The sequence below is a fragment of the Apteryx mantelli genome, chromosome 15, assembly GCF_036417845.1.
Source record: "Apteryx mantelli isolate bAptMan1 chromosome 15, bAptMan1.hap1, whole genome shotgun sequence".
NCBI classification, from domain to species: domain Eukaryota; kingdom Metazoa; phylum Chordata; class Aves; order Apterygiformes; family Apterygidae; genus Apteryx; species Apteryx mantelli.
In genome coordinates this window covers 4,123,940-4,410,946 of record NC_089992.1, presented here as the reverse complement: position 1 = coordinate 4,410,946, position 287,007 = coordinate 4,123,940, and the positions used below count along the sequence as shown (strand labels likewise).

Sequence of the window (287,007 nt, the reverse complement as noted above, 5' to 3'; positions counted from 1 at the left end):
CAGTTTGTCTGTTTTGTATTTTGATAAACTTAATGTATTTGCTTATTTTCCAATACAGCAGATTAGTTAAGTAGGTCTGAAGCAAAATGTAAACTAATTTTATTTTTAAAACCTCATTAATTTTAAACCATTACAGATTACAGTGTGTGGATTTTTTTTTTTTTTTTGATTTTTCGGGGTTTTTTTGTCCATTCAACTGTTGAATTCTTCAGTGTTACATCAGGGTCTTCTGCCTCTTGCTGAATGCATGCTTAGCTTGACTGCAGTCAATTGTGCAGTCAGTTCACAACATGTTAAAGCTAGGTTAGGGATCTAAATAGCATCTTGTTGATTGAAGCAGTTAGACCTGCCTTATCTCTAATATATGTAAGCCTAAGCCTTAAGTGAGGCAACAAAAGTTAGATGTCTCTGTCCTGTTCAGCTACAAGCCAACTTTGTGTGGCTTACGTTCCCTTGTCTGTTATTATCTGACTATAGTGTTTGCACGGTCTATGGAAGTTTAGGTTCAGTCTTCTCCTGTGCTTGCCTTAAGCCTTGGGGAGTGCCCAGCTGCTGGGCAAGGGGTACTGAAATGTGACTGGCAAGCCCTACCTGTCTTAAGCAGTTCAACTACAGATCCATCCCCTTGCTGTCGGGATATTGCTCATCCTGTAATAGTGAATTATTCTCAGGAAGTGAAAACAAATAGTTTTCAGATAGCAGTTGATATGAAAATAAAATGACAAGGATGTTTGGTAGGAGAAAGAAGTTGAGATGAAAGAGCAGAAAATGTTGCTTTTAGGGAAATATTTGGTATGTGGTTTGTTGGGCTCAGAAGTCTGAACGTCCTTAATATAAAATGATCTGTGTGAGTGTTTGAGTGATCCTTTGCTAATTTGTGTAAGCTATTTAATGGTCAGTGAGCCAGAAAATTTCATTTTCTTTTCTGATGGTTCAAGCACCCTCCTGATGGGTGAGAGGCTTTAGTTCAGGTTCCCACCCTGAATCAGGAGAAGCAATTAAGGCTAGGGATTTGAACTAATGTTCCCACCTTTCAATGCTGTGATTGCAGGGTTGTAAAAGTGTGTGTGTGTGAGAGAGAGAGAAAGAAAGAAAGAAAGAAAATAACAAAGCTCTTATACAGCTACTCTGAATGACTTTTCAGAGTCAACCTCAGAGGCTACCCTACTGGATGGAGCTCACCCTTGTGTCTTTTGCCTGTGTGAACAAAGGACTGTTTTTGTTCCTACTTACCTCTCTTCCACCTGGAGAAAAGAAGATCATTCAGACCTTTTCCAGTGCACCTTACCTCAACCTCTGGTGGTATTTATATTCACGAGCACCCACCTGCCTCCACCTCTAGTCTTTGATATCATTGCTGACCACCTCTTCCTCTTCACAACCTCACCTCTACACCAGTTCACTGAAGTGGACAGGGAACGAGTCCTCTCTCTGTCAGGAGACTGTCCCCGCAGGTGGATTGAATTTCCGGGATCACGTGATGGTGACATTCAGAAGTACCAAGTCTGGAGCTTGGTAGTGCTCAGATCTACCAAGAGCATGCTGGTGCTCTGTTGTCAGCCATCACTTCTGGGGAAGCTGCTGGGAACGATCCCCTCTGTTCCTTGCGGCTCCACGTTTCGTTCCCTTTTTGGAGGGAGTAGTCTGTACAGGCAGCTGAAAGAGGGGAGCAGTTTGGGTGAAGTTCATGGGTGAAGACTATGATTAGAAGAATGGGATGCAGTGAAAACAGGTACGAATCCAGTGTGATTTGTAGAGCGGGACTGCGAAGGGATGGTAGTGCATTGTCTTAAATACATTTACTGTTGTCATTTGAAAATGTTGTCTGGCAGCTGCACCCACCCTTCCTGCATCAGAGGAATGTGCCACTGCCACAACTTGGGGATACTGCAGATGCAATGTGTCCGTCTTAGTGCTGTCCCCTCTGTCCTTCACCTGTCTCTGGGACATTAGTTTCCTACTCTGTCAGCCTGTTCTGAGCCATTTCCTCACAACCTGAAGTGAGAGTAGCTTGGAAAGAAAAGGTGGTGAGGAAGAGAAGACTGTGGGGATGATAATTAAGGTGGCAGTGATAATTGTAATTTGCGCCTTAAATGGTGGTTGCTGGAAAAGTCACAGCTTTGTCACAGTGCAAGGGGGTTTGCCGTTGATCTATTGTTAGCACAAGTGAAAAGTCTTCCATGGTTCTAGTTTGCATGATACTGCTGATGACTTTGACATGCTTTGATTTTTATTTTATATTAATCTGATTGCTTGGCAAAAGAATTCATACTTTTTTTAATATATAAAACCAAAATACCTTACTCTGCATTTTTGTTGACTTTGGTGCCAATGTTCCAACCCAGTGGAATGCCAGATCACTGATTTATCTTGTACTGTTGTAAGACTTGAACGTATTTAACAACTTGTGCTTCTCATCACAGTCAGTTACTATTTTAATGGATCAGACTGATTAAGGGCACAGCAAAATCTTGCAGTGACATATCTGCAGTATTAGTACTATATCCTCTGCTTCTAATTTGTTCTTATCCACAGCAATGAAGTTCATTATTTTAAGAGTCTCATCAGTTGTTATCAATTAATATTAGAAAACACTTTATGTTGAACAATCCCAAATAAGATTTCTTTGAAAGATGATCCAGATATGGGCACTACCAGTTTTATCTGATAAATGGATTCAAATAACCTCTGCTGCTAACTGAGTCTTTGTGGTTCTTTATTATTTTTTGCCCCCAAGCGTGGGGATAACACTGATTATTTTTCCCTTGAGCCACTTTTCCAGAATTTCTTGAAGTCTACCATTTTTGAGCAAAGAAATGTTTTGCTGAATTTGAAGTGCTTTCTCAGCTCATTGGCCTTCCTTCTGTCCTGGTAGAAGGACAACTTTTAATGAGAGCAGACCCCTTGTTCTAAAGGGCATTTTTAATAGCCACTACGCTTTGCCCAGTTGTTCAGTGTCTTATCTCTAGTGCTTCATTAAATTGTAGTTATCTTGTCAATAAAGTGACTTTTTTATCAGATGCATACAGTATAACAGTTATTCGTTGTATTCTTATATACAGCTGAACTTGCTGGCTTTGAGTATTTCCTGTGCTTTTTAAATGCTTATATAATCTGTTATGCAGGCTCAGCTGTTCTTAATTCTTATGTGATTCATATCGTGCTTAGAAATTGACATTCTTGGCTTGTCAGAAATACTAATATATATTAGTGCTGTATCTATTGAAAATTGCCATTTATTTTTTGCAGTGCTTTAATGCAGTTCTTTGTATTGTAGCATTCCTTATTGAGCAACACAGCATTGCTTGCTTTTAATTTCCCTCTCTTCCTCAGTCCTGAGAAGCCAGAAAAAATTAGATTATATATATTTTTTTCTTTTGGCTTGCATAGTTTTCACTTGTAGTGAATTATGCTGTGCAAAACTATTCCTCAGTGAGAATTTGGTTGTCACTCTTGAGCCACATGTGGACTGTATAATTCTTTGTACCCCGCATTATAAACACTCTTTGCCTGCACGTGGCTTGGAGTCAGAAACCCTGCCTCCCTCACAAGTCAGAGTAACTACTTTCTCCAGCAAGAGTGCTGTGTTTAACAGTTCTGCTATGGACAGAACTGTTACATAGACAAGAATCCTGTTCTAAAACTCCAAAGATATGGCTAAACTGCTTGGCCGAGGGACAGACTACGTTAAAGACTTCTGCAAGTAACCCTCTAGCCTGTGCTTCAGACTCCTGTGTCTTAAGTGGTACTTGCCGTGGAATTTGTATCTTAACAGCATTAACGGCTGTTACATGCGTGGATAGTCTTTTTTACTTTTTCTGTTCGTTTTACAGTGGGTCCTGCTCCAGGACTACCTGGCTTAGGATATCAGCTCTTCATTCCGCATCCTGCTATTCCTTGGTCTGTTGGCACAACAGCAGGCTAGCCTCTTATGTGAGCGTTGCAGAGGTGATCATGGCAGGTAAGACAGGCTAGCAGCTTGAACAGGGAAGGATATTCTTCATAATAGCGATTTTAGAAGCTAATATGGTCTTGATTCTTAACAGAGACCCAAAAGTGTTTTGGGAGTGTTGAGCTCAGTGTGGACATATCTTTTATTATTTCAATGGATCATGGAAGATCAGAAGGTAAATTCAGACTTCAACTACCATCTACCTGAGCCAAATAATTTATCCCAAGAACTGGATGAAATCATATCTTCAGGAAGAAGTTTGCATGTACCTTAAAGGTCCATATGATGGCAAATCAAAACCCTTTACTGTTCAGCCACTTCTGTTTAATTACCCTACTGCTGAGACATTGAAGTCTTTCCTTCCAGACTGAACTTTCTCATTTCAGCTGGGAAGTAATGAATGTTGCTGCATTTTTCTGAAGTCTTTCATCTTGCTGATGATACCATTTTCATGTATAATCATTGGAGTAGTAAATAATTACTATTCAGACTTCCTCTTTATAAGTAGAACGAGGCTTAAAGAGATTCTCTTCCACTCCCTGCATTGTTTTTGTTGCTGTCAAGGTTTCCCCCATGCTCTTTACCAAACACTTGCGTTGTATAGACCTACCAATTCTTTACTGAAGCTGTTTGATTCTGACAGAGCGTTAATAAAAGCAAGCCTTCCTTGGAGGATTCTCTTGCTTGTGAAGTAATGAAGAAGCAATGTCATTTGGCTGCCCAGAGAAGAAAGTTATAGTTTTGTGGGGTGGGTTTGTTTGCTTGTTTTCTCCAGCTCATCTTGCTTGGAGCCCTTGAGGTTCTCTTGACCCAGCAGAGTGCACCTGTGGGCTGAAACCGTGGAAGTCGCCCTAATTACACATTCTTAAAATTGTTTTTCCTTGTATGAGAGCCGCACTTAGAGCTGGTGTTGGAAGAAACAATGTCATTGGAGCACAGAGGTGTACCAGTCTCAAATTTGAATCACATTTAAGTACTTTTAACCACACAGAGGAAAAGGCACAGCTCACTTCTGAAGCCTAATCCTGTTTCCTGTCCTCCTCTGTTTCCTCTCCCACCTCTCTTTCCAAAATATTACAGCAAACAGTTCTGTTTGCTACTTGCTGCAGAGTACTTGAAGACTAAGAGGCGCACAAAAATTGTTTTAATTTTTAGTTCAACTTGAATTTTTTTTAGTTACAGTCAACTATTCTGCAACAAAAAAGCTACTTTGAATTGAGATCCTACGTATGTTTGTTCTGTGTACTCTTAAGAAACTTAGATTTTTATTACAGAGTGTAAATGAAGTCCAGATATGGTTGCACAGCCTGCTATGGGCCTCTGTTTAGTGTGGTCTCTTGTTGACTCATCTGTCTTACCAGAACATAATGCAGCATAGATACTTACTGTTTTTAAGTAGCAATTATTCTCAAAGTAGCTAGCTGCAGCTGCCTTTTATTCCTGTAGTGCACAGATGTGAGGTTACAGTACAGTTCTTCCCCCAGAATGATGTATTGCTATCATGACCTTGACTTCTGCTCTTATGGAGGTTCCTGGTCATAAAAATCACTTTGTTCAAGAGCAGTGGCTGTAACAAATAAGCTTAGCTAAACCATCACTTTTTCACTTTTACTGATTTCACTCTTCTGCTTTATGACAGAGGTTAATACAGAGAATTAGATTTCAGTGACATTGTTTAAACCTCTTTATCTTGGCCTAATTAAACTGAATACTTTAAAGATGATTCATATTACTTGACACCCTTGCATCTAAATACTGTTTCATTTGCTTTGTGGCTGAAAGATAAGTCTGGACTAGAAATTCAAATTAACCTTTCTTTCAGTAATTAAACTGAGAGACTTTTTTTTTTTTTTTTTTTTTTTAGAACTTTCATTAGCAAGCATTGTATTTTTCCAATGTTTAGCACCATGATAACCAAATCCTAGCAGATGTCCAAGCAGTGTTTCTTAAAGGGAAGAATTCAAAAGCCTTCAGAGCAATACCTATCTGTAAGGTTTCAGTGCAGAACAACATGATTACCTGCTATAGAGTGGCACCAAAGAGTTTTGGAGCTCTGGAAAAGGCTTGGATGGGGTGTTTTGTCCTCTCTGTACAAAGAACCGGAGTAGGCAGATGTATTTAAATGGCTGTTTGCTTCTGTGCCGTTTGTGTACGCATCAGAGTTTTCATGCAATAACTAACTGTTTTTCTTTGTTTGAACTATTAACAATTTAATATTTTAGGAAGTCCCTAAGGTAGGTATTGTCTTTGTTTTCTATTGTCAGACTCAACAGTTATGCTGTTAATAACTTCCAGTGTTTATAACTCCACCTCCCCCCCCAAAAGCTCTTTTCACCACCCTTTTCTGAAACCCTAGCCCACTTTACTCCTGCTGATCCTATACTGTAGAGCAAATGCCCTCTTTGATAAGTCACCCAATATGCATCACAACTTCACCCAAGCCTCATGCCAACGACAGGCTGGTAGGAACCAGGATTCTTCCTGTGCATCCAACTTTTTGGCCTTGGGAGCCGCTGTGTACCCCAGTGAAGATGTCTGGGACTGCACCATGCCCCTTGTAATGTCATAGGACAGCCGTGGCCTTGTGGCACATTCAGTTTTTGTCAGGTCAGTCAGCAAGGAGACACAGAAATGAAAGTTTTCTGCCTTAGTATAAATACTTCTGCCTAAGCTACCAGGAATTACTTGCTTTTGTATAAGTTTTGTGTACTGTCTCTTCCAGAAGGTGTGGCATGACTAACAAAGGCAGGGTTGAAAGATAACTGCAGTTTCCCTTCCTCCTCCTTGCAGGATTTAATGATACAAAGAGCACGTTACTTCACTGGTGTTTGTTGCTGTTTCTGCTTGTGGGCTTTTCACGATACTGAGGTCACAAAGATGACAAGATAAAGGAGGACTAGGGTGAATCTGCTCCCTCTTTTGGAAGGAACAACTCTCTTTTCTGATTATATTTCCCTTCCCATCCTTTGGAAAATTTGACTCAGAAATCCATCACAAAGGAAGTAAGTTCATTAGAATTTCTATTGAACCTTGAAACACCCCCGCCTTTTTTTTTTTTTTTTTTTAAGTTCTTTTTGAAGGCTTTCACCACTGGCCTTTGACAAGAACAGAAGACAAAACTGAAACTCGCAGTTAAAATATTCCTAAATGTCAGCGGCTTGCCCTTGGCTTTTGCACTGTATCACAGATGGAAAATGAGACCATTACTCAGTCTTGGAGATATGGTGTGTGATCTGACTCCTTGATAGTCTTAATGCTAAAAATCTGTACTGTACAAGGAAAAATTACTAATTAAAAAAAAAATGCCAGCAGAAATCTCTTTTACTCTATTTGGAGGTAGGAGAAAAAGGAAGAGGCTAAATATGATCACTTATTTCCCTGTTCCTTTACAAAATTTCTGATGTTCTAGGTAAAAATTTGTGTACTCGGCCTTAATTTTTGATAGCATGTTGAATAGTAATCATATGTGTTCAGAAATACTACTGTTTTTCTTTGAGGCAGCATAGCTTAGAAGAACAAAAGAAAGTCTCCAGCAGATACAAAAGTGAAAGTGTGTATGGTTGTTCTTGGTCCCGTGCTGCATGTGTTGCAGGATCAAAATGGTCTTCTCTGTTCTCAGCATGATGTGAAAAAGGTGCATGGGGCCAAAAACAAGGCAGCAGTTTCCTAGCTATGTTAGGAATATAAAATAGGTGCATCTGACTGAATAAAGCTGTCATTGCATCATTGGGCTTTTTATTCCAAAAGATGCTATGCTTGCCCTTGTCAAAAATGAACGTGTAAGCTGCCATTGTTCTGAGTACAATATAAATGTCAAATTTGTGTGCCTCCTCCAAAGAGGTTATGTGGTGCTACACTCAATTTTCAGGCAAAACTTTTTCTCATTATGTAGGTAAAGAAAGGATGTAGAGGGAAGATATTGGTTCCTTGAGCTGAAAAAAATCTTTGTTTTCCTTAATATAAGGCTTCAAATCCAATCAGGTTTTCTAAGTTGAAAAGCACCGCTCAGTGCTTGCGTGCATGCTGTTGCGTAGCACGAAGCCTCTTCACGCTGCAGGCTTTGCATGGGGACAGGCTCATCTGCAGCTGAGCCCTGGTATCTTCTTTGCCCTTCCCATCCAAAAACAAACCCTTCCTCTGAAGGCCTAGAGATGAAAAGCTGTTTCTGCATTTTTCATCTTCTGTAGGGTAATCAGAGGCCTCCTAGATGGTTGGAAATACCAGTGTATCAAACTGAGTCCTAGTTGTTGAGCAGTAATAATTAAGACGGAGATGAGTTTAGGGGTAGGCTTAGGCCCTGCTTACTCTCGAAGGAGTGATTCAGTTCAGAAGAAAACAATTGGCGCCTTGTGGTTTGAGTTGGGCAAGATATTACTTTTAAATAAATAACCTTCCCCAGGTTAACTGTAGTCCTGAGCTGCTGCTTTCAGTGCCGGTGTTTGGGTGCTGCTGTCTCACAGCACAGGCTGCCTGACTGTGCAATCTTTGTCGAATGTACGTTTTGTGTGTTGCACAAGTTACTCAAACTTTGTTCTCGTAAGTCATTCTGCTGAACTATAGCTGATACCAACGTTTTTTGTTCAGGTAATACAACGCATGACAGATGTGGCAGGTCTTTATTTTGTCTTTTTTGATTGATTGCCTTGTTGTCTTGAAAGAGAAGTTTTAAAGAACAACCTAATGTGGCCATAAAAGAGGTCTGCTTTATTTTGGACATGAGTTATAGGGGCCTGAGACCCAATTTTCAACAGCAAGTTAATTCTCTGAAGTTTTGAAAATCCCTCAGAGGTCAGGCTATTAAGTCATTTTAGTAAATCAAGTTTTCATGGTAGCTGTGCATCTACTGACCTGTAGATTTTTTTTAATGTATTTTTAATAATCAAGAAATAGTCTTGTGCATGATAGGTCCACTTTGTGTTGTATAGTACTTGGTTATGCATTTCTTGTATTTTAATGGTTCTCAGAATTACAGGTGGAGATAGGAAGGCAAATAATGAGAGTAAATGAGGCCACAACTTCATAAATGCTTAATTTTTTTTTTTTTTAACATCAATATTGAGGTTTTTTCTCATCAGCTAAAAACTGACAAGGAGCTTCTATACTTATTCCTAACTATATACCAGTCTGACTTCACAAATCTCAACACTCGTGTTCTCCAGTCACAGTACCTTGCTTATCTGGCCCAAAACCTGACATTTCTACTCTTGAAAATACTTGGTTTCATTAAAAATACAGAGGGTGGGGGAGATTTTGCAGATAATCTTTAGGCAAGGTCATTTGGGGGCATTTTTTAAGCACGTTGTTTTTGCAGCTCTCATACTGTTGAGGAAGAAGAGGAGCCCTGCCGGAGGCTGGGAAACCGTGCTGGGCTGCTGTTGGCAGCCGCTCGCCCGATTTTCACTAGTGCAGAGGACAGGGGCAAAGTGCCGCTTGGCCCTGCCACGGTTGTTCCTTTCTCATGGCTCCCCCTGAATTTTGTAGGCTAAACAGAAAGGATGTGGAATGGCTGATAGGGTCAGGAAGGACAAGAAATGTATGGGTTCAGGCTGCACACGTTTCACTGTAGCTTGCTAGTTTGTGTGCAAGGGGGATAAAAACGTGCATGCCTAGTAGGAGTATTTAAATATGTGTAATCCCTGTAATAAAGCAGGCTCTTAGTTAGCAGCCTGTTTTAATTTGATTGCTGGTATGTTCAATTCTGCCTTCCAGCTTCAGTAACTTAGGGCCATGTATTTACAGCAGTTGCTTGAATTCTCAGGGTTTTCCCCTCAAATGACCCCCTCAATTTTTTATTGACGATTTCTAGTGGTTTTTGAATAGAGGCATACTGGTTAATGGATTGTTCCCTGCCTAGATTTACTTTAGGCAGTTATTTGTGCCCACTCTTTTTGTAATAGCAGAATTAAAGGGTGTGTTAAAAAGACTAATGAGCAACAAATGAAGCAATGAGTAAATGAATTGTATTTGTATGCAAATAGAAAGACGCTGGACAAGATGTGCCATGTTCTGGAACCTGTCACCTATCTCCAAGCTTTCAAAACTTCAGCCCCATCGATGCTCCTGTGCTGAGGCTTCATGCCAAAGTCTAAGTCTCCCATTGGTGATGGTAGCTTAGGATGGGAGCCTGCACGCTCTCAAATCTGAGACAGGAGAGATCTGAGATGCTATCAGCTGCTCAGATTTCATAAGTATCTTCTCTGTATCATAAAGACTTTTCTCTGTTGCAAATAAAACCAAGTCACGAGAGCCAAAGAATAGACTGGTTTTGGAAACTATTGAATTGTTTTCTGTGTCAGCCACTGTCTTGATTTGGTGACCTCAGTAGCTGTGAATGTTGAGCCTGTACTGCTTTTGTGAAAGAGCCAGCCACTCTGGCTGGAACTGGAAGAGATTAACAATATTTGCGGCTTCTGGCAAAAAAAAAAGAGGACAGGAAGCATGTTGACCAGTGTGTCAAAGCTCCGTTTCCTCATACAGAGTATATGAATCTGTTGGGCTCACAGTAAAGTTATCCCTTGTGATTCTGAACTAGGTGATTTCCATCCCTCTTCCCCTTGCCTCACGCCTGCAGTGTCTGGTGTAAGCTGTGAGAGCCCTGGGTAATCCCTCCCATTCTTCAGCGGAGACAGGCTGGAGAGCTTCCAAGGAATGTCCCATCGGTGCTGTTACCTTTTTATTACGAGGAATTGCAAGGTGCTATGGTGTTGGGGAGAATTAATGAAATTTGTGTTGGTTTTATTTGGCTTTTGAGCTGTTTAAATGACTCGCTGTTGCTCTGCATTGTAGGATAGGCAGATCAGGATCTCAAGAGATTGCCTAAATTTGGCTTTCTTTCCTTGAGCTAGATAAGCAGGAAGGATAGTCCCTAATGGGAGGAGGAGGAGAGGAGGAGTGAGGAGACATGTGGCATGTGCAACCTGGAAAACTTGTCTATGAGCTTGACTTGACTCCATCTAGGGAAGGAAGCCGATGCTAATGGCTCTGCATGAGATAACAAATTATACCCAAGCATGTGTTTTTTGTATTCACTACAATATGTCATGGGGGGTGGGGAAACAGGATGTATAGTATGTGCTTATTGCTGGAGCCTCAGGAGAGCTCCACAGATGTTGAAAAGAGGTAAGGAAGAGAGCTGGAGATAAAGGGGAGAAGAGACCTCCAGGGTGGGACTGTAAAAGTTGATCCAGAAGAGGAGTCACTATGTTTTGCTCTCAGTCGCACCAGCTGCCTTCAAGTGGCAAGGGAGGCTCCCAGATAAGCTGCGGACAGTAGGAACATAAATGTGGAATTTGTTCCAAAAGGGTGAAATAAAAAGCTGAAGGATGCAGTACACCCATACATAAATATTTTTAAAAGATTTCCTTAAAACAGCTGCTGGATAAATTGTCCGAACGTGAGCTTGAGGTGTGGTGTGAAATATGGTGCTAGGCTGCTATTTGTTGATAGTTGTTGTGCAGTAATCTTAAACAGGACATTTAAAGAAACACCCTCGTAATCACATTGCCATATGTAACTGTGTGCTTGAGATGTTTCTAATCCGTGTGGTTAGCTGTCAGAGGCTGCATTAGTGACTGATGTAACGCTGTACGCTTGATCGCTGTGTGCTGGGAGCATATGTTTTTGAATGAATTATCCCATCCCGAGCCTTCCCCGAAGGCTTTCCCAAGACTTTTCTCCTGTTCTGTGTAGCCTCTCTGTGGAAAGTGTCAGTGGTTTCAGGCTGAACCGGATTTAGATTCAGCAGCCCTACAGACCCACTTTGGTTGCCTGTAACACTTCTGCTTTTTCATCCCCCTGAAATTATGCTTTATTTTAATTTAATCTCTGATGCTACTAAGACCAGAGTTCAGATCTGTTCCACTGCCTGAGCGTGTGATGCTTTTTTGCCGCAATCAAAGGGCATGCACACATGCACACACACACACTCGCTCACAAGCGCGCGTGTAAGAAACAAAATTTGGAAGGCTTCTGCACTGCTCCCTGTGTTGTGGGGTATTTGCAAGAATACAGATGCTGCTGCTATCACTGGGTAAGGAAAGCCCAGAACATACTGCGTTTTAGTGGTGCTGAATTTACTGTGTGGAAGGAGATGTATCTACATTTTCCTTCCCTTGCCAATAAAATGTAAACCTGTGAGATAAATGAGAAACCCATTCCCTGCTCTGTCACTGGTTTGTTTTGATGTCTTTGCCTTTCTCATGATTGGTTTTTCAGAAGACAGTTGTGTTTTTGCAAAACTCTTGTTGGCATAAACTTCTCAGATGCATGAAAGTTTACATACTGGAAAATGCCTACAGCTTTAATTTGCTGCTCATTATTCAGGCCACAGTGGGATGGAAAAGTGAGTTCTGCAAAATGCACAGTCAGTAAGAAATGTTTGTTGTGTTAAGTGTGTTACAGGATGTTCACTGCGTCTCCCAGTTCTTCGCTGTAGAAATGCTGAACTGTGCTTGTTATAGCAAGGTCACAGTCGTGACGTTCTAGGCATTTAGACAAGGCAGGATTAGTAGGGGGGAGAGATTCTTCGTATTGGTTTGACTTAAATAGTTTTGAAGAGAAGAAACGCTCTCCGAACTTCTACTTTTCTCCCCAAGCCTTGCCTAAAGCAAGCTCAGCAGAACTGTGACTAGCAGCTGTTTATGCAACGCAGCTCTTGTTGCAACTAATTTATCGAAATTCTGATGTGGACAGGTTTGTCCAATCAATCAAGCAAGTGCGAAAGGGTTGTGTCCCCCGGTGACCCCCAGGGAGGGCAAGGCTCACCCTTCCTCTGCTGGGAGGAAAGCAGAGAGAATCCGTAGGGGAAGATTTTGATGGCTTCAGCGAAATACTTGAAAATGTCAGAAGTGTATCCAAACTATTGTAACCTCTTGGGTCTGCTAATGTTGGAATCAAAAGGGCGGACAAAAGAGTAAATCAGAGCTGTGAAGCTTGGGACGATGGGCAGTGCCGTGCAGCTGACAGATAATAAGATGATATCATCCGTTTCCTGGAAAATGAGCTGATTCTGGCCAAAGCATTCCAGACCCTGAGCACTTAAGTGAGCTCGAGTTCTTGGAGTATTTTAAATAGAATTTCAGTAGTGCAGGTGTAACATGACTAAGAGTGAATAACCTCATAGTAAGACATGACTCAAGATTGAGGTTTCTGGTAACTTTTCTGAAGGCAACAATAAGAATTACAGACAAGGAAGGTGAGGGGGGGTGAGATTTATGGTCAAGATTTGGGGAAAATTTTAAATGTAGGGTCAGTAATGTCTTTAATGTTTGTGGCTTTGGGAGTGGAGAACATTAATATCTGGGCTGTATTACTGTCAAATACACAAATATTTAGGTTTAGATATTTTTTTCGCCCTGTAAGAGGACTTATTATAAGTATTAAAACACCCAAAAATTCAGAAGGGGGGGGGACATTAAGCAGCAAACTTAGATGGAACGTGCACATCTGGCAGATGGTCTGAGAAAAGGCTGCATGGCTGAGCTTTTGGCAAGGGTGACTTTTGCACTTTGTGTAACAAGGAGCAGGATTTTGGTAACTCATTTCAGTTTTCTTCTGCTGAGTTTATGATGTCTCTAGTCAGGCATAATACATGTGCAGAGTCCTTGTGAGAGAGGCCCAGGATTAGTGCTGGAAAGTAGTAAGACACTTTCTGGATATTACAGGCAACTTGAAAGACCAAGAGGGACTTTACTCACCAGTTACTTGACATCAGACCTGAAGGAGAAACTGGACAGGGAATTTGTTTATCTACTTCCTTGGAAATAAGTGCAAGGAAAATGCACAGCAAGGAATCATTATTGACTGCAGGGAGGAGGACGTGCTCTAGCACTGAGACAAGGATTCTCATGAATAGGCACATCTGGATCACTGACTGAAGCAGATACTCCCATAAAGGCTGTTTTGAACTCCTATTGAAAGAGTAGGAAAAAAAAAGATTATAAAGGTAAAAAGAATACATTATGTCAACATAAATGAAGACAGCTACAGGTGAACCTAGTGATACATCCCACTTCTTTCCATCATAGTATAGCCAGGGTTATGCATGCTTGATCCAGCCGCTCAAATCAAAACACTATTATGTTACCGAAGATAGGAGCCTCTTGTCCAGACTGTTAATAGGTTATTGTGTCTAGGAGGATCTTCAGAAGAAAGAAGTGTCTCATCCTAATAGTATTCTGTGCTTAGCATTTGGCAAATGTGAGCTAATCTTTTTTTCACCCTTGTAAGATCTGTTGACCAACATTACATATGTAATTATCTTGGTGCTGACTGTTGGTTTAGTGTTTACAGATTGTCTCCTGTGAGAAGATTTTGTGGGCGAGGGAAAGGGAAGATGGAGAGTGGGCTGGGACTAAGTACAAGTCATATTCTGTTTACTAGGGAATAAACTCTAATACCTTCGTGAAAGCAAAGCCACGTGATCCATATTGTGCACAGGAATCTCCTAAATGTCAATGAAAACAAATCCCAAAGCACAAGAAACTGCGTATAAGAGAATCCTAGTGGTGCATTTAATAGTGGGATCCTGGCTCATCTGGGCATGCAACATACATGAAACAAGCTCTGCTTCTAGTTACGTATGAGCTTAACTATGTATTCCAGGTGTAAGGGTGACTGATCCTTCTCAAACACTCACAGTTTCATTTTGAACCAGGATCTGTTAGTCGGGCTAGCTGCCTGGCAGCTGGCACCTCTTGGCCCCACACATTCCTTCCTCCTGTAGAGTCTTCATTATCACCAAATAGCTGTATTGTCATTTAAAATCTTAGACTGTGTGGTTTTCCTTTACCAGAACTCAGAAATATTAGATGGCGTGATGCTTTTACTACACAAGGTAGAAACAAGAATGGATGTGGGAATAGAAGAATGGACTGTGAGGAAGAGGAGGAGTAAGGAAATAGTGGCAAAAGCTTTGGAGAGGATAAAAGTACCTAGTAGTCATATTGCCCTAAAACTGATAAAACGTACAGAAAAAGGGTCTGGAATCATATGTTGAATGTGTAAATATGTTGCTGAAAGCTGTAGATCAACAGAACCTGCAATGAAATGGCATCACTAGAGAACATAGCTACTGAACGTGGAGTGCCATAAACAGAGCTGGTATTTGCTGGCAGAGTGTCCAAAGTGGACAAAGGTGATGGACAGTGCAGCATAAAACTCTAAAACGTAATTTTTCATGTCAAGTAATGACAATACAGTTAAATGACCTTGCAAAGGGGAAAAAAGTCAAATTTATTTTTTTTAAATTCTGTTTTGAAAAGCAGTTCAGGTCTGTATGTGGCACTTAAAATTTCAGGACAGCATCTTTGAAACAATCCATGTTGCTTGATAAAACTTTTAAGAAGAAAGCCAAGAACCAGACCACCTGATGATGTGGCTATAATGTTTTTTAAAAAAAGAGGTGTTTCAAATTCTTACACATCATTGAAAAAATGAAACAGCAAATGTGTTAGAGAATCAGCTGAGTTAAAGTCTTTGCAGATTTCAGACTGTGCAAGTATGCGCAATGGTATAATACTGGCAGAAAAGCCCTCTCTTGTGAAAATGATCCTTGATCTTGTAAAGTGGTCGGCAAACAAAAGTGGGTCTGCAAGAGGCAGCTACCCCTTCAAAGGAGGCGGAAAAAGGAATATACTCTGAGCCTCAAATGTCAGAAGCAGTACTGGCTCTGGAAGATCAGAGGAATGACAGGAGTGGGCTGATCAGGATAGTGTGGGGACTGAATTTCCTAAGAGCTTTGAAAATGGATTACACACATCCTGTCCCCTTCTTCAGAAACTCCTCTCTGGTTAATTTGTCTCTTTTTCACTCATAATAGACCCATCTCGCTTGGACACTGACAGTAGCTAGTTGTTTCTTAGAGGAAAAATAAAAACAGGGCATGCATCACCTCCTCTGATTTGTCTAATTGTGGTTTAGGGACTTTCTGAACCAGAGGCTGCAGCTCCCTCCCAGTGCTGCAGCAGCCTCAATAGATCATTCTCCCATTACTTTCTGTACTCCTTTCTGAATCTGCATATAATTTGGCATCCAGAACATCCCATGGCAGAGAGTTCCATAATGTAATGAATGTTGTGTAGGAAAACATACTTTCCTTTTCTGCCTGGTTATATCATTGGTTTTCCCCTAATTTTTGTGGTACAGGAGAGTGAGTTGTTTCTTATTCATCTTTTTCCTTCAATTCATGTGTTTAGTTGCCTTCATGCTTCACCTTCAGTTTCAGACCTGGTTCACATAATCTCCTCTCTGTGTGGAAGCCGTTCTTTACCACTTGTCATTCTCATCACTCCTCTAGTTTTGCTACAGACTCCCGAGATGTAGGGAAGGGCGGTCCTAGAGCTGGATGCAATGCTCGGGGCACAGAGGAGTAGCCTAGTTAATTTTGTTTGATTCCCTGTTCCATCTGCGTTTGTGACAGCTGTTGAACATTGTGCCGATGTTTTCAAAGAGCTACTCCTAATAATTGCAAGATTTCTTTTCTTAGCAGTAACAGCTAATTTGGTTGCTACCACTGTCCATATGGCATTAGCAGTGGTTTTCTCCATATGTGTTTTTTTTGCCTGTATTAACATTGTGGCATAAAGGCAGATGAAATTCAGGATACCGTAAATTTTTGCAGCTCTTCGCAGTAGGCTCTAGTTTTGGTTATCCTGGATAATTCTGTATCGTCAGGAAGACTAATTGCCTTTCCGCTCGCTTCCTTTTATGAGCCATTTGTGCAAGTTGACCGTTCGAAAGGAGTGAGGATGGGAAAGGCCAGGAGTTGAGCTCGTCTCTCACTATGCGGCAAGCCTACGGTAAAGCCCGTCAGCGCTAAAGGGATGAGCTGCCGAAGCAACGGCAACCGTCTGGAGGTGGGACCGGACACCGTGAAGGTGGGGAGAGGAGCAGGGGCTTCCAGCCTCCGCACAAATAGCGGATAGCGGAGGCACCGTGGCTGAGCGGAAAACAAGTGGCACAGCTCGCGGGAAAGGGTGGAAGCAGGCCTGGCTGGAAGTGACTTTAATAGCTGTTTGGGGACCTGGCCGTGACTTTTAATAGCCAGTTTTGTCGAACCACCTCCAGCGTAGCCCTGCAATGCTATGCAGCAATTCAAGCGAGCGATACGCAACATACTGATCAGATGGAAAGTACTAAAGAGATACGGATGTCCATGAGCAGCTGTTGGGGGCAGGCTATTCTGGTAATTAATATGCCTGGGTCTTTATTTGTTTTGTGCTTTTCCTCCATCAGATATAATCGGCCGGTAAAGTTGCTAGGTTGAGATATTTCCCGGAGTCTAGGGGCTTCCTTCCTCCATCTGCTCTTTCAAGCATTACTGCCTCTCTTCCAGTGGGGTGTTTTGTTTTGTTGCAGCTGAAGTTTAATGAGAAGGGTTTGGGTAATTTAATATCTAAACCCTCATAGCTCAGAAGGCTACGTCGGAGGGCAGGGCCTCTTCTAAATTTCTAGACTCGAAGAAATTCATGAGTACTGCAGCAGTTTCTGATAAACTAAGTGTTCGTTGGGGTGGAAGTTCTTGTTCTGTGGCATAAACAAGAGAGATGTACGTACACGTAGCAAGGAGTGAAGCTTGGAACATAACGTTCCTGGATGTCCAGTCCAGTTCCTGGATGTCCACTTCAGTTGACAGAAGTGTAGTGGTAGAAAACAGTGTTTGTAGCTTCAAGGAGCCTTAAAAACAAAATGAAAAAACAGCTATCAATCTTGGATAAATGTTTTAATGCAAATAATTATGTGACTTTAGAACTTTGAAACGCTCTAATTTTTTTTGCAGTCCTGAAGGAAAGTCCCAGTTTTCCTAAGAGATGAAGAACTTTCTCTCTCCAAAAAAAAAAAAAAAGGGGGGGGGAGTAATCATATTCCAGTTCCAGCTGCTACAGCAACACCAGTGGCAGCTGCAGCATAGAAGAATTTTAGATATTATTTTGGAAAGGAAGAAGACAGAATATTAGACACTTGAATTTTCCACTATTATAATGGAGCATATTCCTTTTCCCCATGAGCACGTGAGGTCCTACCTTGTGCGTGCTGAAGGGATGCTCTGTTACGCAGGCAGAGCTGCATGGGCTGCTTAAACTTTCCAAGTTCATCTGAGCTGTTAAGCTTTGGTTTTAGGTAAGTGGGGGACTTGACAGATGCTTCTGCTCCGTGGTTAACTGCAAAATCCATTTGTTATCTTATATATAAGCAACGTAGCCCAGCCCTGTATTAAACCAGGCACCCAAATTCTACAGCATAATGCAGATACCAGACCAATTTCTTGTTTGTATAATAAATGGGTTGTGAATGCCAGTGTTGCTACCTTGGTGCAAAGGAAATGAAATACGTTCGCAAAACTGCAACCTCTTTAAATGTTTGGTTTGAAAATATAACACAGGATGTAATTTTTACCTAGGGCAGCTGTGTTTGGCTTTGTTTTCAAGTGTGTACAACCATACAGGCTGCTGCTAGGTAGCTGGCTGAGTGCGCACTTCATAGGAAGACTACCCCTAAGAATTAGTTTGGTATTCGTATTCCTACTACTCTCAGAAGCATCATTATCGCATCCTAATTTATGCTTTATTGAGAAGATACAAAAAAAACATAATTCCAGTAACTCGATTTACAGAATTTGTTCACCCCCCCGCCCCCAAGGGACATTCCATGCAACTCGGGTTACAAGCTCTCCCTTCGGCTACTGTTTGTAAACACCGCAGACTTGTCCTGCGTCCCTTCGCCAGCGCGTGCTTCCTCCCCCGAACGGGCTGTCTGGAAGAAGCCTACGCAGAGGGAGCTGCTCTGCCTTGTTTGCTCTAATGCATAGCGAAAGTCCGCTTTTTGCGTTGCCGGTGCCCCAGTCCCTACCAAAAGGTGAAGCTGCGTGCTTTACTGACTGCTGCCGGCTCTCTCTAGCCGTTGCAGCCCTGAAGGCGCGCGTGCAGCGGGTGGGAGATGTCCCAGCATGTTTCCTTTTCTGCCGAGGTGCGGGTCGACCATAACGGTTTGCTTCTGCATGGCACGTTTACCTTTGCTGTAGTAACCTGAATTAGCATGAGGAGTCCAAGCAAGAGTGGGCTGGCTTTCTGCATTTCCTTCAGCGTGTTCCGGCGGAGACTCTTGCCGGAATGGGCCAGGTCTGGATGTGGAAGTCTGGTGCGTGAGGTCGTCGTGTAGCGCTTTCCTTGTGATGCCTTGTGAAGGATCCTGGTGCCATCTGAAGCTCTGTTCCTCCCTTAGGGGTGCGGGAGCATATTTTGTTGTCTGAAAGCTGTCAAACTTCTTTGCTCGTCTGCAGTTTCCAAGTTTTCTTTTATGTGAGTTCATCCTTGCTGTCACCCTGTGCAGCTTCCCCTTGTTAACTCAGCATAGCAATATATCGGGGAATCAGGGCATTGCCTCTGACAATGTAGTGGTTGTGTCCCCTTTTGTCATAAAGTATTTTTATGCTAGGGTTCACTTTATCATATTCTTTTAATAAATGCAAGTATATAGTATTATCATTTATCACAAAAAACATGCAGCTGTAAAGGCACACCTCTGAACTCAAACATCTTAAGGCAGTTTCATGAACTATGACTTTTTTGTCTTCACTGACAACAGTTACCTCTAAAGTCTACAGTGATAATAAGGCCAGGAAAATATTCCCCCCCCCCCCCAAAAAAAAAAAACCCACTGCTTTTATTCTTTTTCTTCAAACTCTGATTTCTAGTCTCTAATTCCCTCAAAATGGTTTTGTTTGCCAGCTTAGTAGATTCTGTATTTCTAGTTTTATTGCATATTTTTCCTAACACAAGCTGCCATCTAGCAATTACTTCTTGTCTTGGGATAAAGTCTAAAGGAGTAGCGTGGTGTTTCCTGCCTATTTAGGAAAAGAGCTGAGAGCTCCTTTTTCTCCTCTCTCTTGATGTACTAGGAACTAGGTTTACATGGCTTTTCCACCCAGCAGTTTGGGTGATGAGTGTCATAACAGTGACACTGCAAGAGCCAAGAAAATAAAAATTGAGTAACGTTGCTCAGAGAAATAGGTAGAATATAGAATAACTATAGAATAACTGTAAATAGAATAACTCAACAACTATTGGCGGGACTGTTCAGGGCCTGGCTTTATGCAGACATATGCCATTGGACCTACATACTTACTAGACTCTGAGGTCTGGCTTCAGAAGAAGCCAGGTAAAATGGCCCAGCAGAAGCCTCCCTAGGGGCTTACGGGCATCTTGTCCACTTCCTATACACTCTAGAGTTGGTTACATCCTTTCAAGTTTGGTGTCTTTCATTTTGAAAAAAAGGAAACTTTTCAAAACTCTGCATTACTGGAGCAAATCTGGGTATATATTTATGGACGAGTGTCTTGTTGCAAGTACTAGTTAGGGTAAGTGAGCAGTGGGACCCACCCAGGTTCTTGGGAGGTTGGTAGTGAAAAGCCAGTGCTGCCACCTCTTTGCTGTTGCTGCTTGAGGTGAAACCCTGTACATGCTCTAATCTGGTCTGCGCATGTCCCTGTCCATGGAGAGAGGCGATTCTGTCCCCGGCCGCACCGATCTGTCCCCTCCTTACACTGCTTGTGCAGCTACATAGTGAGTCTGTGGCTGGAAACAATCATTCCCAGCAATCATCTTCCTTTCTTACTGCAGATTTCTCATCCTCTGCAGAGCAAGCACATTCCCAAATAGATTTGTGGATCTCTAAAACCATGACTTAACCTGGCTGTCGAATCCTGAGTACTGTATTTCCAGGGCCAGCTCAGCATTATCACTTACCAGACTCAAAGAGATAAAAATGTTCTTTGCACTTAATACAAGTGCATTAGTGATAAAGTTTCACTTAATGAGAAAGTCTCTGCTGTTTCACTCAATAATGTCATGATTTCCCTCTACCCCTCACCATCCCAGTTTGCTCCACTTAAACATTAAAGCTCACTAGTGAGCTGAGACTTGCTTTTTTTTCTTGGTTATTGCAAATACATTTGTAAAGGTATATCACTAATGATAAATTTCGTTGTTATTTGGCAGTTTCTTGCAGAAATCAGTGCTGTGCTCCTTTCCTGTATCTTGTGCTGGATACTTTCAATACTATAAGGTGTTCTGGCATATCTGAGCTTGGCTTTCCTTTGCCTTCTCCAAAGCTATCATGGAAGCAATGTTAAATCATAGAGCAGGTTACAACACACTGGGATATGTAACAGAGAGAGACTGTTTAATGGAGGGGAAAAAAAAGACATGTCATTATTCCCTCAAGATATTAAAACCTAGTTCAGCTCAGAGATGATGATCTATTTGGAAAGCAAACTACTCCCTTTCTAATATCATCAGTGGGTGGTGGGTTTTTTGTCCCCCCCCCTCAATATCCTGTATAATTTAGGACTGAAAGCACCTGTCTTCTCAACCAGATGTACAAGGCACTGGTGCATGACTGACTGAAACTCCAGCACTGGAATTCCCTCCTGCTGAGTTATTTCTTTGGAGATAATCTACAGTTGCTATTTATCTGCAATCAGACTTCATACAGTGTTTTCTATAGATCTGATGAGACTGAAAAGCATTAGGAAAACTTGGTCTTGAAGCAAGTGACAACAGCGATGTAAGTGTACGTGTGTACGAACCTAGATAGTCTCAGGTGTCTTCAGCTGGAGGTCTCTAAGCACCAATAAGAGGAGCAGAAAAAGGGCTTGATAGAGAACAGTAAGGGCTTTATTTCAGTTTAAAAGTTGGAAAAGGAATATGAAACATGAGCTGATTAGCTGGGTCTCAGATACTTGAAGATCCAGCCTTTGTCTTCACAATAGTTAGTCATGATATTAGCCTGACAGGGCCAGCCTTGGTGACAGCCAAGGGGCCATGCATTTCTTGAAATAATTAAGCAGAAATATCTCACACATGGCTTCTCCCTGAGAATGCAGCCTTATCAGGTTTCAATTTTATTTTGGTTTTGTTCTGCATTATGGCTTGTTCGTCCCTGCTCGTTGGGGTTGGTTGTGGGGGTTGTGGCAGGAGGAAGCTGAAGGGGAGAAGTGGAGAAAGACAGTGTAATATGCTTCCTTTAGTTGGGAAAAGTAAGTATGCCTTGCAGACAAGCAGCTCCTCAGATATGTTTTCATTACCACTCATGACTGTAGCTCTAAATGAAGATTATGTTAACAGCAGATCTGATCAAATGGATCTCTCTTGTATACTCAAGTGTACAGATACTTCAACGGTCAGTATTATAGGAAGTCCTAGATTTTCAGAATGACCTCATGTGATGCAGATGCAGAAACTGAAGAGGATTTTTATTTGTAAAAATCTGTTTTTATCTGTTTTTTTAAACCATGAAAATTGCCTTTCTTTCTGCTGAATAAGCAGCTAGCTTTTGGTCAGTGGCAGGTAACAGTGAGCAGAATAGCTTTGCTTCTTTCTTCTCCTAGTCTAAAGGCACTGGGAATTTTGTCAGACAGCTCATGAAACCATGAGCCAAGGTGGCAAAGCTGCTCAGGTCTCCATAGAAATGCCCAGGTATTTCTGATGCAGACTAAAAGGGGGGGGGGGGGGAAACATATTATTAAAAAAGGTGCACATGCTCATTGAAGGCAGCCTTTCCCATACAGCACATATTCTAGTATTAGCAACGAGGATGGGATCAATCCATCCTTTTTCAATCTTGGTTTGGAGCCTGAACAAAAACAAATAAACTTGTTTACTTTAAATACATTTTTCCAAACCTCAATGTTTTCCCCTCAATTCAAACTCCATTCTTGTCTGTTTAACTTCATGGAAGATTAAGCTTGCAGAAACCAGTCAGTGACTTAAGTTCCCTCAAGGTGATGTTTTGTGAGAGATTCAAGCTGACAAAAATGCCAAAAGGGATGGTTTCACTTTCCCTCTTTATTCCAGTCATGGATTTCTCCTCTCTCTCTTGTGCTAAAACTCCTGTACCCACATGCTGATCAGAAGACCGATTGGTACTAGGCTTAATTTTCGGTTGGATTAACTGCATGAGAGTTGGTGTTGGCTGAAGAGAGTGAGGCCAAGAGGGGGTGGATCTGCCCATTTTGTCAGCAGCCAGTACTTAGACAATTTTTAAATTAATTTAGGGCTCCAGCTGTAGTCCCAGTGAAAGTCAACAAGACTTTGGCATTTACAAAAGTGTTATTCAAGGAATGAACCTGCTGGAGTGGTGTCCTAGAAAAAAGAAAATTGAAGCTCTTCTCCAGCTTTTCAGAGATTTAGTGAAATTGCTGTTCAATAACAGAGCCACCAGTGCTAGGTCTGGGAATACCACCTTTCAGGAGGAATCTCAGAACTCCAGTCCCTGGGAAGAGCACCTTTTAGGACATAGTTAAGTGCTCGGATAACCACCACAGTGCTCTAAGTGACCCATGGTAGATAACCATTGCAATGCTTTAAGGTCTCTATGACCTGAGGCCTGTTAGATCTGTGGGAGCATCAAAGCATCACTGGGGTGAAGGGCATGTTCAAAGGCACAGAAGTTTCCAGGACACTAGAAATGTTTTAGCTCGCATCAGTAGTACATCAGTAAAGAAGCGATGGAGCTGAATGATTAGGTTGTTATTTAACGTTCTTAAGATACTTGAAAGAGAGTTATTCCTTTGATACCTTAAAAGTTAACACATGGAAATGATTGGTTACATCATTTCATAGTAGCTACCAGAACCTCGCAGCAGCCTCTGACTTAGTAGCTAGAGAAGGTCATGGGACACTTGCCTCTTGGCATGCAGTTCAGATTTTATTTTTTATTGTTGTTCAGGGGAAATAAGATAGAGGAACTGTTGCAGGGAAATCTGGTAGCACAGAAGTAACAATATATCCAAAAGCACTCGCTAGATACAAATGCTGAGCTTTACTTTCTTCAAAAACAAACAAACAAACAAAAAAACAAATACAACGTCTTCATTCTCTTTCTTGCAACTTAGTAATTTTTTTTAGCTCTGAATTCTAGACTGTAATATTTAGATGTGTGGAATAATTGGCTTGGGATTAACCTGGACCTTTTGGAGCTTATGCTGATCAGTGATCAGTTGACCATCATGTATGAAATGCAGAGCATTTAGTAATATGCAAAATCATCCATAGGTTCTGTGCTGTTGAACCCATATGTTTTTGCTGTTTTATAGCCTTGTATCCTGCTTCCTAAATGTACAGAAATCCAAGGAAGTTGGATTGTTTAGTTCTGGGTTGTTCAGTTAATGATGTGTCTTGTCTCCGAAGGCTGGAAGTTGGTATCCCATCTTGCAGTGTTACAGAGTCAAATCATCCACTGCTGTAAGTTAATGCATTTCCACTGAAACGTATGGCTTTGACCACAGCTTTGACGAATGCCTTTCAGCACGGCTTCCCTGGAGACATGGCCAGCATCTCCCTGGCCGACTGGAGAACCTCCTGGTGCACAGATACTTGGGAAGCTGGTCACAGTGCTGCCCTTATGCCACAGTCTCCCGTATTTGCAGAATGACCCTGTCATTAATCTGATTTCCTTGGGACTTCACTGTGGCAACAAGAAGTTGGGCTGAAGCAGAAAGCAACATAATGCTGTTCCAGAGCAGAGCTGGGGAGATGATCTGACTCTTTCCCCTAAAATGAAACTGGTTTCAAATGTTCTTGTTGCTGTCCATCAGTTCCTCCTTGTAAGTTTTGGACCCGTTAGCCCAGTTCAACAACAAACATGAGAAGGATGGAAGTCCCAGAGATACCATGTCCCTGCAAGATTGCAACAGAATTGGCAAGCGGGAAGGAATTCAAGAGGGAATGACGGAGATGGAGCTGTAGTGTTTCCGCTGAGGACAAGGTTGGAGGAGCTCAAGTGGTCATAGATAGTCTCTTCAACCATTGAATGCCAGTCTGCCCACATGCATTAACCAAATGGTCAGTTCGCACTCAGCTCCGAGCCAGCCGCAGTGACCTGGCCACATGGCCTGAGACCACCGAAGGCAACGGGAGCAGGAATACAAAGTATGAGGAGAAACAATTGGGGATGCAGGACACAATCCTGTAGTGAATCAAATTCCATTAGTTCTGCAGTGCGGAGAACTTGGATTTCCTTAGATGCTGCTTAGGAATAATATTGGTCCATTTGGCGACTGTATAAAATTGCTGAGTTTTCTACTCATCTTTCTCATCTTTTTTGTTTTGTTTTTGGTTTTGTTTATTTTTCCTTTTTGTTTCATTTTGCTTTTGGAATTAGGTTCAAGTACCGTTAAAGACTCAAGTACTGCAGGAACCCTGTAGAAAGTGAAGCACTCAGATGGACAGTCATTTTCAGTAAGTGGACTTAATCAAGCATAGATAATGGGGAGTTAGACCATATTTGAAAATCATGTGCGTCACATAAAAGGATTGGAGACTTACTGTTATGAGTTTATTTGAGTGAAGTGAGATTTAGCTTCTTATGGATTTGAATTCTTCTGGGGACTATTGGCATGGAAAATTGAGGGCTTTTGCTGGGGAGGTGCCTGGGGGCATGCCTCTGTCTTGGTTGTATTTACACATACAAAAAGAACCAGAAACAGGATTGTTGGTCTCTAAAACTTCTTTAAGACATTGAATAGAGGCTTGTGTTTCACTGAGAGAAAGCAAGATGTCATCTGCTAAAAAAGCAGTTTTATATTCTTTATCATGGATTGTGATGCCCTGAATCTAATTTAAGGCTTTGAAGTATTCTGAACCCACTTGCATTACCACCAAATGCCCTCTAGTTAACATGTTTAGGGAAAGGCACATATCTTGAAAGAAATAGCCATGCAAGGAGCCTTCCCCATGATAGCTGAGGCTTTCGTGCAGACTTTGCAAAGCGTAATCTAAAACTTCCTTGGCTTCAATTAAGTAAATCTTGCATCCTACAGCAGTGAGATAATATCTCCACAGAAATGCTTTTTAAAAGTTTCCTGTTTCCATTGTGTTCTCAATCCCCATGGGATAATATTCTCATTCACTAAGTCTTGGGCCCTTAAAAAGGAGAAATTAAAACAGGTGTGAGTCAATGGGATTCCCCAACTTATGTTTGTTTTTTGCTTAAGTAACATTACAGCATGCATGGTTTATTTGAGCAGTCTGGAGAGATGCTAGTGGTTACACACAGTTTGGTGAGCCTGGAGACGTGAGAGTCTGGTGAGGGAAAATGTGGATTCTCAGGATGCAAATCAGACCCTTTTATTTGATACTTTGTCTACATTGGCAAAGATTTTCCCTGTCTCTGTCCCGTACTGTCTGTGTTTTGGCTCTTCTCTCTGAGGAAGTGCTGTCTCATGATTCGCACACCAATACCTTGTACACATGGATTCAGTCCCAGCTTTGCTCCAGTTCAGTGTGTCTTCCAACAAATGACTTCATGTGCCTCAGTTTCTCCAACTTTAATGACTGCCAACCAAGAATTGGAAGGGCATAACAATTATGCAACAGTTCCCAAATCTCTTTACCCACTTCTGTTTGCATCTCTGGGCTCTCTACCTAGTTTGGGAACCTCAAAATGCCTTATAAATGGTAAGCTAGTGATTCTCCAGTGAAAGCTGTTGGACAAATGAAACCTTTATGCAACTATTTCCAATGTCTAGAGAACCTAATCCACCACTGACTGGTTTGACTCGGTCTCTCTGATCTGCTAGAGAGGCTACTCTCAAGTGCCTTTTATTAGGAGACCACTGTGTTTCTGAGGGTTTTTTTGGTCTGATGCTTGCTCATAAGGAACAGGAGGAGGAGAAAATGGACCATAAAATTTCCATTACACTGAAAAGCAGAAACATCTGTTGGAGACTGCAAGTGAGGTTGGAAGTGGTATTTACCAGCAAGAAACTGGCATCTAGTCTGTTCAGACCCTCTGCAAAATAACTCTCACTTCCTCCCATGGAAAATAACGTGGAGGAATCTCTGAGTCAGGATCTGCCCCAGGCACTTAGAAGGCAGCAAACTGAGCACATCTTTGCCAGACTCTTGTATGTGCGCGTGTGTATGTAGGGCACATGCCTGTGATTGAGTGAGGTGCATCTCATGAAATAGCTGTTCAGCAGTGAACTGTTTCTAATAACAAGTCTTGCATAAAGTCAGCTGTTCTGCATCATGCATTTCGGGTTGAGAAACTCAGCTCTTTAAAACAGAGTTTCATAAAATAAGTTGTTTTTTTAAGGAGGGGTTGGTGGAAGTGACAAAGTTCCCAAGGTATCCAGAGGCCTATGGTCCCTCCATTCCTAGCAAAAACATTTTCCAGGGAAAGGGGAATGGCCTGTCTCCTAAGACAATAGAACAGTACCTTGGGTCTACATGATGCTTGCTTACTCCATGTGCCTATGACCTACAACTGCCTCTGTCTTTATACTGTAATTTTGGAGCTAGAGGGGCAGGCAGCCTTCTCCATGATTGCAGCGCTGTCCCATGAGAAGTTTCTGGGAGGAATTAGTGATCGTCAGTGCAGCCAATTCCTTTTTCTGCCTGTTACTCTGGAGGCTGGAAGTGTCTTGCTGCTCTGGCCAAGGGAGACTTCCCAGCGTTACTGCAGATCCTGTTAAGTCAGTACTGAAATATGGAGAAAGGCACCATAGCTGGGTTATTCAAATGTCCACACTTTCATGGAGTGAGAAGTATGTGTTTCAGCTAAGCATTGGTTATACCTCAATTTCGTCTCTCACCAGACCCCAGGTAAGACTAAGGCATGCTCTAAGTGCCAACCAGAGCAGGCAGTGCCAGGGAAAGGATCACGAAATCCAAAGGCAGGCAGCTCCTGCAGACGACCTCTTCCCAGTCGCATCCTCTCCTGTTGCGTGAGGGGTCTTGTGTCCCTAACCAACGGCAGATTTATCTAGCCATGAGAAGTATGGCAGGAGACAACCAATATTTTTAGCTTCCATTTTAGGATGCCTTGCCAGCTGCTTCTACCGGTCTGTTGTATTGTGTATTTCATTGAAAACCAGGAGGATTTAAATGGTGGTTTGAAAACTGACAGGTAAGAAAGGCTCTTCTGTATCATTGCGGTGCAGTGTTTCACGGTCGCAAGGCACATCTTTTGTTTGAACTCCTATCTTGCTCCAAGAGATCTGATAAGTGAATGATTCAAAGGCAGATGCGAGCAGAGGCTGAACTTAGGGATTGACACTGGCTGCTTCTTGGAATTAAATTAATTGCAAGCACGACACATTCTTACACTGTTGGCTACCTGTAACGCTGAGTGATCTAATAGATTCTTTCCTCAGTTTTGCATAAGTTATTTTGAGACCTGACTCTGTGGGTGCTACTGCTTCCCATGTCATGATGCATTATCTGAAGTGTCGTCTTGTGTGTAATCCCACGCTGAAAAGAGCGGAAAACCCTAGCACTGGAGGGCAGGGGGATGCCAAAGCTGTCAGGCAATGAGCGCGCATCTGTGACAAGGTGTTGAACCTGCTGCCTGGACTTTGTGCAATGCTTTGAGTCTGGTTTTCTCATTTTCACCTGTGCTGCACAGCTGTAGAGTGGACCCAGGATGCAGTTGTTCAGGGGATTAGATGCTTCAGAGGGATGCACATAGACTGAGCGCTATCAGATATGACATCCCAGGCTCGACCATTAGTCTGACCATACATGGCATTTCTTTCTGTCCTTTTGCCAGGTTTTCTTCTGAGAGTAATGTATGTCCATTGCAAAGTTAGCTGATGATGCCAAGTACTGCTGGAGGAACTCTTGCAAATGACCTGTTTTTGTGAGATAATCTGTGGGTTATTAAAAAGACATATATTTAAAAATCCTAAAGTCAACAGATTTGCATGAAAAATTGTCTGACTTGTCTGGCTTACTTGACACTTTGGCCGTCTCAGAACAGATGGGACAGTATCCAGCTGTGGGAAAGGAAATACATTTAATGTTTGTATTGTGATCATTGAAATGTGAGGGGCACCAACAGGCTCATAAGGAACCATTGAGAAAATCCCCAAAGCCTATCAAAGCCTAGGTTGCATAATTTTGACATAACAGTGCTGCTCAGAGTAACTGTGCTAAATCTAATAGCTGTCCAGGCTGTTCTGTCTTGTCATGAAAGATTAGGTTTGATTAAGACCAGTATGTTTCAAGAAATCATTTGTCCCTGCAGATCCATGCAGGATGTTCTTGTGGGCTTAAAGAAGAACATCTGAGGAAGCAGAAAGCTTGCAGTTTCTGGAAAAAGAAACAGAGGCAGACTGGATTAGAAAGGAGGGGGGGGGATCCTCAACTGTCCCTAATTTTCACTAGTGTTCCTAGTGAAAGAGATTTCCTTTCCATGTAGAAACCATCTCTTATTTCCCCAGTGGTAGGAGCAGCTTTGGGTGGTGTTGGTTGTGCAGTGCTTTCTTGCAAGAGTAGATGTGACCCCAGGAGGATTCATTTTGTGCAAGGAAACGTAGGGGTGGATCAAAAACTGGCGATGGCTTCGTCTGCGTTGCTGCTCTTCTGGGCCATCTCTCAGGGAGTTTGGGCAATGACAGGAAGGTATGGCCAGGTATGGTATCTCTATTGCTGTAAACTGCGAGGTGCGTTAGTTCTGTGCCCATGCCCCAGAATGGAAAGGACACTTCCTTATTTCAGCTTTCTTACAACCGAGTGGAGTCCTGTATAGGATGTTGAGTGGCTTCCCTCTTCTTTTGATTTTTCTCCCCACGCTTTTTGCTTAGGGATGAGCCTGGATTCAACTCTTTCTGTCCTCCCTTCCTTAATTTTGATAAAATACTGATCTATGGACCCAAGCCTTGCGACAGCTCTGTGCAGCTGACGGACTAAAAGCTCAAATACGAAAGTCTGAGCGTTCAGCTCCACCTCCAAAGTCCACAGCTTGAGCCCATCTCTACTTTTAATTATACCAGACCATTCCCATGTGTCTTTGTCTGTAAAAGACGCATCTCCTCATATCTGAGTTTGCTTTAAAATTACATCAATTGCCATTTTTCTAAATCCCTCTATCAAAGAAATGCTTTCCCCTCCCTACTAAATCTCCTGCACTTGGAACTTCAGGGAACAGAGCAGATGCAGTTTGATGCCCTCATCCAAACTAATGATTTGTTTCTGGCCGAGAACGTTACCATCAAGGGGTTTTAATATTTTGCAGAATTTAGTAGAGGCCAATAGAGTAGGAGGGGGTTAGATGCTCTGCCTTTGCCAAGATGTTTATGCAGCAGGAATGTTATTTATGTAAATCTGGAAGCACTCTTGAAGCGATAGCCTTGCTCTTGCATCTCAGACTTTTTTCATTAAGTCGTTGATCTTCCTTCAAAAAAAAGATTTTTTTTTTTTTTAATAAAAAATCCCTCTGAAAACCTAAAACTCTAGCAAGAAAAGTGCTTGGGGGAAAATATTTACTGCACAACTGCTCCAGACTGCCCACATTATGCAGACCATGGCAATTTCTTGAAGAATGCCAGGGTAACAACTGCCTGATTCAGGGTTTTGCACATCCTCTCCCCCTCTTCTCCGGCTGCCTCATTTCTCCTCGCAAAGGAAGTTCCTGCATGCTCCAGCATCTGACTCTGCCCTCGTTCGAGTAAGCCTGTTTCACCTAAACAGGCTTTGCACAAATGTTAAATTACAAAATAAAGCTTGGAGAAAGTCCTAATTGCCAAAGTATGTGCACTAGGGCAAAGTGCCTCTGCTCATCTTCAAATTATTCCTTTCTCACTGGTAGAAAACCCTACAGAGGATGTGTCTCTTGCATGAAGCCACTGAATTCTGGCAAAACTCAGTCTGTGCTTCTGAGTTTTTTTGGAAAGGCTTGCTCTCCTTGTAAAGTTTTTAACATGTTTTATAAATTTCCTCCCTGTAAATAGCACAGTAAATAAATGCTGCTTACAGCTTTGTCTGTTAAAAACCAGCACATAATGAGAAAGGCTGGTAGCATGGAAAGAAGGGTGCAACAAATGTGGATATCTATGGATATTTTCTGCTGCAGAGAAAAACCGGATGAAAGCAAAAGTGTCAGGGCAGGGCAACACTGGCTGTAGTACGGTCTGCTGAATGCTTATCACATGCAAAAAGGAAGTCTTTGGTTGTGAACTTGCTCTTTTTGCTTCCTCTTTCTGTTTCTGTTATCTTTTAAGAGAAGCGTGGCTCTCCCGTGCTGGAGGTGCCAGTCTGTAATACTTCACTGCGGTCGGTGTCCGCTATACTGTGCGCGTAGCTGCCGCAGGCCACGTCTCAGTATCGAGCATGATGACTGCTTCAGTGTATGGCTCATCTCATTGAGTATACCCACGCGAAGCATGGCTTTTGGTGTGCGAGGAGATAGGAACATAGGCTGGGGGAATAAGATGGTGGTGGGTGGAGAAGCTGGGACGAATGTGCTGCGTGGAGAGCAGGGCTGTTGTGTTGGGCATGTGCAGCTTGACCAGCTGGGATCATACCGGCGGGACACAGGTAACAGGCTTGCAGAATTGCTTCTCCAGACCCTCTGCTTATCTGTCCTGAAGAGCTTAAAAATCTTCTGGATGGCTAATGGCAGTTGAGACTCCCTCTGTGGATACACTGTGAAAGAGACCTCATGAGATGGTGATTACCGAGACCTATTCACTTCACCTTCAGGTGCCTGATAAAACTCCTCTGGCACAGGAGAGGCTCACGGAGCAGAGTTAGCACAGTGCACAAATGAAGAGCTGTAATGAAGCGGATGGTGTGTTTCAGGCACTCGGACATGATGATTCCAATGGGGGAATGTGCATCCAAAATTGCTAACTTGTACACTCCAGCCCTTATCATTGCTGAAGCAGCTAAGCAGGCCCTTATGTCATATACTAACAGAGTATCAGCAATGAGGCGGAAGGTTTCATTAGCAACACGTTCTTGCAAACCGATAATGTGAACCACTCATGACTTGGAAGTGAGCAAAGTGTGGACTGAACTACCCTGGGAAATAAAGCTTATCAATAGTATTGCCAACAGCCAAGATTATTGGGAAATTTAGCCCACACAGCATTGATTCCTGATTAATGCAAAACTCTTGGCTTGGCATGTCATTCCAGTGACTTATTGCAGATAATTGACCTCCCTTATCTTTTGGGGATTTGCGTTATCTGCAGTAGCAGCAGAATTTGGCTGTATCTGATCCTCTCTGAACCCCAGCCAAACTAATGGCAAAACATAAACATCTGCCTGGAAACTATTTTTGAAAGGGCATATATGGTAATAACGACTTGTAGACAGAAGAAATGCACCTACTGGCATCCCAGGCCAGTATCTGTTGCCCCTTTGCTCAAGGATTCTTCTGTCTGTAGCAGATTTATGTGACTCACAGTAGTAGAAAAGGTGGTGAAGCAAATGGTGACTAAAAGCCAAGTGTTACGGCTTTTATGACAGAACAACCCAAGCACTTTCTGAATGCGGGGGGAAACAGAAGGAAGTTGTTTTACAATCAGCACTTGATCACAGCGAGGCCATCATCATCCAACTTTTTCTTAGGCTGAAAGAGCATGGGGAAACGTCTTGGATTCTCCATTAATTAACCTTCTGCATTTGCGCATCCCAAGCCATCTGAGACCACTGGTTTCAGTAAAGGAGGAGAGAAATGCTATGGGCCAGATCCATGGAAGTAAGCAGTTTACACCAGATGTGCATCTGCCTTTAAGCTCCAGCCATAGAGCTAAAATTAGCTTTTAGAAAAGAATGTTAAAAGCAACCAAGATGCATTTTTATTGCACGTTTTCTTTTGTTGTGATTTTTTTTTCCGTAATAGTAGGTATGAGACCAATTATCTGCATTTTCTCCACGCGATTGTTGCCGAGGTTTATTAACATCTGGTGTTTGACCTAGACCATCAGTGTGTGGCACTGGTAGCAAACAGGATTATGATGTGGCAAGGGGACATTCTTATGAGCATAAAGAATTCTTGGACTCCTTCCCACTAGGGATGCTTGGATCCCTCAGAGATGGGTGTGGGGTTTATGAGGAGGGGGAGGAGGGGTTACTCGCTGGTTTTTGAGCCTTGCTGGGTAACACCCTACCCGTGGGGCAAATAGCAGGCAAATCAGAACCAGGAAGTGATGTGGCACATGCACATGAAAAACGATGGGTGGGGAATGTTAACCAAACTCGACTGGAACTTGGGAGAGGTGCCAGGTCATGTTCTGGTTCAAACCCTCTCCTTGGTTCCTAGTTCATCTCGCTTCAGTGTCCCGATCCATAAACCCCATCCCTGCGAGAAGGCCTGTGCAGTGAGGGGCAGGGAGGAAGTGTCTTATTGGTTTTGATTTTAAACGTAATTTGGACCAGAACGTAGCAGGGATTGTCCCTTGCACAGTTGCTTACTCATGGCTCTTGCATTGCTCAGCACCCTTCCTATGCTGTATCATGCACTTAGTCTTTAAAGCAACTAATGCTGTCAGCATGTGCTGCTGATGTGATAGGACAGGTTTTTAGCGTACGCTTAGTTTCTTTCCTGCAGTCTAGCAGCTAGAAAGGGCTCCAGGAGCCAGTGCCCAGCCAGGAATTCTAGTGCTCTGCCAGTCTTAAAGGAAATCTGGAATTTGCTACACTTTGGAAAATCCCTGAGGTCACCTGCTACCTCCTCTGGCCATTAAATTTCGTGAAGGACAGCTAGATATTCTTACAGCTAAATACGCAGTTTCAACTCTGGTATGGCTCCCTTGTCCTTATAGCAGGGTATCCCTTAGACACCCAGCAGAGTCAGTTCTAGTTCTAGTCCAGCTGTGATCGGATGAAGATCCCAGTTTAGGACAAAGATAGTTCTCTGAGGTATTTCTGTTCCTCAGATTCTAGGATTGTGAGCCCTGAAATCAGTCAGCACCAGAATCATTCCAGTTTCTCCACGTGAGAATCCCAGTTAGCCACAACGCCATCCTGAGATTACTGGAATGTAGCAGGGTTCAAGCTGTGCTTCCTCTCCGGAAACGCTGGACTTGGGAGGGCAGGATGGTGTGGAAGAGGTGTAGCCTGCTGGGAGAGGATTCCTGCAGTCCACGTGAAATCCTGTCCCATCAGGATAGCTGGGTTGACCTACTGCATCATGTGAAAGGCACAAAGTGACCGTAGCATGAGACAGGGCTTCTCTTTTGAAGGTAATTATTCAACAGAAGCAAAGGCTGTGTGGACTAAAGAATGCCCCCCAAGAAATGCAAAGTATCTGAGGCCAGAGAACTGTTAGATACATAGGATTTGATGGAATAATTAAGAAAATATGCCTGATTTCCCTCAATGAAACATGCAAGCCATCTCTAAATGCTCGTTTGTTATGTTGAGATTTTGCTGCTTGGATCCTAATTTTTCACAGCTGTAAACAGAAGACAAAGAGGGGTGGAAAAAAACAGTCTTAAGTAGGAAGGAAGAGGTGTGTGATCAGAAAACCTTTGGCAAGTTAAGAGGATTAAGAAAGGCCCTAATGTTCTGATTTTAAGTTCTCTAAGTTGGACTAAGATCATGGATTAAATTTGGGTGGTTAAGAGGAAGAAAATACCTCATTAAAAAGAAGCAATTGGGTTTAAAGTTGTTGTAAGACAATGGCTGAAACAGCTCAACTGGAATGGTCTCGCTTGCTTAATTCTGGGGTTTTGTGAGTGTGCGTCTGTGTGTTTTTAATGCCCTCCCCCACCTCTTCACTCCCAATCTAAAAACCTGAAGGATTTGCTTTAAAATATATTACTTTCTTTCCTACTTCCCTCTTAGCATTGCTGTGTTTGGACTGTGTTGCTGCTCTTTAGAATTGCACTCGACAGTGAAGCCTGGCTGATATTAGGAGCAGAAACTGTTGTTCTTTGGGCTATGTATGCTGCAAAGTGTGGCTGAAAAGTTAAGAGACCCGTCTTAGCCATTCTTTTAAGTCCACCTCTCCCCTTACAAAAGCAATATTCTTGGATTTTTGCACCTTTACTCTTTGCAAGGTAATAAACCAGTGACAAGTAAGCAGATAACCATTCTAGCAGGATTAAACCCTATAGGTAAAATGGAGACTCAGGGATATTCTGCCATCCCTTTCTCAGCTAAAGCTCTCTGACCATGCATATCGGTGAAGGAAACAGAGAAAATCAGGAGGAGATCCTTTTGGAGAAAGGATGGAGTAAATATGCAGAAAGGAGCCCTGGAGTTGTGAGGCTGGTGCCGACAGCTTGGGAAGAAATCAGCTGGGAAGTCATGGGGTGGCAAACAGCAAAACAAGAAACTGGGGAGCCCTTGGGCTGCTTAGTGCTAGATGACCCTTCACATGGCAAAGTTACCTGTGCTTTAAAACTCTTGGCTAGCTCACGGTCAGTGTTTAGTTGTTCTGGGAAGCCAAGAGAAGAATGGTTTGGAGTGGCCTGGCCTGAGCAGGTGCAAGTCTTGTTGGCTTCCTGCAAAACTGAGCTCCGTCCAAAGAGCTGATTTTGCTAGAGGCTGTTAGAAGATGCCATAACCCTCCTTGACTGAGCAGGTTTGTGCCGGAAAGGAATTTGCTCTGCTCTCGATGACAGAGTGCACAGTCTCGCTTCCAGCAAAACCCGCGGCCAAGCTTCCATTGACGTTAACAGCAAGGCGGGCGGGCCAAGCCGGCGAACGCGGGCCCTGTTTCCACTCAGGCTATCTCGCCGTTACCTTAGCTGCCTTTTGTTGTGCATTCCTTTCAACCAGGCAGATTTTTCATTTTCATATTGAAAGCAGAACAATTTCTCTGAGAGCAGCTCTCTCAGCCATAGTATCCTGCCAATGGAAAAAGTGACACTAAAAATAAACTGTTTCGGAAAGAAGCAAAGGCAGTTTCCAAAAATCCCTAACTAAAAAGAAAAAGAGAGAAAAAAAACAGTCTAGACAGCTGCACTAGGTGGAGGCAATAACAACCAAAAGGAATAAATTAAACTGTGGTTAAGGGGAGAATTTGTCTCTCCTGATTGCAAGACAAAAGAAACCCAATTCCTTGTTTGTAGAAAGATGTTTGGGAATTTCTTAGGCCAGCTGAGGGCCTATTAGAGTGATGTGAACTGGAAATGGAGTTAGAGGGCTTTGGCTGGTTGCATGACCCAACGCGGGACCACACACAACACAGTATGAGAGGCTTTGACAGGACAGCAAGCAGTGGTAGGTGGCAAAACCGTCCCTTATTCCGCTCAACAGCAAAATCAGCTTCTGCTGCGTGACCTTGGCGCCAGCTGCAGCAGCTACGGGGGCCGGAGCAAATCTTTGTTCCTGCAGACTTTTACCTCTGCTTCTCGAAGTTCCCGGGCAGTTAACTGTACTGGCAATGCAGGGATGCAAGCTGTGAACATGGTTTGAAAACTCGCAAAGTCGTGGGTTTCCCCTTTTTATTCTCTCGGTCGCAAGCAAACTGCAGGCTGGGTCCTGCCGTCGTTCTGGGTGTCTGCTGGGTTGGCTTGAGTTTCCTGATATTCCTGGTGCTGCGGCTGCACGCTTTGCAACAGGTTTTGTGCCTGTCCGAAGACTTGCATGGACGTATATTTGCCATGCAAACCTCACGACTTGTTTTCCGGTTATTTGATGGAATGGGGGCAGGATTTCATCCCGTGTCAGTACTCAGAGACTTCAATGGAATCACTTTACCATATGTGGGATTTTTTTAAAAAAAAACTTCTGAAGGACCAACTGAAAACTCATCTAAATAAAATAGCTGCAGTCGCATTCTTTGTCTTCTCTGTCCTCTTAATGAAATGTCACTGCTCTGGGTGTTATCTGCCTTGTAAAAATGAATCAGCTCTTCAAGAGTTGACGGATAGAGAAAGGAGATCGAAACATTTCTGTTTCCGGACCTGTGCCCGGAGTCTGCCCGGGGGCTCGCGGCTGCGTGGGTGCCTCGCGCGGTGGTTCCTATCTCGCATCGCAATGGAGAGAGGGAGGAATTGCGCAAGGCGGCACTTTGTGTTTTCTGATCTGGAAACCAGCAAGTGACAGATAACAAATGCGACCGTCTTGCCTCCTTGCGGTCGTTAAGGGTCACCTGCCATCGGTAAAGGCCCCCACATTTGCCCTCGTCTCCAGACTGAATTCCAGCTTGCTTATTAACATTTTTCCTACATGAAATTCATCCCACGATTTCAGTTGAAACCCAGACTTTTCTTTGATTTTTTTCCTGCAGTATTACATTCCAGAGTGGCTGCATTTCAGTGGTAAACAAAATGTGTTTTTTTGTAGGATCAGTTAGTAAAATAGCTAAAGTATTCTGGGATCCAGCTGGAAGAAAGGCTTTGCGGTTGACTTATTTATTCACTGCTTGCAAGTTTCCTTTTTTAATTGAATTATTTTTAAAAAGCTTAGGTTTTTTTCGTTGTTGTTTTTTTAAACATAGTAGCTAGCTGTTTGCAACCAGACTGCAAGTCTACCCTGTGCTCCATCGATCACAGTGGTGGAACTGGAGCTCCTCTGGACACTGTGGTATTGCATGGATGGATGCACGAGCCTGGCATCTCCACTGCCTTTTGATAGTGGCCTTGGGGCTGCGCTGAGGACCAGGTGTGCAAGGCAAGATCCATGTCTGTCAGTGGATCAGGTCCTTGGGCGCATGAGGGACCCCTTGCCCCAACACATCCCACGGTCGGTAGGCTATATGCAAGGCAGCCGTGGGTGGAAGGTGGGAAGGAGGTAGAGCGTTTTGCACAGCTGGGCTTGCGATTGCTGTCTTAGAGCAGATGCACATGTCACTGTTGAAATCCCAGTCCCTTGGCCCAGCCTGTGTTTGGTTTAATGTAAAACTTGGGTCAGAAGATCTGGAGGGTCTTCATTTGTGCAAAGCCCTGGTGAGGGCATTGCCAGCATGACAGGCTGTTTCAGGTAGATCATATCTCATCAGTTTGGGGAGATTAAATTCAAGGAACTTGATGCTAGAGATGTTCTACAAGGTATCTCCGTCTGTGGCGTTGCTTCCTGTTCGTGGTCTGTGGCACGCTAGATCTGTTTGCTTGGCAAGCAGCAATATTACTAAGAAAGTCTGGATGGGTCTTGGCTTGCCTCATCCCTGTGTCAGGTAGGTTTTACGTGGTTTGGGGGTTTTGCCTGGTTTTCTACAGAAGTGAGCCTGATACGATTGCACCATTTGTGCCTGTCACTATTCCTTTCCCCCGGTGATAACTTTTGTGCCTACTGGCCGGTTTCTGCAACGTTTGGCCAGGAGCTAATGGTCTGAGAGACGGGGGGTACCTACAAGTCTCATGAAGTAGTTGGCCAGGAGAGATGGGAGGCCCAATTAGCATCCCACCGAGGAAACGGTGAACCTCATTGCGCCCGGTTGTCACACGCCAGAAAACAGGTGAGGAAGAGAAATGTTGCACGTGCACCAGCAAAAGAGCAGCTTTACTCAGAACACTACTTTAGTATAAAGTGAAATAAAAGCCAGAATACTGCTTTAGTATAAAATGGTATGAGATGCCCAGCCACCGAAAGTCTCTGGCTTCGTAAGTGCCACTGCTGCTGTTGGAAAAACTTTATTTAAGTGTATATGGTCGCCTGGAAGCCATGCTGCTGGGCGTCAGATAAGCTCACCCGGAAATGACGGGCCTACTAAACCGATTTAGTGTAAATGGTAACTCGTGAAGATCCCTGCAATAATAAATACACCCTGCGCAAACAGAAAATAAACTTTGCAATTAGAGCAGCGCGTTTTTCCCCGGCTGCTGTGCAAACATTAAACACCCCGGTGAGGTATGGACGGCTGACTCAGCCCCGCCGCAAAGCCGGCTTACTGTACGAGCCGCGGGCACCGGCACGGCCCAAACGAGGGCACGGGCGGATAATCTGAGCGACGTTTCTGTACCAACGGTGGGTAAAAGGCAGCGTGCTGTTTCTGTACCACCTGATCTGCTTCTTCCTCCAACGTTCCTTTTGATGTTTGCTTTCATGGCGACTTCTCACAATGTGAAATTCATCCTGGTTTTAATGGTTTGAGGATGATGTGGTTTTTTAGATGAACAAAACAGGGGCGTAGAGCTCTGAAAGATTCCTCTGCCCTTTATCAACTGTTTCTTTCAAGTACTAAATGCTTTTTCTTCTCCTTTTTGTTCTGGGAATGTGGATTCTTCCCCTGTGCTGTTTACTAATTAAAAGTTAGTTGGTAAAGAATAAGCATATTGTCCTTGCCGTGGTTTGATCTATTGTTATTAGGGCTCTGTGTTGTTACAGATGAGATCAAAGAATTTAATTTATGATGGGTGGATAGGTCAAGTTCAGTCGGCTGAAGCGAGTGCTGGGTGGAAAGAAGGGTTGAACAATAATGTCTTAAGCAGCAGCTCAGGCAATAAGCTTTTCCTTATAAATAATACAGTCCCACTTTCTCCACTTTTGATTCAAGAAGCCAAGCAGTCCTTTGGATATAAATATACGAGGACAGCTGGATGCAGTCTATTAAACCCCCTCTGCCTTCCCTTGGTACGATATCCACAGGAGATAAGCCTCAGATGCCTTCGGCGTTATATTAAGATGAAGGAAAAATCCTGAGACCATGACTGCGCGTTTCGGACAGCCTGATTCACAGGTTTGCATTGTGTTTGCACGCATGCTGCAACTTCCTGTGGTATTTTTTAACACAATTTTAAAACATCCTTGGGCTTGCAGCAAGAATCTCCAATTAAGACCTAAAGTTGATGCTGCTAAGCCTTAGTCACACCCTAATAACAAAAGGGGAATGGGGCGGGGGAGCAAATTTATTGGGTTTGCTTATAGTCTCTGGCCGCAATATTTTCCTTGAACTCTGCTCAAAGAGGAGTGGGTTGGATTTTTTCCATTTCATCCTTATTTATTACACATCAGAGTGCAGCGCTGTGATGAAACCAAGAAAGTCGCCCACCTCTCCCCCATGCCTGGGGAAACCATGAGGACTGACTTTGACATGCAAGATGAGTAACCTGGGAGCAGTTTGGGGGTTCTATTATTAGTATGTGTCTGTGAACACATGGTTAATGTAGCTGCGTACGTGGTTTGTACTTTCCTTGTATTCTGCCCAACTGGAGCCTGGAAGCTGTTTTGGATGGGAACCACATCTCCTTGCGTCTGTTTGGAAAGCACTCAGCACACCATGGGCTGGTCGAAGAGGCGTTTAGTTAGTGGCCATGGCTCTGCTTGCAATCAGGCAAAGGGATTCTGCTTTCAGCTCCATCGCTGAGCTTGGCTTCTCGGCGCGTCTGCTTGCCCTTGTATATTTTTCTGTCCCAGCCGGGGCTGCGGTTGCTTTGGGCCGGGCAGACTCATTACAAGACAGCTAAGCTGCAGCAAGGCCATGAGCTGACACGGCCACTTGCTCATCCAGAGGGTCCAGTTTTTCACTGCTCGTGAGCCTTTGGGTTTGATAAGAGTCCCCATCTAAAGAGCTCAGGGTGCCCTCTCCCCTGCAGAGCTTCTGCCCCAGGTCTCTCTGTCTTAGCTGGCTTCTTGCTTGTCCAGTCCCCCACTGATAAAAGCCCATTTGCTCTGAAAGCTCCTCTCTTTCTCTCAGCCTTGGTGATAAGACACTGTTATTGCTGGTCCATTTTCCTTTTTCCATTTCTTGAAGAAATGCCTCCAGGCTCTTCCAGAAGAACAAGAGAAAACTGGAACCATGAGTTTTGAGGTGTTATGACTGTTGTCTGTAGCATTCCCCCTTGGAAAGGAGTTGTCTGCCTTGGTGGTTCTCCATTCACCCGTTTTGGAGGTGACACCAGTCTGCAGGCAGCAGCTGCATGCACATCAGCTGAGGCTGTGAGTCTCAGCACAGAGTCTTTGGTTGCACGGGCAGCTTATCATGCTGATGTCCTTCACCTCCTCTCTGTTTCTCCTCCCAAGCTATAGCGTTCACTCCTCGGTCATGTGCTGCATTGTGGCCCGGATCAGGGAAATGATCTGGCTTTTTATTTAAGTTGCTCATAAATTTGTTTGTTTGGTTGTTTTTTCTGCTGGGTTATTTTGAAGCAGAACAGCCCCCAGGCTGTTTCACAGTGCAGTTACGCACAGAGCTGTGCTGGCATGAGAGAGGGAAATTGTGCACCAGGAAGGAAGAAAATGCTCAAGAAGGGGAATACCTTAAACCAGTATCTCAGCCACACTTCCAACCATGACGCAGTCTCAGGAGACCTACTGGAATCAGTGTGCTGTACAGAAACAGATTCCTCAAATTGTCAGATTGGAAGAGTCACAGGACTGTCAGCAGTATTTCAGCAGTGGTGACACCTACAATCACAACAATTTCAGTTCCTGATAACATCATCGGTTCCTTATTCTCCCTTTTTAGCAACATTTAACTTCACTAAGTGAAGTCAAACTCCATAAAATGTTACTGCAGCTGGGCAAACTCCTGCCTCATGAGTTTGCCAAGAGTTTGAGGAGTTGCCTTGTTTCAGCAGTAGTGGCCTTTCCACTGGTCTTGCTTTTCAGTGTCTCTTTGCTGTCAGGTCCTTTTCCGTTATCACCTCACACTGGGCTCTGGATCTGGCATTTTTGCCCTGCTTAGCTACTTTCTGGCTTCTCTCCTGGGTCTCTTTCCCTCTTTTTCTTTGTGTCATTATGTCTGTATTTTTAAGGCTTATCTCTTCTTTCTGCAGTTGTTCTCATTCTTTCAGCTTTGGATGTCTCTTGGGGTCTGATTACTAATTTGGGTTTTCTTGAAATTCTTCTGAATTAGCAGTGAGACTTGCAGATTCTCACAAACTTGGACTTCAGGTGCCACTCACAGCTAGGTGTCAACCATGGCCCAGGGATTATTCATCACACTGCAATGCAGGTGCCTCATGTGCGCTGGAATCCAGGAACTTCCTCATACATCCCTTGCCAAAACCTCTGTTCTGCTGCAGAAATGGGAAAAATGGTTTTGATGAAAACAAGATTTTCTTGTTGTCTTGGCTCCGACTCGAGGGTACAACCTCATACTTGAAGGAGCTCCTCTGTGCTTCCCAGCTTCAGCCGTAACTGAAGACTGATAACCCACAACTGCAATATAACTGCGATATTGGGACAGAAGATACTATCATCATGGCCTTTTTTAACCCGACCAGAAACTATGAATATCTAAATCCTCAGCGTGTCCTTGTAAACCTTCCAACCCAAGAGTATAGATCCAGGAAACTCATGCAGTCTAGATAAGCTTCAGGGATGCTCGTAAACATTGCATTGCTTACCCAAACCTAAGTCCCAAACTTTAAAAATTTTCCCATTACCACCCTGTCTGCCACCCAGCTTGGAAGCTTTAAAAGGGGAACTAAGTGGGTGCTACAGTATACATCTTCATGGCTTAGTTACATTTACTGATGTCTTCATTTTCTGGAATAAAAGCTTAAGCTTTTATTTCTCATGACTTTATAATGTATCATCTTGGAAATCAATCTTCCCTTTAGTTTTCTTAATAAAGCTGCCTAAAGTCATCAGCTAGAAAACATTCAGTGGCAATTACAAGAAATCTTTTCAAACCCCACACTCTGCTATGGTAAAGTGAGAGAGACAAAGAAAACCTTTTACAACTTATTTTCTCTGTCTTAGTATAATAAAAACAGCCCCCAGAGGGGCATTAGTGACTGTTGAGGCTGAATATTTAGATATAGTAATTTGTCTTCATGTTTATAAAGCCACAATTAAATATTTAAAATCTCCAGAAAAATATAATTGGAGATGTGTAGCCAATTAAAAAAAAATAAAGAATGACTTTTAATGTCTAGGGATTTTGTGTTGTTTGTTTCTGTTGACTAATATGTACAGTAAAGTGCCTGAGTCCTGAGGTGACTCACGGGCTCTGCAGATGGTGGGGTTTCCTCCAGGCTCACTGAGTTAATCAAGTAGGAAGAGATGCTGCATAACCGCCCCTTCCAGCCCCACGTCTTCTTCCTCTGCTGCAAAACCAGAGGGTGTGTGAAAACCCCTCCTGGAGACCCAGCTGCAGGAATAGTGGGTTTTCCAGGCAATTACGTTTTTGGGAAACTTGTGCTCTGACCCAGTGCGCATAAAACAAAATTAGCTGGGGTCTTCTGGAGGCTGCCAAGACAAAAGCCACGCGAAGGATGCAAGCGTGTGGGAGGAGAGCAGCTCTTGGAGGAGAGAATAGCTGCTTTTTTGGAGCAAGAGTGTAGTGGTCTCCCAGGGCCGGTTCCTCCATGGGAGGGGCTCTTGGTGCGAGTAGCCCTCTGCCTTCCTTTCACTGTTGTAGCTGGACATTTGTCACCTTCATGAGGGTTTGGGAGAAAAGAAGAGCCTCCGACCCTGGGTGACCCCTTCCGTGGTCCATCCCTGCTGCTCTCATGGGTTGCACGTTGGCCATCAGAACCTGGATTTTGGGACCTGGGCAATGCTGCTTGTGAGGGCGTCGGTGGGAGAAGCGATAGAGACCCTCAATGCGCAAATACTGCAGGAAATTCCCTGGAGAGCCCTCGCAAGGCAATTTGTGGCAGCTTGGCAGAAAAGCCGTGGCGCTGTGGTCATTCCACTTGGACGCTTGCCGACATTGTTTCCTTACCCAGTCTCACCTTTCATTTAACTGTACGTTATCCTGAAAGCTGAAACGTCCTCATGCTTCGTAATCCTGAACGACTATTGTTCTTAAAGTTTCATACATGTCCATTCGTTGTTCTTAGGCTCGTGAATAGCTCCCTTCGCGCACGGTGCCGTGAGTGAAAGCGCACGCTTAAGCGATGCCCTGACCGCGAGGATGGCATCACGTTTGCTCTGGTTGAAGTTATCTCCTAATGGTGCCTAACTGGAAGCTGAGCTCTGACGAGAACCTGGCCCTGGCTGTGAGTATCGAGCCTTTCTGAAAATCCTGACTCTGTTATGTATTCGCAAGGACTAGGCAAAGCCTCTTCTTGGCATGGGGACAGATGCAGGCTCGTAACAGTATGCATTTAGTTATAGATGTAATTTTATTTGCCTTTGTTAGAATCTTCAATATAAAACTCAGTAAAAAGACCCCTCTAATAAAAATGGCTCAGAGAAATAACAATAAACAGGTTTTATTATACGGAAGATACATTTAAAAAATCCTACCAAGAAAAATGATCTAAAGAGTCTCAAAAAAATATGGAATATGGAAGGGGAGAATTTTTCCCCCACCCCCTACAAAGATGGGTGGTCTGCATGCCATGTGAGCTTCCTCACTCTGGCTTTTGCGGGCAGGAGGAGGGGAAGCTGTACTCTATCTCCGTAATGAACTCTGACTGTCCAGGAAAGCATTTATTTTTGCAAAATTAAAAAGGGGGGGAGTCAACGGATCTGTTTATAGCTATATAAAAAGGCAGAAAAGTCAATGCTAACATATGTTGCTTTATGTTCCCAGAGCAAAAACATTTGCAGGATAGTAGTCCAGAACGCAGGTGGTAAGCGATCAATACTTTTATTTATTTATTTTTAAGGAATGGCAGAATTGCTCACCTAAGGGAGGAGTTGCAGTGAATGTATATCATCCCTACGGACACAATATGTTCACGGGCGGATATTGTACGTGTTGTATTACATAGGCTTTAATGGTGTGCACCCAGCTACGAGGATCTCTAAAGCCGAGTCATCCTCTTAGCAAGTCACAGATTAAAAGGTGTCTTCTCCCCTGCTCTATGCTCCTGCCTGCCACCCGTATTAACAAGCCAAACTGGGTCACGCATCCAGGCTCCCAGTGCCGACCTCTTCTGGAGCGCCGCGGGAACCTGGAGCTATGTGTCTGCGCCTGCCCTCTCCTCACCGCAAGGCTTCCTTCGGCAGAAGGGGTCCGCGCTGAGCAAGGTGGTTGAGTCCTGAAGGGACTAGTGGGCAACCCACACCACGAGGGAACAAGTCTGTGCAGGGCCCCTCTCCGGATCGTGGTGGTGGTGGTGGTGGTGGTGGCGTCTTCTGCCGAAGAGAGAGTGAGCAATGCGAGGGGTGGAGGAGCTGAGTAAGGGCTCTTGTGATTACGGGCTGGTCTAGACTTAAGGGATCAGGGATCTATGGATCTCTTGTGTTGTCTTGCACAAATCGTGTATCGTTTCCAGCGTTGTAGATCCTAGTCTATAAAATGTTGGAAATTCTTTCTTTCTTCTCCTCATTGACATAGGCTTTTTAGCTCAGGGACTGATTCTGGGTTGTGGGCTTTTAGAATGTGTAAACCAAAAGACACAGGTTCTTGCAGGCAACTAATCACGTCCTACCATGATGGTGATAATATCCAAAAGAGAAGCGGGCTTGTTCAGAGGGATGTAGAATATTATGGAGGCTATAGTCAAATCTTTCCACTGGTAGGTAGGTTTGAGGAATAATGATAAAAAAAGCCCCTAAAAATATGATACTTGGCATTGTGTTTACCTCTGAGATCAGGGCCTGAATGTGCTGTGGGGGCAGTGGGCTGACTGGGCTTGACTGGCGTTACCGCATCCCACAGAGGAGATGCAGTCCCGGCCCTGAGCTGCGCTGGTGAGCGGGCTGCGCTCCCAGAGCTGCTCCAGGCGTCCACAGCGAGGGGTGGAGGTGCGGGTTTGTATTCTGCTGCATGGCGATGTCAAGAGAAAGTGCACAAGCTGCGGAGAAAGCCAAGCCTACTTCATCTAAATTGTTGTCGTCTCGTTTTGCTTAAGACATCTGTCTTTACAGATCTACACAGACTGTATATTTCTCCTTAGAAATACATGTTCTTAGAGCTACCTCTTTCTCTCCTCAATCCCAAACATTTGACTGGTAATTACCAGTGTCTCACCAATGTTTCACTGGAAATGAGCTCTGGTGGTTTTGGGACAGAATGCAAACTTTCCGTCTTTTCTGTTGCCGTGATACAGACAAAGCCCTATTTCTTGTTTTACAGTGTCCTGGGAGGGGGAAGGCTGCTGGTGCGAGATCATCTTCTTTCAGAGGACAACAAACTGGGCTGTGAGACTGTGATCCAAATGCAGATGAGATAACTGGCAAGACCTGAGTTCCTGCTTCAGGACCTTGCGTATCCTCCCTGCCTTCAGGAACCAGGTGTCACAGGTTAGAGCTGATCCTCCTGAAATCGAATGGGATTTCCTTGTTCATAAGACCAATGGTAGGGTTGACCACAAGGATTCAAAACTTACAGATGTTCTCATGCTTTGATTTGCAGGACATGTAGTGTTAACATTATTTTCCATGGAGACGGAAGGTTCTAAGTGTTTATAGTATCAGGCCCATGGTTTGCTTTCCAGTTCAGACTGGGGCCAGGTAGTCCAGTATAAGTCAGGAGCTTTGGAACGGGGACTTGCAGACTCTTTGCTTCCTGTCATCCCCAGCAGACTGGCTAGGAGATGGTCAGATGGTCTGGTGGGACAGCAGGTAGGGTTCCAGATCCACGTGCCAGGCTGGGCTCTGCTGGGATCCTCCTGCTCTCCCTTGGACCATTGTCCATATGCACATTTTCATGGAACGTTTTGATGGTTGACAGATTGTTTTCCGACAGAAATGTTCCACCAGAGAATTTCCAAACAGATCTTCAGAGTAGCATAATTAATGATAATTTTTATTATATATTAGTATATATATAATTTATTGATAATAAATAATTAATGAATAGTTATTCTTTTTCTACATGAATTCTCACAGGACCCATTGTTGGTTGTTTGATTGAAAACATGAATGAATTAAGCTTTACTCCATATCTGCAAGTTAGAGAAATATGTCTTTTTCATTTTTTCAATGACATAAGAGAGCGGTTTTTTAAGAACACCAGACTCACTGGACACAGCACAACAAAACTCAAAGAGCTTTGTCCCTAAATTTTAACAGAACTCAACCTTTAGTGTAAATATCAAGATCCCCCTATCCCACACATGAAGGTAACTCCTGTCCAACCCCACGTCATGTCACACCCATGCAGAGGCCACCTGAAGACCAGCTGCGCAAGTCTCTCTTGGACTGGGTGTAGTAAAGAGGTTTGGGAGAACTGTTCCGAAATTGAAGGCTTTCCTGAGGTCTTTACTAGCAATATCTGTTAGTTTTTAAATCAAGTAAGCTCTGGCTTGGGTTGCTCTATCTATTCCAGCTGTGGCATTATGGCATGAGAAACCCGGCATGCTCATAGGTGTGAAATATCGCAAGGAACAAGTTCATTTTGAACTCAAGGGTGGCCTGGTAGAGGATGGTAGCACCAAGAGAAGCGATTAGATCAGGAAAGAAGCTGAGCATTTCATCTACAAATACATTTTAACTTCTCTATTTGGGGAAAAAAATCCTGGGCTTTTAATTCATCCGTTTGCTTGTTATTATAATGGGAATGATAGTGGTTACCTCAATGCTCTGGGCTCGAGCTGGGGAAAGATCCATCACTGAGGCTGTTGAGGCTTCGCTGATAACCCCTGCCCAGGGCTGGGGTGAAGCTGCAAACACTGCCCGTTCTGAGATGGGAATATTCTCCCTGCTTTATGTATTTTGTTAATGTGTGTTGATGTTATATGTTATTAAAATCGATTACCTCCTTCATTTACTTCCTTTCCAACTGCTTTAACTCTGGACTCAATTACTTTGCATTTCTTTTTTTGGAAATGTAGGTTGAAGCTGATACAAGGGAAATAATATCCAATCTGTATTTCTTAAGGTACAGGACCAGTTTGTCAGGCTGTTGGCACAAAACAACAATTGTTTTATTGTCAGGGTAAGTAAATAAGAACAAGAAGTCTTAAGTATTGGCATATGTTGATACTTGGCCAAAAAGGTCTCTAAACAATACGTTTTCTATTCATTCCAGAAACCTCATACTCCGTTATTTCTCATTTAATGCTGCTGGCAAATACCCATGTCACCATCTAATTTTGACTATAGTTCAACTTTTTTAGTGCAAAACTAATCCTCGTTATAGTTGTAAACATGTGTTTCATTTGGCCTCATGTTCATGTACCGAAGTGACAAAGACAATTTAGGATTTGCATCAGAAATGGAGATGTATAGGTAAGCATTTTGTTCAATCTACTTCATCTTTTATGCAGTGAAAATCAGCTCAGCTGCTTAATAGCAAAGAATGTTTTTATAAGCCTCTCTGTACTCTCGTGCTTGGCCCCTTTCCTGCTCTGACTTCTTTTACCGAGAAAGAAAAGAATAAGTGCATCTAGGAAAAGTCTTGCGAGTCATTAAGATTTTGTGCAGTGACTGTGTGCATGTGCATGTGTCTTCCACGTCTTCATTCTTCAGAAACTAATGTTTTATTTTTCTATTTGAGGTGCCTCTTTTTTTGTGAGGGACAATCACAACTACAGGCCTTAACAAGGCCCTGCTCAGGGGGAATCCTCTTTAAAATCAAATTGCTGGTAAGGGATCACAAATCAGCATCCCTGAAATCACAGTTCACTTTGAGACAATTTTATTTTTTAAACCATCTTGTAATTTTTCCATGGCAAAATTCAGCTCGACTCCCCTGCCTCCAGCAGAGTGAGTGACACACTGTGTTTTGTCAAAATAATCTGATTTGCAGATTAGTAGTAGCAAGACTTGAAGTCTAAGTGCTCTTGGGATGCCAAGCGTTGCCGCTAATCACTGAGTTCCTTAAAATGCAGTGCTGTAAAAACAGCAGCAAGACCCAAGCCTTTCAGGGACAGTGAAACGCTGCTAACTTGAATCAAGTGGGACCAGACCCATTTTCTCCATAGTTTCTTTCATTAAAATTATTCCATCATCGTTAAGCTCCTGGTTGAAGTATATGCTCGCTCTGCAGTACTTGAAGTAGAAGTTGTTGAAGTATATGTTGGCTCTTTCACTAATTGCTTTAGGTTGAGAAGTCACCCAGGAATAGGTTAAGCAGAGGGAGGAGTTTGGAGGTACAGAGTGGAGGAGAAGGTTTTGCTCTTGGTGTCATTTGCGACGTGATGGAGAATTGCTGTGTGCATGTCACAGCGCTGGTCCGAGAGCTGTAGCCCTGTGGCCAGCTGACGTGTGGCTCCTTGGGGAACCACCAGCGTCCCACGGGCTTGGTCCATCAGCTTCGATGTTTTATTGTTTGTAGGAGACCTCGCTTCACTTTTGCTCATGATGTTCATTCAGAAGGTGGCATCTGTCACCATGCAGCAGTCCTGCTGTAATAGGAAACTGGCTGAGAAGTTCCCAAGTAGACACAGCCCATCTGCTTGGAGTGGTGTGGGTACCGCAGTTTTAACAGCTGGCAACGTAGTCAGAGTTTGTCTGCGCTGAAAGAAAATAACGGTTGCCGCAAAACATCTTTCTATATTCAAATATACAGCTGAGCCGCAAACACTTCTCCCTGTTTGCAAATACCACTGAGTCACAAATTGTCTTTGTGTATTTAAATAGGTCCCAAATTCAATCCATACATTTCCAGTCATTATCACCTCATTATCCTTTCTCTTTTTTGCTATTTTACTTACCAAGCAGTGGTAAACCCCAAGCCTTTTCTCCAGCATGTGGTTGATAGAGGAGGAAAGGAAAGTTCTTTTCAAATATTAAAAAGTTTTTAAATACTGTTTTATAGCAATCATGTTCATCTGCAAGAAATAAATTTTCAAAGAAGCGTTTGATGGACTGACAATCATTTGAGCCCAGGACGAGATGAAATAGTCCAATTCAGACTGGATTAGGGCTCACTGTTCTGGAGAGCACACGAGCTTAGAATGGGATTGATGAAGCTGAATTTCGAAACTACCAATATGGCTTTTAAAGTGCGTTACGATCCAGATTGGTAATAGCAAAGTAGCAAAATACACCACAAAATGGCCACCCCCTTTGGCAGCAATGGAAAATTGTGACTGACAGCTGTTGGACAGCCCAAACATCCATATTACGGCATTTGTCATCACCGTTAGTACCAATGGCAACTGGATGGGTAATCAGGGTGAAGAACTGAATGAGTCTTGTGGAGACCAAGACCAGAGGAGACCTTGCTAGATCGCATCAAAGCAGCTTGGAGGTGCAGCATGGGGAGTGCTCGCCTTAATGGGGCTGTAGGGGTAAAGCCAGGGCTTGGACGTCTCCGATGTCTCTAGCAATCCCATGAGCATAAAACAAATTCCTAAAGGAAAAAAATCTCCTTTCTGCCATTGGCTCAATGAATTCTATTTGGGAATACTTCATGATTTAGTTTTATTGTATTTTTCCAAGTCAGCATGGCTATTTTGCAAGGGACCAATGTCCACTGAGCGACCTGGGGCATGTCGCTGCTCAGTACTTCTGCTTCTCTTAAATGAGGATGATGATTACGAAGCAGGTCAACGTTTATGGCCTAATGCACCCCCGTCCCACTGGTGTTCCTTCACTAACTTCAGCAGGAGCTGGATTGAGCTGCAAAGTGTTTTCTGAAAATCCTTTTGCTGACTAAAAGGCTTGTTACCTGTCTCCAGAGCCAGGGGCATGAAGCAAAATGATAAGAAATTCTCATGAGTTTTGGTGCCTTTGGTTGGTCTGTGGGGGGCTGTAGCGTGTCCTCCTGCCGTGCTGGCTTCGGGAGCAGGGCTGATGCACGAGAAGCGTATCCCACAGGCGAGGTGGCCTTTCCCCTGGGAGCTGGGGAGCCTTACAGTATCTCCAACTGCACGCTCCAGCCTCTCCATCGCTCCTGGCACAAGGCTGTGTCCATCCTCAGCCTCAGGACTACGAGGATTGGAGCTAGCCGAGAACTTAAGAGCGTGGAAGAACGTGGCATACTTTCATGTAAAGGGCAGCAGTAAGGAGGAACAAAAAATACATCGGACGAGCCATCCCGTCTTTACGAATCCAGTCATGACCTCTGATCCTCTTGATGAAAGCTCTAAAGTTTTTAACGCTCCCCACCACCACCTCAGTATTTATAGGGTATTTGTTATATAGCTTCCTGCAATAAAGTTTATTGTTCTCCGGGGGACTTAAAATGTTTGTTGCATACATACTTCAGTTTATATTTTTTGTCATTAACTATGGATATTGTTTTGTTTGCATATTTAGGGAACTTTCAATATTAAGTTTCAATATGCTATAGGGAAGAAACTAGAGAGAAACTATTTCTTGGTTGGACTCCATCAGATTCTCAGCCGAGTGGTCGCGTTTCTCCGTGCTGCCTGGCTGATGTACGTACGTTCTGCTCTAACCGCTGAGTTTTCCATCATTTACATTTTCTTTCCAAGACGTCCAGGTTCAGAAGCAACCAAAGCTCTGGGTTTTTTAGCTGCCTTTTCTGTTGGCTTCTTAAGGGAGCGCTTGCAAGGAGCAGTCGAGGCTTTGGTGATGGAGAGCCGGCATCGGCGCTGCTTTAAAACTCATTCATGCTTTTCAGGTGTCCGGCTTCCAAACGACTTAGGGCACAAGGGGAAATGTAAACATTGTTCTGTTATTCAACCTACTACATAAGAGCATTGAGTCTGACAAGGCTCCAGGTACCCCCGCGTCCCCCTCTTACCTAGATTAGACGCTGATATCCCTCCCCGGCGACACCGAATCCGGCCGGCTTGTTTTCAGGGTAACAATTGGCCACTGTGCAGGGTGGTTGTGCTGCTTCGTGCCTGCCCCGCCGGAGCCGATCCCAGGAGCTCCTTGCTGCCTTTCTCAGGATTCAGACTCCAGCAGATTTTTCTTGGATATAGTTTGGGTGATTTTGAATACAAGTTCAGGTGCATGCTGCATTTATTTCATCCGTAAAAGTGTGTGTGTGGGGGGGGTGATTTCAGATGTTCTTTTAAACCTTGGATCAAAAGCCCGTCTAGGCTTTGTGCTTAGTTTTTCTAAGAAAGATATATGTAGTATTAAAACCTGTGACCCTTCGTGGTAGGGTTCAGGCCACGCTGCACGAGGCTGTTTGCAAAGCACAGGGTCGGCAGCGGGGCGAGTTAGAGCAACGTCGGCTTGTGCCGTGGACAGATTTTACACTGGACGCAAAACGGGTAAAAATCACCAAATCTGGAAGTGCTGGTTTCAGAAAAGAAGGGCCTCGGCAGGCGGCTGAAGCAATGCACCCAAGGATTGGTACTGAGGGCAAAAACTGGCATCCTTGTTTCCGTGTTGATCTTGCAGGGAAAGCAGGGCGGGAGACACATCCCCGTCACCCGCTATGGGTGCACTCCGCTCTGCCTTTGACAAAAATGATTCATGTTTATACCCAGGCCAGCAGAGCCTGCGAGGCCGGGTCTGGCGAGCAAATAGTAACAGCCTGACCCTGCAATGCCGTAAGAGCATTCGCAATGCTAATTTAAAGTACGAGGCTCATATATGAATTGTAAGCGGTAATAAATGTGCTCCAGCCCAGGCGGGAGGGAATTGCTCCTCCTGATCGCTGGGCAGAGCTGGATTTAGAGCAGGACTCTGCACTGTGGTGCAGTTTGAATTAAACTGGATTTCTGCATTATATTATTTTTATGGTCTCTTCCTGTCTGATGAGAGATCTCTGTTTCTTCGGTGACTTAAAGCGTGTGAACCTGCGTTTTGTACGCTGCACACGGCTCTGTCGAATAGGAGGCAACGGCCTCCCACCTCTGCCGGGGAAAGGATTTGCGTGGGAAAGGGCCAGGGTCTCCGGGCTGGGGTATGTGCCACAGCCATCCCCGGCTCCGTCGCATCCGAGGAGACCCAGCTCCTTCCCAAAATCCCACCGTCCCTGTCTTCGTGCCGAAAGACCTTCGCCGCCGGCCCTGGAAGCAGCAGGGAGGCGTTTCTACCCAGAGCGGTTGCCTTCCCTTCCCTTCCCTTTGGCCTTCAGGTCAGGAAACCGTAATAATTTCCTTTCTATTAATTTAATCCATAGTTCCTAGTAATTACCATAAATTAAGCCTGCTCGGGGGGGAGGGGGGAACACAGCCAATAAACCGGCGCAACGGCGCTTTATTTGGTAACGTCGGTGCCTGGAGAACCGTTTCCTGCAGGTCAGTCCCCGGGTTGCCGTGATTAAGTTCAGCTCAGCCCGAACGGCCCGGCGTTCCCTGCCGAGCCTTTCCGCAAAGCCAGGACTTGCCAGGAATTCTATTAACGCGCGGGGCCCCGTTAAACGCTGAACCGCGGCGCGAGGTGAACTTCTCTTCCTCGCGAGTCGGCGAAGCGCGCGCCGAAGCCAGAGGTTACCGGGCTGAGGTGATGGGTTTGCATTCCTCCGACGGCTTAGCTTTTTTTCCTTTTTTTTTAATTAAATTCTTGCAACATGAGGATTTAATCCCTCCTGCTATATATGGTGTGTGTGTATACATATATATATATATATATATTTTTTTTTTTTTTCTTGCAAAACATTCATCAGGCAAGTTATTTGTGTTTCTGAAAGTTGGCTCGGATACAGGGTCAGAAACTTTCCAGCCGGAGCCCATGGAAGAGTTTGGGGTTGGAAGCAAAATACCCGGGCAAGGTTTGGCCTGCGCGGGAGCAGCAACCCGAGCCGGCTTGAGAGCCACCAGGGATGAAATCTGTTGTGTTGTTCTTGAAATTATTATTATTTTTTTTAATAAAAATAGTGGAAGCAGGCGGTTTCCTTGTGCCCAGATCTTTTAAAAGCAGGGAGTTCCTACCACATTGAAAATGGTACTAGGAAAATTAGTAGTTTCGAGTGCGGGATTGGATTCGAAACCTAATCCCAGAAGGGTAAATTTGGAGTCGTAGACTCAACATCGAGCTCCAGCGGAGCAGCGAGCGTTTTGCTTACAGCAGCGGGCTGGGAAGGGGCTGAAGCGGGATCGCGCCCCGCTCCCGCCAGCAGGCAGCTGGAGGCAGCCGAGGGCAGGGGGGCAGCGAGGAAGGGCGCTTTCCTTGGGGGAGGAACAAGAAGCTGCCGGCCGAAGCGGCGATCTCCTCCTTCCCTGCTGCCGAGCCGCCGCGTGGCCGGTTGTCGGATGAGACGTAAATCGCGGCTCCGCGAGGCGGCCGTGGCTCCGGCGACGCCAGGCGGAGGCGAAAGCTGATTTTCACCGCGCGTTCGACCTGCACCCAGCGCTGGGCAGTGATCGTCCCATTGCTCCAAACCAGGGCCCGGATTTTTGAAGCAGGGCCAGGTTTTGAGCGTCTCCTTCCGACCGCCGTACCCGTGAAAACGCATCCCGGCACTTCTCCCTTGCCTCGGCTCGCCGGTCCGCGGAAGCACCTCTTTCGGTCACCGGCTCCTGCTCTGGAAGAGCAGCCGGACCTCCGGGTCTGGACATCTGCTGCTGCTTAAAGGAGCATCATCCTCGCAGATACGTTCCTCCTGGGCTCTCGAGGTTTAGAAAGCCTCGTTGTTCCAGCACCCGTGATTGAAACCAGATTATTACGTGACGGTGTCCCTTGAAATGCCAGTTCGCTGCCTGCAGCCGTATTAATTACGGCCCTGGGTGACAGAGGGTGTCCCAAGAGAGAAGGCTGCGTCCGAGCATCCCCCACGACGTCTCATGGTTTTTTTGGGGCGCTGAAGCATTCCTCGAGTTTGCAGCCCCCCGAAACGGTCTTGTCGCCAGCACCCGGATGCTGGTAGAGAGCAGGCAGCTCTGCCCCTGCACTTACCTCCTGCAGCGCAGGTTCGGGGGTACCGGTAATGATTGCTTCTTACTTATTTAATCATGCTCCTTCGTTACAGCCAGCCCTCGGAAAGCGAAGCAGCGTGCTGCGCGGCGCAGGAGGAGGTCGCCTGTCTGATGAGTCCGTCGTCGTGCCCTCCCGCCGGCAGCGATGCCTTCTGCTAGCCGAAGTCAAGAACGGCTCGGGTCGGCGCGCGGCCGCTTGCCGCGACGCTTGCAGGGATGCCAACCGCGTGGCCCTTACGGGGAAGAGCTCCCGGGAGAGCAGCCCCTTCCTGCACGCACACACACGTGCACATGTGCACACACACGTGCACACACATGCAGACACGTGCACACACGCACTCGTCAGCTGTAATGACTTGGCTTATTCCAAAGCCGTTGCGCTCCCACCTGAGCGGTCCTGTTACGCTACTTTGGCACGCAGGAACGGGCCTTGGTCTTTAAGGGTGTTTGGTTTCTTTCTTTTTTTCACGTCTAAAACATCCGTCTCGCGTGGGTTTTGTCCTTGGGAAGCAAACCCCTTCGAAGGGCGTCGGGGAGGTTAAAAGCGGAGGGTTGCCGCCGTGCCGGCGCTCTCGCACCACGTCGTTTTTCTCTCTCTCCGCAGGCTCCTGGCAACTAACCTTTCCATTGCCCGGGCCATAAAAAATGTCAGGGGTGGTTAAACGTGAGACCGCCGGTGCATATATCTCAGGTCCTTCAAATTTTCCCAAATCCCACTGGGACAAACTCTCCTAATGTTCATTAGCAATCTCCAGTGCTCCCCAAGGTCGGCGCTTGGGAAGCCGATGGTGCTGAGCGCCGACAGGACACGGTCCGAGCCGGCGCGGCGCCTCCCAGAGCTTCTGGTCCCTGCGGATCGGAAAGGCGCCCATCCGGCCGTGCCGGGTGTGCTGCCTCCGGGCTAAGCCGGGAGAGCGCTGTCCTTAGGCAGGGCCTCAAATACTTGTTACATCTGGTCTGTTTTTCATGCAAAATGGGTGTTTTTTTTCTGAAGAAATATGTTTTTTTCATCAGATCAGAAATTTTTCTGAGGCATCTGGTTTTGAAAATGTTTGAAAAAATTGAGATTTTTCATCTGTTGCAACTAACAATAACCCAGCTTCTTGCCCACTGCAGTCAGAAAACTGTTGAATAAATGTTAAAACAGATTTTTTGTGCGTTTATCTAACTATTTTTATGGGATTGAACGAACTGAAGACACTTTTCTAACGAGAACTGATTTCGTACAATGAATTGTAGCTGCGGATTTCTATTGTGAAGCTAAGTGATTTATCCCGGTTAAGAATTTATCACAAGCTTTCACAAAACCTTTGAGGGCAGGAATCAGAAATAAGACGAGCTTTTGCTTCCTTTCTGGACATATTCTGCTTCGCTGCCTCGTTGCAGAGCATGCCCTGATTCACTCCGTTAGTATCCGCAGTTGCGTTACGTTCCCGCCTTTCCCAGGACGTAGGTAGCTAAGCTCAGGCGCTGCAGGGAGAAACGCGAAGGTTCCCCCAGTCCCGGGGTGGGGGGCGAATCCAGCCACTGCAGCTGCTTCAGACTTTTTCCAACTGTTTTTTCACGGGAACGACCGCAAGGTCACAGAATCTGGCTTCCCCGTGGGTCGCTTCCTGACTTACCGAATCTTCTTTTTTTTTTTTCCCCTTTTCCTTCTTGTCCCTGTTCCTGGAGATGACCGGCTGCCTTGCAAGCTAAACGTATGGCACAGACGCCCTGGGCAGAGGCTGGAGCAGATTGTGAAAGTACGGTAAAGGGCACATATTTGTTTTGGCCTTACTGTTTGTCCCACAGCATTAAAAAGATTGTCTGGAAAAGGACAAAGTCCTGAGAGCCTTGGGTTTATTTAGATTTACTTAAGTGCAGCTCTTCTTGTCTCTGTCTGGTCCCAGTGCCGGGGCTGGGTTTCTGCAGCCTCCCCCTGCTTCGGCTGCGCGTGCGTGGACGTGGGCGTGTGGTTAGGCACGCATAGGACCTGTTCGGTGACACTTTGCATGCCCAATACACTTTCCAATTGGACATTTATAGGTTTTGATCGTTTGGCACCATCGCCAGCGGCTCGGCGGGCTCGGAGCGGGAGACCAGGCCTTTTCCCCCGCCGGAGCCGGTAATGCGTAGCCGAACAAGGTTGCGTCTCTGCAGAAGAGAAATTTGCTCTTTGCTTTCAAGACGGCGAGCAATGAAGAACCCACAGCGTTCCTGCCTGACGCACTCCAGCGCTTGCGGACCCTCGTTTAAAAACAGATGTCTCCTCTCCAATTTGAATTTTGCTGACCTCAAATTCCAGGCTTTGGACCTTCTTTTGCCTTTTCTGAGGGATGCGAAGAGCCCAGCGCTATCAGGTATCCGCGCTCCAGCCTGCCGCTACCACCAAGCAAAGCAGAGAGCACCTCAGGTGTCCTACGGCAGCTTTTTCCCCCCTTGCTGCTAATAAAGCAGAGCTATGGGGGTCGGGAAGATCAACGACGTCGTAAAACACTTCAACCGTATTCCTTTGCACAGTGCCTCGGCTGCGACGGCTGTTTAGCGGCAGCAAGGCCTTCGTGGGCAGAGCCTTGGTCTGGTTTTCCCATCGCTGGCTCTGCTGCGACCTGCCTGCTTTGCCCGGTGACGGGGTTGTGTCCTTAGTTCGATTTGCCTCCCGTGAGCAAGCGGTAAATCTGTGAGGAAACCTGATTTTTTTTTCTTTTTTCTGTCTTTATAGCTTGTCATATTCCGTAGTACGTTTTATGACCGCGCTGGTTGTGGCGGATGGGCTGGGTCGGTGTCTGGCTCAGCAGCGCATGTTCCTCCTGCAAGAGGCTCCCGGGGGCAGCGGGGACCGACGATGCCCCGGCCGCTGCTGCCTGCTGAGCCGCCCTTTGAAATCTTCATGAACAAAAAGTTAGGGATTTTTTCTTGTCGACAGTTTGAAGGTCAGGCTTGGTTTTGTGTCTCAGCTGCACGTACAAAACAACTGAGCCTCCCTCTGCCGTGCTCTCCCTCCACCTCCTGCCCCTGGGGCTTTTGCTGTTGAATTCATTTGCAGCCCCAGCTCTGGAAACCGAGGCAGAAACGCAGGCAGAGACGGGAAACTTCCCAGAGGGGGTTCGTCCTGCGGACTTTCATCCTGCAAAATGCTGGGCACACGCTTCCAGGCTCAGATGTTGGGCTCTTCCCAATGCACCGTGTCTCAGCTTGTTTAAAGCTGGATTTGCATTTTCTAAAGTAACCTAAGAAGATCGAAAGGAAGTGAAGATGTGTCCGGAGAGCCAACAGAAGTATTTGGCTCTCTCTCCTAGCCCCCTAAGTACCTAATGATAATTCAGAAGAGTAGTGCACGCTCATTTACAGAATATGCGCTACGGAAGAGCTATCACCAGTCAGAGAAGACATGAGCTTAATGCAAAAAAGAACCTGAAATTGCAAAGCTGCTCTCTGCAGCCTAGAGTTGAAGCGTGTTGTGATACCCCTGGGTAAAGATCAAACTGGAAAGGACTTACTGACATCTGATTCTCCTCAATTTTAGTTGGATCCAAATCTAGCAAAAGGGCATTTTATATCTGGTCCCAGTCCAAAAAGATATAGCAAAATCACCTGGAGTTACAAATGTGTTGCAGAACCTGTCCCTAATCACATTAAGAGCTCTAAACTGTAAGGCTCGATTGTTTGCCAAATGAAATATTCTCCTCCGGTATTTGCAGAAAGGAATTACAGCCTGTGAGTAATGTTTTTCATTTGGTATCGAAACACGTTTTCTGTTTTACGGGCCCAATCCTGTGCTTGAGGACACAGTCGTTAAAAGGGCTTTGTTCTGGTGCAGGATGAGGGTGATGGCGCTCAGCCTTCGCGCCCGGCCCGGGAGCGAGCGCCGGGCAGGACAGACCGAGGGGTGCCATCCCCATCGGGCTGGTGCCGCTGGCGCCGCATGGAGGTGCGGTGCTCACGACACCCGGCGTTTGCACAGCGTGAGATCTCAAACCCCGTATTTTGCGTTCTCGGTTTGCAGCAAGGCTTTTGAGCCCTTGAGATTCATCGTTTTAAGCCTTTTTCTGCAGTTCTGAGAGAAACTGTTGTTGCTGGATTTGAGGTTATGCTTAAAAGCACGGGAAATGCATGCAATCACAGCAGTCCGGTCTCTAGGGCTTAAATAACATCCCTGGAGGCCGCAAGGCTCATCGTAGAAATGCAGCGTCTGGCAGGAGCCTGGTATTAGCTCCAGGTTTCATGGCATGCACCAACGTCCCGTGCAACGGTGGCTAATGGACCCAATGCTTTGCACGCAGCTAGCCTACTTCTGGCCCACACTGGTCATCTGCCCCGGACCCTGGCCCGTCGGCTGCCTGTACCTTTTGCATGACCCCAGCTCCAACCGTGGGCTTGAGGGCCTCCAAGAAAAAGAAGAATCAGGTAAAATGGAGATCTCGCAGCAGGTAGGAGCAGGGGACAGTGAAATCCAAGAGAGACAAGTGCTGGCGGGAGAAACGAGACGGGCTGGAGGCTGTTTTGAGAGCCCCTTTCCCCCGTGCGCCAGCGGGGAGGCCGGTACAGCCCCAAGCACGATGGGCACCTCAGTCACCCGAGGGCTTCTGCCGCCCTGTGCTGCGGCAGCAAGGACGGAGCGAAGCAGCCGATGTTTTCTCCAGCATCGCGCCCGGATTAAACCGAAGCTGTGGCCCGGTGAATGTTGCACTTCGAGCAGCCCCAGCTCTCACCCGCACCTTCCCGCCGCTCTCGGTTTGTGCCTGCAGGAGCATCCGCAGGGGCCCTGCTTAGGGCAAGGAGCAAACGGCATGCGCAGGGTTGTTTTTACCGGGCAAGCCCGGTTCCCAGTGCGGTTCCGCACGAGCCGAATGAGCACGGCGAAGGGGACGGCGGGCAGCCGCGGTTTGCTTCGCCGGGTGCTGCTGCTGAACGCGACGTCCATCACGCTGCGCTCGATCACGCCGGGGCGGCGGGGAGGAACCGTGTGCGGAGAGGAGCCCTGACTCTGCGCCGGGCCCCGGGGCCAGGAGAGCCCCAAACGGCTTCATCCCGCCTCGTGTTTTAAGCTACGGGCATGGGGAGTGCGGAAACCCCTCGGGAAGGACGGGCAGCATCTCCCAGCCGCGCGCTGCCGCCTGCCCCACGCCTGCCCCGGGAGGAAGCGCAGGGTCGCTCGAGCTGCGGTGCCCTGGGGATTTTGGCCTGACTTCTTGCAGCGCCTTAATATGCCCCAGCTGGCAGCAATAATTGAAGAGTTATTAAATAACTGTCTGCCGTGACACACGCTCCGCGCTGCACTGTACCAATTATTTTCCGTTTGCTTCCCTCCATCCCGACGTGTCTCTGTTTCCCCATCCTACTTTGCTGCAGTTCCCAGGAACAATTTACTGTAGTGATTGCAGGGTAGCAGGAATCCTTTGCAACAAAGAAACTACTTTGCTTGCTGCCATGGTTAATGCCCCAATTTAATGAGTCCCTCATATCATTCTCACCACCCTAAATTAAAGGGTAGCCTATGCAATTAAACTGTTTAGGTTTCAGAGTGCCCCTCGCACAGTTATCTGCAAAACGGGTTGAAATGCAGCTGCTACTAATATTGCTTGTATTAAAACTGGCAGAGGAAAAATGCTTTCATCTCTTTATTTTTAGTAATGCGCCTTTACTTTCAATTAAACTAATTATTTGCACCATCTCGTTCCAGATCATTGTCCCATGAGATTTTCCTAGCCAGGAAATATTTTATGCAATACATAACTGTAGATGTTTAGCCCTTCATGTTTGTGTCTTTCAGGAATGAGGAGAACGACAAGATTTGCAGCCAAATCTTAGTCTAATTTACACCAATGTTAATCCAGAGTAAAGCTGTCGCTTGCGGTGGAATTACGCCAGATTTTTACTTTGTTAGCGCGATCTGAATTTGGTCTGTTTTTTCAAATAGATGCTTAACGAAGACAAGCTCCCCAGCACCCTCCTCCCCACATCGCTTCTTTGCATCTGGAACATATTGCTGCATTACCGAGGGTCAGATAATATCCCGCATTACGGAGCATCCTCGAGGATCCCCAACTCATTCGAGCAGGAATCGGCTCGCCCACCCCAAAATCCAGCCCACGCGGGGTGCAAAGCAGCTGCTCTTGAAGGAGTGGGAAGAGTTTGGTCACAGCTTAGGTCGGGAGCGGGAGACTCTGTATTTATTTTCAGGCAGGACGCAGTTGCTCTCTGGACTTAGCTGAGTCAGCGGAGCCGAAGTCTCCAGCCCCAACGTCGTTGCCCTCGCTGGGGTTGGGAGCCTCTTGCAGAACGTGCCGCAGACTCCAGCACTCAGAATTGCTCTTTAGGTTTTGTCCCCAAAGTGTCAAAACAGAAGCATCAATGAATGGCGTAAGAAATAGTTCCTTTCTGCCGTTCAGCTGATCAAGATGCTGCAGTAATCCAAGGTCTTGTCATGGGGATTCATCTGCAGTGAGGTTTCCTCCTGCCCCAAACCTGTCAAGCTCCAATACTCATTTTAATGATCTCATTTTAGAAATAATGGAAAGAAAAACAATACATGCAATAGAAATGAGATTAGAAATGGGAGGGGAATGAATTACAAATGCAAGAGTCTGTAGTTATTCCAAGGGAGATAAATCTCATTTTAAGTGGTCTCCAGTGAGGCAGCGTCTTGCTAAGAATAAAACAAAATAACCTGCTTTAGTGGATAAACAAAAGTGTGGCAGGGAGTGTTTTCTAACTCTAGCTGGTTGTCATGCTGTCTTGAGAATAAAGATACCTGGGTTTTATTCCTGGCCTTGCCACAGCCTCTCTGCAATAAATGATTTAATGCTCTGTGCTGAAGTTGCAGCAGAATCTGGAAAATCAAACTCCAGGGCACAAACGTACCGACAACATCGGTGCATAGCTCTCCCGAAAGGTGTCGGAGCCAGGCTTCCACCTCAGTAGAATTACGAAGTCTGGAGGACATGACAAAGTAGAAGGTGCCATTTAGGGTCGTTTCAGCAGCCCACATGCGATTTGCTTCAGACGACTCTGGAAAAGACTGTCCCTGCGAAAGGTGTTTTAATTCAGAGCTGGGTCTTGCCTGGAGGTGAACCCGGTGCGTGTCTCCCAGTGTGTCTTGCAATACCAGTGATGGGCTGAAAAGTCTTTCTTTTTTTATGTGCATTTGGTCAGATTTCCATCTCCAGAGAATTCCCACCAAACTCCTTCTTCGCCCGGTCCTGGAGCCGCAGTGAGGAAGACACCACGCCAGGCATGACAAGCGGGACATCACTGAAAACACCCACCAGCTCAGCAACGTGGGAACACCATCGGGTTTGTGCTTGCCTAATAGCAAACAGATTGAACTTTTCCTTCCCGCACCTCAATGTTGCGGAGGAAAGCGCTGGCCTGATGGCTCGCTGCAGCAAGTGGCCTCGGCGAGGTGTCCCCAGCACACCTGTACGCCCGGGAGTTGGTGGCCGGAGCAGGGAGAGCTGTGCGGAGCTGCACCGCGCTCAACCTCCACGGGGGCTGGAGCCGCAGAGCGGCCGGCCAGCAGAGCTGGGCAGCCAACGCGTCCCTCCAGGACTGCATCGTTGTACTCACACTGAGTCAGTATGAGAAGATCTGGGGAAACAAGTCAGAAGTCATTCCTGGGGAAACTCTCCAGAGCTGTTGCAAGAGCCATCGGGCAGGCGGGTATTGGGAGACGGGGACAGCCCCGTGCTCCCAGGGTCCGGTGAAGCGCGGGCCCTTCCTGTGCTCACGGGGGCTGAGGATTTCTCTCAGAAATTCAGCAGAACCAAGCACAGATGCGCAACCGCTACCGTTGGCATTTGGGACACCTCCTTCTGTGAAGCCACCAGCAAGTCACAGGAGGCTTCCTGCCCAACGTCACCGAGGGCATAGCTTCAAGGTGCTGAGTGGGACAAGGACATCCAAGAGGAGTCATCCTTAAGGATGACTGAAGGCTTCAGAGAGTGGCGAGAGAAAAGGAACTTGAGGGACAATCAAAAACTTAGTTGAAGATCTGCGCTGGTGAGCTTATCTGATCATCAGCAAGCAGAGATTGATTATTCAGGAAGTTTAAACATCTGCTAGAAGCATATATTAACATCAGCTGGATGACCAAGAAGGCAAGGGCTTGGGTACGGACCAGGAATGAATGGATAAAGGCCAGTTACTTCCCTCTGCAGAGAGGTTCTGTCCCAGAATAACTGCTCTGAGAAACCAAGCTGCAGCCACTGAAGACAACATGGGGTTTTTGTTAGTATATTTATGAAGATGCAAGGCTTAGGGGTTTACTGAAAATGAAGATATCAGTGTCTTTGCAAATAAAGTACTTAAGCAAACTTTTGTCCAGCGAGGGAGAAAAATTAATACAGAAATACATTTAATAATAGGAAAACTCCTCAAGAATCAGGTCTAGTGAGGGGAGTGAAACCCCGGTGATGTGACCCAGCCGGTGCACAGTGAAGAAGACACTGGACAGAGCAGCCAAGCATCTCTGCTGAGCTGCTTTCTAGCGCTCTTGGCTCCCTTACTGTTCCAAAAGGTGACGGATGGCTGAGTCCACGCCAGACCTCGGCTTTCACCATGCAACTCACTGGGAATAGGGAGATCTAAAAGGAGAGAGCAAGTTATGGGGTGAAGGAGACGGTTTCACACACAGAGTTTAGGGGCCAGCAGCCCCCTCGTTGCTCTAGGCTCGGTACTGAGGACGGCTTTGTGCATCTGCTAGAGCCCTGTGGCATGAAGCACAAACCCACCAAGACATCTAGGGGTGGTGTCCTGCCCCTTCGTCTAGGGGTGGTGTCCTGCCCCTTCCCGGGGCCATGGGCTCTACATCAGCTACCCTGATGTAGATCAAAATCAATGCCCCCGAATCAGGCCACCTTTGTGAATTAGAGGTTGCGCCTCAGAGGGGTTTTTCTCAAACTCCTGACCAAAAGCGGAAGCTGCCAGATGGGTCAGTCGGAAACTCAGTAAAAACTTGGTGAATTCGGGTATAAAGGGTTTCCTTCATTTCCTCGGCAAACAATGTCTCGCTACAAATAAGCGCATACCCCCCAGCCTTGTTGTGTCCTGGCTGATGCTTAAACTGTCAATAATCATAAGGCTGCTGTCACAGCAGTCCTCAATGGGGTTGACAGATTATATCTCTAAAGTCCCTTTATTGGCCCGTGTTCCCAGAAAAGCTTGCAAATTGCTCTGATCTCACCAGACAAAAGCATTGCTCACTCCCCCGGTCCTTGGATATCCTGCACAATAACGTCTGAATTGGTGAGAATTACCCGAGCTAAAATATCCCTTACAACATCAAAGTTCCTGATCTTTTAGCTGTCAGGCGCGGGTATGTGAAAGTCCTGACAGGCAGAAGATAGGAGGAAGAGATAAAGCAAAAGAGAAGGGGGGGGAGAAAATGGAGAAATTCTCCCAATGAAATGTTATATCGCTGGATTTGGCGCAAGGATTTCGGCGCAATGGCTAGCGGAGGTGTGAGCGAGGTGCAGGGCTTTTGCCTTTGCGATGAGAAAGCAGCAGCTGATAGAAGGCAGCCAAGGACAGGTCCGGGGCTTGGTTACACCAAGGGCTAAAGCAAGCGGGAGAAAGGCAGGTCAGAATCCAGCTGAATCGGTACCACACCACTTCTGGGGTGAAGTTAGCGCTGGAGAGCGCAAGGCTTAGCAGGGGCACAGCACTGAGCATCTGCAGCCACCACCGTGGAGAGGTGGAGGCAGATGGTGGAGGAGGAAGCAGGGTTTGATGCTCCTCCATTGAGGAAGGCTAGCAAGAGAGCAAAAACACGCATTTTTTACCTTTTTGCTGGCTGTTCTTCCCCAGCAAGCTGGCGAGTGCGGGTGAGCTGACTGGGGGGAGCACAAGACACAGTCTTCACCATATTCGCTCCGTGCATTTAATAACCCAGCTCCCTGCAGAGGTCGAGCCCCAGCGCTCGCAGTAGCTGCTGGTCAGGCTCTCGCCTGATGCAGTCAAACCTGTATTAGTTATCTGATTGCAAAGCATGGGTTTTTGGCAGTAAAGCCGCAGATAAGTTTGAAATCATTGCACTGAAGCTGATTCAAACGGATTGAACTGAAACGAGATCTGGCTTGCTCATTCAAAATCCCACCATTTCCCAGCGCAAAGGCTGGACGGCCAGACCTTCCCCGTGCCCACGGCTCCGGCATACCGAAGCCTCTTCCTAGCACTATGCCTTAGAGAGTGTGGATCAAATACTTTCAGGTTCTTAGAAAGGACTGTTTTTGGCAAATACACAAAATACTTCTCTCAAATGACATAAATACTGCATGTTATTTGCTGCCTTGCCAAAATGCAAACACACACATGCACTCCTAACTAAGCAACATTCTTTAAAAGTTAAGATCATTGCTTAGAACGAAATATATAGCATTTTTTTATAAATCCAAATTGATCATGCACGGCGTGCGCTGAAAATATGCACAAAAATGGGACCCCAAAACTCTATTAAACCATTTCTGAGACAATACATCACTGCACCTTTATATTGCACAGAGGGGTTTAACAACCCTTCTCCAGGAAAATATTTTACTAGGTAACAAAAAAAAAAGTTATTGAAAACACATATATTTGATACTTTTGGCAATTCATTTTACTACTTGCATTTCCAATTCATTGGTACAGTTCATGAAAAAAAATATTTTTGTGGTTGGGTCATGTTATTATTCCTCTAATTTTTTTCTACTTGAAAGTCACGATACAATTTCTCCCTGCAAAACAACAAAGACAGACAAATGATGCTTGCCTGTTCTGGGGATTCTGTAGATGTTTTAGGGAAATCGGGTCTGCTGTGAGTGTGCAACACATTGAAATATGCCCACAGGAAATTATGGCATTTCTGTGCATCTCTGAACAGTCAATTTTATATCTGAGCCAGCTAAGAGCGAGCCAGGGGAAGAACCAGCACGTAGAATATGCTAAAGAACAAAAAGAAAGGCTCATCAGGCAACATGAAGATCTTTTGAAAAAATATATAATTTTGCATCGGATCACACCCTTTCTTCCAAACGTTATGAGCAGCCGGTCTCCAAGCACGTGCGTGGCGAGTGCATCACTGCTCAGCGGCAGCGAGTGGGGTCAGTGTGTTGTGAGTCCGAGTCCTCGGCACCCGTGCTGCCTCTGGCACCCCCGGCCGCCTGCCGTGGATAAATCACTTCGCCCCACTCTCCGTTGCTCTTCTTTCCATGAAAGGCTGGCTTGAATTCGGTCTGCACCCAAACGGTGATCCCCAAAGGGGGCAAAGAAAGGGTGACGGGGAGATGTGCTCTTCCAAAATCAAACTAACAGCATGTCCTTGCTGCAGGCTTAACCCAGGCTCAGACTCAGCTCTGCATCCTTCTCCTACCCACAGAAAACCACTTTTCACCCAAAGCTGCTTGAGCTTCGCACCCATTTCAGCTGGCCCTCACGGATATGGGGACACGAGCCGGGCTCCTGCTTTTCCCCCAGCAGATAACACCCCCGTTCTGACGCAAAGCTAAACCACAGAGCTGCTCACAGCCCTTCGGTGCCTTCCCTGCTCCCTCCCCTCCGGCCTCTTCCCTTCACCCGAGGCCGAGGCGACGTTCGTGGAGGGGCTCAGTTAGCAAGCGAAGAGCCGAGCAACACATGCCCTCGGCACGGGGAGCTGCTTTCCTGGGCCCAGCTCCCGGCTGCTGGTCACCGAAGATGACCCAGGGGTGAAGACCAACACCTGGCATCATCACAGGGATTTCTGGTGTCCCACTGACCTCGTCCAGGACCATGCAAGAGCTCCCTCCTAACAACATACAGGTACATCTAACCTTTGCTTTGAGAGCATGAGGTGTCCCGATTTGTCTAGTGAGCAGCGATTTTCCACTTTGAGTTTAATTGCTTCCTGCGCGACACGTACTGTTAGACCCCAGCTTCTTGCCCGCTGATCTTCTCCTCGCCGCGTTTCTTTCCCGCTGTGCATTTAATTATGGCCATGAAAGTCCGCCGGCAAAAGTACAACCAATTTAAAAGATTAACGAATCTCACGCTCTACCTCTCTCCTCCCCCCGAAAAAAAATTAGAAAGCCCACTCTGTAGTTTCCAGCACACGTCTATCATTACACACGCCTGGGTCTCAGGTAAATTAGCAACCTGATTCTTTTCCCTGCTGTCACTTAAAAGAAAAGGGCTTCTTATTTGCCATCCAAGGAAAAGTACAGTAAACCTAGAACTAGATAAAAGGGAAGTAATCAAATATATTTAACTGTACTCAGCCAAATCCCATTATTTGGATAGATGTTAGTTTGGGCATTTAAAGAATTAGGATAGCCCTGTCTTTATTAGGAAATAGTGCGGTTTTATTGAAAGGCACAATTTCTGAGCTGGTGCTCTTCCACTTACTTGGAATGAGAAGTTCAGTTTTAGATACGTGTATGCATACATGTACGCATATAAATATATATGTGGATATGTATGTATAAAGTGCTATGGTGAGTTCAGCAGGTATTCAGGAAAAAAAGGTTCCATGTCCGTGCTTCTCCACGGAGCCCGTGCATTCGGGGAGGATGCAGCATCCCTCTGTTTTCCTTCCATAGATGGGAAATGCCTCCTTGGAGCGGGAGGCCCCCTGCATCGTCCTTGCCACTTCTCCCTGAAGGAAACGAGGAAAATCATTTGAAATTAGTCACCTCCTACATAGCCAAGGGCACCAGCTCCCAGCCATTGTGGAGGAGACTGGATCATAAAATTTAGGGGAAATGTGGGGGGAATGGAGCCCCCGCAGCAGGAGCGTGCTGGGAGCGTAACAGCAGGCCACCACGGGCCACCTCCAGCTGGTGGCAGGTCCATGGGAGCTGGGACATCCCGGTGGCCCTGCTGGGACGCGGGACGCTGCCTCGGCAGCTGGCTGTGCGCAAAGGGGAGAATGCGCCACCTCCAGACGGCTGCGCTGCTCGTGAGCACGAGCACCGTCCTCTGCAGCAACCCCGGACACACAGCGTACACGGACCCGGACCACCGCAGCCGGGAGGAGCAGCCAGGTCACCTCCGTGCCCTCCTCCACAGCACCGAGCCCGCTTTCAGTGCTCCCCGCACGGTCAGCGCAGGCGAATCCAGGGTTTGCTGCGGAACCGTTTGACGGAGACGTCCCGGCACGAGCCCTGGGCAGCAACGCAGACGTGCAGATTGCGGGCAAGCCCCCGCTGCCTGCGCCAGTGCCCGTGGCAGCTGGTTTCTTCTGCCCCTTTCGTGCGCAGAAGACCCTGATGCCTGTGCTGACCAGGCAGTTCAGAAACCCCCGCCTTGCTCAGATGATGAACTAGCTTGCCTGGATGCAAAGGGGCATAACAACATGAGGCACGTTCTGGTCCAAGACTCCAGTTTTGCTCTGCTCACACGAAACATTACAGCTCAATATTGTTTCACTACTTGGGGGGGGGGAAGGAGGGAGACAAGAGCCCCCACGTTGGTTTTCTACATGCCTGAGTCAAATTACCCTCCCTTCTGCTGGGCTTCTTCTGAAATAACAGATCTTACTGTAACCAAATATTGCCACGCAGGAAAGCCATTTTGCAACCAGCAAGGAGGCTTCTTCCTTCTCAGCGGCCGCTCAAAAGGCCCTTTGTTCTGCGGCTGAACACCTGGAGAGTGGGACCGGCGGTGGCCTCCACGGCCGCGCTCGGAGCGGCCCGGTGGCGTTGGCGTCTGCGCCCGGGGGCTGCTGCCACCGAGAGCCGCCCGACATGGCCCCAGCTTTCGGCTGGCTCCATCTTCCACTGGCCCAGCCTGGGTTTTCTTTCTTTCCCCATCCTAAAATGAGCAGCCCGAGCTCATCCGACACCTTGCGATGTCCCTGTGGATGCAGGGCTGAGGGAGACCCACCCTTGGGCATCGTCGTGCTTCTCTGGAGGAACTCAGGCTGGCCCCGGCCCGGCTCCTTGCTCTGTCCACCTCGTCGGCAGAGCTCCCGTTCACTGCTGTGAAAAGACGGCGAGGCCCAGGTCTGCCCCAAACCCAAGGAAAGCAAAATAATCCTACCCAGCAGGTAACTGCCCAGGGAGGGAGGTTCCCTCTTCGTGCAAGTTGCATACCTGCAGAACTGCGCTGCATAAACCATCGCTGCCAGGCACACTGGCTTCAAGCCCCCCAAATTTTCATTCTTTCTCTTCATTTTATATGGTTAAGACAAAAAAAGAAACCTGCATGGAGGGAGGGGAACGTGGAGAAGCAGGAAGCGGGCTGTCGGGCACAGGTCTGCTGGGGTAACGTGGAGAGTTGCCTACATCCCCTGGCTGCGTGCAGCGGGTCTGTGAAGATTTTAGGAGTGACCTCAGTGGAAACTGGAGCTGTAACTTTTGAGTTATTTAGCAGGTCCAGGCCTACAGGCCTTTCTCTGTGAATTCGTTTTCCATTAAAGTCACTGGCTGAAAGCCCCATATCTCAAAAAAATCTTAATTCTTCCTTGCCTGAGCACCCGGACCAAATATTGAATCCTCCAAGGGCGTCATATGGTGGGGGATTTCAGCAATGCCTCGTCACAGGATGCTCGGCTCTGTGAAGCATTGGCTCCGGCGTATTTCTGCCAAATGTTGCGGGCAGATTGCACAATTAGAGAATGGACAGACCAGGCTAAAGCTTCACTGTCTGCAACAGCAGTTCAGGGTTTGACTCACTAGTTCGTCCATGCAAGGTGCCATCATTGTCATTTTCTTTTGGACTGGCTGGACTGTAGCAGTGGAACAGCAAACATTTCCAAAGGTTCAGACGAGACCTTTGAGGACTGGTATCGAATCCCTGTAAGGTTCAGATAAACTGACCAAGTAAAATCCTGCAAAAGTTTTGCCTGGGACAAACCACAGTTTCTGTGTTCAGATCCCGGCAGTTTGTAAAGTACAGGCCACTTTAAATCTTGGTTTCTGTCCAGACACCACTACCAGTTCTCCCACGACTTTATGTTTATGTCTCCTTCTAATATTCCTCCCTTTCTTGCTCTTGAAGGGAAAATTTCCAGGTTTGTTCCTTTTAACTTTGTTCGTGGTAGCAGTCTTGACAGCAGGACTTAGTGTCTATTTAGTGTCTTTGCAAGGAAAAGGGAGAAACTTCTCGATTACATTAAGTTTGTATCAAAATTCAAGAATCCAGATTAATTATAGGAGACTTGCCTCGATCATTCAATTTGTTTGAATAGCTTTAAAGATTAAGCAGATCCAAGGCCTAACAGAACCAGGGCCAGTAAGACAATAGCTGAGATTTTCCTTTGAAACAAAATATACAGGTGGTTTCTGTGAGTTTCTGTGTCTATCTGCCCGGCTTTTTTATTTTTATGTCGTATCCAATATCACAGAACCTGGCAGTAGAAATCATATAGCAATTTGTGAAAGCTTCTTGCTTGTTCTAGATATCATATACAGTCTGTTCCACACCAGCAAAGACAAAACCAATGCCTTTACTCCCTGAGTTTTCATTCAAAGGATAATGATCTCTGGTAACAAAATATTTGGCAGTAGCATTATTTAAAATGCACAGAGGAAATGTTTGTCCCTAATTCAAGGGACTGTGGTCACATAGTCCCTATTCACTTGGTATTTACCAACGAGTGCCAAAGGCTAATCTGCAAAAGCGCAGGAACAGAGTTAAGTTTATCGCACTCCATCCTCAACCCATCCCGTTGTGAGGGAGAGCAAGGTAATTATTGAATTTCTTTGCCGTCAGAGAATTTATAAACTCCGAGTTATACCCAGCAGTTTGTAATGGCTCCGCCGATAAATATCTAATTAGGTGGTTGAGGTGTTTGTTCTTTCGCCGCATACTTTTGTGTTTTAAAATCCCCTTGCATTAAACGCCTTCTCCAGTTTTCCAAATTTCTCACACGCCCAGGAAAGCGAAGTAAGGCAAACGGCGGAGGGGAGATTTCGGTCGTGGGAACCGGAGTCAGAGACGGGGATTTGCAAAGGTTAAAACCAAAATCCTCCCCGAAATCCGCCTGGAAAACCCCGGGACCCGCAGCCGCGACCCGCGGGGGCCACGGGCGGCCTCGGCGGGGGCAGGAGCCGGGCGGCGGGGCAGGACCGAGGCGCCGCCGGGCCGGGAGCCGCCGCGCTCCGCACCGCGCTCCGCACCTCGCTCCGCACCGCACCGCGCTGCGCACCGCCGCCCCCGGGATGCGGGGCTGCGCCGCGGCCAGGCAGCCGCGCCGGGGGCTCCTGCCCGCGCCCCCGCGCTCTCCGGCCCCTTCTCCCTCGTTAGGGAAGTGTTGGGAAGTTGCTGGAGTGCGAAATGAGCCTGCGAAACCTCGTTGTCCTCATTAAACTCTGACAAGGAGGGTGACAAGAAGCAGCGGAGGGGAAACAATGCGGGCAGTGTTGGGGAGAGCCCCGCGCCGCGGCAGCCTTTGTCCCCGCCAACAAAAGCTCGTGTTTGCATGTGTTAAAGTCCAGCAAACCGCGGCAGCCCCAGGTGCAAACGCCAGCGCCGAGCGGCCGCGCCACCTTCCGCGGCCGCGCTGCGCCGGGCGCGCCGCCGCCGGGCCACCGCGTCGCGCGGCCCCTAATGAGGACCGGGCGCGCTCTTCATTAACGGGCGGGCGGTGCCAGCGGTTAAACCTGGTTTCCCTTTTTTTTTTCTTTTTTTGTGTGCCCCCAGATTCGTCTGTGCCCTCCCCCCCAGCCCCCGCCATTAGCGCGTCCGGGACACAATGTCGCTTATTGTCCTCCCCCCCCCCCCGTCGCGGGAGGGGACGCGGCAGCACCGCGCAGCCCGGGGTCGTGCGTGCGGACCCGCTGCGCCGGGGCCCCGCTGCAGACCAGTGCCTGGCTCGGGTTTGTTTTGCTGTCGCCCATCAAGGTAACGCGGGGACGTTGTGAAATCGAGAAATCGTTGTAAAAATAGCTCCCGGGTGAGGAGGAGAGCAGGTCTGCGGTTCAAACAGGAGACAGCGCAAATCCGCCGGAAAGGTGCGGAGAAGAGAGCGGGACTGCGGAAAGGCTCGCCCCAAAAAAAGCCTCGCACAGGGCAAACAGCCTCGCCGCGCTGCCTGCATGTCGTATGACTGGCACAGCGCTTTGTCCGAAAAAAAAGTAATTCCGGGTTCTGTTGCAACAAGTCTGCGCACATCATTTCATCCCCAATGGGTCTGCCCGGGATCTGCCCCACGGCTATTTTAAAACGTGCCGTTAATAACAATTCATTACAGTTGATAGCACTGGGAGACTTGCTTTTTATTTTGCAGTTACACATAAAGGCTCTGATCTGATCTGGCAAACACTGTAAGCATGTGAGTAGCTCCACCGGAGTCATCTGGCACTGCTCATGTGCTTAACGTTAAGCCTGTGCGGGTTTGCAGGATCAAGGCCTGAGATGGTATCTTCTTTAAGGGTATTTGTTTACCTGCTCTGTTCTCTACTTTCTAGATGCATGACTGTGCCCTGCAAAAATATTTCTCTGGGAAGGTCTGAACTGGTTAAGTCAGCTGGGCACAGCTCACAAGTAGCATTACAAAGCCAAATGATTCTTCCTGTAAACAAAAATTGTTTGCAGGAGCTTGATTTGGGAAGCCATTATGGCATTGGGTATGTTGCATTGCAAACCGTTCAGCTGTGCAAGCCTGTGTGTACTGAGGCGTTAATGCAAAATTGTTGGGCGTTGGGCCCAGAACAGATGTGACGATGAGTGAGAGCAAAGAGACAGAGAGGAAGGACCACAAGGAGAGAGCACATTTTTGGCTCTTACTGCTTACACCACTGCTTACAAAACCTGGGCACCAGCCCCAAACGCTTCTTATCAAGGGAGAGTAGGAAGCAACGTGATCTGTGGAGAAAACAAACATATTTATTTTTTCATTTGCCAGTCCTGCAAACAATAGCTGTTTGTGGGAAAATAGCGCTCAGGTCTGGATTGCTGGATCAATGCAGGGAGGGGAAACCGTGGGCTCCTGGTGCCAGGCGCACTGAATGGTGTGTGGGAAACAGGTCCTTGGACTCCTTCGCAGCTCGATGCTATCTCAGCAGGTTATCACACACTTGCTTCTGTTCCTGCGCCCACTCTCCCTGTCTTCAACCACTAGGCCTGGCGGGGAGAAGTGTACGCAAGAGAAAGTAGAAGTCCTTTTAATGTAAGAAACTTCAAAAAGTTCAGCTGTTTGCTATTTTCTTGCCACTTACTTTTCCGATTCACTTTTGGAGGCAGGAAACTAAAGAGAAGGCCAGTCTGTGGCACAGTCGCAGTTTAATACCTGTGATATGCATGAAGGAAATTAGTTTGAAGAAAATTAGCTTGACTGGGGATTTTGCTTCATGAAATAAGTACAGTGCAAAGTACAGAAAGGCTTTCTTTTATCTTGAACCACCGAACGCTTGTTTTGCCCCATGGGGTGGTATTTAGGATTACAAATGGATTGCTGTGTTACACAAATAGCATCTTGCAGTATCTCATGCTGCTTCTCTTCACTTTTACAGACAGATTTTGTGGAGATGAAAAGGAATGGGAAAAGAAATTCTTCTTCAGCCCCAGATCTGTTAAAATGGATGCTTTAAAGTGACTGAGCAGGAGAAGGGCGATCGATAGAAATTTGGGGAGAATGACAAGTTCATGGGGTCAGATTGCTTCAACCTCCAAGACACCTGATGCATACAGCCCTTCCCCACTAGCATCAGCTGGCACAGCATAGCTTGCACTAACTTAAAAGAACATAAAACATACTATTTCCAAAGGAGCTTTAAAACAGCCTGCTCTTCTTTAAAAAGAGGCATATTTCTGGATTACAATCCTGTTGAAATTCGTGTGAATACTTTGATAAACTCGACAGAACTTGGTCTGACCGGTGGTATAAAATGGCAGACTTCTTCGTTAGTACCGCGTAGCCTGCAGTGTCCTTCACAGCTGAGTGCTGCCGTTCAGTCCCTAGCGTTTCTTCTACTTGTTTTACACAGCGGCTGGTCAGGCTTGGCTTCAATGAGCTCATAGCAAAACCCTATAGAAGCCAAACTTCCGAGCAGCAGTAATTACCATTAGATGGCTACATAATTGTTTAGGCACTTAAATAAGCAATTAGGTGCCTTTGTTACTAATTGGCTTCTTCAAATAGGTATCTAAGGGACAGCTTCTCCATCCTTGTATTCTCTGTGTCCGGGATAAGGAAGCAGGCTGGGAGGAGGGAACCAGGTGGAGGGAGCTCACTAGATCCCATTTGTTTCTGGATCCTGGAGTGGATCTTGGAATTTTGTGGCCAAAAAATACCTGGGGAAAAAAAAACAACCCTGCATGGGAGACCATGTGCCTCACTCCCCTCAAGTGGCCAGCCTGTATCAAAGCTGCAGTCTACTACTACTACCAGGGAGCCTGTAAAATGCCAAACACCGTAGTTCAAAACAATCCATCCTGCTGCTACCCCATATTGTGGTGAGTTTGATCAAGAGTGATGGAATAATGATTTTCAAGAAAAAAATAAACCCAAACCCTAGAAAAGTATAAAAAGAAGGCAAAGTTACAGGAATAGTAAGTGTACAAAATCTGGCACTGAAAAATAAGAAAACCCCCAGACTAAAGTCACTGGTGAGCAATGCCCGGTGGGCTGTGCATTCTACCTTATCTGGGTGTTTAGGTGGGAGATCTTCAGACCTGGCTTGTTGTGCAACTACAGCTGTAGCTGAGGTCAGTGGGAGCCGAGCTTTGAACATATTTCTAAAGCACTCAGACTGTACGTGACTCATATTGGGAATTCAAAATGATGAGGACCCTTTCTTAATTTATTGCCCCCTGCCTTTCTTTCTCACTGGTAGCACAGGGACAGCATCCTCTCAGAACTACTGGGAGAGAAAATGCTGCTCGTGAAACACTCAGACACTGCTGTGATGAGCACCACGGAAAAACTGTATGGAAATGAATAATATTGTGCCCAAAGCACAGTTTGAATAATAGGCAGTAAAAAGCCGTGTTGCTGCATATTAAACAAGAGGAGAGAAAAAAACGTGGGGGAGCTGCTCTTTCAGGAACAGCAGCCACTGCTAATGCTGAGGGAGGGAGATTTATGTAGGAAGAGGGCATTGATCACTCGATTACAACTCATCAGAATACCCCCAAACAGGGAAGCTTAATTCTCATCACTCTTAGCTATTGAATGACTGAGTGTACAGCCTCAGTAGACTTTTAGGGTAGTTTTACGCACGCCTGTATGTTTGTGTGTATATGCTTCAGGCTGCATGTAAAAGAAGCACGATCAGCTTTGGCTCTGTGCCATGTTAACTGCTCTACACAGCTACAGGACTCCCGGTCAGCTTGAAGCACAGGCTGGGGTCTAGCTGCAAAATATTGCGTAGACACCAGTTGATCGAATTGTACAGTATCTGTCAATGACTGTGTCGCGGCTGCCTGGGCCAGGTGCACACCACAGTCCTGGAGGTGAATATCTGCCCCACTGCCAAATCTGGGTTCATCCACATGCAAGATGCTAAAGTTGTCTGGAGCCACCATGCCATCTGGTGATCTGGAGATGTCTTCGCTGTTCCTCTGGATACAACCCCCCTGCACTCCCAGTGCGGAGTCAGGACATAGGACACCAGTATATAGGAGCACAGAGTATTTGGAGGGGGAGTCATTATGAGCAATATCCCCCTCATTATGGTTAAATGACGTTGGGAAGTCTGAGAAATTAATTCCTGCAGAGACGCTTAGCATGCACAGCAGATAGGGAGGCAGCTATATCATAGCATGAACATGTCCTGAGACTGCTCTTGGCAGAGACAGATAGACAGGCAGGGAAAAGTGTGATCAGGTCTAATTTATGGTGGCAGATTTAAGAGTGTACACGTCTGACCCCAAACAGGAAAGGCAATCCCAGTGCTGGCTGGCAGAGAAGAGCTGGTGTACTCACAGTCTAGAAACTTTCTGTGAGCTATGGTATTGCAGAGAAGCACAGCAACAGCAAATTCACAGCTCTCCCCGTCTGTGCATCAGGTTAAGGATACATATTGCAGACATCTCTGTAAATACTGCTGCAACGGTAGAACATAACAGAGTGACTCAATAGTAATGTGACCTTTCGTTTAACAGGCTCTTCCTCTTGCGTCTGCTTCTGACACATTTACGAACTGTTACAAACTTAGGTAAAACCCATTTTTTTCAGTTCTTCTATCTGAATGGTGGCATTGCCCTCGTGGAGCATGGGAATGAATATAAAGCATTTCTCACTTGTTCTGATCTGGGCTCTGCTGCTGGTTTGCTGGGTGTCTTTAGCGCATCTCCCGCTGAGCTCACCATTCAGCAGTCTGGAGGAGCGAGCGTTTTCACCCCTGCGGATCTGATTCGAGCACCGGTGACAGAGGACGCATCTCCTTTCTGAGGCTGGCGGAATTGTTCCTGTCTATGGTAGCACTGATTTTGCCCAGAAAGGGACCAGCCGGTGTCTGCAAAACTCTTTGATGGTGGAATGTGTTGTTACTTTTCTTGTGACATTACTAAGGGAAATATTGCCTATAGCTATGTATATTGGTCGGTGTATTATTTCAGCTCATCTATGTGTCACTGACTCCTAATTCATTCACTTCAGACAACCTTTTAAAACAGTCTTATACACCCCAAAAAACTTGCATGCAGAACTTTTACCTTAGATACAGCACGTGGCATGCCAACATTAACTCAAAGAGCTAAGCAATAATGTATAAAATAATTTTCCCGTGAATGTCTTGTTAAAAAATCCTCCTCACGAGAGATGAAGAGACAAGGTCATTCCATACGAGACAACCCACTGGCATGACTGTTCAGACACTGCTTGTCCTGGAACTTCTTATTCATCTTTTTCCTCCCCCCAGCTATTTTGTCCTCTAATACTAAGAGTACTTTCCACTTCAGCTGAGCATTTCTGTAGGCAAAATAAAAGACAAATGGAAATGGATTAATTCTACCAGTACTGTGCCACCTTTATAACTATTTCCTCCCCGCTCCCTGATATTAGAACCGTCAAATTATTGCCTGGAGTCTTGTGATCCATTATGGTAAAACCAGAAATGGCAAATTACCAGAGGCCCCCAAAAGTTCGGTCACCAGAGTGCATCACAAGCCCCGGAACGGATCAGTGGCTGTGTCTTGCCCAGAGGAATAGACAGAAATGTTTTCTGTCTCCAAGTTTGACTTGCAGAATCTCATCAGTCAGCTTGTAGTTCTGCTGATGACAACCAAGATAGCTTGGATCCAAATTCCTCTTTATTGGGACCAGAAGTATGTGGTGATTTGCTTAAGAGTTTCTTCCGGCTTTGATGGCTGTGCAGCTCTAGTGGGAAAAGGCAGCTGAACAGTTAGAAATGGACAGCTTAAAAATAAATGTTTGTTCATTTAATTGCTCATGAGAATGCTCATTTAATTTCCACCGTTGCATCTGAGGCTATTCCCAGAAATTATGTATCATTGGAGCACCTTGTCATCCGAAGAGAAAATCTGAGCTTGTTATTGCTAGGCAGGATGAGTCCTTTAGTACTGACAGCTCAACAGAGAAAGCTGCAGTGATTTGTCTGATAAATATGTTTAGGTGGTGGGGAAAATAATCCTTCTCTGAGTTATCGTCAGCTCTCACGAAATGTGCGTGAAGGAGAGGGGTTTTCGCCTGGACAGGGGACCTCCGAGAAGACCTGGATGCTGCAGGGAGCAGGGCTGGGCTCGTCAGCGCTGCTTTCCCTTCCGAATCAGCACCAGCTCCTCAGGCCGCTGTGATGCCATGGGCTATCTGCCTTCGGAGGAGCTGCGTACTTTTGAGCACTTTAACAGCAAAGTGCTGACTGTTGCAGGGGATTACAGATTCTGCGAAACGTTTTGTAAGATAACTGCTGGCATCGCGCCCCTCGTTATATGGAAAATATGCTGCGCTATCGTCGGTGCGTGGGGGCGCGAGGGTGCTCCCAGCGCCCTGGCCCCCGGCCCGCAAAGCCTGACACATATTTTATTCAGCGCGGAGTTAAGCAATGCAGCATGAACTGGTTCAGGCGCGGAGCCTAGACCTGTCACTTCGGACGTGTTCCATGTCCTTGCGGGCTGCTCGAAGGGCGGCGTCGCTCCCGACGGCTCCCGCGCGCCCCCTCAGCGCCTCGGCGGGGCGGCGCCGCCCGTTACCTGAGGGCCGCGCGAGGCGCGCGACGGGGCGGGCGGGCGGGGGGCGGGGCGCGGCGCGGCGCGCGCGGGGGCGGCGGCCAATGGGGGCGGGCGGCGGCGCTCTTAAGGCGGCGCCGCGGGCTGTCAGCGGCAGAGGGCGGCGCGGGCTCGACGGCGCGGCGCGTTGCGGCCATGGCCGCGCTCAACGGCGCCGTGGAGAACGGGCAGCCCGACAGGAAAGTGCCGCCGCTGCCGCGGCCCCTGCGCAGCCTGGAGGTGAAGTACACCAAGGTGAGCGGCCCGGCCGCGAGGGGAGGCGGCGGGCGGGCAGCTGCCGTCGCGCCGAGCTGAGCCGAGCCTCACCTCGGCGGAGTGCGTGCTGGTGGTGACAGTTTTCCTTTTTTACTTTATGCCCTCAGCTTGATTTTTTTTTTTAATTATTATTATTTTTTTCTTCTCTGATACCCTAAACAGCAAACCCGTGGGGATGCAAGGGGCGTGTTAGTCCCTAAAGCGAGTGGGCGCTGGTGTCGCCTCCAAGGGTGCTGTGGTCTCCCCCATGCCCAAAGCCCAAGAAATCAAATTAATTCTTCAAAAAAAAAAAAAGCCTTGTGCTGCCGGCCATGGCCCCTCGTAGGTCTCTGTGGGGGCCCTTTTCCCCTCGCCAAACCTATCCGTTAGCGTGTTGGGCGCCTTGTGGGTGGCTGCCGCCCCGTGCAGAGGTGAGGCGGGACGTGGGATGGCGCCTGCTTAAAATAGGCTGCTCTGGTGGGTTTTATCCGTGGGATCGGCGCAAGGCTCCCTGCAGCGCTGAGGCAGGATCGGGCCTCCATGGGGCTGGTGCCAGCGAATGTTTTTGGGCTCTGGCGAATGCCGGGAGGAGGGACAGCGTCTGGCAGGATTGGGCCTAAGGAAAGGCTCGCGGAGCGGGGTTGAGGCCATCCAGCAGCTCCGTAAAGTGAGCGGTTTTGATGCCCTTCCTGTCGTCTTCTCCACCCTGATGGAGCTGCTCGCGGCCTCCCTGCAGGACGAGGAGTTAAGGTAGAAAAACCAGCGTGAACACGCTCCACTTGGCTCCCAGAGCTTCCCTGAAAGCCGCTGCGGCGCCCTGACCGCTGGGATCTCTCCGAAGGCTCCCGAGCGCGAGACACTCGGTCCTTCGGACATGATGTTGGCCGTAGCGCGGGGCTGAGCGCCGCCGCAGCGATCCCTGCTCCCGAAGCAGCCGTAGCGCTGCGATAGCCCTGCCGCTTTTTGTTCCACAGCAGCCTAACCGCTGCCTCTGCGCTGGGGAAAATACCCAGGCTCGTTACACTTCTAGGCGGCCTTGATTGCCATAACTTGAACTATGTGGCTGGATGAAAAGGGCTGGAGGGGAGCCTATTAATTACTGTTACTGTTATTAAGCGTAAAAAGGTGCAGACCTTGAACTTCATTCCCTTGCAGTGAGAGAGAGTAAACGGCGATAGCTGTTCCAGTGAGGTGTTGATTTGAATTGTGTCCAAAGAACTGAAACAGATTAACAATTAGTGGTAATCACTGGACTCAATTAATTTTGAACATCCCAAATTTATCCACTCTTTTTTTAAAGATAAACTTGTCACTTATCAGCAAATTGTATCCGCAGTTGCTGATTGCGGAATGGCGTAATGCTGCACAAATGGCTCCCTTCCCTGTGTCCGACATGGGCACGGCCAGTAGAGAATTCTTCTTAAACATCCAAATGTTCTGTTTTGTGTTATTTTTATTGTTGTGAACATTTTTAAATACTCCTTTGGGGTCTGATCCTGCAGCCGTGTGTGTTTTAAAACATGCTTTTTTTATTCTCCAGAGTTTAGCCAGAGACTGTGCACTAAAGGTATCTAGATACGTATTTAGAAGTAGAAACCAGTGTTAATTGCAAGTGTGAGTTTGACATCTGCTTTGATGCTCCCAGTGCATCTGAGAAAATAATGAGCAGCAGTCAGTTTTCATAAAACTGTGAGGGGTTTTCTACAAGCTCTGAGTTTCACCAGATGTTTACAGCTGACGGTACACTTTCCTCTGTTCGGTGGAGATCTTATTTTCGGTTCTACCAGTTACTGGGCTGGGAGAGAAGAAAGGAAGATTTTCAACAATTTTCACACATATTACTTATAGAGCAGCTTAATACTTGTGAGCTGGATGTGTGTTGGAAGTGGTCTGTCCACCATCTAATGTCCCGCGTTCTAGGCATGTTGCATGAACCGCTGATAAACTGTTCCAATTGCGTGGGTTTTCTTGTTTTTTGTTTTGTTTGACTCCCCATACTGAAGGCTCAAGCTATGCGGTATGACTCCCAGAATCATGCCAGTGTATCTTGTATTTAAAACAGTCTGATTCCATCGTTCCTGTGTTCCAGCACTTGTTACAGGGACATTGCCTTCCCACCCCAACCCGTAGAATTAATGTTTAATGCAGGGACTGAGAAAAACGGTATCCCCTAGTCCTTAGTCTGTAATGTTACAGTCCTTCTTATCTCTTACATTTATAATGTGGCTTTCTTCATTTGTGAAACAAGGGCCAGCTAGAATTAATGTACTGTTTTCTTTCTATATAATTAAAATGCAGCACTTGGAAAACAGAAGTACTTTAGGAGCATTAATGTCAAGTTAATTAATATTTCTAATGTTGCAGATTTTCTTGTGACTTCATTTGGCAACTTGTCGCACTGAATTTTCTTTCTCCTGGGCCTGATCAAAACAGGTGGGCATAAAAATGCAGCATCTGTTCCAGTTGTGTATCAGATGCTTTTGCAGAAATAGTCAGGGAAGAACTCATTTCAGAAAAAAGCTACTCGAAGAAAGAAAATTATGACCCGAAGTGGTGGGAATTTAGATGTAGGGGATGCAACATTAATCTCCTTGTAGTGTGTAGAGACTCATAGGCAAGATTGCAAACATGGAAGACTTCCAAGTAAAAGTACTAGCTTACAGCCGCTAACGGGGTACTAATAAAGATTGTTTCCTCTAATCTTATTTAAAGTTTCTTTATTTATAAAACATAACACTGCCAAGTTAGATCAGTGTGGATAAGATGCATGTTGAATCAATTATTTGTATATAGGTATTCATGTTCTGTTTACAGTGAGTAACAGCACTCTAGTATTTAATGCATTTTCAGTTACGCAACACTGGGACTGTTTGTTCTTGCTCTGGAAATGCAATATTTTGAAACACTTAAATCTTGTCACAGACGACTCCAAGTGACGTGGGAGGCTTGATCTATCCTGTGACAAGGCATGGTGGGGTAGAACTGAGCCCGTACTTACCATCCTCTGGTCAGTGCTGAGGGCCAAGTCATGGAAGTAGCCCAGGGCAGGGTACAAACAACCAAATAATATTGTGTGCTGACATTTCCATTGTAACACATAACAAGGGGCTCCTTTTGCCTGAACCGTATGGATTTCTCTTGGTGTCTGCTTCTTGTTCCCATGGAGATGTATTTGAAAAACTGTCTGTTTCTCATTGCCAGATTATGGTGTTATACTGTGTGGGCCCCATCCTCTGTCGTCTTCTCACTCAAAACTGACTGGATATACGAAGGCTTGTTGGTCTGTTCTCTGGCTCAGGTTCTAGTTTGCCTGAATGCTGTCTGTATCACAAACACAGAGCCTTGCAGGGAGGGCCTGCATGCGCTTGGCTCCACCATCAGTGGAAACTGAGGATCCTCAGGACCTTTGAGGAGTACTTGTATCTCTTTTTTTTTTCTTTTTTTACATCACCTGCATCAGTGCTTTCTTTCTTCCCCTCCTCTTGCTCTCTATTCAGATATTTATTAACAATGAATGGCATGACTCCACAAGTGGAAAGAAGTTTCCCACCTACAACCCCTCAACGCTGGAGAAAATTTGTGACATTGAGGAAGGAGACAAGGTAAGTGTTGCTGGGAAGGCAGGCAAAAGACAGCTTCCAAGGGATTTCCTTGTTTAGGAAAGGACACAGAGGAAAAACTGGCTTTTAACTATGATATACAACTGGCCAGACTGAGCAGGAGGCCTGGAACGCTGGATGTGCTGATTGAGGATTACACTGGGTGGGTGGGATCAGTCCTGTTCAGCTCAGCTGAGTCACTTTCTCTTACAGATCAATACAGGAAATGCCCCCTGAACACTGGCACAGGAATGAGATTCAGCATCATTCATATGTTTTAAAGCTGCAAAGAAGTAGCTGCTCTAAGTGAACTTTCCTGACAGAACTTGGGTCTCATGTTAGGAGTGGTTTATCCAAATGCTGCATGGCAACCTGTTAGACACTGAACTGAAACTCATCCTTCTTTTAAAAACAATCAACAAATAATCTGAGTGCTTGGGGAAAATTTAAGCTCAGTCACACAAATGGTACCTGCCTTCTGTTAGAGATCCCCTGTGGTGATACTCCTCCGACTGGTATCATGGGTTCTGGTATCCTACACAAACATGACAATTGTCAGTTAAAACAAAACCAGTATCTCTCAAGAACATTAATGGTCTCTGGCTTTGGAGCACTGTACTGTAGCCTGGGACACAACTGCTTGGGTTTGGTAACAGCTTGAGGTGAAGAGCAGTTGGATGTGGCACTTTGTACAAAACAGCCCATCACGCAGGGGCCAACAGGACTGCTGTATGGGGAAGAGCTGGCCAAAGGGTTTGCTTCTCGTAATATGTCACGGGAAGGTGATTCATGGTTTCCCTGCCATACCAGGGCTTTGGCCGCTCATTGCTGCTGGCAAGAAGTAATAGTGTGGGACACTTCTCCCTGTACTGTGGTATCTTTTTCTCAGTATCTAAGCTTGCCCAACACTTGTGAGGCTGGATGCCTGGTTTCCAACTATGTAGCTGCCTTGAGGATCCTTTGCTGGTAGAGGTGACACTAGTTGAGCAGGGACAAAGTGTTTTCTGGTGTTGTACTGTGTAAGTGGACAGAGCCTGACCCTTCTGGAGAGGAGACCAGACGTACTTGATCATAACAAGCCCCCAGCCTTCCTGCATGTGGCACGTAAGGTAGCAGTTCTCTTTTTGGATGGCACTAGAAGTAGCCTTCTTGGAGACATATTGCTATGGTGGATTGTTTCATCCATGGGGTAATTGCAGATGGGGGCAGAATCTAACATTATGTGTAATTCCATTATATTAACTGGATAGGATGCTTAATTGTGTTTAATTGCAGTGGCATGTAAATGATGATGGAGTTAACTTTAACTCTGATGCAATTGGTTTTTGCTAGGCAGAAACCATGACTCTGGTGGTGTTCCCTGAGCTAAGTGTCTCCTCAAGCAGTTACAGAGCATTACATGAGTATTTCAAGCCTGCTGCTTAATGACTTAGTCAAGGAAAATTTTTATGCAGAACTAAAAGACTGGTATTGCAGCTTGTCTCCTTGAGACTTGTCCCCACCTGAGTACAAGAGTAGTAGCTTTCAGCTTCTGGTTTGCAGGAGAGTCACTGAAAACCTTTCCTTGGAGCTAGTCAGTGGAGCCCTCTGCCCGTGGATGCTCAGCACAGGTCCCTGACTTGTAGGTGTGTAGAATAATTGGAGGCAAGGATATAAGTTAGCTGCACCTTGGGTGCTAAAAGCCTCCTCTTCCACCTCTTTACATCACACCAATTTTTTCTGCTCTAAGTAGGTTTGTGGGACAGATTGAGTGGGGCTAGACCAAGACTTCAGTTAATTAAAAGGCTGAGTTAGGGGTCAAAAATGTCCCAAACCAGCTGTTTGACTGCTGGTGATACTTGACTGTGTCCCACTGTCCTCTGGGCCAATTGAATCCCCTGAAACTTCCTCTGCCCTGGTTGAACATCCCCATCCTAAATCTGACTCCAGTCTGTTGGGTTGAAGCTCCCTGTTACCGCAGAAAGTGGTGAGCTGTGTTGGGTGGTGCTTTCCCTTATCTTTGCCCCCCGGGGCAGCCCTGCTTGGCTGTGCTGGTCAGGACCACAGGATGGGTGGCAGTTCCTGGTGCTGGCTGGGCTGTGCTTGCCTTGGGCTTGCCTTCAGACTGACTGGCAGCAGGACTCTGCCTCCCTAACCCCAAACAGAAACCTGCCCCTCCCTGGCCGTGCCAAGTATGTTTGGTTAGGCTGCACGTGACAGGTGGGAATTTGGCAGCTAATACCTTGGCAATGACAATTTATTCTGGTTCTGAAACTTGGCCAATATTTTATAAGGTTAGGAGCAAAGGTTTTGTTTGTTCCACAGTTAAAAAATTTAAGACAGAAATGCCTTTTGAAGTGATAGGGTGATAAAGGGAAGTCTCAGGTGGGAAAGAAGCACTGAAAATAAAATGGCAAATGCTTCTGTTGGATGCTCAGAGGCTTTCTGCCTTCCAAATAAGCACCAGGTGTCCCAAGTGTTTGCAGGTTGATAACTGTGACAGGAATAAATTTCTTCAGTAGATTTCTGCCCCCAGTGAATGATGCAGCCCCAGAACCTTCCACCCTTTCTTGCTGTTACTGTGTCAAGGCAAAAATACTTGAGCCGTTGCCATTTCTCTGGTGCTGTCACTAACACTTGGAGATGGGCTGTTTTCTAGCAGCTTGTCAGCAAGGGCTGGGGGAAGGGGGCTGCCTCCTTAGAGGAGTGCCTGGGTCAGCTGGCTGCCACCGAGCCTGGGCAGCAGGGCTGCAGCTGTGCAGACTGGCTTTCTGCAGAGCGAGTTTGCCTCCACAGGGCAGAGCTGTGGTTTTGTCACAGTCGTTTCTGAGCAGTGCTCCCTCCTACGTGGATCTTTGAAGTATTATAAGGGGGTTTTGTTCACGGGCATCCTGCCCCTTTCGTACTGCAAGGGCAGGCTGAGGTAAGAGGATGCAGCCATTTTACTCCCTGCAGCAGACTATTTCCCCTCCAGCAGACTGGTAATGCTGTAGCTAATGCTTTTGTACACTTTCCACTGTTAAGATGCTGTTCGCAGCTGATTGAAACTTTGGTTCAAACTTTACACCAGTGCAATGTGTAGACTGTTTGCAGAGGGCTTGCAGGGGAGCTCTGAACCTGTTCTGACTGAGCAGCTGAAGTATGCTCATGCCCTGTGTCAGAAACATGCCTTTCCAAGGATGTGTGCAGTGGAGTTTTTTCAAAGAAATAGCAATTGAATCAAAGTAAGACAGTCTCCACAGGGCGTACTCCATCCCTGCATGTCTCCTAGCACTGTATTGTCTACATTGAGCCAGAAGTAGACCTTCTTTGCAGGTGTTTTCCCAGCTCTGGCAGTATGAGGAACAGGGACTGCGGGGTGATGGTCTCCAATGTGCTCTGTAGCTTGGTGCTTGAGGCAGGAGAGAGGAAGAAGGTGCAGGACACAAGTAGAGCAATGATGAGCCAGACTTGCAGTAGAGGAGGAAGGTGGAGGAAGTAGATTAGAACAAAGATCCACGTGAGTTTGTTCAGGGGAAAATGGTATGCGGTTGTGTAACTGGGGGTTGTATCATAACACAAGCACCCAGGGTAGGTGTAAAGGTTTTCTGGCATTTCCCAACACTCCAGTGCTTGACTTTGCAATCTTAATATTCTCTTAGTGGAGCTTTTTATGTAATACTCAATAAATTTTGTATAGATCAAAACTGAGCACTGGGACGCGCAGACCTCCTCCTTGTGGTTTTGTATACTGCTGTGTGTCCTTGGCACCTTGACAGTTATGAGTCTGTCTTTGTCACGCATTGTGCCTACCTATTGCAACATCCCTGTAATGAACACACCATTCAGACTCCCCTAATGCCTAGTCATAACAGGATGGATTAAGAATGGCATTTCAGCCCTCCTTAAGAATTTCCTTGTTTTTGCTGGTCTGAGCTCTCAGGCCTATTGAGAGTGTGCTGGCTTACAAGATCTCACTTGGTAGTGTTGCCCTTGAGGGTGTTTTGGGGAAGCTTTTTTGCTTGTCTGTTAATGACTGCAATCCCCAAGCCACTGAGTGTATGTGCCCTGAATATCTAAGAAGGAAAGGGACAAGAATGAATATAACTGACCACATAATCATCACCCATCCAGAGCCTCTGGACAGCAGCACTATGACATTGTCATCAGTAAAGATGCACTTTTTCCACTGCCTCTAAAAGAGTGTGTTCAGCGGTGATCTCTGCAGGAAAAGGGCAAAGCCCAAGTGCTTCACTGCTTTTCTTTTCCTTGAGTAGAGCATCACCAACATGCAGGGTTTCAGGGGAAGAGGCTCAGGGCAGCTTCTCTGTAATCACAGTAGCTTGCAGTCAAAATGGGGAGACAAGGGAGAAGGGGAGAAGAGAGGGACTGTGGTCTGCTTGTCAGGAATGCTGCTGCCTTTCTCACTGGCTGGTGTGAGTGCATCCTTGCAACCCACAGGGATGGGTGCCTCTATCGGAGTAGCAGTAATGGCTGTCCAGCTGTCCTGCAGGATCTTCCCTTCCTTCTGCCCCCACACAGGCTGTGCTGTTCAGCACAGCTGCTCCCTCTGCCTGTGTTTGAGCAAGAGACTCCTGGGACAGGTCAGAGCCTCGGCGAGTTCCCTGGGTCTCACCACTCCAGCAGACAACCGCTAGCATTTGCAGGAGCTGCAGCAGGGCTAAGGTGCTCCCACGTTTAGAGGGTGGGGAAAATCTGGGCACGTGCTGAATTCCTTTGCCCACACGGCCATCTCATCCCTGTTCCTGTGAGTGCCAGGACCATGCCGTTGGCACTCAGTGCTGTGAACGCTCTACCAGTGGCACAGGCTGCAGCCCAGCACTGCAGACCTGACTCTCTGAACACTGTTGCTCCCTGCCTGGTCACAGAAGCTGATTAATCACTGCTAAGGAAAGATGTGATCAAACCTGATGCACTTCTCGTGTTTCTCGTCTGCTTTGTCACTTAAAATATTGCCTTCTTGCAGCTTGAGTCTTCGTTCCAGCAGGCAGGATGGAGAGGACATAAATGCACAGCAGTTGGTGGTGCATTCTGGCTTTTGTGATGTGCCAGTTATTTTGAATCCAGATTAACTCAGCTGGAGCAAACCATGCCTCGAGCACAGCCCCAGGTCTCTGACCCCATTCTGCCTGTCAGTGACAGGCACCAGGGAGGACCGATGTGTGAACATACAACAGTTGCTCTGCTGCCTCTGCCTTGCAGCCACCCTTGCTTGACCAGAGACATTCTTAACACCCTGTAACAGCACAAGTTTCTTATAATGGCTTCCTCACCAGCTCCCTTCTGAAAGGGTGGAGTTCTTTTCTCAGCAGCATATGTCAGCCTATTTTTAAGCTGTGTAATCTACCTGAAAAGAAGAGGAGCCAAATTTAGTCCAAGGTGTCATTTCAGTGGATGATGACTTGCAGTTTTCTCTGTGAACCTTCAGTGTAGGAAGACATTGTGTTTCCCTATAGCATTTTCCTTGGTTCAGCACCGCAACCTTCCCCCTGGAGGGGGAATGGCCAGTCCTTGCTGGAATAGTGTGGGGGTTACCTCGCAGTTGTATCCCATACTGCAGGGGAGCGTGATCCAGCCTGACTGGACAGGACTTGAGATACGACGTGTGAGAGCTGCTAGCGAGGTGCTATGAGCAGCAATCAAGGCCTGAAACCCTCCCTCCTTTCCCATCCCCCTGAGCCACATGTTGTGGTGAGATGCAAAGCGTTCTCCATCAACTGGAGTGAGAGACAACTGGCTGTGCCAGACATTACACAGAGCAGGATCCTGTCCAAAGCCAGGGTGAAATACGCTTTATATATATGCTTGGGGTACAGTCCTGACTTTGTGGATGTTGATGGCAGCATTCCCATTGACTTCATTGGCCAGGGAGGTTGTCCTTGACTTCACTTTTTAATCAATGCATATTGGGTGGGAGGGGGGGAGCAGTCTGCTGGGGCATGCTGTGGCCAGAGCAAATGTATGGAGCTTCCCTCTCTTCCCACACTGCCATTCCCAGGGAATTCACTGCCCTCCTGAGTAGCTGCTTATGTAAACAGAGCTGGATTTGGTCCAGGATGCAGTAAAGCAATTGGAGAGAAGGAGAGAGTGGCACTGTGCCACTAAGTCCCTCTAGTTGGAATGCTTCTGCCCTACCACTGGGTGATGTGCAAACCCTTCCTGACTGGTGGAAGTATTCTTGAAGCACAATCTAGGATCTAAGGGAGCTTTCTTAGTGTGTTAATTGTTATTGATGTGGGTTCGCATGGGAGAAGGTGGGACTGAAGAGAGGGGTCAGAACTGTGATTGTTCCCCTGGCTAAAACCATGGTCTCTCTCATGAGTTACTTTCCATCCCACGTTTGTTTAGAGGATGCTGATCCATGCAGACCAAGGATCTGTCATACTTGGGAAGCTCTAATGGGAACAGCACTGAAATCTTGTTTCTCCATTTTCCCTGTTTTGTCATTTACATGCTATACTGGCAGGAACATGGTTCTGGATTATTCTGTAAACAAACCAGTTGCATAAAATTCCCCTTGAAAGACCCTATTGGCACTTTGACCCCAGGTTGTTTATCAGCCCAGGCCGGACCCAAGATGTCTGAAGCCACTTGGACTTGGACCTAAGCCTACAAGATCCCAGGAGCAAAATGGAGGTGGTCTTGTCAGACAACTAGGTTTTAGCCACCACAGCATCACCTATGAGGCAGCCTTCTGGGGTCTCTGTGCCACTGTCCAGCACCTTTTGTTGTAACCTAATATTTTCTTGTTTGCCTGGCTGCTCCAGCCTGATGTGGATAATGCAGTGGAAGCAGCAAAGGCAGCGTTCCAGAGGGGATCTCTATGGAGACAGATGGATGCCTTAAGCAGAGGACGGCTCTTGCACAAGCTGGCTGATCTTCTTGAGCGAGACAGAGTCATCCTTGCAGTAAGTATAGTGATTGGGGAACAATGATGAACCAGCAGCACTGGCTGATAACTCGGCTCCATCCCTCCAGTTTTGCTGCATCCCTGTCTCATGTCACGTCCCTTTTAAGGTCTCTAGGGAGGAAGGAATCCCACAGTAAGGACCTACCTTCTGGCTCCTCTTTTCCCTGTGCCCACTGCTGACTTAGGCTGCCCGCTCCCATCCCTGTTCTTTGTGCTGTACAGTTGGGAAGCCAGGTAGCTTTTTCAGAGCTGATGGGCTTTGGTGTTGGGCAGTGACAGCTGCAAATTCTTCCTGAATTCATTTCTCATATGTCATTCTGGACTTTATTATCCCAGTCCTGTATTACAGATTTCAGCGTTTCCAAAGGAGAACCACAGTTCAAACTTGACCTAATTCTTTTCCTTTTCTCCCATACAGGAGTAAGGGATTTGGCCTTGTCTTTTGGAGAGTCTAGAGTGAGAAACAGTCCCAGTGTTTCCCACTCAGAGAAACAAGTAACAGTGGCACAGGCTCAAACTTTCTCTCTGGTGTGTTTAGAGCTCTCACACTGACCATATATATTCTCTGGAACTGGATGCATAGCTTTTCTTTCTTTTTTCTCTCTCCCCCTTTCTGTAGAACAGATGGGTCCAAGGAGAACTTACAGCTTATCTTCCTCTTTCTACTGGATGATTTTGGGGGTCTTAGAAAATGGCTGTTGGTTCTTGTATATGGTTGAATTCTTCTCAAACTTTAGCTAGTGATTGAAGAGATTATAAATATTAATGCTTACAATTTTTAAAGCAATAAATGTATTCTCTCTTGGTTTAACAGTCATCAATATTCATATCTGTCTCCCAGGTTAGGTAGCATTCACATACCTAAAAAAGAGAAACTCAGTTGGTCCTTCTTTATTACAAAGATGCAAGGCCTCTTTGGCTTCTTTGCAAACTGTTTCCCCTAAAAAGAGGGGGTCTGGAAAGAGAGAATCTTTCCCTTGTTGGATGTTATCCAATATTTAAAATGTGTGTAAGTGGGAACTGTTTCTTTCCCTACTGAGCGTACTGGCTCAGGAAAATCTCTTTATAGCCATGAAGCTGTGTTAACTTGGACTTCTGCACTGAAGAACTATTGCTAATGATTCCCCATCCTGTCCTGAGGAAGGAATCCTTCTGGTATAGAAGAAGGGGAGAAGGATCTGAGCTAAAATGTGCTGCAGTGGTAGAAGCCTTGAGACTCCGTGGGACTTGTGCATCTTTCCAGATCTCCCCCAAATCCTAGCATCTCTCAGCTTAGAGTTGCTGTCTGTCCATACCCAATTCCATCACCAGTTCAGCGCAGCACTTTTGCTCTGCTTGTCTTCAGGAGTATGGCATTCATGACATGCAGTGCTATTGCATACTGAGTTACTGAGTTGAAGTCCCCCTGAGGCCAGCAGTACTTAAGGCATGTGGGATGTGCTTAGGAGCCTGTACTTGCATGACTATTTTGAGCTGGGTCTCTTCCCTCAGCAGTGTCTCTGAACCACATGGCAGACTCCAGTTTCAGCAGGGCAGAAACAAAACCTCCAGGTCTGAGGGCAGTTCTGGCCCACAAATAAAAGGGGGGAAAAAAAGAATATGTGTGTGTGAATAAACCCTGTTCATTTTCTGCCCATTTCTTGGTGTAACTTCAGAGGGACCTCCTTTTTCCATAAACCAGGGCACTCATTTCTAGCTTTCTGCTGTCCTTCTGATCTGGGAGGGCTTGTCTGGCATTGTTATTCTCATTGCAGAAAATCAGCCGTAGCTGCCTTGGCTGCATGCTAAGTAATGACTTATAAAAATCAGTCATTTTAGCAGACGTTCAGAGCGGATAATAATCCTAGTCATTCCAAGGGGAATGTCTTTTTGAGTGCCGTTTGGACCCTAATGTTTGTGGAAGATGACAGGGTATGACTTCATATGTAAACAAAGATGTTTCAGTCTACCAAGGGATAGTACTTCCTTTATGGATGTGCTGGCCATTTCCACCAATATCGCATTTAATGACCTGAGTAGAGAACAAAGCATTCACTGAGCTAATGTCCAGAACTGCAAGAAGGACACAGGCCCAAACTGGACTCCACTTAGCGCAGCTCAACGTTAGTGCGACTTCAGTGAAGCAGCTTCTCCATTGCCTCAGTGTAAGCACAGATCTGAGCCCAAAGGTTACTTTACTAGAACTCTGTAAAAAATGTGTTTTCTATCATCCTGTGGACAAAAGAGGCTTTTCAGAGGATGCTTTTAATACTGTGAAGCAGGAAGCAAAGTAGATTTCCAAATAAAAGTGGGTCAGACTGATTTCAGTGACACCATCTGGAATCCAGAACATCTGTGTTGGAGGGTCAGTTACAGTGAAGTCATGACACTTGCATTGCATCTGAGCAGTGCCCCAGACCACCGCCCTGTGTCCCACCCACAGCCACCTTGTGGGAGCTTCCAGAAGACAGTTTCATTGCAATCACTGAACAAGGCAACCTGTGCATGTGTCAGGGTTACTGAGACTAGTTGTCTCCATCCTACTTTATTTGTATTAACTAACTTGTTCCTCAATATAAGGTGAGGGAAGGAAACCCCATGTCTGCAGCATAAGGCAAAAGAAAATTGAGGAGTTTGTCTAAAAGCTTTTTTAAAAAGAAAAATATTGACATGTCTGACAGTGCACGTGATTTGTTGTTTCAGACTCTGGAAACAATGGACACAGGAAAACCTTTTCTGCAGGCTTATTTCATTGACCTGGAAGGTTGTATAAAGACACTTCGATATTATGCTGGATGGGCTGATAAAATCCAGGGCAGAACTATCCCAGTGGGTAAGTTCCTTCTGACCCAATCTCAGAGCTGGGATGGGATCAGGCTTGAGGGGGGGGGGAGGTTTTGTGGGAGGGGGGTGCAGGGAAGACCTGCTTCTGAAAACCTGCAAAAATAACCTTGTATTTCCTTTCTGTCTCAGGATGCATTTTAAGTAGATACATTTCAAGATTTAAGGTAACAGGAGAATAATGTGAATGTCAGGATAGACCTCTGGAAAATATTGGATGGGCTGCTTCATCACTTTTTTAAGAGAAGCCTTTTGTTGTTAAATTCAGACTAACTCCTATAGAAACCCCCCACCACACACATGCTTTGTAAGGGAATTCATGCATTAGGAATTGCTGAAATGGATTAAGATGCCAGAGAATGTGGAGACAGAGGTTTCTAGAGATGAATGTAAGAAGGCAGCAGGGCTTATGTTGTCCTACACCAGACACCACAGGGATGTGGCGAAGAGTTGACGTGAACTCCAGTTGTGCGTCCTGCTTCACTGATGCTCCAGTGCCCCTGACAGTGCTGGCCACACAGATGCTTTGAGAAATGAGATAGTGGTTTTTGTTAATTTTTATTAAAGAGAAAGTCTGAGATGTTGACTCCTCAGGAGCCAAAGTGCTGAGCTCTTGGAGGGGTCCTCTCAGGTTTTTGACACTCGGAGAAAGTTATCAACACCCTTCCTAGATTTCATAGCCAGAGCAGTCACACTGCACTTCTGTCACTGTGACAGAGAGAAGAACACTTTGGCTCATCTGTACAAGTGCAAATATGGTTATGGGGAGGACAAGTTAAGACAGTGGATATCTGCAGGGCATGATGAGCAATGTGGTATATTTTGAAAATCAACCTGCTCTGTCCCTGCATGCTGCTGGTCACTGAGGGTGTATGAAGGACAGGCACTGCAGACAAAAATTACTCACCAGAGGAAGGACTCTGAAGGGCTGAACTAGTTCTGCCAGTCCAGTCAGCAGAGGGTCTAAAGACAGTGATGTCAGTCATGTAAACTGAGATCTGTCACCCTTCTTCAGATTGACATGAAGTGTTGCTTGCCCAGAGGTTGGTTGTTGATACTGATTTGAGATCACTTCTAAAAACAATAATTAGAAATTTTTGAGTTTTCAGTCAGATCTTCCTACTGAAACTAGGCTTTCTGCAAAAAAGAATTTGTAAGGAAAATGTCCTTCCTGCTTTCGCTTTGAAAGAGTAATCACAGTATTTTAGCATAAATAGCATTACTTTACTCCCAGAGTTCCATCTTCTTGTGATTTCTTACCAAAAATGCAAGTCCTATTACATGAAATGATTCCTGTACAAAATGGGTACTTCAAGGAGAAAAGTACTTTGCTTCTGTCAGTGAGACACAAGCTGAATGAAATTCACACTTGTTCTTCAGTGTAGTAAAGAGTTAACCTCCCCTGAACCTCAACACAGGGAGCTTGTGGGAGGAATCGACCCAATGGTTTTAAAAGGTTCCCCTGTGAACATGAGCAGCGTTTGGCTTTTGAACTAACACAAGCCTGTTCTCAAACAGATCTTCATCCTTCTGCGGTGTCCCAGGGGCGTGAGTTAAAATGAACAGACACAGGGTTATAAAGTCCTGTCCCCAACCTGTTAGTGTGCAGTAATCTTATACTGTTTCTGCAGAAGCAGGGGTTTTGACTATTTTGTCTTCCTTTATTCTTTTGTTTTGCAGATGAAAACTTTGTCTGCTTCACCAGGCATGAACCAATGGGTGTCTGTGGAGCTATAACTCCAGTAAGTAGCAAAGATGGTGCCCTGAATCTCCCTTGAAACTGGAAGCAATGCATGCGCACTCCCTGTCTCATACTGCAGCCATTCGCTTCCTAGTTAAGTACAGCTGTTCTGCAGGGAACTCCCTTTTCAGTTGCCTGATGTAGTTTCTTGTGTTACCCCCATGCCAATTCCTCTTGGCAAGGTAACCTCCTCTGCAGTGGAAGGGTGGGTCTCCTAATCAGATGCTGTTCCTCTCTAAGGCTGACCCCAGTCAGCAGAGACCAGTCAGAGCTCTCTGACTCTTCCGCTGCTGGGACAACCATCTTGTCATTACATGTGCTTGCTTCTTGCTGCCTGGTGCTGATGCATAGTTTTGAGTTTTAAATCATATTTATTAGTAATAACCCCTGGCTGTTCTTTTAGCTTTGTGTGATTAAATCTCATTGAATACAATTTTCTTTTCCTTGAGGTCTCATTCTTTGCTGAGGGGACAGTGTGGCTAGTTCTTCGAAAACCTCCAGTTTTGGTGTGTGCTGCTCGCTTTGTTTAAGCAGACAGCCAGAAAGACTTTACAGCTACATGGGAGCCATGGTTAGTTCCTGTCTGGTTGTAACATGCTTTGAACGTGGTATCCTGCAGGCCATGATGCAAACTGTGGTGTGCAAGGTTCTCTGCTTAGATACTTGGATCAATAAAGTCCAGGGAAGATTTTGACCCCTGGGATAAGGTTAAAAGAGAGACTGAAAGAAACGTAAGTGGGGCTTTGGATTTGCTTTTGAATACCACATCTGGTCCAGTTCCCCAAAACATAAGGGGAAATTATTCCTTTTCCTTCAGCTAGACTGAGCTTTTATCCCTGGTGATAAAGTGGAACAGTCTATTTAGCCTCGTCAGGCTGAGGAAAGCGGGAGGCCGTCAGTGTTAATTATCAGACATTTGCCTTAATAACTTTGCACAGCTTTTATGGCTGAACCAGCAATTTGACTACTTGTGAGCGACTAGAATTTGTGCCCTAAGTTCAAAACATCAGGTTTCCTGCACTGATCACCAGTTAAAAGATATCTCCCTGTCATACTTCAGCTACCTTTGGCACTCAGCAGTGCTTTTGGAGACTATTCCTTTAAAAGCCTACATGTAGGATGTTTTGGAGGGCTAATGTAAGGGAAAATAGCTGGACTCTTACCATTTCAGGTTGACCCTACATCAGCAGTACATAAAATAGAAAGGATTTCTACAACTTTGGGTGTGTTAGAAACCTAATCATCTTGGCTGAGAAGAATTCACCTACGCAAGTGGATACTGTTCTGCTTTTAGGATATTATGATCATAAAAAACATGCCAGTATCAATTCAGATATGTGATTATCATGATCTGAGTGATGTTCAGTCACAGATAAATTTGTAACACTTCATTAGAGGAACGGTCTATGTCAAGTTTGCTACTGTGCTCTAGAAGATGTAAAATAGCAGTATTAAGTTACACATTTAAAAAGCCGTAGTTTTTAATTAGCTTTATCAAAGAAAAATTGCCTACCTGCCCAGGTGCAAATTGTTAGGAGACTTAAGTGCTTCTTTAGTAGTATGACAATCCAGATATTGCTCACCACCCTGAAACTCTGAGCTCTTGAAAGCTAAGCTAAGAAAAAAATAGGAAAGATTTTGATTCAGCTGTCTTCTATAAAGTTGTCTTTGCTTAATTTAAAATCCCTTCATCTAAAGGTCTAAACTTAGGTCTGAGAAAACAGTTCTGATGAGTAGTTAGAGATCCTTTGTGTTGCAAAGAAAAACAGAAGGTTTCTTTAAGTCAGATGAATATTTCATTTCAACCAAAAGAAGTGATTTGGTTTTGCACCTAAAAAGTTTAGGTCAAAAGTTTGATGCATACCTTTATTTTTTTCAGCAATTTTTGAAACAAATTCTTATTTCACAATGTTTACTTTTTTCAGTTTACTCCAAAAACATTTATCCAGATTTGACTCGGGTTCAACCCTATGTTTGTAAAAAAGGATGATCTGGGTCAACAAAACCACATCTGTCTCCAGTTTACTCAGAACAAATCCCCTTCAATTTTTTCCCCTGTTTGATCTCTAACAGCAATAGTCAGTGGATTTGTATATTGCTACTTGATATAGAGGGATTCTATCTCTATTTGCCTGTGTCTCCCTAGATCAATTAACAATCCTTCCTTTTTACTGTAGCTTGACTATATTTAAACCCACCTATTTAGCAAGGGAAGTTCTTAGAGAGTGCAGCATATGACTGAGCTTTATTCCAAGGTGATGTTGTCAGGCAGCCCTAAAGTCCCTTACTAACTGTTATTTTCACCAGCTGTTCTGCAGTGGAAAGATTCTAGTGGAGTTATGTCATGCTCTGAAAATGTAGAAAAGTAGTGAAGATGCGAATGTCCCAAGCTGAGAATTCAGGCCTTCAAGAAGGCTTAGGAGAAAAAGGCAAATAGGCAAATGGTAGGATGTGGCCAACTGGAGAAGATCACTGAAACGAAACAGGTTTGGGGATGAGGGAAAGGCAAGTTGAAGAATAATGCTTTAGACTAAATTCTGTGTTGTTTTGAGGCTGCTGGGTTAGAACAGAACTCATCTCTTAAAAGCTCCACTGCTAATTTGTTTGTAAGCGTGAATTTGTGGATTCCTGACATATTTGGCTTCTTTGTTGATAGCTGAAGGCCTTTGGCTTGAGCCTTGACAAGAAGTCCCCTTACTGTTGGCCTGCTTCCATCATTCCTGAAGCAACATTAATTATTTTTAATGAAGAAAACCTTTCTGCTGCCAAATGACCTTTCTGAGATTCTGCATGAGCTAGATTTTCCACTTCTTGCTTAGGCTCCAAGATCTACAAATACACATGACCATGAAAGAGATTAGCACAGAGGAAACTGATGTGGACTGGTTCCTAATTCCAAATAAGAAAACTAATTGGAAAGGAGCAATTTACAATTTAAAGGGAATTTAAGACCTCCCCTGGATCTCCATGGCTGAACAACCCACTGCAGTTTCCTAGTTATAAACCTGGAATTGGATGATATTGCATAACTCCTAACTTTTCACAGAAAACTGAGTATCTTTAAGTGAGCAGTTTCACCGCATAACTCCCTCACATAAGGATGCAGTACAAAAGTGATGCATTGGAATCCCAAAAGGGATTCTGTGAACAGCAAAAATCCTATGTAAAGTGTGGTCAAACTCCTGTAAAGAATGAAGTTGCATCATACAATGTGTTTGTCTGATTTAACAGGATTAGCTTGGGGAATGGAGGAAGATGTAATCTGTAGACCAAGCAAGCGCACTATTATAAGCAAACACCACTCTTTGTGGCTATTCTCCCAGTTGCTTGTTTTTCCCTGAGCTGTGCAGAGGTGTGTGGGGCTGATCTGACTGACCTCCTGTTCTTGCAGTGGAACTTCCCTTTGCTGATGCTGATTTGGAAGATGGCACCAGCGCTGTGTTGTGGAAATACTCTGGTTATTAAGCCGGCTGAACAAACTCCTCTCACATCGCTGTACATTGGCTCACTGATTAAGGAGGTAAGGAAATCTGAGCATCCCATCCAGGTACTGTACTTTTAAGGTCACAAGGGAGGCTGCATATTGAATTGGCTCTGTGGGGTTTTTAGGCTGCATTAAATTAAAGATTTCACAGAGGAGAGTGGGAACAACCTATGTCTTCAGTGTTTTCTTTCAGAGACCCTGGTGTCTGGCAGTGGCTAACTGGGAGGTAACAAAGATTACAAAATCTGTAGGTATTGCTCCTGTGAAAGGAAGCTGGAGAGAGAAAAACTGGTCTTTTATTCCTCTGTCTTGTCCTCCCCTCTCCCAAATGAGAGAAAGACTACTGCTCAGTTTTATTAGACAACATGGATCTGACAAAAAGGAGAGTGGTTAGACAGCAGTGTTGTGTTTGTACCCTTTTTAGACATAGGATAATTCAGCCAAGGCAGAGTGCCACAGGAAACTATTCTTCATAGTTGCTGCGTCTCATTAAACAATTTACCTACGTCTGACCTTTAGAGTCACCTGCTATACTGACATAAAGAGAAAATCACAGGTTGGGATTTCAAAATACTGTTTTAGGGCTTGTCATATAGGATCCCAAGTGCCCTCAGATTTATTCAACATACAGATGTGGTGGGAGGTGCACAGTATCTTCCAGGACTGGTCTGTACAGCATCAACCTTGTATATTTAAATATGTGACCCTAATTGTGAACAAAAGCTAAAGGTGTTGTGTGACACAAAACAATGTCCAGCATGAACAGGCACACGCCCAAAGCTAGATGTGTTCAGCATAACATGGCATCATTTAGTCTAGGCCAGAATATGCTTTAGCCTCTCAACTAGAAAGGTCTGTTCATTAGTCTCGGTCTAATTTTAATGATGATCCTATCTGTTCTTGGCTTAGCCTGGGGGAAAATAAAAGGACATGCTAATAACTGACAGTTAGGGCTCCTCCGCTAGGAGAAGTATGCAAAAGTACTACCAGTTAAGTGTCTTTCTCCTGCAGTTAGTTGACTTGATAATCACTAAATGGGTGAGCGTAGGGTGCAGTTTTTCATGACTCCCAGTTAGCTTTGTCATACCACCGCTCTTTTCACTCTGACATCCAGCTCCCCACAAAGGTGTAGCATTTCCCCAAAAGAGCCATTTCATTCTTGTGAAATTATTTTTTTTAACTGAAAATCTAATCTGTCTGGTTTTGGCAGTTGCACTTCAAGGCAGAAGTGTAATTAGAGCAGAGTAATTTTTATTTGAAGATGTCCTCTGCTACCGCCAACAATTGGCTAAACTCTTAGGAGTTTGTCAGAAGAATAAATTTCCTTTATTTATTTATTTATTTAGAATCTTTAAAAAGGATTCAGTAGATGTTAACACATAAGCAAAACTATTTGTTGGGTTGAATGAAATATTTTTGGGTCAAGAAAAGTAGTTTGACTTTCATTTTTGCTGAAAAACAGAAAAAATCTTTCTGGTTCAGGGTGACCTGAATGAATTTTCTGCTTCCTTATGGCTTTGCTGCTGATTCTAAACCCCATTATTTCTGCAGTTCGACGTGCAGTGTTTTCTTGAAAACTGATTAGCCCAGATGCAAACTCTATTAAACTGTCTTTTGTCATTGTCACTTCCATGTAGGAACTCAGACTGCATTCCTAATTTATGAAAAAAGTCTTATCAAGGTAATTTTTTGCAAGGTAGTACATCAGCAATTACTTCCATTTTTTCTGTATTAGAAAGGAGCAATTGCTTTTACAGAGATTTTATATTTAAAAGACACAAGAAATGAAGTGAATATTTAATATCCTACAATTCCATTGTTAAGAAATGCAGGGAAGACAGCCTGTGCAGTCAGTAGTACAGAAAGGCTAGCCTAGAAAAGCATAATCCTTGAAACTCTTCTTTCAGGAAGCAAAAACAGACCAATAAGGCCCACACTTCTCCTTGCACTAGAATTTCACCTAAGGTTTTACCATGTGTCTTTTGGCAAAATTACTAGTTGGCTAATCTAGGTTGTAAATGTGGTGGAAACTGGCATTAGTCTGTTACCATCTGCTCTTGTATTCCTGTTTTGTTAGCCCCATCTTCTAGTGAAGTTTTACTGACTTCTTAATCCCTCTGGCCCCTGAAGAACCACAAATGTCAACGTTTGTTCAAAACAAACTTTTGTTCAGTTACCCCTTGGCTCCAGCTGCACTGCAGTAGCTGGGGGCCAAGTTTGGCCAAAAGACTTGCTCTCTTTTAACTTGAATTTGGGACTCCTCCAAGAATTCTTACTGAATCTTGGCATTTCCTAAGCATGGCTGTTGTTTTCACTCATGTCTACTCCAGTGGGTAGCAAGTAGCCATGTTACTGAAAGGTCTGTTTTCCCCAGGATGTGTCTGGTGTATTTGTATACACCTTAAATTACTTTAACATGCACTAGGCATGTCAAATACATATTAATTTTCATATTTGTGCCTTGCATTTTGATAGGGAAATGTATATTTTTGCCCTGAGCTTGATTTCAGTGAGGTTAATAAAATCAGGTGATGCTGTTAATTATTGAAGGATTAAGCTGTTTTGCTCAGTGATCTTCTGTGACGTTCCAAACATGAATGGGTTTTGCAGAACCCTCCTAGAAATGCTTATGAGTGAAAAGCTACAGAAATCACTTTGATAGTTTGTAGAGTGTGTCCTCATCCACAAGAACATGGTGCAATTAGTTTAGGCTTCCTGAGAACTGAACTACAGCTCTCAGGAGTGCAGACAGGGTCCAAAGTTTTCAAAATCCCTCTCTACAGAGCTCTATTTAACTTCCTTTTAGGTGGGTTTCCCTCCAGGTGTGGTGAACATCGTGCCAGGCTATGGCCCCACAGCAGGAGCTGCCATTTCTACTCATCACAGCATTGACAAAATCGCTTTTACTGGATCAACAAAGGTAGGTGATGGCTTTCTCAAACATCTTCTGTTCCTGTGTGTGTTCTCTCCTAAGACTGCCAGCCATAGAAGACTGAATGATTTTCTGTGTCACCAAAACCATTTTCCATCATTCCTATGTGACAGAATTTCTGAGAAGCATTTGGGATTGGTCTAATTCAGGTCCAGCTGCTTTTATTATTGATCCTTGCACTTGTGATAATCCCACACCTCTTTAAGCTGGGTTTTGCCACACTGCCACGTTTCTGTAAGAACTGTAAGTAATAGATGCTCTGATATAGGCAAGAGGGTCTACCGGAGAGACCTGTGGTGACTTAACATCATGTCATTGACCTAGTGGAGCTTCTGGGCAAGTCTGCCTGCCAATCCTGCCCTGCAAGCATGTGCAACTGGAAAACATGTCAGTCAGCCTTGAACAATTCTTCCTGGGCTTTAGTTACCTCGGAGGAACTGGGGCTTAAATAAAAACATGGCACAGTGCCTGAGGCTTCCACTGCTGACGTGGATGGGATTAACATTTCGGCTTCTTTTGAGACATGCACAGTAAAGCACCTTCTATTGGTTTTTTTCCTGTAAGTAGCTATGGCTGCCTTGTTTAGAAAAGGGGAGAAAGTGAGGCCTCTGCACTGTCACGCACCTGCAGCTGTCCTCTTCTGTACCTACGTGGGAGAAAAGAGCACATTGCTTGGCCTAGTCCATGGAATTGAGCATAGGAATGGCATGCAAAAGAATTTGTTTCCAGTGATCACTGTTGCAAACTCTCTAATGAAAAATTGCTTAGAAATGTGAATGTTTGTTTTTCCACTCACTGCTGTAGGTTTTCCTTGCAGTACATACCCACACCCTGAAGGGGGGCTGTGGGCAAAGAATGGAAATGTTCACACCAACGGTGCAGTTGAGGCAAATACAGTCTTTTCATTTTTATTTCCTTGATGACATTATTCTTGTTGAGCATTTGCTGAATTCATCCATTCTCATGCCTTTCCTCATAATTGCAGAGCGCAATCCATTGCATAATGATAACGAATTACCCTGAAAAGTATTCTTGGTCGATAAAGGTTACTTGTTAAACATTCAAAGGTGTTTCAAACTATATGGTTTGCATTTAACAACAGTACCATCTAGTGGTTTAGTGTACATACTAACTGCACAGTTTATCCCATAGGAGAAGGTCTGTTAAGCCTCTGTTTCTATGTAGAGATCATGGGAACAAACATGAACACAATAAAGTAAAAGTTCAGTGAGTCTTTACTCTCTAGATAGTTGGTCTAATCTAGAAGCTTACCCAGATACATGCTTCTCTCCAAATCCTGGACCAGAAACTTTTAGCTCAGATTAGACTCTGACTGTGTGGAAACAATAGAGCTTATAGATTCATCCAGCCCATATGGATCTGTTTGGGTTTTTAATGAAAAAGGAGTATCCAGTGGATTAGAAGCAGAAGGAAAATCTCAGCTGCTGGAGCCTGTAGGCAAAAAGCTCCTATAGCAAGCATTGTGCTTGTCTTCCTAATCCATAGGTGTGCAGGAAACACCGAGGGAGACAGATTCTTTGCTAATGCATGTATAATTTAGAAGTATTTTCTTCCCCCTCCACCCATCTGTGAGTTCAGCTGCATCTCTGCAGTATTTGCAGCATTATGCCACTGTTTCTGAGCCAGAAAGTGAAGCTAATTTAAAATACATTTTGACTTAGGTTTTTAAGCCCTGCCTTGGGCTCAATGCCAGCCTGAAAATACTGATATTAAACTGCATGAGAATTTTCCCGTCTAGATTTCTTATTTTCCCTCAGTGCTCATCAGATAGCTAGCTTGTAGTCATGACTCTTGTGAAGCTACGTGCATCTTGCAGCACGATGCATCACTTTATTTCTGCTGTCGCTAGGACTTGCTGAGTGATTAGAGGTGATCTGTACCACTAGGCTCAGGAGTCTTGCCTGAATTTTAAAGGCAGTACATGAGAAATGCAGACTTGGAACTGCTAGCCAACTGCCACATGCTTTCCTTGCTCACAGCTCCACACCAGTGCAGTAATATTTTCAGGCAGAAATCAAGTTAAGATTGCCATGTTCAAAGATAAAATACAAGAAGACAAGTCACAAAATGAGGAAATTCAAAGCCAAGGTCACACTTGAAACAAAAAAAAACAAAAAACCCACCTCCTTAACAAATGAGGTTCCCAAATAATTTTAACTCATACTGTTTCTAACAAAATCAGACTACTAAATTATGCTGACTCTTGATTTATGCTGCTCTTGTGAAGAATTCCATTTTTTAAAAATGGAAGAGAAATTGCTATTTTCATGTTCTCCATATAAAAAAGAAATAGGCCAGTCAGTCAGAATTTGGGGAAAATATTTAAAATATTTTTTCTGTGGGGAAGGAAAAAAACTCATTTTGATATTATTTTGATTAAATTTTGAAACAAAAGTAAATCCTTCATTTCAGGAGAGGGTGGCCAGATAAATTCCACCAGAGAGTCAGAGCCGGTTCCTGGGCAGAAGGTGCCAGAACAAAGCTTGCCAGAGCTTATCTGTCAGCATCCTCAGTAATTGCTTGGGAGGGAATGTGTCTCAGCCCCTCTTGTGTGTGAAGCAGCTCAGCCTGAACTGTCAGAAGGAAGTGGGGTTCTCCTAAATGTTAAAATCACTATGTGACTTTCTGGTATGAGAGAGGTAACAGGTAAGAACAGTGAGTTCTTATCACTGCCTTGGCAAGATCTGATTTTAAATATAAAAATTCCTTCCTCATTAACCTTGGAGCCCCTTTGAGTGCCAGGCAGTTGCTCAATAGTTTGCGCTGTCCAGCATGATAAATGCCTTCTTCTGCAGTTCTGGTAACAGATAACTTCAGACTGCAGTTCCTGTAGTTCTCCCACACAGACCATAATTTCATATCTGCCTAAAAGAGATGATAATTCTGGGTCTGTTCTTGACCCAATACTTCACAGCAGTAGGAAACTCAAACCATTTAAGAGTGCTGTCCCTGACTTATGCCTGCTTCAGCCACCCACCAGGCTCTTCTGCCCTTGTTAGCATCCCACTTGAAACACTGAATTAAGACTTTCAGGAGGAACAGCCCATATCCTCTTTGTGTCTCAATACTACAGGTTGGAAAACTGATCAAGGAAGCTGCTTCTAAAAGCAACCTCAAAAGAGTGACATTAGAGCTTGGAGGAAAAAACCCCTGCATTGTGTGTGCAGATGCAGACTGTAAGTATGGGCTGCCGTGTCTGTATTTGCCATAAGACACTACGAGTGTGGTGCGCCCTGCGTGCCTCTGCTGTCCTTTGGCAGCTAGCAGGGCTGGTGTTCTCCCCCAGGCCCCTCCATCCCAAAGGTTGCAGAAAACTCCTGTTCTAGAGCATGATGGCGTCATTCTGCACTGGAACCGTCTCCCAGCATGGGGAGGATGCCTGTGGCAAATGAGCAGACCATTATAGCACTGCCTTCTCTGAGGGTGGCTGGAGTTGCAGATAGGACACATTGCATTTGTGCCTCTCTGCTGTTGTGGTACCTTCCCTTTGAGCTGCAGAGCCTGAGCCAAGCACTGTTTCCTAAAATGCAGCCCCCCTGCAGACATTGCTATGACAGGAGAGTTTACTAGGACCTGATCTAATCCTTCCTTCTTCTTCCTTCCTCTAATCCTAGAGGGTCTGCAGGATTTGTTTCATGTGGTTCTCTTGTGTTAGTGAGTAGCACTAGGAGATGTGTTTAACCTGTGACCATCAAAGTGATTTTAAAAACTTACTTGGCTTGGGGAAAATACTGTCCACTTTCCTGCATAGCACGTGTAGGTTAAAAGCAATACATATTTGTGCCGTCTGCTAACAGTGAGCATTACAAGGACCTGGTCTGAGCTGGTTATACAGCAGAAGGGCACGCTGCTTTCTAAACAATCACTACTGAAACTAGTCTTCAGGAACTCATACATGGTATCTAGGGATCCACAATTGAATTCTAACATGGGATTAAAAACTAGTTACTACCCTGAACGAGACCTTGTGGAAGAAGGTGTCAGAGCCCATGACAAACCAGACCCTGGGACAAAAAGCAGGGGGCTGCTGGAAGTAGTAGGGAGCTGGTTTAGGGGCAGTGCAAGGCCTTGTGAGTGCCCCTAATGGGTATGGACCATTGTCAGCAGCTTTTAAGGAGACTTTCCAAGGGAGAAAGGAAAAAATTAAGGCTGGAAACATCGAAAGGCAGAAACTGTGCATGTAGTAATGCTTTTCCCTCCTGGGCTGTCCTGCAGTGGACTTGGCAGTGGAATGTGCCCATCAAGGCGTGTTCTTCAACCAAGGGCAGTGCTGCACGGCTGCCTCGCGAGTGTTCGTGGAGGAGCAGATATACCCAGAGTTTGTCAAGCGCAGTGTGGAGTATGCCAAGAAGCGACTCGTTGGAGACCCCTTTGATGCCCGAACTGAACAAGGACCCCAGGTAACTGTGTGCCTGAGAACAGTTGTTGTTTGGTTTTTGGTTAAGCTTTTGTTTAATTCTCCTTGGATAAATATTATCCTTGTGAATATGGTCCCAGCAGAAGCCCCAAGGGGTGAGTAATGTATCATGGCTTTATTTTTCTTTCTATTTTAAATACCAGTTAATCACAACTGTTGAAATGTTATGTTGTAATTTTTTTTTAACACAAATGTATTTAATTCACTACTTAGCCAGCTTTATGCAAGGGGCTGTCTCCCTGGTACGATAATACAAAACTTGTTGCAGTGAGGACTAAAGATGCACAGAAGAGCGCAGCTGCAGAAACGATCATTCAGCTACTGGGCTGTGTTGGTGATGACAAGTAGTTAGAGCCCAGAGACTCGAGTCCCCACTTTCCCTTTCCTCTTCTGCCCCCTTATGATCCTTTGGTGAGGTTTCAGCTGAGTTGGAAAGAAGAACCATGCCAAGCCAATGTCACAACCAGTCTTGTCAATGCTTCCAGAGCCTTCATCTTATTTCTTCCTTCCAAATTGATCTGAGCTGTGGTGGAGAACTCTGGAAGATGATGATCCTAGGGTCAGATCTTCAAACAAGGCCACTGTTTGCTACTAAAATTAAAGGGAGAATCCCAGAAAGCTATAGCCTAGGTCATGTGTTCCCAGTGCTACCTTTTTCTTCCTTGATACGGTACAGGATTCCCCAGAGAAGGGATGACCCTGGGGGACATCTGCCTCCTTATCTGGAGCTCTAGGCCCATGCACACTTGATACGTATGTGGCAAAACCTTGCTGCATATCTGCATGTATGGGGATATGATGATGTATAGCCCCCGTTCATGCTGGGGCTGCACCTATCCCTGAAACTTGCCTTGAAAGAGATCTCAAACTTCTCAGCTGTCTTGCTAGGGAAATATTCATGTGCTGGAACCTGTTTCAGCAGAGATGAGCTGACCCTCAAACTATTCCAGGGTCTGCTCTTACCTTCTGTTCAGGGCTCTCAGCTTTTCAGGTTTGTTTGTGTTTTTTGATGTAGTATCAGCTTAAGCCTTACCTAGCTTTTGGTAGCAGTAAGCGAACTGCATTTATAGTCGGTCCCATGAGGACCACCTTCAGCTGGCTGCTCTGATAGAGACCATTGACTTCATAGGAACGGCCCCTGAAATCATAGGGAGTAGCTATGTGGTTTTAAAGGGTGAGCAAAATGTGTAGGACTGGGCTGCTTATTTCAATTCGTCCATCCCCCCCCAACACTTGCCGGGCCCTGTCAGAGCACTGACAGAGCACTTCCCACTCCTTGCATGCAGAGCTATAGTTAAGGGTAATGGTAAGTGGGGATAACAGTCTGGAGAGATTGCAGATACGGCCCATTTGTCCTCTCTCCTTGTTCTGGCTTAGCAGTTACACTTGTAGTAGCTAGGAGAAATAGGACTCCCCCAGCCTGAACTTCTCCGCCTGACAACTGTCAAACCCAGGAGTGGAAGGTGTGGTGAGAGTGGGAGGAAACTGCTAATCTCAAAGCTTTCATGTGGCTCCAGGTGCAAAGGAGCAACCACTTCCTCTGCCTTTGCATTGTTCGCTGTCTTTCTGGAGCCTGTGCTGTGAGATGCAACACACAGAAATTCAAGCTTAAAAATGTAGAAGAGGGAAATGATGCAGTGTCACAAGGGCTTAAAGTACCTCCAAAAGTAGCAAAGATTCACACCTGCCCTCAAGTTACTGTTCAACTGTAAAGATCTAGATCAGGTTTCTCCTCTGTTCTTGAAGTCAGCTGCTCTACTGTGAGGTTGGTTTTGTTTTGAACTGACAGAGAAGGGAAGAATTACCAGGAAAAAAAAAATGCTTCCTCTTCTCCTTCGGTTCTCCTTGTCAGGCCTCAATTATTTCAGATCCAGATCATTGCATTTATTCTTCTTCTGTGGGTCAGGGTGAACATATGGAACAGCGTTACTAAAACTGGGCCATCTTGTGCTGTATAGACCTGTTCTGGGGTGATCGCTGGCTTAGAAGCCAACAGTGTGAAGGTATTGGAGCCAGCCCTTATGTTGAAGATGGTTATAGCCCATGATCTTTATAGTCCTATATCAATTCCAAGAGTTTGCAGCCAGACAACAGGCCCAAGACCCTATACAGAGTTCAAAGACAGATGCAGGAGATCCTCTGCAGTCCAGACTTTGGGCTCGTGCTCTGTAAAACTAAGCCAGACCATGGCTGAGCATAGTGCTCAAAGCAGCTGCTGAGACAACATGAAGCAGGACAGCATGGGGTGATGGACAATACTGTTCCCCAAGAACTTAAAGTTGATATAAACTGGTCCTGAAAATGTGGTCCTGTCTGCAGTTGCTTATTCCTGTATTGCAGCTGCACTTGTGACTGAGGAACTGGCTGATTCAGGTCTAAACCAGCCTTTTCATGAGTGGGGAAGAAAGGCAGATTTTTACCCAAATCGGTTTCCTGATGTGGATTACTGTGCACTGGCATGGATGCTCATGGCATGGGTATGGGGAAAGGACAGTGTGAGCTGCAGCATTGGGTTATGCTGATCTAAACTGCCCTGCCTTGCTCTGATCAAAAGTAGGTCGAATTTAATCAGTATTGCACAGAAATGAGACATGCTTCTGCTGTGGCTTTTCCAGAACTCACATGTGTCTGAGTATGTTGGCTGGCTGGGAATTCAAAGGACGCCACAAGAAACGTGAGGTCAGGGTTGTTTGATTAGAGTGCCAACCTCAAATGTACATCAAGGGCATTTTTTAAGTGTATTCCTGTAAGCTGTGTCACAGGAAATAATAAAATAAATCTGCACAGGCGGCAAACTGGTTAACCAGTGTACCATAAAATTGTGAACAGCAGACTGCATTAGATGAGACTAGGGTCCCGATAGATGAAAACAGGGATTAGACTAGAACAAGACTAGACCAGTCTTGTCACTGTAAAACCCCAAATCCCAGGATATACAGCCCATACAGCCTCGTCTACAGGAAGAAAATAAGCCCTAAAGCTGCCCTGTGGCACTTACTAGCCAGAAGTTATTCAGCCCAAGCCTTATTGCTTGATTTTTAAGACACCAAATATTTTTCTTAGACTATAAATATTTGTGTACTTTAGGATTAAGGCACGAGAGCAGAATATAACTGCAGTCTGTTCAACACAAATATGGGATTTATTCTTTAGGATTACAGATGATAGGTTAGGAAAAGGAAAAACTGCTTCTTGCAGTCTTGGCTTAAATGAAGCAAGATGTGAAGATTTGGGGATTCTCAGCATCACCCTGTTCTTGTAAGAGCTGCCTTCTCTTTCAAATTAGATGGATGAATAGTAGAATTTGCTCTGCCAGATCATATGCTTTCAATAGAAATCAATACTCAAATTAAACCATAAGTAATAATGGAGGAGGGGGCAGAATTTATACAAGCCTTGCAAGCTCTAGTTAAAATGACAAACAGTTCCTCCCTTGCATGTCATTTTTTACAAATGTTTTCTTTCTCTAATGTCTTTTCATCTAACTCTAGTTTGCCTTGCAACAAATTACAGCTGTATAAATATCCTTGTTTTGTTTGCTGTGATGTGAAGTGGCTGAACTAGATTGGTCTGGATCACAGACATGCCAGGATGGAAAGCACTTGCAGATATTTTCAAATTATTTACATTTGGCAACTAAGCAACTAGACAAATAGACAACATGTATGACGCATGCCAAACTTTCTATGTTACACCTTGTAGCCTACATGAGGAGACACATTTTCTCATGTAGTAACATGTATTAAATGTTTCCTTTGGTAGCATTTTACACACAAGAGAACATGAGCACTCAGTACCGAGTTGTCTACAGGGCATGTGATATGCACATCTGTGTGGCAGGAGATGTGCTGTTCTCTGTTTTCCCTCTGTACCAGAAGTACCCAGAGGAGACACTCCTGAAGCTTTGATGTTTTTCCAAAAGCACGAGAACTTGGATTGCATGTGGCCAGGATTAACAAAGGACAGGGTATAGTCTGTAATCTGGAGGAGCTGCATATGGAACACTCTATGTTCAAACAGTCCCAACTGGTGACTGGCTCTGCTGAAATAAAAACAGATGTCTAGGGAAGGGTATAGAACCAGGGCAAACATTTGGAGATGACTGGCATTCAGAATAACCTTCCAGGCTGCTCCTTGAGCCAGTGGCAGAGTCTTCTATTTATTTCGCCTCCATGAATTCGTCCAGGTTTCTCTTAGTTTTATTTTTTTAATAACTCTGTAAGACTTTTCCCATCTGCAGCATGCTGTGATGAGGTGTTCCATGGCTTAATTATGCAACATGCAATTAGCCACATCCTTTTGTTTGAAACCTGACAGTACTTGCAATATGATACTGCACGTGGGGCACAAAAGAAGTACTAGTACTGATCAGAAGCACTGTGGGCTTGCGCGCCTCTTCCCAGCACGTGTGACCCAGTGTGCTTGTGGGGTAAGCGGTGCAGGAGTACACAGCTGTGCAACTCCAGTGTCTGTACTCACATTAAAGGCTAGTAACACAGTAGTGCTAGCCATTTGAGCTTGCTGCATATTTAGGTGTGGGTGGGAAGGGGTTAAGCAAGGTTGGTAATTAAAAGTGAGGATATGGATGTCCAATCCTGCCAGTCCAGAGAACCAGAAAATGCTGGGATGCTGCTAGTCTCTAAGATACTTGAAAGGCGATTCTGATATTAAAAATATGGCTTTAGTGCAGTAGTTGTTCTGAAACCACTCCACTAACAGGGCTTATCTTTGTGACTGTGTGGAAGGAGATGGAGGCAGAGCTGGTTGGGTTCTTCAGCTTTCAAGCTGGAGGCAGATAGCTATGGGTGAAGTTGCACATTATAGCTAAGTCAGCTTAACAGTTTATACCCTGCTTCTCCCTCCTTTGCACTGACTCTGTTGCTCATCAGATTCCTTGCTGAGCTGGCTCAGCTTGTTAGCCCAGCAGAAACCCATCTCAAGCCATTCTTATTGTGCTAGTGAGCTAAATCAGTGCATGGAGAAGTTTAGGAAAGTCCCAGAGCTGGTATGAGCTAAGCCTTGGACATGCATGGTGGAGGAAGGGGAAGAGTGGGAAGGCTCCTTCCACATAGCAGCAAACTATTAGATCAAATTAATCCATCACATGCAATTTCACCTTCTGTTTTTTGTGGCTCAGGGCTAAGCCCACATCCTGTCTTTCAGCGTACTCATTGTATGAATGCAGTATCATAGAATGGTAAATGAGATGTAAACTTACCCAGTGTGACAATATCGTGCAGACATAACCCTGGGCCTCGTAACATGGCTCCAGCAGGATTCAGTCTCTGAAACACAGTGATAATAAAGGCACCGCTGTCTGTTTCCTTTCCTTTTGTGTCTGACAGATTGACCAAAAACAGTTTGACAAAATCCTGGAACTGATAGAAAGTGGGAAGAAAGAAGGTGCTAAGCTGGAATGTGGGGGTCTTGCCATTGAAGACAGAGGCCTCTTTATAAAACCCACTGTGTTTTCGGAGGTCACTGACAACATGCGTATCGCCAAAGAAGAGGTACAGTACAAGCCACCTGAACCTTTAGACGCATTTACCACTATAAATGACAAAGCAGCTGTAGAAAAGAGACATTGCCATGGTTTGAAGTGAAAACCTGAGAGAAGAGTTATTTCAGTCTACAATGTCCTAAAAACTACCTAATGATGAAATCTGTGCATCTGCAAAGTGGGCTTTAATCTGGGGGCTGAGGGTAGAAGTAACAAATGTGACAGAAGGAGGACAGCAGAACAGGCAAAAATACTGTCAAAATGTTTTAGTAGTTTTTTTATCTCCTTGTGCAATAATGGGGTTTCTGGTTGCCAGCACTTTCTAATGCCTTTCTGCTTTCCCCTGTTTTGTTTGGTCTTTCAAAAGGGAAGTAGCCCTGTGAGTTTGCTCACCATACCATAACAAACCCATATATGAACACAGTGGATAATACTGTCCTAAAGCATTTGGGTCCTATTTCAGGAGAATTTGATATAATGCAAAATACGTGCAAAAGCCTTACCTAGATATAGCTGCTATAAATGCTGCTTCTGAATAGCAAATAGTGGTGATGGGGCAGGGGGGTCAGAAAGAATCCTTGATCTGAAAGCTCTACAGAAATAACTGAAGCTATTGCAGGTTGGAGCAATTCTATGTCTTCTTTGACCCATAGTTTGACAGGTTTTTGAGACAGAGCTGGGTTCTCCTACTCTAAGCAGGCTGATGTTTGTGCGTGCCATGTGCTCTTAGAGACTGCCTCCTAAGTAGACTTGAAACTGCTCAGTTGTGGTACCTGCTGATTCAAACTGAGAGTCCAGGATAATGTGGGTTCTTGCTCCACCGTTTTGTATTGCAGAAAGGTGGGACCAGAATGCTGGGACCTAAAGCTGATGAGGGAAGGAATGACCCTGCTATATTGCTATCAAAGAACTTTTCCCAAGTAGCGTTAGCATCTGAAATAATCCCAGATTCTGTTCTCGTGCTGAAATCCCCTGAGGCTGACCGTTTTTTTCCAATATGAAAATATGGCCAAGGCCAGTAAAGTGCAGATCTAATACTCTGGCTTTCATTATTCATATGGAGAAAAATTGAACAAGCTGCATGTGATTAGATCCTGTGATGTTCCTTTGAAATATAGTTAATCTACTTTTCATCATGTTCCCCAATGGAAAATAAGTAGTTGCCAAAGTCCAACTGGCACTTGTGTTTTATAGTTTAGCCCAGTGCTTTTTATGGGGCTGCTTACTGTTCACTTCTGGCAAAATGTTTAGATGTCTCAGATCTGCCACAGAATCTCTAAGGAACCTGGGAAAGATATCCATCAGTCTGGGCATGAGTTATATTCTAAAAATAGAGGGGAATAAGAACTGAAAATCCCATGACAGGCTTTTTTTTTTTTTTTTAATGAACTGTCTCCAAATCCCAAGTCATGATTCATGAGGCTTATCCAGTTTCATTCATTTGCAGTTTTGTTGGAAATGCACATTCTTTCTTTGCCTAGGAGCAAGACTACAGTTAAGTACCTGGACCTTCCAAAATGAAGGAATTTAGAAACACTTGCATAAGCCAAAAGGCCAGGCAAATTCCTGAGCGTGGCGCTCAAGGTGGTGCAAGTGAGACTGTATCTCAGATTCAGCAGGGGATTATTGCCCTGCAAGACCATGCAGGCCAGAAAAGTGCCCTGCCCTTGGTATTGGACTTGACAAGAGACTCTGTGCCAGAAATCACGAAGTACTGTGTTTGCAGGCTGCCTTTATACTGGCAATCCAGGATGCCAAGTTTGTGGTGAAACACATACACAGTAAATGCACTGAATGCAAATAAACTGCATACACTTACAAAAGCAAAGCTAAAGCTGAGGAAGAAAACTTACAATATCTGAAATATATTAATTACTTTTTTAGTGAACTCTACTTCTGAGTCCAAAAGGAGAATGACTCGTAAATGTAGACGGAATGAATCATTTGCAACTTCTCCAGATCTAACTCTGCTCATTTTGATTGTTATAGATGACTTTTCACATGTAGATTACAAAACCCTTATAATCAGAAGGAAACCTGTTAGTTGCTGGATCTTTGCATTTATGTTAATACTACAGAATATCACTGTACTTCCTTTGAACCCAGTTTCATTGGTAATTCCCAAGAGACTCTACCAGTGACTTCTGGAGGATGTTAGGATTGTTCTAACATTTCAGATATAGTATCCAAACAGAGCTTTTGATTCTGATTACTTCAAAATTACCATGAGTAGCGAAGACTTTCCTGTACTAATATTTAATTGAAATGTGTAGATTTTTGGGCCAGTTCAGCCAATTATGAAGTTCAAGAGTATAGAAGAGGTCATAAGAAGAGCTAACAATACTGAGTATGGACTCACGGCTGCAGTGTTCACAAAGAATCTGGACAGAGCATTAACATTAGCTTCTGCATTGCAGTCGGGAACTGTCTGGTAAGTAGTGCGTGACCTGAGTGCGAGCTGGGATTGTGTGTGTTTGCTGGGAGGGGAAGAGGGATGTGTCATTTGGAAACCTGTGTAAATGCTGGAGGCCAGATGCATTAGTAGTCTGTTTAGTTCTTGATATTCTGCTCAGAAGCAACATGCATTCATCAAAATCAGGTGGTGAGAAGAGGGCCAGGCAGTCTGGAGAGAAATGGACTGTTCATTTGGTCAGTGTAGTTCTTCATCTGGAAAATTTTGAAGTTATATGGGGCTGTAGTAAGTTTCATGAAACATGATGCCCTCCAAAATCCTGTATTTAGAAAAATGCGATTCTGATGATCTTTAGGTAGCATCAGATGGGGTCTTGGACCTTGCACGAATCAGTATGGGCAGTAGATGGCATCACATCACTGTCTGAAAGACAAGTAGATACTTTTGCTCACAAAACATATTTTGTATTAGAATCATTTTAAAGACAAAAATGGAATCCTGATTTTTTTCCACTGAAGATAGGAATTTGATCTGATTTGGATGCATACAGAGGATCAATTTTAAGAGTTGGCACCAGAAAAATCTGTCTCTTCCGATAATATTTACATAAAAATAGGATATTGGGCTTTGAAGGATATATGTACTGTATGTATCTGAAGGTACAGTCCTACTGCATCAAGCCACACCTGGCTTGCTTCAGTCATCTGATCACACCAGGATGCTGAGGAAGTGTCTGCACTAACTCCCTCTACCTAGTGTCTACAGAAGTGGGGCTAGCACTTCGGGTTTTACTGCAACACAGGTCTAATTCAGTCCAACTGTTTTTGTCTACCTGCAAGTGGAAGGTGGGGTCTGCTTATGAGTGTCTAGATGGCCTTCTGGTGAACATGGACATTTCGGAATCTGTTTCATTAAAGTAGGGAATAGATTGGGCTTTTGGTTATCTTTAAGTATGACTCTGAACATAGCATTAATTCCAGCTCAAGCATGAGTGGCTTGGCCATTAGGGATTGGGAAGTGAGACAGGAGTCAGATTCTGAACATCACTCAAATGTTTTCCTTTCTGTAGCAAAATAAGATTTTATTGCTAAAATATAATTTCTCAAGTGAATGAACTGTATAAAGGAAAAAATGACAGCTGTCAGCCTTTTCTAGTATTGCTGCTTTGTCATCATCTTGCTTTTTCTTGGTGTTGAATTGTCTTTTACAATTGATGTTTTTATTATAGGATCAACTGTTACAATGCGCTCTATGCACAGGCTCCTTTTGGTGGCTTTAAAATGTCAGGCAATGGCAGAGAACTGTAAGTTTGCTCAGTATTTTGTTTATGTGTGGATGATAGGTGCAATAACAGTTGTGACTTGGTGAGAATATTGTTGAATTTGCTTTTAAACCATCAGGCTTGCAACTTGCTGCACAGAGAGGTGCTAGGACATTCACTGCAGTACAGCATGGATGTAAAGCACAGGTTTGAGAACATGAGCAGTGCCTTCAGGAGTCCTTCACCTACTTTATAAACTCTTAAATACCCGCAGTTCAGTCAATTCACTTGCAAGCGTTTTTCCTTCATTAAATTTTTGGATCAAGGGCGAGGTGTGACACCCCAGCCTGGGGCTGCTCATACCCACCTCAGACCTCCTCCATCTTTATATCCCGGTAGCTGCGTCTCACTTGACAGCTCTGTCATTGCTCCTAGCTGGATCTCTTACAACTCCTGACTTTCTCGAGCTGGAGCTAGAACAACAAGGAACAATCTCCAAGATTGTTCTTCCTCCCACCTTTCAAGTTTGCTAGTAAGTCAGAGAAGGACTCCCCAGCCCTCTTCGCCAGCCTGATCTGTTGCAGGACGGCCACCAGACATTCCAGCTTTAGCTAGTTAGTTACTAATGCAGATAATTTTAAAATGAGGTCACCCTGTAAGCTAGAGGAAGAGTTGAGAAATAGACTTAAATATTAATTTTCTTCTTGTACAGCAGAGAGGCAGGTTTTATTATACCATTTGGAAGACTCTTCAGAGGAATCTAATGCACCTCTTCTTTCATAAGCAGATGTATTTCCAGGAGCAGTTTCCAGGAGCTGTTCTGGTGTATCTATGGGCTGCTTTGAGATATTCAGATGCCTCACATGCTAAGCACAGCAAATGAATGAATCCTCAAAAGGGATATACATATTGAGACCTTATGCTTTACTTTGCCTGATTGCCTGGCTAATTAAAGGGTGTCAGGGGTTTATCCCTTGGGCAAGGCATGGGAATGGTGCCAATTCCCACCAACTAAGACATAATGCAGTGATTCGGTCTGACATCACTGCATTTTTGGAGCAATGCAATTTTTTAGGCTGAATAATAGAGCCCACTGTGCCCTCCTGATATGTGGTATCTTGTAGACAGAAGCTTACTTCCTATGAAGGAGTAACTATAATTACTGTTTAAACACCGATAACTATATTCATGTGGATGCTTCTTCTACAGGATCTCACAACAGTACTCAGTTTTCACTAGGCTGGGAGCCATGAAGTATCATCTTGTGGGTTACTGCGACCAGAAGCATTCAATGTTTCCTTTATGATAGGCAGGGTGTATTAGCGTATGTATGTATATGCATGTACATAGTGATAATTAGACATGGTGGGCCAAACTGATAGCTGGCGTGCATTAGTTCAGATCTGGTTTTAAATGGCCTGGTATTGTTTACAGCAGTTGATCTGCGACTAAGTTGCACTTGTGTAGAAACCTCTTATCTTAGGGAAGTATATATTAACAAGCTACAACTGTTTGTCCCTTTCCCTCCTCTCCCTTCTTTTGCAGTGGTGAATATGCTTTGGCAGAATATACTGAAGTGAAAACAGTCACCATTAAACTCTCCCAGAAGAGTCCATGAAAGCAGAAGGCCTAAAAATGCTGACACTCTGAATGTGACACATGGGGGACGTGTTCAGAACAAGGGGGAGGGGAGGGGTAGGAAGGAAAATGGAAACAGCACTTGTTTTGGAGAAACACCTTACTTTATTCCTCTAGAAACACTGATCTACTGGACTCCATTTTGTCAACTGGCTCTTCAAAAGCTGATTTAACTGACCCTACTGGCAACATAGCATACACTTGTACTATGCAAGTCCCTGACTGCGTATCTGTCTGCTACCTGTGATTAAAATACTGGTCACAGTGTTTTCAGGACATCTGCTTTTCAAACTGTGCCCCTGAAGGACTTGGACATCAATGGCATGGTAGAGTGACTTCCGATACCATTAGCATGGATTGTTAAACACCTTCAGAGGCATATGGGTTTCACTTGGCGTAAAGGGACTTGAATGGTAGGGTCAATATAACTGAAGTTGACAGAGTTTGCGTGAAGGCTGCAATCAGTTTTGGATGGGAGTGTAAGCTTTCATGGAAGGATCTGTAAAGCAATTCTGTTTGAAAGAGCTATCTTGGTCTCTCTAAAGATACATGCATCCCCCATATTGGTGATATTCTATCCCGGAATGAGGTTTATGGGAGTTTCTTAGATGACTGCTTTGGGGCCAGTATTTCACCCAGTGTAGCAAGACTTTAAAGTGTCTTTTGAACTAGATGTTCTGGTGTACATGCATACATGTGCTGCACATGCAAGTTACTGACTTGCTAGCCCCTCTGGCTCCAAACGAGTCACAATGGTATCTCAAAGCTTCACTATAGCACTTTCTGCAGGAGGATTTTGCACTGTACTTACCGTGATGATACAGAATTGAATGCTAAGCATGTAGCATGGTAGATACCCATGGAAAACATCCAGGGCACAAAGACCCAAGCCAGTCCTTCTGATCTGGGGGGAGGGAGCAAAAGAGCTGCAAGAAGCTGTCTTGCTCTCTCTTTCTCTGTCATTTTCAGACTGTGTGGACATCTCTTCATTTTTGAGCCAGAGCTAATTATGTGAGTAAAACTCACATAGTAACTCAAAAAGTTATCCTCACTGCTTCTTTCTCCCTTATGAATGTAGCTTAGAATAGATTTCTGGAAGTACAGTATGAAAAGGCAGGTGCTCCCAAGCACATACTGAACGCTAAAGATGTGGGTGTACAAACCAGTTACCATGGAATAAGCTATGGCTGGACTTAAAGGTGTCAGCAGCTCTGCAGTAATTGTTCCTGTGGGTGCTGTCGTCTTGTGGCAAGCGCAGAGTAGCTGAATCTTCACTGAGGAATAAACTACCTTGAATTCCCTCTTGTTTACAGTTGTATAAGCATGCACACAAACAGCATCCATGGAGCGGCTGTCACACTAAGTTCATGCCTTAGTATATCCTGCAGTAACTTCTTTGCATGCCCAGACATTACTTATTTTGGGCTTAATGAAAAGCCACAGGCTGTCTTCAGTTCCTGTGTTCGCTACTTCACCCGCCCCTGATCCTCTGCTGAAGAACCACTGGCAAACCCACGGGAAGCTCCATGTCTATGTGGGCTGTAAGTAGGTGGAAGTTAGTGGTGTCAGCTGGTTAGGAACTTCAGCTGATCCCATTGGGTTAGTCCTCTAAGAGCAAACTGATGCACGTTCCTTAGTGAATATCTACAGATCTCTGTGGAGCACTGGTAAAGATCATTGCCGGGAGTTTTCCAGATATCAGGGCTTGAAGCAGAAATGCAGGTCTAGTTTTTATTCTCTGAAGCAAGCAAGGATTTAACCAATAACTTCCTTTGATCAGAGATGTACCCAGTCAGTACAAGTGCTATTGCATGTGTGGACCTTTTTTGGAGAGGGAAGGAAGGTGGGTGGTGATGAGTAAGGAGAACATCTGCATGGGCCTAAACTTCCTTATTAGTTAGTGAACACTGAAATTGCACTTCAACACTGCTAATTTCTCAAATGACATACCTCCAACAGTTATGTATAACTAAGTGCCTGTCCACTCACGGATACGTGAGACAAGGCTTCCACAGGTAAATCTCCCATCTAGTGAAGAAAATGTCCTCCCTACCCCATGAAAGGCCAAATGGGTAAATTGTAAATAAGTTTCTATTTTTGTATTACACTTAGAGTGCAAACATCTTCTCAGACAAATGTTTTACTTTTGCCTAGTTGATGGTTTTCTAGGACTGCAGTCAGACATTAGGGAGGCGAGGCAAATAGTAAAAGGCTGGTTATTTTGATGTAGCTTCTGTATTCATTTTTGATAAACAGCGGTTAAAATTGAAATCATCTGGAACTCTTATAAATCCTAGTATTCTGCCTTTATATGTATAATGTATATTTCACCTCTTTTTTTCCCTATCAAGTTTAAAAAAAGTCAATGTATCTCTTATTGTATAAATCAGGGTTTGACTCTACACACTGAATTTTCTAAGTTATATAACAGTAGACACTAACTTTAAAGTCACCCCTTAGAGGGTATATATTCTTTCATTGCACAGTAAGGCTTTCATATGAAATACTACTTTTTTAAGAAAAGAACTATATTTATAAATTAGGATACAGTTAATCTAATGTATTTTTATAGTCAAAGGTACATGGAAATGCTATGTTTAAACCTCATGTATATATTTAGAATATGTGTATCTTTTTGTAATAGTTCTCTCGTTCCTAATAAATGTTTAACATTGTGGTATAGTTTCTATATGCTATATTCTGATATTGTCCAGGAAGGATGACTGGGGGGGGACACACTTCTACTGACTTTACTCCTTTTAACAGAGAAGTAACTGTAATCCTTTTTTGTGTACACTCATTAGTGCCTTAAGAAAATTCTGGCCCCTCTAATGCAAGTTTTAAGATCCCTTCCAGCAGCACACTCCTTCCACTCAACTCAATCCTCCTGTCTCTGTTTTTCATTTCATCTCTGAATTTGGCCCATTGTGTCCATAAAAGCGAACACTGGAAAGGGTTAAGGTTTCGTGCTTCTAAAACAAAATGGCCCTGTATTGCTCTCGTTGCAGGGGGCTCTTCTCAGAACAGCGCTCTGTCTGTTCCCCTCGATTCAGTGACCCAGCAGGATTCCCCCAAACAGGAACGTGCCCTGGGCTCGCAAGGGGCAATGTAACTTCAAGGTACCTTTCACACATGGCAGGACTGAATGTAGAGTGTGTTTGTGCGCCTGTGTATGTGTGATTCAGTATCTCACTGGGGGCCTGGGAAGGAATCTGAACTTGAACTCACTTCTGCATTTTGTGAAAAATAGCCTTTTTTAAAATAAAGGCAAGGGAAGTAAAGTGCTGAAGTGTGGTCAGTGCTCTGCAAATAAAAGCTGGATCGTGTGTGTGTTAGCTTATCATCTAAGCAGTTTTCTTTGCAAGTTGTGCCATTTCCAGTAAGTGGGGTGGGGGAGGCGAGCAGAGTTGCAGCTGGCAGGCGCAAGTGCAACTTCTTCCAGTTCGAAGTAGGATGGATCCTTTTTCCCTTCTGGGGTGAGCCTGAAAGGGAAGACTCCAAAATGGCCAGGGCCCCCACTGCCAGATGAGGCTTTCTGCCTTGGTCCGGCTTCCTAAACCCTGTGAGACACATCCATCACTCGCATGACTCTGCTCCACCCTTTCCCATCCCTATCTGATTTTCTCCATCTGCCATGCGGACAGCAAGCGAGAACGTACTGATATCGCTGCCTTTTGCTCAGCATTCCCTCTTTGCATCTGGTATGTGCGTGCGAGGAAAAACACAAATACCTGTCAGCTCCCCAGCTAGGCTAAGCCAACCCCCTTGAGTTTTTCCTGCACTTGCAAGCAGCATTGCTCAGAAGCTGTGACACTAAACATCAGAAGGGTGAAGGCGGGAGATGCAAAGAAATGGTCATGAGTGACATAATCGATGGAGACATAAGCCAGGGAGCCTGGGATGAAATTTAGAAAAACAAAAGGTTTTTTAGCTTGACTGTCTGGAGAAATTCTTGTTCAGGGAAATTACAGTGTTTATCAAAATAAAGGCAAAACCAAGTGATGTTAGTGGTTTTTCAAACAATTGGGTTGAAAAGGCTGTAAGAAAGGTCTGGATAAGAGCCAGGCTGTGAGGCATAAAAGACAGCAGCCTGGGCAGAAGGTGTAAAGGGTGCCAAATGGGTAACACTGCTATGGGCGCAGCTAAAAGCGGGGTTCATGGGCACTCGAACCCAAATGAAAGCACCGGTGAAGACCCATCCTCTCCATGTCCACAATCACAGCACAGAAACACCCTAGGACAAACCTCAGACTGTGGGAGCTAGTCGGAGGATGGATATGGCTCTTGCCATCCTCAAGCAATCATCAAAGACCCATTTCTTGTGTGGGGCCGGGGAAGAAGAAAGCTGCATAGATAATGTAAGGAATCATCGCGAACAGTGAAATAAAAGGCATGCAAAACTGGTGTTCTTGTAGCAGGTGCAGTGGGTGGGGAAGAAAAGCCGTATCAGGCTTGGGAGAGTTTCTTGGAAACAGGAGACGAAGAGGTATGCGATGGGGAAGGATGGGAGCAGTGCCAGCACGCCAGCGGCAGCGCAGGGAGAGCGTAACGCCGGCCGAAGGAAGGGGGCAACCTTGCTTTGTTTTCTCCCCAAAGCAGTAGGCTTATTCCAGGAGCTGGGAGAGGAGCAGCTCTCAAAGAAGCGATCTCGGATCAACTCTGTCGACGCGAGGGCCAGGCCTCCGCGGAGAAGCCGATGCAGAAACAATTTAAGCAAGCGCTAAGGCAGCGCGAGAGCACTGATAACCGCGCTCTGAGAAGCGCGCGGCCCATGAGGCAGCGACGCCATCCAGGGAACTTGCCGGGGATGAGAAAGACGGTGCTACTTCAGCCGCCGCAACTCCAGATGGACCTTTGCTAGGGGAAACAAACACAAAACCCCCCCAAAGCCCAAACGGCGCGGGTCCGCGCAGGGCCTGCCCGCAGGAGGCAGCTCGCTGAGGGACGAGCGCGCCCTGGCTGCCCAGGGAGCCGGGGCCGGGGCCGGGGGCGGCGGCTCCCGCGCGGCGCCCGCACAAGATGGAGCCCCTCGCCCCGGCCGGGGCGCGCGCGGAGGCCTCTGGGGCGGCGGCGGCCGAGGCGCGGCGGCGGCGGCGGCGGCGGCGGGGCCCGCGGGCGGGCGGGCCCTGACCCCGCGCCGCCGGGCCCGGTGGCGGAGGAGGCGCCGCCGCGCTTCTGCCCCGCTCCCTTTTCCTTCCTCCCTCCGCCTCCCGCGCCGCAGAGCGAGGCAGGCGGCCGGCGCCGGAGGAGGAGGAGGAGGAGGAGGAGGAGGAGGCGGCGCGGGGACCCCGCAGGCAGGAGGTAGCGCGGCCGGCACCTGCCCCGCGCCGGGGCTGCGCTGAGGGGGGCGCGGGCTGCGCCGGGGGGACGGCGGGGGGTGGGCACACAAAAAGTGTTTAAAAACAGAAAAAAGCTAAAAGTTTAGACGGAACTTTCGGGGGGGGGGGTGTAGCGTGCCCGGGGCGGCGGCTGAGGGGCTGCCGCCTCCCCCGTGCCGGCGGCTGCCGCGGGGAGCGGCGGGGCAGCGGGGCGCAGCCGAGCCGAGCCGAGCCCGGCCGGGAAGCCGTTGCCCCGTCCCGAGAGCCGGCGGGGGGAAAGGAAATGCTCGAGAGGAGCCGTAGGGAAAAAAAAAACTTCCTTTTATGTAAGAGCGGCCCGGCGCCGCGCGGGAACGCGGCCGTTTGGGCCGTTTGTAACGCGCGCGCCGTTGCCGCCTCGCCGCCGCTGCCCGCGGAGCAGGGGGCGACGGGGCCACCCGGGCCCGCGGCCTCCCTCCTCCTCCTCCTCCTCCTCCCTCTCCCTCCTGTCCGCAGAGCGGAGCGGGGCCTTGTGCCCCCGGGCTCAGCCGAGGGGAGGCGCGGGGATAACCCGAAGGGACCTGGGAGAGCCGGCTCTGGCCGATAATGAGGCTTCTGCTCCCGCTTCCTGCACCCGCTGGGGCAGGAGGCCTTATTTCTCCCTCCCTGTCCACCTTTACCGCGTGCGGAGACGGGAGCTGTGCTTTGCAGCCCCTCTGCAGCTTTTCCGCCTGGAGCTTTGGGCTCTCGGAGCCGTGATGTACTGAAGAGGTCCCAGATTTGCATAGCTCTTCGGCAGGGAGGTCCCCGACGGGGTGGCGGGTTGCAGTTGGGCGGTTATGAAACCGAGCGCTTCAACGTCCAGGTGTAGCTTCGCCGGGCCTCTCTTGGGGGCACGTGGATGAGCCCACGGGCCGTTGGCACCCGTGATGGTGTCATCCACCTACCTTCCTTGACGCATGACATTGCCCTGCGCCTCTAACACAGCTCCTAATGCTAAGTGGACTTCTCAAGAAAGAGTAGGCGGTTTGAGCAAAGAACTAGTTTCTGGTGAGTTCCCCTGAATTGGGAGGTGACCTTGGGTAAGCTGTGACATGTCTGGGTGCCTCACTGCACTTGGATTTACATGCAGCAAGTCTGGCTTAGCTGGAGGAGCCGAGAGGAAGATCTCAAGATGGTACAGACATGGTCAGATACGCTGGGGAGCGTGTGCTGGGGATGCTCAGAGAGCCAGCTTGGGTCCAGCTGTCCTTTTTTTGTTTGCTTTCGTGATGACCTTACCTGCAGAGCCACCCAGGGGGTGTGCGCATCCCCCAGCACTGCGCGTCCCACCGGGGCCTGGGCCGCCCACGCTTCTCACCCAGGTGGCCTGCAGTTGAGGGTGACTAGCCAAGGAATAACAGGAGCCTTAACTGAGCTCCAGGAAGTGCTCCACCATGAACAATGCTACCTGTGGAAAATATCTTCCTTAGAAAAGCAGACATTAACTTCTCTAGACATTAGCTAAAAGCTGTCAGAGTCTCTGGAGAGAAACTGGGAATATGTGAAATGGGATGTAAATCAGCATTGGGATGTATTCCCTCTTGGTCCCCCTCCTTCCGAATGAGCTTCTGCCCAGCCCTTAGGATCCCAAGTAGTGCTCTTTTCCAGGAGTTCTCTGTCCCAAAATCAAACTAAAGCATGGTGTTTGCAAGTGTTGCCGCTGAGCTCGTGCTGTTGGTAGCTTTGAGTAAAAGCGCTTTAGGGATGTCTTTTATTGTCTATACAAAGGTACTGAAATACAGAAACGCGCAGGCAGTACTCCTTACAGGGATGCTTTGTGGCAATAATACATTTATGGTTAAGGCATTTAGTGTGCTAGTCACAGTGAAAGGGAACTGATTATCAAGTCACTCCGTTATTTTTCCTGAAAGTTTTTTCCTTTCTCTATATATGAGGCAGAGTGTCAGCCTGGGGAGTAAGCTGGGTGGAAATCCAGAAATGGGGAGTGTTTTCAAGCCTCCGTGGTGCATACTGACCCCAGTCCGGTATTTCTCCCCCAACTGCTGCAGTGTGCGCAGCATGCCCCAGCTGCACCGCAAGGGGATGCCACGCAAAACCCAGCATCTGCCAAAAAGAGCTATTCTGTTGGTCTTTGCGTGGGGACATATTCGTTCTTAGGGTCGCTGCTTAGTGCATTTATAGTGAGGGTGCAGAGGTGGCAGCTGCTGAGCCCTGGGAACGTCACGTCCCCTCCGGTGTCAGAGTAAACGGCCAGGGCAGCTTTTGGGCGGTGCAAAAGGCACAGTGGCCATCTCGTCCGTGCTCAGAAGGGTTACAGCGCCCCGTGAGCTCCCCCCTGGCACCTCCATGCGGTCCGTCCTGCCCTGAGAGACGAGCCCCTGCTGCCATTATCCGTGACAGGGAGGGAGGGAGGGATGCTCCGCTGCCGGCATGCAGCGGGAGCTGCAGCCGTCCCACTGAGCAGGAGGCGTTTGGCTGTGAGGTCCATGCAGAAGTGCTTGCGCGGAGACTGGTCCAGGCATCTCAGCCTGTGTATTTGCGGCACCCAAAGCATTTTTCCCACCTTTGAAAAGCACAAAGAACCAAACGGCAGCCGATGGCTTCCCCCAGCCGCTGGCGTGCAGGATACAGGGCTGCGCCGTGTGCCGGGTGTGCGGTTCGGTTGCTGCTGCTGGCCACCACAACGCAGGGGTCATCAGAAACTGGATTGTGCCGTACCTGCACCCAAAACTCAGCTGTTCACCTAGAAACTACTGATGTAGCATTGGGTAATTTGGTAACATTGTCAGCTCCTTGTTAAATCCCTATTTAATGAGGGGAGAGCAGGAGGCTGCCTGGAGAGTGGTGATGGATGGGTGTATTTTTATGCTCTCCTTGCTCTTTGATCCCAGCCCAAGAGACCAGCTCTGTTCAGGCAGGGTTAGTGATATGCTTGGGTCTTGCTGGCCAACGTGGGTCTGTGCGCTTGGCCGAATTAGAGCCAAACTAACTCCGATCAAAACTGCGGCATCACAACACCAGCCATGGGAAAATCTAACTAGAACCAGAGGTGAGGGGCATCGTGTGAGAGGCCTTTGCAGACTGAAACTGAAAGCAGAAAATGAAGGAACAGCACAAACTGCAAATTCACCCATAGTCTTAACCTCTGTGGAAGACTCCTTAAAAGACAGAAAGTTACAGGTGTGAAGCTTTAAAGTGGTAAGAGCTTGGAAATGCCGTGGGAGACTGAGCCCTTCAGTCTTCTGCTGCCTCTTATGCAAGGCAGTTTAAGAGAAGGCAAGCTTTAGGAGCACCTAAGGATCTGATTTGCCTCCCTGCCCATGTTTGAAGGAGCCTGCTGTTTCTGTAGTATTAGAGTTCTCTGAAATGACTGGGCAAAGGGGAAAGAAGCTTGTGTGTTCCTCTTAGCTGTGTTTTCTTTCTGTAGAGGATTGTCTCAGTAACCACATCAGTATTTTTCAGTTTCTCACAGTAGAGTCTTACAAGAGTCACAGTCATCTTTGTGAATGGGCAAGATTTTGAGGTTGCATTTAGGATTTTTCCAGCTGCGTTGAATCATTTCAATGCTCTGAATTTACACTAGCTTGTGGAGAATCTGAAACTGCAGCTGTGACCCCTGCCCACCCTCCCAGACCAAAGACTCAGCAGCTTTGGCTGAGAAAAATTGGGAACATTAACAATATCTCCACTATAGAAAAGATAAACTCCTCTGTTAATTCATGTTATGCTCTTAACAAAGCTATTATATAACTAATTGTATTTATATTTGCATAAGATGATGGATGCGTTTCTCCAAAGTAATATCGAGACAACTGTGTTCATAAGTGCAGAGGAATAAGCCTCTTGCAATTTGTGTACTAGAAAGATTGATTTATTTTGTTGCTTATTTTTACACAGGGACGTGGCGTTTCTTCGGGATGGTGTTTGCTAGCAGCGGCCCTGTTCTGCATTTACTTGACAGAGGTCATTCAGCTTCGACAACACTATTCAATTTGAAGTGCTGCAGAAAGTTCGCTTGTTGAACCTTCACAACTACAACCCAGAATGTACTGGTGTGTGGGAACGGAGGAAGCCGCTGTTTACAGAGCGAGCAACATGGATCCGCAAAATGGTAAATGAAACAATTTTTTTCCTGGTTGGATTGGGAGCAGAAGTTTTTAAGGGAATGTTTTAGATAGCCAGCTTCCGCTGAGTTTCAGTGAAATTTGAATATGTGAAAGGTCTTTGAATGATCTGAATGAATGCTAATCTTTGAAAATCTATAAAACGTATCAAGCAATTTTACTTGCAAGGAGAATGATGTTGAACTATTCAGGGGGTAAGAATAGCACTCCTCTGAAAAACAATTTTCTCTGAAAAGCTACAGAATTAGTCAGTATATGTATCATATCAGTTCCTAAATATGTTTTACAAGATCCATACTTTTTCAGCATGTGAATGCAAATATGTTCCCAGCCACTGATGCAGTGTGTATTCAGGGTACGAAAGCTGCTAAAATCAGAGCATCATTTTGCAGACTGAACAGATACTAACCTACTCCAATTTTACTGGCAGCTTCGATTGAGTGACTTGCAGTGATTTATTGTTGGTATGGATTAGGAGGTCTGCATTTATATAATACTACCAAAAAAAAATCCGTGGGTAGAAATTTCTCTTTCAAAAGGATATATGCTTCAAGTTGTTTTCTGTTCATTTTTTTTTTTCTGAACAGTCGAATTATTTTTGGATGGTTGTTAGCACTGAAATCCTCAGCTCCTGTGTGCTCCTGAATTTCTCTGAGTCAAAACCCAGTTATGTCTCTGCATCAAGAAATGGCCTTCTGCTTATTGTATAACGGTATTCCCCCCTTGCAACAAACGGTTCATTAGGAGGCAGCATCTGCGTTTTATGTGTGGGATGAAGGTGTGTTTGACGCTCTGTAGTGAGTAAGCAGGCTTCCGTGCAAGCTAATGTTTTTGCAGCCTTATTTTGGATTTTATCAGCAACTATGAAGCAAAACCTGATATTTTATTCAGAGGCCTTCTCATCTTATTCAAAGACGTTTCTCACCAGCGTCACAGGCAGCTCTGGGAACCCTTTCCTTTCTCCGTATGTATTCTGCTTTTTCCGTGATACTGATCTATTGTTTTTCACTTTTGTTAATTAGCATTTTATCTTTCTATAGTAGGCAGGAGCATTTGGTTATTAAATATCTTTAAAAATGGTAAATTCTGTCTTCTGAGTTTCTCTCTGGAAGAAATTATCTCCACTTGAATACTAAGCTATAAACCGTGAGAAGAATTTTAACCTGCACTAATGACTAGCAAGTGTTAAGTGTAATAGTGATTTGACAAGTTTTTCTCAGTGTTTAAAGATACAGTAAGTAAACAAATTAGTTCACGAGTAAGTAATGTAGTAAGAAAGCAAAAAGGTATGAAATCATATTTTCTACATCATGAGTTCAGTTTTTTCTTCTGAGGACTTTCTTACGTTTTTCTTTTATGTAAATATATTCAGTTAAGCTGGTTAACAGGAGGCATACAAAACTTATTGGTATGACCTTCTATACTTACATGTATGGGTTAGTTTTTTATGATAAACAGTTTTGGAAGCCTGACAGAGTGGTCCAAGGAGAGCTTAAGACCTAGTGCTACCCTAGTGGATTTGCTCTTTATAAGCATCCTGTACATGTTTAAACTCATTTTTGTTTTGGGACTGTTTGATTCCTGCCAGGAATAATTGGCATTAGCTAGTTGGTCCACTCCCAAAGTTAGCTGGTCCTTGCTCTGTGTTTGGATCCTGTTACACAACTCGGCTGCGGGAATGCAGTGAGTCATTCAGCCGCCACATCTGACCCTATTTACGCGCCGTTGTTGACGGTCTGTGCAGCCTCCTGCTTCCTTTCGCTGGCCGATGCGGTGCAGGAAGGATGCCCACCTGGTGCCTTGGTCGTTGGATAGCCTTAAAGTCTTAGGGCTTTTTCTTTCCCGGCAGCTATACAGTGGAGGACGCGCTCACGGCTCCCTAGCAAGCAAACGTAAAGTATGGCAGCAAGGGCTTGCCTTCCCGTCGCTTGGCTGCACGGGATCTCGGCTGTGTTGCAGCAGGACACCCACTCGCCCTGGGCGCGAGCGAGCTGCCGGGCAGCGCTGGACCGCACGGAGCCCGCCGCAACGCTGCCAGCTCCACTCGCTGGTGCTGGCGGAGCATCCCGTGGCTCCACTTCGGGTGTAGTTGGCATCTCCCTTGCCGCCTCAAACCCCGCTTCCCCGCTCCCAGGTTTGCTCCCAGTACGCTAATTAACAGAAAGAAATCTCGTTCCATGTGCGAAGCGAGCAGGGATTCGGGGGAGGCTGCAGTCTCTTGTGAAGCAGGGTTATTTTAAACCTGGTTAAAAAGCTCTGCGTAATATAATGGAGGTGACACAATATGAATCTTGTAGGAAGTAAAATAGAAGCCTGAAGATATCACTGTGTGAACATCTAGAACTTGATAGAGATTTATTTCCTTTCTAGCGGTTGGTTTGTTTCTTCGAATCTTACAAAATTTTACAGCTAGAAATTAATTCTCGTACGAGTTTTTAGGAGATGGTTCAGCAGAGATGTGGAAGAGCCATCATTGTCTGCTGAATGCAAGAATACTTTTGTCAGGGAGCTTTATCTCTCTCTTAATAAGAATTGTGTTCAAAGTCCCAGAGTGTTTGTGTGCCCGTTGCACGCGTCTCTGAGGGGGAACTGGGCGCTTTTTCCAATGCACCGGAGAGTATCTCTTCTCTCCTCCTAAATCTAGAAAAGAGTATTGACAGGGTGTGTTATATTGCAATGTATATAATATTGCATAAGTAGGGACAATGGTACCAGCAATAGTTCTTTGAAATTTTATCACAGCTTTACAGGTATTAGCTGAATGAACCTTCACAACTTCTTTTGAGGCAAGTCTGTTGTAAGCAAGCCACTTCCAACTGTACAGAGAAGCAGAGATAGACATGTACAGCGTGAGCGGAAAAGGACATAAATGTTGAAACTAGAGGGCAAATGAGTAGCCAGAGCGTAATGACCTGACCTGGCATTTGGAGCAGACCAGTGCAGACCAGCTTCAAAAGTGCCGTGGGGACTCTGCAGCTTACAGGGCTTTATTTTCTGTGGAAGAAGGAGCCCACGACGGTGGTGACCCTGCGAGCCCACCGCAGAGGCTGCGCCGCAGCTCAGGACGGGCAAGCTGCTGCCTGCGCCACCGCTCCGTGAATCGCTGTGGAGTCACCAGGGCGAGCAGTGCCGTAATCCCCCTTGCCCTGCAAGCGTGAAAGGGTCATTTTAACCAGAGGCGCCGCTCGGGAGCGAATGCCGTTTCTTACGGAAGGTTTCACAAGTGATTAAGGGGTGACAGCCTTGGTTAGCTAATAGCAAGCGAGGTCATGTTTGAAACGGCCTCTTTTAGGGGCACAGGGCTCGGCGCATCCAGCGTCGCACCCTGCTCGCGTGGAGGTGCTGTGTTTGCAAACGTGACTCAGGGCTGTAAGTGGAGGGCCCCAAACTTCCATTGGTCCTGCCCTTGCTCTCTGAGCTGTCCAGGCTGTCAGTCTGGCTACGTGTGAAATCCGCTTAAAAAATAAAAGTCTACAGGAAGAACCTGACTTCTTCATAGGAGTGGAAGTAGACAGAGCCCACCCGTTGCTGGGTGTGCACGTACATGGCCTCCAGATTAGATCTTTGCTGTTATTTCTTCATACGTCTGCACGGTTGATTTTGTTGCCTTAAATGCAAAGGGCAGGAACTTGCTTTTGTTACTGTGAATATCTTTGCTTATAAATCGTTTTTCTGCTAAAGAGAGGAGGAAGGGAAAATCGGTGTTTGCAGCACCACTGCTGCAAACTACTTTGTTTCTCATGAGAGCCTCGTGTAAACCTTAAAATCTGTCCATCAACTGTGTGGGGGGGGGTTACAGGCAGCAGCTAGATCTTGGGGCACTTGGACTTAGTCCCAGTCGTGGCATGGTGCACTGCGTAACACGGAAAAAGGTGCTTGCACTCTCTGTCCTGCGTTTTTCCATCTGCACAGTGGAGGCAGCAGCATAACCCTGCATCTGCCGAGACAGTGTTGCTGTGCGGAGAGTAAGGAGAACATCTGGAAAGCGGTTGGAGCGCGTAACGCTAGAGACCCGCTAAGCGTGTTGGTTGCCTGAAGTGCTGTATAATCAGCCTAAATGAGCCTTGAAAGTTTTCTGCTTTTCCTCCTGTTTGTTAATCTGAGAGTTAGATTGAGTCCAAACAGTGAATTGAAACTATTCCTACAAGCAAAAAGAAAAAAAAACCAGCAAAAAAATAAAAAAGGTATTTTATATGAATTAGCCTTAGTCTATATGCCCTCCAGAAAGAGAAGGAGGAAATGCTAGGCAGGAATAGGAAGTGCACTAGCAGAGCAGTAATAGGTTTGTATTTTTAAACCTATTTAAATACACACTTTATACAGAAGTGGTGAAATCTCACATGGGGCCAAAAGCTAACGCAGAAGGCCAGTCTGCACCAGAAAATGCATGTGGTTGAGGCTGCTCTCCGGTGCAGACTCTGTGGCATGGCTGCATGCTGCACCATCTCACTGAGCTGAGCCAAGATCTCCTAAAAGGGCAGTGAATGCTGCAGCACATAAAATTAGGTGCCTAATGTCAGACACTGAAGTGATTTTCAGAATATGGATACTATGTGCTATTCTTCAGAACATGCCCTTAGAAGATGTCTTTTAAGTTTCAAACTTCAGGCATCTGAAAGAACCATTTGCTTTTGGAAACTGGCTCTTGTGCACGTGGGAAGTGATTGAGGAAGGGGTGCACGAACAAGCTGAATTAGCTTGCCTGCATGACTGATAAGGCACGTGGGTGCTGCACCCCGCTGGAGGCGGTGGGATGTAGAGGTGCACTTAGGTCTTAGCCATAAAGCAGGGAGTGCAGGAACTAGGCAGGACCTAGAGGCCGTGGGAATAGGGGAAGTGGTGAGGAGAGCACACAGCGACTTTCAGAGAGAAATCAAATCCCAGCTCATTTCTAGGAGCACTGCAAATTGGGCAGAGTCAAACCTCAAACCTGGTGTGATCTACAGCCAGTAATAAATCATTGATCTTTGTCTGGGCTATACCTGGCTTTATCTGCCACTATACAGCTTTACTTTTCCCCCTAAAGGTTAAAATATTGGTTGTGTGTTACAGTAAAATATAACTTGTGACCGCTGTTATCAAGAAGCCTAGAAAAAACAAAGATAAGGTGATAAGGGAAGTAAAGAAAATCCTTTGCACTTAGAACTGTGCACAAAGCCTCCTTGACTACTCTGCTGCTGTGATTATGGAGTCGTTCTCAGCGGTGAGGGCTGACACTGGTCACAGTCAGAGCAGTGTCCTCAGCTTCAGTGGGAAAAGCAATTGATAGTGTTCACACGGACGCAGCCTTTACTAGGCCTCTAATTGGTTTATCGTTTTGTCGGTGATGTTGCAGGTCATTTTGTACTTGCATTAAAAAAAGTGCTATGAATTCATTTTTCATCCTCTCCAAAGCCTCTGGGGGCCTTATCCAAAACCCATTAAAGTCTTTGCACCGGCATGACAGGCTTTGGCCCCGTCTTTGGGGAGCGTTAGGACATTAAGTCTGCGGTTTGTTTGTTTTTCATTTCTCAGATCAATAAAGAGGCTGCCGGGACTCTGCTTCGCAGAAGGCAGCTAGCTCGGAGGAAATGTTTGCATTGCAGATGAGAGGTGGGGGCGTTTTTTGGCCATCCAGCTGTCAGCCTACTACATAGGTGAAACCTGTCCCTTAATAGGTTCCATCTTGGGTTTACATTACATTCGGCTGATATTAATTCCTTTCCTGAAACAGAGTCTGTGCGTTCATTAATGGGTCAGCAACTGCTTGTTTGCGTGCTTATGTATAACCCCAGCAGCAGCTTGTAGATATTTATATAGGGTACTCATAGTTTCACAGCAAAAGCGTGTCCGTGCTTTGAGTCCTTGCGTCACTCTAACTTAAAGGGAGGACTGACTGTCTTTAAGTATGTAAAAATAGCCCTGTTAATTTAGTAATATTTTGGAAGTTATGTGCAGTTTTTGCAAATACCCAAGCCCTCCCAGGGTGATAATTAGCCGCCCCATGCATGTCTGAAGAGAAAGTGAAACCCCGTGATGTTTCTATAGGTTATCTGTTCTCTGCAGGGGCATGTGTACCTGCCAGCAAAGGTGTTAGTGGACAGGACAGCCTTCCCCAGCCTCAGCTCCCCTGGCACAGGCGCGCGTAAAAGGGACGTGCTGCTCCGGATGGGTGGGCAGGTTAATGCCGTGCCACCCAGGGGTGACGGGACGGGGTCGGTCGGCTGCCGGAGGGCTGGCGAAAGGAGCAGGGAGCCAGGGGTGGGAGCTGGAGGAGCGACTTAATTTAATTCCTAATAGTCAATACGCGGCTTGCAAGCGTAAAGGTTTACGTTTCAGATATGACTGGGGAAAACTCGGTCCCAGACTGTCCACAGCGCCTTTGCTGTGCAGAGCTGAAAATCATGGAAAAATAACAAACCAAAGCAGTGATTCAGGCAAGAAGTCTGGATAAATTTAGCTCAAATATTCTTGGTATGTTTGTGGTCGCTGTGGAAATTGCATCACTGCTTGTTGTTACTGATCAGAATATCACTTGGAAACTGCTCTGGCTATCCCGAGAAGAGCTCAGAAGGAAAACTTTTAAAACCATACATGTCTGGAATAACTTATTCTTCATTTAGGTGGTTTGGGGGTTCTTTGTTTTATTCCCATCTTTTATTCCCATCTGTGGGTTATTGCTGCTTTGTTGAAAAGCCGCACGGTTTAGGGCTGATACATTCTGCAGTGCGATTATCCACCTCGTATTAAAATTCTGTCTAGTGAGTAAGATTCCGAAGGAGTGCTGGTAATTGCTTAAGACAAGACCTCCTCCAGAACCTGCCTGCCCGTCTTTGTCTTGCACATCAAAGAGCCTTTGAAAAAGCTTTTATTTTTGCATCAAACAGGAACATTATTTTTTTTTAAAGTAATGGACAGGATCCTTTCTCAGATCTCAAATGTAGCTTTAAAAAAAAAGTCTAGCTCCTTAAGTCAGCTTGTAATTGTGGTCGCAATTCTCCATTGCCTTGCACCTGGGACGTTTTACACCTTGACAGGATGGGAATAAAACCTGTGAAATCAAAATACTTCGTTGTTGTACATGGAAGATAGTAATTTGCCCGGATTGGATCAGGTTCTCGGATGCACTGGGTTTGAATTAATCATATGTTGTGGGTAAGAGGATGAAAAATGCTTTTCCTGATGTTGCCCTCTGTAGCTCAGAGCAGCCACATAAAAAACTCATGGGCTGCAGCTGGTTCATGGCATGTGCCCTGATCTGAGCGTAGCATCCTTCTAGACAGAAGCCTTGTGCCTTGAAATTGGTGCTGACTTACCCAGAATTCGGGAAGTCGGAGGGGAGTTTTTTCCCCATTCCCCCCCTCCACAAGCACGGGCACTTCTGCCGCTGGTAGGTTCTGTCACAAGCTATGGAAGGGTTTGGGGTTTTTTTGTAGCCCCCATTAAACCTTTGGCAGCACGTCGCTTCGCGGGCTGACTCAGGCCCGGCGCTGCCTGCCTTGGCCGCAGCAGAGGCCTTTTTATGGTGCTTTCTTTGTTCCAGGCACAGCTGCTAAGGTAATCTTCCCCCCGCGATACTCTTTCCCGGAAACCTGCGTCTCCGAGGGTCTGCTCCTGCTCGCCTGGAAGCTAGTGGAAACGCTTGCCCGGAGCTCAGTAGGAGCTGGATCCAAGCCTCCGTTTCTACACTGTTTTTTTTTCTTTTCCAGAGCATCACTTTCATACCTTTCCCCTGCTGCTCTTCCCAGCTCCGCGCTCCTTGGGCTCCGCTGCTGCCAAGCAGCCTGTGCAATTCCCTTGATGGCAGCTGTAGCCCATATCCTCACTGCGGTTTTTTTTTGCTCTGTGTGCAGCTCTTACAGATAAACTAATCTAGAGCTGTCATTGTCTTGGCGATAAACAAGAACTGCGGGTAGCCAGGAGGGGTCAGCGCCCTGCTGTCGCCCTCCGAGACCTTGTGCAAGGCCTATTTGAAATGAGCTGGCTCAGCCGCTCCTGCTGCACTTTCTGGGAGGCTGTTCCAGAGCCTCATTTCTCCAAAGTTTTAAACTCTCTTCTAATTGGCAGCTGAAATTTGTTCATACCCTGCTCATAAATAGCTCTTGCCCTTCCCTGATGTCTCCCTCTGGATGTATTTAAAAGCAGTAGTCCCATCCCTATCCAGCCTTCATTTTTCCGGGCTAAACAAGCCAAGCACTTTTCAGCTGTACTCTTGTCATTAGATGTTCGTTTCTTCAACTCATCTTCCCCATCTGCTGCAGATTCTCTTAAACTTCCCTGAACATGATAAACCAGAGTTACCCAAAGTATTTTAAATGTCTTTTTAATGTTTCTTTGCCTTTTCCCCTTGGCTCTGGCCAGTCTTTCTGATGCTCCAAAATATTCATATATCCAGGATCCATAAGACACCTGCAGAGACCTCAGACCTTTCCTCCCCTCGCACACTCACAGCTTTACCTGCGATTCCTCCAGCCTTGGCTGCACACAACTGGGGGCACAAATCTCTGCTCCTGTCTGAAGCCAGCTTTAACTCCATGTCTAAGGAGGAAGCAGTGTAAAGGGGCTGGCCGTGACTTGGTGCTTTGCCAATGTGAATAGTTAATATCTCATTTTTGAGAAGAATATTGAGAAAATGATTTGTTTGAAAGAAAAAAAGTAGGGAAATTTTTCTCTTCTGATGAAAGCCTGAAAATTAGGGAAACTGAGAAGTTGCAAAAGAAACAAAAATCATCCACGAAAATTTATTTTATGAAGTTTCAAATGGAAATCCAATCTTGGTTTGGATTTCATGGTTAAAATACTTGATTCAGTTGGACAGAAATAGTCTCACTAGAGACACCTTCCATGATTTACTAGGTCTCACTTTCCAGCCATGCCTGGAAAGGGATATGAAGAAAATCCAAAAGTATAATCATACTTGTGTGTGCTTAATGTATATCTTTCAATTTAAAAATTGGAAAGCAAGAGTGGCATAGCTGGCCTTGCATACAAAAGCATATTGCTGAGTGATTCAAGCTGTAGGACTGGAACCAAATCAGAGGCCAAAAGACAAAAATAGAAACTTTCACTTAGAGCTGAGTCATTTGTATTTTCAATACAGCAGTCGGCTCTCTGGCCGTTTGCAGCTCTCTTTCTCCTAAATCTCTGCCCCTCAAGAGTGGACGGTGTCGTGACCAGCAATGCTTTGAGCGCTCCTAAAGTTAGAGAGGACACGTGCACCTGGAGCTGTTTAGGCCTGGCACTTGCCCTCGGGTCAGAGGGCTGAGCCATCACCCTGACCGCTGAGGGCCCGATGCCCTTCAGCGAAGTACCAAGCTTCCCTCCTGTTTTTCTTGCTTGCCGGGTTGTTATCCCGTACCGCGGCCCCCGCTTCCTCTCGTGGTTCGCCCAGAACTGCTGCAGACTGGCTGCAACTCCTCCAGCGCGTGCGAATCCGCCTCAACTTCTGCCTTGCTTTCTGCAGCCCGCTTCCTCTCCGTGCGGAGGGCAGGGAGCCCCAGCGGGACCCATCCGTCCCTGCGGCGGACGAGGGACCGTGCTGAGACGCCGAGGGCGGTGGGGTTATTCGCAAAGGGACGCCGGCACCTCTGCGGCGCCCAGCTGCTGTGCGTCCAGCGTGCGGGAGGAGAGGGAGGAGGATGAGGAGGTTGTCAGTGCGGGAGGAAGGGGCGCGTGGCCGCTGCGCTGATGGGTGGCCTCCGCGCCGGGCCTTTGGCAAAGATCGTGGTCCTGCTGCCCCTGTGCTCTTCCAGGAGGCACTGCCCTGTGCGGGGAAGCGAGGTGCGCGAGGGAAGGGGCCCACCCAGGGCTTTACGGTTAATTGCCCTTGTTCCTTGTCCTTGTATAGCTACAGGCTATTATTATTGTTATTATTATTATTATACATTAGGGACCTGAAGCTACCTTGTGCTTTGCAGCGTGATTTGCACACGGCAGCTCTGCTGAGGACCAGCACCGACAGTTGTTTTCCAGTGTATGTTTCTTCATGCTCTAAGTTCATTGCCGTGCAATAATTTTATGCATCTCCTTTTTGTACTTCAGCAAAGTAGGAACAACAATTTTGGTTTCATTTGAACTTCTTGGACAAAGTGACTGATTCCAGAGTCCCGGGGACCTGGGAGGCACGTGCACAAACACAGGAGCCTGCTCAGACCTGGCAGAGCTTTTCCACCCTGGCTCAGCACTGGCCGGGACAGACCAAGGCTTATTGTATAAATGTAGAGCTTAAGCTAAAGCTTTCTGGGGCTGCTGTTTTTCATAATTCCATTTGGGAGCCCCTTAAAAAGACAGGACCCCAGAGCATCTTTGCATCCGGGACTTTATTTTTTCCTTTCTGATTTGCATTAGCAAATGCTTTTTCCTTGCAGGTCAAGAGCGTTTCTAAATAGAATATTTCCAGTGGTTCTGGTGATCATTGGTCACTTTGCATTGCTGTACCTAAAATTGTCTGCAGGCCCCTAACAAAATCCTTTATGCTTGCTGGAAAATGTTCAGTGCAGAGCAGGATTTAGCATACATGGTACTGGCATGTAAACAATTTAAAAATAATACCAGATTATGCAACAACAATGAAAAAGATCCCTTCAGTACTGGATTTTTGTCTCCAAAGCATTCTTCTGTGTTTCATATTTGGTCTTTTTAGGGTTATGTTCTCTTTCAGGGGCAGTGAGCTTTGATTAAAAGCTATATTGTAAATCTGGGCTTCATTTGTACTAAATACATCATCTTTTCCACTGGCACGGCAAGCAGATCTCAATGTAGAGCTGTTCCTTTAATTAGTTTTAAATAATGGACATTTGGATGAAATTGAGCCACATAAAACAGTCAGAAAAGTGTGTGTGGAGGTTTCCCTCTTTGTCCGGAGAAAACGGCACATCTCACCAGTTGGGAAGAAATATTAATCCCTGCGAGGGGGACGTGGCCCCGTTCTGTCCCGGCCTTTTCAACAGGGACACTGGATTTCCCAGATAAACCAGCTTGTTGCATTTACCGTGACTTTCCCTCTCCGTCTCCAACAAGTTGTTTGAATCCTGGCATTTTACCCCAGAATCGACTGGGCCAGGTGTATTTTGCCTAAATCCTGGGGACAAGATGAAATGGGTGGCAGGGTTTCTGCTGCGGGACCCTCCTTGGCGTGGGGGACAGAGGCAGGCGGAGGAGCGACCTTCCTCCCGGGGCTACAGTGAAGCATCAGGTCCTGTGCTGTGGCTGCATCTTTTTATTTAAGTACTAAATAAGTTATTTAAGCAATTTAAGTAATGAAAGAATGAAATGAATGAAACATTTTTAAACAACCAATAAAACCCTGCTTTGAGGTTTAGAGAAGGAACACTGAAGGTATCTTTGCTTCATAAAGCATTCTGATTGATTTGGGCTGATTTAAAGTTTTATACAGTTTTGCGTTAAAGAAGCCTGAGAATTTGTTTTTTCTGCCTGGTCTGGAATGAGACATTTTTATCAGTATCTCAAAGATTTACATGAGATAGAAAACTTTTCCTTTCCCAGTCTGACTGGAAAGTGCAATGTAGGACAGATACGTCTTCCTTTGAAACCACTGGAGGCTTCCTGCTGGCTGCTACTCAGCGTATTAATTTGAAGTTTTTCAAAACGCCAGAAGATGTGTCTGGTACAGAGATGCCATGTGCCTCAGAACTAACCTGGCTTTCTGTTAATTTTGAAAACCTGCCTGCCATTGCCTCCTTAGAGTAATACTGAAAAACGTTCAGTGACTCTTGTGAGTATTTAAGCGTTTGGGGGATTGGCTTAAAATATTTAGCACATTTTAAACCTCATCTCTGTCCCTTTTTGCATCTGCTCTGTGGCAGCGAACAGAAGTCAAAATGGCAAAAAATTAGTCTGGGAAAGGTTAGCAGTAGCCATCTGGTGCTGGTGAGGGATTAATGCCTGAGCCCCCCCGGGAGCGGCGGCCTCTCTGCCCGCCCGGCCCCGGATCCTCGCTAGACCAGAGGCTTGGATTTCACTCTAATGGGACGTGGAGATGAAAATAACTGTCAAGGGTAAAATGTAGTAGGTAATTCAGACAAAGAAACTGCCAGCCAAAAGATGTTGCGTCCAGTGGCCACTGTCAGAGCTGCTTGAGAGCGGTTTGTGCCGGAGCAGAGGTGGGTGGCTGGCGGTCCAAGGAATTAATAGCTTTATTGAGCATCACTTCATGGGAGGCTGTGTTAAAGTCATCATCTCGATTTGCTTCTGTCTCTGGAAGTACCTGCACAAACTATGACAAGGTCAGTAGCAGTTTTCAAGCTGTGTTATTATTGTAATTCCATTTTGAAGTAGGCTAGCTTCCCGCCCTATTTTATGCTGCATTAAACATCCCATTTATATTTTTTTCTGATAAATAAGAATGTTCTAATATTGTAGTTAGTTACTAAAGAACTTCTACCTTATCAAAGGGACTTAATGTAGCACCTATAAACTCTGAGAGGTTGTGTGTCAAAGAATGCAGTGATCTGGGACATAATCATCTGTATAGTGTGCTATTTTGTTATGCTGCTGTGTGCTGATAGTTTGCTGATTCACAGCATTTACCTGCAAACCCTCACCTTTTTACTGTTGAAGGGATACTATCAATTTAGAAATTTTAGGTTTTAAACAGTTTCTTCACCTGCCCTGTTAACAGGGCCTGAGAATGGGTGTAACTGCACTTAACACTGATACCCTCATGATATCCTTTATTACTAAAAAATCTATTTTTGTTTTGTTGCTTTTAGCTAAGACAGCACAGTCCATTTCACTTTTAGATTGATACTGCTGTAATTGTTGAATGGCAATAAAATAACATTGCTTTTTTAATTAATAACCACTGTTACCATTGGAATATTTTTTAGAAGAAAATTAGTCTTGGTCTTAGCTTTTGTAAAAGGCTATTTCTGCACAACCAACCTTAAAGCTACTCCATAAGACATTGGAATCGGGAGTGGGAAATATTTCCAAAGTGAGTTCCTTTAATACAAACTGTTAAGTGGTGTAAGGAATAGAAGAAGGATGTGTTTTTAATGTCAATAAATGCCTGCTGTTTTCCCTTCTTTAAAACTAGCATTTGGTTTGGTTACAGTCATTAGTAGAAAGAGAAGATTGCAGGACATCAGGCAAAGAAAAGGTACAGTGGGTCTACAGAGAAATTAAACAAAGAAGCTGCAGAGATAGGGGAGCGGTAAGGAGTAAGCCTAATGGCCTTATTTTCATCGGCGTTCAAATACATGTTAGAGAAATGAACCCAGACCGTACCACCTCAGTTCAAATAGACTTCGTTTATCTGCCTTCCTTCTGCAACCTCAGAAGTAAAGAGGGGGCTGATTTGGGGCAGTGGTTTTAGAGGCCCCCACAGGAATTCTGTCCCTGATCATTGTGCAATAAAGTAAAAGCCAAAGGAAATGACCAAAGGGCTGTAAGAGCTTCTGGAGTTTCACGTTGCCTTTTGTTACAGGAATACCCAAGAAGTACTGATAGCATATCATAACTTGCTATGCCATGTACATTGTCGTATGTTAACATAGACCTTACTGAGGAAAGTGCAGAAGCCGGGGCCTAAATCTATGCAATCCAAGAATTAAAAGCACTTTGTTACATCCAGGCTTAAATGCTCAGCATGTTGCATGATCAAGTCTAAAAAATAGAGGTTCAGTGTTATTCAGCTTCAGTTATTGCTCTCATACCATGTTATTTAAGGCTATATGCACCTGAGGTGACCCTGTTAACTGAAAGCCATGAAGTTTACAGGTAAAGAAAGAGTATGAAACATGTCGGGTTAAAGCCATAGGCAGACTCTTTCTGGATTTCAGCCCAGATTCCAGCTAAAATCGGCTCATGCATGTACTGGCAAAATTTTATCCCAGCCTACATGAATGCCAGTACTGATGATAGTTCAGTCATGAATCTTGTGGAAATAAAACAGTCTTTAACCAGTACAGTGTAATTTTTCTCCTTTTTTTTTTTGGCCTTATGGTCAGTATAAGTTAAGTTTATAAAATATATCTGGCTTCTTATTTTCCATTTGTATATCAGAAGTCAATATATCATTTCTTAAGTCACCAGGAAGTCTTCTGTGAACTGGGTAATTCAGTTCACCAGGTGCTTAGCTTTGGCTTCTGTGTTTTTTGGGAACTGGGCAATGGATGGCCTGTTTTCCACTCTCACTTAGTCTTTGAAAAGTCAAGTTAGCTTTGACAGAACCACACGGGTGCAGCTGTTGGTTGAGGGCAAGCTTTTTATTACTCCGTGACTCATCAGTTTTACTCTTTTTAGGCTTGTAAATTAGTTCACTTGCAAGGTCTTTAGCTGCTGAAGATCTTTAACAGCTTTTCCCCCCAGATCTTCTTAGACAAGAGGTCAATTTGCTCTGCAGAATACAATCACAGAATGAAATTTTGATGACAGTTACATAATGAATTTGAATGATGAGCAGCATTATTTTTCTACCAAGGATATTTAAATGTAAATACATCAATTTCAAACACCAGAATTGTCCAGATTGCTTAGATTCAATGAAGCTTTTATTGACTTCTACTTGATGGATGTTCAAACATAGCCTAACTAGTCAGTTTTAGTCAGATCAATAAAAAGTTCTTATGTACTTAAGACTAAAATGGAGTTTAGGGATCAAAATTAAGGTCCTGAAAACTTTGACTGAACTGCCAGCTAAGTTTGGGATCATGTTAACTCCATGAAACCAACAGTTTGTGACCGTCCAGGTCCTGGAGCTCTCAGAAGTCTGCACCTAATGCATGTGAACAGACTGCGAGAGGTGATGCCCAGGCCATGTTCTCCAAACAGCACGTGTAACTATGCCGTTATGCCAGAGAGGATTTAAGGCTTTTGAGGTGGCCAAAAGGAGCATGGAAGAGGAAGCATGACACATTAGCCAAGCGATTTCATGAAGCAGTCTTTGGGTAAAACACAGAAGCAGTCTTGGGGTTAGAGCCTAGTTTGCCAAGTTCCTCCTTCCCTCGGTTATAATGTCGTGGTCCTTCTCGTGCTCCCTGGCCTAGCTGATTCGGTGGGGGTGATCCCTGGTGGGGCAGTTTCAGAAGGAGAGGTGGAAATTGCTCCTGTACAGAGTGGTCCGGCATGCAGGAAGTGCGAGAGGTTGGTTGGAGACCTCTCTAGCAGAAGAGGAAGTGACCCTGGGATCTCCCAGATCCTCAGTGAGCCTCTACCACGAGATGCTTGTATCTTCACCTCCCCTGGCCATGATTCAAAAAGAACGAATGGTAGCCCAGCTCAGCTCTTGGCAGAAAGGATGTGCCTGTACACTTGTATGGGGCTCCAGGTGTGGATCTTGAGTGATAGTCCCCAAAATCAGGAACTGGGGCTGGAAGGATGTAAAACTTGTCCCTATTCTCAGCATTTCTTTAGTGACTAGCTTAAAGCTTCTGTGCTCTGGCAGCTCTGACTTGAAGGACTTCCTGTTCAGCACTCCAGCTGTGTTGGATCTCCAGTGTGAGGCATTTTCTCCTCCAGGGGGAATTCCAGTGCTTCTCTCTGGGTCCAGGATTTCATCGCAGGGCACTGAGCAAGGGTGGCTGCGTGGTCCAGGAACTGGAGCATCTTCTTCGATCTGTACTTACAATTGTGCTTAGTCCTGTACTGAATTGTTTAGATTGGAGAACCATTTTGCTTGAAAATTGTCTCCCTTTAAACAGTTAGCTGCTTAGGAATAATTTGCATTTCCTTCCTTTGGTTTCCATAAAAACAATTAAAGCATACGCAATATTCAGAGAGGTCCATTACAGGTGGGTGGTCTGCTGTAAAGGCCTCGGAACAAATGCTGGATAAGTTTTCTGTTATGTGCTCCTGAAAACTAGAGAATTAGGAGGAAAATCTAATGCATGGCACCTATTGCATGAGTTCTGAGATGCTGTTTATTGTGCTGTAATATAACATCATGTTCATTTGCCTTGATTTCTGCTGTTTGTCCTTCACACATTCTGCATCATCTGAGAAAGGTTATTGATGCCTGCACGTTTTTAATGGCATGAATCTCTGGAGCCATCTTCGATGTCTGAGTGATTTGAGCTTCATTTAAATAATTGATGAGAAGTGTTAGTCAGAAGGTACTGGTGATTCAGACTGCATTATTCAAAGATATTTACTGACAGTTATAGATTGGTCCAAATTTACTTCTTTTTCCAGGCTGCATTAAACTAAGCCCTGCACGACATATGTGTCTATTTAAAAAGTCCTTGTTAACTCATGTGAAAATCTGTGGGCTTTACAGGTTTTCTTTAACCAATTGCAGATAAGTAGTAATAATTAATAATCTTTTAGTAGGAAAAAGTGAGTATGAAATGGTCTCTTTTCAAGTGAAAAGTGCTTCTGTTTTTGGTTTTCTCTGTCTCACATGTCATTCTTTTGTGCTTCTTAATGGAGGCAGCTTGATGCCTTGCTCCCCCGGCTTACAGGGGCCCTGTGGTGATGGGTGATGTGAGATAAACGGGGATGGAGAATCACGACCCCAGCGAGGCTGCAACCTCAGCATTTGGCAGAGGACGGGGAGCAGAGGGGGAGCATTCGGGCTGGCTGAGCCCAGCATCAGTGCCACAACCAGGAATGGACCTGAGCATCTTCCTCGCAGTTCAGTGGCTTCCCTGCCAGAGCACGCAGCTTCCTCCTCCTCTTAGCCAGGAACTGTGTGTGTGACTTCGTGGCTGCCTTTTTGTTAGCCACAGCAGAGCATCTTCTTTGATGGCCTGCAGCTTTTTAACTTTAAACTTGTTAGTAGTGTACCTGGGGCAACCTCAGACAAAATAGACCCAGCACCCACCCAGCAGTCCTGTGGTTGAAACACAAGAGCAGGGATTTCTAGAGATACACCGTTCCTTTAAAATGTAAAAACTCACATGGCTTCTAATAGCATTTAAAAAAAAAATCTAGTCTGGGACACTATCCAGGATTGAGCTTGGTGACGCTGGGCATCCTGCATAATCTCCTTTTACTCTGTTTTCCCATCTAGAAAATAGCGCATAATAATTCTCTTTCCTTTCACATTCATTAAGGTGTATAAAGCTCTAGTTGCAAGTGCTGGAGAAGTGCAGTGGGGCTTTGTCAGGCTCTTGGCATGCGATGAATAAAGTGTGACTGAAGTAAAGCTAATAATATCAGAATTGCTTTGCAGGCCCTGCAGACTCCTTGCTTCTTTAGAAGTACCGTAGGTGCTGGTCTCATGTAAGTATCTGTGTCGGGCTGCAGCAGCACATACGTGTCTCTGAGCTTTCACACCTTCCTTTGGAAACCACCTCTGGGAGCAATTGAGGAAGTCACTGTTCCTTCTAGTTTCATGTCCCTGTTGGAAAGTACTTTAACATCCTTTAACATGACTTTCTCTCATCAGACAATTTAGGCGTTGAGTTTTTTTCCCTCTCCTTTTTAATTGTATGCAGTAAATATTCCACTGAAAATAATCTGCCCCTTGATTATTATTTTTTTTGCCAGATTGCATTGGTGTTACAGCTGTGCATGAATAATAAATAGGTACTTCTTCCTGACCCCTCTTTTCCTCTTTTACTGCAGGATCTGCGGACATGGGTGGCAAGCAGTCCACAGTAGGTGAAGTTTCCATAGTTCAGACACCCGTGACAGAAAGCATTCAGGCTGCTTACAAAACTGGAGACTCCAGTAAGGCCCAAGAGCTGATTAAGTTGTCATGTGAAGAGACTGCATTGCAAGTGGAAAAGGTAGGGTAGAGTTACTGTTTCCCAAATTTTATTGAGAAAGAAACCTTCACATGCCAAGCTGCTGCCTTGCATTGTTCCTCGTGCAGACAGTGTGTTCCCTTACCTACTGTGCTGGTGCTGCAGGGTCCCAGATGGGACTTGTGTGGGGCACTTCAGGAACATAGGCTCAGGGACGGGGTTTTCTCTTGAAAGCACAGGTCATAAAGATGAGACACACCTCAGGGAGAGCATACATAGGCACAGAGGGATTAAACAGCATGTTGAGGTCAGTCACAGCATCAGGAGTGGAGCCACAGGACAGAAATCCTATTGACACTGAAGTGGATGGTAAAACTCCTGCTGGCTTTATTGGAGTCAGTATTTCACATCAGACTGCCAGTTTATCGGAGCATGTGAGGGTGTGTTGGCTTTGCGAGATGCAGAGAGCCCTGGGCTTTTCTGCCTTCTCTCCAAACGGGCCAAATGCAAACCCGCTCTGGTCCAGGAGACCTCCACTGACCTCCAGCTGACATGTCCTGTTTTGCAGCTTATATATATGACTTGATCTTCAGGAAGTATATAGTATCTATCTTAGGTTGTTGGGCTTCTGGTGGAAGGGAAAAAAACCTTAAAATCTTTTCTTCTCAGTATGGTGGACTACTATAATAAAGAAAACAAATGGAGTTCCTAGTGACTTAAAAAGATGGTTACAGTACAAGAGGTTTATTTGCCAAAGGCTGAAGTACTTCTAAAACAGTAGTTTTAAAGTCTTGATTGTGATGAAGTAATCAGCAAAACTTGTACTAAATGTAAAATTACTATGCAAGATTCTCAGCTGATATAAACAAACACTTTATACTAACTGCACGTCTGACCCTGACCCTTCATTATCCAGGTATATATTACTCTTTGTAGCACACATCTGTCTAAAGGTCGAGGTGCATGACACACAGTGTGTTAGAATTTATGTAAAATTTCAGGTGAGATAGTGTCACCGTTTCTGCTGAATTGCCCAGAATTACCCTCTTTCCTCCCTAAACACCACCATTACCGTGTTTGGAGAGTACCTGAAAATTAAGTCCAGGCTTAGCGGCCATCTCCAAAATAAGATACCACTTCACCTGCCAGCAGAGCTGTGCAAATGCTGTTTCTGTTGGTCCATGGGAGATTGTTTTATACTTACTGTGCTGGACCTTGGGCACTTTTGCAGTAAAGCCATACAAAAGACTGTTAAACAAAAACAATAAATAAATATAGTTACTTATTACATCAACAGCAGTGGTTATAGTGGCTGTTAGTGTTCGTGACGTTCTCAGCTAACCACAGTGACAGAGTGTGGGCATAAATAAATACATAGCTCTAGAAATGCCCTCTTCCTTTGCCTGCCCCCCTTTTAGAGATGTGAAGAGGGTCACAGAGAGTTTATTTTGCTGCATTTTCTTTACCAGTGTCAGCTTTTGGGTATTGCAGCTGCGTATGGAGATCTGCAGGCGGTGAGGTATTTACTGAAGGAAGCATTAGTGGTGTTACCAACCGAACCTAATGATGACAATGCAGCTGTGGTGGCTGCGTATTTTGGACATAAGGACGTTGTGAAAGAACTGCTGGACTCCTTGCATGGTAAGCCTACTGTTGGGTTGTCTCTGCCTTTTCTCCAGGCTTTTCAATAGCTGTGCGCTACAGCTTCAAGCAGGCATTGTTTTTTTTTCCACTTCCCTTGAAAGGGGAGGGACTCAGTCATGGGAAAGTGGGTGGAGGGATCTAATATCTGCTGTGTCTTAAGAAAACTTTTCCCATGGGGGAGAAAACACACGCATAAAAATATTCCGTGTTTGCAAATTGGAAGTAGGGAAAGATGCCATTTAGCCGATTCATTCCCATCAGCCCTCACATCTGGGTAACGTCCCAGACCCTGCAGGGAAATTATGGCATTTTCAGGAAACGGCATCATCCCACTGTGCTGATCCTGCAGATACAGTGGAGCTGGGAGGGAGAGAGTGCAGCAATCTGGCGAGCAATAGCTTGGGTGCACAGATGGCAGCACGTTCTTTGCTCTCTTGTTCCTGCCTTTTTGATTTGACTTGCAGGGGAATTTCTTATTTTGAATCATCATTTTATTTTATTTACAATTTTGCTTTGATACAATGATTTTATGGCAGAAGAAAACAACTTTTTAGCCCCAGATGCAATTCTTAAGACAGGTTTTTCCTTTGCAACTGTGGGGAAAAAAGAGCATGGCTCTGCGAGTCAGGATGAGGAACGATGTTCGGGTCGCCCAGTGCTCTCATCGCGTACCGCAGGCATTGCAGCCGCTTCTCGCCAGGCACTGCCTGCGGAGGCAGCGTCTGGCAGGGCTGCACAGCAGCCGCAGTGAATTATTCATCGCTGTCTTGGCCTCAGACACGGCAGTGGTCACAACGGCTAAGCTCATCCTCTGCAGTCTTTGATGTGAATATAGCTCTGGCTCCCCACCAAAGCTCTATACCTGCCAGCAGCCTCCATGAGGACAGGAATAACCTGTTGGGACACCTGCATGTTTGATCTGCTTAGACTGTTGGAGCACTAACAAGCAACGGAAACTTTCCAGTTTGAGGGGGATGCAATTAAACGTGATATCTCATTCAGCCAGAAAAGGAGGCTGATGAGGCTGTTTTTGTAACCCAGTAGCAAAAACTAAATTATATTAAAATAATAATACTCTCTGTAATGAAGAGTGACTTAAGCAGATGCTGGAAACTTAGATAGGTTTAGAGCTGACCAAATTTCCTTAAACCCTTGATTTGGGGGACTCGAGTGTGGGGATTAGCCCTATAAAGATGCAGCTTTCAGAAGTTTTTATACAGGACCTTCCAGTGGTTTCCTTGTGAAGTTATGTAGAGACCAATCACAGGGCCTGGGAATAAATTACATGTGTATCCTGTCCAGGAGTGTTGCCTTGGCTAATGCATTGCAGTGATTCTCTCTGGCTCCGTGTGAACTTCTGGCTTATAGCTGAAGTGGAGCCTGATTTTTGCAGCGTGAGGGTGAGAGATATAGTAAAGCTGTTAAGGGTGCAAAGTGTGACATTATTTCTGCAGAAACTTGGGCTTGTGGACCTTTCTGCAAACATTTTACATTGGATGTGAATTTGTAAAATAAGTGGAGGTGGTGGTGTAAATCAGGGAAGATTAGAGTACGGCTTACTGTTAGTAGAGATAATCATGTCACGGACATTTAGTTACATGGGGCAAAATGATGCTCACCTAGAGGAAAGCGATGTTCTACAGACAAAATACAAATTCAGCAAAAAAGCAGTTTGGGGATGACTAAAATGATTAGCAAATTCATGCTGAAATCAGAACATGGTATTTTAGTTTTTAAGCCTTAAATAACATTTGCCTATATTTACTGTGAACTGATAGTAAAAAATTCACTCAAAATGAAATATTTCAGTGGGAAATTGAGTTTTTTATGGGAGACTTTTGCTTGCAGTGAAAACCAACTAAAGCAATTATTTCACATTATCTAAAACATTTATTTTTGGTTTATTTATCCAGAAAGATGAAAAGTCAGCTGTTTTTCCCTATTCTTTGTATCCCCTCTCATGAAGCTAGAAGAAATGGCCTATCTCAGATGTTTGTCTCTAACGTCTGCAGGATCAGTCCCGTTGTCTCTGGATGCAAGACAGTCTTGATCACTCCTCGCCACTTCTGCTTGGGAATAGATGTTGGATTTTCTACCAACAGCCTAGCAGGCAGCTTCCAAACCCTCCTCTTGTCGCTAGCTTATGCATGATTAGGTCAGGGCTAGTCAAAAGAATTACCCGTTAGAGGGGGGGTGATGAGGAGCAGTTAAGGAAAGCAGGTTGCTCACAGCTCAGCTGAACAGAAGAGTTTGTGTCAAATCAATTTAGGACTGCTCTGTAAGACACTTTTGCAGTGCGGTCTGCTCTTTTGCCATCAGGGGCTTCATCCTATACCCTTTGCATAGCCATTATTTGTGGATGACTCTTGCACTTCACAGACTGGTCCAGCAGCATCAACTAAATCAAATGCCTTGTTTTTTTGTAGGTCCTAGGACTTGCCAACAACTCCTGAACTGGATGCTCGCCATAGCCTGCCAGCAGGGACACTTGGACATAGTAAAACTCCTGATTCGAGCATATAGTGCTGACCCAGAGAGCTGCGCAGTCAGGAAGAATGAGTTTCCAGTTCTTATACGGTTGCCCCTGTACGCTGCTATAAAGGCAGGTATGTATTTGCATGCTTCAAAGTTTTGTCCCTTTTCTGCAATGTCTTTTAAAGAATGGGCTGAATTCTTGTTCCTATCTGGGAATGCATTGGTGTGGCCTGGCTTTCCTGGAATTGTTCTGAATTTCCTCCACAGTAGGTTAGAACAGAATTGGCTCTGAATCTTTTGCTTTAGCCAGATTTAAGGCAGGGCCTTCCTGAGTTAAATTGCTGAAAATGCTGAAAGGCTGAACTTTCCTCTAATTTTAAATGCCTTGGTGGGGGGGAAAAAAGCTGTCCAAAAACAGAAACCTTGCAAGTATAAGTATTATTGTGATGGGTACTGCATCACACAGGTTTGATTTAGGCTGAGCAATTTACGCTTCAAAGCACAGCTGCATATGTAGTTTAATAAGGCAGGGAAAAAAAGAAAAAAGAAATAGAGTCTAGGCCAGTGCTTTCATATAGTGTCTTTGCTGTCTCGGATTGACCAAACTAAATCCCATCACTGGAGGAAACAGTCTTTATATAGTTCAGTTCCCTTTTTGCACATCCCCATGCAGATTTTTTTTTTCAGAAGTGGTTATTTCCCATAGATTTCTCTTCAGCTCCGTGTTGATTCACGTGCATAAGAACAAGAGAACAGACAATCTTCCTTTTCTCTAAAGGGAATGAAGATGTAGCTGTGTTCTTATTACGGAATGGTGCTTTCTTCTGCTCATACATCCTGATGGACAGTCCTGAATCCAGCAAACACCTTCTGAGGAAGTATTTCATTGAGACAAGCCCACTACCAGGTAGTGCTCCAGCAAAAACAGTAAGTAGCCATTTATCTGTCTGAAGAAAGGCTCTTTTAAAGGAGCATCATGTTCATAATTGATATTTATCTTTGCATACTATTGTGGCTGGTGACTTTCCTTCTCAGCTAGGAGCCTGGTGCTTTGCTACCCATTTAGAGAATGAGCTGTGAAAGTGGCTTTCATGCCAGTGCTGAATTGCAAGGTATAAAACGTGAAGCCTTTAAATACTTTCACTGTGCAAGCTGGTATGTGTGGCAGGTTCTGCTTGGCCATTTTAACATCGGTGTGTGAACTAGGCTTACGGTGTGGAAAGGAAACATGAGCTTTCTGCTCAAAGCATGGCAGAGAAGAAAGCTCTACCATAGGCTTCCCCTGTGACACCAGGCAAATCACTTCCTTTAGGTTTCTGTGGTCCACTTTGGTTGAACACGAGCTCTGTGCTGGCCAGGAGTGTTAGCATGGCACAGAGCTGAGCATATAAACCCTTCTCTGCCCCAGGTCTGTTAGCTCAGATACAGCCGTATAAAAAGGCTCTTGTGGCTCTTGGTCAACTTGGAGCATGGATAGAGCAAACTCAAACTATATTACTTCCTGCCTCAGGTCCTCAGCAGTAAAAGATGTCTGGTAGCCTTTATTGTCACTCTCAGGACGTGACTGGCTATCTGGAGCAACAGGTGCAATCACATCATAATAATGTGATATTGATGTGATCTCTGTGCTTGTCCCATATAACGGATTTTTGGTGGGACACAGAGGCTATGCACTAAATTTTGTTAGCCAAGAAAAAGAAACTGAAGTCTTCTTAGGTTGACAAGAACTCTGTTCGCTACTTAGCCATCGACAGGCTTTCAGTAATTTTGGTAATTCACTTACATCTCGGTTTCTTCTGCTGTAAAATGGGGATATTTAAACTCCTCATACCTTAAAGAGCTGGTGGAAGGTTTAATACATTGTAATGGTCCTTTGAGATCCACAGATGAGTGGCATCGTTTTAATACAGAGTATTATTACGTTTCATAGCTATCCCATGTCTTTGTATAAGTAGGCTATACTGTTCATTCTCTTAATCTCTATTATCCACTCTCCTTTATTCAAAAGTGAAGGGTGTCCCACAGCACACGGTGTTGCCGCTTTGTAGGGAAGCACGTGGTATTTCATGTTATTGATCACTTCTACCATTAGTGTTAGCTTTCAGGCATTTTTCACTTTCCCCTTCAGCAGGTAGATTAACTGAGATTGAACAGGAACATCAGAGCCCTGAGTTTTCAATAGTTACAGTTTTCATCAGATCATAAAAACTGTGGTGAAAGATGGTGAGGGAGATCTTTGGTCAGGGCTCTGTCTGCACGAATCCCATTGCCAGTTGAGTAGTCGTTTCCCCAGCTCGTAACCTTGTGGGACAGCGATTCCGCTTTGGTGTTAAGTATAAATAAGCAGAGAGATTTTCTTAGTGTTAGAAACTTCTCCATTGCCTGTTTTCCTGCCCAAACCCAGTCTTGCTGGATTCCAGACAATCCTGTCAGTGTCAGGAGCTACAGTGCACATACGTGAGCTTGCAGCTTGGGATTCATCCCTATAGGATTTGTAGTTTCATTGGCAAATAAATAAAGGAAGCTAAATGCTCAAATGTTCCTGGATAGGAGTTGAGAAAACTACATGTCTATTAAGAAGAAAAGTTTTCCAACTAAATAGATAATTCAACTTGAATATGACTATTTTTACCATTTTTTGAAAATTAAATTTTTTTTTTTTTTTTTTTGGATGTTCTTAAATCCTTCCAAAACCCTTGAGGGTGCGGCTTTGGTGCTTCAGAGCATAGACCACACCCGTGGCCATCAGTCTTGTGTTTGTACGTGGTATAAACCATCATGTCCCAGATGATGTTCTCCAGAAACACCTTCAGGACTGAGTTTCCTTGTAGGTCACTTCTGAGATGTGGTTCATGACCCCATGGTGAGAGTGGTGGCAGATACACTTAATGGTGCCCTGGATGTTGTCTTGCAGAACATTGTGGCTTGGCATCCTCTTTTCGGAGTTCTTTGCTGCTCTTACCAGGACGAGACAAGATGATGCAGTGTTCAGACTGACTGACTGGTGTGTCTGGGGAACACTGTTCCTAGTGCTGTAGAGAAAGCTGGTAGAATTTCCTAAACGTTTGAACCACAGAGAAGAGGTCTGTTTTTTCTTGTGAACTTGCTGGCAATATTTAACTTAGCCGCTGCAATAAATGACTCAGCTTTGCTCTTGTCACACCCTGAGCGAAGAAGAGAGAAGTCTTAAAACATGAGCTAATTGCCAGAAGGGCCTGGTTTAAAAAAAAAAAAAAAAAGGCAAAACATAGAAAAAGAGAAGCTTGACCTTGATTCTCCTAGTAGCTGTTTGTTTTTTATATGTTGCATATTTAAGGTTTTCTCTTTGAATTCAGTTTGGCAGGCTAGGCCAAATTCAGGCAATCTGGTCCGAGTTTGTCTGCAAAACTCAGGTCTGACAGTCACACACCCTGATATTTTTTTTAAAACTCAACTTCATGGTGGCTGCAAACAAGCTGCCTCGGTGCTTTCTTTGTATCTCACAAGGTTCACAAACGTTGCTCTTCCTGAGGGAGGAAGCACAAATGGAGTGTGTGGAGATGGTGACACACGTGGCAGCCAGCTGGACTTCAGAAAGTCTCTCCTCTGGGACAGGGGATACCAAGCACTGATTGTTTCAAAATAAGCCCAAAACTTCGAAAGGAGCTTGTCCCATCTGGGCTATCTCCGAGTGGGAGCACTGCACAGATGACCTCAGAGTGGTTTCACAGCAGTGAGTGCTACCAGCCATGCGCAGGCAGTGGTCGGAGGCCTTCGTGTAGCCATCACACTGTGCAGGCAGCCGTCGCACTGCGTATGATGCTGCCCTTTCTGAGACTAGAGGAGTCACATCTCATTTTTCTAATCCTTGCTTCTCCTTTTTTTTCTGGGGGTAAATATATCTCCATGCCAAGCCACTATCATGCTAAAAAGAGGAAGTGCTCCATTTTTACAGGAACAGGTAGCAAATGCCCAAAATAACCCCCTGCGTCTGGCCGCAGATTCCAGACATTCAGATGGGTGTAGTCAGCATGGAGATGCATTTAACTTTTCAATGTGTGCAGTGTTAGATTTTTTTTTTCCATTACAAACTGGAAAAGAGATTAAACTGCTACATTTTCCCAAGGAAACATTTTGCCAAGATTTTTATATACAAGCATATAAATGTGTGTGTATATGTGTGAATATCATCTGACTTCTTTATCCACCACCCGGCTGGTCTCAGTTACGTCACCACCAGTAGAGAAATCTGCAGCGGTTCCGCTTGAGATTCGCACTAGCATTATTGACGGTGGAATTAGATCACCATCGTTATAACAGGCCAACTACAGCAAGAGTGAGGTGCTGTTGGGGCATGTGAAGTCAGTTAGGAGAAATGCCCAACAGCCTTTTTTAACCACCTTAATAACTAGTCTTAAATTGAAGTAAATGTTTTTCGCATTTATAGCTCATAATTTGGCATTACTTGCCCCAGAGCAGTGGGGTTTCTTGCATCTGCACAGACAGTTTCCAGTCCCTTGCCTTCCTCAACTTATGCCCTGACATCACTGCACTAGATGGTTTCCATTTGGTTTGCAAGACTCGAGGGCTCTCTGCACTGAGAAATTCTTGCCTTGGCAGGGAGAGGAGTCTGCAGAGGTTTTCCTCGCCCTTCTGAAGACCAGTGAGCCACCAAGGGTCAGACTGCACCTGGCAATGGCAGACACTGGCCCTCCAGCTGGTGCCAAACAGAAAGGTTGAGTTGATTCCTGGGCTCGCAAGTTCGACATCACAGCCTTTTGACATCCAAGAGACAGGCTTTTCTGGGAAGCTAGTGGAGATGATGAAGTGTGAGTTGGGGAGGAAATCCCCGTTCTTCATGGTGTTGCAGTCGAGCTTTCTTTCACCTAATTCTGTTTTCAATGCAGAGTGCTCAGCCAAATGAATCCCTAGTGTAACTCCTCTGACGGCAGCGTACTTGGACCAAGGATGAATTTGGTCCACTATTTTGAAGTCAGACAAGGGGGTTGGCTGATCTCTCCAGCTTGCAGCACTTGAGTAGAAGAGATGCCGTCAGTCCCAGGCTCCAGTTGAGCAGGTGGACTGAGCGCAAGGCGCTTACTGCTGAGATTTTAAAAGCTGCCTGGGAGACGCGTATGCCTACCCCGCAGTGTTCGTAGCAGGTGTTGGATTTCACAATCTCATATGTGGTTTTAGAAGTCACTGTCTGAATTCTGCAGTTATCTTTGTATCACATTATAAGACCTTGAGGCCATGACTCTGCATTTTTGAGATGAATGATACTCAGTAATCTAAATTCAAAATAGAGATGAGTATCAGTCTGAAATGAGAGGCAGCAGAGACACATGGTCCTACTTGCACCCAGTAAAAGCAGGTTATATGTCATATTCTTACTGCATTGGTTGGGGTCTACTCAAGGACAGGTCCCTTTTTGTACTGAAATAAGAGCCAGGATCCACTGTCAAGAACATCACGTTGAAACGGAGCAAGAGCTGAGGGAGGGGATAAACACCAGCAGTTCTCTTTTTCTGATTTATTTTCTTTACTGCAGCTTTGTTGGGAGAGCTTAGTTAAGTGGGAAGAGAAGAAGCTGGAGTCTGTAGTGCATTTTTCCTCCTGGCTCTGCTGTGAGATAAGGAAGTGTTACTGTCCCATTATATGGATTGGCAAATGGAGGCTGGATAACCTGAGCCGGGGACTGGCGCTACACAGGAAATCCGGGGCAGAGACGGGGACTCCAGAGTCTGAATCCAGGATCTCAACCCCAAGAGCCTGCTTTCTCCTGGGAGGCCTTCGTTCCCAGCACTGCTGGCATTTCAAAGCACTGCATAGATATATGCATCCTGTATGTGAGTGAAAGACCTGTGCACAGCCTTTTGAGTGGAATATTAGCTTGGATTTTTGGCTGTAATTCTGTTTTTTTTTGCTTCTGTGGGTTTAGGTAAAATATTTGAGTAGTTCAAGGGGTTGGATACTCTGGTCATAGATGCATGTCTTAGGAAAGGTGCTACAAAGATCATCCCACTTTATATCAGACTCTAAAAGATTAAAAAAAAAAAAGCCAAGCCAGTTTTCCTTCCCTGGCTCCTTTTGGGCCATGGTATGGGTCCTATGCATGCACTGCCATCGTAGTAATACCCTTTCCAAAGGAGAAAGTGTCAGGAAGCCCCCATTTCCATCTTGCTGTGCTGCTGAAAGTTGTTCTGAACTCCCAGGGTAAACCTCCTCTGCTCAACATCTTTGCTGTGTGTCCTGCCCAGCACAGTGCTAGTCTTTGCCTGGCAATCATAATATAGATATAATAATAATTAAAAGCTTAGGTTACCGTGCTGAAGTCACCTTTGGATATAATTTCACTGTTTACTTTTTGCACTGAGACAAGGGAGCTTTGGTCTCGCAGCCAGATCTTCATCCCAGCTTTATCTCCCACCTGCACTTTGCTCCGGCAGCCGGGGATCAATAAGGAGCTGCTTCAGCCGCTGCCCGAGAGCTCCCTGGAGCTCCCTTTGGTTCCAAACCCCACGTCTTGACAGCAATGTGGGTAAGCGGGAAGCCCCTTACTTACCAGGGGTTTTTTAAGGGCACAGCAATGCCTGGAACTGCTGCCTAAGAGCTTGGGTTTTCCCCTACCCATTCTGTTTTACCCCCATGTTTTGGCTGAATCTCAACAGTTTTTGAAAAAAAAAATCTACATTCCTGAAAAGAAAGGCATCAGGACAGGGTATGCGTCGCAAGCCGAGGTCAGTTGTTGGAATGGCTGGTTCCCTGTTAGAAACATTTCTCGTGTATGGAGGCAAACTCTGTATCTCACTTTCACTAGCTGGATTTTTGCTAAACCTTTCTCTGCTAGCTTGAAGAGGCAATTCCTATTAAAAAAATTGCATGGAGCACACGCTGTGGGGAGCAGGCCCTTTCTTAACGCTTTCCTAGGGCAGAGCGTGTGTGCTATGTGATTTTGCTAACAGAGCATGTGGTTTTACCCAGCACTGTTAGGCAGGAGTGTAATATTTTTGTTTCTATATGAGCAAAAGTTGCCATGTAGATTTAATTGTGCTGGCATAGAAAAGCTTTTGCTGGTATGGCCTACAAACCACAATAGGGTATAAACATATCAGTAGCAGAATTTCCTTGCTGATTAAGCTGTATTTCTATCAGGGACAATTTTAGCTCATCTAAGATGGAGGTCCAGTGATGCTGCCCTCTTCCTGTCCCCGGCCATGCATGCCTCCCTCCTCTCGCACCACTACCGTTGTAAGTCTGCTTGTGGTGACCTTGGCCAGGAGGCTAAACCAGCCGAAAATTCTCTAAAGTAAAGAATAATAGTATTTTCAGACAGGGTGGTGCCCTGAACTTGCTCACAAGTGACTGGACAGATATCAGCACTACTGCAGGATTTTGTTTGGTGTAGAACTGGGTTCCTGCTTTGCCTAGATTTTGGGGTCTGGCACCCATTGGGGGTTCTTGGGGCAATTCAGGGCAATGACTAGGAAGAAACAGTCAAGTGTCTCAGCACAAACTCGCTCGTCCCCTGTGAGGCTTCCTTATGCTGGGAAGATCTTCCAATCCCTTAGCATCAGGACCACGTCCCTCTTGAAGCACGGCATAGTTAGGAATGGAAGAGGGAATCTGATCTGTGCGTTTATGCTCTTTTTGTGCCATAAATCACAGCTGTCACCACTGATACCTGTCCAGTGATGTAAGTAAGCTCACTCTGGGACTGTTACAGCTGATGTACAGAATTTAAAACTAGGTTTCGTAAGCACCAAACTATTAAATAACCAGACTTGGGAAACATAGTGATAAAGCTGAATTCATTTCATGCAAGTGTAGAAGCTTTGAAATGTAACTCTCTCTGGGTACTGCGTATTTACAGTAGTGGTGGATACTTTGCTTAATCTGGCTCCTTATTGTGGCTGGCTCAGTGTATTTTCTATGGGGCATGCCAGTGAGGGCAGCATTAGACAAACAGCTTGTCCTCTCTGCCTTGGTTTCCCCAGTGATACAATGGGCATAATATTTCCCTTCATATTTTAGGGCTGACCTGAGGTTTCACTAGTGAATGTTTGAAAAACACCATGTCTGCGCTAAATAATATTACTATAAATTTCTAAAAAGTGCAACTCTTTATGCTTTTCCTTTATTCCGTTCTGCTAGTCATCTTAACAATATGATCTCCATTCCCCGGAGTTCAGAGTCTCAAATAAGTATTTGAGATAAACCTATATTTCCCTTTTCTTCCTCTCCATTCCCCAAATGTATTGCTTTTAATTTTAAATTTGGGATTACAAATCTTAGAGCTATATTGGGAGAAATTGGACAGCAAATTGAATTTGCTGTCGGGTCCTTGCTGCCTCCTGGTGGTGAGTTAATGCATCACTTCATTGAGGCTATCTTTGGGATGAGTTATGTCAAAAGTCCTGAGTTTATGAAAACATTTTGGGACTAACATTTTTAAAGTGGGTATTTTGGAATGCAGATCTCATTAGAAGTCAATGAGGTGGTTTCAAATTTCCTTTGGAAAATGAAATCCTTGCACTGATGACCCTCATGTTCTCACACTTTCTTATAAGTGAGCTGGAGTCTGAAATAAGTATTTATGGCTTTCACAAGGACTTCTGTTTTTTCCAAAAGACTTCCTCATCTAACTGTCAAAAGCAGCAGATGATGAAAGGAGGCAGGTGCCAAAATCACATCTCACAAATAAAAAAATAGCTTCCTAAATAATACTGAGAAAAATCCTAGTATTTAGAAATACTTGACAAGAAGGTGTCTGCCTTTTCCTGCCTGTCCCAGATGTTCCTCTGCAGGACCTAAGCCTTCCCCAGAATGGTTCTGGGCTGCTGCTGCTGAGAGGTTCAAGACCCAAGAGTGGTGCCTGGGCATATAATAATTATTTCAGCAGTTGGCCTCCTTATGACAAGTTGTGACCACACTGGCAGATCTATCCTTGTCCTCTCTACAGATGCACAAGCAGCGATCCATGAGTGCTTCCCACACTCACTGCTCCTCAGAGGTGCCCTGGGTCAGTTTGGCCTCTGCTGATTCTCAGCATCCCTTGGAGAGCTGAGCAGTGACACAGGCCGCTTCCCTGAGACAAACTGGGGTCTGGAGGGAAGGTGGTTTGCAAGATCTGTCCAGATCATGCTGCTAGCATAGGGTCTAAATGCAGGGCAGGGAGCCCAGCCTCGTGGAAACTCATTGCATATCGCTGGATGAATAAGCGTTGTGGTCTGCCCACCTCTGGGGTGGGAGAGAGGATTTCAGGCAAGGCTGCAGCTAGTGCATGGGCATATGAAGTCTGTCCTCTGTTCTCGCTGGCTCTTGGTCTTTCTTTGAATTGAAATCATGGAGTAGCTGTGGTGGGAGCTGCTGATACCCAGGCATGATTTCATCTCAGAGTCAGTTAATTCCTAGAAGCAGATTGGGAAGTAACCAACATTTCCATACTCTGATCTGCCAGATTCCCAGTGGTGTAACAGGCCAATAGCAATCAAGCAAGATGGATTTTACTAATGTCGTTTTCTGTCCTTTCTTTGACATGCGCAGGCTTTGTGTGTGAACTGGTCAAACCTCAAACTGCCCTGGGTGGATCTGGACTGGCTGATTGATATCTCCTGCCAGATAACTGAGCTGGACCTGTCTGCCAACTGCCTCGTCTCCCTTCCATCCGTGATTCCTTGGGGCCTGATAAATCTCAGGAAGCTCAGCCTGGCTGACAATCAGCTCACGGAGTTACCCAGTGTACAGTCGTCTGATGAAATTATATGTACCAGGTGTGCGCACTGGATGCCGACTGCATGCTTACAGAGAGACAGTGCAAATGAGTCAGTTGTGCTTGTGTGAAAACTGCTTAAATAAGATCATACACAGGAGCTTCTTGGTTTATTTTTGTCTGTTGCAAGGTTTAATTTAGAGTTTTCTCTTTTTCATTCTCAGTGTTTCCAAGTTATTTGTCAGGGCGATCACTGGGACATTTGTTCCTGTGTTGTCCCATGTTGCTTCTGTTTCTCTCCAGTTCTAGTGAGCTCCCCTCCTGTTAGAGGGGAGTTCAAGCCCAGATGGATGTTTGCGGTCTAGTATCAGTTATCTGACCTATCTTTCCAGACCATTTCTGTCTGCTCCTTGACAGGGTTAACTTTCTAAATATGGCTTTTTGCTTTGCCCTGGGAGAACCATTCCAGCTGCTTTCATTCAGATGTAGAGCTGCCCTGATAAAATAGGTGTCTACAGCAACATGAGTCTTTTCTAGTGTTTTCTTGATGCCTGACTATCTTCTGTACTCACAGGTTACTCGAGGTCGACGTGTCCAGCAACAGACTCTCTACTCTCCCTTCTGGATTCCTACATCTTAAAAACCTTAAAAAACTCGTCGCTGCCAAAAACTATATGGAGAAGTTATTTGACGAGGAAAACAGTACGTGAGGTCCAGTGTTGCATTACATTTCAAGGCCTGATTTGTAAGGGGGAACCCCAAACTTAAAACAATGACTTAAAGCCAGTATTAGCTACAGATGCTTAGCATCTCTCAAGCGTTTATGCAAAATACATGAAAGGCCTGGTTATTTGTATTGCTTGGGTTATCTTTTGGCTCTTTATCTAGTGAGTTTTCATTATCAGACTGCTATCAGACTTGCATCAAATCTGCAATGTTTTGTGTTTTTAGCAACTAATTGGATTGGTTTAAGGAAGCTGCAGGAGTTTGACATCTCTGACAACAGGTTGGTGGAACTTCCAACGGTTTTTCTATACTGCTTCAAGTCCCTAAACATACTGAATGTTTCCAGAAATCAGCTGAAAGTGTTTCCAGATCCCTGGGCCTGCCCCTTGGTAAGTCAAACTGCTCTGTCAGAACCAGAGGCTGAAAAAAGCTGTAGAAACAATGCAAAGAATATACTGGGATACATGTCTTACACTAAAAGGGCTGTTCTGTTTCTGTAGAAGTGCCCCTTCCTGACTTGGTTTGTGAGTCTCAGACCAAGTCTTTCTGAGGTTCAGCCTTTGTCACAATGTTGATGGCCTCGGTGGAAAACTTCCAGAAACATGTTTCACATGGATGCATTAGCTTTGTCTAGTTTGTATGAACAGAAGTACTATTAGGATCATTTTACAGAATGCACGGCCTTTCTTCAAAATTAACTTTGCCCAAACCTACAGATACATCAGGCATCTATACCCACACATCACTGTCACTTTATTCCTGATTGCTACAAGAAAAGTTAATGACAAGACTGCATGGATAGCAAGAGAACAGTATACTTGGCTAAGTGTTTGTTTATGGTGGAAAAACAAATGGTGATGGTTTTCAAAATAACTTCTGAAATGCTTCTTTTTAAAAAAAAGAATTTGCCCATTGATGCATGCCCATTAAAGCATGCTACTCCTCAGCAAATCCTATGTGTGCGCATGTGCAATAGTTTATCTAGATAAACAGATCTGAAGAGATTGCCTGGAATGAATGTATTAATGCACTGAACATGTGACAGCTGATCTACCTGATTCTTTAAAGATGCGTTTATCTTTTTTGTTTCCCAGAAATGTTGTAAAGCATCTAGAAACTCACTGGAATACCTACCTGATGCATTGACTATTTTTTGGAAGAATCACCTCAAAGAAGTGGATTTTTCTGAGAACTCACTGAAAGAAGTTCCGCCAGGACTCTTCCAGCTTGAAGTAAGTGTCAGTTCTTCCCACCTGGCAGATATTTCTGTTAGTACCTATTCAGAGCTTGAAGTCATAGTGGTGGCTGCCTGGTTAAGATAGGAGACTACCTGCTATTTTGTGGTGATGAACACTGCCATTGCACAGTGCCTCTGAGCACCCTGTAACCCCCCAAATGACCATGTTCCAGCCATCATCCAACACGATATGGCATCTAGCTTTTGACACAGATCCTTTGAGAGCTATTTGGATGTTTGTGGTTTTCTGTTTTGGGGACCTCACTTTGGAAGACAACCACTGTATTGTGGCTGCAAGTTCCAGCCTTTGAAATACAGATGTTAAGTGTGCTCACAAATAGATGTGGGTTAAAAAAAAAGACAAGGCAAATTCTTCTTAATCTGGCACACCAATGTGGTGTAATTAATTATTAGTCTTTCTCTGTTGATAGTATGGTTTGGAAATGGCATATTTGAATGCCCTAAATAATATGAGTTGGCATCTCACTGACTTTTATGCTTGTGCAGATTAAATAGTTCTGCTCATTCCCTACTTACTCATTTAATGAATGATGATTAGTTCTATGGCTTGTCTTGGTGGTGTGTGAAACATTTGCTAGGGAATCTGTCTCCCTCCAGAATAAATCTGGTTTAGGGTAAGATATCTCTCAAAGCCTCAGAGTATGTTCACCAAAGTTTCCTCTACATTTTGCAAACCCCTTTGTGCAAACCTGCCTCTTCTTCTCAGTGGTCATCACAGATCCATAGTTTTGCTTCAAAATTCTTCAGAATTTGTGGCTTCCCATGGTTTCTCATGAAACCAAGCAGAACTTGGTATTTTCCTCCAAGCTTCCCTTCCAGATTGTGAAATTCAGGGTCATGGAGTTGGAAATAGAGGTAAATTTTTGTGCAGAAGTTTGGCTATTTGCATTATAGTTCATACCCATTTCTAATTTGAACCTCAGGGATGTGCTGTAAAGAAGCCTCTGGCTCCTGCCTAGAAGCAGAGTGATGAGGATCATTTGCTCCCTCAATTGTTTTTTTTCTTTTAACGACCTCTACAGATTTGGGCCGCTTTCTTGTAGCCATTTGTTTTCAATTGGCATTTCTCTTGAAACAGAATGAATCTTACAGGCTATTGTCTCCAAAACTTGCATTTTCTGAATGTGTTAAAAATAAGCCCGGTGGGTGGGAGCTACCATAGCAGATGTTAAACGCTAGATGGTGCTTCAAGGGCACGTTTCCTTGGGTGCCGCTGCCCGGAGACTGCAGAGGGGTTGGATGTGAAGGCAAGGGAGGAGCTCAGTGCAGTCCCTGCTGATGGCCTGGCTGTGAAGTTAGCGTGCTTTGGCTGCCCTAAATAATGCCAGTTATTATCCATTCTTATCTCTTCAGACTCACTCAGATAAAGGAAATAAACATCAGGTCTTTTCAGTTCCCGCAGGGCTAGAGTGTGGTTTAAACTATGACTATCTCTTGCCTTCCAAAGGAGCCATGACTCAGTTCTTGAGACTAATTTGCTTCTCTTGAAGAGATCTGACCCTCTCTGGGGGAAGTATGCAGGTTAGAGTCTGGTCAGCTTTTCCCCATCACAAGCTGACAGAGACAGCCTAATTTGGATGCTGTAGTTCCTTCCCTTGGGCATGTTCTAATGCAGCAGAGGCCTTCTTGCATGCTGCGACAGAAGGTTTGAAGGAAGTTGTCTACTGCTGTTGTTGCCTCGCTTCTGGAGGCACCCGTTCTCTTCCTGAAAGGCAGCAAAAGTGGAGAAGTTGGAGCTGAGAGAAAAGAGGTGATTGCAAAACAAGGACTGGTGATCTCCAGAATGAGTTGTGAAGAGCCACAGCCACTTGAAAGTAACTAATTTTCCCCCTGTGGAGCAGGCACATAAGCATTGCATATAATCTCACCTCCTGGAGGGTGGCTTTTGTCAGGGATTGTGGGGGACATGTAGTATGGATACAGTTGACTAAAAATGCAGCGCTCCAGCTAGACCGCACAGAACAAAGTTTGTGCTGATTCTGGAACATGTAGCCTCCCTTTTCTCCAGCCTCCTGCTCAGGGATATTTTGGGGGAGAAGTGTGAAGCATTGTCACTGAACAGCCCCATGCTGACACTTGGAGAGAGCTTGATACCCGGTGCCAAGGGAGGACTGATTCTTTTTTACGACTGGAGATTCAAGCCGATGGAAGAATAATGATGATAAAAGCATCAGCTGACAAGATGCAAGTGGCAGGGAGGTTTTCTAGTTTGCACTCTTCTCCATCTCTTGCCTCCGGTGATTCCCTCTGCATATTTGCCATTTTATATTTTGCTTTACCTTCCCAAGTGGCATCAAAGCCCAGTGGTGCCCCTCTCGTATCACTAGAGGGAGCGTTTTGCATGGTAATTGCTGATCCAGCGCTGCCCGTTGTCCATCCCTTCTGTCACATGGATGCCTCATACTTTTCCATTTGATAAAGGGGGAGAAAAGCCAACAGACTGCCTTCATGAGACATTGTTAATCTGGTTCAATGAAAACCTGACATAAACCTTTTGTATTTTGTGGAGCACATCTAGCATCAAACACACCTAAAGCTGAAGTCTCTGCTGGTACAACACAATTTCCGTAGGGTATAATTCATTAACACTAAGGTAGTTATGGCACTGAATAATTTAGCTGATGTTCTGCTTACCTCAGTTTTCATGGAGGGATTTGCAGACTAATGCTGGTTGAAATTTTTCCATAGAAAACTGGTTTTCAGTGGAAAATTGGATTTTCAGCCAAATGAAAATGTTTGTTCCAGTCTCAACATTATTTTTAAAGGAAGATGAAAGAGCAAAAACTATATAAATCTTATGTGAATTGATTTTTTTTCTTTTATATTTCAGTTAAGTTTAAAGGAGGGCTTGTGTTTAACCTTATTCAGAGTATTTGCAGCTGAGTCCTATCTGTGTGGTGTTGCTTTACAAGTCAGCTTCAGTTCTTGTTGTTAAAGTGTCTCTCTGCAGTGTGAGGGGGGGGAAAAGTAAGTAGGTAAATTGTGTAAATCGTGAAAAGTTAATTTAGATCCTTTCCATTTTTAATTGGCATGCAATAGCAAGCGATTACAAATTCTCCTTGTGTAAAATAGTTGACATTTTGTATGTTGATCTTATACATAGACAACAGGTGTAAGCTTCCTCTGCCATTAGCTTGCACACACATATAAGACTTCTCATCCGTATGTGGCAGCCTGTGGATGTAAATTGTACCATTCTTTTCCATTTGGGAAAGTTTCCTTAATCAAAGTAAAATGTTCTCTTAAATGGATCGTTTCCAGTCGTATCCTTCAGCAAGCAGAGTAGTAATCTCCCAGAACTAACAGTGGTGTTGCTTTTTGCAGAAAATACGCTGCTGGAGACAAAAGGGAAATGTGTGCATGCTAGGCAGCCTGGACAGGATGTTCCGATGAATAAGATGTACTTTCCTCATGTTATTTAACAGCCAGGCTAAAAAACCTCTTTCTGTGTGGTTGATGGACTCTGGCTCCTAACTCCAGGCTTTTCCCTCTTTTAGGCTTTGGTGTCTCTGAAGTTGCTGGGAAATCAGCTATCTACATTGCCTTCGCAAGATAAGTGGAATTGCAAACAACTTAAAACACTGGATCTTTCTAAAAACCAACTTGGGAAGTAAGTGTTTCTTTTAAATTGTATCTCAGAAAACAAAGGCTGAGGAAATAATAGCAAACCTGATCCCTCGCGTAACACAAAGGGTGTCAGTGGTGAATTAATTACCTGCATAGAAAGCATTGATATCCGCATACCACGTCTCTGAAGTATATTGTGTGTCTGTGACAGTGATGAATTATCCCTTACTGGCTCTTTGGATATTTAGCACACTGTATCATTTATTAAGTGGATAGATTACTCATAATGGCAATTTAATTTCAGAACTTGTAGAACTTTCTTTAACCCAGCGTTTTGTTCATCACTACAAATACTAGTTTGTGGGGAGTGTATCTTAACCATAAACCATCTGGCTGGACTGGAGTTTGTAGTTAGCGTGGGAGTATTGTTTTGGAAAATATGAAAAATCTTTGTTTTTTGAATGGAAGTGTAACCAGCTGCAAGTTCATAGAGAAGACTGACATTAATAAGGTCATCCAATAAAGAAGTGATGTTCTTCTACTTAGAAGCTACAATAAGGATGTTTAATATAATGACTTAAAAGTCCATTCTCTTCTCCAGAACTACATTTAATTGTGTCATACTTGCATACATACATCTTCTCATTTGGGTGCCTGTCCAGGGTGCCAGTCCTTAGGAGCTGCTGTGCCAGTTGATAAGTACAAATTAATATTTTTTGAATGTCTTAGTGCATTTCCAGAGTTGTGTTGTTGGGTCATCTTCTTGGAGACTGACAGGTGAGAGCAGGGAATGGCAGCAGGTCGATTCTCCAGTGCTTCTTGTGAAGCTTGTTCAATTTGCTGCTTGACAGTCTTCTTAACCTTGATACCCGTAAAGCCAGGGGTCAAGTGCTCTCGCCCTGGGAGCTGAAAGCGCTGCCTTGCAGAACTCTGTTAATTTGCCAGAAGAAAACCATTGGGCCTGGACAAGTGTTGGTGGAGTCTAGCTCTGTGATTGCACTTTGGGGCTTCAGTCCCATCTCTCAGAAACCGAGGGGAACCTGTAGGAGGGCCTGACCCTGCATTGCCTAGCACCCTGGGCGCACAGCTCCAGCATGACTCTGAACTGCTCTTTTTTCCCCACGTTGCCATTTTGTTTTGCCCACAGGAATGAGGAGGGATTTAAAACAAAACGGATTCCCTTTTTCACCACGAAGAGCAGGGTGCGCGCTGGCCCCGAGGCAGGTAAGCTCCATGGCAGTGTGCTGCCCAGAGCGGATGCAGGGAAGGCAAGGGCTGAGGACGCCAGGTGAACTGAGAAGGGATCTGTGGAGGTTGGCTAGGGGGAAATCACCATAAATTCAGCTGCTATTTTAAGTGCAGCAGCATTTAAATAAAGAGAAAATATGTTTAGCTAAATTGCTAAAGAAATGGTGCAACTGGTTGGTGCCATCAACACAGGAAGGTGAAGAATGGGTGAAACCTGTTTCTTTCACTGAGTTTCTATTCTTATCTTTAAGATTATTCTTTTTAGTCAGAGTACTCACTGGTATACTCAGAAGGGAAATTAACCCATAGTTAGTGTTATTACTCTTAGCATCATTTCTGTGGTTGAATTTGTAAATTGGGTTTTTTTCCCTTGTCTCTCTGATTTGCACCCAAAGTTTGGGGCAGAGCAGAAGAGATTTTTTGAATTAGTGCACGTGAAATCCCAGAGAGAACAAAGGACTATTTGAAGGTATTTGCACTGCTCCCTGCTCTCTGTGGGATTCATCTGCATTTCTTTTTGCTTGTTTGTTTTATTTTAAAGCACTTGGAGAGCTTTCTTATATTCAGCTGACTAAAGAATGGCTTGTTCTAAAGCATTCTTTGGGAATTGCAGAGTGGAAGAGAGCTGGCATCTTTGTGTTGCACCCCAGAGCAGTCCTCAGCTGCTTGCAGGGGGGAGAAGTCCTTCTGCAGCAAATGCTTTCTTAGTCTGTCCGCCCTGAAAATTGTGTGTGGTCTCAGGTCAACATGCATAGGTAAAAATGGTAAATGTACCAAGTTACAGTAAGGGAGAAATGGGTTCAATATAGCCTTAGTAGTGTTAGTTTTAAGCTCCAGTTCACTCTTCTGGAGGGCAGTGGCTCTACCTGGACCTCCAGGCAAGGCTTGTCTTACCGCATTTGGCATCTGGAGGTGGAGGCTGCTGCTCAGCAAGTCGTGTGTGTGCACCCTTGTGAGGAGAAGAGGTTGATCTGCATTGTTTTCAAACTAGGAAATGGAAATACAAATGCCGCGACGTCAATGAAATCCTGAATGCAGGAATAGGAATTGGAAATGGAAATAGGAGTCTGAATCTCCCAAATCTGTGGAGTCTGAGGCACCCTCAATTCTCGTCTGTGCAGTGCTGCAGCAGCATTTCCCAACAGGGAGAGAAGGGCAGAGTGCAGCGGGCAAAGGCTGCTAAAAACTGCTCTAAGGGGAATTGCAAACCCAGCCTCACCCTGCTACACAAGGGGAGGATGGACTCTGCGCTGGTGCCATCCGAACAGCCTTGGCACAGCATACCCTGGTGCAACATAGAGCTGCCTGAGGTTGCTTCAGGTTGCAGAAGGGCCCCGGCAAGCCCACCTGGCTGGTGCCAGGGTTGAGTAGCCACAGAGACCGAGTGAAGCCAGCTCATCTTTTTCTCTCTGTTCTTGTGCCAAGTATAGCTTGGTGAGACTAGAGGATGTGGCCAAGAATTTAAAGAACATCAAGAGAAAACAGAAGCTCGAATACATCAGCTGCTCACAGAAATCTCCTAGTGAGGTGGGGGGCAAGTTTTCGTATGCTTTTACCAACAAAGCTATTTACTCAAGTCTAGATTATTTAAAGAGAATAATTTATAGATGCTCACTATACTTGATTGATAAATCTCAGAATAACTCCATGCACATGCATGTGGTGTTCGTGGCATTTACTCATCCAAAAATATAGTTTTGAGATGGGATTTTGTTTTAATTTTTATACAGTTCTTTAAAAGCAAATCTGAGCTCAAGCCAGAGAAGTCATAAATAACTCATGAATAAATAATTGCAATTCATAAACACCTTGAGCTTGCTTCCAATATAGTACACTCCTTTCCACCTTGAACTCTTTGGTGAATTGAGAGTATTCCTACTATTTTAGGTATTTGCTCCTACATGTCCAAAAGAGACTAAATCTGTCTGTGCCTAGGTGCATACTGATGAGGAACAATGAAAAGTTTAAGTCCAGCGATGAGCCAGAAAGGAAGTGAACTGAATCCATGAATAAGCCTGCTGTTTTCCTAAAATAATCCCAAAGATGATTTTTTATGTGAAAACTCAAAGGCAGACTGTGACACGCTGCCCACACCAGACAGTCCTGTCACATATATAAAACACCCTGCACACAGTAGGACTCTATCTTGCTCCTCTTCTGATCTTAGCTTAGGCCCAAACTGCTGTTAATATTAGACTGGGAAGCTTTTTCCTGAAAAAACCTCTTCCATTTTCTTTTTTTCTTTTCTGGCTTAGTTACAGATCCTCAAGTCTTCTCTGTAGTGGAAAAACATCTTGTTGGAAGTACAACTGTCCCGTCCTTGAGAAAGGATGTGTTTCAGGTCTCAGTTGCTTTTATTGACTGTGGAGGCAGCAGATGGTGCTGGTTGTACTTTATTAATCAGAGACCCAAAATCTGCTTGTCCTTGTATGGCCTAATTCTCCTTGACTTCAGGATGCTTCTTGGTAGATATATGTGACACTCAAGACAGCAACACAATTCATGGCAGCTTTTCATGCCGCTATCCCTGGAGTAAATCGTGAAGCAAAATGATGCTCTTTGGAACTAACTGAATTTCTCTTTGTCTGAACCTCTCCAGCTACAGCAATTCGGCAATGCAGTCGTCGCTGTTGTTGCTTGGGTAGCTCCCAAAATACGCTAGTTTTTGTTCAAACATGTAGGAAGACCGAAGTGCCCTGAACCCTTGCTGTGTAAAACAGACCAGAGGAGCAAAGGCAGGCAGTGTTTTGGAGGTGATGCAGGGTAGCAGTCTGTCAACTGCAGTTTGGGTTTTCCTCTCCGTTGTTATTAACTTGATATGTTGCTCCAGGCTGCAACATGGGGGCCTAAACATCAGTTCTGACCAGTTTCTGACTTTCCTCAGACAATGTGAAAAAAACACATTGAAAACCATTGCGCCCTTGGTATGTTCTTTCACTGCAAGCTGTTGGGCTGAAGTAGGGGGAGTCCACAAGTTGTTATCAGCTATCCAATGGCAAAAAAACACCATAGCACTCGTGCTCTGAAGTCTAGTCCTCTAAGCAGCCCTAGAGTCTCTCCCTCAGTACCCCAGAGGTCCTGGAGATCATCATGTTCAAACATACACATCACTGTGATTATAAAAATTGTGATGTGAGCATTGATTTTGGTCACCATTGAAGGCCATGTGCTTTTCTGTTGTTGCTTCTTGGTGGTTCCTGCCAAGGGACATGACCTCATGTGTTTCCCACAAAGTTGAGGTGAAGACTCTTGGTCCATAGCCTTGCTGCCTGTTACATTTTAAAGGTGCAACTTGTTTCTTGTCTTGTTTCAGGTCCTTTTTTGGAATTCCCAGCATTTCTGAGTGATTCTCTGGAAGTGCTTTATCTGAACGACAATCAGCTGGACTCTGTCCCACAGTCCATTTGCCTTCTGAAAGGTTTAACAGAACTTTATTTAGGAAAGTAAGTCCGTGCCCTGGAAAAGCGATGCAGTTTTATTTCCATGTTGTTTTAGTGACCAGTCTTCCGTGGAGCCCCACCCCAGATGAACAGTGCCTTTGAAGTCAGAAAGCTGGAAAGAGTCAGCCCATGTAGAGCTGTGCTCATCATTTACTTTAGATAAGGAGGAGGCTGGCCTTTTATATTAGGGAAGATGATCTAATGCTTTGAGCACCAGCCTGAGAATCTAGTGTGCCTCAAGTTAATTCTGACTCTTTGCTGTCTGCTTCCATGGCTTGTGAGTCAATAACTCATCATTTTTGCCTATATTTCCTCAACTATCCAGTAAAGATGACTACACTTGTCTGCCCCAGAAGATAAATTAAAGTTATACATCACTATAAGGATGGAAATTGCTATTGAAGTGATGAGTAGTCTTATTAAAATATTAATGGAAGATTTCTGCAAGGAGAGAATATTGTAATCTGAGAGTCCATGAGAGCAGCTACTTACACACAAAGCCTGGTTGTTGGTAGATTTATTTGTTTTTGTACAGTAACCCTGGTATCCGAGAGCTTCCTCCAGAGCTTGGACAGCTGGCTAATCTCTGGCAGCTGGATATCGAGGAACTAAATATCAGTAACGTTCCTGCAGAGATCAGAAAAGAGGGTAAGGCTGATCCTGTGTGTTCTTTATTACATTGACTGAACATATAATCAAAATTGCTTCCTTCTAATGGTCTTGAACATGAACAGACAGTATGTGCCCAAGCCCTTGTTGCGGCTAACTGGAATTGCATAGGAAAACTTCCTTCACATATTTGCAAGTTCAATAGTCAGTGCTAAGCTCTGACGATAGGATCAGTTTAAGATAGATCCCATGTTAAAATAATGACCTATAAATGCAATATTTTATTTGCAGTATGCATGCTGGATAAATTCCGTAGTTTGCTTTCTGAATGTGTGTAGTTTAGGGTGTTTAGACAGTCCTTCTAAAGACTGAAGTGCTTAGGAGCAGCAGTCAAGTCACACTGCAGTAACTTTATTGAAAGCTGTTAGGTTTTTGGATCTATTACAATACAGTTTTCTTTTTTGTGTATTTTAATAAGAAAATCCTGCGGGAATAAAGTTATTAGAAATTATTCCTTCTCCAGCAAACTGTTGAAGCCTAAATCTGATTTTAACTAGAAACATGAAAGTAGAAGGAAAAACTGAGTATTTTCCAATACTAAATTAGTTTTTTATGTTTCCTTTGAGCTTCTGAAGAGTACGAGCCACAGCATTTGTTTCTCCTTACAGTGCTTCATTGTAGACTCTCAGAGCGCTGACCTTTTTCTGGGGTCTCCGTCTCAGGTCTGTCCACTGGAGGTTTCTTTGTTTATTCTCTGGATTGTCTCAGCCCACAATGAAGCTGCAGGGAAAATATTAATTCAGCTGATGTGTTTGCTGCAGTAGGTTTTGTGCAGTTCTGCTGTACGTTTGTAACTGCGAACCACAGATAAAACCTGTTCACTTCCCCTCCCCATAGGCCCTAAAACAGTGCTGGCATACTTACGAGCACAGCTGCGCAAAGCAGAGAAGTGTAAACTGATGAAGATGATTGTCATCGGTCCCCCACGACAGGGAAAGTCGACACTGATTGAGATCCTGCAGACTGGAAAAGTCCCTCAGATGATGCACAGTGATGCCACCATCCGTACGACAAAATGGGAGCTCCCCAAGCCAGTGGGACACAAGGCAAAGGTGAAAAACAGCCTAAGATACTTAGCCTCGGTGGAATTATTTGAGCCCTGCAGTATCCCTTTTGGGCTGACCAGACCTTGCAAGTGATGGACATTTAGACCTGCCACAATTCCTTTGATTTTCCAGTTGATTATAGAGGACAGGTCTGTTTTCCTCAGCATTCAACCTTGACTTTGTATCCTAAAGAGTGAGAGCCATATGGAGATTGCTTAAATTCTGGCTAAGTCCCAGCTCGGGTGGTTTTTGGACACTGAGTCTGAGAGAGTGTTTCAAATCCGCTTCTCTAAAGCACCACCCAATGGGTTGTCCCTTCATCTGGGACTGGAAAATGGGACATCAGTACCTAAACCTAGACATCCTTCATGTCAGAACTGTCCTAGACCAGGAAGGTGGGTAGGACTTAGATGCCTGACCTCCGTTATGATTCAGGGATATCTAAGGCATACTTTAAACACCCAGATCCCAGGCAGCTCATCCAGGGAGTGCATCAGCCCATACTGAACTCATCTGGGCCGCATTGAACTAATTCAAGCATGTAGGTGGCCCTGTCCACTGCCTGCGTAATAACACAAGGATTGGGGCATGCAGAGCTAGTTCCGGGGCTTTTGTCAGAGCTGAGGGTGTGCAAACCCATGGCTCTCCCTTCCCGGATGAAAGCCATGGCCACCAGGCTGTTCTGGAAGGGGTGGAGGAGCCTGCTGAGTTCAGCTATTCTCCAGTGAAGCGTGCCAGGCCAGAGAGAGAAAGAAAAAGAGCAAGCAGAGCCTGACTCTTTAAAGACTTGCATGGGAGAAGGGAATTGTGCATTTTGTGTTGAAGAGCAGTTGAATAAAATAAAAATCTAGACAGCATCGTAAACCTGGAGTGGGATCAAGAGGTACAGCTCTTTTCCAAGATGCTGAATGGGCTTTGTCCCTACCTTGGAGTCTGTCTCTCTGTACAAGAACCCACACTGAAGGTCTTGGATGAGCAAGGCTGCCCTGGTGCTGGTTAGGGCTTGGTTCAAACAAAATGGAAATTCTTCCAGCTGTTCCTGTGAGGCTTCAGACTGGGATTGTGCTAGGAGATCAGAGCCCAAGTGAGATATTTAACTCCTTGATGAAATCTCATAGGGCAACTTGTCCTATGGGGTCAGGCAGTACTTGGTCCTGGACTGGTAAACAGAGCCTGCTTGGTATTACATGATGCTCTGGGGAAGGTGCCTGGAGCTGGGTTTGGCTTCCTGCACAGTTACAGACCTCTTGTCCCCCCAGGGCCAAGTGATTTAGGGACAGAGCCTCCAAGGCACATAGGTGCTTCCTACTGCAAAATTGGGAACCTGAATACCATTTAAATGGAGAGCAGTGCTTCCTCCTAGTGCTGTTGCGAGGCTGCACTGAGAAGCGGGTGCTGAGATACTTGGGAGAGGACCTGAGCTAAGCTGTAGAGACCTGCATTCACGCGCTCCCCTGAATATCGGTGAATCTGAATCACAGCAAGGCATAACTCTGGCCCATCTCTGGTGTGACACGTATATGTCAGTGGCCTCCAAACAACAACCAGGCAGTGTTTGTGAAAGGCATGAGAAGGTGCCTCCTGAGCACCTTTTGTGTGTTTGGCTCAGCTGGGGTTGAACTCAGGGGAAGTGATTTCAGCAGGGGGTTTCCTGTTCCCTGTCGCAATGGCAGATAACTAGCTGCAGCGGTCCTGCCGAGCGTGCCACAGACAACGATGAAACAGCTCCTATTCAAGACGTAGTGAAACACAGGGCTCAGAATGAGACTTCTGTTTGTTCTGCAGAATCCACAGCATTAACTGGAGATTTACCAGCATCAAGGGCACCTCTATCATTTTAGCAGCAAGTAATTAGTCTTGATTTCCTGTGGGGAAGTGGTAGCCGTGCTTAACAATTGCTTGTTGATTTTTCTTTCCTGGAGGCACAATTAGGACATTGAAACCCTTCTTGTGTCATACATTATGCAGGCGTAGGTTTATGCTTCGGCTATTATCTCCCCGTGATTTACAGCAACCGTTTGATTTGAACACTTCTCTTTGTCTAAGTAGGTTGATTCAGTGGAGTTCAACGTCTGGGATATCGGAGGCCCAGCAAGCATGGCTACAGTCAATCAGTGTTTCTTCACAGACAAAGCATTGTACATAGTTGTATGGAACTTGGCACTGGGGGAAGAAGCTGTTGCAAACTTACAGTTCTGGTTGCTGAACATTGAGGTAAGAAGTCACTGGTGGGCTCCAGAATATCTATTTATTAAGTAGTAAACCCATACGTCATTATGGGATATTATAGAATCTTTTTGGCCTGCTTTTCAAAACTCCACAACCTATGAATTTTGCATAGCTTTTGGAATTAATTTTTCATTCTCCTGTAGGCGTGTTGCTATATTTAATGGTTTAAATTTATCATTTGCTTTATTCTCCCTCACACACACCAGAGAATGAAACAAAAGCTGATTTATAAACCCTTGCTAAGGAAGGCTGAACATACTTATTTTGGAATTAGTGTTAGACCACACTGTGCTCTGAGGGGGTTTTGAAGCATTTTCTTTCTTGTGTGGGTTAGACGCACATTAGTCTAGAGGTTATGTTTTTAACACTTTATATTCCGATAACCAGATTGTGTCTCCTGGCCAACTCTCAGTCAAGAGTCAGAACAGCAGTGAGTTCTTTGGCACTGCTTGTTCTTTTATAATACAATGTTCGTAATTTTTTATAACGATGTTCATTATTTGAAATTGATCTTAACATTACATGTGCAGCCATGGGCTCTAAACCAGTGCCTCTGAGAAAAGATATCTTGGCATTACAAAAAATTTAGCTGAATATTCAGCAGCAATCAAAAGCCCAGACTGGGTAACAAGGCAGAAAACATCACAGTGACATTTCATAAATGTATGGTGCACCTGTGTCTGATACATTTCAAGAAGCATATAGTAGTGTAAGAAAAGGCACAGAGAACAATACTGGGAGATTATTCCAGGGAAAATCACTGCATGCTTACCCTGTGCATATATACTCTTTGTTAGGCCTCACACAGAATCCTGGGCTGGCTGGGCCCTTTGGTCCAACTGGGTACAGCCGTCGCTCCTGGGTTTGCATGAGTTAAGTCTGACGTCATTCAGATTGCAGTGAGTGTCGTAACAGAGAACTGGATTGGTTGCAAATAAACAAATACATTTCTGCATCTGAATTTTCTTCTGTGTTCAAAGTCATTTGGATCCTCAAGCTGATCTCCACTTAAGCCTGTGCAATCCCATTGTATTTGGCAGCATGTTCCCTGCAATCTGGATACTTTCCAATCCTGTAATAGAATCATGGAGGGATTGGAAGAAACCACAAGATCATCTAATCCATTCCTTTGCACTGATTCAGGATTAAGTAGGTTTAGACATTTCTGGCAGTTTATCTCACCTCTCCATATACCTCCAGTGAAAAAGATTGTGCAGCTTCCCTCGGTATCCATTCCATAGCATCACCACCATTGTATGTTAGACTGTTTTTCAGGATATCAAAGTTAGATCTTCTATCTACAAATCAAGCTACAGTTCTTTTTGCCTTGCTCTGGGTGAACATGGTTCCCATCATTTAGCTGATTCATGGAAACTTAATGCCCCACGGTAACTCCCTTTATGGTGAGCCCTTACATAATAAGCCCAAACTGACGGTTTCCTCGTCTGCAGTAGCGGCAGTCTATTGAGCCATATTCAGTAGGAGAACTTCTGTAATACCCCAATCATTTTTTGCTGTTGTCAAGCTACCAAGCCAGGTTGCTTCCATTTTATATTCATGTATGTAACTTCCCTGTCTTAAATATAGTACTTTTCACATGTCCTCATTGAATTTACCGTGACGTAGTCTGGATTAGGTCATAGTCAGTGTTTTCTCTTGCAGGCCAAAGCTCCAAATTCAGCAGTGTTGGTGGTAGGAACACACCTTGATTTAATTGAAACTAAATTCCGTGTTGAGAGGATAGCAACCCTGAGAGCGTATGTCTTGGCTCTCTGTCGATCTCCCTCTGGATCCAGAGCAACTGGCTTCCCAGACATCACATTCAAGCACCTACAGTAAGTACTTGTGTCCTTATGAAGCTCATTCTATTTTATATCACCTTAATGGGCATAGTTTTATAATGCTCAATTTCCTTGGCAACAGAGCTGATTTAAAGACTCTTCAGCATTGCATTTCATCTATTTTTGGTTGAGAAATAACGTAGTATAATTAGAGGGAAGCTTAGCATAGCTCAGAGGTCAGCCTGGGTCTGCGAGCTGGAAGCTCTGAAGTCATGACCTTGGCCTGCCTGCTTCAATGCTCCTGCTGTGCTCAGCTTTCTTGTTAAATGGTGATACAGTTTATTAATTAACTTTGAGGGAGAGAACATATAGATTGGATAATTAATGCTGCAAAGCTTTAAAAAAAAGAGCATGGCTGTTGTAGGGCGGGTGCAGCAGGGTTTGGTGCGGAGAGGCTGCGTGAGTATGTCTCAATGCCCGAGGCAGAGAACGTGGCAGTGTTAGCGGGGCAAGAGCGGGGGAAAACCCCGGGAGCCCCTCGCAGCCCCAGCCGGGTCCTTCGAGTTCTCTGCACATGATAACGGATAGGTTGGGCAGCCTGGAAATTGGTATCAGTGAGGCTGCGGAGTGGACCGCCGCTCCCTCCCCTCAACTTGCGGAGGATGCCTTTGGGGAGAGGAGGCTCTTCCGGCTGGGAAAAAAAGCAGGTCTGGCAGCCAAGGGAGCGTGCAGCGCAGAGGGAGTGTGGGTGAGGCGGCTGGCACCAAACAGCTCGAAACCGTTCAGCATTACCCACGCCTGGGGCAAGGCACAGGTGGTTGGCTGGGAAAGGAAGCAGGGCTCTGCAGTGGCCCGTCACACTGTGCATCTGCTGCCTGGCAAAGTCATCGGGAGGCCTCCCACGCTCTGTTCTGCAAACGCAAGCGTTGCGTTGGGCATTGCAGCCGTCTCCTTCCCATCAGGAGAGGTGCCTGGGGCCAGTGCGAGGCAGGCAGGCTCACAGTGAGAGAGAAAGAAAGGTTTATGGTTCATGCTCCTCATACCTCTTTTCCCATCACTGTAGAGCATCTCACCATGATCCCCCTCGTTCTTTCTCCAGGGGACTTTCTTTCACCCTGCCCCATGTCCTGCACATTTCCACCTCTCCATTGTGCCTAGTTTCCTGCCTCCTCCTTCCCATGCTCGCTGCAGACCGTCTCCTTCACTCCCCGTTGTGCATCAGGATGGGGCTTTTCTGAGCAGTGCTCTGAGCATCCGGTCGTCCTCCGGCATCCCAGTGAGCGAGCGCACACTTGCCCCCACCACTGAGGCTGAACTTTAACATAAAGGCTATTTCTTTAAAACACGGTTCTCCCTCTGCCGCAGGAACATGTGTGGGATCGGTGAGAAAGACCCTTTGTTGGGGAAAGCAGAAGAGAACTGTTCTTATGCAGCCAACAAAAAGGCCAGAAATAGTAGGAGTTGGAGAGAGCAGGTTTTTAGCTGTTAGAGAGATGATGAAGGCCAGCTTTTAGGATCTAAGCATCAATTCCCACATCACAGGATCCAGCTGAGCGAGGGCTGGAGCGAGGGTGGGAAAAGGTGTCTGTTAGTCATCATCGCATCTCTTTGATCTGAGCCTGGGAGAACTGGACTCGTCTCCAGCGAGGGCTGGAGCACAGTGTCCTCCTCCTTCCCGCAACCCCTTCCAGGGTGGTGCCTGTGTACAGCAAGGAAGGGACACGGGCTGATGGCTTTGGTCCCTCTGCCAGGGAAGCCCCCAAAGGTCCCCACAGTGCACAGTGAATCAAGCAGGCAGAGCAGAGTTTGGCCAGTATATCTTCTCCAGGCTTCTCCGTTTCTTTCTCCCAAGCTAAAAATGCTCACTGAGAGCTTTCCTCCCATTCGTCTGGCACAGGAAATTTAAAATCACCGATACGAAAACGTGAGCCTGGAAAGGAAGCCAATGTGCCGATAAGGTTTGATAACCCCCACCCTTGCATGTCTTTTGCAGCGAGCTCTCTTGTAAGACTCTGGAAGGCCTCGATGGGCTCCGCCAGCTGATTTTTCACGTCACGTGCAACATGAAGGATGTTGGCAGCTCAATTTGCTCTCAGAAACTCGCAGGGAGATTGGTGAGAACTGTGCTTTCTAGTGGTGATCCTTACCAAAGGCGGGGGGTGTTTTTGGCTTGGTTTTGGCTTGGGAAGTAAACTTCGGGAGTTACTGCTGCTGCCGCTGGAAGCATGTAAAGTCTATAAAATAGCTGTCTGGCTTTGGAAAAAGTCAACGCTGTGGGATGCCTGTAAAGAGGGAGATGCCTTAGCCACATAGTCACCGGCAGAGTGATTGCTGTTTGAAACGGACCCTGCTGTTTTTCTAACGTGGCTTGCAGATACCCAGAAGTTACCTTAGTCTTCAAGAAGCCGTCCTTACAGAGCAGCATAGGAGAAGTCAGAATGATGATGTGCAGTATTTAACGGACAGACAAATAGAGCTGATGATTGAGCAAACCCCAGGAAATGATATTAAAGACTACGAAGACTTGCAAACTGGTAGGTCAGAGCAGACCAGTAATTTCTTGGAAATTAATATGTGCAACTAATTGGGAAAATTTTTATAGAGGCTGTTACAGAGGTCTTGTTCTGCAGGGGCCAGGGAGAGCCCTTCCCCAAAGGGTGGCCGGAGGAGGGCCGGAGGAGGTGGCATGGGGTCAGAAATAAGGACAGAAAAGCGGCGAGATGTGCTTATGGCTGTGGGTTTTAAAAACAGAGTGCCAGATAGTAGCACGCCTCAGTTAAATGTTATTTCCTTGGCTTGGCTTGGCTACATCCTGACTGTACCTGATCTAGATAAAGCTGTCGAGATTGCCTTCTAATCTTTCCTAACCCCACTGTGGTTTCCTAATGCTGGGCTGTTGCTGATCTATCATTCTTTTTTATCTATTTTTACTTTTTGCAGCAATTAATTTTCTCATAGAAACGGGTACACTGCTGCACTTCCCAGACACAAGCCATGGCCTGAGAAACCTCTACTTCCTTGACCCAGTCTGGCTCTCCGAGTGTCTGCAGAGGATTTTCAACATCAAGAGCTCCAAGTCAGTGGCAAAGAATGGTGTTATCAGAGCAGAGGATCTCAGGATGCTGCTGGTTGGGACGGGCTTCACTCAACAAACCGAAGAGCAGTACTTCCAGTTCTTGGCCAAGTTTGAGATTGCGCTGCCAGTAGCTAATAACAGGTAGGCTGCCAGTTAGAGATGGTTTAGCCAGACTGGAGAAAAACAGCCATTTAATCAATGGCTATTAACAAGCTTTGTCACTGGAAGCAGCTGTCTTAACAAGGGTCTTGCTATGAGAAAATATTTGTGTGTTAAATAGTGTAACAGAAGATGCTCATCCATTTGGACTGCAGTTCCTTTGGCGTGGAAAGGCTGGCGTGAGCATCCCGTGCTCCAAACAAGCAGGGCTAGTTTGAAAACTTTCTAAAGGAGCCCTCTCAGCACGTTTTGGCTGGGCGTGTAAAAGCCGCTGGGGTGACTGGCTCGGCAGCCAGCGTGGAGGGGCAGTGACACCGGCAGGGATGTGGTGATGAGCAGGTGGAAGCTGTAATCGCTCCGCTGGTGCAGCTGCAGCTGGGAGAGGATGTGAGCCGCGCGGCTGCCGGGCTCGAAACATAGATGGGCTGGAGTCATCTGCTTCCAATAAAAGATCCTTGCTCCAGAGTATGGCGGAAAACTGCGTAATCAATAATTATGTCACCCTGAAAGCAATAGTATTTTATTTCTAGTGAGACCAAGGAAGTGTAGCTTAAGTAGCAATGTGATTTTCTTACTTGTAAGCCTCTCCCAAAGGTACTGATCTGTAGTTTTCCCAGAAATTGTCTAGGGAAACCTCACTCTCTTAAATGTTAATGAATCCGCCTCCCCCAGACCCCATTCGCTTTTCCTCTGGGCAGAGTTCCCTGCTTTTTTTCTCTTTCCATCTGCTTGGCGACCGCCTGTTGTTGAGTTGATGGTGAAACCATAGTCGTAGTGCGCTTTTGATTTAGCTTTTGCATTTCACTTCCTCACCCTTCCAGGACACGGCTGCATCGCTCGGAGCCTCTCGGGAACGCTGAATGCCAGCACAAGTGCAGCATTCTCCGTGCTGTCATTATGCCTGTCACTTATCCAGTCCCGGATGCCAACAAATTTTCTCAGGCTTAACACAGATAAAGCAGCAATGTTTCTGCTTAGGCCAAAATGCCTTTTGGACTCCTTGTCACTATCTGCCATTTTTCTTCAAGGCAATTACATTGTCAGTGCCTCAGGAACAAGGAAACGTTTTTTTCATGCCCTGCCCAATCTTTTTTAGAGCCATCCAAGCCACATTAACAGATTATTCTTCCCACTGATGGACTGTAGCTCTGGCAGGTTAGATTAATTTAATGTACAATCCAGACACAGAGCAGTTATTTGTTATTGTGCTTCTGCAATTATTGTCTAGATTGCCAGATAGGGTTTCTGTGCAATCGGTAGAGAAAACAGCTGCCAGTTTCTGTCCTGAAAGGGTGGATGGGGGCATGTTTCACATATTTTCAAAATTTGCATTGGCTGCTGTTCAAGAGCACCGAATCTCCATCTGTATTGTAAACCATTATATGCTTGTGGTCCAGAAGGCCTCACTGGCCTTCTTACTTCTTATGTTCTCAGACCCTTTCTTAGATGTGCTGAGGAAAATTTATTGGCAATCACACGATGAATCCACTACTTTTATGGAGCAGGTACTTGTAGCTTGATGCTCTCTGCATTTCTACCTATGGTGCATGTAATTCAGCTTTGTCCTACATGTTAAAATAGGGTTGAAAGTATGATCATTCTTATTGTAATTTGTAAGTGAAGAGAAATTTTTATCAGCTTTACATTCCAAAGATGTTTTATGGAATGCATAATTCCATCATGTAAAATGTCATCAGACTTTACGGACTGTGACATATGGAGAGAGCTGTTGTCTGGTGATGGCTGTTTTTACTGAGCTGATTTTTCAGGTTTTACAGAGTATTGCAGCTGCTGGAGAGAGAATGTGATACAAGGCTTAAAACATTGGATTTGGACCCAACATTAGTTCTAGTTGGGCATCTAGTTCCTGCCACTGCTATCACCTCACTGTTATTTTGGTCAAGTTCCTTGGCCATTTGCCTCATTGCTGTCATTATGCCCGTCAGAGATGAGTCCCAGATGCTGGCAAATTTTCTCAGGCTCAACACTGATAAAGCCGCAGCGTTTCTGCTTACAACCAAATACCATTTGGACTGACTTTCAATCATATAAGCATCTTGGAATGCATTTGGTACGGAAGAATACCACTGTTCTGGGATGTATTGGCAGGTGTTGAAAGCCATAAGCTCATTGTTTTCAAAACAGGTCTAGTCTTCCAGCAAGTTTTAGTTTCCCAAATGCTCAGGATCAGGACAAATGAATATTCAGTGCTTACTGAGAGATCTGAAAATGATTTGGAAACTATGGACCTCTGCACCAGTGTTGCTCTGTTGCTTCTGATCAGTCAGACTCAAATAGCACTGGGTATCCTTCCACACTTGGGCAAAGATCCATTGCTGGATCGAATACCCGATTGCAGGAGGAGACCCCTCCAAGACAAGTGATATCTCGATCTGGCAAAGCAAGCTCTTGCCGGAGGGGATTGTGAGGGATGTGGCTGGGAATCCTTCAGCTGCAGCGGGATACAGTGGGGAACGCTGTTGCATTGACCCGTAAGAGGTCTCGTTCACGCCGAGTCTGGGACGAGGGCCAGAGCGGTACAGTCCCAGCAGCCTGTAGCTGTCTCCTTCCTACCTCCCACAACACCTCCTCTCCTCATCTTCCGGGCTTAGTGGAGCTAAGCTGCTGTATGTGGTTTTTGCATTTATCTTCTGTTCCACTTAGGAGCACAGCTGTAATTCTCTGCTTATAGGCAGAGCACAGTCTGTACAGATACAAGTCTGAATGAGTCCTAACATCACAGCTGTTCTAATGACTCCTATATTTTAATGCATTTAATTTGTGATTACACAAATGTCCTGTCCATTACATCAATTTTAGCCCTGTCCAATAGTCCTGGATGTATTACTTAATGCCTGTTTTGCCTCTGCTTGCTTCCATGGTATAAATGAACTTCTCTATGTATTGCTCCAGTGCCTTCAGTCTAAAAGCTTTTTTATATGCTGTGCCATTAAAAATCTCTTTGGAGACTGAATCGCCTTATTATCCGGTATCAAGGTACTTGCTGTTACAATCTATAGCTAAAATTTGAACCGTTGAATTTGATTTGTTTCAGCTACCTCCTCCCTCATCTGCTGCCTACCAAGCCAGCATTAGATATCCACGGGTTCTGCCACCAGACCACAAACACGGTCCAAAGGGTCTTCAAGATGAGTTTCGTCCCAGTTGGCTTTTGGCAAAGATTCATAGCCCGAATGTTAATTAGCCTGGCAGAGATGGACCTCCAGGTATGCTACTGTATCTCTCTGCAAGCCAATGAAGACAGCTAAAGTTACTGTTTGCTAAAAGTGTAAATGGGTGTCTCTTCACGTCCAGCTGGCTTCAGTCACAGACAGAAGTAGCATTACTTCTGTAAACAGGGAGAGATGAGTCTCCACAATCGAAATCTGATTTTGTTTTCACAGTAAGTGTCATTTAGAAAGACAAATTGACACTGGAGAAGAAAGCCTGCATTCTCTGCAGCCTCCTTATAACGCAATTCCCTGGAACGTCTCGGCACATCCAGCATCTTCCAATTACTTGTAATTGGAGCTCTGCCTGCAGCTCTTGTCCATGACAGTGTTCCCCTGGGCCAAGGGCTGCTATCTGGATCTTTGTGGGTTTAAATTAGAAGAAAATTACAAGACTGTTGCTTTAATGGGATAACGAGTGCAAGCAGGCACCCTATTAGTGCAGATGCTATGCATATCATTAAAATAGTATTTGTAAGCTTGTGAAAGCTAAGTGGATTTTGTTGTTGCTATGGACAATTTTTTGCAGCAGTTTGTATCTGAAAACATAGCCCTGCTGGAAACAGTGATAAATACCTGCAAAATATTTCTGGTTCTACTGTGGTATCTCCTTAACAGTTATGCATTTAATCTGTGTTCTGTCATTGATGTACAGAGCATTGAAAGCATGATACTTGTTTTTACCTGTGTTAAAGGGCTGTCTTGGCAGTCTCTTGCTTAGGTCTTCATGGGCACTACGTAACCCTAGAGCATGTTTGCTGGGGACCTCATCCAGTACTCGCTGAAGTGAATGGAAAGGACTGTAGGCATCAGACCAAGTCTGCAGACAAATAAGCATTAGAGCAATGATTATAGTGGAATTCTGCAGATTATGTCTTTGGTTTAAAAACAAAAATGCATTCTGCTCTAAGTGCTGGTTTGAAATGTCTTGGAGAAAAGCCATCTTCCTCCTACTGAAACAGGTGGAAAAGTTAGCTGTCTATGTTGAAGGCAGACTAATCAGTCACTAAAGGATTTAACTCTTCTTTAGGTGTATAGGAATTTTGCAGATTAAAAATTAGTGTAACAAATGTCCCCAGGATTATAGAAATGAATCTGTTCACTGGCATGAAGTTGTTCCTTTTTGAGTTGGATGGAAACTTTTTCACTGCTGCAAAAACAACTGTTACTGTATGTATTTTCATGCCATCACAAAAGTCTTTTATGAGTGCTGGTCATTTTAGTGGAAAAGCTATGATAATATCTGTGAAAGCCAGAAAAAGAAAAGTCACCTTATTTTTTGATTAAAACAATGTCCTTATGAGAAATTTCTGTAATTTAATGATTATCATACTTTTCTGCTTATTTCAGCTTTTTGAAAACAAGAAGAACACCAAGACACGAAGCAAAAAGGTGACCATCTACAGCTTCACAGGCACCCAGAGAAACCGCTGCAGCACGTTCCGAGTCAAAAGGACTCACACTGTTTACTGGCAGGAAGGTCTGTTCGTTACCTTTGATGGAGGCTATCTTAGGTAATTTGTGTTCGTATGCAGCATGCGTTACAAGGGACTAATAAAGCGTATGAAACACGTCATCCGAATGGAGATGAATGGGCCTGACTCATGCTGTATGCTCACCCATCAGTAGAAGAGGAGGCTCTTCTAATAGAAATAGCTCATCTGGTGACAACTTGGGACAATGACGATGAATAAGGGATTATTTGGCAGTTCTGAATTTATCAACTGTATGTGTTATTGCAGTCACAAATTTAAAGAGGTCTGAAAAAAGAAAGCGATATTCAGAGCAGAACTCTTTGCCAGGGTATAATCGTGCGTTTTCGCATGCGAGCAGGTCCTTAGATCGAAGTGTTTTCCACTGAATTGTTAAACCTTACCACTACATGGCAGCAGTCCAGATCAGTGGAGGTGTTTTTGTGGCACCCAACTTTGTGTGATAGGGACTATGGACTAAGGTTGAAGCTGGCCAAGGTAGTGGACTGCTGGCCGCACGTCTGGGGAAAATCTGCTGTCCCTGTTCTTTCACAAATGCAGAGAGTAGCTGGCCACTTAAAAGACCTTAATATCTGCAGTACCTGCAGATATATTTAATTCCAGTCCCTGGCAAGATAAGGAGGAACCACTAGTGCTGTTTTGTGGTTGGAGAGTGGCAGGGCATAGCGGCTCACCTGAGTTCATTCAGGCAGTCTGTGGCTCAGCAGAGCCTTGGTCCCATGCCTGAACCCTAAATTCTGGATCATGCCTACGGTTGTACTTTATTTCCCCATGCACAAGGCTTCAGGGAGTCACAGAATTAATTTTTTTGTTTAAAAGCATGTTTCTTTGTGGGAATTGCACAAAAAGGGTTACGAGCATAATTTTTTTCCAAACAGTTCTTTTTAATTATTACGGGGCCACTGGAATTTTGTTACTGACTAATAAAACTCTTCACCCTCCCATCACTCTAGATGAGATATTTCTGTCAAAACACTCTCCATCCACTTCATCGAGGCCAACAGAAGTTGCTTTGATCTTCTGTACTGTTTACCCGTTGTGAGCAACCAGCATTTCTGTGCAAGACAAAGTAATTTGCAGAATAGTAGACTGAATTGAAAATCACCTTCAAAGCTAGATTGCTTTTAATTTTGATTACTTATAAACTACATGGTATTTTGTAACTCAGGTTATCTGAGATAAGAAAGTTGGCTGACATGGATACTTCACAAAAGCTTCATTTGGCTTTCTTGTGGCTTCCTTTCACAGTGTGGAGTCTTCTGATGTGAACTGGAAAAAGAAAAAAAGTGGCGGAATTAAAATCATTTGTCAGTCAGAAGTGAGAGATTTTTCAGCAATGGCGTTCATCACAGATCATGTCAACTCTTTGATAGACCAGTGGTTTCCTGGTAAGAGGACTGTTGTGATTTTCTGTGCAGTACTGTGTCTTTTTAACAGAAGGTCCTTTGACAGGGCTCTCCAGGTGCACAATATTGTGTGTTAAATGAAGACCCCTCAGGCTCTTACAGTCTCAAGCCAATAAAGTTTGAGAAAAGCTGATAACCTGCAGACAGATCAGGATTCTTTGCCAACACACCTTGGTCTAGACATTGTGTCTTTCAGTCTTTCAATCACAGCAAACACAGATGAAATATTACAGTGCAAACCGGACCTGCTTCTATAGAAATCCAAGACAGACTCTTCCAGTGCTCATAGTCAGGGCAGGATTTGGCCCAAGCTACTTGGCACTGTCTCTTACTGGCAAAACTTATTTTGGCACCAGCTGGGATCGGCATTTTACCCATAAATTGCCATTTCTAACACCCTGTAATTTATAAAATTGGTATGTGAGAGGCGTGAGTGAATATGATACCAAGGACTCTGTGCCAAGGTAACTTCCTTGACTCCAGCAGTTGTTTATACTGTGATCAGCAGAGATCCTGCTGTTACCCAGTGGGCTGTTTGTAACCCCAAATGTACTTTTTTTTAAAAAACAAAACAAAATCTGAAGTATTCTTTGTCATCCCACACGGGTCCAGGAAACAATGCCAAAATCTCTTGTTTGGAGGTTCTTTTATGGAGACAGAGTGGTGCATTCTCACATAATCATTTTCTGCACTTTACAAAGACAAAATAAAATTTATTTGCCTTTGGATTAAAATAATGATAACATTAATCGCTGAGGCTTGAGAAGAGTCATGACTTCAAAGGCTCTGGCCTGGATTCACCCCACCTAATTGCAGGCATTTAATGGAGCCTGTTACCACAGAATCCTCCCAGGGCCGGTGGGGGAATGTCCCAAAGGTTTGCTCTCGGTGGGATCCGAGTTTCCGTTGAAGGGGCTGAAGGCATTGCTTGTAAGGGAGCCCAGAGCAGCCGTGTTCCTAACTTCAGTGACATTGCACCCGAAGCCACCTGACAGCTTGCAGCCGGGTCCGGGGCCAACCTCGCAGCTGCCCTTCCTCTGCCAGGCGGTCATGCCCTTTGGCATACGCGGGCATCCCTATCCACGGTTCGCAGAAAGCCATCCAGGTAGTAGGAGCTTCCCTCCCCTTCTTTATTTCTGTACCTCAAATTTCTACAGGTCCTGAATGTATTTTCTTTGCAAGCCTGTGCATTGCCTGTGAACAAAGCAGGGTGGCTATTAAGTTACATCAACAGCACTGTCTCTTCAGTCTTGTCCCTGCTATCTGTGTCTCGTTTGCAAACAGCTTTTTAATTATCCCAGTCAGTACGCTAGAATAAACTGCTGTGCTCATGCGTCTGGCTGTTTTCAGGTGGTGGATCCAGGTAGTGACCGCAGACATTTGAATTCGCTAGGAGTTGTGCGCACTATGTTATGTGTTTGCTTGTTTGGTTTTAAGCCCTCACGGCCACTGAGAGCGATGGCACGCTGCTGATGGAGCAGTACGTGCCCTGCCACATCTGCGCCGCTTCCAGGCTGGAGCAGAACGAGTGCGGCGAGAAGGTGGAGGACGCGCAGTACTTCAACATGGAGGACTGTGTCCTCACTGCCATAGAGCTGGACTGCATCACGTGTCCGAACCACCCCGATGTCCCTGTTTCTCTCCAAGAGCTGGTTCCAGAGCTTTTCATGACAGATTTTCCTGCCAGGTAATGTTATTTGGCAGCCTTTGGTTGAATTTCAGTGCGTAGATAATTCATTTGGTTTTCTTCTAAGTCATTTCTGCTAGAGGAACAAACTCATCCACTCTTGATCCCGGCTCTGACAATCCATCCCAAACCTCACTCCTCGCTTGCGTCAGCAATTGCTGTGTGCCGATCCAAGACATCACTCTGTGGTGACTCTGAGATCCCTGTGGTGCAAAGTGAAAGTCTCTTTTTAAAGCCATCACTGTCCTGTATTGCCCAGTATAGCGTAGTCTGGCCAGAGTTTTCTGTAGTCGGAGTCTTTCTGGGATCCCTGTTATGCCCCAGATGGGATATTCTGATACAGCACCAGCAAAACAGTTTGCTGTTGTGTCGCAGCTGGATGGGCACTGAAATCACCTTTCGTTTTGAAAAGCCTTTAGGTTAGTGCATTTATTGTAGCTGCCACTAGAGAGTACCCGCTGGGATTGAGGCCATCGCGTATGGAGCGGTAGTGGCTGTCCTGAGCGGTGCAGCAGCTCTCCTCTCCCTGCAGCAGCCCTGCCAACTCTTTAAGCTGCTGAACTGCATTTGCCAGAGGAATTCCCTCGTGTACCCGCTATTGCTTGGCATGTAGTGAGAGGCTTCCTGACCCCCGCGGGACAGCGGACCTGTGTCCCTTCCAGCTCACGCCGTCTCAGACGCCTTTGGGCCGGTGCAGGGCTGCGAGACCTCTAGACCAAACAGCGTCCTGCCGGCTGCCGGCGGGGCTTTCTGCTCTGCCCGCACGTTTGGTGTGGCCGCCAAAGCAAAGTGTTAACAGCCGCCCTTCCGTTTTCGGAGTGGTTTTAATGGTCGTCCTGGGCAAACGCCCCCGCAGCCCATCATGCCGACCCTCCTCGGAGCGTTATCTCCTAGAGATTTAACTGGCGCAAGGCGAATGGAGGTGCTTGAAGTATGAACGGCTGTAAAAGTAGTCTGAGGAAGAGTGGGGAAATGATGAATTGCAGCCTGGGAACAGTAATTTGGTTTGAATAATCAGGTCTCAGAGCAGGGGGCTGTTCATAAACATCCTGTCCTGCCTCAGAAGAGGAGAGAGGAATGGGAGGTAGAGGAAGCAAAAACCGGTTAATACGGATAAATATAATAAATCTGTGTACCTGTGTCATCTGCTTGGAAAGGGAGCTCATGCGCTTTCCAGATCATATTTGTTTCTTGCAGGATAAACTGCTTCAATTAAAAAGCCTTTTTTGGCTTGTTTGCCCAACTTGCTTTTTCTGCAAGAAGTCTACTGTATAACATGAGCTAGAGTACCTTGAGATGACCAAAGTAGTTTAGGTAATCCTGTCCTCTCAGCAGAAAAGACAAGAACCTGTTAGGGATCTGTGAAAGTGGAAATCACATTAAATGCATAAATTTACAGTGCTTTTAAAACTTTTCTTTTAATTAAAAAGCCCCAATCTCTTTTTTGGCAGACTATTCCTGGAAAATAGCAAACTGGAATACAGCGAAAATGAAAACAATGTTCTTGGCCAGGGTGGAAGTGGGACCGTTATATATCGGGCACGATACCAAGGAAAACCAGTGGCCGTGAAGAGATTTCAGATTAAAAAATGCAAGGGTTCTCTTACTTCGGCAGCAGGTACAGTACATAGAATCCTTGTCTGGGCATCGGCTCCGCAGCCCGTGCTCACAAGCTAGGACTGAAGAGCCTTCGCTCTCCAAAGTGCTGGCAATGCCTGTTTAAATACAGATTTGAAATATATAGCAAAATTGGCATGTGTTCGTGGAGAAGGAGGATGGATCTTAAAGAGTCCTTCACAAAAGCACTTGTAAGAGATGCTGATGATGGTCACTGGCAGTGCAGGAAGCTTCTGTCCTGCAGGTCAGTGGGTGGACTCACAGGGTGCCAAGGCAGAGCCCTCGACTGGGGTGGGAGGCAAGCTTTCGCCTCTGGTTCCCAAGCTAGTTGGCAATGAGAAGCGTGGATTTGTATGGGTTTGTACTAAGGACTTGTGGGTCTCTGCCTTTGAATAAATCATTTACTCCATCTGTGCCATCACCTACACAAAGGGAATGGGGAGTCCTCCTCAGCCTGCAGCTCCTCCAGGCAGGGACAGGCGCGCATGCTGCATGTGCCTGGTGTCAAGCACAGGGTCAGTCCGTGGCCAGAAAGAATGGGGAAAGTGCCTCGCTTACCTCATTTTTGTCAGTGAAGGGGAAAGGTGCAGTAACCCCTGTGCTGTGAAAGAGGCCAGCTGCTGTCACAGTGACAGGTACCTCTTAGGAAGACCAGCACTGATGGGGGTACTTGCCTGAGCAGCCTTTGGTGGCCTGTGGCAGAGGGACAAGTCCTGTGAATGGTCTCTATGCTGGCAAGGCAGCTGGGAAAGGGAAGGAAGACTCCTTCCACTGAAGGGTCTGCAATGTAACATCCACAGCCAGAGAGTCCCTGCTTTAAAAGGCACGGCATGGGGTTTCCAAAATCATCCAGGTGATATGCACCAGCACGGAAATGCAATTCAAAGCCCTGCTGTTGGCATAACCTCGGATACTGCCTTTCTCCTGCAGCATTTGCTCAGTGATTGCTCACGTCCAAAGAGTTTCTAACTTGGCTTCTCAGCTGGGCAGTAAGGAGGGGTTTGTGTGTCTTGCCAGATACCATGCTGAAACACCTGAGAGCCATGGACGCCATGAAGAACTTCTCCGAGTTTCGCCAGGAGGCCAGCATGCTCCACTCGCTGCAGCACCCCTGCATCGTCTCCCTCATTGGGATCAGCATCCACCCGCTGTGCTTCGCCCTGGAGCTGGCCCCTCTGGGCAGCCTCACCACTGTCCTATCTGAAAACTCCAAAGGTAAAAGCGTGGTCTCTGCCCGGGAGAACTCACTCCCTGAGCTACAGCAGTGACAAATGGTCAACAACGCTGAAACTACAGTTTGATTTACTGAAGGGGATTTTTTTTCCAGACTAGGGGAAGCGAGAGGAATGAAATTGCTCTTAAGCTGTGCCTTTGGGAACCTAGTCAAAACTGATGCTCAGGCTTTTCAAAGCTACTTTGGAAACCTGAATTTTCAGTTTCTCTGCCAATTAATAAGAACTGCATCTCACTTTAATGCTGCATATGTAATTCTGTGTTCTCCCCCCCCTACCGATGGCTGTCTGGAGCTCTAAATTCTCTCATAGACAGCTGTATTTCTGTCACTGTCAAATGAATGACACTAATTCCGAGTCAGAGTGAGGCCAGCTGACCCTCTTGGCACCTTGGCTTTGTGTCAGCTTTGAGTTGAACGGTAATTTTCACCCGAGGGTTTAGGAGTCTAATGGAACTGTCAGACGTGTGTACAGTAACATGAGCAATGTCATTACAAATCGCAGCAGTGAGTGATGCTTTAAAAGGTTGCTAGATATCACTTTGGACTTTGAAAGAGGGAAAAAAAAGCAGCTGTTACAATTACAAGAACTGCAGACAGGCTGTTCCTTTGCGGCAGGGTCTTCCTTCGTGCCGCTGGGGCACATGCTGACACACAAAATAGCATACCAGATCGTAACGGGCCTTGCCTACCTGCACAAGAAGAACATCATCTTCTGCGACCTGAAGTCAGACAATATTTTGGTATGGTCCCTGGACGTCAAAGAGCACATCAACATCAAGCTCTCCGACTACGGGATCTCACGGCAGTCGTTCCACGAAGGCGCGCTTGGCGTGGAAGGCACGCCGGGCTACCAAGCGCCTGAGATCAGGCCTCGCATAGTCTATGATGAAAAGGTAATTGTGGCATTTCGGCGGGGGCAGCTCCTGGGCGATGGCCATGGGGGCCAGCTTGCTGCACGGGCCTCAATTCCCCGCTAACCGCGGCGCTGGCAGGCAGCACTGGCTCTCACACCGCAGCTTTCCTCGCTCTCCATTGCGCCCGCAGAGGGAGGTTTGCTCTTTTCTCTCTGGCACTGGCTCTAGGTTGACATGTTCTCGTATGGGATGGTGCTGTATGAATTGCTGTCTGGTCAGCGGCCCGTGCTGGGACAGCACCAGCTCCAGATTGCGAAGAAGCTGTCCAAAGGGATCCGTCCTGTCCTCGGGCAGCCGGAGGAGGTGCAGCTATACCGGATGCAGGCACTCATGATGGAGTGCTGGGACACTAAGCCAGAAAAGGTAGGGGACAACCCTCACGACTAGTGTTTGCTGAGCACTTAGCTACGGAATCTGGCAGCCCTCTTCACCCCATCTCTCCTGGTGCAGCAGAGCAACTCCGAAGCTGTTACTGGAGTGGTGCCCATTTACTTCCATTGACTTAAACTTTTATGAATGAAACAGTGGCAGGCTGGTGGCCTTAGATGTCTGGAGTGACACGAAGGTCCCTTGATGTCAGTGGCAGTTAGACCATTGATTTCACCAGAGTGAGACATCGCCTATAATTTCTAGAAACAGCTACAGTAGCATGCTGTGAATATAACTACAAAGACCTTGGAAACCCTGAGATTATAAAATGTGATGTCAGGGGATAAGAAAAGGGTTTAAAACATGCAAAAAGACTTATGCTGTATTGTGTTTGTCGTTAATTATGCCGTGGAGTTTCAGAGCTCCTGTGCTTCACACAAAGGTCAGCTCAATTTGCAAATAGCTAGACAGTGCCATGAGACTGGGTCAGCTTCCTAAATTCTTAAAGCTGAAGAAATTCATGGATAAAATGTTAAAGAGAAAAACAGACCAAACTGTGAAAGTAAGGAAGAGGTTTGAGCTTCGGTGTCTGGGATACAAGGGATGCTAAGAGCCAATGAGATTGGATTTGCATGGAGAATTTGGTGCAGATTTGAGTACCTAGCAGAAGTTTTTATTTAAAAAGTCCCGTTTCCTGGCTCTCTATGTTAGTAAATAATGATTATGATGAATCTGTTATTTGTTCTGGACTTCCAGGTATCTGTATGATGTATGCCTTTTTCTTTTCCTTTCCCCACAGCGTCCACTGGCCACTTCTGTGGTAGGACAGATGAAAGATCCTACCTTTGCAACTTTTATGTACCTGCTGTCCTGCGGGAAGCAGTCTTCCTTCTTCTGCTCCCAAGGACAGGAATATACTGTGGTGTTCTGGGATGGGAAGGAAGACACCAGGTTAGATGGCTCATATTGGTCATTTCTTTCTTTTAATGTAAAAATCTTCAGTGTCTTTGCTTATGCCACTGGGATGGAGGTAAAGAAGGTGAAAGTGAATTTGGATGAATGCCAAGGATACACTGAACAGTGTTTTCCCAAACTCCTTTAATTGGGAACAGTGGTTGCTTTATAAAGGATATTTAATGAGCTTAACTCTGCTTCAGTTAATATGAGGAGAAGATTAGGGCAATGTAATGATTCACACACACAGGATGAAGCATTTGCACATGAGAACAGACGTGTTCTGCCTTTCCTAATGAGGCCATTTAACACTAAACCTTTCCTAATTGAAACTGCAGGTCCATCTCTGTTCTGCAAAGCAATTAAGCACATGCTAAAATCCTATTGAAATCATCAGGCGTTAGCCACATGCCTGAAGGTCCCTGTGCATCCAAGTGTATGCTTCCAGTAAAATGTGTTATACTGAATAGGCATGAGCTTTAAATGTTATTAAATTGTGACTGAGATTATGGTATTTTGCTCAGCCACATGTGGCCTGTGGCTAGTCAGGCTTTTTATGGCTGTTATGGATTTTTATAGCCCCCTTCTTATTTGGAAACCATTCACAAACTGATCTGAATTTTATATTAATGTATTCATTATTCGTAAGCATTAACCTAATGGGAAGGGTACGTGATTTGTCCACGAACTATTTGCTTTGCTATTTGTGGTGCCTGGTCAGTCATTCTGGGCAGACAGTATAACTATTCGTGCTAAAACTGGTGAGACACATGGGACTCACAGATGTATTTTGAATCGTGGATGTTGTCCAAATATTCACAGCAATATATCTCAGTGAATCTGCTTCCTGACTGGACAGTTGAATTGCTGGAGACTGCTGAATAACAAATTGCTTATATCTGACAGATTTCAGGATGTGTAATTGCTTGTGCTACAGTTGGTAAAACATCTGGGGCTCACAGATGTGATCATGAATATCCAGTTGTTCAAACACCCAAACCCAATAAACTTCCCCAAACTCATAACAAATGCAATCCTTTTAGTTACAAAAGTATGAATTAGTCGTATTTGTAAATGATTTTATCAGGTTACAGATCTTTGCTCTTACTTGAGAGAACAGTGCTGTTTTGTTTGTGCCCTAGAATAAGCACTGAAGTAAGATAATACTGAGGCAGCGCACTTGGAGAATAAGCACATATTCTCCTGAGACTATAACGAGGAAGAAGGGCTAAGACCTCCCAGCTCTTAATTACTGCCATTCAGCTGGAGTGATTTGTCTCACAGCTGCATTATAGCAACAGACGGTGTAAGTGCTCCGAATCCATTTCAGTGCCAAGTCAGATAGTTTCGCTGCAGTCTTCGCCGAGGCCGTTGCCTATTTGCCCCCTGGGGAGGAGCAGGGGCATCGCTGGGCTCCTCTCCCGTTACGACAGGCTTTCGGAGGCCAGTGAGTCTTGCAGCATTGCCCCCATCTGCGGTGTCCGGCTCAAGCACTGATCGTAGCACGGCCCGGCCAAATGCCCCGAGTACCGTCCCGTAGCGGTTTGCAGTGAGCTGCTGGCCGTAGCAAACTGCATTTGCTCCTTTCAGAAACTACACGGTGGTGAATCCTGAGAAAGGAGTGATAGAAGTGGAGAGGATGAGCTGCCCAGGAATGAAGCTGTGCTGCCAGCTAAAATTTCAGAACGCGCTCTGGGCTGCCACGGAGGTAAGCGTCGCCTGCGCCTCGCTGCCCCGCCAAAGGGAGACACGAATCGCGAGCAAGAGCCTATTAAATTAGTAAAGCCCAGAGTGTTTGAGGCAATGGGCGTCTCGGACGAGCAGCCTGACTTTGCATCTGCCATCTCCTGGTGTATTGTTTCCGTCTGTTATTTAGCCGAGATCTAGATCGAAATCGTGCCTCCTGGTGTTCAACGCGGTCGTGGGAATCTCGGCTTTCCAGGATGAAACTCTCCAGGTTGTGGCATATCTGTCCTGAGGGTTTCATCTGGTAAATGTCCTTATCTGTAAGTGATAACGGCAAGCAGTGAGAGAAACCATGCATTAAGGATGGGGTTTTGCAAGAGGCCTGAGGGACCTGAAAATTGGTGGGAATGGGTACGCAAGTTTTCTATTCACCGTGGAAAACTGTGGCTGAAAAGATAAGACTGAGTGAGCATGGCTGATTTATCTCTCTCGGCCTCCGTCTACTCCCCAGAAAGGGCTGTGTTAAGTGTCAGACGGTTCTGACGCAATTGTTTGACACAAAGCAAACAAAAAATAGCTAAAACAAATTGAAGCATGTTCCTAAAATTCAAAGAGGACAAAAAGGCCGTGCATGCTGAATGAATAATGTGTGTTGGTTAATTCGCTCGGCCCTAGTATGGATGCTGGAATTTAGTGAAAGTTAAGATCTTTTTTCACCTTAGGAGAGTAAGATATTTTGACTTTTCCTGTCATCCCAAATCAAGACTAAGTTCAAATATTCACATTTTTTCATAAAAAGAAGTATAGAAAGATTACAATTCAGAAATCTTAAAGCATTTTATTTCCACCCTTTTGATCAAAATTAAATGTGTTGATATTCTCCCTATTGGATATTCTATTTCAGTTTGGTAGATTTACAAGGTGTAGAGCAGGTATAATTTCACATACAAAGTAATATTAACTTTACTTGAATTGACAGGTTAATGCAAAATAACATACATGTTTCAATTACCTTGGCAAATGTCCTGGCATGTTCCAGTAGGTTTGTGTGGAGTCAGGGATGTCAAATGTTGCTTTAGACACGGTGATAAAACTCCTGTAGTGGTGGTTTTGGTATCTTTTGGATAGCGCATGTATCACCCATAGCTATTCAGGGGAAGGCAGTACCCTCTTTGCACCCACAGACACAGCAGATGCTCTCCAGCAAAACAAAACTGAGGCTCTGAATATCCAGAAGTACAAATAACTGTTTGGGAAGCCAATTTGATTTTGCTTGGGTCTCAAAATGTGAAAATCATGAAAGATGGCTAAAATCTGTGGGATTTTATGTGCTCTTTGGCAGGACCAGAAGATTTCTGTGTACGGGCTGCAGGGCATGTGTCCTCTGAAGGTGCCGCAGAAGGGCTTAGACACTCCCGCTACCGTGAGCTGCTTCCTAGTCATGCCTGTCGTCAAAAAGGTAAGCAGGGACCTAGTGAAACCCAGGCTGTCTGCTCTTGGGGCAGGCGGCCAGCGCTAGGGCTGCTTGTCACTAGCCGGCATTGAAGGACTTTGCAATGCCCAGGAACGATTTGGCAGCACGAGGAGAGGGTTTCCAGGTCTCTGTGCCTCTGCCAGCAGAGCAAAGGACAGAGGTGTGGGCATGAACCCGAGTCAGGGGACCGGAGCTGGCACTTCCAAACCTGCTGGGAAAACACTCCAAATATATCCAGTTCCTTAGCAAGGAAGTTTTCCAGCTGTGTTTCCGCATCGCTGGAAGAGAAGGTTTAGTCTGATCAAGCAAAGTAGAGGGGACGTGAATGAGTAATTAGAGCAGACATTTGTTAACTGCTGATGCAGGGCTTGAGTTTATCCTAGCTCTCGTACCCACTCCTTTCCTGGTGTGTGTGCATGCTGTTATTTGTGTGCATAATCATCTTTAAATGTTATCTGTGCTTAGCCACACTTCCCTTTATTTTTGGATGAAAACATTTAGATAACAGGCAGCCCAAGAACTGCCTCCTATGGGTAATGACAAAAGTTGTATACTATCTGTCTGGTTCTGGAAGTGCTCACATCCAGCTATTGGCAAGAGAAATCTGACATTACTGCCTATTGCGGGCGAGTCTTGGGAGATGTATAAAAACTGTTTTCTGGCTAAATTACCTCCGGTTTGCTTACAGCCACCTGGAATAAAAACATATAATTACGTTCCAGCATTATTGGTAGCTGTGTAGTTTTTGCAAATGCCAGCAGACTGGTAATGTGTCTAAAAGCTCAATATGGAGCAGTTTTCGGAGTGGCAGCTGAGCTGTTTTATGCCATGTGTCCGGTCTGCGTTACTGTCCCTTTCTGGCTTGTTTGGTCAGACTGCTGCAAGGCCGTAGACTAGCAGATGGTTAGTGGTGGAGCACTTCACTTCCAACCATGCTGTAAGTAGGACTGAAGTAGGACACAGAGCTCAGGTTGGCACAGGGATGGATTTCACCCGCCAGGAGGCTGGATGTGTTGGCTTGCTTTGGCTCCCAGACCTGCAGCGTTTCTCCTCATTTCTGATGTGCAGGGCAAGTTTCTTCGTCGTGCTGCCTGAGGTTTTGTCCAGGATGGGGAACGAGTCTTTCCCTTTCAGCTTTGCAGCCGTTCCTCAGGGCTTATGAGTGGCTTGATGTCTCCTAGTTTCTATTTTCAGTTTGTGGCTTGCCTAGGAAATGTCATAAATAATGCCAGGCCCTACAATAGGAATATTGAGTCTAGACACCTCCCTTCCTCCCCCAACCCTACCCAAGCTTCCAGCAATCCACAGCCCTTCGGCACACTCCTTCTTAGCTTATTGGACTTACTTTTTCCTCTCTCCTTTCTATGAATGAATTTGGCAGTGAAATGGCCACACCAGCAGCCATGGGGATGTGCAGAGCAGGTTGGCAAGAAACGCAACCGTTTTTCGAAACAGCCAGTTCTTCCAGAAAAGCTAAGTGGAAAGGCCGAAGTTACACTTGTCAAACTCGCTGTGCAGAGCAGTGAGTTATAGCAAAGTTATTGAATAGCTATTATTGTCTGGTGGAGGAGAGAGAGGCTCGCTATGGGAACGTCGGCCTTTCCCAAGGAAGACAGCCATGTAGCTGATGGGATGGGAGGTAACTTGCCGAGGCATGGTGCTGGGAAGGGGAATTCTTTATAATCGCCTTGGGAAGCCTGATCCAAAAGAAATAATTTCCAGAGCTTGGCTTTTCATCCAAAAGAAGCATCATGGAAATTTAAGAGCAGCAGAGAGGGGCCCAGAATCCAAAACTCGGCCTCTGAGGAAAAATCATGTATAATTTAGCTTTTTGTAGATATTTTCTGTCACTGGTATCATCACCTTTGGCAAACAACAAAATTCCCTATAAATTTCCTTTCAGAAGAACAAAGAAGCAAGCAAGCAGGTTAAAAAGAGCAAAAGAAGATGCTTTCTAATTGGCTTGCAGCATTCTTGCAAAGAAACCTTGAGAAAAAGAGAAATGTGAAGGTGTGCGAGGCTCTGGCCTCTTGCAGAAAAAAAGAAAAAAACAACCTGGAACAGGCAAAAACAAAAGCTGCATTTAAAGGCTGCAGCCTGCCGCGGTGTCCGGTGCCAGCCCTGCGGGAAGGAGGGGACGCCGGGACCGAGGCCGCAGCGTTGAGGGCGTTATGACCTGCTCGGGGCGGCCTCGCCGGCGGTGCCGAGCCTCGCGCCGGGCCCGGCCGGGGGCGCAGGCTGGTGGGTGCTGCGTGGCATGGCCCCGCTCCGAGGCTTCCTCGCCGGCACGGCGGGACTCCTGGCTCGACGGAGACTTCCAATGCAGCTCTGCTGCCGTGTTTTTCTTGGCTCCTTGCGGAGCGGAAATGTTGAAAACGAATTCTGAGAAAGTTACTTAAGGTTTCTGGAGGCTGCTGCCCTGCCTGCGTTTGGTCGCTGCTTTATTACCCAGGTTCGGAGGGTTTTGTCTCGCTGCCCGGCCGCGCCAGCACCTAATAAAGCCCGTCGAGTCGGCCCCGGGGACGGTGGCCTTCGCAGCGCTCTTCGAAGAAGCAGGTCGCTGGCGAGGGGGTGGTTGGATCAGGACAGCAATACTTGCTCCTCATTTCCCAAATAAGGAGATAACATCAGTGGCTGGATAAAGCAGGTCCTGGTCTCCAAGGATATGAGTAATAAGAGCCTCTACACACAAAATATCTTCCAAATTTGCTTCCTCTGTTGTGATATCCTAGGACAGGCTGAGATTTGGCAGGGTTAGCATCATTAGCAAAGCGGAGTGGGTATAAGTGATGCGGCTCTGCCAATTACAGCGTTGATTTGCCTGCGCGGGGAGAATTTGGCCTATTAAATCCAACAGGGAACCTTGATTCTGTTTTGCAGTAGCTGACACTAATCAAGGAAATCAAAATATTTTTTCTGAAGACTGTGCTGGGATAATTCATCATTTTCAAATCAGAGGAGAGAAAACCACAAAGAACTATGAAGGCTTAATAGTGTCTTCTGTTGAGGTAGGAACAGTTGGAGATGATATACCCACATTACATTTAAGCAAGCCAGCTTAAGTACATTAGCAGTGTAGCCCAGGCATCAGGGAACTCACGGGCCTCTTAAAACATGGCTGATAATGAAAATGGACAATAATTTCCTGTAGGTCATTTAAAAGATGAAATTAGACCTTTTGATTTCAGATGTTCCCGTTTTGATATAGATTTTTCATTTTCTAAGAAACGCTTTGTATGCAGGGTCCTTCAGATTGGAAAAGTTGGATGATTTTCACCAGAGAAGTGCGGGCTGTTCTGCTGTGTTTTCTTGTTTTAAATAATCAAACTCCTTTCCAAGAAAAAAAAAAAAATCCCAGCTTGTGCAAAGCGTCATGCCATGTTCCAACCTACTGATGCAACTCCCTGGCAAGTCCAGATCCAGGATGCTTTGCACAAGATCCACATGGCAGCAGGGACATGGCACCAAACGCTGCAGGCCATTTGGGTTTCTTTTAATTAGTGGTTAGAGAATTGGGACAGCACTGAGTTAGAGTAAAAGTCCAAGTCCGTTTCACAACTTTCCACTTGCTTCCCTAGTTTTTCCCATTACAGTAAAACTCTGTTGTGATCTGAATTAGTCACACGGTCTCAGCACACTCATGGTTTTACTCAGACTTTGCATGCAGATAATGTGGTTTTGTCCAACTCTTTAGGAGCCCTGCAAACAAGATTAACACTAAACTAATACTTAACTGCTGTGCTATCTGCCCCTTGATATCTGAGTTCAATTCAAGATGCTGATTTTGGTCTCTATGGACTTAAAGAGCCGGGGAGCTGTCTTATGGGGCTGGCGTAACCCAGATCCCTGGCGGGGCGCAGGTTTTCTGTTGGTGTATGAGCAGCGAGGGGTGCCAGCGGGTCCCGCGGGGCAGGCAGTGTCACCGGTGTCCCGGGCACGCTGGGGACACAGCTCGCGGCCAGGAAGGGGCCGCCGCAGGCAAGGTGGCATCAAGTCCGCTGCACTGTCGTTTGGGCACGTTGATAGCTTTGCTCTGCATAGTCCATCCAGATTGTAACAGCAGCAGCCAAAAGGGGTTTTTTAAGAATTCATTGCTCCGTGGGGAGGAAACAGAAAGGCCTTTGAGGTAGGTACAGTTTTATCTGCTTCGCAGATGGGGAAGTGTTTGGTAAAGCCTGGGGGTCGCGGGGAATTTTGTTCCCAGGGGACCCATATCCCCGTCTGCTCGGCAGCGCTTGCTCCGTTCGGGCTGCAGGAGCTGGAGTCTGGTGGCCGCAGCAGTCTCGCTGGCCCCCGGCTCGCGCCAGGCTGCGACACCTGGCCTCGGCCCGCGCAGAGCGGCACGTGTCCATCCCTGGAGCCTCGCGCTGCCGGGGCGTCCATCGGAGCGGCGCGGGGCCGGGCTCTGCAAGGCGCAGTGCTCCTGTGCCTTCCCCTGGCCAACCCGTCTGTCCCCGCAGGGGCAGCTTGTGTCAGGACCTGCAGAATTCCCCGCTGCACTGCTCCTGGGGTCTCCGGAAGCTGTCGGGAATCCCAGAGCAGGAGCGTGTCCTCGGGAGGAGCGGCGCTGTCAAATCAGCGGATGTGGGACGGGGAGCGTTGCTGTGTGCCCTCGTTCGCTTGAGGATCGTCTCCGTCTTTCCGTGTCCCCCTGCATTTCTTCCATTCCTCTCCTAGCCCCGCTGATAGCAAAAGCTGCGCTGTGCTTTACTCCTTTTTGGAAATGAGCTGGGTTTCTACAGCTGGATTCCTAGGACCATGATGGCTGTTTCTGAACATATTCCAGCCTGAATTTGTTAACCTTCAGGGCAGGCTGCCAGGTCCTTCTATCCTTCCTTGCCAGTAAAGAGAGAGGTGATAGTGGGTGAGAGGAGTATGGCTCTGCAGCGGCTCGTGTGTAATAATTTCTTTTTATGTTGCTGTTATCACTGAGTGATTTAGGGTAAATTATTAGGCTACTTGTAAGATTGGGAGAGGCAGCCAGGGCCTGGGATTGAAAACTCTTGTATTGAACAGCAGTAAAGAATCCGAACAGCGAATCTGCTGTCTCTTCCTTGCAGAACTCCTACGTGGTGCTGGCCGGCTTGTCCGATGGACTCGTAGCGGTGTTTTCAGTGGCGCATGGCATCCCAGGGGACAGCTGCTCCTACCTGTGCTCCCACACGGCGAACAGGTCCAAATTCAACATTCCCGATGACGACCCCCGGCAGAACCCGTACCCGGTGAAGGCCATGGAGATAACCCACAGCGGAGCGGAGGTGTGGTACAGCAACGGCCCCGGCATTCTCATCATCAGCTGCGCCACCATGGAGATCAGCAGGAGGCTGGAGCCCTTCAGCCCCCCTTCGGTGATCACGTCCATCGCGTGCAACTCCGAGTGCCACGGGGAGGAGGTGGTGTGGTGTCTGGACGATCAAAGCAACTTCCTGGTGATGTATCACGTTACCACCTACCAGCTGTGTGCGCGCTACTTCTGCGGAGACTGCAGCCCCCTCAGAGACATGTTTACGATCCAGCAGCCTTTTGCAGCCATCCCAGCTACCACGCCGATAAACCACAAAGCGCTGGAGAGGAACTCGCTGGTGGATATGAGCATTATCTACAGCCCGGAGGTTGGCACCCAGATCCTAAACCATCAGGACTCACTCACAGATTATTGCTCTGTGTCTTCCTACTCCTCCTCGCCTCCTAACAGGATAACCCGGTCCTTCTCCAGCCTGCCCAGCTCGCCCACGAGCTCTTCTAGTGCACCCATTTCCACAGATTTTGAGGAGTCTGACAAATTTCATGAACTGAAGCCTTCCCCTGACCATGATGCTATGCCTGCAGGTGACAACACGCAGCCTCTCCAAGCTGTGAAGATTCTGCCGGTCAAAGACCTCATATGGATCCCCAGGTAAGTGGGTCAGTAAAGCAACTTCATCGCAAACCTTCCTGGGCTGAGTGTGAAAAGAGCCTGGGCCAGTGGAAGATCCAGGAACGTTTGCGTCCCCAGTATGATAGACCTGCCCAGGAGTCAACTTGACATAAAGAAACGATGCACCCTGTACACTGGTACATCAGCTTTTCTACTGCTTTTTAGAGATATCTAGTGTCAGGTGGAATGGCTAAATCTAAAGTCTTCGGGGCTTGTTTTCAGCGGAACAAGAAAGTGGGTGGTGAGAGTAAAAGCCCTGTTTCCCCACCTGCTGAGGAAACGAGGAACAGAGGCAGCTTCCTCGCTCCCACGGCAGCTCTGGCAAGTCCCGTCCCCCCAGCTGGGCTTCACCGAGACCGTGGGGCATCCCGTTTTGACTGTCACAAGGGCACTCACTGTAGTGGCCGCAGGATGCCTCTTGGTGGCATCGTGGTGCCCCTTCCCAGCAGAAGGTCCCATACGGAGAGGAGGGGTTGTAGCACAGGGGATGGATAGTTAACCTGTGTTTTCCTCAGCTGTCTGTTGTCCCCATTGCTGAGTACGCCTGACGTCTCACTCGTTTCTGTTCCAGGAGAGGTGGGGATATCATCGTGATCGGCCTGGAGAAGGAGTCCGGCACGCAGCGGGGCAGAGTGATAGCCGTGCTGAAGGCCGGGGAGCTGGCTCCCTACGGGTGAGGCTCAACTAGGCAGCACCTTCTCCACCAGTCTGCAGGTGCCTGAGGGCACGGGGTGGCCGAGGGGGGGCTCGGGGGGAGCTTCCCCTGCACTGCCGGCGCCGTCGGAGGAGGTCCCCGTTGGAGGAGAGGCCGTCGCTGGCGATGGGTGCGCAGGGAGGCCTCGTCCCGCGCCGATGGCGCGGGATCTGCCTCGATCCGGGCCCCCAAAATCCCAGCGCCCAAGCGCGCAGCCACGCTGCAGGGAAGAGCGTCCTGCGCGGCGCGACGAGCACTGTGCCGTGGGCGGGCGCGGGCTCGCGGCGCCCGGCGGGAGCTGCCTGCAGCGCGGCGGGCTCGGGCCGCGCTCAGAACAAGCGGGGTATTTACGGCCGAGCCCGGCGCTGCCCTGTGGCTGCATTCCCGTGGATCAGGTTGAAGCTCCGGCTCTAAATGAGCACTTTGTGCTGCCGGCAGCGACGGGCCGGGGACGGTTCCTGGGACGCAGGGGGGAGCGGTTACATACGGTCGTTGAAAATGCTTCGTACGGCAAACGAGTGACCAAGTAAATAAATAGCTGCTAGAGGGATGGGGGCGGCTTCCTGCTGATCATTTAAATGCCGGTCTGGGATCGCACTATTTCGGTCCAAACACATGGACGCTACGCAGCGCTAAGGATTATAAATGATCGGGTTTTACCACTGGGCAAACGCAACAGGAGAGCAAAGTGCTCCTTGCATTCCCCCTACTTACTAACTGAGCGACAGCGAGACGAGAGTGGGATGCTCTTTTTATTATCCCCAGGTCCCGTTAGCTTGGGAAGCGTTAGGGAAGAGTTATGCATGGAGTTAAGATGATCCGGCCCTTCCGGACTCGTCCTGCTTTGCTGCCTCGCAGTCTGGCTGGTTGAGGCACGGCGGCCGCTGACTCACCCTCTTTTACTGGCAGGACACAATGACGAAAGACCGGTCGCTAGTGCCGGCCTCGTCCAAGCCCGCCGCTCGCTGGGGTGGGAGAGTTTTGCCGGCGCGCGTTGTCGGTGCCCTGGCGCCGGCCGCGAGGCCTGCGCGCAGCGGGGCGGCCTGGCGATTTGCAGCTTGGAAAAGGAGCGCCGCTGGCTGGCGAGGGAAGGTGGCGCTGCCGGATCAGCGGCTGCTCGCCCTGACGCCGGCCTCTGCTCTGCCCTTCCGTTCGCAGGACGCTGGTGGATGCCGCTCTCGTAGCAAAGGACACGGTGGTGTGCTGCTTTGAGAACGAAAACACCGAGTGGTGCCTGGCTGTCTGGAGGGGCTGGAGCGCCAGAGACTTTGACGTCTTCTACCAGGCCTACGAAGAGCTGGGAAGGCTGGAGACCTGCATGCGGAAAAGGAGGTAGTGCCGGTGGCACTGGAAAGCGAGGCGCCGCGCAAGACGGCGGTGTCCTGCTCCGAGCGCACCCGGACTCCGTGGCACGGCCCGGGGACGGAGGGGGTCGGGGCGCACACCAGTTTTGCTGCTAAGGAGCCCTGCGGGGTGCCGGCGGGGAAGCCCCAGGCAGGGCCGCCGGGGACTGGAGCCAAGCAGAGGCCGGGCGGGAGCGGGGCCGGGGACGAGGCCCGGAGGCAGGCGAGCGATCCCTCTGCGCTCCTGCAGTTCCCTTCATGCTCTATTTGGAGTTTCCTTTTTCCCCATTTTAAGTGCCCTCCTCACCTTTGGCACGTCCAGGCTGCCGCTGCTGCTTTCCCGGCACGTATCAGCCAGGAGAGCGCTGTTACTGCAGCGGGTGCTTCCCTGGGAGCCCCGGCGCACTGGGTCCCGCCGGCGGTGCGGCACTGATCCGCCCTGCTCCGGGGGGAAACGCACCCGGATCCTGCGCTGCCGGGCTGCTGCCTGCAGCCGGGGAGCTTTGCCAGGCAGCCCCCATTGCGACTGCTGTGTAGAGACCCTCCAGGTGGAAGAACCAGCAATAAGCTTTGGCTGGCCACTGCGTTCCTGGTTCCTAAAAGCTATTACAGCACCATGTTACTGTCGAGATCCTAAAATAATCTCCTGCCGGTGACATTGCACGAGCTCAGTAAGCGAGTGAGCTGTTTAATTGCACTGCTGCAGAGTCAGTTGTAAATAGAGCCTGAGACCAAGTGAAGCCACTCGGATGAGTGGATGCGTCCCTGTGCGAGCGGAGGGAGCGCTGTGACCGGCAAAACTCATAAACTGGCCTTGCTCCACTCCTGGTTTTCTTGGTAAGTAAACTCTGGAGTATCAGGAACACAATAAGCTTAAATTGCCTGTTTATCTGTTCAGCTTCCGCTCCCGGCAGCTTTTATTTTATCTTCATTAGTGGCCTACGATGATGTATTGGCTCTGAATACAATTGCACTTAGTTATCCCAAGCGCGTACAGCAGTGTAAAAAGCGAGCCCAGCTGAGCACCCTGTAAAAAGTTGTACAGTTGGAATTTCTTTTTTTTTTTTTTTCTATCTCAAGAAACTCGTGTGGACTCTGCGCGTCGGCAAGGCTGGCCGAGGCCAAGCGGGCAGGTTAACCGTGTGGTTCACGTTTCTGTTGCAGGCTGCTAAAATACCCCTTCTTCAGACACAAAGTGTATCTTAAAATAAACCGATTCCTCCCCCCGACGGCGCTGCGTCGCTGGCACCTCCGTGGCATCCCGCGCCTGCCCGGCTCCGCGTGCCTGCGGAGCTCGGGATCCGCAGCGGCTGGTTAAAACACACGTGCTGCTGGTGAGCCTGGCGGGGCGGAGGGGCTTTGCTTGGATCGGGCTGGCGGGGAAGCGCTGCTTCGCTTTTCCCTCCCCGCGCCGAGCTCTGGGCTATGAAACAGCTCTCCCTGCGTCAAGACTAATTAGCGGCATTTCCCTGAAACCGCATCACCTACCGCTGGTCCTGCGACATTCCCGAGCGCTGGCCGTGCCGCGCAGTCCGGTCCACACCCCCCCGGTGTCACCCAGACAGGGCTTTACTCGTCCCACTGCCGGCACCGCTGTGGAGCAGCAAGGTGGGCGCCCGGCCCCGCTGCAGAGGAAACCGGCGCCGAGTCCTCCCACGCAGACCCGGGTTCTCCCTCGTCCTGGGCGAGATGCCCTTCGCGCGCTGCCCGCGTGGTGCTGCGCGCATCGCTGCCCGCACGAGCCTGCAGGCCCCGGAGGGGCTGTGAGCCAGCTCGTGCTTCCGTTCAGGTTTGCTTTGCAAAAACCAGTCTGGAGCGACCAGGACGGCTCCTTCTCGCCACTCGCTAGGGGAGCAGCCCAGGCACTGCTTCGGGCACCGCTTCCGCAGCCGGGCTCTGCGTGGGCTCGAACCGGCGCTCCCCCGGCACCTGCGGCGGGCCGGGCTGGAAAAAATCAGTCTGGGCCCCTGTGGGCGATGGAGCGCCCGAACGTTGTCGCCTCAAACGCCCTGGAATCGGGGCTAAATCCCCCAGCAAAGCCGCAACCTCATTAGCACGAGGCTTCGTTAAGTAAGCAGTGCCCGTGGTGCGGGGAGGACGGCGCCTGGAGGGACCAGATGCTCAGCACCACGCGTCGTCGCGGCCGGGAAGGGGCAGCGCCGGCGCCACGGCCGGGACCCTGCTGCCGCCCCGCGTGCAGCGACGGGCACCTGCCGCCAGCACGATGCGCTCAGTGCCCGCCCGCGCCGCAGCACGGCACTGTTTATTTTGGGAGGCGAGGCGGGGGGGGAAATAAATACGTGTATAAAAGCCGCAGCGTTTCAGCATCTGGGCGAGCGCAGCGGCTCGCCGGCTCCGCGGCCCGTGGAGAGCCAGTGCCCGGCCAACAGCTCCCACCGAGCCACGGCCTCGCTGTGCCAAGGTGCCGCGCGGCGCCCCGCGCTCGGGCTGGGAGCAGCTCGCGGGGAAGCGGTGCGGCGGCGGCGGCGGTGGTGGCAGCGCTCCTCATCGCGTGGCCCGCGCAGCCGCCGCTGCCCGCACAAAAGCCCCGTTGTGCCGGCGGCCCGTTGCTGCTGCTGCTGCGCGTCCGACGCGGCTGGACAGGGCCGGGGCAGCAGCTCCTGCCTGCAAAGAGGGTTGTTTGGTTCGGTTTCTTCTTTTTTTTTTTTCCCCCTCTTTTCCCTCCCCCTGATCTCTGCAAGTGTATTCTTTCATTTGTGGGCACCAGGCCTAGGAAAAGGCAAATAATGGGAACCACGTGTCCCCACTCCGGCCCCCCGGCCGCGGGCTGGGCGCCGGGAGCTCCTTCCTGCGCCGACCCGCACCCGCAGCCGGCCGGGGGCTCCACGGACCCCCGCAGCCCCCGAGCGGCGTTGCTGCAAGCGCGGCGCCAGCAGCGCGGGGCCAGCGAGGCGGCAGGGCCACCGCCGGCTGCCGCAGGAATGAGCCCGCTCCTGCCCAGCGCCGCCGCGCACAATGGGGCCATTCAGCACCGCGCGCGGCTCTTTCGGCCCGAGCCCTTCTTGCCTTTGGAAATCGGCTCCCTCTCCCTATCACCCCCCCCTTATCCCCCCCCCCCCCCGGCTGCTTGCTTTCGCGTTTTTGCAGCTTTCGCGTTTTTGCAGTGGAGCATCACCGCCGAGCCGAGGCAGCGGGGGCCGGCGAGCACGCGGGGGGCCGCCGCCACCTCCCCGCCGCGGCAGAGGCCCTGCAAAGCCCCTAATTTCCTATTAAAGTCGGCGTGCCTTTCGCCCGGGGCAAAACCAGCTCGCCGCTCGCTGCGGCGTGCGGTTTGGCACCCACCAGCTAATCCTCGCCCCCTCCTGCCGCTCGCCGCCGGGCTCTGCTTTGGCCCCTACGCAGAGGGGCTGCACCGGGCAAAGAGCCTCCCCCAAGGGCATTTTCCACCTGAATGCACAGAAATGCTATTGCTTTGATTTGCCCGGGGCCGGGGCGGCACGCAGCGCTCCCCGCACGCCATCCCGCTGCCGTGCCCCCGTGCAACGGCCAACGACGCCCGCCTCTGCCTGGGAGCCGGCGGGATGCGCTTCCCCCCGGGAGCCTCGGCGCGAAGCTGCAGAGCAGAGCCGCCCGTCCCATAAATCTAGGTACACGCTAATATGTTGCTTTTTTCCCCCATTTAGTTAACTGAGCAGCAGCGCCTTTGACTTGGCCTTTGCAAACCCCCTTCGGGCGCCTCGCTTGCCGAGCTCTGCGCCGCGGCGGGGTTGGAGCAGGGCACGCGGCTCCCCGGAAAGCCTTTGGCACGTGCAGCCGCTGCGAACGCCACCAAAGCCCCGCGGCCGCTTCCCTCCGCCTCCCGGGCGGCCGCCCGCCCTCCCGCCTGGGGGAGAGAAACTGGGAAAGGACTAGGGAAAACCCGGCGCAGCAGCTCGCTTTCCCACCGTCTGTCAGTTTTTCTTCCGAGATAAGTGGGGCTGCGCCGCGTTTATATTAAAGTTGGCTGTGTTGGCCCCGACGCGCAGGCACGGCCTGGTCTTCATTAACCGGCCCGAACAACTGCTCACGTTTCCCCCCCTCCTCTGTCACGTTCAACATGTAGCAAAAATATGATAATTCAATGTTAGAGAAAGCAAACAGATCTCATGCACTGCCGTGAGGCGCGTGGACCCAGGGGTGCATTTAGCTGCAAGTCGGACACGCACCTGGTCTGCATTGAGCAAAGGCCTCTTGGCTTCGGCAAAAGGGAAAAAGAAGTCAGGCGATATATACACATATGCATACATACATACATACATACATACATATATATATGTGTATATATAGCTGCAGCCTTTGCAGGGATCGCGGCCGGGGGTGCCACGCTCATGCGCGCACTGTGCTCCTGCCCGCACCGCACTCATGCCCATACGCACCCTGGCCCCTGCGCAGCCAGTGCCAAGGGACAGCGCCCCGATTTGCAGTCTGCTACCAAAGGGACAAAGGAAATAATTAATACCTTTAAGCAAAGGACCTGCTGCACCTGCTGCCACCTCCCTTGTGGCACAAAGCCCTGGCCAGCCCCAGTCCCGCGCCTCGACGCCCTGGTGAGTCTCAAACGAGCTCCTCAGCTAACCCGGAGGAACCCTGCCTTGCAAAGGCCACTGAATGCATCAAAAGGGTGTGTGTGTGTGTGTGTGTGTGTGTGTGTGTGTGTGTGTGTGTGTATTTTTAATAGTGGTGATGGCATATTTGAATAGTTAGATGTTTTACTAAACCCAGCAGGCGACGCTTCCACTAGCCACGAGCCAAATCTGCAGGTGCTTGGTGCCAGCGAGGGGCTCAGCCCTCCCCAGGAGCTCCCTTTGGGCACCTGCAAATCGCCAGCATCCTGCCAGCATCCCACCAGTGCACCCGACCCCGCACGCCGGCGGCTGCAGGCAGCAGCGATCGCTGGGGTTTGGCAATCCCCAGCCATCCCGGCAGCGTGTTGGGAACGGCACGTTAGGGAAATATTAGAACTACTATTAATTAAAAAAACAATAGCCAAAGGCGCCTTTCTGTTCTTTGCTGCTGCTTGCCAACAGGGTGATTTCCCCGGCGCTGCTGAGGGCGCCGCCTTGCTTGCAGCAGTGCAAGGAGCCCTGCGAGCATCTCCTGCAACCCCGCTTTGCACATTACTGCTTGCCCTGGAGCCCCCCAAATTGCTGTATAATAACAACACGCAAAAGCCAAGCCCCTGCCTGGGACTGCATTTTCGAGACCCCCCCTGCAGCAGAGCCAGTGCGGCGCGAGCAAGGAGACGGAGACCCGCACGCGGCGCCGCCGTCGCTCCTTCCCCGCTCGCCGCGAGGAGTCAGCAGCAGGAAGCAGGCGGCGTTTTTCCCTTCCCGTGCATGGCGGCGGGTTTGCTTTGGACGTTGGTTCTCTCACCGAGTTACTGCAACGGGTTTAATCTGCACCCTTCGCGCGAGCCCTGTAATTGCAAGTCGATGAAGCCCGAGGGCTTTGCGGCGCGGAAGGGGCCGCGCTTGGCTCCCTGCGCCTGGGAAAGCCCCGGTGAGGGTTCGCAAGCGAGAAATACGGGCGCTTGGGGCAGAAATGCCGCGAGAGCAAGTGGCTTCCCGCACAGGGGCTGGGAAAGCCAAGGATGCGGCGACGAGATGCGGGCCGAGCGCCCAGCACCTGATCCCGCGGCGCCTGAAAGCTCTCCTGCAACGCTGCCCGCGAGCCACGGCCGGCCCTCGGAGTCAAATAGGGGAGAAAAAAATCTGAATTTGCTCCAGTCTACGCAGTAACGCTGTTTCCCAAACTCTAGGCACCGAGCTTGGACAGTTTTGTAGCGATTACGGAGCTGGGTACAAAAATATTTGTTTAAAGGGGCTCCAAATGCGGGAAGCATCGCAGACGAGCTGAACACAACGCAGAAAGCAGCTCTGCCGCGCCGCGGAGGACGAGGCGCGCGGCGCGGACGCGAGGTGCTTGCCGCCGGCAGACGCCTGAGCTGCTCTCCAAAGGCGGCTGTCGGTTTTTAATGTCTCTGAAAGGTTTTTTTTTCCAGAAAGCTCTTGAGCGAGGTTGGCTGTGCAAGTGGAATATTTTTAGCAAGTATTCATGCAAAATGACTTAGTCTAATAATTTGCAATGTAAAGTTAGACCTTTAACAAAAACTCCAGACTAAGCAGATTTGGTTTTAGCAGTGCTTTCTTGCTGATCGCGCTGAAAGGAACCGTATATCCAGGTCCAGGGAGGTTGCTTGGAGAATAAAGCTGGTAACTTATTTTTAGGGCAATAAAAACCCGCTGTGCCTAGAGGACCAAAACTTGAAATGCTTCCACGGGCTCTGACTCTGCAAAGTCACGTATAAATATTCACGCTGTGAAGAGCGGCACTGAGCACTAAGGGCACGAAAAGCAGCGAGCGGCCTTTCCCGGGCTCAGGCCTCCACCTTGCCGGGCCCTTTACGCTGCCGTTTATTCTTGAGCAAAGAAATAAGCCCAGAGGGTTTCAATCCCCCCCCCGCGAGCCCAAACCGCAATGGAGCGAGCGGAGCCGGCTCGGCTGTCCAGGCTCAGAGGAGCCCCGCGGCCGGGCCAGGGCAGAAGGGCTAAAGCCGGCGTCCGCCCCTCTGCGCCACTCGGCTTGGGCGGGAGCGTCGCTGCGCTGAGAACGCACGAGGTCGGCCCAGCCTGCGACACGGGCGTTAAATACAAGGACAAGGGGAGAAAAGCGTCTTGCGATTTAAACCGTTGCGCTGAGCAGGAGAAGCGTCTCGACAGGCAGCACCCAGCAAGCTGCCCTTGGTCCCCTCCTTCTTCCAGGTTTCCAAACAACGGCAGCGTCTCCTTTGCCCATACCTCGCTTTCCTTTACAGACCGGAGGCGAACAAATATTCCCGTCCTTTTCCAGGGCTCCCTGGCTTCTCGGCATTAAGTAAACCTCCCTCCGAACCGAGCGAATTGAGTAAACTGCAAACGAAACGTTCCAGCGCCGCAAGTAACTGCTGCCAGAGGTGGCTCAGTGCGCGGCAGCCAGTGGCTTCCACCCGCCCCAGTTCTTTGGGACCTGGGCAGCAAAGAGGGGTTATTTTAGTACGGAATGATTTTTATAAGGTTAGACTTTATCACAGAGGGCTAGATTTCAAAATTTAACTTTAAAACAGATGATTACTTTTAAGCTGCTAGTCCGTAAAATATGTGGTAAATTAAGATGTGAGGCCTCAAGTTTTGCCTCCGTGTTTGGTGTAAAACATGCTTTTAATGCACCTTGAACAGATTTGGTAATTGAATCGGAATTGCAATGACTGAACAAAAAATCTAATACCAGACGGGTGCTTTTCATTAAACAGTTTTCTCCATTCTGCTTTTACCAGCTGTTACGGGCTAAAAAAAAAAAAAAAAAAAAAAACCCTACATAATCATAAATGTTAATAAATACAGCAGAAGCACCTTCCACCTCGTCAGCGGGAACCTCGCGAGCCCCCTCCGGCCCCCTGGCAGCCTGCGGGCGGCTCAGAGCCAACGCACGACCCAGCGGTCCAGCCCGGCTCTTTGCCTCGCTTCCCTCCCCAAGCCCGTCCACCCTCCCGCCTGCGCCGCGGGGAAAGACCCGGACCGAGGCGGACGACATGAGGAGCTCGGATTGCAAATAAAAAAAAAAAAATCTTTATTGCATCTTAGAAGCAAGTCTTTAAAAAAAAAAAAACAAACCTTTTTTTCCATGCACTGTATCCATCCAAGTACCTACATCCTTGGGACTGTCACCAAAAAACGATGAACATTATAAGACATCGAATCTACACTAGTCGCAGTTCATATTCCGTACACGTGTAAACAATGAGTATTTTTTTCTACTGGAATAGCGATTACTCCGTAAGATCCCCTCAAACACGGCAACAACCTAAGCGCTGGTTTTTATCCTTTCTTTCACTCTCCTCTGCTTCCCCAAGAGCAGGTAAAGCGGCACCGAGCACAACGACACAAACTGGCGCTGGAGGAGGCAATAGAAAAATATACTGTTCGCTGGTTTTTATTTTTTGTTCCTGCTGGGCAAGATATTTACAGGTAGGTAGGTCCCGATATATTATATCTGCTTCAATGACAATTTCTGTTCACTGCTGACGTCTCAGTGGAAAGGGGTCCCTTTAGCTGGCTTTAAGGCACTTTATTTTGTGTATTTTCTGTAACCTCGCTAGGTGTTAATTCATAGGGATCGTACTTTGCTTGTTTGCAGCCTCCCCATCCCCAGTTCCTCTTATAGTATCAAAAAATTTCCTAAGCTTACTTAAGTAAGTCATTCCGAAAAATGTTAAGGAAATTTGAGAAAAAAAAAAGATCCATGAAAAAATACTTTAGAAAGTAATCTTTGGAGATCATTTACTGCAAGTATGACGTACACTACCTTAACAGTGAGAAGATGCAATACATTCCTAATATATATATATATATTTACACACACATATATATATATATAAAATATTAAAATGACTAACAGATATTCAAGGAAAGGTCAAGAACCTAAAACAATGGATATTAAATAAATTAAAGGTCTATCAGATACAGAAAAAAAAATCCAAAACAAAACTAGTAATCAAATAATGTAATAATTGTTCCCATTAACATCATGTAACTGACTGAACAAAATTAATGCAATCAGATGCAGTACACTTTGTATATAAGATTTTCAGCATTTTTACTAGGGATCTCTAATTTTCCACTGTGTACTGCTGCTTTGCTGCAGGAGATTCTCATTTCCCATCCTCGCCCTTCCCTCGTTACACTTTAACTTTTCTTTACCACGTCGTCTCAGCTCCAGCCCGGACAGCGGTTGAGAATAATACACAGAATCCACCATGGATTCTTAAAACATTAGATCCATATATGGACCAAATATAAAAGACAAACATTTCTACAAGGACTAGTCTGGCAGCAGGTTGTGCTTGCTTCCTCCCTTCCCTTAAAGTTGCCCGGCCACAAGAAGTAGAAGCGTGTTTTTAACTGAAATAATCAGCCATTTGAACAACTTCTGCAGCTAAGACCCTTACCATTGCCACACTGATGTGTTTTGTTCTAATGCAATTTTTTTAAATAATGGCTATTTTTAACAATAAGTAGACTCTTTGTAACGTTGCAGTCACAACAAAACATTTTGATACAGTGTTTTGTCACTTTGCTTGAACATTCAGGTCCCAATTTACAGAATCCTAGCAACGAAGACAGCAACGGAAAAGGTAGAAAACAATCTTTTGTTCGTAAGGAAATTCTAATTCAAGTCAGACTTCTGCAGATCTGTCAGATCATTCTTAAACAAATTTCTGTTTGAAGGCAAATATTGATCACAGTTTTGTTTAAGAACAAAAACACAACAACAAAAAAATCAACAGCCTTGTTCTTCTCAAAACGAGCTCTTTGTAAGAAAACAATGATGATTTCTAAAATATATCCTGTGTGGTCTTTTAAAAGTGAACTATCAAAAAACATTTTCCCAAAAATAAATTAGATAATTAAAAAAAAAGTCTTTTCCAGCATAGCTGGACATTAGGCTGTCCTCACTGAGCCATTAGTATTGCTGCTTTTCCCAAAACTTGGGTCATTTTTTTCAAACCATAGTTCAGCCAGCTGTTGTGTGGACCCATAAGTTGAAGCTTTGGACCCCAAGCACATTTTATATTGTTTTGGATCAAGATTAGGGTCACAAAAAACAGGATGATGTACATGGACTACTCCAATTTCTTGGCTTCGGAAAGTTTTTAAGCCAGCTTGAATTACTTTGTTAAATAGGTCTACATCTTCAAGGCCCCAACCTTGGATGGAGACGTCAAAGCCACCTGCTCGAAGAAGATCGCCTTTGTAAATACAGGTAATACCAAAGCCATAGTTCCTCCAGAAACCTGTTTTCTGGGTGAAGGCAAAATGATTGTCACTAGGAACTTTTCCACTATAAACAATCTTTGGATCGTACTGGCTAAAAATGACCGGGAAGTATACTTGTTGACCCAAAACCGTATTGGCTCTACACCTCTGGAGAAATTCTGTGGTAAACACTAAGTCAACATCACAGAAGAAGAGTAAAGACTCATTCTGAAACTGAGAAGATCCGACTTCCAGAGCCAGCGCCCTTGAGAACTCCCCAGACACCGGTAAGATCTGCATGTCGGCCTTGGGGTATTTGGAACGGTAATCTCTCATCAGCTCGATCTGCTTTGCTTTGTCCGGGTTCGAATTGGAATTGAAAAGCAGCACAACCAGTTTGACGTTCTGATTCGGAATGAGGCACGTTTTTTCAAAATTCCCCATGAACCTTGCAAACATGTCAAAGCGTCCAGAGAGAGGAATTAGGATGTTGATCTTCTTGTCTTTGAGTTCCTTCCTCTCCACTTTTGACCCGGTGAGCTGGAATGGAACAAACATCTTCAGTGAATTGGAGAGGAAAGACAAAGATCCAGAATCCTGGTTGATTTTGCTGGCCAGCTCCTTGGCATCCGTCTCTTCGTGCTCCATAAACTGGATCTTGCTGAAGGTCTGCTGCAAGTAAGCGTGCCTCCTGACAGGGACAGTCATCTTCTTTCCCTTATGCTTTTTGTACAGAAGCAACAAGTCAAGAACATACTCCGCTCCATACATAGGATTCACTCTGCGATAGCCATACTGTATTTCCTTGAAGTCTATGATCCTCCCCCGGGTCTTAGCATTTGCGTTGATCATTTCCATGACCTGCATAACGATGTCATCCAACGCTTCACGCTGAGAAGAGTCCATGCCCCTCCGAGGGGGCTGTCCATCGGCCCCAGAATACAAATACTTCCCCGTAAGAAACTCCCACTCCAGGATCTCCTCTCGGTGCCGTGGCTGGAACCTCATGAAGGAGGGCGGCATCCCCAGCTGGAGGTCGTCCTTGTGGATTTCTGTATTGCTGTATTTGCTCATCAGGACAATTTCTCTGTGCAGCTGTACAGTCCGGTGGCGAAGCTCTGCTATTTTGCGACTCAACATGTAGCTGTGAAGTCTGTACTGGTACGGTGGGTTCTTATTAGGATGCAACGTTATAGCTCTGTGTATTTTGCTGTTCCTAAGGTCTCTGATGTAGCCTTTTTTGTTCTGCTCATAGTTCTCATAAAACAGCTGCTGCATCTAGAAGAGAGAAAGGAGAAGTTAGCGTCTCTGCAGGGCTACGATTTCAGCAGTTGTGGAAGTTAGCCCCCCGCTCCCCCTTGCCGGCACGGCCAGGCGGCTTTCTGAATAACGCCGTTCTTGGTCTTAGGCACAGGTTGTAGCAATACCAGCTGCTATTCACGGAAATTAAGGGGATTATTCATTGTAAACTGGTGAAAGAAACATCAACCACGAATTATTACAGCCCATTCCAGAGATATCACCATCATCCAAATAACCGAGCAGCAAATAGATCATAAGCTCATTTTTTCACAAAAACACAGCTCCACCAGGAAAAAAAAAACATGAAATTTTCATTACAAAGCTCATAGTATTCTCCTGCCTCCTGAAATTACATAGTAAAAAAGTACGGTGACACCTTTTCTGTTACACCCAAATGATGTCCAGGCATTAAACCTATAGCATAGAGACATGAAAAGTGTAGTCTGAGGAGTGTTTTAGCCAAGATGCTAAATTTGCTCTCCAAAGTATCACATTACCATAGAAAAATGATTTAAAAATGCCACAGTTCCCCTGTCAGTTTTAGAAATGTCAACAGAAAATAAAATGGATGTGAAATTACTAGCAGCAGTTCCCCATGCCAGGTAATACAGTATAAATATGTATGATAGCATAAAATCATCCTTACGGTGGAAATTGCTATTTCAGAACAACAAGATAGCAAGCTAAGATTAGATTCAGAAGCCCTGAGGAAAGCCACAACTTAAGCAAAGTAGGCGAACTGGCTTTACAGTTTTCCATAGCTCAGGCAGTGGCTGATACAATGAAAGGTGTGTGCAAGCCAGGATGGTAATTTGGGAAATTCGCTGGAAAAAAATAAAACAAAATCCCAAGTCCAAAGCTATATACCAGCCTCGACAGTGGACGTTTTAGAAGATCAAAGGCTGATTCTGCGTCGAAATACAAATGCCATCAACCTGCCAGAACAGCAGACGCTACCGCTGCATTTCCTATAGGATCCAATCTACGTTACTGGCCACAGAAATTGCTATAGGTAATACCATCAATAAGGCATGCAAAAAAAGGTTTTAAAAATTAGCAAAGAGCTAAAATCCAAAACACAGGCGAGAGTGACTCAAACTTAAATGCGATAACAATTAAGCGGAGCACTAAAATGAAAATCACACACGCACCCCTTAGCGCAAGTGATGCCAGCTGCGCAGACCCAGCAGAAGCCCCACTTTATTAGGCCTCCAATTGCATTTTTCCCATCATTGTCAACAGACATTGAATCTAAGGGATAAACTTAACACCTGGATTTAATCGCCGCTATCGTAACAAACCAGATGTGCACATACTTAAACCCGAAGTGCAGCACATCGCTGTGGACGGCACAGGAGCAACCCGCACACACTCGGAATTGCTCACGTGGATTTTAATCTGAACAAATGCAATTAATTGCAAAGGAGGAAGGAATTTCAGCTGGACTCGGAAAGAAAGCACATTTATTCGTGGGTGATCACAACCCCCCCCTTTTCCCCATTCCTGCCCAAGTTCCCCTTCTTTGCCGCTCTCCCCTTAGGTGCTTACGCCGCCTTTTACGTCTGCAAGCAATTCAGGCCAGCGACTGTCTCTTATTAGGTATCGTACAGTAACGTGGCCAAAGGAGAACATCTTGGCTACAGCCTCTTGGCAAATCAGAGAGGAGCCATCTGTCAAGACGTATATCCCTTTAGCAGTTAAGCAAGATTTAGAAGCGTGCTATGGATAGAGGTTAGTTGGTCTAATCCCACGTGCAGCAGGGTTATCCAAACTGCACGAACCTCGTGCTTTTCCGGGAGAGTGTTCTCCCGCTCTCCCGCAGTCTGCGCTTCCCGTTTCACTTGTGACCATATATTGTTTCCTCTACTAATAACACTAGAGTTTTTTTCGGTCTGCTTTGAACCTTGCTGTTTCTGCTCAGGGCTCGAGGATGGCGGTGACCTCAAACAGGACCAAGCATGTATTTTTACTCCAAGCAGCCTCCGCTGATCTATCTTCTGCAGCACAGCAGATTTATAGCACTAGAAGTATTAAGTGCATATAGTAACCAGGCGTACAGTAACACGCCGTAGATTTCAACATTTTAACTGCAATCCAACCATAGGCACAAGCTTCCCAAAGAACACTGTGACGTTAGATAAATATTCTTTAAAAACACTTCATTAGGGAACTATTATTTAAAGGAAAATTGACAATGGGACTTAATTTCAAACCTTGTTTTGAATTTATAAGAAAACAAAATCAAGACCATGCAGCCTGAATGCTTTTTATTCCAAAATTCCCTTCTAGGGCATTCGGAATTAGCTACAAGAAGAAACCATGAGAAGCAGCAAGGCTTTTAGATTACACAACACAGTTTTTTTAATAGGATACCGATGGCTAGGAAAATGTTATGAAACTTCCGAAAGCAAGTGAAGATATGAACCCCTAACAAACTCTCCTAAATAATATTTACACGAGTATTTTTAATGGCTTGCTATGTAGGAATAATCTGATAACAGCGCAGGCTAACTTCAGAGCTTTTCATAATTCTTCTTTCCTTTTCCAAAAATTGGCTAACTTGGGGAAACGAACTGAAAATAAATATCTCAGCCAGACTTTACTGGTGCTTCAACCCAAGGCAATTTAAAACAGAAAAACCTATTAACAGCCACCTTGCGCCAGCCAAAAAGGCGACGACTGCAACAAACCATTTGCTCCAGTCAACGCTACACTCAATTAGTAAGAGCAGCCAGACTTTTACATAATCCTGTTTTTTCAGAAGAATGCCTTGCAAGGCTGGCACTTCCATTATTTTTCCTAAGACGTTTCCCGCTCTCCTACCTCCGCCACTCCTGTCTCCTTGCATTTAGCAGCGCTAATAGCCGCGGCAAGCACCAGCGTCCTGCGGGCCTCACTCTCCGTTTAAGAACTGGCGCCCACCACGCTTCAGCATTAAACCTGCAGAAGAGCTTTAGAAGGGGTTAATAAATCACCTACAGAGCGCATAACGACCTACAAACTCTCAGCATGGTTGCATGAAGTGCTGTAACTGAAGTCTAAGTGGTCAGCAGGTCACTTATAGCCAAAAAATATATGTATATAACCCTTTAAGGGCTGAGGAGCCTGTTGACACAGGCACAGCCCTGCAGTGCTGACACCCGCACGCTTTCCTTCCCAGTTTGGTGGGTGTTTCCTTCACATCGATTGCATTTTCTTGTCCATGTCTGTGACACCGCGGGCAAATCCTTGGCAGAAGGAGCAGCTCCCTCCGTTCGCTCGACGCCAGCAGAGCAGCGTGTTCCTCCGGCAGCAACGCCCCGTGGGATGCTCCTGTGCCAGGGCAGGGCTTGGACGGGGCCAGGCGACGTGCTGGATCGTTGCAATGTGACAGCTCGCCGCAGTCCCAGGCACCAGGGTAGCTCACGACCCGGATAACGCCTGGCTGTCGCCCACCGCTGCCCACAGCACCTACCTCCTTTGGGTCCCCGACACTGGGTTAAATATTCCCTGGGAGCACACGCAGGTGTTTGACTCCGCACAACACCGGAAAACCACAGAGAAGAAGAAGAAGTACCACTACCTCTTGTGTCCGTCACTAATAGTGATGGGGGGAGAAGAAGGCAGACAAACTGATACCTGTTATTCATTTGTTCCTCCCATATAGCAGCCGTTAAACATGCGCACGCTCCGGAGTGACCCAAGTGCAGAACGCACACGTCTCTAACAGGCGTTACGTGCAAACCTTCCCCGGACTCTAGCACCAGATTCTTGCTAGGTGAACACGTATGCAAACTCTGCTTTTAGAGAGACAGGTTTCTCCAGGATTCTTTAAAAAAAAGAGCCTTTCATGGATATTAATTTTGCACCGATTATATTCTAAGCATGCTTTCTTCTAGCGCAGAGCGCTGAGAGCGCAGGGATACAAAGAAGAGCTACTCTTTATTGACCACTATTTACTCTAGACCTGTCGAAGCCTTAAAAACCCTAATGTTCCCCAAACCATTAGAGACTGAATGTTTAAACTGTGGTACAGCTGTTGTGGGCACTGCTGGCTCCTGTCCAAAAGACCAACTGAAAGAGAGAGTGTTATGTTCTTCGCTTTAAATGAAGAAGTCTTTTGCAGACCAAAAAAAGTGTACTGGAGAAAATGGACTTAAAAAATAAGACCAGTTTATGCAGAAGCTGGCCCACAGCCACAGATCAGCCCCCGAGGGCTTTCTCTCACAGCTCCAGATTGTACTGCCCCAGCCCGGAAAACGCAGCTCCACCAGGCTCACGGAAAGCAAGCGTGGACAGGACATGCTGCATGGCAGGCATCTAAACGCCCAAGATGTACTTTAAATACAAAGGCAGCCCGATTAAAAGCTAGAAAAACGGCTCGTGTCACCTAGTGCGTGAGTACTTCACCTGGGAGCAGGTTGCTCTCCGTGGCTGGTGGGGGGCTGTTGTTCTGCTCCACGGCAAGAAGGTCCGCGACTGCCCTCGGCCGGCCCGAAAGCGCCCGGCGCCGCTCGCCAGGGACGCGGCTACGCGGGGACACGAGTACTGCTGCCGGGTGGCTTCTGTTGGGTGGCTGAAGGGCAATGAAAGCTGCCTTGCGCCCAAATCCCCAGTCGCCTAACGAAGTAATCGGAGCTGCGCTGACAAGACTCGGACACTTAGAAGCAATTAACCAACGCAGACGATGGGTTGTCTGGTTCTCCACCTTGAGAAAACGTTAGACCCGTGGACCAACCTGAAGGGAGGGGCGAGCGTTCACGCGTTCGCCATTTGGCTGTGGTGGAGGGGGAGATTGCAGTGACCTTTCCGGATACAAATCTAAGCATTAAGTACTCTTATTTGTGATGAACTTTCCATTTTAAATCCTGATGCTTTATGTGCGATCCCACGGCTAAGCACCGACAGGACTGAAGTGACTCGTGGGCAGAGTTATTACGGCGGAGACAAACACGCGGAAATAATGGATAAACACTCATTTCCAGCGAACTCGGCCGCTCTTTCATCCCTGTAACCTCTCCAATTGCCATTCCAGGAAAGGACGCAGGAAATATCACTCAGCCGTGGGAGATCAGCCTCCCCTCCGAGCCGACAGGCGAAGCATTGGGGCTCTGATGCCCGAATACAATTAAATGCTGCGATCCCTTCGTCAGGTTGCTTCTCTCGTGCACATTTAATGATGTATCACTGGTCCTCAACTGCCTTGTTTTAGAAACTCAGAGGGGAAAGAAAATCAGCCGGACGCCCCAAGCGGCTGGTACCCAACACCTCCACAGCAGGCTGCTCGGGACGCAGAGGGAGGCCCGGCCGTGGTGGGTTGTGACCTCCCAGGAAAATAATCTGAAACATGCTCTTAAGCAAGAAGTTTATTTTGTCAACAGGGTTGCCTCCTCTTACACTAAGTGAAACACGGCCTGTTTCGTTTAAGAGCCTCGCGGTGCCTTGTGTACTGCTCCCCTCTCTCCAAAGTATGCGAGAAAGGAAGCCAAGTATCTAAGGCAAGTTTCAAGTGCAGCAAACTCAAGGTCATTGAATTTCTAAAGAATCTGAGAATTAGCAGGGTTACTGCTGCAGTTTAATCTTTTATTAACAGTCCCATGCAACTGTTGAATTAAACAGTTGTCCTTCTCCCTACCCTTTCTCATTCAAGCAAGTAGAAAAGCTCAAAAATTCATTGACAGTTTCTCAAACTAAATAGCCTTTAACGAATTCCCAGCTTGGCAACGGAAGGAAAGAACCTGCAAAATGTATCTGTCTCCAAAACTGGCATCATGCACCTCGCCTCCAACCTTCATTTTAAGGTCTCATTACCAGGAACCTACAGTGGGAACAGTCCATGTCACCTCAAAACTAACTGAGATCCTCTGGCTAAGAAGCAGAGAACTTCCCTCTTTTTGGCCCTGCATTAAACTGAGCTTCTTCCTCCTGGCCTAAGTCAGGATCCAGGATCCTGTTCCTCTTAACTGGGGAGCAAGGAACTGTTCCTCAGGTCTCCCACATTTTGGATTAGGGGAAGAGGTTGAATCAGGCCAGCTGTGTAAAGAGGAAAGACTAGTGCAATCACATACAACTCTCTGAAGAGCTCGTTGCTCATTTGGTTTAACATCCTTCTCCTTGGGCATATCTGATACACAGACTCTGCAGATGCCATCATTCATTCCACAGAGCAAGTAACTGTTTCTCTAGAGATACAGATATATGTTTTTAAAGCATAAACCAGAACATAATCCAAAAGCATTCTGTACCTCAGGAGTAAGCAGATTAAAACAAGTGTGCCATTTTGAGATATTTAGATTCAACTGTGCAAACCTTAGGAGATTTGGCTGCAATTGAGGGCTATGCTTCCAAAAGGTTCTCATTTAATGGAAACAAAACCAAAGAAAACAACACTAAATATTAACAAATGTTCTATCCTACGGCTGTTAAAGCAGCAGAGCATCATAGGTGCTAATGACTAATTATCATTGCTATTGCTTGAGAAAGTGTGTTCAAAATTTGCTTCTAGCATAATTTCCAAATGATAAGCCCTGGTGAAAACTGCTGTTTGACACACAGCTCTCCCTTGCTCAAATTCAGGCTCTGACCCACGGGGCAAATGATTCAGCTCTCCCTCTCCAGCAGAGAGAGACTGCCTCCTTCACAGATCCAAGAGAAAAGAGGAATAAAGCGACTTGCCACGGATTTGTTCATTTAAAGGCCAGACTCAGGGATGATGCCAAATTACTTTCCTACCAAATATACTGCGTCTCGGGATTTCTTTTCCTTGTTGGCAGCTCCACGCTTTTAGACTTTGCAGTACAGGCAGAGTACAAGAAAAACTTGGTTTTCATTATGACTTTCAGCAGGGCCGTGAAAGAAATAGCCGAAACCTTGGAAGGCTGTATCTGCTCTTTCTCATGCAAAGCGTTAAGATTTCAGAGGAGCTGCACATGACCTTGGAGGGTAGTTCTTGCAGATGATGAGCAGAAAGCCTCTGACACCCTGGCAAATGTTTTCTGGATGATAACAACAGAGCTGGAGGAATGTAGTCTCTTCTGCACAGAGACTACAGAAGAGAAGATCTCTTCCGGACTGCCGCGTGATTTTCCACCATGTGTTTTAAAGAGACAATAATGTAATCATTTAGAAATATTTTTGCTCATGGAATTCAAAGATTCCTGTTTGGGAGCTACTTTCCACATCCAGCGGTTTGAGAGTTATGAGCCACGCTGGACGATGACCCTTTCTGGCTCTCGAACACTTGGCACGGCAAGCACAACTTGTGAGAGGCACCACGACAGGACCTCTGCTGCTGGACATGGGGAGGACAAACCCTCTGCATGGAGAAACTTCAGCTGCAACCTCGGTACCTGCGTTCATCACAACGGCACTTTGGTGTCAGAAATAAAGCGGAAGCAGTGTAGCTTCTCTGTAAAACGTACACGGGGACAGCAGGGACATCACAGCAAGCATCAGACCAAGTCTTTGGGTCTTTGCTAACACCAGAGACTGCGAGAACCTCCAGGGAGGGATCGATCCCTGTGGATCGGGTTGCAGGACTGAACCCCTCCAGCCTTGCCCGCACCAGGGGTTGTCCCGGCACAGCTTGCCGTGCCGGGGGACACCAGCCCCTGAGCAGGCACGTGGCACCCAGGCAGCATGGAGATGTCACGGTAACAGGCCTGTGCTGAAGGACAGTATCAAGGTAGTCACATTACTGCAAAGCTCTAAATCTCTCTGAGCCTTCACAGAAGGTTGCTGTGAATTTAATTAAGCAAAGATTTGACCTTGTGACAGCTGCAGTTCTTCCTAGGTGTAAAAAGGAGGAGAGGGGGTATTTTTAAAAATAGATTATTTGTCAAGACTCACCTTTTGGCACTTCCAGCTTAAACACTGTTTTAGATGAGAATGGACATGGCTTCCTTTTTTAGGGCAGCAACGCATGCCCACTGTTTCTGATCCCTTGTGAAGACTGGTGGCAGGCACAGATCTTTGGGAAAGGGGTGAGACGGGAACCAGGAATGCTGAATAAAATCACCAAGACAAAGCCAACCACCAAACTGCTGGTATGTCAAAACTACATCCCTTACAGTGTCAGTCTCAAAGTGACGGAGCATCTTTCATAACTGCATTTTGAAATCTGTCTGCTTCACGCAGACAACCTAATGGAAAAAAAATCACTTCTCTATCAGTAGCATCAGTATCAGCTAATCAAAACTGAGAGAAAACGAGGACTATATTAGATTTCTCATTTCTCTGCTAGCAAGCCCTCTCCACAGCTGCCACAACAGCAGTTCTCATGGATGCTGCTATGTTGCGTCGCTGCCAGAAGAACAGCTGTAGAAAGGGTCGTTGTTCAGGACACACTTTCGAAACCTTAGCCGCTTCCAAATCAGTGGTGACCTGTCCCTAGGAGATGGCAGCTGCACACCATCTTATGCTGGCGGGGATGTCTAACACAAAAAACAAAACAGCATTTAAATAAGCTCTGGAAGTGGGCTCATTCCATCCACTTGGCCTCTCTCAACGCGAACCCATGGGAGGGAGCGGGCAGGACCACAGCCTGAGACAAGGGCAGTGCGGAGACGCGGGCTAGCAGAGGTCCAAAGCACTCATCACACTGGGCAGGCGCATCGCTTCGAGCCCGACGGCGCCCCGTGCCACACCGGGCCAACGGGGCCAGCCTTCGTTAAGGCCCCGGCAGCTAATCGTCCCACCAGCACGGGTGCACCCGCACCCCTTCCCTGTGCAGCTCCTGCGTCGGGGTAGCAAAGGCGAAGCAGGCTCACGTCTGCCGAGACCTGCCAGTGCGGACACGCTGCATCGATGCTCAGCTCCGCGTGCGCTTCGCCAGCGTCGCCTGGATTACAACGGAGCAAAGGTGACAGCTGCGTTACTGTCACGCTAACCAGATGACACGGCTCTGCAGGTAATGCTCCTTCCTCCAAGCTTAGAGTCCAACAAATGCCCCAACATGGCACTTAAATATTGCAGGTTTTTTTCAGGGTAACGCCAAAGACCCCCCCCCCACCACGTGCGGTCGTTTCACACCCACGGCCCTTGAATGAAAAGGGCACGCAGCAGCTCTGCTCTTGCAACCATTTTTCGGTGACGGGGGTCCAGTGTGGACTGAGCTGGAAAGCCCCCCCAGCTCACAGTCAGCCCTGCACTGGTTAATAATTCAGCTCGGCGCAAAGGCTGCTCGCCGTTCCCGGTGTCCCTGCTCCCCGGCCGCACCGACGGCTTGGGGAGCTCGGAAGGACCCACCGCGGCTGCGCGTAAAGCACCAGGGCCAGCAATGAATTATGCATCAGCCCCCCAAAAGCAGAAACCGTTCCAGGCGGGAATACGATCTCCTCCGCTCGGCATGGCATGGCTGCCGGCCTCTTTTGGCCGCCCAGGCCAGCTCCAGCTGAACGGTGTTCCTGGTCCAAAGAGGAGGGGACCGGGCAGCACGCAGCAGCCTTCGGTTTCCTGCCGGGGGCCGACGGCAGAAGGACGCCCCTCCAAAGCGGCGATAAATGAAGTGGGAACTCGCTCCGCAATCCTCTGGCTGCTTCTCCTACAGTCAGGACTGAATTTAGAAGAACATCAGGGTGTGTTTTCTTTGGAGTGGTGGAAAAGAACAAGCTATACCCTTCCTTACGAAATATCACAGTACCGCTGCCCAGTATAGACTGAACGTTTGTTAAACCGATAATTTGGTTGGTCCCCTTCTAACAGCCCGTTCGCTCCGATCGGTTCTTCGTGTCCAGTCAATCTTGGTTTTCGGCCAGGGCCACTGATTCTGGTGCTGGCTGGAAGCACGTCTACGAGGGACTGGACTAAACCCCCAACTCGTCCCCCACGGGGAGCAGCCCGGGACGACAGCCTCCAGGATTCACTAAAGCTGCGCTGCATTGTTCCAAAGCGTGCGTTTTCGACGCATGCAGATTTTTTGCCAAAAACATTGTTTACTAATTGCTCAGAGCAGGGGAGGGAAATGAAGCCACAGACTCTTGTTTTATGTGGGGAAGCCACATGCTTCAATCGACCCATGAGAACGCTGCAGCCGAGCCCTGGCCGGGGATCGATGCGGCTGCAGAAGGCGGCGATGGTAAAGAGCACGGTGTGGCAACGCAGCTCCTGCCGACGCAATTTCCACGCTGAGATGCCACGATTGCGAAAGTCTTGCGCTCGTATCGTTCCTTTAAGCCTGCCCACTATTTTGTGCTGAATTTAAAAGCAAAATCTGCCCTCAGTTTCATCACTGGAAACCATACAGAAAGGGTCCAGCTTAGACGTGGCAGTGGCAAAGCCATAAGATAACAAGGTCTCTGCCTCGAAGCGTTTTGCCATCTAAAATGCACGCAACGCCGTGGTTCGGTTACAGACGATAGGGCTATGGAGTCAAGGAGGGGATGAGCAGAGGAAGCCTGTCCGTGCAGGGGGCTGATGATCTCTCAAGAATTCGACTTTCATGCCCCGTACGTCAAAAGCCACATAAAACACACATGATTAGCTCTAACTCCAAAGGTTGCCTGTTTTTATTACTTGCTTCTCTGAAGCACAAGGAAACATATTTTAACTAAGCTACATCTTAGGAGAAAATATCTATTAACACAAACTCTAGCCTCATTTCAACAGGATTTGCAGGAGTCAAAAATGCTGGGGGGGGGTGGGTGGGTGCACCTTCCAAACCACACGGAGAAGCAAAAAGCACGACCCCAGGCGCCCAGGTTTGGGTCCAGGCCATCCCCCCCCCGCCCCCCCCCCAGCTTCATGCATGCTCTGAACTGCAGGAAAGGCAACATCTTTCTGCGCAGCCACAGCTTTTATTGTCCTCCTGTCAGTGGAACAACTTTCTCATTATTAAAACGAGCTGTCAGGCAGACTGGCATTTCCCTCCTTGCGGTATCCAAGCTAGCCCATTAGTTCAAATATGGTTAAAGATTTCGCATAGTGTTGCTGGCTAACTGTATATGGTCTGAGGTTTTTCTGGACGTTTGCTGTCTGGCACAGTTTGGAAGAGCAACGAACAGCGTAACTCTGCTGCGCGCTGCGAGCGAGTGCCTCTTGCATTACACACAGTCTGCGAAAGCACCGGGCTCACCTCTGAGCTGGCGTGTTTAGTCTTCGCTGATGTACGACACCTATAATTTAGCTTTGACAAGAGATTATTCAGCCTCTGCTTTTGTAATGCCCTAAATTAAAGCAGGAGGTGCGGACACCGATAAAGCCAGTTCTGCCGAATGAAAACGCGTTAGCCACCATTAAAAATGGAAAGCAAGAAAAATGAGACTGCCTCAGATGTTCACCAGCTTTGTGAAGGACAGGATTTGCCATGGGCCCAACACCCCGAGCTCTCTCTTGATCGAGCATTAGCTCCACAAACATGAAGAGCTGCTGGTTGCTTCCTAGGGTTTTCCTCCCTGCTCTGCTCCTGAGCTGGAGGACAGGCCATGCACGTGGTTTCGGGAGCGCGGCCCCTGCTCTGGAGCTGGTGCCCGCTGCACGCAGCCCCGGCGGCTCCCTGCTCCGTGGCCGGCCGGCACCCCGGGAGCCTGCTCTCGCCCCCGGCTGCTGCTTTCTGTCCCTCCCCTCCCCCTGGCAGCCGAGGGCTCCTCTGGATTTGCTGCTTTGAGGAATGCCGACATCTGCATTTGCGGCTTTCCCGTACCCCCTCCACACTTTTTACTCATCAGGGAGACCGGGGAAACAGAAAGTGCAGGGAAACAGAGATTGTCCGAGCCGGTTTGGCCGCTGCGTCGCGAAGTCCCATTGCTCGGGAAGCTTTGGGGGTGTTTGATGCTGCGGAAGACAACGGGAGGAAGGGGAGAGCAGGCTGAAAAGCCGTCATCGACACAGCAAAAACAGCTTTTGCCAACAGATGGAGAAGGCTGCTGGAGTTCATAGCCTCGCTCACCAGACAGCGATGCCTTGTCTTCTTATGACCCATTTTTAGTTGTGGATCAAGGACATTTCAGGGATTTGGGACTGACTCATGAATAGCAAATGACTGCTATGGTCTGCCAACAAGACTTCTCCTTGCTGCCGGAAGGCAGGGCTGCTTTGAAGTTACTCCTGAACCAAGACAATTTACAGCCTGACAGTTGAAAGCTGCACTGAGACGGGTCCTCGTTTCCTCGGGGCGCTATGAATCGTCGCGGTTCAGCGGCGAACCGGCCCTGGGTCCAGGAGGGGCAGGGTGGACGGCCGGGGACCGCGCTCCCCAGCTGTCCCACTGCGTCACGGCCACTTGCGCCCTTCAATAGGGCTTTCAATGGGACACACAGCGCTGCTTTCTGCTACGTTCGCCTTATTACTCTTGTGAGATGATGATAGACTTATATCACCTGGGCTGCAAGTTATTACCGAGCTCCGTGTGGTTTCAAGCTGGAGCTAATAAGGGCTCTGACATGAACCCAGAGAGCAAATAGGTGTGCTGCTAACTCACCGCTGACACCCAGGCTTAAAGCCGCTCGCGAGAGCGAGCTGGTGCCAGTAGGCTCAGCTCGTGGCGCAGACGCACATGTCCACGTTGCTGACTCAGCTGCGGGGGCAGGAACCTTACGTAAGAAAGCAAGGTGGGCAGCGACAGGGTATTTGCATCCGAAAATACCAGTACGATCAAATACAGCTCCTCTGGCAGGGCCTAGAGGCATCCAGACAGCTCAGAGTGGGAGGAACAATCTCATCCCCATCAAGGACAGCAAAGACGTGTTCTTTAGCAACAAGCTAATTTGGGACGCCGATCCTTGAAGGCTGCACAAAGAGCCGCGAGCGAACCGCAGCACTCTCACGCCTCGCTTCATGGCGGTTTGGCCGATCACTGCTTTTTATCAAACAGCCAGCAGGGCAACGGACACACCATGCTTGGCCTCAAACCTTGCCTGCGCCTCGCCTTGATGAGAACGCCAAAGTCAAATAAAATCCACCCACCGTAACAGATGTTAGCAACCTGTCTCGCTTTCTTCAGCTGTCCTCTGAGGTCTGGCCTACTGTCAAACGCCTGAGGGGATGGTTTTCTTTTTTCTTTTTAAGGCGACAGCAATACGTCCAAAGGATTTTTCTGTTTTGAGAAGGCAAATCTACACCTGGCCCAGAACTGCTTCAATACTCATCAGTGAATAACGACCCTCTGTCCCGGAGCGAAGTTTGCCCCGTGCACTGTCCTGACGCTTCCCGTAGACAGAAAGAGAGAGGATAAAAGGATGGGCAAAGGCAGCGGCGAAGGGAGGAGGCACCACGACGGGCTAATTGAGGCAAGCTGGCAGTATCGCCGGATCTTCTCAGATCCCTTTCTAAGCAAGATGCTCCTTTCTGGTACTGTATGTCCTAAACCCCAGCGCAAAACAAACAGCAGTCTGCTGCGCGAAGACGAAAGATGGAAAGCATTATGCTAACCTTGAGATGTAGCTTGGGGGCCTGGTGCATCACAGACTGTTTAGTATTAGCATTATCCAGAAAAGCACTGAAAAATGCATTGCAGGATATTGAAGAAATCTATATCCGGATATTAAAACTAGTACTCAGTAAATTGCTAGGAGTTTACTACCACAATACGGTCAGACCACAAGCTTAACGAAGCCTACGAAATAAAGCACCAAAACTAATTTGAAGCACATTAAAAGATATCATGCACAAACTCCCCTAAATTCGTTAACTCGGAAAGGATACTTCTTCGCCTTACTTATGACGGGGAAGGAGTCAAACAGGCACATTTGATTCACATGACACGCTGCGTTGTTCACTGTTTTACGTTGATTATCAACAAAAGGTAGTACCTGCTTTGGGGTCCGGGATTTCACAGTCGGAGGATTTCTAAGGAGGAGGTTTTAAAGCTGGAATTGAAGTGATGTGGTCAAACCCCAAAGACTCACCGTTCCCGCAACTGCCTGCTGCCGCCTTCCCTTCATTCCAAGCACCGCTCTCCCCAGCAGCAAGGAAGAGCGCTGGCTGGATTTTACGACCCCCAATTTCACTGATTTAACCTTAGCAGATACAGCGCGTTACTTGCGGCAAGTCTAGAAGTAGGACAAGGCAAGCGTTCCTTGCACTGCAACCCCAGCCTCCAGGACTCCCCATAGGTTTTTTCTGTGCTGCAGCTTTTCTGTCCACTACGAATGGGAAAAAAATCACCTGACTGACAAAATGGAGAGGTTACATTTAATGAAACTGTTAAAATACATTGGGAAAGCAAAGAAACCCATAACCTCAAAAAAACACACGCAAAAGAAAGAAACCAATCTCAAACACCCTTCTGATCTTCACCCTTCAGACAGCTCCCTCTTGGGACCAGCTGGGACTAGAAGTTGTCTTGAAAGGGCGTCTCTTTACGGAGCTGGTCTGTTCTGCTCTGGCTTTGCTTTACGTTAGGGAGCAGAGCAACTAGACAGGCCACGGATGAAGTTTGCGGTGGTTCATGGACCAGCAGGTTCCTCACACGTGGAGGCAGCTGGAGCTTCACGAGCTGCAGGGCACCGTCACACAGCTCTGCGCAGAGACCATGCCAGAGAGCAAGCTCGTGTGATAAACACCAGGCTGGAAATGTCTTTACAGGGAAAGAGGTATAGTGAAGACTTGAGAAGGGCAGAGAAGAATATCAGCAGGTAGTTTATCAGAGCGCTTGGGACTACTGCTAGGAAGTTGTGCCTTGAGGGCTGCAAAAAGACACAAGCAGTCCTGCGTGAACTCACCAAGATGCAGGTTCACAAGGGATGCACCAACTCATGCCACTGCTGAACTCCGCTCATAGCAGCTGGCCTTTGATCTCTGCACCAGAGGACGTCTAACTCACTGCACTGGTGAATGAGCCGGCTCTGCATTCGGTTTCTTTTCTCACTTGCAAGTTAGAGAAACCATTACACTGACATAATGGTCAGAGCTTTAATGGCACAAATCTTTTGGTCACAGCCATGAAGAAAAAAACAATAATCGGTAAGCCTCAGTGGCAAACAAAAGAATGTAATCTTTATTCTCTTGCCCATTAAATAATAAAGCTTACATCATGCTAAACTGAAAGTCTAAATTGTGTTTTTTGTTATTACAAAAACAAGGAGGAGATCAAACTGTCCATAGCAAGAATTATAAATCCAAGCCATATATAACCCAGACCAAAGTATGTAATCAGGACGTAACAAATGGAGTTTAATACTCAGAGGAAACCACAGCTCTGGAAGACATTTAAAGGAATATTTCCATTTTCCTAGGTACTATATCAGGTTCTTGGCCAGACATTTTTGATTGCACTATACTAAAAATATAGTTCCCGTTTCAGAAGACAAAAATTTTAGGAGCATGATGAAATGCAAAAGGTAATTGCAATGCACCACTGAGCTATTTTATTACATTATCTAACATCTTTAAAGGGCAGATTAGCTCACAGTGCAAACATTCTGGTTTCCCTGATGTTTAAGTCCTGGCACCGACACAGCATTAGAAACAACTGCGACTGAAGACGGGGCAGCGATGCTCGCAAGCACTGAGCAGGTTCCCTCGGCAGGATGGGGAAAGCCATCCCCGCAAGAGCGAGCGAAACGGCTTCAGCCCCTTCGGAAACGCAATCTGGGAGGCGGCCGACAGCGCAGAATTCGGGAGAAAGAGCTGCATTATCACACAGGCAAAACCCTCCTTCGCAGAACTGAAATAGTCAAGTAGTCGTGAGCATCCCGTGGGTCCCACTGAGGACGTGAAACGGGGGAGCCCGTAGAAACGTAGGAGCTCGCAGCCGCATAGGGAGCCCTCGCGGCTGCCCCAGCGCTACCTCTTCCCTTCATTTGAGCTTAACTTCTCCCCTTCTCTCCCCAGAAAGAGAGGGCACAACACCAATTCGATAACGCCTCAGTTAAGTCGCCATGCCTCAACAAGCAATGTACAGGCAAGCCTAGGGTTGCTCAAGATTAGCGAGATTTCATCCTCAAGCAAAGGGGAAAAGCAAAACTAGAAACAACCGCTGGTGTAGCAAAAGGGACTCCTTACACCGGTAACAAATAGCAGCTTCAGTGGGAGAGATGTGCGCTGCACAAATCCGTGTTTGCCTAGGAAATCCGTATTTACAGTGGCTGCGGTCGCATTTTCCTTCTGCTCCGCTTCGCCCTCGCACTTGTCGCAAGGAGCAGCGGCCGGAGCCTTTCTGCGGCAGTTTCAACGTTCACAGTTATTTTCCTCTTTGCTCTCCTGCTGGCTCGTCCAAGGAACGGAGCTGGTTATCGGACAAAAAGGAGGGAGACCCAGCAGCCTGTTTACTGAGGGAAACTAAAAGCTAACTACACTTCTGCTTCCTTTGCGCCGTCAGGCTCCACAGAAGTTAAATAACTCCTTCCCCCCTTACGCAAGGGCTAAACCTCTAGGGAACGCGAACGCAGGCGGATGCAGCGCAGCACGGACGCCCTGAATAAGGAGATAGTATGTCAACAAGGGGAAAAGGAGGACGAACACCACGGTTTTAAGTTAAGAGTACACAGTAGCTAAATGTCGCTGCCATCTAGTATATGAAATCGCAATTTATTGCTGTATAAAACCAGTTTTAATCCCGGAGGCCTCCTTCTAGCAGCAACTTAAATCTAGGATTTAAAACTTGATATTAAACTGAAAATTTATTTTAGAGAAGATTGAATGAATTGTATTTTGAAGGTTATTTTTTTCTAAAAATGTACAGACTGCTATATAAACTAGCTAGGGAAACTACATCCAGAATACGAGGTGTCAACGGTCAAACACATCCTCATTAGATGGTGACCAAGTGATATTTATTTAAAGTGTTATGCACTATGAATTAAACATTTATTTTGTATCACCTAGTAAAATACCCGAACCTCATTTTGGCAGCTGTGCAAATTCTACCCTGACGGGAATCATGACTTACTGTACTGTCATACAGTCTCTCTTCTGGTTTTAAGAGAAAAACCTAAAAATCAAGAAGGCCAAAAATGCAAACGTTTGTGTATCAGCCCATGACATGCAAAAAGAGGAAGAAAGCAGATAGCACCTCAAGACATCCTCTTCATTAAGGTGGCAGATGGAATTACAGCATGATAATTAAAGTGCTCAAACACTTGGCAACCTCATCCTGCAAGAGCGGCTCTTCTAAAATAACTGGGAACACAGAATTTCCACTCCCAGATCAGTGGCTTAAACAGGGACCCCACTGAACTGCAGGATCTTCTGTCCATTGAGATCATTAGTTCCTTCCCCCCAAGGAAGGGGGGGAGCCCCACAGATTTGGCCAGGCACTGCAGCAGCTTCTACCATCCAAGGGGCTCGAAGCTGTGAAAACCTGCAAGAGCAGCATGACTTCAGCGTCTGGCCCACAAAATATTGTCATCACATCCATTGCCTACTGTAGCATGTTTTATGGTGAAGCAGGAGGCATGGATGGTAGGATATTCTTAAACAGCACGGGAATGGGAAAGAGGGTTGCAGCCAAGACCACTGTGATTTGCTTCGTTTTCTTTAACTGAACAGGGACTAGCTTAAGAAGAAAAGGCGTCTACAAAAAGGGTCTTTCCACTAACAGTGAAACAGCACGGAGGCTGTTTAAGTAGCCTTAAGACATGAGGCACAGGATGCTCCGTCTCCTCATTTTCTCAAACTGACAACCAAGCCGCAATCTGAACGCTCAGTGTAGATAGCTGGCATCCGACGATACGCAAATGGGGTTTCATTACTGATTTAAGGGTGTAACAAGATCCGAGAGCTGAAAGTTGAGGCACCTCCCTGCCACAGAGGCTAAAGTCTTGAACAGTTTCACCGAGATGGACACGGTGGGCAATATAATATACAACTGCCTGACTTTCCAGACTTCAAAATGAGGTTAAAAAACTTTTTTTGGAAAATACGTTTTAAATAAAGTTTTGGGGAGATTTTCCATGGCCTCTGCGCACAGAGCATCCCGGCTGCTTAGTTGCGATCCCCCTGTCTAGACGGGAACCTGCAAATGCTCCACTTAGCTCATTACTTCATGCAATTGCCTTCATCTCCCTCAGCATGTCCCTACCACTCGCAGCCCTATGTTAATAAACCCTTATAGCTAGATCTTATATTTCAGAGCTCCAGCAGTTGGCTGCCAGGACCAGGGAAGATTTGCTGCTGTTAAATGTAATTGTCACGGCTAAAGATATTGGTGGGGAGGGATCTGAGGGGCACGGGTGCTTCGCTCCGAAACGTCGCTCAGCATTTTGCAACAGGCTGAGTCTGACTGTAATCTGACTGTAATACGCAGTCCTTTTTTCCTAAGAGGTCTGGCTGGTTTGTCATGCTGAAGGTCACTGCTGGTCACCAGAGCTAGGGTCAGGAATACTTCTTACGCCAGGACAGATGGGAGAATAAATCCTCCCCCGGAGTCCTCTACCACTGCAACATGGGAAATGCTGCTCTCTTAGGAACGCTTAAGTACCTCTCACCTGATCCGTCATCTGTTTGTGGAGAGACCTTGGGAATTAGTGTCTCTTTTGTCTCTCCTGAGCAAAATCAGATTAGGCTAGAATTGTTGGGTTAATACAGGGATTTCTGGGTGAAACGCCACGGTCTGGGATACACACAAGGTCAGACTAGTTAAGTCCAGGACGGGACATAACTAAGTGCTCTACAAAATACTAATCTAAAGTGAAAGCGCAGCCTGCTTGTCCAATCTCTTCTACTCCGTGCAGAAAAAGCGCCTTCAGCGTCGTGCCGCCAGCACCGCCGTGCCCCAGTGCGTCCCGGCTGCTGCAATCTCCCTCCCCGTGCTGCACAGCGCGGCAGCGCCGGCTACGAGCAGCCAAGCTTCCCAGACAGCAAGGGCACGGCACCGGCCAGCCCGGGCACTGCGTACGCCGCACCTCGTGGAAAAACCATCCTGCGAGGCCAGTCAGCTCAGCGCTGCCAGGAAGGGGCCGAAAGCAGCCGCAGTCTCCCCATCGACGTGGCCGGGCGACTGCCACGGACCTGCAAGGACGCGGTATTCCTCCAGGCGCTGGGAAGTCCAGTGGCACATTTTATTCAGCTTCGGTAATGACACCAGTTTGAAGCGTTCCAAGCCTCAGCCACAACGGATAAGTATTTCAGAGGAGGAACTCCAAGTTAAGCTGTGGGCACAAAAAGTGATTTGGGATTGAGTAGCATTTTGCTTTGCTTAGACTATTACCCTGGGTGGAGTGCAGCAGCCAGTCCAGAGATCCCGGAAAGGCACCTCATTGTACAGTACAGCTGTACTCCATGAGTTTTGTCCCTGCTACCAAGAAGAAAAAAAAATCCTAACTTGATTTTAGAAAAGTAGTGGATAGGGAATGCTGACTCCGGCTTTTAGTTTTCCCCCCATGCCCACTATGTCCCTCTAATGCTAGAAAGGTGCTGAGTTCCCACATCTGAAGCAAGAGAATAAGGAGAAAAAAAAATCGTCAGGTTTTTCCAGCAGATAGAGGAAAGTGTACAGTGAGACTCTGATTTTGTGCAACATACCAAACTGGGCTGTTATTAAAATGCAGCCTGATTCCTGTCCAGAGAAAGAGAGCCTTCCGTACAGCTTTCTTCTCTTGCAAGATCTGCCAACAGCGCACGACACTGGAGCTGCACCGCGACCTGGGGGAGCTCAGCAGACATGAGATGAGCCTCGATAAACGAGAAGCAGCAGGTTCTGGATGGGGGGAAGGGATAGATGAGCGAAGGAAGCAGATTACCGGCTGTGGCCAAGGATATACTCATTACATAGAAAGGAGATGAAAGGCTTTACTTAAAGTGCCAATGTCAGTTCAGTGTATTTATAAGGATTCAGACAAGTCCCACCGGTGCAGAACAGCCCGAAGGAGCTTTCCGTTTGTGTAATTTAACAGCTCTTTGTTCACCCAAGTCAAAAAGCAGTGGTGGAATGGCAGCGGCTCCCCACCCAGGACCTGTGCAGCTTCCCGGACTAAAACAGGCATCGCTACAGAGTGAGCTGAACTATGGTGGGGCAGCTTAAATTAAAAGCCTGTCGTAAAAATAAATCCTCTGATAAGAGCAATTAATGCTAGTCTTTTCCCATAGAAGCCACCGTTCTTGCTGCTTGCTGCCTTGCGCAGCCACAAAGGCACTCCTCCCATGCAAAAATAAGAAACTACAAGTAAGGAGTGGACTTTAAAAATACACTTCTGCCAATTCCCTTTCAATCCAGCGTACTGAATACCAGATATAAAAAACTCTGCAGCCTTTTGTTCTGTGGTGTATTTTTATTACTGGCAAAACCATTAAGCTTGAGGTTTTCTTATTTTATCTTTGCATTTAGGGGGTTTTTTGGTAATCAAAATGGCAATACTTTATTATATGCTTTGAGGTTTCCTGCATACACACACACACACACACAAAAAAAAAAGGCTTTGCTACTATTCCCATCTCTAATTCATCCCTTTTGCTTGCTCTGCTGTGGGCAAGACATCAAATCATAACCACCAATTTAGTCCGCCTCCTAGTTACCAAAAATTACTGCTGCACCCATTGGTGATTCACAGACCAAGAGTGACACATGCACACACATTTGGTACCAGGACGTTCATCCGAGCTAGCCGAGGCCTGGCAGCTCTATCTTTTCTTCATTAAAACATGAAAGCAAGCCTCTGTAAAAAGTCTCCCTGATAAAGTGCTGGAAAACACACATGCATTTTCAAAGAGTTTTGGGGCCGATTAGTCAGAAGAACACTTTCAAGCCAAGAGGGTGACACTGCGGCATCAAACATCCTTGAGATATGTTATCTGAAATGTACCATTCTTTGTCAAAACGGATGTGTTCGCAGGCAAGATCAAGGCAGTTCTGTGAGAAAGATGAGGAACTGCCAGAAGATCTGGTTATTTCAAAAAAGAGACTTGGAAAGGAGAGAAACTTCCCCAATATTACTATGTTGAAACAAAACTCTGGGTGTAGCCAGCCGGGACACCTTACTCAATCTGTCTGGAAGGCGAACCCTTCCGTAAGGAATGGCTCAGCATCCTTCTCTGTACGCTGCAAAGTGTTTCCAAACCCTGAGCTCTGTCTAGCAGCCTGCCATACAGTATTTGCAAAAGAACAAGCTCATTTGCATCCACAGAACAATAGAGAAATTAATGGAGATGACTGCAGTTCATCCAGCCTTGTGTCTTCATCAGTGGAAAGGTCAAATAAATTAAAGCGCTGAATTCTGGGCAGAGATTGCAAGTTGGCTCCCTAACACTTGCGACACAAGGGAATAATTAGAAAACATCCATCAGCTCCGTTTCCGTTAGAAAGGCAGTTTCTGTTAACGCGGTGATGAGCTGTCCTCTGCATAGCTAGATCTGCTGTCAGATTACAGTCAATTACTTCTCCTCAAATATTTCAGCTCCCAAACCCAGACTTTACCTCCTTCGGCTATTGCATCTCATGCACTACGACCACACACGATACCCTGTGCAGAAAGAGCACCGAAACCCCGCAGAGGGGCTTTTCAAAAATGAGAGGATTTCAGCGCAAAACCCATGAAATCCGCAGCACCTCCCTACTCCATAGCTGCAAAGCCTTACTCAAATGCTCAGCCCTCCTTTACAAGGAAACCTCCCGTGGAGGCCATAGGATGTTTTTAGACTGGGCGACAGGAGAAACACAGGACGTTGCCCTTTAAAGGGCACATTTCACCCGAGCAGTTCCACGGGAGAGCTTGCACGCCCAGGTGTTTCGCTCCTCGCAGAGCTCGCGCTATATTATTTTTAACAGACCAACCCACCTGTCCCCTGTGGGATGCTGAAGGTTCATCCACGGAAGAAATCTGTGGTTTTGGCACTGCCTTGGGACTTAAGACTTCCATACGATAGCAGCTTTACTGCAGATGTGAGGGTTGAAGAAGAGAGTGCCAGTTTCTGGAAATCATGGTATAGACCCATAAATCTGTGCAACATCACCAACTGCACTGTGCGAGGAAAGCGCCAGTAAAAACTCCACGCAGGAGCCTCGGCGGCGCGAGCGAAGGGGGAACAACTGCCCTGCCAGCAGCCCCGACAGAGACAAAAACGCTGACTGGAGAGATGATTTAGCGTCAGAGCCTCTTCGGCCCCAGGAGAGCTCTCGGAGCGAAGCCACGGCAAGCGGAGACAGGAGGAGACCGTGTGAACTCTCCCTGCCGTGCTGGCTGCCCCTCGGATGACGAGCAGCTGCTTGTACCTGCTCGTTAGAAGGCCGATCTGACCGAGGAACGGGGCTGGTTTCCATAGCTCATGTCTCGTGAGCTTGCTCTAGACCAGAACTCCTGGGGACTCATATCACTCCCTCTTCTGCTCAGTCTGTTCTCTGGCTCGACAGGCCCTGGGGCCAGCAGCTCTCTGGCAAGGTATTTCCTTTCCCCCTTGGCTCATTGAGCCTGACCCGGTCCATCTCCTGGTGGACAGAGCCGGATCTCTTTGGATCCGAGATTCCCAAGAATGGGCATTTTCACTCAGCATCATTTTTGTGCTATAAGAGTCCTTCTAAAGCCCCGGTAGTCACTGCCTTATTCCCCAGCACAGGATTGCTGACAGCCCATGGACATTTTTTGCAATAGTGCAGCCCGAGCTAATACTGACGTCTGGGCTTCACCCTCCCGAACTCTGCAAAAGGCTCCGGCTGATCAGCATCTTGCAGCGACAAGGTTTCGGGGTTAACGAGTGCTAAACAAAAAGCGCCTCTTCGTCTCTCTAAGAGTGCTCCCTGAGTTTTAAAACATATTTCCTCTCAGCCATTACAAAGATGCAGCAGCCAAAGGAGGATACCAAACTCCCTAGGAAGACTTGTCATTCTTCCCAGTTTGCATTTAGGTCCTTTTATCCCCCCAAATTTTTATTCCATTTGACATGATTGTAAATTCTGGGTTAGCTGAAGCTCCATTACCTACACACGGCACACACACATGTGTACACACACACAAAACACACACACACAAAACACAGACTTTTCTGCTCTACCCCTCTGCCTCTGGAAATAAAAATGTTTTGGCTGCCAAAGAAAAGAAGGAGTTACACCCATGTAAAGCTTTCACTTAGAAAGAATTAATACAGCCAACTGTTTCTGGATGGACTGCCAGCTAACTATGGTATTAAAAGGGAAAAAAAAAGAAAAAAAGAAAAAAAAGCAAGCCCTGACCTCTCCCATCACACTTATTCCAGTTTCTAGCTTCTGCTGGGTTCCTGTTAAGAGGGAAATCCTCATCATCTCTGTCTAGACTATTCACCTGATCTTCTTCTGGAAGGAGAAGTGCTGAAAACCTATATTCTCAAGAAGCTGAGATGCAGCCTCCTGGATCATAAGCTTCCCAAAGTACACATGCCAGAACACACACACAATCCGTATTTTATCTACTTATTTTACAAACATGTCTCTGTACCATCAACCCTAGGCAAATTCCCTGCTATGCTATTTCCTTGGTGACCATGAACTGTAACATTCCCATTCACAAAATGCTTCAGAAAACATCCCTCTAAAATACCTAGAATTTGCGTGTGCAAATTCCTAGTGTGACTTACTCCACAAACTATTAAAAAGGATTCTAGCTTGATCCCAGACACCTCCCACAGAGCCAGTTAAGCTAAAGGTCTGTCCAGAAGAACACCTCTAATCTTGAATATAATCACTACCACATACATAGCTGACATAACCACTACAACTAAAATTCCCAGCCCAGATAATTAGAAGTTGTATTTGTCTATTGTCCAACTGCAGATTTCATTACAGACTCTGTGAATGCTGCTCCTTCAAGTTCTTTGATACTCATTAGCAATAATTAGGTGATGACGATGCAGAAGATGATAGAAATAAGAGGTTAATCAGAAGGGAGTGAAATAATTTATGAGTCCAGTGCAAATGTTCTTGAGCTGTTCTTTTCATGGTCTCCCAGCAAAAACATGTGCCGGGGGAAACGCTGGAGAAATAGGGCTCTGTTGTTTCTCTGGGCTTGAATGCTGAGCAGCACCGCTGAGCGCACGTCTCATTAGCTGGCTTTAGCTGTGCTCACGCACAGCTACATAAGAGGATCTGCTTTAGCACCTCTCCTTATGTCAATTCGGACACTGTTTCACCGCCTCGACTTGGAAATGACTTGTATGACAACACAGGGCCGGACCGGCTGTCCGAGGGGCTGAGGGCCCCGGCGCTGCATTGCAGGTCACGTATTCACCCTCCCTCAGCACTGAGCATCCCTCCCTCCGCGGCAGCAAAGGGCCCAGCGCTCTCCCGCTCGTCACTCTGTGCTTTCTCTTTTCTTGGGAGATGGCAGAAACGAAAGGATTTTAACACTGGAACTAAATCAGCTACTCAACCCTCTCGCTTAGGCTTGCTTTACATTTATTAGAGACCAGGCAACATCCAAATATGCTGGGAATGTAAAGCCTATCTCAAAGGGACTAACATCCTAAAATAGAGCTGCTACCAGGTGATCCTAGCCGAACACCACACTATGTGTAGGCTTCAGCAACACATAAATATCTAACGCACTTCTTTATGTACTTATGCCAAATATAAAATACACACACTCCCATATAAATACATAAAAATACATTTGTATTAATACGTACATGAGCGTGTAAAAGCTAACTGAAGCTGTGGGTATCATTCTTAGTACTCTGCCCAGCGAGTCCGTTCTTCTGCACACGGTACTGAGACACAGAGGTCTCGGGGGGGGTCAGCTTCGACGGGAGCAGCACGGCAAAGCCTAGCAGAGAGCTGCGCTTTTGCAAATCCTCCGGTGCACGTGTTCGAACCCAGGCACAGCTGGCAAGTCTTATTTTAGGCCTTCCAGCCTGAAAGCAGCCCTCTAATATAAAATGAGACAGTGAATTTGTACTGTGAAGAAACAGGATTCCTGGTATTGGACATAATCCTCTTTAGCAACCTGATCTGAAGGAAACATTATTAAAATGCATCACATGCAACTAAAAGCATACTGATTAGGTTTTTTCCACTTAAAAATAAAGGAAGTGTACTTGGGAGCTGAATTTTTTGTTCCTTCCTTCCTTCTCGATTTTGCAAATTCTGAATAATCATTATTCTCAATAATTCACACACCTGCACAGCCATGGAATTGCTCACAAACCAGGATGTCTCAAATACATTCAAAATTCCCAAGTGCTGTTCTAACTTGCTTATCAAGTGTCTGATTAAGAAACCAGTGGAGACAATCAGTCTATCCACCCATGTCTCAAGTAGCCTACGCTGTTGCTCAATTTCGCCCTGCTTTTTTGAGTTTCCTTCAAAAAAAGAGGGCAAACAGCTGTTTCAGCAGACGGCTCCCGGATTTCCCTCGATGTGCGTCAGCGGTATGATGCATGCTACTTTTCAATCTGGCTGCCATCCTTCAGACAGAAGGAAGTAGGACAGTGGTCATATCTAAACTACAGAAAATCTGGGACATAATCTGTAAAGTAAGCCAGACAGTCAGCTTTCCATGCTTGCATTTTCTAAAAATGAATCTCAAAAGGCCATGACAGTCGACGAAACACTTTAAGCCGACCAAACCAAAATAAAACCAAAGCAGAGCTGCACTGCCAATGTTAGTCCACTGTGTGATTCCACTTACAGAAAGGTCTTACAAGCACCTGCGCAGTCCTAAATTAAGCCATCAGTGCCAAACCGGACAGCCTGGAGACAGGCATTAACGCCGGGCAGCGAAGCAGTGCAGCGCGGCTTACATCTCCAAGCTTTGCCCTCCTATAACCATTTTCTCCTTCGTGTCCTTCAGCTGTGTACTTTCAACCACAGGATCACCTTTAACGGGTGCAAGATGGACCAGTTATGCACTAATGCTGCATCCTGTTCCCTCCCCAGAAATATTCAGCTTGAAGGTCAGCATATCAGTTTCATATTGAAAACCTAAGACACAGCCAGGAGTCCCAGCTACAGCCGAGCTCAGGCTTCCTGCAGCGGGGAACCCAGCCTTTTCAGCCACGCGATGGCCCTGCTGGGATCCCAGCAAACAGCAGAAACGCTACAAAATAGCTTTACACATCCTCATTAGAAAATCTCAGGAGAAATAGTATCTGTTCTGGGCCCGCTTGCTCCCACAGGGTATGACAAACCCATGCCGAAGTCAACAAAAATTTGTCATATCCTGTGAGGGAAGAATTACCCCATGAGAAAAAAGTGGGAGAAGTAGCTGTCAGTCTGCTGTGACGAGGCGCAGCCGACCCAGAACCGAGCCCAGGCACCATCCCTCCCGACATCAGCTCATTAACCCTACAGCAAACTATTTTGCCCCAAGCAATACAATGACAGGGCACAAACGTGGTTAGCCGAGATTCTCTTCTCACTGCAGAAGTACCTCTTGCGTTGCTGGGGTGCTGAAAAAAAAACACAGATACGTGTGTTTGTGCAGACCTAAAAAGGGTCTAATACACACAAAGGAGCTTCTGCCTTGTAGTGTAACAGAGGGTCAAATTAAGTATCGCTCACGAGACAAGAATTTTTGCAAGGGCTGCAATGGAGGACTTTTGTCTCATGTGAGAGCAAGACTTGTTTCACTTCCTCGCCAGCTCCTGCCTAAAAGTTCAGCCTAGATAACAATGTCCGAAGTTGTCCCCGTTGCAGGCAAGCCAAGAGAACGCTCCCATTCGTCTTGCATTAGCTCCTCATGCATCAGTTCCTGCCTAACACTCTTTCAGAGCAGTATTAAACATCCTCTTACCTACCTAAAGAGGGCTCACCACAATTTAATTTTTCTACAATGCGGCATTAAACCCACCGTAACCACAATCACATTAAATAGGTGCAAGTGGCCAACCAGACTGCCAAAGCCGCAGGCGATCTGGGCGTGCAGTGACAGTCCAGATGTTGCCTGTCCCATGCCTCCCCTCCCACCTCCCTCAAGGCATTAGTCACTCAACAGAAATCAGAACAAACATTCAGGCTCACCAGATCAGGTTTTGTTTGCTTCGTGGCCACAGCGGCAAACAGCTGTTGCATATTTTACCTTAAAGTTTGAGAGAGCTCTTCACAGGATTACAGAAACTTTGGTTGTAAAGGAGCTCTGAAGGTCCCTAGCCCAACCTCTTGCTTGAAGCGGGACTAATGTCACAGCTTTGAACCTCCCAAGCTGTATTTTATGGCCATTGCTTCGTGTTATATCATCTGGCACTTTCAAAGAGTTTGGATTTATCATCTTCACAACCATCACTCAGATGTTTATAGGTGGCTATTAGATGACCCCTAATCCTCCTCTTCACCAGAACAAAGCAAGGCCAGCTCCCTCTACCTCTCTTCAAAGGCCACCTGTGACTCATGGGTCTCTGGCCACCTTGGTGGCCCTCTGCTAGACCCTCTCCAGTTTCTCCATACCCCTTGCAAACCAAGGGGGTACTATCCTATGTGCACCTCCCCAGCGCCAAGCAGAGGGGGAAAAGAGCTTCCCTTAGGCTGCTGGCCGCACTCCTCTAATGGAGATAATAAACACTTTGCCTAATCTGCGGTGAGCGCACTGCTGGCTCATCCTCAGCCTAGTGCCCACCATAACCCCAGGTCCTTTTCAGCAGGGCTGCTCAGCCCGTACTCATGCACAGGGTTATTCCACTCCAGGTGCAGAACTTCACGTTTTTCCCTATTAAACTTCATGCCGTTTCTGTTAGCCCAACCTTGAGCTGACTGAAGTCCTTCCGACATGAGACTCTAGTTGTCATTTCAAGGCATCCTTAATTGACTGATTGGGAACTGAGGCCTGCTGACTTGGACTGGAGCCCGCCCCAAAGCCTGTGAGGGTGCAGGTAATGAAACCGGGTCTGCTGGACCTCGCGTACGTGCCGCCTTCCTTAACGTCCAAGGAACAAGGACGCAGTGTAGGTACGATCGGTGCTTTGCTGCCTGCAGGTACGGTAGGAAGCCGCTCTCTCTCACCTCACATGATCACTGTGCTACGGTTACACAATCTGTAGGTAAAACGCGAACAGTTTGCTTCAAAATATGTTCTTTGTAGGATCCCTCCTCTCTCTCTCCTTGAAAGGATACCCGCCCCCCTAAATCAGCTATTCATATCCTATCACACCGCAACGAAGCGTTTCACCTCTGTGATCTACTTTCCCCGCTTAAAGAGAGATAAATACACACACAGATACATGCGTAAAAATCAGGTAACACAGCACTTCCCTGCCTCGAAGGTGTAATTATTGTTAATAAGTTCATTGGTAGGCAAACGCTAAAGATGCAAAACTAAGGCGACAACTTTAACACATATGCCTTCCCTGAACCTATGTTATTTCCTGCTTAAAACAGAATGTAGAAGTATTAAATATAGTTAAAGCATGAGGGTTATAAATAGTTCTATCTGTAGACAATATACAAATTAACCTTTATGTAATCAGAGAAAAACAGAGCAATTTAATCCATAATATTCCCCCCTCCATAGGTAGGCATCTTAATCAAAAATAGACAAAACGTGGCATTCTGGTAAACCACTTCAATGACCAGATTTTGCAAGCAAAGCCCTGGTCTTCCTTACAGTCTCCATTACTTTAGGAAAAGGAAGGAAAGAAAAAAGCTCTGGACTGCTTTTAAGAGCAGCTGCTCACCTTAAGGGGGATGTAAAGAGCCACTTTTCCGCATCACACCCTCTTTTGTGCATTCCCACTCTTTTAGTTGCCGGAGGGCTAAATTTGGCAGTGCAGCCAGGACACTGATAATACCTCAGCCGGCTGTTTAATCTACTGAGAAAGGAGAGGGAAACCCCCAAGACTAAACCAGAGAAGGGCTGGGAAGGTTTTGTTTTTAAATTACTAAATCACGTGGCAAGTAAAGTTACAGGGGGAGAAAACAGAGTAAAAGCTATTACATAGGCTAACAGGACCGTTCAGCTTCAGAAACCTAGAAACAAGTTCCACCAGTTTGCACCGTAACTGTTTCATCTTTCTAACCCCCTACTTCAGCCCCAAGCGCTGAGGATTCAGGGAACGCTGCCGCGGCGGCATTTACCGTCGCATTGCTCCGCAGGACTCTCCGGAGGGCACGCCAGCCGGTAACTTCAGACCAGCCGCCTCTCCCACCCAACTGCCCAACCGCAGTAGTCATGGGCATCCGCGGCTTTTCGCTCCGTGATTTCAGGAGACGTCCTAGGGGAGGTTACTGCGGAGAGGAGCAGAGCCCGGACGCCCCGCTGACCACGCGCTCCTCGGCAAAGCGGCTCCTCGAAAACCAGGAACTCGCAACGGGGAAGATCGAAGAAGCGGTGGAGGTGGGGAAGACGTGCCCCCTTTCAGCGGCTGTCCATCCTCCGAGAGGGGCACCGAACGCAGGCGTCTGGGAAGGCGAAAGCCGCAGAAGGCAAAATCCCGGTGCCGGTAGCACGCCACCGACGCCAGGGCCGCAGGAACGCCTGCCCCGGCTGCCCAGCACGCGTGCCCCAGGTCCTGGACGCACGGCCCAAAGCAACACGTTTTGATTCAAACCTCACCAGGGCCTGGAGGATGCCTCCTCCGAGGACTGCTGCGCACCGGGGCCGGCACTGAAACATCGCATTTTATGGTGAGTGCTTTGTTCTCATTTATGGCCTCTGGACTAACAGCTGTTTAAGAGGTGGGGTTTTTTGTTTTCTTTTGGGTTTTTTTTGTTTTTTTTTTAAAGGAAGATGCTGACACTGTGAGTGACCACCCAGACTTTCAAAGCACCGCAGGAGGTAAAAAAAGAAAGTCACCCGTCAAGCTGCTTGTTATCCTGATGTGTCTTTAAAGGAAAGGAAGTTCCCACAATCAGTCCTATTTACCTTGGGCTACAATTTTGCCTGGATGCTAGTAAGCACTCCTAGGGTAGCAGTCTAGTAGCATACAAATGCTTTTGAGGCAGTATTTAAAATTAATGAAGGCAGGTTTTGGGTCTCCCCTGCTCCCTGCCAAATGTATGATGTCCATTTGCCGACTATCAGTTTTAACAGAATAGCACGATACTTTTCAGTGCAGAACATGCAAACGGTCCGGGTGGAAGAGGAAAGATTGGTGTTTAACAGTACTAAAAAGCGACACACCTGCAGCTTTTAACACCTCAACCTCTGTCTCAAGACCACAAGCCCCAAGAACAAGTGCAATTTTACTTGGCACAAACAGGGATGACTGAGCAAGAAGACACATAGGAGGAAGCCAAAGTTTTTGATCTTTTCTTAAAATCTCTGCTGTACTAAGCCAATGACAGGGAACATATGGCTTACGGTCATATTATTTGTTTTAGTTTATTATGCATAGAACAATACGCATAGTAACAAGTGTGTGTCAAGATGTAGCCTGTCAAATGTGTTGAAAACATTTAATGGGCCATTAGCAATGAAAAGGTTCCCTGCCCTTGTATTACACAGATAGAGGTTTACCACATATAACCCAAGTTTGAATACATTGCCCAACACACAGCCAACAGCCCCAAGTCTCAAATATTTTATGAGCAAGTAACTTGGACTCATTCTCTTAGATACATGTAAGCAATCTCAAGTGGAGTTGCGTGCACACAGCCAACAGGCAAGAGACAGTCCTGCCTGCAAAAGGATTACACTGGATTGCATTTTCCAGAGGTTTACCGAAGGGTGAACTCTAATACCAAAGGTCATTTAAGAAGCCTCATTAACTGTCACAAAATCACCAAACAGATGAGGTTGGAAGGGGCCTCTGGAGATCATCTAGGTCCACGTCTGTCTCACACTGGGGAGCCCAGCGCTGGACCCAGCTCTCCAGGTGTGGCCTCCCCAGCGCTGAGCAGAGAGGGACAGGATCATCTCCCTCGCCCTGCTGGCGACGCTCTGCCTAACGCAGCCCAGGACGCTGGTGGCCGTCTTTGCCACAAGGGCACAGAGTTGGCCCATGTCCGTCTTGCCGCCCACCAGGACCCCAGGTCCCTTTCTGCAGAGTCCCCGGCCAGCCCGTCGGTCCCCAATCTATTACCTGAATAAACACAGCGAACGACTTCTTTGAGAACAAGCTCCCCTGCCCAGGCCCTTATTTGCACTCACATAGGCAGAAAATCCAAGTGCAAACAGCAGGCCCAGAGAAAAGGCACGTGGCAGAGGCCAGGTCTGCACAGCGCCTCACCCGCTGCGCCGCGCCCTTGGACAAGGCCACCAGCAGGGACACCGAGAAGGTCCCTTGTCTCGGTGCGAGGGAAGGGCAAAGCTCGGGATCAGAGCACTGGCCTGACATTGCAACCAGGGCAATTAAACAGGCCTTGAATGGTGAACGCGGAGCACGTGAGGAGGTAACGCTGTAAAGCAACTCATAATGACGGTGTTAGCACAGCAGTTATTGTTTTCAGACTTTAAGGAAACAGCAAGGTAACCAGAAGGGCACCAGGCAAGTCAAAGTTTGAGACAGCATATAAAAATCCAGCTCAAAACAACCTTAAAATTTCTTCCCTCTGAATTTGCGTTCTCTCTCACTGAGAAGATGAATACAACCTTTTGATCTCTGCCAGCAAGAAAAGTTATAATACGGCGATTCAAAATTCAGGCCCCTCTACTGCACCAGTAAGCGGGACACGTGGTGCATCTGCCTGTGCTGGTCCCTGCTGCGGCGGTGCCCGAGCTCCAGCGAATGCACCTCTTCCCTGAGACAGCTCCGCTTCTGGGCACCAAACGGTTAAAGCCATAAGCTGCTAGGACTTAACGGAGGCTCAGTTCATTCATTTAGAGCGCAGAGCACCGAGCTGACCAATATAGGAAATTAGGAGAAGCTATCCCCCAGGTGGAATTGAATCACACATACCTACTATTTGATTTCTAGCTGCATGTGCATCATAATTAAAGGGGGGGGGGAGGGTCAAGTTAATTTTACCAAAATATAACTGGGAGGGGAAGCCAAACAAACTACCACATCTCTCCTTTTTCTTTCAATAAAAGCTCCCTCTGTCAAAGCCTTAACATCTTGTAAATGCATGCCAGCAAATCCATTTAAAGCTCAAACAGAATTTTACTCTTCTGTGCCCACACAGCCAAAGAGATCATTCTTCCTTTGTCGTGCTGGAAGGATTTGGGCTGAAAACTGGCAAGAACCAATTTTGAAAGCTGGGTCACTAGTTTCCCCCCCTCTTCATCCTGGTAGAGTCTTGGTAGGAAACAGTCAAAGGAGATTAGGGAGAGGTTCAGGGGGAGCATAGAGAGAAAACTAAAAGCATTACCTTTAATAATTACCAAGAAAGACTTTCATGGTGTTACCATAGAAATTAATCCTTATATTAATATTTAAACCATGAACAAAGAAAGGACACTGGAAGAAATGGGGGGGGGGGGGGCGCTAGCAGTTTGCCACTGCAATGCATTAATGTCAATTAAAAAAAAAAAAGAAGGAAAGAAAAAGACAGCTAGCAACTGCCATTAATATATATATATATATACCACAAGGACTTTTATTTACCTGTCTTTCCTAGGCATGCTTTGAGATCCCTGGAAATTGTTTTGTTTGGATGACAGACTGAGCTCAGAACTAGAATCACTTTCTTCCTCTAAACATCTCTTTAAGTAGCAAAACCTACCCAGGTTTCCACAAGTCTCCAGAACTGCACTGCCTTCCCTATAGCTTTTTGGAAATAAATGCCAACAACATAGCGCTCTTAAGCAGACCACATAAATTACGAGGGCATAAGGTGCTAAGAAAGCAGTTCATTTCCAAATTCTGCAGGGTTGTTCTGAGTAAAGATCAAGTTTGGCACTACACCGAGCCCTAAAAAGCAGCAAGGTGTCAGACCAAGTTTTAAACCGTATTTTAGAAAGATCAGAAATATCAGGCATCCGCTTTGGATCATTGCTTCACAGCAAGCCTGAACAGTCCCTTCCAAAAAGCAGCTGGGTGAACCTCCGGCAGCCACAGCAGCCAGCCCTTGCAGAGACGCTTCTTTCCGCAGCAAAGACGAGGCGACACGGCCGAGCGCGGGCAGCAAGGTCTGCAGGAACGCTGCAGAGGCTATTTCACACAGCTCTCTTAAACCCAGACATGAGCACAAGCAGGCAAGAGCTTGCGCTTTCCCCACCGCTACATGAACCTGACTGGTTTTAGTGCAGCGAAATCAGGTGCTGTGACGAGCCAACGCTCTGCTAAAAATAAGGATGGTGCAAGATGCACTACCATCGGAAAAGTGGGTGTCTTCCGATGCTAGAATAAGTCTCCCTTTAAAACGCATTATTGCAAGAGAGCTGGCAGATTTCAACACTGCTCCACGCAAGAACCGTGATCTCCAATCTCTTCTTTTCTGCCAAGTTTTTCTCTTTTTTTTTTTTTAAAGAAAACTTTACACCAAATGCTGTATTTCTAAACTCTGCACATTTATTCCCTGCTCTAGAAGTCTGTCATCACGATTCTTCTAGATTCATTCTCAAACCATTTTAAACATTTGGGAATACCTCCCCAATCGGGGAAAAGCACAGCACAACTGGTCCCTTTACAGACAGCTGGGAAGCGGAGAAAGCCCTGGAGGAGCCATTTGGACACTGAAGAGCAGGTCAGGGAGACGAACGCCTCCTCCCTCTCCACTCCCAGGGGAAGCCGAGTGCTTTCTGAATTCTGGAATTTGTATGGCGGCTTTGAGAAGCGAAAGCTGTTTGCTCAAGGAGAGAAATGGAGTTTTGGCTCCTGTCGATGTAAGAACATTTAAATCAGTAACTGTGGTTAATGTGAGTAATCAAATGCTTCAAAACTTCAAGTTAGAGAATATTGCTAGGAAATTTGGGGGCACAGGCATGGAAAGGGCAGGAAGACTAATTGCTAATAAAGAGACCTCCAGTTCCAATACAGGAATAGCTGATGTCCTGAATACCACTAAGACCGTAAAAATAACAAGTCTCTTTTTGCCTTTTCCCTGTTAGCAACAACTATAAATGTCATCAACAGTACCAGCAGGAACTCTCCACAGAGGTAGGATGTGAGGAAATAAGATGCTTGCTTGTTTTAGAAACCATTAAATTTGCCATTTCCACTGGACTCCTACAGTCATTGCTTCCTGAGATGTTCATGGACTCAAAAAATAGAAACCTATCCTAACAGAAAGAAAAATTGCCCCTGCAGCGTGGAGGAGGGGTGAGAGCCCTGCCTGGTTCATCCGGGGGATCACCACGCCACTGCAGAGGAGGCCAAGCTCCCGCGGTCAAGAGACCTTCCAAAACTGAAGACTAAGCCCTCTGTCCTCCACCAAAAAATACAGGACAATTTCACAGGAAAGAGCTCAGGGCCCCATAGTCAGAAGGACCCTGCTCTCAAATTCCCACAAAAAATCTCTCTGCTGTGTCGAGATGCCCAAGAGGAACAAACATCTTTTTGGAAAATCTGTTATTTTCTATCTTCACATAGATACTCAGCACCACTGAATTCAGTCTTCTGACTTCACATTTTTAGACATATCAGATAAAGTTTCTAAAAGCCTTTAAATTTAACTTACAAGCCTGCACAGAACTGGAAGTCAACGGGACACAGAAGCAAAGCAACAGAAACGCTTGTGATAGTTTAAACAGGATTGTGGGACTTGAGGATTGTGGGACTGAACAAATCAACTAAGTGCAAGAGATGCACAGTTCAAAACCAACCCCAGCAAACGCCTTTTCCAGACCAAGACCACCGTCATGAACGTGACAGCGCTCAAGAGAGGCCTGCACAAGTAACATGAGAAAAATCAAATGCCCTCAACTTCTTCAAATGGAAAAAAAAAACTTTTTAACTGCAATTTTGTTGCAATTGCATGGTGGTTTTTCCCTCAAACACCACAGGTATGGATATTTACAGTGTAACATAGTAACACCCAGACTAACTCGAAATGCCTGAGTGCAGGTATGGGGCCATGGGGCGCAGCGGTGCTCTGGGAAGAGAGCATGCTGCAGATGCATGCAGCTGCCACCGTGCGCTGGCATCTCATACCTTCGCACTCCGGCCCCTGCTCTTGCACTGCCCTCCAGTCTGCGCTACAGATGTACCCGCGGGGAGCTGTTACTTGCGAGCCTGTAATTACCCACATCTAGAAAAATCAGATCTGCGAATGGGCTGCCAAATTTTAAACGTAATTTTAAAAGATAGTAATGCCACATAAAAGCAGACCAGCACATGCATGAAAGACACATCTTTATAAATGCTAGGTATCCAGATTCAACTAATGCATGCCTTCATTTGGCAGGTTTAAAAAAAATAATAATAATAATAAAAAAAATCAGCTGAGCTGTCTCATACACCCCAGCTTCTGATACACTGTCAGTTTGACAAAGATTGCTTGTTAATATAAAACAGCAGTACAGCAAGAGCCAGATCCAGCTTCTCACAGGGTGTTGTTTTTTTAACTCTGTTTGCAGTGAATTTATAGAAGGGAACAAATCAAGAGCAGTGCTAATAGAAAGCTGCTTCCTTCCCTGCGCTTGGTGGATATTACCAAATACATTTTGCTTTAAAGGTCAGAATTTGTCATGGGAATGCTAATGGCTTCATGATCTTTAGAGTAGTGATTGAGGTTCATCCGCAGAAAATATTTGGGAAATAGCGGTCAAGAACGTGATTTGCCATCTAATAATAAAAACCCAATAGCTGAGAGCCTGCACATCTCATAGCATCTATACGCTTTGAAGGCGGCGGGAGGCAGAGTCATAAGCAAATGCAGGCACAGCGCCGAGCGTCCATAGCCACCGTGAGCACAGCGTGGCTGCAAACAGCAGACTTGCATTTATCAGCGCTGCTCCGAGCAGGGGCTCACACCTCGCTGGGAACCAGCGCCTACACCATACCTGCAACGAGCCAGGTGGAAGAGGACGGATGGAAAGCTCCTCGGGCAGAAAGCATCTTGCCGAGTCGACTAGAGGCCGGATTCACGTGCCTTGCAACGTCCACAGCGTTTTGGGAGGTTTTGTTGACGTGTCTGTTCTGGGGGGGATTATCAAGTCTGCTGGCAGCGGATGCTAATCAGGGCAGAACGCCTCGTAAAGCAGGAAAGTAACTAGTGTTGCACTACGTTAGGAGCTGCTGGCTAAGCTCGTATTTCAGGGCTTCCAAAAGACAGGAACACACAGTTATCTAATGGAAAATAAAGAGCTGGGCGAGTTAGGTGGGCAACAGCACTAAATAAAGCAAAGATTGCTGCAGAAATGTGTGAGCAGAGCTGCAGTTAACACTAAACTATGAAGAAGCAGAGGACACAGTAACTGAAAAACCCAGCTGCACTAAAAGGGAGAAAAGCAAAGCAAACACATCTGCCAGAGGACTGTTTAAATAGACACTACTGACACTTCAAAACGAGGAAAGTTTTCTATAACCAAAACACTAAAGGCCCCTGTATGGTCCATTCTACTTTACCACCCACTTTTAAGAAGTTGGATAGGATTTCCAAATCCATCTTCATGATTTAAACACCATTCAGGAGTGTTAGGAGAATCTGCCTAATTCACCTAGACAGTTTTGACAAATCACAACTAGCATGTTTAAATGTTTAGTGAGGAAAGGTTTTCCAGAGATGTAATACCTTCTAGTAGACCGACTGATACAAACAAGGAGCGTGTGTGTGTGTGTGTAGAGACCGACAGGTTTTCGGCATCTAAGTCTTCTTCTCAAGTCTGAAGAAGGGCTGTGCGCCTGAAAACCTTCCTGCTCAGACTAAATAACATCAGAAAAATTAGAAAGCTTGGCTCCTAAAACTTTGCTTCATTTATATCTTTAAACTGTCACGGCTACAACATTACTCCATTAAATGATGAATACACCTCTGGACAGCATATTTGAATGCACTAAAAGGTTTGCTGATCTTTTTTTATACAATGAGAAAACTTAAATCCATGTATGGGGAACATACAGTGTCATCTCTCACCAGCTTTGGCTTCCCTGCCCCACGAGATGGTGTCAATCTCACCATCACTCACCAGCACGCAGGAGACTTGGTGCGTCCCACACCTGGAGCTGTTAACACGTTGGACTGCTAACTGCTACTCGGGTAAGTAACATTACTGCCAGCAGACACAGAAGATGCAGATTCCTTCAGACGTTGTTTAAAAGCCTCACAGCAAGAACCATTTTCTATTTTACCTTGTAGTTACATTAGGTTAGGGGAAAGCAGAGCTTACGGAAGCTTGTCGACACGTGCGTGACGTACTGGGACATGCAGCTCTCCCCAAAGGTTATGAAAGAGGGAATGCACAAAAAGTCATTTTGGAGTTGCGCTGTGAGACATGTGACTTCAATACAACGCACACTTGAGTCTGTAATTCCTTAGTGCAGCTGGGGACCGGAGCACACGAGAGCAGAGCGCCACGCGGCAGGCCCCTCGGGTAAGGCGTACGTCAGGACCACAAGGTGTGCTCGAGGCAGCATGAACTTCCCAGCTGGCAACCCGGCTGTCTGAATGAGCCATTCTGTGTGCACTGAATAGTCTTTCAAAGGAGCTAGATGTCTGGTCGCTGGAGACATTGGAATTACTGTAAGCTAATTCCCACCCGGATGAGCTAGTGGCCCTGCTGCGAGCTGTACGAGGACACTGCTAGGCACGAGAAACTCGCAAGTTCCTAGCACAAGGCCCTCGATCAGAAACAGGTGACCATATCTTGGAGTTGTTTTTGTGAAACAAAGAGCAGTGCAGTCAGCCCAAAGCCAAATCTCAAACTACCTGCACGCCAAACCCCTAACATACCTGCAGCTACCCTAGTCAAACGTCACTTTCAATGATTTGGTATGTTCTGGTAGGGATGCACATTACTGCCCCCACCAAAGATATGCCCCACTGGCTGGAATACAGATATACCAGGCTTTGAGGATTTGGTCACCTTACCCAAGGAAACCAAGATCAGGTACTGTCAGGAGTTATTTTCCAACAACGAGGCACGGTTGGATAGCTCAAGCAGCAAGATGAAGAAGGAGAGAAAAGAACATCACCACTCTGGCAACCAACCTCTGCTACTTCTCAGACGAAGGAGCGAAGTCCGCAGCAAGCTACAGCTGACAGACACAGAAAGAAACCCAGGACTGCGCCCATCCTTGTGTCTGGTCTCACGCCCATGCAGTTCTCAGAAGAGAGTCTGATCTCCCTGCCAAGCAGCCGCCTTCGCTTCCAAGCCCCGGCGAGAGGCTGCCCAGCGTGGCGGCGACGGCCAGGCCCTTCGCCTGATCCTGAGCCACGCAGAGCCTGCAAGGAGAGGAGCACCGCAGCACTGCCGTCCTCGCAGAAGAGCGAGGCTGTGACAGGCTACCTCGAGGAAACGGCATCTCTGAAGGTACACATGCCCTGGACAGCCCTGAACTCAGAGGCTCCCCGCCGGCCTAGTCATGTACCCCCTTCTGAAGGATCTGAACAGCAGTAGCTAATGCCACTGGAAATGCATGCCAGATAAAGACGACCCGCATCAAGACTCATTGCTGTTAGATGCTTGGAAGGGAACCATAAATAAAAAGCTGTACTATTCTAAACAGCAGGTTCCCCCACCCCACCCTTGAAAAAGGAAGCAAAACCAAGCCCAAATATGAGCATCTGGCTAATCTAGTACCTTAAATGAGAGAGGATTCAATTTTGCATTTGACTTGAACTGTAACATTATAATAAATTAAACTACTTTTCTCTGCTATACCCCCTAGTAAAAAACCCTTAACTAGATGCCTGAGGTGTTTGGGGAGGTGATTAACAGCAGAGACAAGAGTCTTTGAAACACGTACCCTGAAGGGACCTCTGTGCCGGCCCCCAATTACGTGCATTTCTATTTGGAGAGTTCTTCCCCGATAGGTGTCTGGAATAATTAGAAATTTTTATAGTACATAAACCTTCTGGGATGAATTTAAATGATCATCCCCAGCATCTTATGAACAGTCCTCACATAGGAAAACTAAAAGACAAGGTCAAAAGTCCAAAAGAGGTTCTAGACATGGTTTTGCCAGAACCGCAAAATTCTTTTATGACCCTCAGAGCCTCAGTCTGGCCCTAAAATGGAGAATTACCTCACGGGGAAGAACAGAGGCTCAGTTCACTGAGGTTTGCAAAGAGCTTGTAACTCTTCATGCAAAAGGCAAGAGAAGTGTGTGCGCAGGGTTCCAGACAGGAGACACTCGGGCATTAAGCAGAAACACGGAGCAGTGTGAATACTGCCGGGCTGCTAGTCACAGAGGTTTTAAGAATAAGGTACCTGTTTTATTCTGCTGAACTCCAAATAAAGGCTGCAGTTTAGGCCAGACCAAAGAATAAGCAGTCTTTAACTCCCCATGAGCAAGGCCTTTGGAGTGGAAACTTAGCAGACAAAATTCCCTTAAAAAGTAGAAATTCAGCTGTTATCATCTGAGCAGGTGGTGGATGTGGTGTTAAAGGTCAGGTCCCATACTCTCCAGATTGTCACTGCTGCATCAGGACACTTATAGTCCTGGCACTGATAGAGACTACAAATCCACAGCACATTTCCAGGGCTAGATACGTTTCACCTCACTCGAGCTGTCACGAACCAGAGGGCACACATCTGACTTCTGCACACAAATATCTTGGGCAGCCAGAAAAAGAAATGTATTTCTCAAAGGATCTAAATACGATTGGTGACAACTTTTTCCATAAAATGGAATGAAGGTCATCCTCAAAACACATATGGGCATTCTGGACAGCACAAGGAACTGCTCTCCTTGTATCTAAGCCAGGCGCAGGTGCTCGCAGGGTCAGGCAGAGTTGTCTCCGGCCAGGCACGCTCTGCCCGCTCTGCTGGGGAGCGAGGGAGAGCAGTCGGAAACGCCCGTTGTCAAAAAGAAAAGGCCTATTTCATTGTAACGTAGGCAGGACCTGAGATCACGTGCTGGAGTCAGAGAAGGGTGAAATAAAAAAAAAAAAAAAAAAGAAAGAAAAAAAGCAAACATGTCAAAAGATATTTTATTACCATGGAGTCCGAGCCAACTGTATAACAAGGGTTTGTACGAAGCAGACAGCTTTGCCAGACAGCTGTGAGAACTTCACACTTGTCAGGCAACCAACCTCGGCTCTGATCACCATCTCCAGTGTTACTCCAAGAAAGATTTGCTCAAAAATCTGCAACTTAAAGACAATTCTGTTTATAATTTATAGTCGTGGGATGGCTAAAGGCTCTCTCTTATCCTAGATGAGAGCCCATCAGGCTTGGTGCAACATGAGCGTGGAGCAAAAAGCAGAAACAAAACAAAAAAAAACAACCTCTCTCTGATCCCCGAAGGTCACAGTGCAAGAGGAAGGTGACCACAACAGGCGAGCACAGGCGGAGGAGACGGCACAAGGCAAAAGGTGAGGTAGCACCTCAGCATCTTAGGGCAGTGGTGTCTATAAAATACATCTGGAAAGTAAATACAGAGGAAATGGGGATACTGATAAGACTGATAATAAACAGATGACATCTAATCGAGGAAATACAGCTCCTTCCCCCCACTCTTATCCTTTTATGTGGTGGTCTTGCAGACCGAATATGTTAAGCGCATACCCCATCCACAACACTGCTGCTTGCAAATATGGAGCCCAGATGAAGGGCAAGTGACTTTCCTAAGCTTGACCCTACAGAGAGGTTTTTGTGCACTTGCTTTCACCAAATCACCCATTGGAACAATTATTTGCAGCAGCGGAAGTCTAAGGATGGAATGGGAAAAAAAGGTCCATGTCAGGACGCACACTTTAGTTTTTATTGCTCTACAAAGCATATCACCCCTTATTGCCCTAAGCTTTGCATTTCTCTTGTGGCAAAAATTAAGAAGGGAAAGACATCACATCACATTGGTGCATGTTCTTAGATAGTTTTGTATGCTGACAGTTTAGCAATTCTACCAGTTTTAATCACAACTGTGGTGAAAGGTAATGTATTTACCCATTATGGTCTACAACAGGGAAATATTTATGGAATGAGCAGCATGTTAGCATGCCTTCGTTTCCAGCAGTTAAATGAAGCTTCTGAGAGTCCTCCCTAACATTACTGACATTTGTTTCATTGCATGAGCCTTCAAGCTCCAGTTTAGGATTAAACTGTCATAGGGGGATTTACTGATTAACTAAATACTTGCTTTCTGAGAGAGAAATTCCAGTTGTCTGCTCCTCGGCTCTATCTAGCCATCAGTACAAGCCAAATTCCCTTTCAGCAGAACTGAAACTGAAAGGTCTCCTGAACGCCTGGCTTTAAAAAAAAAAAGAAAAGAGGTGAAAATAAAAGTCCATTTTTGCATAAAAAATCAGCTAAGACAACAGAACAATAATAAAAAAAAATAAAAATCAAGAAACATTCAGAGAAAGAATACGGGTCTTCCTAAAAATATTCAGCAGTCCCTTCTACTTGGCCCTTATTCCTTCCAGCTTCCAGTTTACTCAAACACACAAACTTGTCAAAGTCTGACGTGCAGAAGGGACTGTTGCAGGCCTGCCTTTTGTCTGCTGTCCAAACTTGCTCGATCCCTTGAGTAGCTGCAGAATGGAAATGAGGCAAAAGCCTTAGTAGCGCAGCCTTCACCGCCCTGGGCAGATGAACACCCATAAAGCACAGGAAGTCAAACTCCATCTCAAATGAGCTAATCAGATCAGCAATTATTTTCCATAGCGTCGTCATGTTCAAGCATAAACATGCTTATCTGTGTACTTAAGATATAGAGAAGGCAAAGCACTACTGCAAAAATCCTTTTTCCTCCCCTCCCCCCCATGTCTGATTCTGTTGCAGGAGCTATAATCCTTCAAAGAAGGAAGGTTAAGAACAAGGAGTAACTTCATTTTGTCCTTAAAACGCCAGCATTTTGAAAAGTCTACGCAACTGCAAGTATTTGTAAAGCTTGTTTCTGTTTAACTCTTTATAAGACAAAGAAATACAATTTATATAAAGTTTCAGACAAAAAAACCCAACACCATTATCAAGGCAATACTACAAAAATATCACGTTCCAACCACAAAAATTATTATTAACAACAAAATTTTTTTAAAAGACTCCCAAACTATTCACTTTTCAAAACCGTTTTTCACCAAAAAAGCCTGCATTTTAAATGTTTGCTTTTGTGACACCAATTTAACACATAGAAAGAATTTCCAAATCCTTCCTTTTCTCCACACTAGAAACAAAATAAAAAACACGACACAAACAGAATGAATGGTGCCAGGCCAGTCTTGGAGTGAACACCCACCAACCTTCTTCAGAAAGGCTGCAGCTTTACAGACAAGGTAAGATGCTCTGATTGGTACTGGAGTGCGAAAACCATTGCACACAGACATCTTCCTTGCTTTCGGAAATAAGTGACATCCAAGCATCCACAAAATTCTCGGAGCATCTGTAACTACTACACAAATGGCTTGAGCCACAAAAGCTCTCACGCTCGTCAAAGGCCTGATTAAACTTAAGCTGTTGATTTTAAGCTAAATACTAACAAATACAGATTCATACTGAAGAAATCACTTTCTGAACAAACACAAATTTCAGGAGTCAGGGTAAAAGTGCTGCATCTTTCTGGCTACGCCTGCACTTAAGGTGTACCTTGTTTTAATGGGCCACCACTTCAACCTCTTCAGACTGGTTCAGCAAGCGGGGTTCATCTCACGCTTTTGGACAACTGCCACAGTTGGAAGGAGCAGGCCCAAGGTCTTGGGTTGACCTCAGGCACTGGGCTGCTGCGCCTGGCCCCGTCTCGGTCGGAAAAGCCCCGGCGGTTTGCACAGCCCTGCCTTTATGACAGCCACATGGGTATGACTGCCCAAAACATGGACAGGTCTTTTACAGGAGGGAGAAGAAACAAATCTGACAAAAACGTGAAGAGCCAGAAAGCCTGATTCATCATGATTATTTATCAGCGTAAAAAAGAACAACCTAGGCACTGTCCTTAAACCATTAAACATCAGTTGAAAAAGCAGATGCGTCTTTCCTTCTTTCCCACCTGCACATATTCCAGCCCCAGGCCAAATTTCTTTACGAAAGGATGCTAATTCATTAGATTAAAAAGGCGCTCGGCTTCATGTTGTGTTGTTCAGATGTTCCCTTACTGCCACGCTGCCCTTTGGAGTCTTGTAAAGGCCAGGGTAGATTTAAAGAGAAGGAAGAGTAAAGAAACAAGACAAGGCGTTCTAATTAAAAGCAATCCAGCTCCAGCTCTAAATTGAAAGTTCAGCTGACAACAAGATTTAACATCCCCGTCTGGCCGAGGAAGTTTACCACAGAACACTTAAGGTTCCCAGGACACTGAAGGAGGAAAGTGCAAAATATATTAGTGAAAACCTGGAGAAAGCATGCACTCAAAAAATCTGCTAGTGGGTCTGGGCAATCAGGCAGAATATTGCCTGCAAAATCTGCCAAAGTCCAGCCAGCAAAATGATAAAGACTCTCAGAGCCCAACGATTTGCCAAGTGACCTTAGCACTTCTTAAGAAAGGAGGGTCAATTTTGTCTGTTTTCTCCAGGTAATCTTTTCTCTCAAAGCAAACAAAAGCCATGACCGTCAACATTTCTGAAATGCTTGCACAGTGCTTGGGATTTGTGTGACCGGAATCCGCACATTTGAATGTCAACTTCTTTCCCTAATAACGAAAAAATAATTCTACACCACGACGGTTCATTAATCACTTCCTTCAAATACAAAGCACTAACCTTTAATAAAGGGTTTTCACATACCAACAGAAATAACTGAACCTGCATTAAGCAAAGTGCAAGGAAACACTTCAGATACAGCCCTCTCCCACCAGCAATTAAAGAGGCTCTTCATGGAAAAGCTGCTCTTTACAATGTTTGCCCTACTTAGCATTAGCTCTCAATTTGTTAGAGGTAATGCTCCAGAGGACGATAGGAATCCAAAGAAAAATATTAACAGGTAGAGGGAAGAGGTTGAGGGCTGTTAAATGAGCTGACAAGATCCTCGAGGAGGCAATAAGAGGAGATGAGGGGATGAGGTAAACGGGATGAGGTAAACCAAATATCACTCTCAATGCAAAGCATAAAGGTGAAGCAATGCAAATTCACTACATCAAAAAGAGAAAGGCAAAAGTCACTTGACTGCAGGGCAAGATTAAAAAGCAGCAGCGCTTCAAGCCTCTACAGAAAAGGGTACATGGGAGGAGACGATCAGCATCATCAGGACTGATGGTTGCAGTGAAATTCTTCAAGAGCAACGCTCTGTAAAACCCCAACATTACAAACAGTTTAGCAAGAAGAGTGATGCAAATCCATCTGGGGGAGGGAAAGCTCTGGGGAGAGGCCCATCACCTTTAAATAAAGAGGAAGAAATCAAGAGGTGACACCACGCTGGTAAATCTTCCGCTCACTCTTCTCACAAAAGAGAGAAGCAGCGTTGGAAAAAAAGGGTCAGAGGAACAGTTAATGTATTTCGACTCGTTTCATCCCGTTGACGCAGTGAAACCAGATGACATGTATCCAGAGCTTACAAGCCAGCTGGCAAACGGTTTGGACAATTCAGCAAGACAGAGGCGGCACCAGAAGGATCTTAAGAAAATAAACATATAGCAGCCATCCCGTGTCGGATGAAAGGTCCACCTGGCTAAGATCTTGTCTGACAGCGGGCAGTGGTGAGCTCCTGCAGAAAGAGCCCAAGTGACGGGGCAGATACAAAACGGGCCTTCCCTTCACACCACCTTCCAGCGCGGAGCAGACGGCAGCCCACGGATTTCCTGAGCTGGAGATTGCATTTGGACCACAGCGTTTAATAGCCCCTGACAGACCTTACCTTCCCTCCAACGGAGGGCTGCACTGTTTTTACATCTCACGGCGCGATCTAGAAAGCAGGGGCAATTTAATCACCAGCGCAGCGAGAAAGGCGCATGCTTTGGGATGTATTAATAGCATCCCCACCTTCAGGGCCAGGCAGCTGGACCCATGCGTCCGACAGCAATATTGCACCCTGTGCAGATGCTCCTGCCAGAAAGTTGGTTGTAAAACTACAAAAAAAAGTTAGGGAAAAATCCAATAGGGCAACATACAGCAGAACGTGAACAGACGGACAAAGGGAAGAGTAATGTCATTAGTTAGAAAGGAGCCAAGGGATGATCTAGTAAAATGTTTACATATATTTGTATAGCAGTAACCTAGAACAGAAGGGACTGGTTAAAAATGTAAATAAGGTATTATTCTCTGTTTCTAAACAAAGACATTATTTGGTTATGACTTAAAGGGGAAAAAAGACCTCCCAAATGAATAGAGAAAAGAGACACTAAAAAGGTGGTTGAGATGTGAAAAAAACACCTAGACCATGGCACTTAAAAGACTAGCATAGAAGTCGTCTCACGGCCTCCCTTGAGATTTCAAGGGAGAGGAAAGGTAAAGATTATCTACCTCATCTGAAGTCACATTCTCTTTTCTGTTACATAAACAGACATTCTGCCCCATTCCATTTAGGAAATTTCCATTTTACTGCATAATTATTTTTTATGTTACTTTTTCCATTTGTAGCTCAAAGTCCTTATCAGATGCTTCCACTTCAGCAGGATGGTATTTCTGAAATCACAAATACTTTGTGCACTACGGAAACAAGGTTACTACAAGTCATTATTTGCATGTCTGAATTAATGCATGGCAAACAAAGCAGAAAAACTTAATGTTTCAAATCTAAGGGCAGGAAAGTATTCCTTCAAGTTACAGTTATCTTAGAGACTTTAATGCTATTATGTCCCTTTCATAGAATAACTTTACATACATACAGTGGCTTTACCTATGTAAGAACACTTTTCCCATCTGCAATTTATCATTCCTTTTCCCCCCACTTCATTCAACCTCCAAACACCAAATCTAGTATTCTAATAATACTACAGCAGTGCTAGTCTCTCCCGTGTCAATGGAAAGAGCAGACAAAAGAGGTAATTCAATCCATAATAAAAAGGCTTCTCCCACCTCTCCAAATACATTTACTCCCTAAGTTCCCATTTCTTCCCAAGCTGCAATATAGGCAAGAAGCTATTGACATTTGCAACCACAGCAGATTTTATATAGCAAAAAAAACAAAACAAAAAACAAAAAACAAACAAACAAAAACAATCAGACATTTTACAGCTTGACACCCCTATTTAGAAAGGGCCTTACCCATTTCAAAGGGAGATTCCCAGCTAGATAGTGGAATAGTCATTACTGGAGTCTAGTCCTGCAAAAGCCCAAGACGCTAAGCTTTAAAGTCATGCCAGTCTTATGTACAGAATAGCTATTTTGGATAATTACAGAAGTTATAATAATGCCTTTGGAGTCTCACAAAGTTGAGCTCATTGCAACTAAGACGTGTAGTTTTGCAGGCAGCTTTTGGAAAAGGGACTCTGAATTTTGTTCTAATAAAATACTAAACACAAATATCCTCTAGACTTTATTGTTTTCTTGTAGGATATAATGGCCACAGACAAAATTTTTAAGTCCGATATTTAGTTGATGTAAATCAACATAGCTTTGCTACCTGATCAAGTTACACCCATTTACATCAGAGGAAAATTTAGCCCTATGCCAAGGCATGTTTGGAAGTACACTAGTAACTCATCTGTATTTCAATTTTAGTGTAAAGTTAAAAAAAAAAAGCTTAAATCTTTGCTGACACAGCAGCACTTGCTTTTTTGAACTGAACTCTCTATTACACCAGCATTTATTTCTTGTTATGTATACATCAGATACAGTTCAACTCAAATCTATTTTGCCAGTACGGAGAAGCAGCAGCACAGGCAAGTATTAAGAGCAATACATCCACACGAGTTTCTGAAAAGCAGCACAAGGACCACGAATGCACCTGCACACGAGGAGCACTGTCCCTGTGCGTTCCTGCATGGGCATTTTGGGCTGTTACGTGAACTTTCAGGCGCTCACGCCAAAGCCCAGAGGCGCCAATTAGCACTTTCCAGAGATGAGAAGACTTGCTCTGTTCCTGGAATGGAAAAGGGAGGGAGCGTTCTGTTCTTCAAATAGGCAAAAACCAGGGACAGCCAGCAAGAAATAAAAACACGTCTGAAATATGACAAAATACTAAAAGCTTGTTAGCTACCGTGCACCTTGGTTTTCACTGACATGTTTAGTGCAGCCTCCACATTTTCAAGTCCCTTCTGTTAAACGGGCATGATTAATTCCCTTTCAGGTTTCCAAGCCCGCCTCTGCTTAGAAGCCAATTTAGCAATTAAATTAATCATCAAATATTTCTTGCCAGAGAATAAAAAGGGAGTTTCACCTAGCCTGGGCAAAATGCAATTCCCAAAGGATTTGAGAAGTTAATGAGTGGAACAGTTACAAAAAATATGAAAACTGGCAATTCAGACAGCCAAGAGAGAGGCAGGAAGTGACAGATTTAAGAAAATACCTCTAAAGTAGAGGAAATGAGTCGTCCTTTAAGAAGAAGAAGAAATTATACATATAAAGCACATAAAACAGAGTATTCTTTGTAGACTTGACTGAAGAAGGAAAGGAAAAAAAGAAGAGATTAAAAAAAAACCCAACACATCCTGAATAGCATTAAAAGCAAGACAGTTTTGATGGTTAGCCTCATCCATTTCAGATGGAAATCTGAACAATTTGAAAAGCAGTGGCCAAAAATCTGTCTGTTTAAAAAAAAGAAAAAAAAGATGACACAGACAAAACACACACCGAAAAGACACCCCCACTAATGGCCGTCACAGGAGCGGCTCAAGCCAGCAAGTGGACACACAACTTCTCGCTTTCAGCAACCCACCTGGACCCAAGACACATTGGCGGCTACTCCAAATGCTTCCCCAGCAGCTGAAGATGGTCTCTCCAGCTCAAGGAGGACATGTGCTTTCAGTAGCGCTGCCACCGTGGAACGAGGGACTCCTTGGAGAGACCCTTTCCTGCCCGCCTGTGAACGGTGCAGGGCTGACACACGCCAGCAAAGAGCGGTGGGCGAAAGGGAGAACCCCCGTGTTGTGCCAACTTTGTGCATTACCAGGAACGATCCTAAAGGTGATACAGTTGAACAGATATCAGGAATTTTTTAAATAACACAATATTCTTATATACAGAAAATACTGACACGTATCGACTCCCCTCCTGAAGCATCCAGCAGCAATGCCAAACTTGGCACACATTGTGCCTCTATACACGCAGTCAGATCTGTCTCTGGAAGGCTGGACACTGGGTCGAATTCGGGTCTGGCTGAGCCGGAGTAAAGGCATACGCTCCTGCTGGGATGAATATGGTGAGAACAGCCGTGTGCCGATTTTCTACTGGGATGAGTTTCTCCCCAGCTGAGAAGCTTCTGCAGAGGGTTACAGACCAGAGGTCTAAGCTGTAGCAAAGGAGTACTACGTGCAACTTGAGGAGCACAGAATGATACCACTTTATCCCAGGCACCATAGCCAGTTCCCAATCTCAGGACACTGAGAATTCCCTGGGTGTGCCCACTGAGCTCAAGGATACCCCAAACAGCAAGTCTGGGAAGGGCGCGGGCAGCAACGGTGAGAAAGGCATTGGGGGGGTGTCAAGTGGCACAGACAGCTTAGAAGGGAAGCTCCAAGCTAAGTACAGCTTTGGTTATGTGAAATTAAGTCTTCCTTTAATACATATTTTTTAAACTAGTTGCTACAATGCAGTAAGTGTCACACATAGAGGAGCTTTATCTACTGCCTGAGTGCAACCCCCTTACGTAGCAAGTTTAATCTCAGAGATCATGTGTTCATCCCTACAAAAGAACATTCATTGTCCAGACATGTTCGGCAAGGTTTTGCCCAGAGGGGATAGAAAAAAAAAAGGGAGGGGAAAAAAAAAAAAAAAAGAGAGAGAGAGAGGGAGAGATTTCTTCACTCCATTTTGGGGCTGTGAAAGGCATTTACTATGACATTTCTGTAGAGCTAAAATGTTCTCTTTCATTATCAAGCTGTCATTAAATATAAATTTACCTGGACCTGATTCTTTACTTTCAGAATGATTTAAGACCCCTTTCACAAGCTAGAGAAATTAGGCCAATTAACAAACCTGAAATCCCTCTGCCACAAGGATTTCCCTTGAAAGGGCTTTAACAGCAAATTTAGCATTAAACCGCTTTGAGCAAGCTCAAAGACTGGTTTTCTCTGCTTATAAAGGCAGCAGCAGTTGCCCTGAGTATCCAGGCTGCTGCTGCGATCCATCACCCATCGCAGACTAACCGGCACGATAAAGCGCGCGCGCGCTCGTGAGGGGACTGTGCAGTCAGTCCAAACAAAGCCCACTTCACCCCGCGTTTCCTAGAAGTCAGCTAGAGGGGAAAGAGAAGCAAACCCCCCGCATCCCGGCTGTATCGCTGTCCGTACTGAGCGCTGGGAAGACGGAGCCGCTGCACGGCGCACGCCGGGTAACGCTGGCAGCTCCCCCACGAAGCAGAGCTGCCTGCCCAACCTTTGGGACAACAGCCTAGTTGTGGCCACCCCATCTGTATTTCGTCCAAGTGCACTGCTGTAATCACTTGTTTATTTATTACCGTTACCTGGAGATATTGCCAAACGACTTCCTCCAACAGCTTGCAAAATAGACGAGATTTTCAGTAAACCCATAGCAATCAAGTTGGCAAAACGTCATCTTTATTGCAGAGCGAGAAATAAAGCTTAGATAAGCTCCCACTCCCCGGATCAGCCTCGTGTGTTGTTTCACCCCACCTCACCTCATTTCTGCCCTCAGCTCGGATGGCTCCAGGTCCAAAGAGCTCCTCGGCAGAAGATGGGGGAGGACAGCTCGAAGAGCATCTCCCCAGGGCTGGGCACCCCGCACCCTGCAGCCGCGCCAGCCACAAGGGCCGAGGCGCAGAGGCAGCGGTGCAAGCCCAGGGGTTGGACTTGAGACTCTGCATCCGTTTTGGTCTACAGAGGACCAGTCTCAGGACACTTACAGCAGGTAACAAGATCCACTATTTGCTACCCAATCTGAGGAGAAGTCCTGAAGTGGGGTGAGCACTAGGGGTTCATTGAATAGAGGTGTTGCACATCCATGAAGAAGGACTTCTCCCTTCAGGGAGCATGAGTGCGTGTATATATAACACACACACACGTGCCAGTCCCTAATCCTTTTAACATCTCCTCACAAAGAGAAGATACATAAACAAATACAGTGATCTATCATCTCCCCAGACCGTAATCCCTTAAATTTGTTGTGGTTTGGACAAGCTGGCATTACCCAGCAGGTAAGTCCTGTGCACTGCTGGCTTCGTTTTGAAACGCAAAATCTGCAGACAGCCCTATCGCAATGTTTTCTTTAGGCCCTTACGTTTCAATACACCTTTAGATCTTATAAATGTCTTACTTTGATTAACATCATATGGCAGTGAATTTCCCAGGCTATGTTGCACAAGAAGAATACTTCTCAGTTTTGAGCTCCAATGGAAGTGACAGGAGGGTGGGGAGCGAAGGCGTGTTTGGCTAGAGGACACAGGCCCTCCTTCTCGACCTTTTGGAAGACAGGTGTGACATTTGTGGCTTGGAAGGCTTGCCAACCCGGTCTGGTCAACCGGTACGTTTTAGTCACCACTCTCAAAGGCTAAGAGACAACTGCCAAGAGGTGGTAACTACCATAAAGATGAAGGACAGGAGTTGCCAGCCTTGACAGTTTCAAAAGCCACATACAAAAATCTTCCCATGGCCACCACAAGGGAGGTGAAGAGGGAAACAGGACAGATGAGCGCTGATGAGGACGCAAAGCAGCCAACTTTACTGAGAAGGCAGTCAGGAAGCTGTCCTACAACACAAAGACGTTCTCTCTTTACCAAGCCACTCGTCTAAATTGAATTTGTTTTCAATTAAAACGTCATTAAAAATGTCTACATCTACTCTTGCACACTTCCTGCTCTCACGATACTGCATGGACTCTGGCCATTTACTGAGCCTCCCTGTAAATCTTTTGGCACTTGAGCTTTCCAAAGTAAAGGCCGGCAACACACAGGCCTTTACTTTTACTGCACGACACACAGACTCCCAGCAGGGACGCAGCAAACCGTAAGGGATTACAGACCTCTGTGCCACAGCGGGTCAGACGCGGAGGGGGCTCAGCGCACACTGTCGTTCTGTCGCCTCTCAGCAAGTTAAAAACAACCCCAATTGGATCATACACGTCACCTCAACTTAAGCACCACAGGCCAGCGCGGTCACTACCCGCCGAGGATATGACTCCAGCAACTTCCCTGGCAGGATACGCTCAAATCCACTGGGCAACCGGATCTAAGAAGAATGGACAATTCCATGGTTTGTGTGAAGCGTTATAGAAGACACAGGTTGAATGTTAATCAGAAAGAAAGAACTACTGATCATCAACATATCAATGGGCTCGGTTTAGCTTTCAGTGCTCATTATTGTCTGCTGCGAGATGCAGGACTGAGTCTGCACAGATATTTCCAAGTTTGAAAGTTATGGCAATGGCTTTATGCCCAACAGCAGATGGAGAAAGGACTGCAGCAACGCTACAAAACATTTGTGGATTAAAAAATAAAAATACATGATAGCATCATTCAAGTGACAATGCTCAGGAACAGGATCTAGAATCCTTTACAGAGTTTCTGTTATATTCCAGCACACACAAGGATGTGAACATTTATTTTAGCTAACCACAGAGTGCACTAGCACACACAGTTGCATGAAGAGAGATGCTTTCCAACATAATGTGCAGCTATCAGGGGAGTCTAACTAGAATATTCAGAAATGGCCATATTTATTTAGTATTTACCATTGAGACACCACAAGAATCACTGCAGCTCTTCTCTTCTGTGAGTGTACAATCATCATATTGATAAAACTGGCACCAACCCCAAACTGGACACGGCTGTTTTGCCCCATCACACAAAGAGGCACAGACACAAAGATAACTAGTGATGTTATGTTGGCTACTGAAGAAAACAAAATCCGAGCCACTGTTCTTCACTGCACACTCTCTGCTTTGACAGGAAGAATATATACTCTAAGAAGTCGGCTTCATACCTCATTTTTGGATGAGGAGTGAATACCCTGCATGGTAACCAGGCATGAAATGATACCACATCCAGTGCAGGCTGCTCAGTGTTTCTTCTGTGTGGGCCACCATGCATGAGTCAGGTGCATGAGCGCTCCTGCTTCGATTTAATTCGGCTGCCATACCAGAACACGTCCCAGCATCAGACTTGTCACTTCAGTGCAGGGAGGTTTTGCTGGCATGCCAAAGCAGCGGAGGTTCAGAGTGCATTGCTTTCTTGGCAGGTATACCTCCTTGCCTAGGGGAAGACAGACACAGGGGATTTCCTACATCTAGAAAGAATAAGATTATTATAGTCCATCAAATAGGATTTCCTGCTTTATGGATTATAGCTGTGTCATAGCGAGAGCCAGGGGAACAGCAGGTTGTTTCTCAGCTACTACCTTGTAATACCTTACTGTTTACTTACACTCACTTCAGATTTCCTTTCTGAAAGCTTATCTCAGTCTTTCTCTAGTTTCCCTCACCACATGTCCAGTTTCCATACGTTTAGAAAAACTGCCTGCAACTAAGCTTAAGTGTATTGAAGGTTCACATCTTCCTCAGCTCTTCTCAACCCAAGCTCCTTAGGAGACAGTTTCTTCAGTTACTGCAATCAACTGCTTCTCTTCCACCCTTCAGCACCTCCCAGCTCAACTTTTATCATTGTACTGAGCTTCTGCGAAGGTGAGCACCTGTAAAAGAACTACCTGGTTTACATGGGCAGACAGACTCTCCCCCTCATGGCAAGAAACTGGTTCATTTTCAGCAGCAGTCACAAGAGGAGCAACATCTGTTCAGTAACCGTATTGCACAAGAGCAATTCCTTTAGTCAGCCCGATATTGCAAATGCTGAAGGAATTTGGTTCCATAGTACCTCTACTCACAGGACCTCCGTTTAGCATTTTTTAAGTCATTTGGACTCCATCATACTAATAAGATCTCTCTGGATTTCACATCTGCTCTCTTGCCTTCTCCACGTTTCACCTTTGGGAGATCCTTCCCCATTCCTCCACCTCGCTGCACAGTGCTGGGGAGAGGGCTCCTCCACACCACCCGGCATGTGGTGCTCCCCCGACCTTCGTTAAGAAACCAATTTCCAATCAGCCTTCTGGGCCGCGGTTCAGAAAGGCTGTCAGAGAATTGCAAGTTTGTCCCTGCAGAGCCCTTTGCTTCCATTTCAATTTGTTCGCTCTTTGATACCCACTGGGAATGAAATCAGACAACGCTGATTATTTTTTGCAAATTCTGCCTGTAGCTTTTCTGTCACCTAACTGGTGGGGAGGGGACGTTTCTTAGGTTCAGTCTGAGAAAAGGCCTCTTCTGGCAGAAAATTCGGTTCTCCCTCTCGCTCCTGAAAACAAGTCTTTTCCTGCCTCTCTTCGCTTCAGCCCTGACGGTGGAATTTTAATTGAAGTGACTGGGTAAGGAGGGGAGGGAAGGTGTGGTTTGGCTATAGGACATGGTGTCAGGACCTCTTACGCTCTAAACCTTGCCCTGACAGTACCTCCTTCTGTGCCCCGGGGATAACCCTGTGTGCTGTGGGGAGAGCTGCTGCTCCGCAGAGGGCGGACGGAGCATGGGAAAGGTTTGCAAAGCGCTTTGATGCCGAAATACAAAATTCTAGACCTGGGGTAACAGTTCCCTCAATGCACTGGGAAATCAGGTTCCTCCAAGTTTTCCTGCGAGCAAGGTCAAAACCACAGTCCTTCAAGCTTACTCAGGAATGACAGTCAGTCTAAAATTAACTTGAAAATAATTTCTCACCCTCTTGTGAAAGAGGCCACAAAAAGCCTAAATGCATCTTCAAAGCCTAAACAGATCTTCAGCGAGAAAGAAGCATTCCCCAGAGAAAAGAGCAAGTACAGACCCGTGTTCACAAGACTCAGATGCCAGGGCCTGGGCAGGACAGCGTTGTTGCTCTCGAGGGACAGAGATTCAGTGGTGGAACATGCCATGGATCTGTCCCAAGTAGGGAAGCAGGGGAGATGCAACCACGACCAACCGTCCCCTGCTTCGATGCGTACTTGCAGAGCACTGAATGCCCTGCACTGTGCTGGAGGTGGGCACGGTGCGCCTGTGTGCATGTGTGTGCATACCCGTGCACACACAGGTGGAGGGGCTTCGAAGTCTCCACCGCTTACCGTTTCATCCCCGAAGCACACGATTTGTTGTTAGGCACTCCTCCACGCACCTTTTGCCACACTCGGCTCCTACGTGTCAATATTTAACCATGTAAGGAGCAGGAAAGACCAACTTTTGTAGCCCCAAAAAGCAAAAGAGAACAAGGGCTTAATGGGAAGCTAGGCCTGTCCCTCTCATGTTCTTCCTTCATCCCATATCTCATGGCAATTCAATGAAAAGTTGTTTTTCCACCCAAACTCTACCTTGAGTCAAAAAGCCAGCGGTGACAGCATCAGAATGCTATTTGGGAATGGAAGGGAGGAATTGTCAGCTAGCTTTGGTGGGGTGAAAACAAAACAAAAAAAAACAAGTCAGGAGATGGCAAATCTTAAAATGACTGAAAGTCAAAGGAGACAAACACCAGAGATTCAGAACATATTGGGATTTTGTCAGCTTACAGAGCTTCCTCTCTCCTTTCACTCCTTCCCCTAAATTTCAAAAGATGAGTGTGCATTTCTGGGCAGGACTGGTTTCAGCAGAAGTCTCTTTGTGAAATCACCATGAGAATATGCACAGGAGAAAAATTATGTGCGGGAAGAGTGGGGGAGAAAGACAGGGAGAAAGTAACCCAGAGGCCACAATAAAGTTCAGGCACTTTAGGAAGTCAGGGTTTGGGTTTTTTTTTTTCCACTAGTTAAATGCTCTGTGAAGGATGGGGGTCCCTGCTGCGTGGGGCTCTGCGCTGGTGCACACACTGTAAGCGTTGAAAGCCAGGTCTCTCTCTGGAGCACAAATTCTGCGCATTTTTCCCCAGAGAAAGTTCTATTGTCTTATAGTCACATTGCCAAATTCGGACATTTAATTCGGTTGCCAGAGTGTGAAACGGAAGGATTCCAGGCCTGCTTTTAAAGGGAAAGCCTCCAGCTACCACCACCATCCCGCAGTGAACGCCAGCTTTGTGCAGCGTAGGACATAGCACAGCTCCCTATCCTCAAAAGGAAAGAGAGGCAACATATAAACAACATATCGCTGTCCATCCCCGCTTCGCGGCTCGCATACCTCAAGCGGCAACCAGGGCGAACAGTCTGCGGCACCTCAGCAGATGTATAGCCACGCAGCTATAAAAGAGAGTCTTTGTGCTGGCTGAACAGAAACAAGGCATTTTCTGTAAGGGAGACGCTCGAGCACCTAGCGGGATAAAGGGGGTTACGCATTGCACACTTCCTCCGCACCGCGAATCGAGAGGGGAGATGGCCCAAAGCAGGCGCCGGGGGCCGCGGAGCCTGACCCCCTCCCGGCTGCGGAGCCGGCCGGGATCCGGAGGGAGCCGCGGAACAGCTCCGCGGAGGATTACATTACGGTCACCTTCTATCTCCCTCGCTTGCAGCTCCCCTATTTAAAGCCGGGCGGTTTTCAGAAATTTGAGCAGACGCGCGATTCAGCGGGGACCTGCCTCTGCGGCAGCCGCCACACAAGGGACCACCCCAAACGCTCCCCCGTCGCAACCCCGACCTCCAGACAAAGCCCTTTCGTCCGAAAGCTTAGGCCCACCACTCTTATTTTTACATTTTGAAACATCCTTTTCACCTTCACCCTAGTTTCCAGTTCTGAAACAAGGCTAATTCTTTAAGGCTGCAGGAGCTATGGTGTTATTTTTGGCCTAGGCTAGATAAGAAACCACGTGGACAGTTTCTCCTCAGAACAAGCACACATAACAGTGACGATACCATCAGCAAACTTCAGGATTTGGCTAAACACATTATTCCGCAGGATCGGAGGTGGCTCAGCTTCCAGTTGCCCGGCCTCACCAGGACACAGGAACAAGGCAGAGGAAAGCGCAGTTGCAAAAGGAGGCTTTCTAGCGATCAGCTCTCACAGTGATTATAGCACGCGTTTCAGCTCTACAGAGCGAGAGAGGGGAGAAAAAAGATTATTTGGAAAAGTCAAAGAGCAATTGCTCTGCCCAAAACCTGGAAAAGCCACAGCTCGCAAACATTCCCAGCGGGTACCAACAACATGACCTCCGCGCTGGGATAGGGGAGGGAAAGCCCTGCTGCCTTACAGAAGATTAAACCTGCTTTGGTCGCTCAGATTTTATTTTTTTAAGTAAAGTTCCCCTTGGCCAAAGATATCAGGAAGCGTCTTTACCAGAAGAAGGATATAAAACCAAACATGCCAGTCAAGTTAGAGGTGAACTGGAGTCATCTGTGATAAGGTTAAACAAAAGTCTCTCTTTTGGCAGGACAACAAGGCTGTGCTTGCAAGGGAAGGATGTGCTTGCTGACCTGGACAAGGAATGCGAGAGGTGTATGTTCGAGAGTCACTATAGTCAGACAAGACTGTTTTCAGTGAAGCATCTGATCTGAAGGGTGTATGAAACCATTAAAAAAATTATATTGTGAGCAAAACCAGGCCAGGCATTTAACCCGTTCTGCACCCATACAGGGGATTGTAGGAGAAAAAGATTTAGGAAAAATTCAGACCTAAAATACCGACAGTTCCCCAGCCGGTATTTATGTAGAATTACACAAAATATTAAGTATCAACACCCACTTACTAAGAACTTTCTTAGTCCTCACTAAGGACAAGAACGTTCCCTGTACACAAAGATGCCGAGAAGGGAACTGTTGTCTCCTGTGCAAACGTTTTCCCTTTCTCTGTAAGATAGTAACGCAGACTGAAAAGTACAGTTACAAAGGATTAACGCAGCTCAGATAATGCAAACTAGCACTCGTTCCTGCATTCCTCACTAATACAGCGGTGACATAACTAGCCAAAACATTTAGCTTTAATTCAAATAAGGTTCAAAGAAGTTACTGCCAAGTAAGTAAACCCACTGAAGGCCTAGGAGCACAAGAACCTTCGTTAATATTGCGCTATTCTCAGAGCACTATTCTAACCAGTTCCCCCCATTTAAGGTGGCAAATACGAACATGAGCAGGCAACAAGTTTTCACGAACAAGCTTGTGCTTGCCTTTCAAGCAGCACACTGACACAAGGTCTGAGCACGGCCAAGAGGACAGTGGGCTCAGAAGCAGCATCCGAACGCCAGGTACCTCCTCAGAAAGGCCCAGGCAGTCTGAAGGTAGAAGAATTTGCTAGTAACATGCTTCGCTTTTTATTGCGGCAGAAGGAGGAAGAGTGTAAAGACGACAGTTGCACTTCGGGACTCCAAGCAACTTCTTACTACCATTTCCCTGCTTTCTCGCGAAATAGAGTCCAAACCAAGGGCTGCCGTTTATAACACTGCTAATCCTAACCTCTGTCTAAGAACCTGTGCTTAATCCACAGAGTGCCGGATGCCTCCGAAGAGCGCGTCCAAGTACAAAAACACAGCGCTCCGCTGGAGCTCCTCTGAGCCAGGCAGCAGGGGGAATTAAGCCCCGAGCCTCGGACGGAGTTTAGATCCGGTGGGCACGACCCTACCTGTGCTCTCTTCGTTACGCAAGAGCACGTTGTGCCTCTTCCTAAACCTCCTTCCAAGCTAACGGCGCTAAAGCACTCGCTCTCGGAGCCTCGTCTTGCAGCTCTGCGTAAGCACTGGGGGCCTCCATCCTGTACTGACACGTGCTCTCAACTAGAAATCAGAACGGACTCTAAATTAAGCATTTTACTTTACCCCAGCAACACTGCCAGAACGGCAGACCTGGCACGCGGTCTGCCCTCGGCAGCCTCACCTACACCGCAGCAGCGCAGTCGTGGAACCAGAGGCTCGGTCGCTGCGCGGCGCCGGCGTAACAGCGCTACGGAGACGGCAAACTCGCCTCCAAGCGGGAAACCTGCCGGGTGCTTACTCGGAAAAGAGAGCTCGCCGTAGCGGCTATGCTGTTATCAGCAGCACTCCACATCAGTAAACACTGCCGTGTGGACACAGTGTAAGTGAATAAACAGATATTTCCAATTAAAAAAATCTTAAAAAACACTTTGGGTCACTAATAGCAATTTAAATTAGATACAGGCCTTTGACTATTTTATGTAAGTTGGGCCAGTACCAAACAAGTTACAAGTAACTGGCAGCAAGTTAAACGGGTTCTCAAGAACTGCACTCATAAAAATCAGTCACAACCTTTACTTTATTATTGGAGTAATACTTTAAAACTGCTTAAAATTAATCTAAAAGAATCACTGACAACTAACTTGCTTTCACTGAGGGCATCAGCAGAAACCCACTTTTATGTAAGAAACAAACCAGACGTAACTAGAACTAAACTTTCACTTCTGTAAGGGCCTGAATACACTTTAAGCCTCATGATTAAAAAAAAAAAAAAAAAAAGGCAAAAAACAAAAAACAACAGTTAGTTCCCCAAACCCTTCCAATTAGGTTCCCAACTTCCTTGTGACACATAAAGGTCATTTTGTTCTAGGCACGCAGGAGGATAATCCTCGCCCTTCAGGCAATCAGGGTTTCTGGCAAGATTTTAAGAGGTCTCCAGCTGATAACCATGAAAGTTCACACCGCCAGGAGTCCAGATAAGCTTTTAACACAGGAAATTAGCGCTAAAACGTTTCAAGCATTTTAAGGATCAATTAGGGATGGTGTAACAGTCCGGTAAAGTAGAGCTAAGTTCTTTTCTCCAAATCAGATGATTTTAGAACATGAAACAACAACAGGAGCAGCAGTTCTTCAGCAGGGAGGTTTCTACAGGAAATGAGGTTAGACAGATTGTGGACAACTAATCCTCCCGACAACGCAGGGTACGTACTGCAGTCAGGTCACACGAAGACTCACCCTCACCAGAGGCATCAGAGAGCAGGGCAGAGTCCTGAGCCAAAGCGCTACCTTTCTGCTGCACGGACCTGGCATTGCTGGGTGTCATCTTGCATCCTCCCTGCTCGGCGTCATCCACGTACCCATGGTTATCCCACCGCAGTCTAAAAGCCGAGTTCCCTACTGACACACCTAAGTGCACTTGAGCGCAATGCACGGGAAGACTCACACGCTCAATTTCCATCATTAATTTGCAGCTGCAAGCTATAAAAATGAAACACGGCCATGCACTGAATTCACCCTTGCCTTGTCAGCACAGGGAGACCACACAGTCCATCGAGGACAGAGACTTTAGAAGGAGGCAACAGGGAAGCAGAAAAGGAATTGGCAGTTCCTGGACTGCGGTGACGGATCACCTGGTTTTAACAGCTATTTCCAATAGAAGTTCCCCCTCTGCTCTGTAGAAAAAGAAAGCAAGAAGGTTAGGAATACTTACTGGGAAGGTGCTACCAGACCAGTGACAGCAAACATGGCGAATCAGCAAAATTTATTTGACAGGTCACAGATGCATCCTTACAGACTGCCCTAAGACGCTCTCGGCCAAGAGACCAAAGGGATCTGTTTATAGAGCAGCTATTTCGGGGCTGTGTCAAGGCAGTGTTAGCCACTGTGTACCATTTTCCCATGACAACTTCCCCAAAGCATTAATAACAGCCCTCATAGCTGATTAATGCTATACGCTCCTGCATGGCTGGCTATCCTGGAGTACTAAGTAGCTAAAACTAATGTCTACAATAACTCTGAATAATTATTTGGGTTCCTTAAATCTAAGGTTAAAAAATGAGGTTTTATATTAAATGATTCATATGAAAGTAAAAATAGATATGGCATCAATATCCATCATATCCGTCCATTTAAAAGACGCACCTTTTGCTTCTTCACTGTAATAATTCAATTGATTTTACTAAAAAATCCAAACAGGTCCCAAAACTATACTCCAAGTACAATACAACTAGCATTGAAAGCACTGATGCTGGATGTGTTCCTACCATCCCTTCTGCGACCTCAGCTAGTTTATATTAAGCCCCTTCCCCACATCAGCACTTCATTTTTATTTCCCATTGTGAAACAAGTCTGGCTTTTCTCTCCCTTGCTTACAGGCTCTGACACATCCATGCTGCTGGTGCTCTAAGCTACTCATAAAACTTGGTTTTAGTAGACTGCAGAGAGAAAAGCAGAGCTTCTCCCCAGATTTGCACTAAAAAGCCCCCCAAAACAAAATACCCCCACCACACCCAAGTCACAACTACCCTTAACACACAGGCCAGCTAGGAGAGCGCCAGCTGAAGACTCTTCAGGTCCATTTTTAGCCGAGAAGGACAATCATTTTTTTACAGTCTAGCCGCTTGGGACATGTGATAGAGATTTTGTTTATACAGAGGTAGCCATGAAGTGGTTTATTCCCCCCACTCCATCCTGGTCTTTCATACACAGAGACAAGCATTAAATAAAATGAAGAAGGAAACTGGCCAACACAAAGTTTGCTCAGACATATTTGACCCTTGGGGATAACTGACTGCACAGATATCACTGGTTTTTAAATTGACCAGATTCTGAATTTAACTGTGTCCTTTTCACATCTCCTATCAGGTGGAGCTTACCTATGGCACACAGTGCACAGCTTTGTGATCACAGTATAAACTCATCTGAAAACTCCTCAGAGAAAAAGGAAAGATTTCCTCCGATACTATGTCCCACAGCCAACAAGCTGTAAAGCAAGCCAGTACCTTACAAAAGAGCAATGGCTCTCCCATCGGTTCAGAGGAGAAAAATGCTGCATTGGAGAGCTGCTGCTCTCAGACCTGACCCCCTCCTGCTATCCCCACGGCTCTTCAAAGGAACAAACCGAAACACTCAAAGATCTTCCCCCTGCGTGCCCTAAGGAAGAACCTGGGATGATGGGGTACGTCACTAGAGCTCTTTATCCCGCCACGCAATGAAGGATTAGCCTTTGCTGATTTGCCCTCCCGACGACAGCTAATCCTGATAGCTCCTAAGCTCAACAGACTACACAGATCCTAATTTCTAACAGAATGACTGCATTTCAAGAAAACAATAAGAAAGGATGATCCTGTTTGCTGGATCCATGGCTGAAGCTTCCTTAGACTCTCCACTGCACCATCGAACTCCTCATTTGAACAGCCCAAAGCTTAGGCATTGCAATAAGTCTTCCAGCTAACTAGGAACAGATTAACTGTCTATCTGCACGCAAAAACTGGGTCAGTCTCAAACCGTATCTATAGTCTATGGAGACATTTGTAAGCACAAATCATACAGTCTTCCCCTTTTATGAGCAGTGTCAGCAGAAAGTCACTGAGACCCAGACTCGGGTAACTTTGGTACAACTCTCAGAGCTATATACAACAAAGTGGTTCTCGATTTCTACAACAAACAAAAAGCCTCTACCAACCTGAGTTCAGAAGTCACTAAGAAATGGCTTACCAGGGTCAGGTCAGTTTTCCCCCTTTAAAATATTTGTTTCTCAAATATTTAAATATTTGCTGAAGTGAAAGAGCTTGATCAGGACTTGGGTGCAGATCTGAGATCTCTGTCTGCTGTTCCAAATCCTCCTCACCCACACCTTGGTTTGACGAGCCCAAATTGCAGAGTTCTCCTTTGCTCTCTCCTTTGACCTCTCTGCCCTCCTTCTGCGCAAACATTGCTACTAAAATTAGACCACAGTGGCCATACCACACCGCCTCCCCCACTACAGTCGCAAACTTCCTGCCACATCAGTCAGGCGTTTTAGACTTGCACTCCGAGGCCCATGCATCGCCCTCCCTGTCCAGACAACGCTTTTGTCTCTTCTTGCCTGTGTGTCCTCTGGTAAAGTACCATTCCTGATTACCTTCACAATCCTCAGTCTCCATTCATATGCTCCCCCAGAATGAACAGCCACCGATTTCCAGCTCATTCTGAAGCCAAATAGACATCTCTGAAGTGTTTTAAAGATAAACCTTAACGCTTAAGAAAAGTCTATTTATAAACATCCATCAAAAAACACCGTGCATGCTTATATCCTCTCTCTCTCTCACACATGCAGTCCGTATTGTAGGCTTCTTGAATCTAAAGATGCAATGGGTTACGCACACATGGCAAGATATAAACGTCTGTTGCTGTCAGTGTTTGCCAAGTTCCTCTGTTCTGACTTTAAAAAAACCCTACAAGCTCTGAAGCTGGAACAGTGCATATGTCAGAGCGCCTGATTTCAGAAATGCCGAATTCTAGCTGGATGCTCCTACCACGAACACATGTCAAGTCTGGCATTTGCTCCCTCGAGTCTAAGGCAAAGGTTCACAGAGCAAGAGCAGCAAAAGGCCACAGTCCACCCCTGCTGCCCAGAGCAGACCACTGAGGACAGGGGTGCTTCGGAGCCCCCTGCCAAGCCCCCTGCTCACGCACCCGACCCTGCCCCACCACAACCTGCAGAAGACTCGTGGGCAAAGTCACTGCTCCATCTGCTAGCGTCAGACTGTAGCCAGCTAGAAACAGGCTGAATCTCATTTTAAGTTAATGAAGGAAGTCTCTTTTCCAGAGGGTAAAGCAAGGAAACTGGTGGTTAGCAGCACACACATAGTGAATTTGTCCCCAGTATTTTAGTTCTTCTGATCAATTACTATAGGATTTCTTTTTTCTTTTTTTGACTTCTATCTTGCAAAAAAAAAACAGACTTCAGTTTTACCCATGGGAAAGTCCATTCCAGAAACAGTATGTTCTGGCACTACCAATGTACTTGGAGGATAAAATGTGCACTTTAAGGGCTTTCCTAACTTCAGTTCATTTCAGAGTAGCAATTATCTTCAATTACTCCAGATGAAAGACCACACAAAATGCCAATTCAAATCCCCCCTTCTCCCAGAAGCCCCCCATTAGCCATAGCCACCACAGTCCTATTTTTCCCCTAGCCAACGTCCAAAAGGTTGGACCTCCTCTTCTGGGATGCCCACGTTTCCTGATGCAATCTCTCCCTCGCTGTCACAGCTTCTTTTATGTTTATATTAAAAAAATCCTACCTCACTTTGAGGATTTAAAGAGCATTTGTTGCTGGTTTGGAAGAAAGCACTTCTCCCTACACACACACACACACACGCACACTTGTTGCTTTTTACCGACTTTCTCCAACCACCTTGATCAGAACAGAAGGAAAAACAGACAAAACATCTGGGCATTTGCATAGCTAGTTAGAGGAAGCATAAAGCTACTCCTCTAGATTCTGTCTTGGTAGCCATCTCTACTCTGCTGTAGGAAACAAAGTGGTTAGGATCACCTGAAAGCAGTACATCTCAGAAGGGTTTTATTACTACAAAAATGAATAGGATATGTACCAACAGTGCTCTGATTTCTAGAAGCTACAAAGAGTTTGTATAAAAATTACCAGGATTCTTCGGAGAATCCAATGCTCCCAAAGCAACGCTCCATATTAAAACAATATTAAGCAGTAGCTGCAAAACAGTATCAAACAATATTAAGCTACCGAATGATGGCTTCATAATTCACATGCATTTAAAGGAAATACTAGACCTAAAATGAAAACTGGGGTCAACAATACATTGGGACTGTTGAAACTACAAATGAGACTGCTGCGTCTGCGTCAGACTGAATAACCAAGACGGTGCATGGCACAACACTGCAGTACATCAGAAAGCAAACTAGCAAGTCTCCATGATCCAGGCAGAGACAAACTGAAAATCTGCTGCGGGGAGGAGATGAGAGGAGCAAGATTTAAACATGTAAATCGCTTTTGAGGAAAAACACCCAGCAGTGTGTGCCGTTAAGTCCGAAAGACCGATAGTCACTAAAAATGCACTAACAGCCTAACAAGCTCCTAACAAGTTCAGTACGAGCCTTTTCTCCTCTTCAAGAGAAAGGGTTGTGCTCATCATCACTTTACATAAACAGTCAAGCTCCCATCTGTAAACTTCAAATATTTCACAGCTCTCTTATTTAGGAAATTATTCTCCCAGTTTGCTACAAAAAATCCATTGCTTTGGCTACTCCACCCTGTTGATGGCTGAGTTTTAGAGCTATTTGTCAAGCACCAGCGACAGTCCCAGTTTTGTTTATACAATGATGGTAAAGCTTGCCATAAATAACTTAAAATTTAAGAGGTATGTCTCATCTGTGACTCACTCAAACTGTTTTAAGCTTGGTAATGGCTACAAGCCTAGTCACAGGAGCCGAAAATCCATCACGGGCTGCAAACTGCTCCTGAAGAAGCAGCCTGGGCGCTCCAGAGGTAACACCTCAGATTTCACTTAGCTTGAGATCGTCTGTTCAGGCTTGCACATACTTTTGTTGCATCTTTCTTTTCCGGGGTAAGATGGAACAAAGTCCGAAGAAGCATGGTGTCAATTCTTGTAATATATTAACTGAAAAGTTATGACAGCAGGAAGAGCATGAATGAATCTTTAGAAGGCTCGAAGTGAACAATAACCTGTGCCACTGATGAAGTGGTCTAAGAGGCCCCACAGAGAGCAATAAAGTGACAGAAACGCAGCGGGGGGAAGGGTTTTGAGACAGACTGCTGAGAGCAGAAAAAGGACACAGAGCCTGGAGTGGTGACGCGCTGGGGCACACCACCAGGGAAAGTGCCAGGGAAGATGAGCAGCACAGAAGAGACTTTGTGCGATCCTACAAACCAGAGAAAGGGGGCAGTGACAGTCACGGAGAGGAGTAAAATGACTCCTGGCAGCCAGCCCTCAGCAAGAACAGTGCAGGAAAAACAGGCCCAAAGTGAGGTCCGGCAGGGTTCTCCATGCCCGAGGTGCTAGGAATGGAAAACAAAGAGCTTGGGGCGACCGCAGTCAAAGATTTGAGCTCGTCACTTGTCCTGCGATTTGAGAATCTTCAGACTAGGAAGTGCAGGAAGCCATCACGAGGTCCGACTTGTTTGGGTTTGGTTTTCTGAGGCCAGGCGCGTCTGCTGAGCCTTGTGCTGCAGAAAGGGAACCAGGCACAGGGATCCTGAAGAACGTGGTGACTGTGCCCCAGAAGACCACAAGCAGACAAACTTCCTGCTCCTTCAGAAGCTCACTGAAATACAACACTTTGCACTTCAGTTACAGCGGCCCGTTACTTGTCATTCACATAAAGGACATGGAAAATGTAGCTTTTGCACCGAACTTTCCTAACACAGCCGTTATGACAGCTGCGTTATTTCACACAGCCACTGCTTTACCTTAAATAAAATGCCAGGCGCATTTAATCTAGTTGTCTGGGCAGTGAGAGGAAAAGATCAAAAGTGAAAAGATGACAGTTTTTTTTAAATCGAAAAGCCTCAACGAAACAGAAGTGGAACTATTCCTTAAAGAATTATTATTCTGTCATCACTGAAACTCTCTTCCCTCTCAGAAACAGCCGAGCCTTAACATCTCACACTAGCGGGTTACTTCTGAACGTCTTAAGTTTTAATCACTTCCCACACACCAATTTTAAGTAATGCATGGCACTCAGAAGAATCCAACAATCTGGATAATTTAACAGAAGCTGATCAAACAATATTGATTTTGAGAAAAAGCCCTAATTCTCTCCGCATTCCTATTGCAGTTGGGTGCTATCTTTAGCTATTTCAAGCTAAAACTTGATCATCTTGAAATGAGTAGGTCTTTGCCAGCTTCAGTAGGACCAACATGTTGACCTTCAGTAATTTTTTAAATACCAACTGAAAGTTGGTGCAACTTAGCAGCAGAAAATTTTCACTCTAGACATTCTAAAAGAACTGGGGGAAAAAAAATCACCGACACCTCCTTATGAAGGTCTAACCACGATGCTGGCAATGTGGAAACTAATCCCAAGTCCATAAGCAGAGAATGTGGAGAGCCACTGCTAGACCAGAAAGTCTTTATGTACAAAAAATATGAATAAATTAGTGTGTCTGGAAAACTCCTTCCCCTTCCTCAGAGGCTTTCCCCTCACCGAACTGGAAATTGAAACTAAGCTGCAGCTTTTGGGGGCAGAGAATCTGACAAACTTGACAAGAGTTCAACACAAATCTTTGCCAGTGAACGAGTGAGTCAGCAGCAGTGTCAGTCGTCATCCGTGACCACAGTTCCTCTATCACTTGAGTAAAAGAATCCCACTCTTTACCAGACCTTGTAAAATGAGAAATCATTAGTTGTATACCAGCCATAAACATTTGGGTAAAAAATAAACTGTTCACTCTCTCTTCCTCCCTCAACTTCTGTCTTATTTCTGAGGGATAACACAAGCATTTTCCCTGGTACTAGAGGAGAAATTGCAGCTCAGGTCCAACAGGCGTTTTCGATCAGACACCCTGTAGACACCCCAGACTCGCATCCCAGAGCCCAGCACATTGCAGGCAGGAGAAACCCTCCCTTGCCCGTGGGGCCCCTCCAGAACTTAGCAAGGTGGGGGAACGGCCGGCTGCCGGCACCCGACAGGGGGAGGAAGCGCAGGTAGGACGAAGCCCTGCCGAAAGCAGGCTGTGGGCTCCTCTGGTTTTCCTGAGGATGCCAAATCTGCCGTCAGACCTGCGTGGGCAGACTCTGAGTTTCGGGGCAAGAGCAGTGGCTTGTCTCTGCTGACGTCAAGGGTAGGCCTGGAGAGGCCACCGTGGGCCTGGCTCCCGGGGAGCCCCCGCAGCAGCTCCCTCGCACGGCAGGTGGGGGCTGAACATGCCGCAGTAGTGCCAGCTGCTGCGAAGGTGAACACCTCTGCAACGGCTGCAGCGTGGCCAAGGCTAAAGCTGCCACTGCTAGAGGAAACATCTGTCCACCTTGCACATATCAACTGCAGCAAGAAGCAAAGCAACTGTATCAGCTATTTTCCAGGCTGATAGCACCACATGCCTCGTTAAAAAAGACAAGAGAGGCCTGGACACTCAATATGTTAGTCAAAGCTGCAGGGACTTGTGGCCATTTTGATTTAATCTTACTGCCCCTCTGCCTAAATAAACTTTTCCATTATGAGTAATGAATATTCCTCCTCCCACCTCCAATGTGCCTAATGTGAAAGGTCAGATCCCACGTCCCTCCTTACTGTTGCATTTCCATATTTGTGTAGGTCTCTCCCAGGGCGACACTTGCGAGAAACAGCAGCCTAGAAACTGTGTAGTTAAGACCAGAAAGTTGCAAAGGGAGGCTGGCACTGGAGCAACTGCTGCATCTACAGTACAACAGCAGTCCCCTGCCGTCAACCTCTCCAGCCCTCTCCTCCACCTCCCCAGAAACATGCACCTCATTCTCCACCTTCTCGTCCTTACCTCGTAAGACCATACACACTGCACTCCTGCAAACCTCCGCACGCATCTCCCCACTTCCACGTCCTCGTGGGTGGTGTACATCTCGCGCAGGCACTCGCCAATGTGAGGCACCATCCTCCGCAGCACTTCCCGGCTCATGATCACACCTGGTCCCCCCATGCAGAAGTTCTCACCCGGTTCCAGCGCCAGCTTCCCCATCTCTTCCGTGGTGCCGAGGCCAGTCTGCCCGAGAAAGAGGGGCTCACTGCTGTTCAAACTCCTGAGGAAGTTCTCCAGTTTGTCCCCTTTGATGTAAACATCATCATCAGCTCTCATAAACCATTCATATTTGTCCAAGTAGTGGTCATGCATGTATTTGAGCATCATAAAAGATTTCTTCTGGGGTGGGTAAGAGTCATCTACACCTGGAAGCGGCACGATGGGGATAGGAATAGAGGTGTCCGAACCCTCACTGGAGAAGAATTCAACTTTACCAGGAATGGTTTTCGACCAGGTTCTAGATTTAAAAAGACAATAACAATATAGATTAGCTAAATATGCAAACCCAGGCAGGTAGAGAATGCTAAACAACAGAGGTAACTTGAACTGCATCTCATCTGCTTTACAAATTTTCTTTTTAAACTTCTTTAAGGGTTATTCTTTTCCATACAAACAAGGACAACCATATTGCACACAAGGCAAACGGTAAAACGCAAAAAACCTGACATGACAAGCGTCCAAATATCATTTTTGTAGTTGTAACTGATAGCAAATTACTTCAACAGCAGTAGGTCAGTGGTGGCGGGCAGGATTTCTTAAGCAAACTAAGTACTGATCTAACAGTTATTGGTCATAAGATACATAGGAAAGCCAAACACAGGCAAACAGTTCACGTACAACTCGATTTAATGTCTCAAAAGCTTCGCTGCAAGTTTTTCAGCACCTTACCCACCTCCCATTTCCCCCCAGTTCCCCAAAAGCTCAAAATGTACATTCAGAAGCACTGACTTCCAAGAAGTAAATCGACGGCAAATTTCACAGGAACTTGTCAAGAACCGGTATCCTGCGGGAAAGCCGTCAGGCAGCAGCTTTTCTAGACGCTGCGCAGAGAAGGAGGCAGGGCTCCGACAGAAGCAAAATGCTGCTCTTTGTCTGCGCCAGCCTGGGAAGCCCAGAGCAGGGGAGAAAGAGCAACCTCCGGTCGCTCTGCCCCTTCCAGCACGAGACTAACGGGAAGGCAGTCCTGGGACAGTCCTGCAAAACCAGCATCGGCACCCAGCTTTCCTCACGCTTCAGTCTGGATTTTAGTGAAGAGGAACAATCACGCCTTGGAGGGGGGAAAAAAAAAAAAAAGCTCCGATAAAGGTATGCCTTGAGGAGCCTACAGTTCTTTGCAGACACACAGCAAAAAAAGACTAAAATAACAGGAGAGGGAAGAGGCCAAATGGGATAAAAAGCACAAAAAGTGCAACAGCCACCACCTGAGCTGAGAGCAGACGGGGATAAAGAGCTGCTCTCACGAGACTATTGCCAGAGCAGATGTACGCAAAGAGGATTTCTGAATGTACGGCAAGGACTAAAACCACTTTTAAGCACAACGTGCACTCCTCCTTCAGAAACAGCACCGCTTTGTGTTAAAATTCTTTCGATGTGGCTCTTCGCCCTAGCAGGCATGCCTGATTTCCCAGTACAGGTGACAAGGCCTGGGGGGCCAGGGGGCTGAAGGAACGGCAGGCATGCCCAACACCGGGACCCTCCTAGGACCCCTTTTTGTGCTAAGCAACACAGCGATGACAGCTGCTCCACACCTTTCATGCTGCTCCCTACCAAATCCAGTCCATTTGCACAGGAAAACCGAATCATTTCTATTGCGAAAACAGACATAGGATGACTCCTCCTTAAGGCAGACTGAAGGAAACTTGGTCTCCGCCAGGGAGGGTTTTCAATCATGTAAGCATTATAACCTTACCCTAAAGATTATGAATTTCAAGCTTTCAGTACAGGTTCCTCCAAATTCTACCTGGGAGAAGCAGACTTTATGTATCCTGCATAGAAAGACACAGAAAACTGTTCTAATTGGTAACTCGATAGGTTTTGCTCCTTTTTGCATATGGGGAGAATATTTTCTAGTTATGTTTGGTGACTTTGTTCACAATACAATCTGCATTCAAAGCCCCGTGTGAAAAGAGTCTTGAGGTAAAGAACGCAGTATTCCTTGAACACATCACTCTTACTTTTACCAGGTTATTTCTTAACATAAGGTTCTTGCCAAAAGTAGAAGAGATTCTGGGCCATACAAACTATTCGAGATCTACAAAATTAGCTACCATACAAAGCCTGAAATTTTAAAACATTTTCAGAAGAATTAAACCAGATGGTCCATCAGGAAATACAACGGTATTTAATTAACATCAACTTCAATATCAACATCTCGACACCTTAACAGTAACACACTTTAATTCAGCTTTGTGTAATGAATATGGTCAAATTACTTTAAAAGCTTTGTCTTCTCAATTTCTTACTCTCATGGGTAGTGTTTCATAGGAAAAGTTTAGATCCTGACTTCCCCAAAGAGCACACAGTGAAGTCAATGGAAACACTCCTGCTGACTTCAGAAGAAAGGTGATGAGGCCTTTAATCACCAGTGATGTAATTAAAGCACAGTATTACTGGTTATAAAGTTACATCCTGTCAAAGCATGGCAAACTTAAGTTTTAAAAGGAGACAGATGCTCATATCTTGAACTTTCTGTAACTATTAAGAAAGTTTCTTTGCTAGTTTTCTGATAGCCACAATCTGCAGACAAATCATCTGTTTTTGAACGAAGAGACTACACAGCAAATTGCTTTTCCTGTATCAATTCCTGGTATTTTCTAAAGGAGATAACTCAATCTAAGTTTAAAAACCTTCTTCATTAAAAAGCAGGTTCTTCATACATTCAAATTTTAATCTCATAGAAAAAATGGTTAGCAGAAGCTACTGAGAACTGCAGTTCATCTTGTCCACCGTGATCAGGTCCCAGCTTGGGTTCAGATGGAACCAGCACACTTTCCAGACAATCGTCAGATGAAGTTATAAAATTAGGTCTTACAGAAACATCTGCTTATTGACTTTTGTCTTCAAAAGCAAGCAATAAATTTTCAGACTTGGCGTTGATATCTTTGAAACCTCTGCCTTTGTAAGGATGATGAGCTATGTACAGTGCAGGATATCTTCTGTATTTTCTCCTTCCAAGCTTTAGCTCCTTTCTGGACCCTTTAGTAATGGCTTTCAACTCTGCTATACCACCACCACTTCTCTTGGTTCTCAGTTTAAATTTACCCCCTGCTCTCTACCCAAGTTCCCTCACATCAGGACCCCCTGAAGTATTGTCAAGACAGAGTTCCCATTCAATGGACATGCAGCAACAGCTACGGACTTGCATAAACCCCGGTAGATTTGATTTCCAGCCCTTGTATAGGATTAAACCGCTTGGCTCAAAGCCAGTTTGGCCCAATCTTTTCTTGAATCTGGGCCATCTTTAAGTTTCACACTGAAACAGGAGTAAACCAGACAAACATCCCTGCATATGTGGAGGACACAATGCACATAGGAAGACTATGCCCATCCGATAATCAGCTTCTAAGGATCAGTGTGCAACTTGTGTCAGTACCACGATATTACTGCAGCCTCACGATGTCACGCTGGCCTTCCCTCAGCACGGATTGACTAAGCCTTTGCTCATTTCCTGCGATAATGCAATTTCTAGGATGAGAAGACTTGCTGTGTAATTAGTTACTGTGGCTTCGAGCATATGTTTGAACTCAGACAGATGAAACGTGTTCCCACACCGAAAAATTCCATGAGAGTCTTTGTCAACGCAAGCACTGCTCAGTGGAGGCTAAAACAATGGAAGTCTCCATGTGCTGCTCCGTATGTCTAAACCATAGCTCACCACTTCACGCATCCCCTTTTTAGGGAAAGAATACAAAAAGAACAATTTGTTCAGGAAACATATTTATTGCACCTTGCAAACGAACCCAAAACACAGATTGTAAGATCAACTATAAATACATTTTTCAGACACCAGCTATCACCAGAATTAAGGACTGGCAAATGCACGGATGAATTCTGATCAAAGCTACTTTTAACATTTTTATCTGATGTTGTGAGGAATCAAACCTGGCTCAGTCACAAGTGATTTTGCAGATCGATGTGTTAACAGCTACATTTCTTGCCAGTCCTCCAATCTTTGGTTCAGTTTACTGTGCCTGATCTCTGGTTATGGGTAGCAATCTGACCTGTTCAGCTCCTTAGACACAGAGCTTTTTCCTCAATATCTGTTACCTCTGTGGCGCAACAGCACTGACTCCCATGTGCTGATACTGCCTTCCAGTCAAGACTTATCTAACGTAAGATTTGCAGAATGTAGCCTTATGTTTGATAATAAAAAACAAATGAAAATATTTTCAGAGAAACCTGACACTCTTCCCTCCCACACAACTCCCCTGTCATACTCATTTGTTCAAAGGAAATGCGGTCACAACATTTCTGTCACCCGAATCCTGTATTTACTATTACAGAGATCATCGTTATTGCAGTAATCTCTGGTGGCCTTACCCAGCTTAGAGCCCCTTTGCTCGACTCTGTCCAGAGAGAAATATCAGGTTCTGAGTAAAACCGATACATGTACTGAATCGGTCATTTAAAAAACCAAGCGACAGAACTGCTCTGACAGATCCCGACCTCACCTTCTCTGTGTAACCTGAATCTACTCATTTAAATAGGAGGATGGGCACGAATCCGGATTGCAGGGCTCTCCGTTACCTGCATTAGGAGCAGCGCTGAAAACACGCACGATGTTGGGTGACCTGGTTTCTCTCAGTGCAAGCTGGTATTGCCAAGGGAATTAAGGCACAATTTAAACCCACAGATACACATAAAAAGTTAGGTAAGACTTCCTTAGAAGAAAGGCTTTTAACAGAGGAGGTTAGGATTGCTCCAGTGTTGTTGGCTAACAAGTCAGTTTTATTATCCGTTAACTGTTCTTGCAGTCAAATCTTGCACGATTTCCTACGTGCACCCTGACCTGAGCAAGTCACTAGCATGCTGCTTAGGTGTAAAAATTTTTGCACAACTATTACAGGTATTTACATGACACAAGTCGCATTCCCATTTCGTGTGGGTAAAAAAGTATGGACAAAGAGCTAAAAGTGACCGCTAGAGTTACTAAATGTTGTCATAAGTCATTTCTTCATTTAAAAGAAATAAAAAAGCATAGCGTGGAGCAGGGGGGAGCACAAATCAGGAATGTTTTCTTATCTTCAGTTTCCACAGCGTTTATTATTTGCTTGTATTACCTTGCCTTGTTATCAGCTCTGCAGACTCAGCAAAAGCATAGTAAGCTACATTATGCAGACAGTGCTCCCTTTGTAGAGGCCCAAATTAGAGAGGATTAGAAAAAAGGTATTTTAGTTTTGTCCATACAGCTTGGGAACCTCCCTTAGACGAGACCAGAAAAACCATTTAAAGTTTTGAAAAAACAGTCATCTTGTATAATTATGCTGAAGAAAATCACAATTTGTGAATAATTCAGGAAAATAACGGACCTAGAAGAGTGATTTCTTGAACACACGGTTCAGCTGAACTTCATGTTGAATGAGGGCTAGTTTTGCACAACTGTTCTTCTAAGTCACCGGTTCCACCGTTCCCACAAGCGCTTGCTACAGAGGAAGTGATCAAACACAGCTCGGCCAGGAGAGCTGAGCACAGGAACCAGGACACCTGCTCCTGCTCGGGGTACTGCAGACCACCCCCTGAGAGGTCAAACAGGCTATTTTTTTAAATTTACAGACATTTTTAAAAGATCATAACTTGCCAGTTAAAATCTGCATTGCAGAGTTCAGATTTTGAAGGGAAGTTCCTTTTAACTTTTTGCAGGACAGCTTGATATCTAGCTTTCACAGAAAACCCAAGCTGCTTCTACAGCTCCTTAAAGCCTTTTGAATTAAACTCTTCCAACTTAAAGAGATGCCAGTCTTCAGTCCCTGTGTCCACAGGGAAGATGGATATGCAAGACTGCATCTGTAGGCACACAGGTATTCTGTGGGTCAGACGGAGATTGAGGCTCAAGTGCCCCACGGGTTAAGCCATATGGTTATTTTGGGATATGCAGGCGACTTAATTTCTCCTTAGCCCCTGTGATGGTGTGCTCCTTTCCCCCATGCATCAGTGCTAGTCGCTCCCAATGAATTTGTTTCACACTGTTCCATAAACATTCTTGGAAATTTTAGGTAACTGTTATACTGCTCAGAAAGCCTCAGGATGTCATATGCCTGCAAGATGATACACGACCAGGACAAAAAGAATTTTTACTATTGCAATGTCGGGTTTTGTATTGCTATTGGCAATTTGAGTAAAATGTTTATAAAGCTGCTAGGATGTTCAAAGTCACTTCACATGGCCTTTTCCCCAAGAGATAAGAGTGCACACTCTGCAGTCTATCTTACTACCGTGCTAGCAACCAGAAGGACCAACCATGAAGAATACCACCCAATAACCTAGACCTAGGATCCGAATTTAAAAGAAAGCCTGAACAAAAATGTGTTTTGTATTATACTTCTGCAGCAGTTAGTGTGGGCTTAGACAGATGATACAAACTCCTTTAGACCCCAAATCCTTCTGGCTGCCTTTCACTTAAGCTTTTCCAAGTACTCAGGTATTTAGATTCCATTGCAGTCTGCTTCCTATAAGCCACCATGAACAGTGTGACAGCATGTTCAAAACAGAGGCTCCCGAAAGGCAGCCTCCTGCCCTGTGCTTAAGAGGGGGAAGATTTAGCACAAGCACTGGAATCACTATGTAATACTACAAAACGGCATCTCTCTCGTCTCCACGGCGCTTCTAGGTGCAGGTGACGGTCCCAAACCAAGAATATTGTGGCTATGCAACTGCAGAGACACACTGCAATGGACAGGGCAGACGTGGTCTCAAAGGCCAACCTCTGCCCTTCGCCAGCATCTGATGTCTATCCATTAGTTGCATTCACACTAGCTTCTTTCCAAGTTTCCCAGGAAATCCAGTTGCTATGCAAAAAATATGGGTTAACTGACTGATATTTCTGTTCCTAAGACACAGCGGACTTAAATCTTCTGGGAGACTGTTTGTTCCTCTCCTCTCCTTCCGGTAGTTCTTTCAGAACTCTCCTCAACTCCAAAACCATTAGCACGTATCGTTGCACTTTCCCTGAACCCTACCCATACCTTAACTCCTTCCTGCACGGTTCTTTTTCTGCCCGTGATTTGACGTCCCTTGAGGCGACACTGCACCTCCTGCTGCTGTATCTCTCTGGCCTTCTAGAAGGGCAGCTCTGCCAACCTGGCTGTCAGACGGAGTAACTGCCAAGGCTACGACTCTGCCCTCCGACAACCTGTAGATCCCAAACTTACTCTCTTCTCAGGAAATACAAAAGCACAGCTGTTTCAGAGCATCACGTCTCCTGAAAATTCAGTAGGCCCATTTCCCTTGCAGGGGTCATTTTGCTCATGATTGATTTTACGGAAGTGTATTGCTTCCCTTCTTGTTAGACCGTATCTGGATTCACAGCAGCAAGGATCAGCGAATGTTTTCCGTTCAGGTCCCTTTCAGCTGTGCCTGTAAAAGCCCTTTTAACCACAGCAATTTGGAGGTAGTCGCCCTCTGAATCCCTAATTCCTTTCCCTGCTCTGGCTAATGTGCTATCAAGGCTCTACACACCCGCCACCCCGGGAATGCCTTGCTAGCAGCTTCCCATCTTACTTGCTGTGCCAGCAATTCAGCTCACCAGGATGCTTTGTCAATGTAGTAATCCCAGCAATTGTCTACTTGAGTACTTCATGGCAATCAAAAGCCATTTAAGATTTCAGGTTTGCCTTCCTTCCTCCTTCCTTCCTCTCCCACCCCCCCCAAATGTATTCCTGTCACCGGGACATTAGCTTGTTTCTTTTAGCAACAGCAGGCAGAAAAATGCATTTAGGCCTCCCGCAATGTTAAGAGGTCTCATTATTCGTCCCTTCGGAGAGCTGACAACATCTCTAGAGGTTAAACCAAAATAGAAGCGCAGTAAAAAGTGATATTCGTCCCTCCTTCCAAGACAGAACTGTATTCCATTAGTTGGATTTGCTAAGTTGCCTCTTTAACCATTTTTTCTTCTTGCCCAGCTATTACAGATCTGGTCCTGTAAAGCCAGCTCTCCTAAAGCACAGGACTATTTAGCAAGCATTGCCAAAATAAAGGATTACAGTCCTTCCCAGCTCAGTTACCACGAAGTGAAAAGGCTACATACACTAACCCCCGTCTCTGGACAATATCGGGACAAATTTCTTTTCTGGAATTCCTGACAGAAGATATGATGAACGCTGGACAACTATTTGGCTATAAAACCTGTTAGCGATGTCCCGGTGTGGCTCAAGCCTTTCTGTATGTAAATGTAAATTACACGGCTCTTAAGATTTGCAATCCAAAATACTCCATCCCACATGTCAAAGAAAAATATATAACCCTGAAGAAACAGATTCTTTTGCCCAGTTCAAAGCATCAATCATACACCCTCTGTAACTTAATTACAGGTCTACTGCTGAATTCTAATGAGGTAGGGAAGGAATTAAGCTTTCCTTAAGACTGTCTTTAGTGGGCAATACGCTTAAGATTTCCCAGATTAAGCAATTTTACTGCACTCAGTGCTGCTGTAAAGAAAAGTAGTACCCTCTTCTAATAAGGGGGCTGCGGAAGAGGAGGGAGAAGGGAAAAGAGATGGTCTTTGTCCTGTGTGGTTCTGCCGCCCTGTTCTTACCGGCCAAAAGGACCAAACATTTCCTAACCTGGGAAGGGAGGAGGATGGAGCAGGGTTTGCTTTATGGCAGAATAAAGCGGATTTTTTTTTTTTTACAGAAGGATCTGCCTCTGAGCTCCCAGCTGCTCACCCGCCAGCCCTCACCCCCCAGCGTTAAATGGGAACTCGGATAGATCCACGCTGACATTTCAGTTCTTAACTCTTCCAGATTACCAAAGCGCGCCTTTCGACACAGCCTCCCCGCACCGGCCGTTGGCTGCACCGCTGAAGCAATAAGCGCGATTTAGCAGAGCGGGGGATTTCTCCAAAGCCGCAGATCAGGCGCTCACAAAGGACGATTGCTCTGGCGTCGCAGAGACTCGGCACCCAAGTTTCATCGAGGCGTCGCGGATGCCGCGCGACGGCCGGCGGCTACGCGGTGGGCTGCAGCGAGCGGCACGCGGCCGAGCACCGGGACCCAAAACCGGTCCTCAGGCAATAAACGCGCAGCTGGGAGATGCCAGCGCCCGTGCCGGCTTCCCTGGCTAGGAGCGAAGAGCATTTTATCGCATTGACTTTCACCGCTCCAGCTGCCGCCCTACCTGGCCCGGCTGCGGCGGCAGAGGGACGAGGGCTGGTTTGATCCTTTGTTCCCAGGCACGTTTGCTGGGTCTCATTGCTAAGCACATGTCTGCAAGTTGGCACAGTTTTTCCCCCCCATCCTAGGAGTTACAGCAAACTTTTTTTTTTTTTAAATGATGATGATGATGCTACCGGTTCTCTTTAGAAGCAGCTGAGCGCTGCCGCACCGTAACGCCGCCACACGTCCGAACCAGAGGAACGGGGGGGAACCCTCAAATGCTTGCGAGCCCCCCCCCGGCAGTCCCGTCCCGTCCCGGCGAGCCCCCCCCGGCGGGCGGCGCCCCCTCACGCAGCCGCCCGCCGCCCCCGACCGGGCGGCCGGACCGTTACGCCGCGACCGTTGCGGCTCCGAATTCAAACGCGGCCGGCGGCGCCGCCGCCACAGAACCGCCCCCCGCCGCACCGCACCGCGCCGCGCCGCGGCTCCCACCTGTCAGGCGGGACCCCCCCTCCCCGGCCCGCTCCCCGCCGCCCCCCCGGGACCCCGCTCACCGGTGGGCGGCCACGGCGCGGCTCCGCAGGTACTTCTGCGCCGTCATGACCCCCACGAAGAGGAAGCTCTGGGCCGGCGGGCCGGGGCGGCGCGGCGGCGGCGCGGCGGCAGCGGCGGCGGCGGCGGCGGGCGGCGGGCGGCAGCCCTGCGGGCGGGCTCGGCGGGGCCGCGCCGCCGCCGCCAGCTCGGAGGCGCGGGGCAGGACGAGGCGCGAGGCGAGCACGAAGCCCAGCACCAGCCCCAGGAGGACGCTGAGCCAGGCGCGGCGGCCGCGGCCCGCCATGCCCGCCCGGCGCCGCGCCGCGCAGGCCCCGCGCGGCTCCTCACAGCGCCGCCGCCCCGCGCTGCGCCGCCGCCGCCAGGCGCGCCGTGTCGCCCAGCGCCGCCATGGGGGAAGGGGAAGGGGAAGGGGAAGGGAAGGGAAGGGGGCGCCCGCCTCCCCGGCCCTGCCCCTCGGCACAGGCGCCGTGTGCGGCCCGCTCGGCGCTGCCCAGGGCCCGCTGGCCCCGCCCGGCGCGGCGGCGGTGGCGGGGCCGCCGCGGAGCAGCCCCCGCCTCGGCTCGCCGGAGCCGGGGGAGAGCAGGGGGCCGCCCCGCACCGGCTGCCGCCCCCCCGCACCGGCTCTTGGCCCCCCCCGGGACGCCAGGACAGGGATCGGCACCCTGCGCCGGGCCCCCGAGACGTGGACCGGGGCCCCCGCCCAGCACCCCGGGATGGGGCCCCCACCGGGACAGGGCCCGGCGCCCTGCGGCGGGATCCCGAGACGTGGATCGGGACCCCCGCCCAGCACCCCGGGTGGGGAATGGCACCCTGGGACGGGGACCAAGACCTTGGGGCAGGGACTGGCACCCCGGGGTGGGATCCCCCAATGGGACAGGGACTGGCGCCCCGTGACAGGACTCCGGGACACAGACTGGGAGGGGATCCTGGACTGGGGTGGGGAACAGCACCCAGGACAGGACCCCTGACCAGGATGGTACCCCCAGGACATGGACTGGGACCCTGACCCAGCCACC

At 46.3% G+C, this 287,007-nt stretch overlaps 3 protein-coding genes and 1 long non-coding RNA gene across 5 annotated transcripts; 3 read left to right on the top strand and 1 right to left on the bottom strand.

Moving 5' to 3' along the window:
- The first annotated feature begins 47,297 nt into the window (after positions 1–47,297).
- Positions 47,298–49,609, top strand: LOC136993439 (uncharacterized). The gene is made up of 3 exons (XR_010885759.1): positions 47,298–47,356; positions 47,450–47,649; positions 49,181–49,609. It is a non-coding gene; the product is annotated as an uncharacterized lncRNA (long non-coding RNA).
- A 27,731-nt stretch (positions 49,610–77,340) lies between these two features.
- Positions 77,341–116,855, top strand: ALDH1A3 (aldehyde dehydrogenase 1 family member A3). 2 transcript variants are annotated; one of them, XM_067305553.1, is made up of 13 exons: positions 77,341–77,453; positions 80,951–81,055; positions 87,799–87,939; positions 90,624–90,753; positions 92,442–92,503; positions 95,894–96,022; positions 98,793–98,906; positions 102,013–102,115; positions 103,155–103,339; positions 108,702–108,866; positions 111,130–111,287; positions 112,498–112,572; positions 114,076–116,855. In XM_067305553.1, the coding sequence occupies exons 1-13, from the start codon at positions 77,355–77,357 to the stop codon at positions 114,146–114,148; spliced, it is 1,539 nt and encodes a 512-aa protein (XP_067161654.1). In that variant the 5' UTR covers positions 77,341–77,354; the 3' UTR covers positions 114,149–116,855. The 2 variants fall into 2 exon arrangements, with proteins under 2 accessions (XP_067161654.1, XP_067161655.1); XM_067305554.1 differs by lacking the exon at positions 111,130–111,287 and having other exon boundaries at positions 114,076–114,160.
- A 3,596-nt stretch (positions 116,856–120,451) lies between these two features.
- On the top strand, positions 120,452–199,478 carry LRRK1 (leucine rich repeat kinase 1). The gene is made up of 34 exons (XM_067305575.1): positions 120,452–120,515; positions 123,366–123,579; positions 141,101–141,264; positions 142,692–142,863; positions 145,293–145,472; positions 146,120–146,268; positions 154,867–155,093; positions 155,607–155,734; positions 155,984–156,147; positions 156,853–156,990; positions 160,514–160,626; positions 161,731–161,807; positions 165,145–165,274; positions 165,807–165,919; positions 166,778–166,992; positions 169,036–169,200; positions 170,878–171,050; positions 172,990–173,110; positions 173,371–173,530; positions 173,937–174,213; positions 177,287–177,458; positions 178,812–178,975; positions 180,203–180,342; positions 181,798–182,047; positions 183,499–183,665; positions 184,682–184,879; positions 185,514–185,791; positions 185,981–186,175; positions 186,981–187,132; positions 188,726–188,843; positions 190,164–190,280; positions 195,356–196,191; positions 196,784–196,885; positions 198,065–199,478. The coding sequence occupies exons 2-34, from the start codon at positions 123,513–123,515 to the stop codon at positions 198,240–198,242; spliced, it is 6,000 nt and encodes a 1,999-aa protein (XP_067161676.1). The 5' UTR covers positions 120,452–120,515; positions 123,366–123,512; the 3' UTR covers positions 198,243–199,478.
- A 6,270-nt stretch (positions 199,479–205,748) lies between these two features.
- CHSY1 (chondroitin sulfate synthase 1) lies at positions 205,749–286,274 on the bottom strand. Its single transcript, XM_067305524.1, has 3 exons — positions 285,991–286,274; positions 276,090–276,585; positions 205,749–209,318 (listed from the first exon to the last, which is right to left on the bottom strand). The coding sequence occupies exons 1-3, from the start codon at positions 286,272–286,274 to the stop codon at positions 207,726–207,728; spliced, it is 2,373 nt and encodes a 790-aa protein (XP_067161625.1). The 3' UTR covers positions 205,749–207,725.
- Positions 286,275–287,007: the final 733 nt, after the last annotated feature.

Bases quoted from the DNA above. Each gene is read 5' to 3' on its own strand.
- ALDH1A3 (XM_067305553.1), top strand. From the start codon at position 77,355: ATGGCCGCGCTCAACGGCGCCGTGGAGAACGGGCAGCCCGACAGGAAA. The intron at 77,454-80,950 runs GTGAGCGGCCCG...CTCTCTATTCAG, and splicing joins TGGAGGTGAAGTACACCAAG to ATATTTATTAACAATGAATG. The intron at 98,907-102,012 runs GTAGGTGATGGC...TCAATACTACAG, and splicing joins CTTTTACTGGATCAACAAAG to GTTGGAAAACTGATCAAGGA.
- LRRK1 (XM_067305575.1), top strand. From the start codon at position 123,513: ATGTACTGGTGTGTGGGAACGGAGGAAGCCGCTGTTTACAGAGCGAGC. The intron at 142,864-145,292 runs GTAAGCCTACTG...GTTTTTTTGTAG, and splicing joins ACTGCTGGACTCCTTGCATG to GTCCTAGGACTTGCCAACAA. The intron at 188,844-190,163 runs GTAAGCGTCGCC...GCTCTTTGGCAG, and splicing joins CGCTCTGGGCTGCCACGGAG to GACCAGAAGATTTCTGTGTA.
- CHSY1 (XM_067305524.1), bottom strand. From the start codon at position 286,274: ATGGCGGGCCGCGGCCGCCGCGCCTGGCTCAGCGTCCTCCTGGGGCTG. The intron at 276,586-285,990 runs GTGAGCGGGGTC...TTTTAAATCTAG, and splicing joins CGCGCCGTGGCCGCCCACCG to AACCTGGTCGAAAACCATTC. The intron at 209,319-276,089 runs GTAAGGACGAGA...TCTCTCTTCTAG, and splicing joins AGTGTGTATGGTCTTACGAG to ATGCAGCAGCTGTTTTATGA.